The 248736-nt window shown below is 45.4% G+C and overlaps 5 protein-coding genes across 10 annotated transcripts; 2 read left to right on the forward strand and 3 right to left on the reverse strand.

The window, feature by feature from the left end:
- Positions 1-1009: 1009 nt before the first annotated feature.
- On the reverse strand, positions 1010-23585 carry PAAF1 (proteasomal ATPase associated factor 1). The gene is made up of 12 exons (XM_063127272.1): positions 23513-23585; positions 21080-21120; positions 19959-20062; positions 18351-18440; positions 16755-16853; positions 15073-15223; positions 11487-11681; positions 9146-9237; positions 7993-8108; positions 6321-6403; positions 5359-5441; positions 1010-1646 (listed from the first exon to the last, which is right to left on the reverse strand). Exons 1-12 carry the CDS (start codon positions 23557-23559, stop codon positions 1569-1571), a joined length of 1179 nt encoding a protein of 392 aa, XP_062983342.1. The 5' UTR covers positions 23560-23585; the 3' UTR covers positions 1010-1568.
- On the forward strand, positions 23279-26284 carry LOC134399306 (cytochrome c oxidase assembly factor 4 homolog, mitochondrial). 3 transcript variants are annotated; one of them, XM_063127303.1, is made up of 3 exons: positions 23656-23703; positions 25581-25724; positions 25998-26284. In XM_063127303.1, exon 3 carries the CDS (start codon positions 26008-26010, stop codon positions 26269-26271), a length of 264 nt encoding a protein of 87 aa, XP_062983373.1. In that variant the 5' UTR covers positions 23656-23703; positions 25581-25724; positions 25998-26007; the 3' UTR covers positions 26272-26284. The 3 variants fall into 3 exon arrangements, with proteins under 3 accessions (XP_062983375.1, XP_062983374.1, XP_062983373.1); XM_063127305.1 differs by lacking the exons at positions 23656-23703; positions 25581-25724 and adding an exon at positions 23279-23293; XM_063127304.1 differs by lacking the exon at positions 25581-25724 and having other exon boundaries at positions 23610-23703.
- A 1919-nt stretch (positions 26285-28203) lies between these two features.
- MRPL48 (mitochondrial ribosomal protein L48) lies at positions 28204-58307 on the reverse strand. Its single transcript, XM_063127877.1, has 8 exons — positions 58171-58307; positions 54472-54524; positions 53456-53499; positions 51222-51307; positions 44945-45117; positions 34534-34636; positions 30874-30963; positions 28204-28434 (listed from the first exon to the last, which is right to left on the reverse strand). The coding sequence occupies exons 1-8, from the start codon at positions 58189-58191 to the stop codon at positions 28360-28362; spliced, it is 645 nt and encodes a 214-aa protein (XP_062983947.1). The 5' UTR covers positions 58192-58307; the 3' UTR covers positions 28204-28359.
- Positions 58308-68857: 10550 nt separating this feature from the next.
- Positions 68858-153659, forward strand: RAB6A (RAB6A, member RAS oncogene family). Of its 2 annotated transcripts, none has more exons than XM_063127297.1 (8): positions 68858-69213; positions 124257-124315; positions 135803-135856; positions 138364-138469; positions 142054-142165; positions 143674-143767; positions 148586-148652; positions 151629-153659. In XM_063127297.1, exons 1-8 carry the CDS (start codon positions 69144-69146, stop codon positions 151691-151693), a joined length of 627 nt encoding a protein of 208 aa, XP_062983367.1. In that variant the 5' UTR covers positions 68858-69143; the 3' UTR covers positions 151694-153659. The 2 variants fall into 2 exon arrangements, with proteins under 2 accessions (XP_062983367.1, XP_062983366.1); XM_063127296.1 differs by lacking the exon at positions 138364-138469 and adding an exon at positions 138542-138647 and having other exon boundaries at positions 68864-69213.
- A 20454-nt stretch (positions 153660-174113) lies between these two features.
- Positions 174114-224898, reverse strand: PLEKHB1 (pleckstrin homology domain containing B1). Of its 3 annotated transcripts, XM_063127879.1 has the most exons (7): positions 224825-224898; positions 221655-221732; positions 214852-215004; positions 205713-205815; positions 193090-193129; positions 180749-180851; positions 174114-174658 (listed from the first exon to the last, which is right to left on the reverse strand). In XM_063127879.1, exons 2-7 carry the CDS (start codon positions 221689-221691, stop codon positions 174522-174524), a joined length of 573 nt encoding a protein of 190 aa, XP_062983949.1. In that variant the 5' UTR covers positions 221692-221732; positions 224825-224898; the 3' UTR covers positions 174114-174521. The 3 variants fall into 3 exon arrangements, with proteins under 3 accessions (XP_062983949.1, XP_062983948.1, XP_062983950.1); XM_063127878.1 differs by lacking the exon at positions 224825-224898 and having other exon boundaries at positions 221655-221773; XM_063127880.1 differs by lacking the exons at positions 214852-215004; positions 224825-224898 and having other exon boundaries at positions 221655-221773.
- Between the last annotated feature and the right edge of the window lie 23838 nt (positions 224899-248736).

The following is a 248736-nucleotide window of genomic DNA, read 5'->3' on the forward strand; positions in this document are numbered from 1 at the left end:
AACAGCTGGATTTTATATTTTAAAAAATGTGAGAAACCAGCCATGATTCGTTGCTTCATCCTCTCACATTCCATCTTACGACTGTAATTTAATGCAGACTCCATGACTTCAACACCAACCAACTCCCCTCCCAAGTGCAGGACACGGAATAACGGGCTCAAGTTAAAGGAAGCCAGATTCCAGCTGGACATCAGGAAAAACTTCCTGACTGTTAGAGCAGTACAACAATGGAACCAGTGACCTAGGGAGGTTGTGGGCTCTCCCACACTAGAGGCCTTCAAGAGGCAGCTGGACAACCATTTGTCAGGGATGCTTTAGGGTGGATTCCTGCATTGAGCAGGGGGTTGGACTCGATGGCCTTGTAGGCCCCTTCCAACTCTGCTATTCTATGATTCTATGATTCTATGACGTGATAGCACTCTTCAAATACTTAAAAGGTTGTCACACAGAGGAGGGCCAGGATCTCTTCTCGATCCTCCCAGAGTGCAGGACACGAAATAACGGGCTCAAGTTAAAGGAAGCCAGATTCCAGCTGGACATCAGGAAAAACTTCCTGACTGTTAGAGCAGTACAACAATGGAACCAGTGACCTAGGGAGGTGGTGGGCTCTCCCACACTAGAGGCCTTCAAGAGGCAGCTGGACAACCATCTGTCAGGGATGCTTTAGGGTAGATTCCTGCATTGAGCAGGGGGTTGGACTCCATGGCCTTGTAGGCCCCTTCCAACTCTGCTATTCTATGATTCTATAATATTTAGCCTGATGAGAAAGTTCTGTAGAACTCAAAAGCTTGCACACTATTTTGTAACCTTTAGTTTGACCTAAGAAAGGTATATGGATAAGAGTTGAACACCAATTTCTCATTGTCAAAGATTAAAGGACACCCAGTGTGAACAACCCACAAATCCTCTGTAACTGTTGTTGGAAATCAAATGAAAAAGTGAAAGAGTGGGGGATTAAACATAAATCAATAAATGCTGTTCCTGGGATAATCAAGTTAAAAACAACAACTTGAGATCAAAGCAATTTTATTTTAGATGGAAACTTACAACTGGTGGGCAGCGTGAAGCCTCCCACAGAGCGTTCATTCTGTGAGGAAGGCATGAGATGAAAACAGAAGGTCACTGTAGTTTTTAGCACCACTTAAGACACAGAAAGGCCTGTGCAGAAGGTTACCAAAACACATCCCTTTATTGAAGTCTGCTGGCGTGGATTTTCCCTGTACCCATCAGGCCCTTTTCCCTCTTAGAAACAACCACCAGCCACAGAAGGGATATCAAAAACACATTTGCAAATACAAAATGGGCCTTAATCCAAACAAACTTGCTGTGCTGCTCAGTGTGGGGAAATAGCGTAAAGCTGTTCTGATTACATCCCTCAGCAGAAAGATTCATCTTCAATGATGTCTTCATGTGGTCCTTGCAACGCCCACGTGTACACTCCGTTCCTGTTATTGTACAAAGTCCTGGAAACACGGCACTGCTCTGTCTTGTTTCAAAGTGGTGTTTCTTAAAATAATCCCTGAAATATGTCCAGCATTCATAGCGCAGTGTCCATAGCTTCAGTCAAGTCAGAGGTCTGAAAGCTGGTATCTCCTCACTATCCCATCTCTGCAACATGTATATATCTGCCTTTCCCACGTAGCCACCTAGAAAGACCATAACAAAAGAGGTATCTGAAGCAGTCATAATAAAGTGCCATTTTTTGGTAGAAAGGTGTGGTATGAATTAATTAAATAAAGCAGAAATCTGGAGACTGAAAGAACTGGGCATGTTTAGCCTGGAGAAGAGAAGATTGAGGGGAGACATGATAGCACTCTTCAAATGCTTAAAAGGTTGTCACACAGAAGAGGGCCAGGATCTCTTGTCGATCCTCCCAGAGTGCAGGACACGGAATAACAGGCTCAAGTTAAAGGAAGCCAGATTCCAGCTGGACATCAGGAAAAGCTTCCTGACTGTTAGAGCAGTACGACAATGGAACCAGTTACCTAGGGAGGTTGTGGGCTCTCCCACAATAGAGGCCTTCAAGAGGCAGCTGGACAACCATCTGTCAGGGATGCTTTAGGGTGGATTCCTGCATTGAGCAAGGGGTTCAACCGCAGCTTTTAAAGCTCAGCTAAAAACTTTTCTTTTTCCTAAAGCTTTTAAAACTTGATTTTGTTCTGACTTTATACTGTTAGTTTTACCCTACCCAGTGCCTGTTTACCCTACCCTGTGTCTGTTTGCTTTCTCTTCCTCTCCTTATTGTTTTATTATGATTTTATTAGAATGTAAGCCTATGCGGTAGGGTCTTGCTATTTACTGTTTTACTCTGTACAGCACCATGTACATTGATGGTGCTATATATATATAAATAAATAAATAAATAAATATAATAATAATAATAATAATAATAATAATAATAATAATGGCCTTGTAGGCCCCTTCCAACTCTACTATTCTAGGATTCTATTATCTCTTCTCGATCCTCCCAGAGTGCAGGACACGGAATAATGGGCTAAAGTGACAGGAAGCCAGATTCCAGCTGGACATCAGACAAAACTTCCTGACTGTTAGAGCAATACGACAATGGAATCAGTTACCTAAGGAGATTGTGGGCTCTCCCACACTAGAACCATTTAAGAGGCAGCTGGACAACCATCTGTCAGGATGCTTTAGGGTGGATTCCTGCATTGAGCAGGGAGTTGGACTCCATGGCCTTGTAGGCCCCTTCCAACTTTGATATTCTATGATTCACCAGATGGCAAGTAAAAAAGAAAGGGTTGCTAACAGGGTTTTTGAACATCCAGATGAAATGAGCCCAAGAGCACTCCAGAGGAATGGGGAATATTGCATTTCACACTGACTAGAAAGCAACCATCTGAGCTCTTCCAGTGGTAAGAAGCCCCTCTCTGCATACTCAGAGACACATATTGCAGATATATAGATGTAGATATATAGTCACAACGAAAGACAACTTAAAAACACTCATGATGTAAATAGCAATTCTTCTCAACTGATCATACATTGCTGTTAGTAGTTTACCACCTATAAGAATGGAAAAACACACACCACCTAGTGGCACTGAGTGCCTGTTATTTGGTCTGGTGCTTCCTCAGGGAGAGAATCCGTAACCAAGGGCTCCACTAATTCAGTGGTGTCATGTAACAGCAGAGCGGCCTTTGATTAGATGGTTGGGCCTATGTATTACAGTGAAACAGGTGACAGATGGTCTGTGTGAAACTTTTGATGCTGACTGGTTGCGTGCCTTTTTATTGGTCTTTTAACAATGTACTGTTGGTTGTGGCTGGCCCTGGGATCATTCTGTGATGGAGGGAAGGGTGTAAATTTTATAAGGCTTTATAGATCAAAACCAGCACCTTGAATTGGGCTCGGAAACATACAGGCAGCCAGTGCAAGCGGGCCAGAGCAGGTGTTAGAAGGTTTGACCATATAACACCTGCTCTGGTCCGCTTGCACTGGCTGCCTGTATGTTTCCGAGCCCAATTCAAGGTGCTGGTTTTGACCTATAAAGCCTTCCATGGCTTGGGATCACAATACCTGACGGAACGCCTCTCCTGACGTGAATATACCCGGTCACTACGTTCAACATCTAAGGTCCTCCTCTGGGTGCCTACTCCGAGAGAGGCTCGGAGTGTGGCAACGAGGGACAGGGCCTTTTCGGTGGTGGCCCCCAGACTGTGGAATGATCTCCCTGACGAGGCTCACCTGGCGCCAAAGCTGCTCTCTTTCCGGCGCCAGGTTAAGACTTTCCTCTTTGCCCAGGCATATGGCGGCACATTAATCACCCACATGTTTAGGTTTTTTTTAACGGTTTTTAATGCTTTATGTGTGTATGTTCTGTGTTTTAGAATTTTAAATTTTGTATACTCGTTTTTATCTTAATTTTAGAATTTCTGTAAACCGCCCAGAGAACCCTGGCTATGGGAGCGGTATATAAGTGCAATAAATAAATAAATAAATAAATAAATAAAGCCAACCAGCCAGCCTGCTGTGGAGTGGGAGATTATCAGTTCAAGCCTCTTCGGGAATTTACTTATGGCATTAGGCAACCTCATTCCCTCAGCCCTGTCTACAATATGGGAATAGTAATACTGGCCTAATATGTATTCTAAAAGCTACTGAGGTAGTGTATATGAACTGGTGCAGAATACTGCCGCTCATCTTGTGACAGTTGATGAGAAACCTGAACATGTGCAACCGGTATTACGACCACCATCTCACCCATCACACCCTTTTAATCCAGTCTTTTCTCCTAAATCCCAGGAGCTCAGAGTGGTGAATGTGATTCTCCCCTCCCAATTTTATCCTCACAATCACCCTGCAAAGTCGATCAGACTGAGAGAGAGAGAGCAACTGTCCGAGGTCACCCAGTGAGCTTGATAGCTGAGCAGTGATTTGAACCCAGGTCTCTCAGTCCTATCTGACTCTCCACTGCATCATGAACAGCTGTGCAACTCCAACTCCTCGGACAAAGAGCTATTCTTATTCCTTTGATTTGCCCAGGATTTTTTGCTTTCTTTCATTTCTATACCACCCAATAGCTGAAGCTCTTTGGGCAATGTCGCTCTCCTTCTTGGGAAGGCAAAAAAGGTCAAGGGCTGAGCCGCTGCTTGGAGTCATCGAAGCCTTTCCTTTCTGTGGCTAGGGACAGAAATGGAGATACTAAACGGTCAGCTTCCAAAGAAATGTAACGCCCAGCTTTTAAGTTTAGCCTCTGATCAGCTGACATAGGCTGTTTAATTTTGGGTAAAGCATCAGTTTCTGCAGCTGAAACTCATCCCATGGCCTGAGTTCGATCCCAGAGGAAGCTGGTTTCAGGCAGCTGGCTCGGGTCGACTCAGCCTTCCATCCTCCCGAGGTCGGTAAAATGAGTACCCAGCGAGCTGGGGGAAAGGTAATAATGGCCGGGGAAGGCAACGGCAAACCACCCCGCTATAAGGCCTGCCAAGAAAACTCAGTGAAAGCTGGCGTCCCTCCAAGAGTCAGTAATGACTCAGTGCTTGCACGAGAGGTTCCTTTCCTTTCCTTCAGAACTAAAATGTCACTGCTGCATCCCTAGAGCTGCTTTTCCATTCCTTCCATAGGACTGGAGTCAGCAGCCCGGTTCTCTCAGAGTCCACAGCTAAAACTGGAAAAGCTGTTTCTCATACTGTATAAAAAGGATGAAAGAGTTTGGGTATAAAACGTTATAATGACTCAACGTATGATAAATATTTCACCATAATAAGATTTCATATCCTAACTTCTTATTTTCTACTTTGGACTTTGGAGTTAAGCACTGGTGATTTTCTTTTCCTTTTTGTGCGAAATTACTTGGCTCAGCGGCCCAAGATAAAGCAGGGGCTTTTGAAACAATACCTTATATACAGGGTCACAGTCGGGTCCAGTAAGCTCGACGACATGGTCAAGGTCTTGCTGCATAATGAAACAGGTTCCATCACCTGGAAACAGGCACAGAATGTGTTTAAAAAAATAAACAGGAAACTGTGATTTACTTTAGAAGGCTTCATTCTGCATGATGAATGCAGAATTAGCCCATCCAACATTGCAAGACATTCAGAAGCAACCAGGATGATCAGGGGTTTGGAAACAAAGCCCTATGAAGAGAGACTGAAACAGCTGGGCATGTTTAGCCTGGAGAAGAGAAGATGGAGGGAAGACATGATTACCTAGGGAGGTCGTGGGCTCTCCCACACTAGAGGCCTTCAAGAGGCAGCTGGACAACCATCTGTCAGAGATGCTTTAGGGTGGATTCCTGCATTGAGCAGGGCGTTGGACTCAATGGCCATGTAGGCCCCTTCCAACTCTGCTATTCTATGATTCTATGATTGCACTCTTCAAATACTTAAAAGGTTGTCACACAGAGGAGGGCCAGGATCTCTTCTCGATCCTCCCAGAGTGCAGGACACAGAATAAGGGGCTCAAGTTACAGAAAGCCAAGTTCCAGCTGGAATCAGGAAAAACTTCTTGACTGTTAGAGCAGTACGACAATGGAACCAGTTACCTAGGGAGGTGGTGGGCTCTCCCACACTAGAGGCCTTCAAGAGGCAGCTGGACAACCATCTGTCAGGGATGCTTTAGGGTGGATTCCTGCATTGAGCAGGAGGTTGGACTCGATGGCCTCTAGGCCCCTTCTATTCTATGATTCTAAGTTGAACAAAAAACCTGCTGGACCCTAAAGAAATCTACCTTGTGGAGCTGCAAGGCTTTTCTGACTGTGGGGAGCAAATAGGTTCCCCCACTCCTTGTTAGCAACCGAAAACCCACGGTGGAGGTAACTTAAAAGGCTCAACTGTGGGAGAGTAAACAGGAGAGCTAACCTTGGCTGGCAATAAATCCATCTTTGTACGGTAACAGGGAAAGCACTGGCGCTCCTGATCGATGAACAATTCTAACTGGAGCCCTAGAAAGAGCAACAAGAAAAGAATCCCGTCTTTCTCACAAAGATACACATGTCGGCCAGAATTCTGCTTTAAAATTCACACGACTTGGGCCACAGGACATTTTTATTTAATTATTGTTACATGAATATCCCACCTTTCTTCCTCTTGCAAGGAACCCAGCATGGTCTTACATGGTCCTTCTCCTCTCCACGCCCCTCCCACATATTTGCTCCCCATTACATACATTACTGGAGCAACATGGGAAGAGGCCATGTAACAGTCATCCTTTAAGAGCTCCATCACACCAGCGATTTATCGCACACTCGCCATGCCTGGTAGGTGGATTTGCAGCACGGTACTCGCATGGTGTCATCCCTGTCCTGCACTCATCTCGCCCCTTCCCCCCTGGTTGCGCTTTATTTTGGTGCAGGGAAAGTCTGGATTATTTCCCCCTCTTGTTTTTTTCTTTTGTTGGGGGGTCATGTGCTAATTGAGTTTTGATGACGAAAGGGGAGGGCAGGGCAGTTCTCCTCCTCCAGCACGGTCGTCGTAGGGACTTTTTAGTGCTCAACCTGCACCGCCCCCCTCATTGCCCACAGAAACGCAGCCCAGATGAAACCTTTACTTGCTAGATAACAAAGGTTATCTCTCGGTTGGACTACTGCAACCTTCTTCTCTCTGGCCTTCCCTCGTCTCACATCAGTCCGCTGGTCTCTGTCCACCACTCTGCCGCTAAGATCATCTTCCTGGCCCGCCGCTCTGACCATGTCACTCCACTTTTGAAATCTCTTCATTGGCTTCCAATTCACTCCAGAATCCAATATAAACTTCTCCTGTTGACCTTCAAAGCTTTTCACGGTCTAGCTCCTGCCTATCTCTCCTCTCTCATCTCACACTATTGCCCCGCTTGTGCTCTCTGCTCCTCTGATGCCATGCTTCTCGCCTGCCCAAGAACCTCCACTTCCCTTACTCGGCTTCGTCCTTTTTTTTCTGCTGCCCCTTACGCCTGGAACGCTCTTCCAGAACACTTGAGAACTACAAACTCAATCACAGCTTTTAAAACTCAGCTAAAAACTTTTCTTTTCCCTATAGCTTTTAAATATTGAGTTTGTTCTGACTCTATACTGTTAGCTTCACCCTACCCAGTGCCTGTTTACACTTCCCTGTGCTTGTTTGCATTCTCTTTCCCTCCTTATTGTTTACTACAACTTTATTAGATTGTAAGCCTATGCGGCAGGGTCTTGCTATTTACTGTGTAATCTGTACAGCACCATGTACATTGATGATGCTATATAAATAATAATAATAATAATAATAATAATAATAATAATAATAATAACAACAACAACAACAACAACAACAACAACAACAAAGCCAGAGCAAGTGGGGGGGGGGGGAAGAGCCCACGCCCATCAGAGTATCACAACCAATGAACTAGAGGAGGAAGGAGAAGGGGTGGGGTGGAACGGAAGAGCAAACAAGCAAAAACCCACGTGAAAGAGACCATGTGTGAGGGACCCCTCGCAGCGCTTATGAAACGGAGGTAAAAAACTCGGAGACAAACCAGAGGGAAAAAAATAGGTGTGATGGAGCCCTAAATCCTATTTACTTGGTATTTCTCACATCCAGCTGGTAGATATTTCCATCTTGCGCCCCTCCCAGGACGTAGATGCTGGAGAGGAACGTACAGCAGTTAAATGCATCAGAGCCAACAAAGAGAAAGACCTGAGAGAGGGAGAAAGAAAGTGAATTTTACGTTAATAATAATAATAATAATAATAATAATAATAATAATAAATTTATTTCTTATCCGCCTCTCCATTTTGATCGAGGCAGGGAACAACAATAAACGATAAAATACATAATACTCAATTAAAACATAATATACATTGTTAAAAACATCCTAAAAACATTTTAAAAACATCTTAAAATTCCGCTGAATAGGCCTGCCGGAAGAGATCAGTCTCATGGATGAGGAAAACAAATTCCAGCTAAAAAAGAAGAAGAAAAGTAAGGAACTTTGCAATGAAAACACATCCACAAAGTTCCCAGTCTCTCGTCAAACCTAAACCTCAACAGCAACGCTGCTGCGTCATATAAAGACAGACCACGCCAAAAGCTCAGTTGAGTTTCTTTGTAGAAAAATTGTGTTATTGTTCTTACTCTCAATCAGGGTGGGTAGATTTAAATCTAGGCGATTAAAACCAATGCTTTAAAATCAGTGAGAAAAATCATCAATTTAAATCGCCAATTTAACTCATTTCCCACTGAAACTTTTCCTCGTATTTCCTGAACATTGGAGCAAATCTGAACACTAAGCCATGTTAATTTACAGCTAAAAAGAGCATTATTTACACTCATTCTCATTTTTAAGAGATGAAAAACTGAGAATAATGCACATGTTTGACTGGAAAGTAACTTCATCATGAAATTGTCAGTGTAGGTTTAACCTGTTTATGAAGAGATTAAATTGTAACCACATTATTTTTTTAAGTCACAGGGAAATTTAGGCTTTTATTTACGAAGTTTCTTAAAAAATCAAAAAATCGACTTAAATGTTTAAAAATCTGATATTTATTCTGTACAGTGCCATTTACATTGATGGTGCTTTATAAATACATATTAATAATAATAATATTTTAGATTTTTTTTTAAAAAAAAAATCCCTTTTTTTATTCATCCTGCTTTCTATTCACATACATTTGCTGACTGAGAGTCAAAACACCAAGGTAGCATTAAACATGGTCAAAGGAAAACCTTACCGGCTGCCTGCTTTGCAGCCCCACAGCTTGTAACTTTTTGTCTTCTCGAGCCAACAACAAGAGTTTCCCTTCTGTTCCGATTTCACGCTCACCTGGGTTGGAAAGAACAGCAGATATTATTCACCTTGCAAATGTTTAAGGCCAGAAATAGGGCAAACTAGAATCATTTGTGTTGTACCCCGCCTCGATCCAGAGGGAGAGGCGGGTAACAAATATATTATTATTATTATTATTATTATTATTATTATTATTATTGAGTTGGAAGGGGCCTACAAGGCCATGGAGTCCAACCCCCTGCTCGATGCAGGAATCCACCCTAAAGCATCCCTGACAGATGGTTGTCCAGCTGCCTCTTGAAGGCCTCTAGTGTGGGAGAGCCCACAACCTCCCTAGGTAACTGGTTCCATTGTCGTACCGCTCTAACAGTCAGGAAGTTTTTCCTGATGTCCAGCTGGAATCTAGCTCTTCCTATAATGTCAGACCCTTATTCTGTGTCCTGCACTCTGGGATGATGGAGAAGAGATCCTGGCCCTCCTCTGTGTGGCAACCTTTCAAGTCCTTGAAAAGTGCTCTCATGTCTCCCCTCAATCTTCTTTTCTCCAGGTTCAACAGGCCCAGTTCTTTCAGCCTCTCCTCACAGGGCTTTGTTTCCCAGACCCATGATCATCCTCATCGCCCTCCTCTGAACCCGCTCCAGCTTGTCTGCATCCTTCTTGAACTAGAGGTGATGGGGACAGCCGTTTTTGCACTTCACACAGTTATTTACATGAAACAGGTGCATGGATAAGGGCAGCAGGGTCTTCTCCCACCTTGGCCCTCCCCATGTCCCATCACCCCAGATATTTTGATCCTTGCCCAGTTCCAAGACTCCGTAGGCAGTGAGCCAAGCTGGGAGAAAAGCTCCTGAAGCAATGTGGCATGGAGAGGCAAGACAGCCGACAGTGCAAGCCCTCGGCATCCACACACCCCTTTTTACATAAATGGAGGGGGACAGACACATGAATAACCAAGCACGGATGCGCAATTATTCCTAGTCTGGCCTTCAATGTCTGTGTGCGCTGGAACAAGAGATGAGCAAAGTAGTTTTTTTAAAAAATGGAGTGTCTGTATGTGAATGTATATACATTTAATTTTTATTTTTAAAGGGGTTTTTTTTTGCTCTCAGCATGCCTTTTCAAACGTGCTTGACTGAATTTTTTAACCCAGGTTAAAAAGTTGGGTTGTAAATCTCACTGTTGCTGCATACGTTAAAAGGCACAGCAAGTATCAATGCTACCTACTTCCTTAATTTCAAGATCTTTAAACTATTACATTTGTCATACAAACACATGAAGTAGCCTTGTAATGAGCTGGACCATCAGCCTGTCTAGTTCTGGCCCATCATCAACTATTCTGCGAAGTTAAGAACCTATGAAGAGCCCTGATGCTGGATCAGACCAAGGGTCCATCTAGTCCAGCACTCTGTTCACACAGGGCCCAACCAGCTGTCAGCCAGGGACCAACAAAGCAGGACATGGTGCAACAGCCCCCTCCCAGCCATGTTCCCCAGCAACTGGTGCGCACAACTGGAGATAGCACACAACCATCAGGGCTAGTAGCCATGGATGGCCTTCACCTCCAGGAATCTATCCAACCCCCTTTTAAAGCCATCCAGGTTGGTGGCCATCACTACGTCTTGTGGTAGTGCGTTCCATAATTTAACTATGCACTGTGTGAAGAAGTCCTTCCATTTATTTGTCCTGAATCTCCCACCAATCAGCTTCCCCATTTTTAGGTGTGGTGACCAGAACTGTACACAGTATTCTAAGTGTGGTCGCACCATCGATTTGCATAAAGGCAGTACGATACTGGCCGTTTTATCCTCAATTCCTTTTCTAATAACATCTAGCCTGGAGTTTGCCTCCTTGACAGTGGCCGCACACTGGGTGGACATTTCCATCGAGCTGTCCACCACAATCCCAAGATCTCTTTCTTGTTTGGTCACCGCCAGCTCCGAACCCATTAGGTTATACTTGAAGTTGGGTTTTTTTGGCCCCCAACGTGCATCACCTTACACTTGCTTACATTGAACTGCATCCGCCATTTGGATGCCCACCCTCCCAGCTTGCCGCACAAAGGTGAGTGGAAAAGCACATGCTATGGATCCTCCCCTGCTTTTGCGGCTCTTGTCCAATCAATGAATACAAAACATTTCACCCTCTCCCTGCAACAAATTACATATAAAGTAAAACCAAGACAGTGCGTATTTTTAGCATGACTTCATAGACAGCACAACCAAACAGTCAAAGGTAGTTTGTTTGTTTTTAAAGAGAGAGAACACTTGCCCAACGCCGTTACGTACTAGGTATTTTTTCCGGTGAACCCAAATTTAAGGAGTTGTCAGCTTCACCCACAGCGACACCATTGACAGCAGAGCCACAATCCGCCACAACCCCCAGGCAAGCAGATTTCCCGCAATCCCAGAGGCGCGCAGTCCCATCCCGAGAGCTGGAGACCACGTTGCGTCCGCGATCCACTATGGCTGCGTCCAGGATACCTGCAGTGTAGCAGAGGAACCACCCTTAGGAAGAGCAAATACTGTTTGGTCGCAAAGGGGGAAACTGGGACTTCATCAAGCCCAACATGCTTGCTCAAAGGTGTGATTCGTACATGGAGTCCCACCCAACTCCCCTCTCCACCCACAAATCCACCGTAATCCTGAGCAAGGTGTGCCACAAAGAGTAGGAATGTTCAACGAGGCAGCAGGTAAAACCACACCGGAGAACCAAAGCAACCTGCTACAGGGGGAAAGAAGCCTACAGAGGCATTTGTGATCCAGTTTGGGTGAAAAACAGCTTTCAACCCCAGAAAGGTTGGCAGAAGAACATTAGAGTTGTGTTGGATCAGACCACAGGCCTATCTAGTCCAGCACAGAATCATAGAATAGCAGAGTTGGAAGGGTCCTACAAGGCCATCGAGTCCAACCCCCTGCTCAATGCAGGAATCCACCCTAAAGTATCCCTGACAGATGGTTGTCCAGCTGCCTCTTGAAGGCCTCTAGTGTGGGAGAGGCCACAACCTCACCAGGCAACTGATTCCATTGTCATACTACTCTAACAGTCAGTTTTCCTGATGTCCAGCCGGAATCTGGCTTCCTGTAACTTGAGCCCTTTATTCAGTGTCCTGTACTCTGGGACACATCCTGTTCTCACAGTGGCCACCACCAGACATCCCAGTGGAAGTCCACAAGAAGGCCATGAGTGCAACAGCGTTTGTGTTCCCCCAGCAACTGGTATGAACAGGTATACTGCCTGAAACTAGAGGTGATCTATAGCCATCATGAGTAGCAGCCATTGATAGCCTTCTCCATTAATGGTAGGGAATACCATCACGTAACTACGCTTTGTGAAGAAGGACTTCCCTTCATCTGTCCTGAATCTCCCATCGTTCACCTGCAATGGCTTGGGACCGCAATACCTGATGGAACGCCTCTCCCGACATGAACCTACCCGTACACTGCGCTCAACATCTAAGGTCCTCCTCCGAGTGCCTACTCTGAGGGAAGCATGGAGGATGGCAACAAGGGAGAGGGCCTTTTCGGTGGTGGCCCCCCCAACTGTGGAATGATCTCTCCGATGAGGCTCGCCTGGCGCCAACATTGTTATCTTTCAGGTGCCAGGTCAAGACTTTCCTCTTCTCCCAGGCATTTAAAGGCATTGAACGTGAAGTTTGTTTTTTAATGGACCCCAGGATTGTTGTTTTAAATGGATGCTGCTGTTTTTATACTGTTGTTTTCATGTCTCTGATGGTTTTAAAATTTTGTATATTTTTAATGTTCAATGTTTTTAGCTTTTGTGGACCGCCCAGAGAGCTTCGGCTGTGGGGCGGTATATAAATGTAATAAAATAAATAAAATAGATGACTCCACTGGATTCTAGCATTATGAAAGGGATAAAAAACATCTCCCTCTCTATTTTCTCATCCTCTTCCAGGTCTTCGAGTGCCCATTTTTGGCTAGGAAAAGCCATTCTATATTTGCAGTAGCTCCAACACAGCAAGAGAAAATTATGCGTTTACCAAACAATTCAAGAAAGCCAATTCTTATTGCAGTTGCCTACAGCTGCTGAAACAGTTCCATATAAAACAAATGTTTCTCCCTGTTCTGGTAGAAAAGAACTGGGTGCGCCCAATTCTGCTGTAGTAAATCTCTCTAGCAAGAGAGAGAGAGAGAGCTGGCTCTCCTAATCCGGTTGTGAGAACCACGTGCAGCTTGGGCATTTCAGGACAAAATGCTTAAGTGGAATAACAAATAGTCAGGGAGTCTCCACAATTTTAGGGTGGCTTCTAGGAGCAAAGGCAAAATTCCTGGTCGGGACGACCCTGCCCGTCTCTTCGTCCCTGACTTCATGTCGTACATTTGCATGAGGGTCAAAGAGCTCATCTGCTCCAAGTTTGGAAGCAGAGGGGTGCGGGGACCATCCTTACGGTTGCACTGGGCTTTGGAACCTCTCAGTAGCCTAGCCCCACAAGGGCAATTCTCCACTTTATTTTGATGCTGTGCTGCAGAGGCGCTCAGCACCCCTTGGCTGTTCAGCCTCTTTCTCCAGCTTGAGCGGAGACCTTCCTCACAGTTATGCTGCTTCTGAGCTGGTGAAGAAGGCTGGGGTCTCACCCCACCAGGCTCACCAGAGGGTGATGGAGCACTCCCCAAAGCGAGCAAAGGTGAGGATCCCTACCAAGCCAGCCCTCATTTCTAGGCGCTAGAAGACACTTGGTTAACATTCCATGCAAGAACATGGAGGGATATTTAGCCCTCTCATAAAACATGGTGTTATTCTTACATCACGAATTAGCTTGTCCTCCGGATAGGTGGATAGGAGTAAGCAGCAGCCAGGCACCTCTCCATCGTGCCTGGGTCCAGCTCCAGCTGAGAGCCCCCCTTCCCTCCTGCTACCAACTGTCTCTGCAGAGGCCATCAGTGGGTGAGGAAGCAGCAGCCAGGCACCTCTCCATCGTGCCTGGGTCCAGCTCCACCTAAGAGCCCCCCTTCCCTCCTGCTACCAACTGTCTCTGCAGAGGCCACGAATGAGGGAGGAAGGAGCAGCCAGGCACCTCTCCATTGTGCCTGGGTCTAGCTCCAGCTGAGAGCGCCCTCCCCCTCCTGCTACCAACTGTCTCTGCAGAGGCCATCAGTGGGTGAGGAAGCAGCAGCCGGGCACCTCTCCATCGTGCCTGGGTCCAGCTCCAGCTGAGAGCCCCCCTCCCTTCTGCTACCAACTGTCACTGCTGAACTTTGTAACTAAGAATCTAGTGCCTGAATTTGCTTTTCTTTCCTCCCCCCGCCCCCCAATCCCCTTTCCTTTTGTGTCACATTTTTTTAGATTGTATGCCTGTGGGACTATCTTAAGAAATATTGTTGTAAGCCACCTCGAGAGCCTTTTTGGCTAAAGGATGGGATAAAAACGCTAAAATAAATAAATAGGTGCCTGGATAGAGACACTCAGCAACTGAATATGTGCTCACCCATCCATAGCTGATTAGGGCAGAGCTGAAACCGTGGCATCACAAGCAACAGTGCAAACAGAGATGCCAACCAGTGACAAGGCAAGTATGGAAGGGAAGATGCTGTAGCTCTGGTGTGGGTCAAAGAAGAGGGGATTACCTGACCTGGGAGTGTGGGGCAGGGTGGGCCCCCACTCTAGGGTAGAGTTGGTGGGGAATTAAAAGGGGAAAGGAAATTGCTACTTTCTAATCAGCACAGCATTGCGTTTGACTAGTTCTATTTTCCCTATTAAGTTTGTGCCCCAGATAGACGCAGGGTTGGTGAGCGAGCTGTTGCAGGCCCAACAGCTGTAGGGTGCATTCAGACTGGCTTAAATGATTTAGACATATCCTCAATCCACTCTTATTACCATTGCATTTATTTCACAGTTGTCAATTCTCTGTACCTGCTTTGTGGCCTTGAAATGTCACCACACAGCTGGCATCTTCTGCAGACCAGATCTTTAGCTGGGCATCCATTCCCCCGCTCAGGACCACAAGGCCGGAGGGGAAAAATCTGCAACAATTCACATCATACACGTGGCCTTCCAAACGTCTCTGGGAAGACGAAGAATGAGGTGCTAGTGACACTGTTACAAACCTCATCTCACCTTCTGCTGTGTTACTTAGCAACAAACATTTATTTATCAGCCGAGAACACTGACTAGCTGGGCCACCTATGAAGAACCAAGGAGCTGGGTATCTTAGAACAGGGGTGGACAGAGTTCAGGCTGGTGAGATCTACCTTTTTATTTGATTTTTTTTTAACAGGGATCACAAAATTCACCAACTAGAGCCTGGTGTAAAAGACATACAAGCCCTGGAATTTGTTATGAGCACTAGAACGGAAGAGAACTCAGTCTTTCCACATTAAAATCCATTTCTGCGGGCCCCAGCTCTTTCGTGTCAACTGTATAATTTAAGTTGGGGAAGAAATCAATTTGTTGGTATGACTGATAGATCCCATTCTACCTTCTACTCACATCTATCATAGATGATGATGTTGATGATTTAAATAGCACCATCAGTGTACATGGTGCTGTACAGAGTAAAACAATAAAATAGCAAAACCCTGCCGCATAGGCTTACATTCTAATAAAAGCATAATAAAACAATAAGAAGGGGAAGAGAATGCACCAAACAGGCACAGGGGAGAGTAAAACTAACAGTATAAAAGTCAGATCAATATCAAGTTTTAAAAGCTTTAGAAAAAAGAAAAGATTTTAGCTGAGCTTTAAAAACTGTGATTGAACTTGCAGTTAAATGTTCTGGAAGAGCGTTCCAGGCGTAAGGGGCAGCAGAAGAGAATGGACGAAGCTGAGCAAGGGAAGTAGAGACCCTTGGGCAGGTGAGAAACATGGCATCAGAGGAGCCAGACATCATTGCTTTTGTTTCTTATAAGAAACCTGAGGTCCTAGTGGTACCCTAAAAGCCATGAGCAAGGCTAATAAAATCTAGGCAGAAATAAGAAACACTTATGCCTCATATCTCCAGGTATAGGTGGAGTACTCACTGAGTGTTAAACCTATGTCCACTTCAGATTGCACGTAAGATCTCGTGTTCATAGAATCATAGAGTCATAGAATAGCAGAGTTGGAAGGGGGCCTACAAGGCCATCGAGTCCAACCCCCTGCTCAATGCAGGAATCCACCCTAAAGCATCCCTGACAGAGGGTTGTCCAGCTGCCTCTTGAAGGCCTCTGTGTTGTGTAATACACAGAAAATTAGCATGCTAGAGAAAGGTATTCTAGCGTAGTTTTCTCTCTGACATATTTCTCTATGTGAGCCCACCACAGGAAAACTAGGCCACTGTTGCTAAGACTGTTATACCAAAAACAGTAGGGAGGCAGAGCGAAACAGTTAACTTATCGGATTCCTATTTAACCAGACAGACAGTCTGGGCTTGCTTGTGACATGGAAGTCAGTTGACCCTAAACACAGTGACCAGATCCTGGATTCTTTTAGGGAAAGAAGCAGAAGAAGACCAACTGACTAACCTCTCCATTGAGAGGTCAGGTCAGGTCAAACAGCAAATAGTTAAGTGAAATACCAGAAACTTCCTGGCCCAACTAAATAAATCTGGTTCTTACTCTTATTTCTCCGTTGGCAGCCTGCCAAATTTTCATTGTCCCATCAGCACTGGTAGATACGCCAAGCCCGCCACCACTAGAAATGTCAAGGCATGTGATCTGCAACAAAGACAGAGGAAGACATGAAAGAGCTTGGGGGGGGGAGGGGGGAAAGGAGGCTGGGAGGAGACCTGAAAGAGGTGTGCAAAATGATACACGGTGTGGACAATGTAGATGGGGAGACATTTTTCTCTCTCTCCCGTAATAGTAGAACCCAATGGGGTCATCCCATCAAGCTTCTTCACACAGCACATAGTTAAACTCTGGAATCCACTACCACAAGATGTAGTGCCGGCCACCAATTTGAATGGCTTTAAAAGGGGGTTGGATAGATTCTTGGAGGTGGAGGCCGTCCATGGCTACTAGCCCTGATGGTTTTATGCTATCTCCAGTATTCAAGGCAGTAATTCAACGTATTATTGAACAAACTATGGCCTAAGGCCACAATCCTATGAGATCCATCCTAGAAGCTTGTAAGCCTCCTAACTAAATCATTGCCTCCACCACGCCTCCTGCTCTGCATTTCAGCTAATCAGCCTTTTTCGCATACGCCGGCAGTCCCCTTTCCGCCCAGAAGAATGACCCATTTGCCCCTTTGAGGTCGCAAAAAGTGACCTCGGACAGGAGGAAAGCATCCAAGTCAAATCAAAAGAAGAGAGAAACAAGTCTTCAGGATGCAAAAAAGATTTATTTGTATGAAGCCCAACGTGTTTCGGCCTGTGTCCTATTAAATGTCTTCTTCAGAGGGTTGTTAGAAGATGTCTGCAGTTTATTGCTAGAGGAAAATCTACATCCCATCTTTTGGCCTGTGTCCTAATAGGGGATGGTATTGACGAAGAGAGATAGGGACATTGCACAAAGAATCCTTATCTAGAACCATGCAAGTTACCCGTCAGAATATGACAAATGCTGGTTCTGCAGGGAATTCAGGCACTACAATACGAAGAATGATTATAGCTCTCTGTGTTTCTATGTTTCTTCTAAACAGAATTAGAATCATAGAATCACAGAATCGCAGAGTTGGAAGCGGCCTACAAGGCCATCCAGTCCAACCCCCTGCTCAGTGCAGGAATCCACCCTAAAGCATCCCGGACAGATGGTTGTCCAGCTGCCTCTTGAAGGCCTCTAGTGTGGGAGAGCCCACAATCTCCCTAGGTAACTGATTCCATTGTCGTACTGCTCTAATATTCAGGAAGTTTTTCCTAATGTCCAGCTGGAATCTGGCTTCCTTGAACTTGAGCCCGTTATTCCGTGTCCTGCACTCTGGGAGGATCAAGAAGAGATCCTGGCCCTCCTCTGTGTGACAACCTTTTAAGTATTTGAAGAGTCCCATTAAGGTGGATGCATTACAACCTATAGGCCAAAGTGCACCAAAACACACACACAGTCGAGAAGATGATGCAATAAAGGTAGAAGTAGTCTTCCAGACCTAAATTTCAACTTAGTTAGCACAAGTCTATGGACAAGTTATCCAAAAACATTGCAACTCATTGAATTAGCCCATTGCATCTTCATTTTAAGACAGCCCGTTTCAAAATGGTCTGTAAAAACACTTACACTTTTTTGATGGATTCTACAGAATGTAGTGTAGGGTGCCAGGAATTTGGTGGAGGCATTTTCACGAGGGCAAGAAACAAGCAGACTTTTCTGCAGTGGGAAAGAAAGGAAGATATTCACATTTATGAAAAGCTGATTTGTACATTCACTCATCATGAAATCGAACAACCTGGGACCGTGACCATCTCATCTCCATATATTTGTGCTATTGTTATAATACCACCCTATAACCGAAGCTCTCTGGCCAGTGTTCTGCTTCAGATATTATCTGACATAAAACCGCCCAGATAGCTTTGGCTATAGAGCGATATAGAAATAATAATAATAATAATAATAATAATAATAATAATAATAATAATTTGATGAAACACAGAATTTACTGTATTCAGTTGATTGTAGGACATCCTTAATCCATTATCCAAACTTGCCATTCACATCAGAAAACTCATCCACTGAAAAATTGTATTTCATTAGTCTTTTTAAAATGAAAAAGCTAATTGCTTTAGTAACCTCTAGACTAGTGTAGTCATTAAATATTTCCACCAAGTTCTATACTCATATGATTTGGAGAAGAATAACAGTGATATAATCTCTCATTTACTCCAAGTGAAATACCAGTTATCAATTGTAGCATTGTTTTTAATAGCACATGCTATTGCTTTAGAGCAGAGCTTTCCAAATTTTTCATGTTGGTGACGCGCTTTTTAGACGTGCATCATTTCGCAACACAGTAATTCAGTTTTACTAGTAAACCGGAGGTTAAACTAACCCCTTATAAGAGATGTATGGGGACACAACATATCTCATGAAAACCTTTCATTTATGTTTTTTAAAATATATGATTTTCAAGGTAATCACATACATTTCCAAGACTTTTCACATTGAACCAATTTTGTCGAGCTGCGATTGAACGGCTGTTGAGACGGTGTTCTATCAAAAAACTGGACCCGTGGAATTTCTCAAATGCGTCACCTCAGGTGCAGCCGCGTCACCGGAAGTGACGCGGAATCAGCTGTTTCGACCCGATTAGGCATACTGCGCATGCGCAGTACCTGTATGATCCCTCGACCGTGGTGTGCGTACATGGATACGACGGAAGGGGAACATACTAGTGCACCATAGTAATCGGCACCTTTGCTGCGTAAGAATGCATGCACGTTGGTATTGCTTATTTCACACAGACTCAGCGGTTTCTGGTTACGTTCGCGTGACACACCTACACACTGCAGCTGACACACTAACGTGTCGCGACACACAATTTGGAAAGCTCTGCTTTAGAGTTTTGCATTTTAAATTTTAATGTTAAACGTTGATATTGTTCGTTGGTGTAATTGCATTTTAAAATTCCGTCATTCATGTTGGTGGCCTATTAAGAGGCAGGATATAAATCCAATAAATAAATAAACAAAGAGTTGACAGGCTTAAGAAAGGTCTTGATTATAGTGCAAGCATCGAGTTAAAGGATGGCAAAAGCAAAACAAATAAAGAGGGTAAAGTTCAGTTTATAAATAATATATGGAAACTTATACACACTACATGGCTGGCTTGGTTCTTCTCTTTACTAGCCACTAGCCTGCCCTTCAACCATAGAGACAGAAGTGACAATACCTTTGTTATTTCACTGACGACAAATCCTTCAGAGGCTGTGATTTCAGGAATTCCATCTAAGCTCACCCCCTGACAAGTCAGGTTCCCATACAGAGTAGATTTTCCTAGAGAACAACAACAACATAAAAGGACAGAAGACACCTGCTTGAGTTCTGTGAATGAGGCTACTGTTAAAAGTACCGAAATAGTGTTAGTAAAAAGATGCCATCCTAGGATGCTTCCTGACAAGGCTTTTATTGTGCGTTCATTCTGACCCACTCACAAACGTTTACAGGCATCATACGTTAATTCTGCCTTCTTTTTTCTTAGGGAACAATCCTGTGCATGTTTAGACAGAAAGAAGTACTACAATACCCAGCACTTTAGGGCTTTTTTTCTGTCTAAACCTCTAATAGATTTTCTGTGGTAAGGACTTACTTCTGAGCAGACATTGTGCTGTAAGACTCTCAGGTAGGGTCCAATGAGATCAACTTTTTTTAATGCTTCCAAAATAATTTGCTACTGGGTTTGTTCCCAACTCCTCCAATGTTGAAACTAATATTAAACAAATATTATATTGTTATAATTGTGCACATTAATGTTTTATATTATGATTGAATTTTAATTGTTTATATTGTTTTTAATTATATATGATGCCCACAGAACTTTAGTTATAGGCAACATAGAAAGATAGTAAATAAATAAATAAAAGCAAACACACACAGACAAACTTATTAAAATCCAAGTAACTTTTTTATTTTAAAATTAGATACCAGTGAACAGGGCTGAAGGTTTTTTTTCTGAGCAGCCTGCAGGACTGAGCAGACTCCTTTAAAAAAGTGTGAATTTGTTCTTCCAGCTTTGCAAATTATATAATTTGGATTGATTCCTTCCTTGATTTTGGGAGGCCATAAAAGAAAAGTTTGAGAACCTCTAGTTTAGAATTTGAAAGTCTTACAGGGGGTGACTCTTCATCAAAGCTTGTAGCTTCAGGTAAGGAGGAGGGAATTGTTTATGAATTTATTTCATTTCTATACCTCCCAATAGCTTAAGCTCTCTGGGTGGTTCACAGAAGTTTGGCACACAGCTTATGGAACTGAACACTATCCCTGCACAAGAGACTAGGGATTCTTCTTGCTCACCTGGGCTCCTGCAGCTCAGCCATGCCTCCTGCTCATTCTTCCTATAAAGATGACAAAACCTCAGTTAGAATAAAGGGCCACATGTGAAGGGAGCATCCTTGGGGACACAGAGATGACCACTGTGAAATAGTATCCCAGAATGCATTTTATTTTTTAATGCAGTTATACAATATAACCCACATTATCCCATGTGCTAGGGATACGTAACAGTCCTTTTAACTTATACAATCATTCACAGCTCTCCCAGACAAGGCCTGTCAAACCTCTTGATGGGGACCTTGTAGCCCTCTAAATGTTCCTAAACTATAAGGTTATGGAAATTGTAGCCCAACATCTGGAGGACTACTGGGTCTCCATCCCTGTGCTAGAAGGTTTGGTGCATAAGGGTAGGGTAGGGTGCTGGAAAAACAGGGGCTGCCAGAGGAAGTGGATGCAAGAGAAGCAGAAGGGGAAAGAATCACTCTGGGAAATGAAGGGAAGTGGAACAACTACAAAGGGAGTTATGGAAGAAGAACTTGGGAACTCTTTCAGGTGGGCTCATTCTGTGGGGTTTCTGATGAAGCAAAATGAAATCAAAGCAGGAGAAGAGAAGAACAGGTAGCAGAACGGGCAGGAACTATTCACTGGATTCTGGGTTGAAGCCAGAAATGGGGAGGGGGCCCTCACTGGGAATGGCCATGCATGCAGGCAAAAGTATCTGAGGAGGCCCTTTCTGAGGGAGAAAGAGTAGACCTATGCACAGACTGTGTTAACAGACTGTGGGTAACAGCTACCAAGGGCATGGGGCACATTTAAGGTTCAGAAGAATAGGAAATGGTGGCGGGGCATGGAAACCAGGGTTGTCAGGTCTGCTAAGGTGCAGCACTACAAAAGAGGACCTTTTCTTCTGTTGCCCCTGGATTATGGAACAGCCTGCCGGAAGAGATTTGTAATATTAACTCTCTCTCTGTGATTTTAAGGCAGCTTTGAAGACTAGCCTTTTCCGGCAGGCCTACCCAGATTAATGTAAAATCAAGAATTTTTATGATGTGTTGACTCCTGTACTAATGTTGTTCCCTGCCTCGATCCAAAGGGGAGGCAGGTAAGAAATTGTTGTTGTTGTTGTTATTATTATTAAATCAGCTGGCAAAGCCTGGGAGGAAGTGAAGCCAAGCACATTACAGGTTAATGTAAAATCAAGAATTTTTATGATGTGTTGACTCCTGTACTAATGTTGTTCCCCGCCTCGATCCAAAGGGGGAGGCAGATAAGAAATTATTATTATTATTATTATTATTATTATTATTATTAAATCGGCTGGCGAAGCCTGGGATGAAGTGAAGCCGGGCACATTACAGGTTAATGTAAAATCAAGAATTTTTATGATGTGTTGACTCCTGTACTAATGTTATTCCCTGCCTCGATCCAAAGGGGGAGGCAGGTAAGAAATTGTTGTTGTTGTTGTTATTATTAAATCAGCTGGCGAAGCCTGGGAGGAAGTGAAGCCGGGCACATTACAGGTTAATGTAAAATCAAGAATTTTTATGATGTGTTGACTCCTGTACTAATGTTGTTCCCCGCTTCGATCCAAAGGGGGAGGCAGGTAAGAAATTATTATTATTATTATTATTATTATTATTATTATTATTATTATTAAATCGGCTGGCGAAGCCTGGGAGGAAGTGAAGCCGGGCACATTACAGGTTAATGTAAAATCAAGAATTTTTATGATGTGTTGACTCCTGTACTAATGTTATTCCCTGCCTCGATCCAAAGGGGGAGGCAGGTAAGAAATTGTTGTTGTTGTTGTTGTTGTTGTTATTATTAAATCAGCTGGCGAAGCCTGGGAGGAAGTGAAGCCGGGCACATTACAGGTTAATGTAAAATCAAGAATTTTTATGATGTGTTGACTCCTGTACTAATGTTGTTCCCCGCTTCGATCCAAAGGGGGAGGCAGGTAAGAAATTATTATTATTATTATTATTATTATTATTATTATTATTATTATTATTATTATTAAATCGGCTGGCGAAGCCTGGGAGGAAGTGAAGCCGGGCCCATTACAGGTGGGGTGCCAGGTGTCACTTGGAGGGCCAGAGGAGAGCCCGGCGCCTCTGCAGGTGAGGCGAACGGGGTGGTGGGGTTGGGAGCAGAGCAACGGGCAACGCTTCCCACGGTCAGTAGAAAGGAGGCTGTCCTCCCCACCTCCGCCCCATTTTCCTCCTGAAGCTTCAGGTAAAACACCTGAGCGGGGGGGGGAAGGAAGGTGAGAGAAGCTGGAGCAGCCCAGAGGTAGCAGAGACCTACAGGGGAGGGGAGGGGAGGGGAGGGGGCACCGCAATGGTGGGGGAGGCAGAAGCTGACACGACTGAGGGGCGGAGGGCTTCAGGTGGCCCGAGTGGGCGTGTCCTGGCCCTCCGGGGGAGGGGCGGAGGGGCGTGTCCTGTGCCCCACCTCAGCACCTGGTCCCAGTCGCTCTGGAGCCGCACCACCGCCGCCATCTTAGCCTTCGCCTCGGCGCCGCCCCGGAAAGCGCATCCCGCTCTCCTCCCCCCGGAAGGCCCGGGAGCCGCCCACCAAGGAAGCAGTTTGGGGCCCTTTTGGTTTCCCACAGAGGGCAGCTGGAGGCGGCGGCGGAGGCCCAGGTGAGCGGGAAGCCGGGGGGGGGGGGCGCCAGGTGTGCCGGGGGACGTTGGCTTGCCCGCGTAGCTCGGTGGGTGGGGCGTCCGGCGCGCGAGCGAAGCTAAGCAGGCGCCGCTGCGGACAACCTTTGGAAAGGAGACCACGCGGAAGCCGAAGGGAGGCTTTATTCATAGAAGCATAGACTAGCAGAGTTGGAAGGGGTCTGCAAGGCCATCGAGTCCAACCCCCTGCTCAATGCAGGAATCCACCCTAAAGCATCCCTGACAGGTGGTTGTCCAGCTGCCTCTCGAAGGCCTCTAGTGTGGGAGACCCCACAACCTCCCTAGGTCACTGATTCCGTTGTCGTACTGCTCTAACAGTCAGGAAGTTTTTCCTGATGTCCAGCTGGAATCTGGCTTCCTTTAACTTGAGCCCGTTATTCCGTGTCCTGCACTCTGGGAGGATCGAGAAGAGATCCTGGCCCTTCTCTGTGTGACAACCTTTCAAGGATTTGAAGAGTGCTATCATGTCTCCCCTCCATCTTCTCTTCTCCAGGCTAAACATGCCCAGTTCTTTCAGTCTCTCTTCATAGGGCTTGGTTTCCAGACCCCTGATCATCCTGGTTGCCCTCCTCTGTACCCCCTCCAGCTTGTCTCTGTCCTTCTTGAATTGTGGAGTCCAGAACTGGACGCATTACCCTAGGTGAGGCCTGACCAGGGCTGAAAAGAGAGGAACCAGTACCTCACGTGATTTGGAAGCTATACTTCTATTAATGCAGCCCAAAATAGCATTTGCCTTTCTTGCAGCCATATCGCACTGTTGGCTCCTATTCAGCTTGCGATCTACAACAATTCCAAGATCCTTTTTGTTTGTAGTATTGCGAGTATAGAAGTATTTGACTCTGGGGACCCTGTGGAGCCACACCAGCTTACAGGTGGGCGTGATGCCTGATTGAGCCTGCTGTGGGCTTTCCAGCTTGCCCTCGGGGAGCAGGCAAATGGAGCTTCTTTCCTTTAGCCGCTTGAGAAAGCCCCTGTACAGAACTGTCCCAGACCCAGGAGCAATATCCTTGGAGCAGCACCATAAGAAGGGTGGATTCCTGCATTGAGCAGGGGGTTGGACTCGATGGCCTTGTAGGCCCCCTCCAACTCTGCTATTCTATGATTCTATGAAGGGCCCTGATGCTGGATCAGACCAAGGGTCCATCTAGGCCAGCACTCTGTTCACCCAGTGGCCAACCAGCCATCGGCCAGGGATGAACAAGCAGGACATGGTGCAACAACACCCTCCCACCCATGTTCCACAGCAACTGGTGCACACAGGCTTACTGCCTCAAATACTGGAGATACCACACAACCATCAGGGCTAGTAGCCATGGATAGCCTTCGCCAGGAATTTATCCAACCAACTTTTAAAGCCATCTGACGTCCTTCCATGCAGAAGGCAAAACTGGAAGTAGGGCTGCTATTCCATTCATGACACCTTAACGTTAACAAATGGCCCTTATTGATTATAGTTGCATACATCTGCACTCCCCGTTGTTTGTGTGTTCAGAGGAGCCAGTGTGATGTAAGTGGCTGAAGTGTTGGACTGGGAGTCGGGAGATCTGGGTTCTAGTCCCCCCTCTCAGCCCTGGAAACCTACTGGGTGACTTTGGGTCAGTAACAGACTCTCAGCCCAACCTACCTCACAGGGTTGTTGTGAGGATAAAATAATAATAATATTTATTTCTTACCCGCCTCCCCCTTTGGATCGAGGCAGGGAACAACATTAGTACAGGAATCAACACATCATAAAAATTCTTAATTTTACATTAATCTGGGTAGGCCTGCCGGAAAAGGCTAGTCTTCAAAGCTGCCTTAAAATCACAGAGAGAGTTAATATTACGAATCTCCTCCAGCAGGCTGTTCCATAATCCAGGGGTGACAGAAGAAAAGGTCCTCTGGGAAACTGATGTCAGCCTAGACTTGGCTGACTGAAGTAAGTTCTCCCCAGAGGACCTGAGTGTGCAGGGCGGACTGTATGGGAGAAGGCGAGCCCGCAGGTAACCTGGACCCAAACCATTTAAATGTAGAGAGGGGGATAATTATGTATGCCGCCTTGGGTTCCTTGTCGGAAAAAAGGCGGGTACAAATGCAATAAATAAATGTTTGTCACAGCAGGTGCCATGAAATGCAGACGTTGTATTCCAACATCCCTAATAATGTGATAAGTGTTGTCTGACCAATTTACCTGACAGTAAGATCCCCCTTAGCTCCTCCTTTTTAGATGCTCATTTCCTCATCTCTTCCCCCCCCCCCCCCGCCCCCCGGACCAGATCCACCAAGATGTCCAGTGCCAACCCTTCTGGTCACAACTGGGGCCGGAAATCGAAAGCGGCGGAGGAGGAAGAAGATCCCTTTGACCAAATGATTGCACGCACCGGCTGTGCCAATCTGCATTATGCGGTGCAGGAGTGTATGGGCGAGCACCAAGACTGGCGCAGGTGCCAGCAGCAAGTGCAGAGCTTTAAGGACTGCATGAGGGAGTATCAGAAGCAGCAGGCGGAAGAGGTGCAGAGACGGCAGAAGCTGCACCGCTCCACGAGCTGACTGAAGGCGAACTGGCACGCTTATAATGCTTATAAGGGCAGCCAGAGCAGGGGAGAGATGATTCTTGCGAAGGCTGCTGCTGGTTCAAAGCAAGCGGAGAAGAGCCCAATCCTCCCAGAGAGACATGTGCACACTGGAAGGCGTATTGCAGTGATCGTGTCACTAGGCTCTTCTTGCTTTTAACAGAGGAAATGTGACTTATTTTCCTGCCAAAAATAAACATGGAAATAGTTTCTTTTGGGGGGTATTCTGGAAATGGAGCCCAGGGTATTCTAAAGAGGCAAACGGTGAAGTTAACTCCCTGCAGCTGCTCTTCTTCTGGCCCATGGCTTGGGAAACGGTGGGTGCAGCCTCCCGAGGTCAGCCCTTGGCTGATTGCAAAAACCAGAGTATGCTTCCCTTCTGCTCTCCAGCCCCACAATATTTTCCACGTACAAAAGAAGTATTGTTCGAAAGGTTAAGGGGTCCCCTGAGCCCAAATGACCATTCCCCAGAGGCAGCAGCCCACCAACTGACTGAACGGAAGGAAAGAGCAGTGAATCATAGAATAGCAGAGTTGGAAGGGGCCTACAAGGCCATCGAGTCCAACCCCCTGCTCAATGCAGGAATCCACCCTAAAGCATCCCTGACAGATGCTTGTCCAGCTGCCTCTAGGGTGGGAGAGCCCACAACCTCCCTAGGTAACTGATTCCATTGTCGTACTGCTCTAACAGTCAGGAAGTTTATCCTGATGTCCAGCCGGAATCTGGCTTCCTTTAACTTGAGCCCGTTATTCCGTGTCCTGCACTCTGGGAGGATCGAGAAGAGATCTTGGCCCTCTGTGTGACAACCTTTCAAGTATTTGAAGAGTGCTCTCATGTCTCCAATCAATCTTCTCTTCTCCAGGCTAAATCAGTCAATATCTGCTGGGGTAATTCTGCGTGGAGGCTGCGATTGGATCATTTCACACACACACACACACCCCAATTCAGAGATGCAGGTTTCCATCCTTAAAGATACCCTAAAAATAAGTTGACATTAATTAAAGAAAATTAGCTGCCCTCTGAGGAGTCATGCAGTGACTCACACCAAATCCCAGAGGTGGGTTCTTCTGTGGGTAATCCTTACACTTCTACTCTAAAAAGTAAAGCCCTTTTAAGTGTAAAGGGAAAGCATGCCTCCAGTTTTACTTCTGAAAAAGCAGACCTTAACCTGTCGGGGCATTGGAAAGCGATGGGTTAAGGTGCAAGGTGACTTCATAAGGATGTGTGAAGTTCTACAGCAGGGACTCCAGGCCTAATTGAGCAGGCCCTCTTGGAGGGCACCTCCAGGGACTGCCTGGACTTTCCCCATAATGCAAACCATGTAGGGATGTGGAAAGAGATACTACTTATTTGTGATCGTTGCTACACGAGCAATAAAATGTCATGGAAATTGGTATCCTTAGCCTTTCCTTCTTCAGCAGGTCTACCTTCACTATCCCCTAGAACAGCCTTCCTCAACCTGGGGCGCTCCAGATGTGTTGGACTACAACTCCCAGAATGCCCCAGCCCGCTGGCTGGGGCATTCTGGGAGATGCAGTCCAACACATCTGGAGTGCCCCAGGTTAAGGAAGGCTGCCCTAGAAGCATTTTGGAGCGTGTGCATACTCCAATCCAGCCTTCACCAACCCAACACCCTCCAGGTGGGTTGGACTACAACCCCCAATATCCCCAGCCAGCATGTGATGGCTGGAGATAATGGGAGTTGCAGTCCAAAGCATCTGGAGGGCACCAGCTCAGGGAAGCCTACTCTTAACCCTTAACCATGTCAGTTCTACCCAGAGGAAATCCGAATGGGTGCCGATGATGTAATGAACATGGGTTTAATTCCAGCTGCAAAAAAACGATCACTAATGTTCCCTGGGCGGATGTTCCCAGCGACGCAGATCACTACACATTGCAGCACACCACAAAGATTTTCACTATTTATTATGGGGAAAAGGCTGAGTGAGCTTTCCTAGCACATGTGGAAGTTCGTTTCCATAGAATCAGAACTGGAATGGAAGACAGCTAGATCAACCTGAACCCTGATGTAAAATGGGTACTTCTAAGGAGTCGGTAGCTTGGCTCAGTTCAGTTGGGCAAGGAGCTCTTCGAGTTCTGGACGACCCTTCAGTCGGACTTTGAAATCGTCCTCCGTATGCTGTGGAGGGGTACAGAGAAACAGCAGGAGATTATGAAAAGGATTCAAGGAGAGACTAGTAGGGGCAGTGCCCCCCCCCGCCTGCCAGACGTGGTTGTGCTTGAATTCCCCACACTGTACCACCTGCACAAATCCTGACAGGTGGGAGAAGGGCCAGGGAACAGCAGTTATGGCAAGAGGTTACACCAGGGCAGAGAAGTTCTTCCCACAGCACACATAGAATCGCAGAATATAGTAGAGTTGGAAGGGGCCTACAAGGCCATCGAGTCCAACCCCCTGCTCAATGCAGGAATCCACCCTAAAGCATCCCTGACAGGTGGTTGTCCAGCTGCCTCTTGAAGGCCTCTAGTGTGGGAGAGCCCACCACCTCCCTAGGTAACTGGTTCCATTGTTGTACATCTGTCAGAGATTCCATCAAGCACTGCTATAGGTCTCCACATTTTATAGGGGATCAGATACCTAAACCGCATCCCATGAGGATTAAATAGATGGCTGGTTGGGGGGGGGGGGAGATTCTTATTTTTACACACTCAAAGTAAACATGTGGGATTGCAAAGCACACCTCTGTCATCAGGAGCGATTTTTAAAAAGTGTGATGAAGTTTGGGAAATGCAAGGACAGAAATACATTTCTGGAAAGAGGATTTTCTCCCAATGTCAAGTTTCACGGAGATCTCCCTTTTTTTTTTTTTTATGCCTGTGCACCAAAGGCAAAGAGATGCAGAATGCATTGAACGGACGATTTCCCAACATACTGAAGCCAGCCTACTCCCCCCTCAGCTGTGGTTCTGCTTCACAGGACCACCTGGGATTTATTAGGTAATGGGTGCCTGATGGTGCATAAATTAAGGGCAGGCAGAAAAGGAGGACAAGCCATTAAGCATCTGGTTTGCTTGGGCAGGAAAAAAAGGCTTTCTAGGCAAAAAATTATGCGAGCAAAATTCCAAAGACTGCAATTTCTTGGATAGTAAATTAAAAGATTTGGAACAGCCCCTCCCCAACCTGGTGCCCTCTATGTTGGACTGAAACTCCTATTAAACCAGCCTGCATGGCCAAGCACCAATCAGAACGCTCCATCCTGCTTATCACAGGGAAACTTGGCTATTTAAATCAGTGGTTCCCAAACTTTTTCAGGCAACTGCCCCCTTGGTTCCACAAACTCATGCCCAGCGCCCCCTACCCTATAAAAATAATTATTCAGAACAGCGGTTTTTAACAACCCAATAAAAAAGATAATAACAATAAAATTCAAAACAGTAACAATTAATTGAATGTTCAAAACCCAATTACATTTTTTTAGTTTATTCAATTAAACATAATTGAAGGGGCCACGCTCCTCTGGATCCTGCAGGTCTGGGCGCCCGGGCTGAGCGGTGGCAGCCGGGCGGAGAAGCTGAGAATGAAAAAGGGGCCGTGCTGCCTGCAGCCCCTTTAAATGGAAAGCACCCACCTCAGGCTTGCTGAGGGAGGGAGGGAAAAGAGAGCGAATGCCTCTGTTTTGCACCCAGCATGGCGGGGCACACCAAGCAGGGTATGTCTCTTCATTAATATTTTGGTGCTTTTGAAACATTTCAATTCACTGTTAAAAGGACTCTTCTTAAACTTTATTAATACATGTGTGGATGCTTCCCCTATATATTTTATTATTATTATTATTGTATTTATATCCCGCCTTTTTTCCTGCAAGGAACCCAAGGCGGTGTACATAATCCTCCTCTTCCTCTCCACTTTATCCTCACAACAACAACCCTGTGAGGTGGGTTCGGCTGAGAGTCTGTGACTGGCCCAAAGTCACCCAGTGGGTTTCCATGGCCGTGTGGGGACTAGAACCCAGAACTCCCAGTCCGACACGCTAGCTACTACACCACACTGGCTCTGGTTTGGGACCAAACTACCTTCTCCCATAAAAATGTCCCTGGGTTTTAAGACTTTCTGGAGAGGCGCTTCTTGGAAGAGACCACCTCAAGCGCCCCCCTGCCGCCCCCTTGCCTCTTAATGCCCCCCTATGCAATCCCACACACACCCCAGGGGGCAGTACCGCCCACTTTGGGAACCACTGATTAAATGCACATGCACCATTCACAACTGCTGGAGCACATGTGCATTTCTCTGAACGGGTACTTTTTGAACCACATTTTAACGGCAAAGTGTGATGTAGTCCTTGAGCCTATCTGAGAGATGGGAGCAGAGGAAAATACGCTGAGCCCAAAATAGATTCCTCTGCCCTACAAGTGCAAACACACCACACCACTACTGTGCCAGTGGAGGATGTGACCATGAAGAGGAGTCCGATACTGTATACTGACAATTTACGCCCAAAATCTGCTGCCTGAGGCGACTGTATCACTCTGCCTCATGGTAGGGCCAGCCCTGACAGTTAAAAAGTCAAAGCCGAGAGCCACAACACTGAATGAAAGTGCTTCAGTAAGAATCTACATACCTCTTTCACTATCAGATGGACTCCTTCAGGCTGATTCTTCTGAATGATTTCTAAGAGGATCGGAGCAAATGTAGCAGTCAAACCGCTGATCTGGGGAGGGAGGACAAAAGGGAAGAGGAATTAAATGAGAAGGCAACACAGATGCAAAACCGGACCCAGCACATTATAAGATAAACAATCATTTTTTCCCCAGCAGGAACACAAAGCTAGTACTCTCAGCAGTTCTGTCACTGATTTGGAAAGAGGCAATTATTACATTTGTATCCCACCTTTCTCCGGAAAGCACATACAGGGCTTTACCCCATTTAATACTGGTCTTTTTTTAATCCGACATTCAATCCACTATTACCACACTGTCTTCACTGATGACTGGCAACAGAATTTAGGAAACGAACAACATTCAATTTGTTTTTTAAAGAGCCAACATTGATATTTAATTCCAATTCTGAATGCTTCGTTTTGACAATACAAATGGCAGAAAAGGACAACTAATCATAGAATAGCAGAGTTGGAAGGGGCCTACAAGGCCATCGAGTCCAACCCCCTGCTCAATGCAAGAATCCACCCTAAAGCATCCCTGACAGATGCTTGTCCAGCTGCCTCTTGAAGGCCTCTAGTGTGGGAGAGCCAACCACCTCCCTAGGTAACTGGTTCCATTGTTGTACATCTGTCAGAGATTCCATCAAGCACTGCTATAGGTCTCCACATTTTATAGGGGATCAGATACCTATTATCATACTGCTCTAACAGTCAGGAAGTTTTTCCTGATGTCCAGCTGGAATCTGGCTTCCTTTAACTTGGGCCCGTTATTCTGTGGCCTGCACTCTGGGAGGATTGAGAAGAGATCCTGGCCCTCCTCTGTGTGACGACCTTTTAAGTATTTGAAGAGTGCTCTCATGTCTCCAATCAATCTTCTCTTCTCCAGGCTCAACATACCCAGTTGTTTCAGTCTCTCTTCATAGGGCTTTGTTTCCAGGCCCCTGATCATCCTGGTCGCCCTCCTCGGAACCCCCTACAGCTTGTCTGCGTCCTTTCTGTCTAAACATGCATAGGATTGTGCCCCTAGATAAAAGTAATCTAAGCATTTAGCCAACTTGGTGTGAGTATTTATCTTCTCAGCTTGTGGCAACTTTATGCCCCTCGATTGTCCTCGTGTGTGTTTTGTCTGAGACTAATTGCCAAAGCACCTCTCGGCACACATTATTTAAATCCCCTGGCATCGTCATTCCTTTAGAATCATAGAATAGTAGAGTTGGAAGGGGCCTCTAAGGCCATCAAGTCCAACCCCCTGCTCAACGCAGGAATCCACCCTAAAGCCTCCCTGACAGATGCTTGTCCAGCTGCCTCTTGAATGACTCTAGTGTGGGAGAGTCCACAACCTCCCTAGGTATCTGGTTCCATTGCCGTACTGCTCTAACAGTCAGGAAGTTTTTCCTGATGTCCAGCTGGAATCTGGCTTCCTTTAACTTGAGCCTATTATTCTGTGTCCTGCACTCTGAGAGGATCGAGAAGAGATTAAGGGGCTGGAGCATCTCCCCTATGAGGGAAGGTTACAAAAGCTGGGATTGTTTAGCTTGGAAAAAAGGAGGCTAAGGGGAGACATGATAGATGTGTACAAAATTATGCATGGTATGAAGAATGTGGAGAGGGAGACATTTTTCTCCCTCTCTCAAAATACGAGCACCAGAGGTCATCCCATGAAGCTGATTGGTGGAAGATTCAGGACAGATAAAAGGAAGTCATTCTTAACACACAGCACATAGCTAAGCTATGGAACTCACTACCACAAGATGTGGTGATGGCCACCCATTTGGATGGCTTTAGAAGGGGGTTGGATAAATTCCTGGAGGTAAAGGCTATCCATGGCTACTAACCCTGATGGTTGTGTGCTATCTCCAGTATTTGAGGCAGTAAGCCTGTGTGCACTAGTTGCTGGGGAACATGGGTGGGAGGGTGCTGTTGCACCATGTCCTGCTTGTTCATCCCTGGCCGACGGCTGGATGGACAACGTGTGAACAGAGTGCTGGACTAGATGGACCCTTGGTCTGATCCAGCATCAGGGCTCTTCTTATGTGGCCGGGTGTTGCTGTTTTATTCTTTTATTATTATTATTATTATTATTATTTATTTATTTATTTATTTATTTATATAGCACCATCAGTGTACATTTTATGATACATTTTATGATGTACAGCACCATGTACATTGATGGTGCTATATAAATAAGTAAAATAATAATTTTTGTGAACCGCCCAGAGAGCTCCGGCTATTGGGTGGTATAGAGATGTAATTAATAAATAAATATTAATAATAGGGGTGGGGTGAGTCAAAATGCAGAGCTAGGATGAGACTGTTCAGTGGAATATATTCCTCCCTCCTGCAAGACGACCATCTGATATTTTGGATCGCAGCAGTAAGAAAGGATCTGAGAAATCAATACGGTTACACACACATGCAAAAGAACAAAAGCTACATGGTGGGAGCCTCCAAATACCCCAAGCCCAGGCTGCATCGAATGTTGGCTGCACAGCTTTGGTGATGACGGTGAAATGAAACTTGATCTTGGGTATGAACAGAGCACGCGGATAGAAATGGGCCAATTGTCATTTCTCCTTAGTGTCATTGACGTTCTTGCTGTGTTAGTGTTTCTTTACATTTTGTCCATCTGAGGGCAACTATTCCTGTTGGCTTTTTCTTTGTGGCCCGTGACATGTTTTTTTAACATTCTAGGTAGTCAACCATCAGCCATTTGGGGGGAGAGCAGGGGCAGGGAAGGGGAGGTGATCCAAAGCAACTATATTCACGCATGGGGCAGAGACACATCCATTACAAGGGTATGCTTCAATGTCTCCACTGTGACTGCTTGAAGAGGTACACGTTTAAAATCACCACATCTACGGTGTTGGCCTGCCTGTGTTTACTTGGAAACAAGCCCTACTCCGTTCAATGGGACTTACTCCTTAGTAAACGTGCACAGGATTGCAGCTTCAAATGGAGAAGGGGGTTGCCTTTTGAGCACACCATGGGACCTAGAATCATAGAGTTGGAAGGGGCCTGTAAGGCCATTGAGTCCAACCCCCTGCTCAATGCAGGAATCCACCCTAAAGCATACTTGAAAGATGGCTGTCCAGCTGCCTCTTGAAGGCCTCTAGTGTGGGAGAGCCCACAACCTCCCTAAGTAACTGATTCCATTGTCGTACTGCTCTAACAGTCAGTAAGTTTTTCCTGATGTCCAGCTGGAATCTGGCTTCCTGTAACTTGAGCCCATTATTCCATGTCCTGCACTCTGGGAGGATCGAGAAGAGATCCTGGCCCTCCTCTGTGTGACAACCTTTCAAGTCTTTGAAGAGTGCTATCGTGTCTCCCCTCAGCCTTCCCTTCTCCAGGCTCAACATGCCCAGTTCTTCCCGTCTCTCCTCATAGGGCTTTGTTTCCAGACCCCTGATCCTCCTCGTTGACTTCCTTTGAACCCCCTCCAGCTTGTCTGCATCCTGGACATCTTTATAAATAAACCACTGCCTCCGTGGTTTTTAGTGTGCTCCAAACAAGCCACCTGGAATGGTGTCAGGGACTATGTTGAAGGGCTGCTGGAGTACATGATATCAAAGGATTAGTTAAAAAAAAGAAGGAAAGAGACGGACAGCAAAACCGCCTACCTACCTGAACAATACGCTGATGGGTTGTAAGAACAGCATCCAGGAGCATCTTGGACCCTTTCTCCTGAGTTAGTATCACCTCCATGGTCTTGGTGGGCATGGCATAGCTGTGGAAACAGTAGCCCAGGCATCAGCATTCCAGAGACAGACTGAAAAGTGGGGAGGGGAGGGGCAATGGGGGCATTTTGCAGGACTCCGCAGAAAGGAATGAACTTTAAGCCCGGGAGAGCAAAGGCTCGGGAGGGAGCCTTTGCGACAAATTAGCGATGCAAACAAGATTGGCCTCCTTCGTTAAATGGAGCAAAGCTGCCTATATTAATGAGGTCTGTCTGCACTAAACACCCCCACTTCTGTGTCAACAAAACTGGGGGGTTGAGGTAGGGGAAGGAAGGTGGATTTTGCAAAAACCAGATCTCTTCTCAGAATGCAAGACACGGAATAACGGGCTCAAGTTAAAGGAAGCCAGATTCCGGCTGGACATCAGGAAAAACTTCCTGACTGTTAGAGCAGTGCGACAGTGGAATCAGCTACCTAGGGAGGTTGTGGGCTCTCCCACACTAGAGGCCTTCAAGAGGCAGCTGGACAACCATCTGTCAGGGATGCTTTAGGGTGGATTCCTGCATTGAGCAGGGGGTTGGACTCGATGGCCTTGTAGGCCCCTTCCAACTCTGCTATTCTATGATTCTATGATTCCCAAGCCTCGTCCCAAAGGCTTGCAGTGGGTAGACAGAAAACAAACACGTGCATCAGAGATCACTCTTTCAGCTAACCAGTCAACTGCAGTGGACACAGAGAGCTGGCTGGGCTGGGCTGGGCTGGGCTGGGCGTGGACTTCAGGAGATCTGTCTGAAATCCCGGCTGAACCACAAAGTTCCCTGGGTGAGCTTCCATCAGGGGAAGGCAAAGGAATTGATACCCATGTGCATATATTTTGTATGATCTCCCCTGTTTCTAGTGCTCGTGTAGGGTGGCCAGATGCAAAAGGGGACAGGGCTCCTCCAGCACTTTTAGCAAATGGACAGAAGACGGAAGTTCGCCAGGTGTAACTTGGCATTCAAGCTACACCTGTTGAAATTCCCTCCTACATAACTATTCAAGGTGCAGGAGCCCATCCTCTTTTCCATCTGGCCACCCTATCATCATGGGTTTATGGCTCACACATTTTGTATTTGTGTTTTTAACCTGTTGTTTGTTTTATTATGGTTTTAATTTTTGTGAACCGCCCAGAGAGCTTTGGCTATGGGGCGGTATAAAAATGTAATAAATGAATAAATAAATAAACGTGCCCCCACCCCACCATCCTCTTGTGCAGCCCCCACCAGGTGCCAAATTCAGTGGTGCAGTGGTTAAAAAGTCAGTGCTACAGAGTCCTAAAAAGGGCACATTTTGCATGTTTATACTTTTTTGCTGAGAGTGGCAGACCAGAGGTGGTTGTGAACAGGGCGACCGGCCTCTGAATCACCCAAAGTTGCCCACCCCTGCACTAAACATTGATCCACAGCTCAGTCTCCTCTCTGGTTTTAAAAAATAAGATTTGACCAGAGCTATCCCCACAGCCTTCAGAGCTAGAAATGTGATTGAGAGTGAATGCTCCAATTCTCAGAATGTGAATTTCTTATCATAGAATCATAGAATAGCAGAGTTGGAATGGGCCTACAAGGCCATCGAGTCCAACCCCCTGCTCAATGCAGGAATCCACCCTAAAGCATCCCTGACAGATGGTTGTCCAGCTGCCTCTTGAAGGCCTCTAGTGTGGGAGAGCCCACAACCTCCCTAGGTCACTGATTCCGTTGTCATACTGCTCTAACAGTCAGGACATTTTTCCTGATGTCCAGCCAGAATCTGGCTTCCTATAACTTGAGCCCGTTATTCTGTGTCCTGTACTCTGGGAGGATTGAGAAGAGATCCTGGCCCTCCTCTGTGTGACAACCTTTTAAGTATTTGAAGAGTGCTCTCATGTCTCCCCTCAATCTTCTCTTCTCCAGGCTAAACATGCCCAGTTCTTTCAGTCTCTCTTCATAGGGCTTGGTTTCCAGACCCCTGATCATCCTGGTTGCCCTCCTCTGAACACGCTCCAGCTTGTCTGCGTCCTTCTTGAAGTGTGGAGCCCAGAACTGGACACAATACTCTAGATGAGGCCTAACCAGGGCCGAATAGAGAGGAACCAGTACCTCATGTGCTTTGGAAGCAATACTTCTATTAATGCAGCCCAAAATAGCATTTGCTTTTCTTGCAATTCTAGACATCACTTTCTTAAAAAGTGATGTCTAGAATTTGAAACAAACCTGCAATTCTTGCTCATGTGGAAAGGCTCAAGGGAGCAAGCATGGCTGCATAGTTAGCTCAATGCTCACAGTGCAATTAGTTCCAGCTAGCCTCTGCTAAGAATGTGGATTCTTGAAAATCTCACAGCTCTCTCCCTTTTGGAGCAAGCGTTGTTATTGAGATAAATGTGAAAATATACAGATTTTCAAGGTGGGGGGGGCACAGAGTTTCTAAGCCCTGTCCATCTTGCATCACATCCTGTCGCTTTCTCCTACTGATATGCCTTTAATGTCTCCCAGTGCACATCTAGCAAAAATTGCTATTTACAGGAGCAGGCAAATCATTGAGTATTGCCTCATCTAGATTATTGCGTCCAGTTCTGGGCTCCACAATTCAAGAAGGACGCAGACAAGCTGGAGCGTGTTCAGAGGAGGGCAACCAGGATGATCAGGGGTCTGGAAACAAAGCCCTATGAAGAGAGACTGAAAGAACTGGGCATGTTTAGCCTGGAGAAGAGGAGATTGAGGGGAGACATGAGAGCACTCTTCAAATACTTAAAAGGTTGTCACACAGGGGAGGGCCAGGATCTCTTCTCGATCCTCCCAGAGTGCAGGACACGGAATAACAGGCTCAAGTTAAAGGAAGCCAGATTCCAGCTGGACATCAGGAAAAACTTCCTGACTGTTAGAGCAGGACGACAATGGAATCAGTTACCCAGGGAGGTTGTGGGCTCTCCCACACTAGAGGCCTTCAAGAGGCAGCTGGATGTTCATCTGTCAGGGATGCTTTAGGGTGGATTCCTGCATTGAGCTGGGGGTTGGACTCGATGGCTGTATAGGCCCCTTCAACTCTACTATTCTACATGATTTGCAAATTGAATACCCTTGGGCAAAATAAACATTTTGATTTGAGAAACCCGTGTTCTGTTCTCACATTCCGTTACAGAACTGGCCATTTTTCTTGATGGAGAGAGCGAACAGCCCATTCCACAATCCAGCTCTTTTCTGACTTGCCTTCACCCAGCTCATGCAACACATTTCTTCAAAGCCGCCTTGCCCTACTTTTAGGAGGCTTCTTGCTAAGGTAGAACAAAGCCAAATTGCTTTTCTGCCTGCTCTGATCTCAATGTTGCTCCTGGAATTGAAAAAGAGCCAAGATGAGGAAAAAGATCAAGCCAGACAAGGTGAACAGAAACCTCGTCTCTGAACACAGGGCAGGAGAGGGGAGATCTATCCGCATAACTGGCAGAGTTCTGAATTGATAAAAGTATGTGCTGGCTGAACATACACTCTTGTCCTTTATAATTTGTCAAGAATAGCACTGGAGGTCAGAGAATGAGAAAGAATGCACACAGAGAGGTTTCAAGACACTGGAACGAAGAAAAAACCCCATTCCCTTCTTCCCCAAAGATTATACGAAGTTTTATAGAACTACAGTGTATTTGTGGATTCTGGATCCATAATAAAGGCATAGCCTTTTCTTTGACACCATTATTCTGGCCTGTCCACATGAGCTGGAGCCTTTGGTGGGGTGGAGCTAGAGGACGTGCCTGATTGGCCCAGCAGAATTCGGAAGATAAAGCACTGGGCGGTGAAGAACAGCAGCACAAAGAAGCAGCACACAAGGAACCATGCATGTGAGGCATCCGAGGAGGATGAGTCTAGCACTGACAGGAGGAAAGATGGGTGTCTACGCGGCACGGATGCTAGCCAATGAGGACTTTTAAACTGCACGAGCACCCTCTTGTCAGAGTGAGCATAGCAGGTTAAGCAGCCAAAGAATCATAGAGGTGAGACGTATCCGTCAAGGCAATCATCTCCTAGACCACCCCTTTTCCCCCTAAAAATGCAGGACATCCTATCCCAATTCTCTGTATTTGTGAAGTTCAGAGGCAAGCGCTGATCCTTAAGTAGCCAAAATGGCACTATCTACGCGCAAGAGGGAGGTGCCAGCAGACTTATCTGCTGTATTTATCAATGGAACCTTCTCAAACTGGGGAGACGCAACGAGTGGGGAACTGCAGGTCTCAGTCCTGGGCCCAGTGCTCTACAACATTTTTATTAATGATTTGGACGAGGAGGTGCAGGGAACGCTTATCAAATTTGCAGATGACACAAAATTGGGTGGGATAGCTAATACCCTGGAAGACAGAAACAAACTTCAAAATGATCTTGATAGGCTGGAGTGCTGGGCTGAAAACAACAGGATGAAATTTAATGGGGATAAATGCCAAGTTCTACATCTAGGAAATGGAAACCAAAGGCACAGTTACAAGATGGGGGATACTTGGCTCAGCAATACTACAAACGAGAAGGATCTTGGAATTGTTGTAGATCGCAAGCTGAATAGGAGCCAACAGCGTGATATGGCTGCAAGAAAGGCCAATGCTATTTTGGGCTGCATTAATGGAAGTGTAGCTTCCAAATCATGTGAGGTACTGGTTCCTCTCTATTCGGCCCTGGTTAGGCCTCATCCAGAGTATTGCGTCCAGTTCTGGGCTCCACAATTCAAGGAGGACGCAGACAAGCTGGAGCGTGTTCAGAGGAGGGCAACCAGGATGATCAGGGGTCTGGAAACCAAGCCCTATGAAGAGAGACTGAAAGAACTGGGTATGTTTTGCCTGGAGAAGAGAAGATTGAGGGGAGACATGAGAGCACTCTTCAAATACTTAAAAGGTTGTCACACAGAGGGGGGCCAGGATCTCTTCTCGATCCTCCCAGAATGCAGGACACGGAATAACGGGCTCAAGTTAAAGGAAGCCAGATTCCAGCTGGACATCAGGAAAAACTTACTGACTGTTAGAGCAGTATGACAATGGAATCAGTTACCTAGGGAGGTTGTGGGCTCTCCCACACTAGAGGCCTTCAAGAGGCAGCTGGACAACCATCTGTCAGGGATGCTTTAGGGTGGATTCCTGCATTGAGCAGGGGGTTGGACTTGATGGCCTTGTAGGCCCCTTCCACCTTTGCTTTTCTATGATTCTTTGACCTGGGGGAGCCCTGGGGTTTGCAGAACTTTAAAAAAGAAGAAAGATGTGTGGTGGTGGGGAATCCTAAGAAGGGGAAGGAAACCAGTCTAAAGATAAGTGAGCATGCTCAGTAGCCATGGGACACTGAGTCAGTTGGGAAGCAAATGCTATTGGCGATGTGCTAGAGGTCACTTATGCTAGAATTTACGTTTATTTATTTATTCTTTATTATTCTTTATTATTACATTTATATACCGCCCATAGCCGAAGCTCTCTAGGCGGTTTACAAATTATGTCCTTGTGAAGGCAATCGGTAGGTACATAGATCTATGAACTAAAAAATTACGTTAGTATGAGAACGTAAGGAGAGCCACGCTGGATCAAAACAAGACCTATCTGGTCCACAATTAAGTTCACCCAATGGCAAACCAGCTGCCCACGAGAAACCCACAAGCAGGACATGAGTGCAAGGGCAATCTCCCGCCCATGTTCCCCAGCAACTGGTGTATGTAGGCATACTGCCTCTGATACTGGAGGTAGAATACAGCCATCAGGAGTAGTATCCATAACCCTATAAATGCCAGCAATAATACTAACCAGCATTCATCCCCAAACCCAGAAATAATTATAGCTAAAAGCCATCAACCTGAAACACAATTCAGGAGAAAACCAATGGGGTCCTCGGAGCGTTTTTGAAGGCCTGCAGAGACGGGGCCTGACAGATCCCAAATGCCAACTCATTCCAGAGGTTTGGCACCATGACCAAAGGGGTAGTTTTCCTTGTACTCAACATTCTAACTGCCCTTGGCAACATGCAAGCGACAGCCATGCAGTGTAGTTTACACGGAATATGGCAGTGTGGACTCTGATTAGTTTACAACAACCCTGAAGTGTTGATCAGAGGTATTAGACCCCTAACACAGGATGGGCTGAAGCTGAAGGAGTAGGCTACAACAACCCTGCAGTATTGACCATTGCTTCTATTCCCACATTACAGGATGGGCTGAGAGAACAGTACACAACAGCCCTTCAGATAATAATAATAATAATAATAATAATAAGAAGAAGAAGAAGAAGAAGAAGAAGAAGAAGAAGAAGAAGAAGAAGAAGAAGAAGAAGAAGAATCCCGCCTTTTGCCCAATACTGGGCCTTAAGGTGGCCTTACAAAACATTACACATATACATTTTAAAACCTATGAAAAGAAATATTCAAAAGTTAAAAGTATATTAAATATAGTACAATATTAAAACATTAAACAATTAAAATACATGACGATTTTTAAAGTCCTTAGCATAGACGGACACCCAGATTATTCACCAAAGGCCTGCCGGAACAAAGACATTTTTGCCTACTTCCAAAAGCACATCTAGCAGGGAGCTACAATCTGCCTGCAGCTCTTTGAACCAGCTGAAGTTTTTGAACAGTCTTCAAAGGCAGCCCCACATAGAGTGTGTTACAGTAATCTAATTGGGATGTAACTAAGGCATGTGTCATCGTGGCCAGGTCCGACACCACTAGGAACGGGTGCAGCTGGTGCACTAGCTTTAACTGTGCGGTGTAGCTCACAGTTATACCTCTACTGCAGATTGGAGGGGAATAAGAGAGAGACAGACAGACAGACAGACAGAGAGAGAAGTTTATGGCAGACCAGAAATGTAGCCCACTGTGAACACTGCAGGCCTGAGGTGGGACTGAGACTGGTTTGCATCCCCAGTCAAAGATCTTCCATGTCTCTCAGGTTGCAGCAAAGGCAAACCTACTTAGGGTTGTCCCCTCAGTTCACCTGCTAGGCCAAATCCAGGGCTCAATTGCATGCAGAAACTTCCTGCTCCACTGTCCAGTATGCAGACTGGCTGTACTTTCCAACATTCAAAAACTAAATACATTTTGCACGTGAAGTCAGACTCAAGTTGAACCAGGAACCCCCATCTTTGATGCTAACATTTGATTTTTCTGACCCCTGACCTACAGGTTCAAGTCTCTCTCTCTCTCTCTCTCTCTCTCTCTCTCACACACACACACACACACACACACACACACACAGATAGAGAGACATGGGGTTCACCAGGGATACAGTGCAATGTTTTCTTTTCAGGGTCCCAATTATGATCCCTAGCAGCCATTGACAGACCCATGAATTTGTCCTTTTAGAGCCAATTATCATAGAATAGTAGAGTTGGAAGGGGCCTATAAGGCCATCGAGTCCAACCCCCTGCTCAATGCAGGGATCCACCTTCAAGCATCCCTGACAGATGGCTGTCCAGCTGCCTCTTGAAGGCCTCTAGTGTGGGACAGCCCACAACCTCCCTAGGTAACTGATTCCACTGTTGTACTGCTCTAACAGTCAGGAAGTTTTTCCTGATGTTCAGCTGGAATCTGGCTTCCTGTAACTTGAGCCCATTATTCCATGTCGTGCACTCTGGGATGATGAAGAAGAGATCCTGGCCCTCCTCTGTGTGACAACCTTTTATGTCCTTGAAGAGTGTGATCATGTCTCCCCTCAGTCTTCTCTTCTCCAGGATAAACATGCCCAGATCATCCAAACAACTTACAGTAATGAATTCTTCAAGTTAACGATGAGCTAAATCTGTGGTCACTCCATGTCACTGGATGACCCCAACTTCTCTCGTGCTATAAGAGCACAAAAATGTCTCTGTCTGCACACCATGTGTAATTTTCTAAGTTTCTATCATATTTCCTTCACGCACACCTAGCTGATTAATTGTCCTTTTTTTCTAAACAAAAAAGCCCCAAACACTTTAACCTTTCCTTGGGCAAATTATTCAAGACAAGGGTAGTGGTGGTTGTTGATGATGATGATAATAATTCCTATAGTCGTTTTCAAAGCACAAAGTCTTTCCAATTCTTATTAGCTTCAGCTGAAATGCCAGCTGCGCCCCTTCCTAGAGTTGGAAGACCTGAAGATGGTAGTGCACGCACTGGTAACTTCGAGGCTTGACTTCTGCAATGTACTCTACAAAGGGCTATATGGCAGCCAGGTTGGACACTGGTACACCTATGGGTGACCACATTACACCAGTTTTAAAATCTCTTCACTGGCTGCCAATTAGTTTCCAGGCGAAGTATAGTGTTGGTAATAATAATAATAATAATAATAATAATAATAATAATAATAATAATAAATTTATTTCTTACCCGCCTCTCCCTTTGGATCAAGGCAGGGAACAACATTAGAACAGGAATCAATACATCTTAAAAATTCTTGATTTTAAATTTATCTGGATAGGCCTGCCAGAAAAGGCTAGTCTTTAAAGCTGCCTTAAAATCACACACAGAGTTAATTTTATGAATCTCCTCCACAATCTGGGGGCGACAGAAGAAAAGGTCCTCTGGGAAACTGATGTCAGCCTAGTTTTAGCTGACTGAAGTAAGTTCACCCCAGGTACCTGAATGTGCGGGGCGGACTGTATGGGAGAAGGCGATCCCGCAGGTAACCTGGACCCAATCCATTTAGGGCTTTAAAGGTAATGACCAACACTTTGTACTTCGTCCGGAAACTAATTGGCAGCCAGTGGAGTGATTTAAATGTTGGGGTAATATGCTCACCCCTAGATGTACCGGTGACCAACCTGGCTGCCATATTTTGAACTAGTTGAAGGTTCTAAACTAGGTACAATGGTAGCCCTGTGTAGAGCGCATTGCAAAAGTCGAGCCTTGAGGTTACCAGCTTGTGCACTACTGTCTTTAGGTCTTCTGACTCTAAGAAGGGGCGCAACTGGCGTATCAGCCGAAGCTGAAAGTAGGCACTCCTGGCCGTCGCGTTTATCTGGGCTGTCATTTGGAGCGACGGATCCAGGAGCACCCCCAAACTGCGAACACAGTCTTTCAGGGGGAGTGTAGCCCCATCCAGAACTGGCTGACACACCTCCAAACCTAGGCCAGAGCCCTTGACAGCAAGCACCTCTGTTTTGTCTGGATTCAGCTTCAGTTTGTTTTTCCTCATCCAGCCCATTACCGCCTCCAAGCATTCATTTGGAGGAGACACACTGTTCTTAGCTGACGCTGTTATTGAAGGCATGGAGAAATATATTTGAGTGTCATCAGCATACTGATAGCACCCCGCCCATGCCTCCGGATGATCTCTCCCAGCGGTTTCATGTAGATGTTAAACAGCATCGGGGAAAGGATGGCACCTTGTGGTCCACCATACAAAAGCTCCTTTTTTGAGGAGCAGCTATCCCCAAGCATCACCATCTGGAATCTACCTGAGAGGTAGGACCGGAACCACCGGAGCACAGTGCCCCCGATTCCCAAACCCCTTAGGCATTCCAGAAGGATACCATGGTCAATGGTATCGAAAGCCGCTGAAAGGTCCAAAAGTACCCGCAGGGACACGCTCCCCCTGTCAATACTCATGCGGAGATCGTCCACTAAGGTGACCATAGCTGTCTCAACTCCGTATCCTGCCCTAAAGCCGGTTTGAAATGGGTCTAGAAAAAATGGGTCTTTATCACCTTTAAAGCCCTACATGGTTTGGGTCCAGGCTACCTGCAGGATCGCCTTCTTCCGTACAATCCGCCCCGCACACTCAGGTCCTTTGGGAAGAATTTCCTTCAGCCAGCCAAAATTAGGCTGACGAGTATTACCCAGAGGACCTTTTCCTCTGCTGCTCCCAGACTGTGGAACGGCCTGCCGGAGGAGATTCGTGAACTTGACAGTCTTTTCGCATTCAAGAAAGCTATAAAGACTGATCTCTTCCGGCAGGCCTATCCAGTGGAATTTTAGGATGTTTTAATAATGTGTACCATTTTTTTAATTCAGGTTTATGTATTTTATACTTATTGTTGTTCCCTGCCTCGATCCAAACGGAGAGGCGGATAAGAAATAAATTTATTATTACTATTATTATTAATTAATATTATTATTACGTGGGAGGGAGCCAGTGCTTGAGTAGAACTTCTGTGACACAGGACTTCCTGGACTGCACCACTTCAGACTGTGCAGTGGGAGCAGGAATGACTCCGCCCCACCACATGCTGGTTTTCTAAGTACAGGGATTTCTTTCTTTTGGTGTGTCAGAGCATTGTAAATACGTCTGAAATGGTACAGTGCAGGAGAACCTGCAGCACGCTAGGTCAGCTCTTAGAAATCCAGCACTTGGTTCCCTAACATCGTGAGACTCTAAACGCAGATCCCACATGCTGGCACCCAGTATTATACCTTTCCTCCACTTTGATGGAGAGGTTGTTGCAGAATTTGTGGATGTATTGAGCGTAGTGCTCCACCAGCGTCATGTCCAAGCCAGTCATCACGATGTTCAAGTCTCCATACTTGTGCTCCGTCCCAGGATCAATCTCCTTCATTTGTATCCGGTCCTTCCTTTTCTTGGAAGACTGTAGGGAAAGAAGCAGAACATAGAATCATAGAATAGCAGAGTTGGAAGGGGCCTACAAGGCCATAGAGTCCAACCCCCTGCTCAATGCAGGAATCCACCCTAAAGCATCCCTGACAGATGGTTGTCCAGCTGCCTCCTGAAGGCCTCTAGTGTGGGAGAGCCCACAACCTCCCTAGGTAACTGGTTCCATTGTCGTACTGCTCTAACAGTCAGGATGTTTTTCCTGATGTCCAGCTGGAATCTGGCTTCCTTTAACTTGAGCCCGTTATTCCGTGTCCTGCACTTTGGGAGGATCGAGACGAGATCCTGGCCCTCCTCTGTGTGACAACCTTTTAAGGATTTGAAGAATGCTATCATGTCTCCCCTCTGTCTTTTCTTCTCCAGGCTAAACAGGCCCAGTTCTTTCAATCTCTCTCCATAGGGCTTTGTTTCCAAACCTCTGATCATCCTGGTTGCCCTCCTCCCCAGCTTGTCTGCATCCTTCTTGAATCTGTACATCTTTAACCCCAAACGGCTCTTTCCTAACCCAGGACGCAACGTGTGTGTGCATGAGCAGGGAGGCGGATGGCATGAGCAGGACACGAAGCTGTGGACACACCTCTCAACCCTGAGCTCTGCAGCTAAGGTTCTCTGAAATCAGATGCAAAGAACCACAGGACACCCTTAACAGTTGGGGGAGAGGAGAGAATTTCCATGGGTAATGCTTTTCCCACTTACTGGAGAAAAGTTGCCCCTGCCAAGATGCTCTCTGCTATACAACTGACAAAAGGTACAGGGACTCAGCCCTTAACTATGATGGGGATTTCATTTCTACCCCTGCCTTTCAGTCCAAGAGGAGCCCCCTGTCCTGAGCAAGGTAGCTTACTGAGAGCTGTTATCCCAGCGAAGGACTGGGTGAAGACAGAGGGCCCATGTACTTGCTGACTTTGATTTACCCGTTGCAGCTGGAGCCATTTCTTTGTTGGCTAGGGCTGGGTCCAACATACGGCACTGCTCTGGAGTAGCATCCCCTCACCGCTTGATCTAGTTCCTGTCCAGTCATTGAGACTAATCCTATTGCCTTCCAATCCATCTCTCTCCTCCGACTGCTGGCAACTGGGTGGCCAGTCGTTGACTGGAGGCGCCTTACTCCCTGACTACTGGCCAGGGAGAGAGAGGAACTGCTCAGATTGAGGAACTTTGTAGCTGTTGCAGACGTGCTGGATTGCAGCTTCTATCACATACAGTCTAACACATCTGGAGGGCACCAGGTTGAGGAAGACTGCTCTAATTGAGGCACAGTACATGACGTACAACTGTGCCTTCAGGCAAGATGAAAATCATCTCTGGGCACAATTTTGTATTTATATATGAATATTAGAGAAAATGGTTTTGAAATTCTTGTAATAATAAGCAAAACTGATAAGAATTATAATCCTTGGAAATGTTCTAAAAGTCAAGGGGACTTTTTCATATGTGGTTGTTGTGCCCAGTTTGATTTTATACATTATGAATAAACTGTTCTATGATAACAGCTGCCAGTTTATGCAAAATACTGGAAGCCATCAAAAAGGCATTCAAGAGGCAGCTGGATAGCCACCTGACAGGGATGCTTTAAGGTGGATTCCGGCATTGAGCAGGGGGTTGGACTCAATGACCTTAGAAGGACCCTTCCAACTCTACTATTTATTCTATTTTATTTATTTACAATATTTATATAACGCTCCCCATTGAAAATTTCAGAGCAGTGTACAAGATAAAATGAAAATAAAATCAGAATAAAACACTTAAAACAGATCTTAAAAGAAGCAAATACAGTGACTCGTGGCTGGACATTAAGGAAAGGCTTCCTGGAATAATGATGTTTTCATGAGGCGCCGAAAGTTTTACAAAGTTGGTGCCTGCCTGACCTCCAGAGGCAGGGAATTCCACAGGAGGGGAGCCACCACGCTGAAGGCTCTTAGAATCACAGAATAGTAGAATAGTAGAGTTGGAAGGGGCCTAAAAAGCCATCGAGTCCAACCCCCTGCTCAGTGCAGGAATCCACCCTAAAGCATCCCTGACAGATGGTTGTCCAGCTGGCCTCTTGAAGGCCTCTAGTGTGGGAGAGCCCACAACCTCCCTAGGCAACTGGTTCCATTGTCGTACTGCTCTAACAGTCAGGAGGTTTTTCCTGATGTCCAGCCGGAACCTGGCTTCCTTTATCTTGAGCCCGTTATTCCGTGTCCTGCACTCTGGGATGATTGTGAGGAGATCCTGGCCCTCCTCTGTGTGACAACCTTTTAAGTATTTGAAGAGTGCTATCATGTCTCCCCTCAATCTTCTCTTCTCCAAGCTAAACCTGCCCAGTTCTTTCAGTCTCTCTTCATAGGGCTTTGTTTCCAGACCCCTGGTCATCCTGGTTGCCCTCCTCTGAACACGCTCCAGCTCATCTGCATCCTTCTTGAATTGTGGAGCCCAGAACTGGACGCAATACTCTAGATGAGGCCTAACCAGGGCCGAATAGAGAGGAACCAGTACCTCACGTGATTTGGAAGCTATACTTCTATTAATGCAGCCCAAAATAGCATTTGCCTTTCTTGCAGCCATATCGCACTGTTGGCTCATATTCAGCTTGCGATCTACAACAGTTCCAAGATCCTTCTTTTGTCACATAAAGATATTTGGTCACATAAAGATACTGTGACATATCTTTATGTGATATATCTTTTGTTACATAAAGATTTTTGGTCCCCACAGATGGAAAGAGGAATGAAATTAGTCATGGCAATTCCCCAATATATGGAAAGTTGAAATTTGGTAAACTCATTATCTAGCACATTCTGAATACTCTACAATGCCCCACAATGGGGCACTTTGCCTCTCTCTCTTGAAACATCTCATACTCAAGATGCGGCCCAACCAGGGCCGAATAGAGAGGAACCAGTACCTCACGCGATTTGGAAGCTATACTTCTATTAATGCAGCCCAAAATAGCATTTGCCTTTCTTGCAGCCGTATCGCACTGTTGGCTCATATTCAGCTTGTGATCTTCCCCTGGTGGACTCCAATCGGAGGATGGATCTATGTGGAACCACGAGGAGCATGCCCTCAGATGACCGGGCAGGAGGCTACGACTCTATGAAACTGACCCCACTTATTGTTAAACTAGAACCACTGCTCTGGATGACGCCACAAGCCAGCTTTAAGGAAACTGACAGTAGAAGCTGCAAAAGTCCTCATCCTCCTGGCCAAGTAGGAGGATAGGAGGTGGAAAGCAGAAGCCCGACACCTGCTGCAGCTCCTACCTGTTCACGGCCCACCATACTGGCCAGGGACTACGTAGTCCCATACATCTGGAGGGCGCCAGGTTGGGGAAGGCTGTGCTACAACATGGTGTGGCGTAAGGTGTGGACATGGCTCCGCCTCTTCAATGACCCGGCCATTGCTCTGCTCCCCAACTGCAGTTCTGCACTGCTGCCGCCAGACTGTGACTCAAATCGGACTTCCAGCCACACTTCCTCTACCCATCCAGAGGGCCCAATTCCCCAGATTCCCCGTATGGGGGTTGGATGTTCTTCGCACAATTCAAATCCTTCCTGCGCAGAAGACTCTTGACATGCTAGGATAAACGGCTCCTATTTCAACCTCTGCCTTCAAGGCGCCCTGCCCGAATGAATGATTGGTTCATTATCTTCCCAAATTGCAAGGGCTTCCTTTCAGAACGCTAGATCTCTCAAAAGGTTTCAGACGGCCTTTTCCCTCACTACCGCCAGCAACTACGAGCCAGTGTGGGGTAGCGGCTGAGGTGTGTTGGATCCTGGAACGGATCTGGTTTTACTTTATTCCATTGTTTTAGAAGTGCCTAGTGCAGCCTTCCTCAACCTGGAGCGTTCCAGATGTGTTGGACTGCATCTCCCAGAATGCCCCAGCCAGCTGGCTGGGGCATTCTGGGAGTTGTAATCCAACACATCTGGAGCGCCCCAGGTTGAGGAAGACTGGCCTAGTGGCATGAAGAAATATGAAGAAGTGTGTTTTCTAAATGTCAAGGCCACAGCTGGACAATTGTTGAATTATTAGCTTGAGATGATTTTTCAATTAGTTAATTAGTAGCTGAGATGACTGTACAGTTTTTGCCCTATATATGTGACTGTGTTTTGTGCATGTTTGATTACCCCCTCCATCTTTACCTCATCTTTAATGCTGCTGCTGTGTAACTAATATTATTTATTTATTATTTATTCATTTAGAATATTTATATACGGCTCCCCATTCAAAAAATTTGGAGCGGTGTACAAGATAAAATGAAAATAAAAACAGAATAAAACAGTTAAATCAAAAATTTTAAAGAAGCAAAAACAGATATTCAAGGCTGCATATTAAGGAAAGGCTTCTTGGAGTAAAGATGTTTTTAGGAGGCGCCGAAAGGAGTACAAGGTTGGAGCCTGCTTGACCTCCGGAGGCAGGGAATTCCACAGGAAGGGAGCCACCACGCTGAAGGCTCTTCCCTTGGTGGATTCCAATCGGAGGATGGATCTAGGTGGAACCACCAGGAGCAGGCCCTCGGATGACCTCAGTGACCGGGCAGGTTGGGAAGGGAGAAGGCATTCTCTCTCGAATATGATCGTTGTGAGTATACTTGTAATGCTGTAACTAAGTTATTCAACTGAACTTTCTATGCCAGTAAAGGCTTTGTTTTAACTTAAACAAAGAATCCTGAGCCTTATTTGTCTTTGCTGTATTCCTGCTGAAAAACGCTTCTAACGCTGCTTATCTCAGAAGAGAGTTTAACTTCCAACAAGGTGTTGGACTGGGAGTCAGGAGATCTGGGTTCTAGTCCCCACTCGGCTATGGAAACCCACTGGGTGACTTTAGGCCAGTCACAAACTCTCAGCCCAACCTCCCTCACAGGGTTGTTGTTGTTGTTGTGAGGATAACATGGAGAGGAGGGGGATTATGTTATGAAAGGCAAATGCTATTTTGGGCTGCATTAATAGAAGTATAGCTTCCAAATCACGTGAGGTACTGGTTCCTCTCTATTCGGCCCTGGTTAGGCCTCATCTAGAGTATTGCGTCCAGTTCTGGGCTCCACAACTCAAGAAGGACGCAGACAAGCTGGAGCGTGTTCAGAAGAGGGCAACCAGGATGATCAGGGGTCTGGAAACAAAGCCCTATGAAGAGAAATTGAAAGAACTGGGCGTGTTTAGCCTGGAGAAGATAAGATTGAGGGGAGACATGATAGCACTCTTCAAGTACTTGAAAGGTTGTCACACAGAGGAGGGCCAGGATCTCTTCTCGATCCTCCCAGAGTGCAGGACACGGAATAACGGGCTCAAGTTAAAGGAAGCCAGATTCCAGCTGGACATCAGGAAAAACTTCCTGACTGTTAGAGTAGTGCGACAATGGAATCAGTTACCTAGGGAGGTTGTGGGCTCTCCCACACTAGAGGCCTTCAAGAGGCAGCTGGACAACCATCTGTCAGGGATGCTTTAGGGTGGATTCCTGCATTGAGCAGGGGATTGGACTCGATGGCCTTGTGGGCCCCTTCCAGCTCTGCTATTCTATGATCTATGTACACCGCCTTGGGTTCCTTGCAGGACAAAATGGCAGGATATAAATGCAATAATAATAATAACAACAACAACAACAACAACAACAATTCAGGCAGCTTAACTGTTTTCGCCCATCTGCAGAGCAAAACAGGTTTAAAAACGGAAACATGTGTTGAAACAGAGAGGAGGGAAACGGCAGCTGTCAAAAATGGGACCTGAAATAATACTTGACTCATTGTGCCTCACACTGAAGTCTGGTCATGATCATGGTAAGTTGTGCAAGTTATTGCATGGATAAGATTAAAAAAAAAGAATCAATTCAGCGCAGGGCAAAATGGTGAAATGGAAAACATTCGTTACAACTGTTTGACATGATGAACTATTTGGAGACAAGGACTTGTCAGGTGTTACTTATTCGGTGTGTACCCTGCCCTGATAGTGCTGCGTAAAGAAATACAATAAGCACCTTCCAACGCAGAGGATGTTTCGCACTGGACAGCCCGCACCAAATAAGGTGCTTTCCCAACAGTCTCGGAATATCCATTTTGAAGAAGCTGCAGAATCAGTAGAGACTAAGATCTGAAATACTTACCTCTGGGGGGAGCAAATGTTTGTACCGGCCAATGCCATGGGTGGGCTGGGACCTGTAGTGCCTGCAGCAGTTCAGCAGCGGGCTGCCTTTAGGAAAGAAAGCAGGACTGTTAGAAAGCCCAAAGATTAGCAGAGGTCTGGGCGTAAAGACACAGCCAAGATCAAGCCACTTTAGGAATCTTTATTTATTTATTTATTACATTTTTATACCGCCCAATAGCCGAAGCTCTCTGGGCGGTTCACAAAAATTAAAATCATAATAAAACAACCAACAGTCTAAAAACACAAATACAAAATACAGTATCAAAAGCACAACCAGGATAAAAACCATGCAGCAGAAATTGATATAAGATTAAAATACAGAATTAGAACAATAAAATTTAAATTTAAGTTAAAATTAAGTGTTAAAATACTGAGAGAATAAAAAGGTCTTCAGCTGGCGACGAAAGCAGTACAGTGTAGGCGCCAGGCAGACCTCTCTGGGGAGCTCATTCCACAACCGGGGTGCCACAGCGAAGAAAGCCCTCCTCCTAGTAGCTACCTGCCTCACTTCCTTTGGCAGGGGCTCGCGGAGAAGGACCCCTGAGGATGACCTTAGGGTCCGGGCAGGTACATATGGGAGGAGGCGTTCTTTCAGATAGCCTGGCCCCAAACCGTTTAGGGCTTTAAATGTTAATACCAGCACTTTGAATCGGGCCCAGACCTGGACTGGCAGCCAATGAAGCTGGAAAAGGACTGGCGTAATGTGGTCTCGTCGGCCAGTCCCTGTTAGTAAACATGCTGCCCTGTTTTGTACCAGTTGAAATTTCCGGACCGTTTTCAAAGGCAACCCCACATATAACGCATTGCAGTAATCCAAATGAGAGGTTATCAGAGCATGGATAACTGTAGCTAGGCTATCTCTTTCCAGATAAGGGCGCAGTTGGTAAATCAACTATTCTGCTCATCCAGTGCTTTTCAAAGTGTACTCTAAGGCCAGGGTGGGCAGGAGGTAGGTTTCCCAACGTTTGAGATTTCAGCTCCCAGAGGCCCCAGCCAGAACGGCCAATGGTCAGGAATACGGGAAGTTGAAGGTGCAAAACATCTGGAGATCTACTTTCTGTCCAGCCCTGCAAGCCCTGGGGTGTCGTTGGAAGCTTATCAGGGGTTCCTTAATGAGAACATCAGTTATGGCAAATCTTTGTAAGCCGCCCAGAGACCTTTGGCTATTGGGCGGTTTAGAAATGTAATAAATAAAATCAATAAATAATAAATATATAAGCGGAATAAACGAAATGAAAAATTAAATGGCAAAGCAGTTTTCCTGGAACACAGCTTAACCATCACCAGCTACATCTCTCTTGCAATGTTTTTAAATTTTGTATACTTTTAATGTTGACGGTTTCTAACTTTTGTAAACCGCCCAGAGAGCTTCGGCTATGGGGCGGTATATAAATGTAACAAATAAATAAATATAAATAAATAAAACAGCATAAAAACATGATATAAAATACAATATAAAAGCACAACCAGGATAAAATCAGCAGATGTAAAGCCCACAGAATTCAATAGTTTGCAAGTAAACAAAACCAGGATCAGACACTTAGTACGTATCAATCCTAGTCCAAGTCTTGCTGAAAGATGAGGTAAAGCAAGTAAGGAGGGGAGAGTCTGTTGGCCTCATGCCCTGGCCAGTGGAAGCTGGTGGCTCCAAAATCAGTGGGGCAGTCAATCCACTCCAGGTTTTCAGTCGGAACTCTAAAAGAATGCAATCACCTTGGATAGCTCCTTTAGAGTTCTGATTAAAAGCCAGAGCGGACTCATCACTCCAATGACGTCGGAGCACCAGCCTCCAATGGTCCTGCCTGTACGCTTTGCAAGGGCAACGGCTTGGCCACTCTGAGGACAGAATGCTGAAATAGCTTTCGGTCCAGACCTGCAGGGCTCTTCTTATGACGAGGACAAACTGCTGTTAAAAAGAGGAGGACGTACCCCTACACCTGAACTGCTATTTTACGTGGACTTTTTGTTAGGTTTTGAACCTGAGGGCAGGGATGTGACGTTTTCTAATTTTGTACAGCACCTAATAGCTCTTACAAATAATGATGAAATGGACATTATCAGGGGTAAGGCCCACTCTATACCTTCCCAGGGAGAGAAAGATTATAATTTTCTTTATACACAGTGGAGCACCTCAGGGTACCAGCTCGAAAGATGGTTCTCCTTCCTACAGGAAGGGGATGGTAGTTATCTTACCTAAAGAACAGATGGAATTCCTTCTTGACGCCTTTAAGGTAAGACTAAAGGAAAAAGAAAGCTGATTGTTACAATTTGTTGATGCTACAATATTTTTCAACAGCTTCTTAAAGTTTTCCAATAACAGTGTAACTATAATGACAAGGCCCCAGGCTGCTTCGTCCAACCGCCTGTGGCAGAGTGGGAAAAGTGTTGGACTGGGAGTTGGGAGATCTGGGTTCTAGTCCCCATGACCATGGAAACGCACTGGGCGACTTTGGGCCAGTCACAGACTCTCAGCCCAGCCGACCTCACAGGGTTGTTGTTGTGAGGATAAAACAGAGAGGAGGAGGAGGGTTATGTATGCCGCCTAGGATTCCTTGGCTGAAAAAAGGCGGGATATAAATGCAATAATAAGAGCCGTCAGCGTGGTGGCCCCTCTCCTATGGAACTCCCTGCCTCTGGAGGTCAGGCAGTCGCCAACTTTGTATTCCTTTCGGTGCCTCCTGAAAAAGTCATTATTCCAGGAAGACTTTCCTTAATGACCAGCCACGGTTCACTGTACATTTTGCCTCTTTTAAAATCAATTTAAAATGTTTTATTCTGTTCTTATTTTATTTTATCTTGTACACCGCTCCAAAATTTTGAATCTGGAGTGGTATATAAATATTAAAAATAAATAAATAACAGCAACTTTGGAGTCAGTACAAATGGCAATAGCCATAAAGCAAAACAATCCACAAGAGAAAGCCTTTGGATGCAATCTCTTGTACATTCACTTAGAAGTAAGTCCCACTAGTCAACGTGGGTTGAACTCCAGGTAAATAGGCAGAGGGTCGTACTGTTTTTCTCCCTTTTCCCTGGTTCGGTGTCCCACACTGGCTGCGAGGTAAAGAACTGAATGAGGACTGCAATGTGAACACACCTGAATATCACCCCACAGTCCTCAACTTTAGTGCAACCATTCTGTAAATGAAAAATTTAATCGGGACAGGAAACAAAAGATGCCAGATCTGCCTAAATATTAGTCTTCTTACCTGATCAATGCAGAGGTCTCTTTTAAAAAAAGTTCCTTTCCCAGGCACAGCACCTAGAAGAATAATGCGGGGGGGGGGGGGAGGAAGAGTTAGATCCTCTGAAATAAAGCAAGAAATACTGCAGAGAGCTTTCATTTTAGCTCCTACCTCCCACTTCAACACTCCAAATTTGCAAGCCATCAGCAAACTCCTCGAAGTGTTATTAAAAGCCCTGAAGGCTGGTGTTCGGAAGAGAACAACAGGAAGACAGATGACTGCAATTTCTCTTCTCGCATGCTCCATCACTTGTATGTGTGCATTTCAACCGCATAATAATATTCATAGGGATGGGGAACACGTCAAGCTGAATTCATTCTCGATGCCATACTCTCGTCTTCAGCTCAGGACGATACACGATTCCTTAAATCAATGTACTTGAAATCCCATCCACTGGATTTTAATCTAAAAAGGAGACAGTGGCCTAGTTCAGACAACACGCTAAACCATGCTGCTTAACCACAAAATGGTTAAGGATTAACCATTTTGTGGTTAAGCAGCATGGTTTTGTGTGTTGTCTGAACCAGGCCAGTAGATCTGGAGAAAGTGTATAGAGAGGGACAACTGAAGTTAGCTCTTAATGGAAAGAAAGACTTTAAGGCTTAACTAGGGTGACCCTATGAAAAGGAGGACAGGGCTCCTGTATCTTTAACAGTTGCATAGAAAAGGGAATTTCAGCAGGTGTCATTTATGTATATGGAGAACCTGGTGAAATTCCCTCTTCAGTACAACTGTTAAAGACACAGGAGTCCTGTCCTCCTTTTCATATGATCATTCTACCTTTGCCCATATTCTGGGGTAGTGAATTCCATGGGATCATGTGTAGGGTTGTTGGAAAAGTGCCCTCTCTGAGGCAGAGTTGCTAAGGTAGTTGCTAACGAAATGTTGCAAAATGTCCATGAAAAACCATTCCAAGGATAAGCAAAATCAAGTATTGTTTTCTTAAAGAACATTCAGTACCTATCTCTTTGTATTGAAGCTTGCCAATAGAAAATGCAATGCATTCTCTTTTCCAGCTAGAAATTTCCTGCTAGATGGTGTCTACGTATGTAACACCGGAGAAGATAGTGTATAAAACCTAGCTGCCTCCCTTGCGAGGTACGCACGTGCTTTGGAGCAATTCGCAATTCCATATGAAAAGGAGGACAGGGCTCCTGTATCTTTAACAGTTGCATAGAAAAGGGAATTTCTGCGGGTGTCGTTTGTATATATGGAGAATCTGGTGAAATTCCCTCTTCATCACATCAGTTAAAGCTGCAGGAGCTATACTAGAGTGACCAGATTTAAAAGAGGGCAGGGCACCTGCAGCTTTAACTGGTGTGATGAAGAGGGAATTTCACCAGTTTCTCAATATATACAAATGACGCCTGCAGAAATTCCGTTTTCAATACAACTGTTAAAGATACAGGAGCCCTGTCCTCCTTTTCATAGGGTCACCCTAGCTTAACCAGCTAACACACTTGTTAGCTTAGGAAGAATTTTACTACACAGGCACATGGCCGTGGTTTATAAAATCTCAATTAAATGAAATGAAACAGACAGCACAAAGGTATAGAGATGTTTATCTCAGTATACTAGACCTAGGATCATCCAGTGAAATGCTTTGGCAACAGGCTCAGGACAAACAAAAGGAAACATTCACACATGATCCCATGGAATTCACTACCCTAGAATTTGGCAAAGGCCACTAATACAAGTCGATTTTTAATGGTTTAGATCAGTTCTTGACCTGAAAAAAACGTAAGTAGAGCCAAATTATCACTCCTTAGCAAACTCTTAAGTGGTGCATGCTCACAAGGTTGGAGCCAAAATGAATAAAGGAGAAAGAGGTATTTATTTATTTTATTTATTTAAGGATTTTTATGCCGCCATTCAGCCAAAAAAGGCTCTCACGGCGGCTTACAAAAGTATTTCTTGACAGTCCCTGCCCACAGGTATCATCACCCTGTCACTAATGCTACCTGAACTGTTTCCATCTCAGCTGGTTATTATTTATTTAAAACAACCGAATAATTGAAGTTGTCTATGTGGAATACAAATTAAAAACGTAAAATACAAGGTAAATATGATAAAACAATGAAATAAATCAGATAAAAGCAGAATAAAAGCACCACCAGCATATAATAAAACAAAACAAAAAAGTAAAAGTAAAACAGCAGCCACGTTAGAACAGTGCAAAGATCTAAAACAGCCAAGCTGGTACTTTCCAAATGTTTTGGACAACTTCAAACGTTCCTGACCATTGGCCATGCTAGCTGGGGCTGATGGGAGATGAAGTACAAAATATCTAGAGGGCAACAGATTAGTGGAGGTTGATCTAAAAACTGTCCCTAAAAGCCTGGGAAAATAGAAAGGTCTTCACTTGGTGCTAAAAAACACCATGACAGAGATCTCAGGTGGGCCTCTCTGGGGAAGACATTCTACAGACAGGGATTCATCACCTCTTGTAGCCAACCACCTAGTCAGGGGCACCTGGAAAAGGGCCTCAGATGACCTTAGGGTTTGGGTAAGAAAAACTGGGAGGAGACACTCCTTCAGGTAACCTGGCCCAAAGCTCTTTAAGTAGGGTGACCATATGAAAAGGAGGACAGGGCTCCTGTACCTTTAACATTTGCACAGAAAAGGGAATTTCAGCAGGTGTCATTTGTATATATGGAGAACCTGGTGAAATTCCCTCTTCATCACAACAGTGAAAGCTGCAGGAGCTATACTAGAGTGACCAGATTTAAAAGAGGGCAGGGCACCTGCAGCTTTAACTGTGGTGGTGAAGAGGGAATTTCACCAGGTTCTCCATATATACAAATGGCACCTGCTGAAATTCCCTTTTCTATGCAACTGTTAAAGATACAGGAGCCCTGTCCTCCTTTTCCTATGGAATTGCTAAATGCTCCAAAGCACGTGCGTACCTCGCAAGGGAGGCAGCTAGGTTTTATACACTGTCTTCTCCAGTGTTACATACGTAGACACCATCTAACAGGAAATTTCTAGATGGAGAAGAGAATGCATTGCATTTTTCTTTTGGCAAGCCTCAATGCAAAGAGATAGGTACTGAATGTTCTTTAAGAAAACAATACTTGATTTTGCTTATCCTTGGAATGGCTTTTCATGGACATTTTGCAACGTTTCGTTAGCAGCTACCTTAGCAACTCTGCCTCAGAGAGGGCACTTTTCCAACAACCCTCCACATGATTTTTGTGAACCACCCAAAGAGCTCCAGCTATTGGGCGGTATAGAAATGTAATAAATATATAAATAAATAAATGATCCCATGGAATTCACTACTCCAGGATATGGGCAAAGGTAGAATGACCACATGAAAAGGAGGACAGGACTCCTGTGTCTTTAACAGTTGTACTGAAGAGGGAATTTTACCAGGTTCTCCATATATACAAATGACACCTGCTGAAATTCCCTTTTCTATGCAACTGTTAAAGATACAGGAGCCCTGTCCTCCTTTTCATAGGGTCACCCTACGTAAATTAGCATTAGCACGGACCGCAAAGGGTTCTGGGAACGGCCATGCTCTGGATATGGCCACAGGGCGAAAGGTAAGACACAGAAGCAAAGAATCGTGGGGAAAGACAACGAATATAATAAAGGAAGGTCAAACTATCGGGGGTAGGAGGCGTCCCGTCTCTCCCCTTCTACTTAAAGGGTACATACTTTGCCCAGAGCCGCGGTCATGCTCCACAACAGCTATTTCCAATCCTCCAGGCGGTAACCACGGCGACGCAGCAGAAGAAGCACGAGCCTGAATAGGTCCACTGCACATACTGGTCCCCCCAGTCTCTTAGGTCCGGCGACAAAATGTGTCCCCCCTCGCTCCCTGGCTCATTCAACACAGTTCCGCGGCACGTTTTGTTCCGCCTTTCACTTCGGTAGTCCTCCAGTTGAAGAGCAGGAGGGCTGGGAGAGATTGTAGCCGCCGCCAATCAGTGACATCCTCCTCCCAGCGGCTGCTCTAATTGGTTAAGAACGGAGGGTAGAAATAAAAACAGAAGGAGGAGCCTTCCCTCTGTTGGAGTCGATTTTAACCATTCATTTCTTTGAAGCAAAGTCGGTGAGTGGGGTTTCCCCCCCTCTTCAACAAGCAGAATTATGAAAGAGGATTTCAACAAGATATTGCTGCTGTGTGCTGAACTTGTGCCTGAAATTCAAAATGTACCTACTTGGGTAGTAAAAAATAAAAAGGCAGACTGTTTTCTGAGTTGCTCTCAGGCTGTCAGTAACTTTTCTGCTACTAGCAGCAATTTCTCTTTATTTTTTGGCAATATTTATTTACGTTATTTCAATATTTTCTACAATATTTACAGAGCAATCCTATATTCCAAATCTCCGTGGGGAGGGATATGAAGCTGCTGCTTTATTGGCGCAGCAGTGGCCATATCTGATATATGCTCAGCCCAGGGGACGAGGGACTGAGATAATCTGAAAATAGGGCAAAAGTTAGGGTGACCCTATTAAAAGGAGGACAAGGCTCCTGTATCTTTAACTTTTTCATTGAAAAGGGAATTTCAGCAGGAATCATTTGTATATATGAAGAACCTGGTGAAATCCCCTCTTCATCACAACAGTTAAAGCTGCAGGAGCCCTGCCCTCTTTTAAATCTGGTCACTCTAGTATAGCTCCTGCAGTTTTCACTGTTGTGATGAAGAGGGAATTCCACCAGGTTCTCCATATATACAAATGACACCTGCTGAAATTCCCTTTTCAATACAACTGTTAAAGATACAGGAGCCCTGTCCTCCTTTTCATAGGGTCACCCTACAAAAGTGGCAGCTACACACCATTCTCCATGGATACATTTCCAGGCTAGGCTGCTCCCCTCTCTTTTGACCTTCCATTGGTAGGGCAAGACGTTTTTATTCAGGCAGGCTCTTAACATGTAAGGGAACAGTGGCGATACACTTTTCAAAATATTTCAAAGGTTGTCACACAGAGGAGGGCCAGGATCTCTTCTCGATCCTCCCAGAGTGCAGGACATGGAATAATGGGCTCAAGTTAAAGGAAGCCAGATTCCAGCTGGACATCAGGAAAAACTTCCTGACTGTTAGAGCAGTACGACAATGGAATCAGTTACCTAAGGAGTTCATGGCCTCTCCCACACTAGAGGCCTTCAAGAGGCAGCTGGACAGCCATCTGTCAGGGATGCTGTAGGGTGGATTCCTGCATTGAGCAGGGGGTTGGACTCGATGGCCTTATAGGCCCCTTCCAACTCTACGATTCTATGATTCCCGTAGGAATTAGAATGCCTGGCCCAAATCTTTGCCAGATCTGACATCCCGGATATGCCTGCACTGTTTTTCTTTTCTTTCATATGGGAATCGTGGTCTCTCCCACACTAGAGACCTTCAAGATGCAGCTGGACAGCCATCTGTCAGGGACACTTTAAGGCATTTTCCTGCATTGAGCAGGGGGTTGGACGCGATGGCCTTATAGGCCCTTTCTAACTCTGCTATTCAATTGATGGCCCCAGGGAGAGGTTTCATCTCTCTGATTAATGTAATATGCCAAGAGTTAAAAGATGGCTTCTCTGCCAAAGGGTGGCTACAGATGGCTAGGTGCCAGATTTGCATTCCTTAATGATGGACATCATGTCCTAACAGACAAAGGGGAAAACTTTCGACCAATAGAGCATTGAATGTAACCTATGACTCATTGAGATTGTGCACCTTAACTTGAAAATTTAATGTAACTTAACTTCCTAATCCAGAACTGACCAATAGAAGGGTTAGAAAGAGACTAACACCATCTTGTTGTCAGGGCCTATATATACTGTGAGATCCCTTTGTTCTGGGTACCTCCATCTTGTGGAACCGGACAGCACCCCCATACTGCAGTATCAGAAGTAAATGGATTAAGTGTATTCTCTAGCCTCGTGTGTTTGATTGGCTATTAACACGCCGGGGAAGCGGGCCTTTAAATCCCTGGTTAAGGGACAACACTATGATCTGGGGGGCCATAGGATACTTTAGATCTCTGGATCTGCAGTTGGAGACAGCACTCTGACCTGGGATCCAAGAATCCACACTCCAGTCCCTCACAGCCAGTGCAGTCTGCCTCTCTGAGGTTAGAAAAGCAACCTCAGACAGAGGGTAGAGGGGGTGTTCCAGGGGGAAGAGGCTGGAAAGGACAGGATACAAGCTATCCCAAGGACTCTCCAGCCTCTCCCACCCCCCTCTGAGGAGCCCCAGTTAGACAGGTAAAAAATACAGAACAACAGGAACAGTGGAGGCAATTATCACCTCTGCCGCTTCTCCCGCTCTGCACTGGATGCTCAAAAGCCTCAAGGTTCAGAGGCTTACGTGTATTGTGAACTCATAGGATTGCCCCCATATCTGATCTTTTGCTAAAGGGGTTCTTTATTGGTTGGGTACTGGGTTTTTGTGTTTTAAATTGTGTTTTTAACCTGTATTTTATTGTTGTTAGACATCTTGAGAGCCTTTTTTGGCAGAAACGTAGAATATAAACCAAAAGAATGAATCACAGCAAACACCTACCAATTAGGGGTTGTGCCAGCAATGGGGGCCATGTTAGGGTGACCATATGAAAAGGAGGACCGGGCTCCTGTACCTTTAACAGTTGCATAGAAAAGGGAATTTCAGACGGTGTCATTTGTATATATGGAGAACCTGGTGAAATTCCCTCTTCATCACCACAGTTAAAGCTGCAGGAGTTATACTAGAGTGACCAGATACAAAAGAGGGCAGGGCACCTGCACCTTTAACAGTTGTGATGACGAGGAAATTTCACCAGGTTCTCCATATATACAAATGTTAAAGGTACAGGAGCCCGGTCCTCCTTTTCATATGGTCACCCTACACTATCTTTGGCAGCTGGCTTAGCCTGTTCAGAGATGCTGGGTTTGTAGGACTGCCCCTGATGAAACTCCTCTTTCCAAAAGGTGTTGGGTTCGTTATTAGTATGTTTTTCACTGTCATATTTGAGAACAAATTCTTCTTCTTCTTTTTTTGCATTCCATCCTGGGGGGGATCTACACTACTGCTTTAAAGCGCTTTAAAGCGCTTTATAACAGTTTTGAGAACTGTTTGAGCCCAGGACACACTGCATATACAGTTTTTAAAACATTTTCAAAGTGCTTTAAAGCGCTTTAAAAGCAGTAGTGTAGATCCCCCCTGCTTTGGTGCGTTCCTTCTGATTTTTTTGTGAGGACATTCACAGGCCAGCTGAAGCCAGATCATATTAGTCAAGAGGCAAAGGGATCCCTCCCTAGCAACAGAGTAATGGCAGTATATTGCTTAGACTGACTTTTGTAACCAACTCGAGTTTGAGTAACTTTCCTGCAGTGCACCCACGCCCTGCAGCACACTGGGTGGGTGGGTGGAGGGTTAGGTTAAGGTCTTTCTCTTTGCAGGAATTGGACCAGATCCCTTCCTGCTCTTCTGTTGTTCCCCGCCTCGATCCTATCGGAGAGGCGGGTAAGAAATAAATTATTATTATTATTATTATTATTATTATTATTATTATTATTATTAAATAGTCTGTGGATAAAAAGCACACTTCTCCGAGCTGAGGATCAGAGACTGCTTCAAATAAAAGGCAAGCCCACGGAAGCAGCCCAAAGGACTCATAGCTTTCTTTAACTGACATCTGAGTTGGTTGGGCAGAAAAGACTGACATACAAATGCACGGAATTAATCACCCTGAAGGAAGGCAGCGTCAGGTTTCGATACAGTGACTCAGCTGCTGCAGAGCCTGGCTGACAGCATCAGTCGGGATGTGATTGGGCTAGTCCACCTGTGGGCAGGCTAGCCGCAGTCCTATGCACACACAAAGGGGGGGGGAGTTAACCCCCTGAAGACACATTGCTTTCGTGGGAGCCTGAGGGCGTGACCCTCCCTCAGGACCAGTATACCTGAGGGGTGGCAGCAGCGAATCTCAAACGTGGCAAGAGCTTGCACCGTGCAATCAAACTCCAGAATGTCAGTCCTCCTTGCTGCTTTTGTCATTGGGTTGCAGAAGCATCAATCGAAGCAAGGGGGGGCTCAGGAATCATAGAATCATAGAATCATAGAATAGCAGAGTTGGAATGGGCCTACAAGGCCATCGAGTCCAACCCCCTGCTCAATGCAGGAATCCACCCTAAAGCATCCCTGACAGATGCTTGTCCAGCTGCCTCTTGAAGGCCTCTAGTGTGGGAGAGCCCACATCCTCCCTAGGTAACTGGTTCCATTGTCGCACTGCTCTAACAGTCAGGAAGATTTTCCTGATGTCCAGCTGGAATCTGGCTTCCTTTAACTTGAGCCCGTTATTCCGTGTCCTGCACTCTGGGAGGATCGAGAAGAGATCCTGGCCCTCCTCCGTGGGACAACCTTTTAAGTATTTGAAGAGTGCTATCATATCTCCCCCTCAATCTGCTCTTCTCCAGGCTACACATGCCCAGTTCTTTCAGTCTCTCTTCATAGGGCTTTGTTTCCAGACCCCTGATCATCCTGGTTGCCCTCCTCTGAATACTCAACTCCCACCAGCTACCTCCTGGCCCAGGGAAACAGCCATACTGAGTGTGGCAGGGAGGCTTTGTGGGGCGGGGGGGGGGGGATGCCTGGTTTTAGAAACAGGTTTATAACAGATGAATAACATGACCAACTTGTGATATTTTGTACTTACACTTTGTACTTGTCACTGCCTCCAGAATGTGTTCCCCACATTTACCTGTTTATAGCATAGAAGCTTTCTTGATTTGGTGCCAGATGGTTTCTGAAATTCTGACAGCTATAAGCTCTGGCGCCAGGTTTTTTACGACAATATACTGCAGAATACAGAAAAACAGGGTCTCAAAAATGAAAGATACGGTAAGGAAATATGTGGAAGTTGCCGAAACTGTGGGTCATGCTACTAGATCTCATGGAAGCATTGGATCTCATAGAAAGATCAGAGGCTTTTCTATTCTAGGGATATAGAGTAATGCAAGCAATATAGTAACCTTGCTGTCTTTGGAAGTTGAAATTCCCAGTTTCCATAGTCACCATAGAGATGGTAAAGGTGTATAGCTGATAACCTCCAAGTTAGATTACTGCAATGCACTCTACGTAGGGCTGCCTTTGAAGACGGTTCGGAAGCTGCAGCTCGTGCAAAATGCAGCAGCCAGATTGATTTCGGGAACCAGAAGGTTCGACCATATAACACCTGCTCTGGTCCGCTTGCACTGGCTGCCTGTATGTTTCCGAGCCCAATTCAAGGTGCTGGTTTTGACCTATAAAGCCTTACACGGCTTGGGACCACAATACCTGACGGAACACCTCTCCCAACGTGAATATACCCGGTCACTACGTTCAACAGCTAAGGTCCTCCTCCGGGTGCCTACTCCGAGAGAGGCTCGGAGTGTGGCAACGAGGGACAGGGCCTTTTCAGTGGTGGCCCCCAGACTGTGGAATGATCTCCCTGATGAAACTCGCCTGGCGCCAACACTGCTATCTTTCTGGCGTCAGGTTAAGACTTTCCTCTTTGCCCAGGCATATGGTGGCACATCTTAATCACCCACTTGTTTAGTTTTTTTAATGGTTTTTAATGCTTTATGTGTGTATGTTCTGTGTCTTAGAATTTTAAATTTTGTATACTCGTTTTAATCTTAATTTTAGAATTTCTGTAAACCGCCCAGAGAGCCCTGGCTATGGGGGCGGTATATAAGTGCAATAAATAAATAAATAAACAAATACTCATATACATGGGGTGTGTGTGTGTCTCTCAGTAGATTGCCAATATTTAAATCTTGACAGTGTGGAAAACAAAACAAAAAACTGTATATGGAGGTTATGAACTTTTTTTTTTTTACTGATTCTTTTATCTGTTCTGAATTCCCCACCCATTCAGCTTGATGGAATAACTCCATTGGGTTCTGATGTTTTGTAGTTCAGGCTATTAGAGTTATTGCGTATGTACCCAAATCAGCATCAGCCATGCACAACAGGGAGGTTTCAGCAGACCATTCCTTTTAGAATTAAAAAAATCCCTAACCGGGGGCGGGGAACAAGGACCCCCCCCCAATGAAGACAGAGCGTGCACGCTAGCAGTAAGTACCTTGGGAGGGGGAAGTAGAATGGCTGGATTACTGAACAGAAACACTCCACGCTGCAACATTTTGTGGCAACACCTACTTGTTTTTCCCTATTTAAATTGCAGGTCAAGTGCAAATCATAACCATGTGATAAAAATAACAGCATGCAGGAATACTGTAGCATTACAGGCAGAATGCACGAAGCACTAGCTTTTTATAATTGGGGTGGGGTGTGGGAGAGAATCAAGCCGACATATGCTGCTGTAGGATAGATAGATTTGCTTTTATGCTTTCTGAGACAGGTGCTTGGCAACCCGCAATGACTCCACTAATGGGCACAATCCACCAGGGAGTTTTTCCTGTATAGCAAACCTCCTGGAAATAGTGAGCGGCAGCCACGCAAGACCACTGCCGTGTCCTTTGTGTAGGGAGCCAAGCGGCTCCCGTTCATTTCAGGATAAATTGCCAGCGGATTGTGACCGAGATCAGAAATCCCCAAGCCGGAGCTGGTGTTATAAATGAGCCACTGCCAGCTATTCACATCCTCTGCCTTTCATACACAAGAAAGTGTTGCCGTTGCCTCCCTCTCCTTGAAGCCCATGGAAGCTCATTCATGCTCCCAACCCCCGTTGATGATGAAAGCAGTTCCAAGAACCCACTTGAAAACCACAGTCACAAATGATTTGAATATTTCCTGTTGCCAACCTGGGCCACCTGGGGAAATGCTTGCAAAGGGAACTGTAATATAGCTGAAAGCCTTTGCCTTTCAAAGAAAGGCTCCTGTTGCAGCCAGATAGTGTCACATGTGTGTATATTTATGGGCAAGTCATCCTCTCTTCTTTAAATTATCCATTTATTATTCATTTGCAGCCGGTATCAGGAATGGTCATTACTTTGAATGCCTTCCACATTCTGATAAATCAATATGTTCTTGGGGTTACTAGCTTTTGAGGTTGCCACTGTAGCACTGCCTTTAACAGCAGAATGATGTGCAGAGTTAATCATGCTCATCTCCGCACTGTGACAATGTCATCATCTGCAGGTCCAGTTGCGGATGAAGGCAGAAGAGTAGACATGGTCTGCTTTTTTTCCTGGTCAGTTGGCCACCTTATGCACTCCGGTTTCTCAATGCTGTGAATCAAAACCAATTGCACCCATTGATTAACTCTAAAAGAGTGGTGTCCAGGTGCAAGCCTCAAAGGCACTTCCTGACCTGGCAGATTCCTGTTCCCAGATTTTTGGGGATGCAGGGTAATTAGAATTTTTGTCCATCGGGGCTGCTGTTCCTTCGTTGGTCACAGATATTTAATAGGAGAGCTTTCTCCAGCATGAGAACATATGAAGCACCGTGGTGGATGAGACCATGGGTCCATCTAGTCCAGTATTGTGTTCTTACAGGGCCTAACTGGATACCCAAAGAGAAACAAAGTCCTATGAAGAGAGACTGAAAGAAGCAGACAAGCTGGAGCATGTTCAGAGGAGGGCAACCAGGATGATCAGGGGTCTGGAAACAAAGCCCTATGAAGAGAGACTGAAAGAACTGGGCCTGTTTAGCCTGGAGAAGAGAAGATTGAGGGGAGACATGATAGCACTCTTCAAATACTTAAAAGGTTGTCACACAGAGGAGGGCCAGGATCTCTTCTCGATCCCCCCAGAGTGCAGGACACGGAATAATAGGCTCAAGTTAAAGGAAGCCAGATTCCGGCTGGACATCAGGAAAATCTTCCTGACTGTTAGAGCAGTACGACAATGGAATCAGTTACCTGGGAGGTGGTGGGCTCTCCCACACTAGAGGCCTTCAAGAGGCAGCTGGACAACCATCTGTCAGGGATGCTTTAGGGTGGATTCCTGCATTGAGCAGGGGGTTGGACTTGATGGCCTTGTAGGCCCCTTCCAACTCTGCTATTCTATGATTCTATGATTCTATAAGCCCACAAGCAGGACATGCACGCAACAGCCTTCTGCCATCTGAGTTCCCCAGCAATTGCTACTGAGAGACATACTGCCTCTGATACTGGAGATAATATATAGCCGTTAATGCTGTGATGGGCAAAACATTCCTTATTAATTTTCCACCTGCCCTCCAAACTCAGGGGCTGCAGCTTAGTAGCAGAGCCCCTGCTTTCATGTGGAAGGGCCTAGGTTTGATCCTTGGCATCCCTAGGTAGAGCTGAAAGAATTCTTGCCTGAAACCCTGGAGAGACGTTGCTGCCAGTCAGTGTTGACAATACTGGGCTAGATGGACCAAAGACAGCTTTCTTAGAAAGCCCAGAACAGGGCATGAGTGTGGTGTAGTGGCTAAGGTGTTGGGAGAACCGGGTTCTAGTCCCCACTCGGCCATGGAAACCCACTGAGTGACTTTGGGCCAGTCACAGACTCTCAGCCCAACCTACCTCACAGGGTTGTTGTGGTGAGGATAACGTGGCGCGGAGGAGGATTATGTATGCCACCTTGGGTTCTTTGGAGGAAAAAAGGTGGGATATAAATGTAAAAAATAAATGAAAGCACCAGACCCCCCTTGCAGTTGCTTAGAGTAACTGGTATACTGTCTCTAAACATGGAGGTTCCATTTTGCCATCACAATTTATAGCCGTTGATCTATTCTCTATGAATTTGTCTAAACCTTTTATAAGGTAATCTAAGTTACTGGTTTCTTTAAAAAGATATGTGTGGATAGGATTGCAGCCCTAATGGATCTTTGGTCTGATCTAGCAAGCAAGCCTCATCTTATGTTCATAACAGATGAGGCGCGCAAGTCTAAGTACACTTATTACTGAACCCGTAAACAATGCATAGAACAAGGGCATAAAACGCCCAATTAAAAATCACGTTTAAAAAGCAAAACAAAACTATTTTGAATGAATGAATACATTTTATTGAGCAGCTACCTGGGCTACTGCAATTTACAACCAAAAGCCTAAAACCATCAAAGGGTAGTATCCAATATTAGTCCTACATAGAGTTGTTGTTTATTCGTTCAGTCGCTTCTGACTCTTCGTGACTTCATGGACCAGCCCACGCCAGAGCTTTCTGTCGGCTGTCGCCCCCCCCAAGGTCAAGTCTGTCACCTCCAGAATATCATCCCTCCATCTTGCCCTTGGTCGGCCCCTCTTCCTTTTGCCTTCCACTTCCCCTAGCATCAGCCTCTTCTCCAGGGTATCCTGTCTTCTCATTATGTGGCCAAAGTACTTCAGTTTTGCCTTTAGTATCATTCCCTCAAGTGAGTAGATCCATTGTAATGAATGAAACTTATGATGGTTATGACTAATTTAAATCCCATTCATTTCAATGGGTCTACTCTACACAGGACTAACATTGGATACCACCCAAACATATTCCACAATGTTTAAATAGTTCCAATTATCCTACCTCCCAACTGTTTTTTTTTGGTTATGTTTTGCCTGATGAAGATATCTGGAGGTCTTGAAAGCTTGCACATTTTTTGTGTTCTTTGAGTTGGCCCTAATAAAGATATTACACCATATGGACTTGGGAACTTTTCTCGTGGCCAACACGACTGCCTTTCTTTTATTTTTTTAATTTCATTTCATTTTTATTTTTATTTATTTATTTAAAAGACAAAAGTAAATGACTGACAGCTACTACATTGTCTTGTAGTAAAAATGTATAAAAATACAATAAATTATTATTATTAATAATAATAATTGCTAACACCATTAGGTTTCAGAGTGAACGCCACGCAACGCAAGAGGAGGAGTCAGCCGGGAGTTGGGTGGGGCATAATGAAGAAAACGAAAAGTCCCGCCTCCCGAGGACACCTCAGCCAATCTGCACTGGCTGACGGCGAACGCGTAGACACGCACACGTAAGGCAGAATTTACCGCTGCATTAAAGCCCCTTGAAAAGCTCTAAACTCTGCTCCCCTCCTCCCCTCCCCACGTCGTCTCTCCTTTGAATACGCCCTCTTGGTCTTTCGCGCTTGCGCAGTGGTTCGGCTCGAGCGCCCCCTCCGCGTATGCCGCTGAATTGGCTCGCGACGGTTTGAGTGAGTGACAGGCAGGCGAAGGCAGGCGCGCGCTCGGCTACGCCCCAGTCGCCGTGATTGGGCGCCGTTGCGCTGGGCGGGCCTTTGCAGCGCGCGCGCAGCGACTACCTGAGGGAGGGAGGGGACGAGGGGGCGGAGCCGCGCCTGAGGGAGAGGCAGGCCGCGGGCGGGGCCGGGATTGCCTCAGCGGCGCAGGCGGCGTTGCGTCGTGGCTGCCTCCGGTCCCCATCGTTGGCTTTCTGGTTCGCCCCGCCGCCCTTCGCCAGCCCCGCCGGTGGCAGCAGCAGCCGCCGCCGCCGCAGCCGCCGCTCCCTTCCTCTCCCCACCCCGCCCCTTTCGGTTCCTCTCTGCCCCCCTCCCCACCTCCCTGTCTCCGTGAGGGGGACGAAATCCGGGGCCAGAGCTGAGGACGAGGAGTAAGAAGAAGGAAAAACACCGGCTGCTCTCCTTTCCTCCTTCCCCCTCCCTCACAGCCCTCGTTCCTTCTCGGCGGGAGCGGGGCGAGGTGAGCGGCAGGGCGGGTGGTCCCTCTGAGGCGGCGGCGGCGGCGGCGGCGGCTCCTTCTTCTCCTCCAGCTTTTCCACCCTCCTCCTCCTCCTTTTCCTCCTCCTCATCATGTCGGCGGGCGGAGACTTCGGCAACCCGCTGCGGAAATTCAAGCTGGTCTTCCTCGGGGAGCAAAGTGGTGAGTGATGGATAGACGGGGGTGGGGTGGGGGGTTGTGGATAGACGGGGCTGAGGGGGTCACGGACAGGCTCACTCTTCCAGGCTGGGCCCCAATCCGTGGGGTGTGGGGAGGAGAGAGATCTGCCTGTTTCCCTCCCCCCCCCAATGCCGCCGCATTTCCCTTCCTTCCTTCCAAGCCGGTTCTGGCCCCAATCCAGGCACAGGCGAAGACCTCAGTCTCCTCCTGGAGTCTTAATCTGATTTTTTTAAATTATTATTCTTATTATTTCTGTTTTCTTTCCTCCTCCAATTGACCATCGATGGATATAACGGGGTGGGGGGAACCTGGTCGTGGGTGGGACCAAAGGGCATATTTCGTCGCTTAAATAAAATGTAATAAAAAATAAATGGCTTTTCAAATGTGTCATGCTCTCCTGTCGAATGAGCCATTGTGGCCCTCAAGGAGGGAGAACGTTGAGGCCCAGCATTGGGCAAAAGGCGGGATACAAATAAATATAATAATAATAATAATAATAATAATAATAATAATAATAATAATAATTTCTCTCTTCCCCTACCCTGGCCAAGAATCCTCCCAAATCCATCCAGTGATGGAGGGAACCAGTCTCCTCCTCTTCAGCCCCGCCACTGGACCTTCTCTGCTTTATCCTACACCCCTCCAATAAAAGCTGTTAGCGAGGCCCTTTGGACTACAACTCCGGCCTCCTTTGTGCTCTTCCTATAGTGGCGGGTGGGGGAGACCCGGTTTTGATTCGGATTGGGGAAGGTGCGGTTGTCAAGCCACTCCCAATCCACGTATGAATCTGTTTTCAATCTTGAGACTTTGGAGAGCCTCTCTGGCATTCTCTGTACCATGGCCAGAGACCAGCTGCAAACATCTGGGCCTTCTTCAGTTGGACACACCCCCCCCCCCCCCGCTAACTGTCATTTTGTCCCTGCGGGGTAGAAGGAGCTGTTGGTTTGCCCTCCACTGGGAGATGGGGAGGGGGGGCAGGGCCTTCCTATCAGTCCTGCTAAACAATCTCCTTAATTTATTTTTCTCTTCTTCCCTCCCCATTCCCTTTTCCTCGTGTGTCATGTCTTTTTTTTTAGAATGTAAGCTTTAAGGCAGGGACTGTCTTCTTTACTGATGTATTGTAAGCCACTCTGGGAGCCTTTTTGGCTTAGGTGTGGGATAAAAATACTCTAAATAAATAAATAATAAAGCCATCACAGAATGATGGGAAAACCACTTGTCCCATTCTGCTCCCCACCCTCCTATCCAGGGTTATTGAACGTTCTCCTGGAGTTTAGTTGCTGGTTCCCCAAAATCCAATTTTTCCTCTCTACATTCTTCAAAGGGAAGGGTCACAGACCCTGGCACAAAGGGGGAATCTTATTATTTTCCACCTCCAAGAAAGAACAGGGCCAGATTCTTGCCACTAGGGTAAAAATCTAGATCCAATTGAAATATAACCTTTCCTCAGCTTCCTAGTTTCCTTGTAGAGCCGACAATGATTAATTTCAGAATTAATAACCTTTGTGTCCCCAATGTTTTTCTCACTTTCTTTGTATACCTCTCAGTTTCTTGCCCTGCAGGGAGTAGATAAATCTTTACTTTAAAAAAAAAATCTTGGTACCACATGGGTGTGCAAATAAATCATGGTACCTCTTGGTTATAGAAAAAAACACATGTTACCTCTTGGTGAACTCAATCTCTCCAATTCTGCAGTTGTGTTTAGGCTCCATTTTGGATACCCACCATGACCCTTGCTATACCTGTTTCACAGGAAAATATGTGTATTTCTCATCTGCGTTGAAGTCAATGTAAGGGCCAGAATCTGATAAAAACCAACAACCACACACACGAGGGTAGACACATTCATTAAGAGTATGGTGTATTTTTTTTTGTACCTTGTAAAAGCAATTAATGGTTTTGTGAACTGGCTTTCAGATACAGGATTGTGCAAGGGTTTGGTCATGGTGCATTTTCCATAGTGGAAGGAAAGATTGGCTATCTTGGGAAAGGCAACATGCGTTTCTTCAGTTGTGCCATGTATTGCCCCCATGATCTAGCACCATAAAAAGGTCCGCTAGGATCGGAATCTCTCCACTCCTGGGGATGTGAGGATTTCTGAGACTTCTCTGTATTGTTTCATACCTGCAGGAGGTTTTGAAGAATACTATATATACATGTTATACGTTTACTATTAATAATATCCATGCTGATTCATACACCCTCAATTTCTGTGACTTTACTTGGGGGTAGAATTAGGTGAAAAGGCTGACAATTCTGCTTAAATACTTGTTTTCAGACTTAAACATGGTTTGTTACAGAAAAACAACCCACCAAGTAATTTTAGTAATCTAAACATTTACCATAGCAAATCATTCCCTTTCCCTCCCTTTATGCCTACTTACTCTTTAGGAGACCAGGCCTTGGTCTTTCCCAAATGAGGTCCAAAATTGAAGTTTCTCACTCTTTTTTTTATGGGTAATCATAACATTCCAGAGAGATAGAACCATCGTTCAGTCATGGTGCACCTGCTGTGTATGTCGAAGGGCCTAGACTCTGTTCATAGAATCATAGAATAGCAGAGTTGGAAGGGGCCTACAAGGCCATCGAGTCCAACCCCCTGCTCAATACAGGAATCCACCCTAAAGCATCCCTGACAGATGGTTGTCCAGCTGCTTCTTGAATGCCTCTAGTGTGGGAGAGCCCACAACCTCCCTAGGGAACTGGTTCCATTGTCATACTGCTTTAACAGTCAGGAAGTTTTTCCTGATGTCCTGCTGGAATCTGGCTTCCTTTAACTTGAGCCCGTTATTCCGTGTCCTGCACTCTGGGAGGTATCCCCAGCTAAAAAGGTTTTTGGATGGCTAGGGTGAGAGGGAGTGACCATAGCCCAATGTGGCTTATTAACCATGGTGGGTTGCAATGCCAGGTTGGCAATTGAAGCCCCTACCACGGTGGCTTTTCATCATGTGCAAACCTGGCGAGTGTGGGTTGTTAGGGTGGTTGGCAAGACACCTGTAAACCATGGTTGGGTTTAGGGGTGCAGGTGGCTTGTCAACCATCGCAGCAACTCTCCCTTTCCAGGTTCGTGCATAATGAGAAGCTACATGGCACCCCTGTTGTGCCTCAAATATTCATAATGCTGGCCACAGCTGTGACAAGAAGCCGCACAGGGAAATTCACCCACAGTAACCTGGCCATAGTCTGAGAATGTCAGTAAACTATACTAGGTAAAATGGAAAGGAAATCAATGGTCTGACTCCAGTAATAAGGTAGCATATGTTCAAACATTGCCATTGGTCATCATCTGATTGAACGCCCTTCGCATGATGGGTATTGTTATTGCTGTTCTTATTATTGCTGCTGTTGTTGTTCCTGCTAGTTTTGTTGTTGGTTTTATTGTTTTAATTGCGGTTTTAATATTTTTAATATTTTATTGTTTTTAATACTTTATGTATTTTATTGTTGTAAGTCACCTTGTGAGGGCTCCTGTCCTGAAAGGCAACCAAGAAATGTTAATAATAATAATAATAATAATAATAATAATAATAATAATACAATTCTGGCTTCCCATCAATTAGGATTGTAAAGGTTTGTTTCCAGATGCAATAATAAGTATTTGTAACCACCATTATAGTGGGGTGGGGTTATATTAATACATAGATATATGCTGATATCCAAAACATAGTTTTAAAGCAAGTTTTATGCTGATATCCAAAACATAGTTTTAAAGCATAGTTTTAAATCTTCTGCCATCTTTGTAATCCACTTTGCATCAGTCTTTCACTTTAGAGATGTTTGAAAGGAAATCAATTCATATTTAAGCCTTGTTTAGTGTTTTTGTGGAGAAAGATTCTTCCTTTGTGTGTTTAGGGTGAATAGCGTAGCCATATGAAGGGATATGTGGATTTCAGTATGCAACAAGCTCTTTTGCAAGCCATTTATGTGGATTTCAGGACAGATGTTAGTACTGACTAAGTATTGATAAAATGAAGGCAAAATGCTGGCTTGGCATCTTTGAGATTTAACTGCCTGTTCTTATCTGATGCAGAGCTCTAGTTTGTGAAGCTTTTGATATCGCCAACCAAAGGAAGACTTTGTAGATTTTACTCCTGCTTATTAGATCTTGGGATTTTTCTCAATCCAAGTACTTGTATATTTCAATTTGGAATATATCCTAAGTAATGTAGAGAAGGCCTTGCATACTTGTAATAATGCACAATGCAATGTGTATTAGATATGTCAGTGTATATGGTGCAAAGGCCAAGGTGGTGATAAACAGACTGCTGACCTAGCTCAGAATTGACCCATCTTTACCTAGTCTGAAATAACTATTTGTGAAACTTCCAAAGGAATCTATACAGTCTTGAAGCAATTTATAACATAAATTTTGCATCATTTCGCAACCTGTTGGTTGTTTTATTATGATTTTAATTTTTGTGAACCGCCCAGAGAGCTTCGGCTATTGGGCGGTATAAAAATGTAATAAATAAATATCATTTTAAAATACCAATTTTCTACTCAGACAATATAAGCAGATAAATGAGTACATGGTTCTGTAAAATTTTGATCAGAGTACAGAGTGTAATTGTTTTTGCTATTATAATTGTGTTACAGCTTTATTTTATTTATACCTGCACACAACCCACCTTTCTTCCAAGGAGCTCGTGTTGGGATGCATTTTTTACTCTCATCAACTCTGTGTTTAGATTGAGGGAGTGACTGGTTCAAATTCACCCAGTAAGGTTCTCTGAGGGGAGATTAGAACCCAAATCTTCTGAGTCCTAGTCTAATATGGTAACCTCTAAGACACACAGATTATATAGTATTAATACTCATGTTTGTTTGCCACTTTGATTATGTTTTATTTAGATAAGTGGAATACAAATGAAATAGTGAAGGCTGTAAATTTGTTATTTAGTCTTTCTTTGGTTTCATTTTTGTAAAAGGTTACATGTAGAGATGCAATCATTTCCATATGGCTTGAATATTGTATGAAGTTAGTTATCACTTTGTATATACATTGTATGAAATTGAAGTACTTTTTTGCAGACTTATAAGTTACAAAAACCATCATTCCTTCTAGTTAAAAATGTACAAGCCCTACTAGCTCTAACTGAAGAGCCATTTAGTCCAGAATCTGTTTCTTAAGTGGTCATCTAGATGTATCTGGGAAGCTCAGAAGCAGCATGGGCAATAGCTCTCCTTTACTATTTGCCCTCTGCTGCTAATATTCCAAATTATACTAGTCGGAAGTTCTAGTTTGACCTATAAACCACTATTAGTTATGATAACTGTCCTCTTGAATTTTTTCTGTAAAAAAGTCTAGTGTGCAAATACTATAAATTGCACTTTTTCTCTTGAGACAATTGTCATTGTACCTCTCAGTAGTTTGAACAGATTTTTACATGATGGAAATAAAGCAGTGTATGAACACACAAATCCTGAGGCATACGTTTGGAATATTCTTTTCAATCCATGTTTTTATCTCATTCTGCTTTTCCAGGCAGTCAAATTGTCTCCTTTAGCTATTCTTTAAGAGCGTGGAGTTCTGTACTTGTGATAACCAATTTGCAGTTTTCTGAAGTGACTGATATGCTATGACAGGAGAAGGCAACATTTTTGGGCCCATGGACACATTTGGTAATTTGAGAAACTGCCTTGTGCACCACCACAAAATGAGCACGCTGCAGTTCAAAGCATCAGCCTGTAGCCACCTTCCATCTTCATTTCTTAAGAATGTCTCTGAGCCCTACATGTGACCCAGAGTCATTCATGGGAAAAGAAATGGGAGCAGTTAGAGGCCCTCACTTTGCTTTGAAGTGATCCCAGCTACCAGTAAGAAATTTTGTTACATTAAAAAAAAAAGTAGGAAGGGTTGGGTACTTCACTGGACACTGATGGGCTACAGGTGTTATTCCAAGGTTACATATCAGGGCTCTGATCTGGCCTCATGTGCTAACTGCCTAAACCTTCCCATTAATCATAAGTGTTTGTTAGGTCTTAATTAAAATTCATTAAAGCCCCAAATGCTTTCACAGTAGATACTGACTCAGTTCAAACAACACATTAGTCAACGCTGTGTGAAAACTCCATTCAGTGATTGAGTTTCTAAGGGATACTCCCCACCAAACATGTTCTAACTCCACCGTTGTGTGACTGTGGGCTACCATGGAGTTCAGTAAAATCCATCATTGACAGTTCCTCCGCCCTCTTTCCTCCCCCCCCCCCCCGGTCCTCTCAATGGTATCCCACCAGCCATTGCTGTGAAAAAACAATCCCAGCAGTTCTCCTAGAGTGTCGCTCGTTCCTTTCGCCGCTCTTGCCAGGGAACTCTGTAGCTGGAGGGAAAAGTCAACTCAAGCCAATGGAAAACTCCACGGAGCCTGCCACAGAACCATTGTGCAGGAACTCTTTTCTGCACAGCATAGATATTCTGCATGGAGTGTTTTCCAAAAAAACTTCCATCATTGCAGGAAGTTTTCCTGCCAGACAACGCATTTCTCAACGGTGTTGTAAAATCCACCATAGAGTTATAAAACCACTTTTGAGAAATGTGTTGTCTGAACTGAGCCACTATGTGATCAAGCATGCTACATGAGATTGGATGTCCTGGAGCAATTCTATTTTTTTATATGCTTCAAAAATAGATGTGTATTCTAGCTGGAGATGCAAGTTACATTTGCTCTATATTGTGGCTCCAGTTGCATCTTCCAAGCTATATCTGCCAGGTCTGCGGCAATCCTTACAAGGGGTGTCTTCTAAGATGTAACTTGAAGCAAGTAATTCATTGCAGCCTTCTCACTTCCTTCCATTCCTTGTCTTTCAAGTTTTTGTTACATCAACACCTGTAATTTTTTTTATATGTTGAAGTTTTAAAAAATGACCATGCTGCTGCACTGTTGTAACCGTTCTTCAGTATGTCAGTGCAGCTGCTCCTCGTGTGAGTTTATCTGAATGGGACAAGCCACTTGGAACCTTCTCTTCATCTGCTATTTTATATATGCGCTACAGACTTTTGGTGGTGCGTTCTAAATTTGAGTTGGGATGGGTGAGGCATGGTATGTTGCTAAAAATGGGAAGAGTTCTAGTTCAGACTACAGTTTAGTGGGTTTAAGGGAAAATATTGATACTTAAAAGTAATTGCAAGCTTTTTGAGTTTCTGCGGTTAGAAACTTTGGAGTTCTGTGAATTCCAAACTCGGCTCCTGTGCTTGTCCATTGGTATAATTCATCTAGTACGTACAGAGGCCCTGGCACAAGGCCATCCCTCAGTTACAAATTCTTGCTGTACCTCTTCTTCTTTGTCTGCCCCAGTGGGGAAATAGTAGAGCCACAGCCAGTCTGGCAGGAGGAACTTTGTGTGGTTGGCAGAAACCGAAGCCTTTCATTCATCCACTGACTTCTGTATGAGGGCAAACTGTAGCAGCAGATAGGAGAATGCAGCAGTGCTGGGCATTCTAGCCTAGTACTGTTTCTGTCTTCTGTTGTAGCAGTTCTATCTCTTCTCCCCTGTGATGCCTAATATATTTATTGGAAATAACTACACTCCTCAGAACTGTGATATATTTGTCCTATAACCAGAGAATCTTAGAGTTGGAAAGGACCTTTGAGGTCATCTAGTCTAATCCCCTGCTTAGTGCAGTACCTACAATGCAGGATGCAACTAAAGCTTCCTTGACAGATGGCTGTCTAGCTTCTGCTTTCCTCCAGGGAAAGCGAGCTGCCACCTCCAAAGGCAGCCTGTTTTACTGTAACAGCTCTCACCAGTGGGAAGTTTCACCTAATGTTTAGCTGAAATCTGTAACAGCCCTTCAGGTAGTATCTAAGTTAGCTATCATGATCTTTTGTGCAGAATAGATTGCTCAGAACTGGATTAAGGGAGCTCTGCTCTGTTGGCTTGTTAATTCCCTTTTTGAAACTTTAAATTACTCTATGATTGATTTTCTTAGGGGTTGCTGATTACATCATTTTTAGCAGCTTCCTGGAAAGACCACATTTTGTGCCAATGGATTATAACATGTATAATATTTGTGTGTATGGTTCCTTGGGATAAAAATACAACAACAATAATAATTTTATATAATATATATATATAAAATTTAAAACAAATCTTTGGCTGTTGGGTGGTATAGAAATGTAATTAATAAATATATAGATCCATCTTGATTCTGTCTTTATCTCGACTGCCAGATCTAAAAATCTTAATATGCTTCAAAGTTTCAGGCTCAGGATTTTTAGCTAATGTAGCACAAATCGCCCTTGCTTTCAGTAGCTTGTGGAGAGCATCTTTATACAATTGTCAATATTCAACAGCCCTTCTATTTATTTATTTTTTGCATGTGTACCACTCTTTGTTGCTATGTGTCATCAGCTCCTCTTTGGAGTAAACAAAGAGAAATGGATGCCACCGACAGGATTGTAAGTGTCTCATGCTTGCTGAATTTCTTGCCCATATTTGACTAGGAGTCTTTTAGAGAAGAAACATTCATAGGTGGTATCATAACATAAAGCAGTAGTCTGACTTAAGCTCTGTGCCATTCCCTAGACTGACAAGTGCATCACAGAACAAGCTGGGCTAACTTCAGGCTTGTGGATCTACTTTGTTTTCTACCAGAACACCAAGATCACCCAAATGGAGCCTGGTGCCAAAAACATATACTTAGAATTAAAGGATTCTTGACCCAGGAATCTGCTTTCAGTACTGGAACTGAAAGGAACTCACAGTCATTCCATACTCAAATCCATTCCTGATTACCCCAAGCTGTCTTCATTTCAGCTGTATATTTCAGGTGTGTGTGTTACCTTATTGCTGCTATTGTTAAATACTTGTAAATCAGAAATCCTTGCTGATTTACTGTAAATCACTGAGAGATCGACAAGTAGATCCAGATCTATCTTCAGCCCAATGCTGCCATAAAACTATCCCATCTCCCTTGGACATACCTTTTGTAGGATAGAGCTCTGTAGGTGTAGGGTGGAATTATGGTCAGGTGGACAGATGCTAAAATGGCATGGGCAGGTGGGTGTAGGATGTAAAAAGTCTGAGCTGTATATAGAATGGGTCTAATTTCTCCTATCCCAAATTCAGGGTATTTTGTCATTGTCCCACTAAACACTCCCACTGTGCTTATACATCTGACTTCATCCAGTTAACCAGCCTTTGTGTGTAATTCTTTTGTGATATTTTTCTAGGGAGATAAAAATGTGGGCTCACACTGTGTCACGACACAGGCTTTTTACAACAGACCTGTCCGCGGATATTTCCTGCTCAAGCTAAGCGCCACCACTTTATGAGCCTGAGGTGAGGGACAAACAACACCTTTCTACAAACTATGTGGAGAAAGGGGTTAAACAGGAATAATTTCAGGAATAAAATAATGCGCTGTGAATTATATATGCTGATGGTGAATTAATGTCAGAACGGGTGTTATATGTATATAACTGCAGATGAAAAATGCCAAGGAGACATGTGGGATTTTTGTGGTAGTTTAACAAACTGAATAAAAATGTATTTCAATGTTCATAAACTTAGTTTCATAATAAAACTTTTCAGACCTTTGTTAAAACCTCTCATCCAATCCTTTCCCTCTTCTCATACACACTTTCCTTTCTCTCACACCTTCACTCTTGAACTTTCTTTATTATCAGGATTGTTTAATTTATACCAACTGACTATCTGCACACGACACCCAAAAGACAACCCTCTTTACCCTGATCCTCTAATTCTTCCTCGAACCAAAGTACTTTAAAAAACACCTCCTATCCCCTCAGTCATTCCCTTATATGTCCTCCTCCCCCCTCCTAAGATGTTCAATCTCCACTCAGGTCAGCATTCTAAACACAATAGATTTACAATCCCAGACATACATTAGGGAACTGACTTGTGGGGTGTAACGCCACACACACCTCTGGTGGATCTTACTTGATTTTTGCCAGTGCAGTTACGTGCCAAGGAGCTACATGCTTAGCATATCTGCAGCTGTCTTGGACAGACATGGCAACAAGAGGAACTCTCATTAGAGTGGCTGGCTGGAAGCGTTGTTTGGTTTCAAGTGAACTTGTCATGAGCCTGCAGGACTTACAGAGGGTTCATCTTTTTCATGCTTGTCTCTTTGTGGCTGCCTTGAACTGAGCCTTCAGTGTGCACAACAGTATTGGCTATTTTCTTTGTTTAGTTCCACCTGCTATCTTCTGTTCTTGCTAATCTTGACTTTCAAAACAATGCCACTTTATTAATGGGCTGTTTTTTTCTGCAGTTTGTGTGCTTGCCCCATAGACACACAACAGTTAAATTTTCACTTTCCTAAGCCAGCCCTTTGAAAAGGTTGGAGACTTACAGATTTGGCAGAAGCAACTGACCCTCTAAGGTAGCATTCCACAACTTGTAGAGCATCTGGTCATTTAATTTTTAAATGTAAGTTAGTTAAGCAAGAATAGGTCATAGGAAGCATTGATAGGAACCACCTAGCCCAGTATTGCTAACACTAACTGGCAGTGGCTCTCCGAGATTTCAGGCAGAGGTCTCTCTCAGCCTTACCTTGAGATGCTGCCTAGGGACCGTCTGTATACAAAGCATGGCTTCATATTACATGCGGCTTAATTGTGAAACAAAAGGCAGTTTCTAGCTTGAGTTCATGTGACTACAGATATGCTCCAAGGGTTTTTAAATTTTAAAAGTACTGTATAAATGCGTAAAACATAAATGAATAAGGTCAAATGGATTATGAACTGTCAAGTTAATGTATCTGGCCTTCTAAAAAAAGATGGGTTACTTGCATCCCTTTCTAATGAGTAAAGAATTATTTGGGCCCATAGGCAATCTTTGCTGGTCAGGTAACTCTCACACATAAATGCTTTATCTTCTGCAGGAAGACCATTATAATCTTTCTCTTTCACCTCTACACAGAAAAAAAAAACCTACCGTATTTCTTCGATTCTAAGATGCCATCGATTGTAAGACACACACTAATTTCAGTACCACCAACAGAAAAAAAGCTTTGATTCTAAGAAATAATAAACGCACCCGCGATTCTAAGATGCACCCCGTTTTTAGAGATGTTTATATGGGAAAAAAGTACGTCTTAGAATTGAAGAAATACAGTATTTGGATTATCTGTGTTGTCACCTGCTCATTGTGAAAATCAAATATTCAGTGGAGAAGTGTATAATTTGGAAGAATAGGTTGAATATTTCAATGTATGGATGGAAAGAAAGAACAATCAGCCACATGGAGATATTGTATATGGGAAGAAAGGACTGGGGATTAGAAAACAGGAAGTTGTCTGCTGTGCCCTGGAAAATGCGCCTGACTCAAGAATTATTGAGTATTTCAATGTTGTATTGCTCAATGAAGTGAGATCAGTGGGGTGGCAGTTCCACAGAGGGGATTTCGAAAACAGTGCCTCTTGCTGGTAATGGTATGCTGGCCGTTTATTGTTCATTTTAAACTGTAAAATCATAAGTCTTCCCTGATGAGCTAATCAGTGAATGTTTAGTTAGTGAGAATTTTGCCCTGATGGGCATTGTTGGAGTATATGACCCATGGACTACAAAGGAAGAACATCCATGAGGTAGGCGCAATGGTCTTGTGTAGCAAATACAATGAGAAAGTGGTCTTGGAAGACTCAAACCAAATTCCGTTCTCTTCCCTTTATACCCAGACCTCTGTTGCCAAAGTTCTCTTGCAGCATGAGGGCACTGCAGATGTGCAGCCTGCAACCCCTGCTGGATTTGGTGGGAGCCAGAGGCCCTGACTGTCAGTATATTGCTGGGAGCCAATATGTAGGAAGCCACCTCCCCTCTCTCTATGCCCATGGGCTTACAGGTGACCATAAAGTAGGGTCCCCTACTCTCATACAGTAGGGACCATTTTATGGACTGCTCTCCATAAAAACAAATGGCTTGTAATGACAAGTCTAGAGTCATGCTATAGGAAAGAGAAATCTGGTTCCTAAGCAGTTGCCTTGTCAACCCCATCTGTGGCATTCAAGTGGACAGAATTAGTCTTTCACTTTACAAAAGGTTCCCTATCTGGTTGCCAGGAGAACTGTCTTCTGCCACAACCATTTTTCTAGTTATTTTTTTACAACCTTAAAGTAAGCAGTACAAGTTGGGTAGCCTGATGACAGGTGGCAGTAGAAATGTTAATCATTTGTAGTTAGTCATATAAAACTATGCTAAAGTTGATGTCACTGTGACCTATGGAGGAAAAGAAATGACTAGATTTGCCAAACTGAAACCATTGGCAGTAGCAGCCCATGCCTAATAAAATACAAGCTTTTAAAATGCTGACGGTATGAAATTGGAAATTTGCTAGCAAGCTGTTTCCTATTTATTTATTACATTTCTATACCGCCCAATAGCTGAAGCTCTCTGGGTGGTTCACAAAAATTAAAACCAGAAATACAGCATAAAACAATATAAAAGCTTAAAGATACAATAAGAGCTTCGGCTATTGGGCGGTATAGAAATGCAATAAATAAATGAATAAATAAATAGAATCATAGAATAGTAGAGTTGGAAGGGGCCTATAAGGCCATCGAGTCCAGCCCCCAAACGTACAGCCAGAATAAAACCTAGTGGCAGTGCACAGATTTAAAATTCCATTAAATATGCAAACCTGTGAATGAAAAGGCCAGGAGACTGCAAGTAATCTGAGTACAAATCATTTATCCAAGTCTGAACTTTCCACAATGTGTATGTGTTACCACTTGGAAAGGTGATAGTCTGTTAAGGAGCATCTTGTTGTTCTACTGAATCCCTCAGTATCAGATTGAGTGCAGAGCATAGCAAAACTGCCCTCGCCACTTGGCTGTATTGCCCTCCCAAGTGGTTACGTGAATGCTGTGGGTCAAAAATTATCATCATCATTTAACCCATCTTTCTGATGGACTGATCCATTTTGTACTTTAGTGTCTTGGCTCTTAGGTCTCTGCTCCAAGAGGCTGCTGGCTGACATGGCTCTCCGTTCAGTGGTGAGGTTCTGAGGCAGGCTGCACGGTGAGGGGTGGGGGGGAAACGAAGGGGCAGGGTGGCGGTGGCGGCGGTGACCGCTGCAGCTTTGTCCGGGAACGAGAAAGAAGAAGAGGAGGGAGGAGGAACAGAAGACCCACTGCACGGCTCGCCTTTGGCTTCCTGGAGGACTCTGACTGGCTCGCCCCGCCCGCGGCTCCTGCTGCTGCCAGCGTCGACGCTCTAGCCAATGCTGTGGGAAGTTACCACTTGGCTCTGTGTTCACTCTTAGGCTAATTAGCTGTCTGTTCTATTTCTCAAATATTATTACCAGATGGAGTGAGAATTCCCCATTTCTAATATGCCGGAGGCAGAATAAAGCATGATTTGGTGTAAGATGGCAATAGGGCAACACATTTAGATAGATTAATCAGACCAGCTGTATTGCGCTACAGTAAGGACAGAGCAAAACTCCCCCTCCTCGTCTAGGATCACTCGTATAAAGCCATCTTTACTCATCTTTAGTGTCGCTATCTGATGAACATTAGTATACAAAGAACTGTTCTTGGTGGCTACTCCAGAATTACAATTTCCCCCACCCCTGTTACGAACTTGAGTGCTTGTGGAAGTCTTGCGAAATGTCAGTGATTAGATACTTTGAAATTTGGGTTGTAAGTGATGTAACAAGAGCACTGACGTTTGCAGGGTTGATGTTTAATAGTACATATGAAATGCATGGTTGCCCAATTTTGCTTGCGATGATGAGTATGCCACTGCCCTGTGGTGAGCATGTTGCATCTCAGCCTTCCTGTCAGCATTAGAACTGAAGAAGGGGATGAGGGTCATCTTTGCAGTTGCATTCCTGAGAAAATCGGACGTCCAGAGCAGCTGCAGGAATGATTATTGCCCCACTGGCCAGCTCCAAGGTTAAGAGGAAGGCTGTGGTTGGTCTGTTATTCCTGAAATGTCCAGAGCCTGAAATGCTCAGAGGTGCAGCCAAACCAGCAACTCCTAACCTTCCTCTCTGGAGGTTGAGGGGATTGTCCAGGTTTGTTTTGCTGCTGTGCTTCAAATCTGGATCTTCTCTTTCCTAACATGTGTCCTCTCCAAACATGGGCATGTTCCAGGATACCTGTGTCTAAGGAATATTTTCACTTAGCATGTCTCATCAGATTTGTACCAATGATGTGTGTGCATGCACACACAAATTCATTCTGCAAGGGGTTGGTTTATTTGATACGTATGAGTCAAGACATGTATACAACCATCATGTTGGGAATTAGCTTGCTGATAATAAGCACTGTATGTACTCCAAGGAAGCATTAATAAGTTCACAGACAATGAACAATCTGAAGCGTTCAGGAAACATACAGGCAGCCAATGCAAGCGGGCCAGAATTGGTCCTATACGTTCAGACCTTCTGATGCCAGATTACCCTATTTCTTCGATTCTAAGACGCACTTTCCCCCCCATATAAACATCTCTAAAAATGAGGTGTGTCTTAGAATTGCGGGTGTGTCTTAGGGTTTTTTTTTTCTGTTGGTGGTACTGAAATTAGTGTGTGTCTTACAATCGATGGCGTCTTACAATTGAAGGAATATGGTACTATATAAGACCAATTATGGTCCGCTTGCATTGGCTGTCTGTATGTTTCCGAGCCTGGTTTTAATCTATAAAGCCGTATGCGATTCAGGACCACAGTAATGCCTCTCCAGACATGGATGTACCTGGACACTATAGATATGTGTTCAAAGTAACTTGTATGTAATGAAATAAGACACATAAACATTAATTTGTAGAAATGGAATAGACAGGTACACATTTCTTTACCAGTCAGTCTCTGCTTACAGCAAAAACATTCACATATCTCCCTTGCATTTAGTCCTTAGGGTTGTGGGCTACTAACTGGAACCTGCCTTCTAAAATCTCTGACTTCATGGTTCTTATTTCTGGAATGCCTAGGATGGCATTAGGCACAAGTACAGTTATGGGTGCAGAACTGGGCATCCTGAGAATTTTGCTTTTGGAGCTTGAAAAACATCTCTGGAACTAGAGGGAGGCTGAGCAGGACTAGTGCAGAGGGAGAGTGCTTCATTTCTCCTTGTCCTCTTGGCCAGGAGAAGCAGTGTGAATTTTGCCAAAGCCAGCAAATGCAGGCCAATTTGCATAACTAAAGATGGGTCACCTTTGTGTGGAATCTGGATCTTTTTCAGCTGATTCTATATAGCCTTGATGTCCTTTAAGTCCAGTCATTGCCCACCAGTTTTAGGTCTTCTCTTTAGTCCCAAACTTTGATTGGAAAAGAGCAATGAGAGCAAAGCCCCTGGAAATAAGACCCCGTATGATGGGACTGCCAGCATTTGAAATCAAATATTGGGCGTAATTTCATGAATTGTGGATCATCATCTTGGATTAAACGCTTTATTAGTATTAATGCAATGAAAGATGTTACATCTGTTTCTAACACTGAGAAATCATTGGTAATGAAACTGATTGCAGCGATAACAGTATGAGCAGGGAAACTGGAAAAACACTTTCCAGCTGTCAGGGAATGGATGCTTGAAATATCTAGTTCTTGCCAGAACAAATATATTGGACATTTTGATCATGTCAGGCTGGATAGGAGCCTGGTTTTATAATTGCTTTTAAAGTAAATTTAATAAAGAAGGAAAAAGAGTGACCCTTCTTCTAGCCATCACTTTTGCACATTTATTTTGAGGTTTAGGTTAAAGCAATTCAACTGCACCTTGCAGTAGTCCAGCAGCAGTTGTATAATCTGCAATTGTATTCTGTGTTAAGCTAATATTCCTATAGGTATCAGAAAAGGCTTATTTAATATTTGTGGGGTGTTGTATTTCACAGCTGCATTTAAGATATAATCCTCCCTTTTGAATAAGCATGCTTACATGGACACTTATGGTGGGGCAGGGAGAAGAGAAGATACACATGAATGACCATGGATGAGAGGGCTGGTTCTTATCCCTTTACGGCTGGCACAGATGTGTTCAAGGAAGAGATTGGCTTGTCTTTCTCTAGACACAACCATTCAATTCCCTATGCATTACTTTTAAACAAGACTAATAAGGAGGCCTGCACCCAAAGAAACTGAGGTACTTCCTGGTACTTTGACTTCCTTCATAAGAAGCACCATGCTGGATCAGGCCAAGGGTCCATCTAGTCCAGCACTCTGTTCACACAGTGGCCAACCAGCCATCGGCCAGGGATGAACAAGCAGGACATGGTGCAACAGCACCCTCCCACCCATGTTCCCCGGCAACTGGTGCACACAGGCTTACTGCCTTGAATACTGGAGATAGCACACAACTCTTTCTCTCTTAATATCCTGCTGATCTAACCTCCATCATAACTGCTTCACAGGTCCAGCCTCCATTAGCCCTTCATAGTTCCCAGATGTGATTCATTGTTCCTTCTGACTTGTTGCAGTTCATGGATCTCTAATTTTCCATTGTTGGTGAGGGGCAAAGGTTGACTCCAATGCATCTCCAGTTGGTCACACGACTACAATAGTTCCCATGCTCAGCAGTAATTGGTTTTTATAATAATAAAAATAAGCTTTCAAAGCCACCAAAGAATGGCTAGGACCTTTCCAACTACTGCTTCTTTATTCAAATTGGTGATCATCACTTGGCAATTTACCGCCTTCTACATCCAGACTCAGCCCCTTTGCTTGGCTAAACAGGTCCACTGCAAGTTTATAGTCTCTCCTTCCAACTGTCCTCACCATGAGTGGATTTTCCAAGGATGCAGTGCAGATTGGTTGAAATATCGCTGCATGGACCTGCATAGGGAGGCAAAGGAACTGATTTGTCAATTGGGTATACTTACTAGTGAATTTTTATAAAGGAGGTGGCTGTAGAACTGGGAAAATACCTTACCTAAGAAGCAGCTTCTATTTTTATGTATATTTGTGCCCAGGATTATTGTGGCACAATTATTGTTCTCAAAGCCTGCTTTCTCATTTTCCTGTTGAGCTATGAGTTGATAGCTCGTAAAGTTGGTTGATGAGTGGAGTTTAAACTCTGGCCTCTCGGGTCAAAGTGCCCTAGTATTCTGGGCAGGCTGACAGACTTGGAAGACTGCCTCGTTTCTAGTTCCACCTGTCTTGGTCTTTGCTCTATGAATCATTCTAATCATTCTAATGTGAACTCTAATTAAAGAGATCTATAAAAATTATCTGCTTCGTTGGATGACTAATGAGGGTTTTGGTATAAGTGTCACTCTTCAGTATATGTCCACTGACAAATCTTGAATGGTTAAGTTGGAGTTGGCGGAGAGGATGTGGGGAGAGATTTCTGGCAGCCAAAGCTGGATTATAGTAGTCTCGCCTATATTATATGCACAGTATGGGGAGGGCTTTCTAACGGACAGTTTAAAGTTTGTATTGTTTATGCAGCTGGGTCCCCATAGCACTCATTGTAATATTGCTTAGAAAAACACTGTTTAAACACACAAAGCCTTATAACAAATCTGTAATGTATAAATACTTTTAGAAAACCTATAATGTGGTGGCCCAGTTCAGTTAAAATGCTGCTGCTCGAAGAAACCATGGTTTGTTGGTATGGGGATAAATGGTTAGTTGGAGCACTCCCTTTTTTCTCCTCCTCCCCCTCCTCCTCGGGAGGTCGTGGGCTCTCAAGAGGCAGCTGGACAACCATCTGTCAGGTGTGCTTTAAGATGGATTCCTGCATTGAGCAGGGGGATGGATTTGATGGTCTTATAGGCCCCTTCTAAGTCTACTATTCTATGATTGGTTTGTTAAATCCCAGTTTCTTGTGCTGACCAAACTGTGAAACAGAGTTTTAAGTGGTGCTTACAATCCTAGTTTGCGTCTTGGGACCAAACTGTAGTTTGTAATCCTGATTTGTAGGCAGCACTTAAACCATCCCAGCTTGGATATCACAGGAAAGTTTTTTTTTTAAAAGGGAGCTGCTCAAGCTGGGCATTGAAAGGAGCAGGGAAGGAAAGAGCGCTGGAACTAGTCACACGTTCTTACTTCAAAGGAATGCAATTTGTGCGAAGTGTTTGTTGAACATGTTAGCTGAAATAGAATCATAGAATGGCAGAGTTGGAAGGGGCCTACAAGGCCATCGAGTCCAACCCCCTGCTCAAAATAGCCTAGCTTAGTTTTGACCATAGGCTTTGCCCACTGCTGACATTGGATGATGTATGCAATCTTGTACTTGCAGAACCATCCCTGCAGTTGGAGCTGGGATAGTTCTGCATATAGAAGTGTATTTAGTAGAACGTTGGTTATAGCCTGCTTGTTGCATTAGCTAGCAAGTAAATCATGACTATGGGTCATAATCAATTGCCAGTAGGAATGACCTGCCTTGTTTAATGAGTCCATTAGCTTGATATTGCAGTGAATCTTGTTATGTTGCTGAAGCCTTGACTCTTCAGAGATACATAAAAGCTGTGAGACTTTTAAAGGCAGGAATTGCGTAGCCTCGTTGGAGATCAGATAGAGGCTTTTCCATTAAGTTTTTTTTTATTGGGGCTTTTATGAGACTATAGACTGTCATTAATTTTTCTCACATTATACTAAAGGTAATTCACTTTATGGAAAGCGATTAAAACTTTGAATTGTCACTGTATGTCAGCCTCCCTTGGAGGAAGGAGGAAAAGTAGTCAAAGCACAAGGAGATTTGGGTCTCCGTCGTGATGATAACTGTAGGGATTTGATGCCTTACAGACCAGTGGAACAAGTCAAATCATCTGTAATTGTGTGTCTTTTTTTAGATCGTTAGCCATCTTCCTTCCATAGGGACCGTGTCTTGTGCCTCTATTTACACAGTCCTAACTCCCAGGCAATCTCTCCTCCTGGTTTCCACTGTGTATAAATTCTGCATTGCAGTAACTACTTCAAAGCAGTGAGGGAGAAGAGCTGCTTCCACTCCACAAAAACCTATAATATATTATGATGGGATCTTTCACGAAGTAGTTCCATAAAGTGCTTGGTTACTTTTAACTCCCTGCACTGCCTTTCCCCCAGGCTTCTGTTCTAACTATGCCTCCGGAAACACAATTCCATGAGGATTGTGAGTGCTGGAGTTTCCTGAGAAACTGGGTTGCCAGAGTCCTAACTCTATTTTTATTTATTAAACTTATATACCGTTCCCATAGCCAGGGCTCTCTGGGCGGTTTACAGAAATTCTAAAATTGAGGTAAAAACAAGTATACAAAATTTAAAACTCTAAAACACAGAACATACACACATAAAGCATTAAAAACCGATTAAAAACTAAACGTGGGTAATTAGGATGTGCCGCCATATGCCTGGGCAAAGAGGAAAGTCTTAACCTGGCGCCGAAAGGATAGCAGCGTTGGCGCCAGGCGAGCCTCATCAGGGAGATCATTCCACAGTCTGGGGGCCACCACTGAAAAGGCCCTGTCCCTTGTTGCCACACTCCGAGCCTCTCTCGAAGTAGGCACCCGGAGGAGGACCTTAGATGTTGAACGTAGTGACCGGGTATATTCACATCGGGAGAGGCATTCCGTCAGGTATTGTGGTCCCAAGCCGTGTAAGGCTTTATAGGTCAAAACCAGCACCTTGAATTGGGCTCGGAAACATACAGGCAGCCACTGCAAGCGGACCAGAGCAGGTGTTATATGGTCGAACCTTCTGGTTCCCGAAATCAATCTGGCTGCTGCATTTTGCATGAGCTGCAGCTTTTGAACCGTCTTCAAAGGCAGCCCTACGTCGAGCGCATTGCAGTAATCTAACTTGGAGGTTACCAGAGCATGGACAACTGAAGCCAAGTTATCCCTGTCTAGATAGGGGCGTAGCTGGGCCACCAACCAGAGTTTGTAAAAGGCACTCTGTGCCACTGAGGTCACCTGAGCCTCAAGTGACAATGATGGGTCTAAAAGAACCCCCAAGCTACGAACCTGCTCCCTCAGGGTGAGTGCAATCCCATCCAGAACCGGTAGAACACCCCCCATCCTGTCAGCGGAGTCACCTACTAACAGCATCTCAGTCTTGTCTGGATTGAGTCTCAGTTTATTAGCCCTCATCCAGTCCATTGTCGCAGCCAGGCACCGATTCAACACATCCACAGCCTCTCCTGCTGAAGAGAAAAGGAGAAATAGACCTGCGTGTCGTCAGCATACTGATGACCGCACACTCCAAAGCTCCGGATGACCGCACCCAGCGGCTTCATGTAAATGTTAAACAACATGGGGGACAAAACCGACCCCTGCGGGACCCCATACTTGAGAGTCCACGGGGCCGAGTAATGTTCCCCAAGCACCACCTTCTGTAACCGACCCGCCAAATAAGAGAGGAACCACTGCAGAGCAGTACCTCCCACTCCCAGCTCAGCGAGTCGTCCCAGAAGGATACCATGGTCAATGGTATCGAAAGCCGCTGAGAGGTCGAGGAGAATCAACAGAGTCACACTCCCTCTCCTGTCTTTCTCCCGACATAGGTCATCATACAGGGAGACCAAGGCTGTTTCAGTGCCAAAACCAGGCCTGAAGCCCGACTGAAATAGATCCAGATAATCAGTCTCATCCAAGAGTGTCTGGAGCAGGCCCGCAACTACCCGCTCAAGGACCTAACTCTATGGCAAGCATGCTTGTGTGTCCATGTTGTTTTTCTGCTTCATGGCCATCAGCCACTTGCATATTTGGTATACAACCACCTTGATATATAACCTTGAGCTCTTGGGAAATTTGTGTTATATCATCACAAATTTCTGAAGTTAACTTTTTTCCTGTTGGAAGAGAAGGGAAGATGTCCCATTTTAATGTGCCACGCTATGAATGACTAAACCTGATGCACTGTGCAGTGCTTTAAGCAGTCATTTCACATGTTTTAAACTTGCTGAAACTTTCCATAAACATGGTCACTTAAAGATTTACTGTTAGCTTGCTAATGGTCCTGATGTGCTTGAAATATGAAAATAAGTTTTAATAAAGTGTGATAATCAAATAGAAGACCAAGGTTTTATCCTGTATATTACCTCGGTGAGGTAATAGACTGACTTGGAAGAGAGGGTTGTATTCAGTATCATGGTAGAAACACCCAAAAGTTTATACTATGGTATTTGGTTCCTGGGATTGGATAACTTGATATACAATCTAAAAGATAGCTGTAAGATTAGCAACAAAATAATCGTAGCCCTTAAAAAGGGATAAAATAATCGTAGCCCTTAAAAAGCCCTTTTCTTATCCAGCAAAATGTAGATTTATTCAATTTAGTTATACAAATAACAAGTTAAATGCCCTGCCTTGAAGGCCTGCTTTTTTGGGGGAAACTTTGAACAAACTGGTAAGATTCCCATTTTCTTCAGTGTTTGAAATCATTGTCCTCAGCAGTCCCATGGAGAATACGAAATCCACTTGAGTTAAATATTTGTGTGATGGGATTGCCTAGTTGATTTCATTTCTGCTTCCCCTGAAATGTCAATCTTTTTGAGTGACTGTATTAAAGTTAACAAATTGAGTTTTGTAAGTCCTGATGTCTAGGTTGGAAATAATCAAGGAAGGCCAGATTTCTTTAATTCCTTCAGGAGGCAGTTAAATGAAGCAAAAAGAATGAGAATCCTCTGCTTCCTCCCTCTCCCCTGAAGTACTATCACAACCAGTCTGATAGACAATATCCTGGTTTGCACATAACATTAACCATGGTTTACTCGTGGTTTATTGCCCTACCCTGGATTTGTCTGGAGACAATAGAACAAACCATGGTTTGTTTTCTTAGTCCCTGGGTTCTTTGTTGTTCTCCTTTGCTTGCTCCCTCCTTGTTTCCCAAATGTCTTTAGAGTGCTGTCGTGCTGGCATGTTGAACAGATGGGTTGTCATTTTTAACACTTTTGTCCCCTGCTTTTGTAGGCTGGCAAAATAATCCATGAACAACTACAGGTTTTCTTAGCCCCATAAAGAAAAGGGAAGAGCTTAGGGTATACCCACAACTCTGAAGGCTTAGGAACAAGATTTAAATAATCCTTTAAAGCCCAATTTTTTTTTAAATTTCAAAAGACAATATTGATAAAGAACATAAAATTGGCCTGGTTTATACATAATGCTAACTCATAGTATGGGCTGTTGAATTCTGGCTTGTTTTGATGTTTGAACATGGCCATACTAACAAACCATGGTTTGTTAATGAAGGACAAGCTGAGAAGGAGAACTCATGTTTGTTATTCAGTTGAAAACCATGGGTTTTCGCCTTGGTGACTTTAACTTTTCTTACATTAATCAGAAAAGCATTGTACGTTTTCAACAGAAAAGGAAAATTGATACAAGACAAATAGATGCTGATGAAAATCCAGAACTAGTATGAAAGCACAATCCTGTGCATGTTTAGGCAAAAAAGTCCTTTACCCAGCCAGCCAGGCATAGGATCACGCCCTAAACACAGTAGTTTAGACACTACACACACATTTAGACAGTGAAAGTTAAAACACAGATTGTTAAAATTTAGCTTGTATTATTGCATGCCTCCTTGGATTTGAAGTGAGACATCCATAATAAAAATCTAAATCATCATTATATTTTCCAGACTTCTTGTGTAGCAAGGCCAGGTAAACTTGGCATCCCACAAACCAGTAATTCTATTGTCACCTGCCTGGAAGAGATTTCTGCAAGTTTTTTTTATTTTGAGTAGGATACCTGTGCAAGTGAGCCATTATGGGAAAGCTCGCACATAGTTAAAAAAAAAACATTCTTGAATGGGAAGAAAGGGCGGGGAGGAGAAATCATCTTATAAATTATGAACTGATCTATTAAATAATTGAACTAGTTCATGCCATAAATTAAAGAAACCTATTCTATGAATTCTCGTGTCTGAATATGGACAACTTCTAATGTATGTTTATGTCTTCAAAAATTGATCTGACAAATAGGGTATAAAGCTGAGACCTTGATTGATTGTCTAAAACATGCTTTAAAATACCCTCCTTTTTAGACTTGCACTGAAAATGGCATAAGTAGCATTGTGGAAGAAATGCGAAATGCCTCTTGGTCCATAAGGATTCTGTTCATGCAATGTTAATTATGTAACTAAAGTATTCAAGGTTAGTGGCAGCCTTATTTGACTCTTAATGTATTTCCACCACAGCTCTCCCTGCTTGAAAATGTAGCTGGCTAGCGTTAGCTGTTCCTATACTAGACTGGAACGACCACTGACTAGAAAATTTGGGACATGTGATATCTGGACATATTCAGAGGAATTAGTTTGTTAACCTAAAAGCTTAACATGGGTTAATTCATCTCGGTGCAAGAAGAGTTAAACTGTTAAAGGAAGGGAGCAGTGCTTTGAATATCCCCCTTACTCCTAAACATTGTCTTCTCTGGCAATGCCAGCAATTCTCTGGCATTTTCCCCCCAAGACCCAATAGATATAACATGACGGTAAACTGTTCCAATCCCATCCTGTGTGGGATAATAATAAAGTGGCATATAAAGTGGCAATTTGGAAGAAGTTTCTTCAGCTTCAAGCAGGTTATTTAAAAGATCTGAACTTTCATATGAAGCAAACTCCATTCCATTGTATCAAATTATCCTCTTGAGAGTGCAAATACTCCTATGTTTATGGTTGCATCATCACCTGAATTCAAGACTAAAACTTTTTAAAAGTCAAAATGACCTGAAAAGTATGTTAATTAATTAGCTGTGTGTTGGTTGCTGAAAAGCATTTGGTTCATCGTTCTCTTATTTATTTATTTATTTATTTATTTATTACATTTATATACCGCCCCATAGCCGAAGCTTTCTGGGCGGTTTACAAAAGTTAAAAACAGTGAACATTAAAAACAAATATACAAAAATTTAAAAGAATAAAAACAGCTCGGAAATGTATAGGCAGCCAATGCAAGCAGGCCAGAATTGGTCTTACTTGTTCGAACCTTCTGGTTCCGGTTATCAATCTGGCCACTGCATTTTGCACAAGCTGCAGCTTCCGAACTATCTTCAAAGGCAGCCTCACGTAGAGCGCATTGCAGCAATCTAATTTGGAGGTTACCGGAGCATGGACAACTGAAGCTAGGTTATCCTTGTCCAGATAGGGGCATAGCTGGGCCACCAACCTAAGTTGGTAGAAGGCACTCTGTGCCACTGAGGCCACCTGAGCCTCAATGGACAGAGATGGTTCTAGGAGAACCCCCAAACTACGAACCTGCTCCTTCAGAGGGAGTGCAGCCCCATCCAGAACAGATTGAATACCCACTATCCGGTCAGAAGAACCACCCACTAGCAGCATCTCAGTCTTGTCTGGATTGAGTTTCAGTTGAATAGCCCTCATCCAGTCCATTGTCGCAGCCAGGCACCGGTTCAGCACATCCACAGCCTCACCTGATGAAGATGAAAAGGAGAAATAGAGCTGTGTGTCATCAGCGTACTGATGACAATGCACTCCAAAACTCCGGATGACCACACTCAATGGTTTCATGTAAATGTTAAACAGCATGAGGGACAATCATGCGGATACTGGTCCATTTCATATATCACACTGAACCATGGTGTGCGCATACCATAGTTTTAAAAACTCAAATCGTTGTTAGATCTTCCAGGCATATAACAAGCAAACCATAGTTTAGAAATGCCATTAGTTAGAAATGTCTGTTTTATGAATTCTGGAGTCTGAATATGGTCACCTTTTCATATATGTATATTTCTTCAAAAATTGATCTGACAAACGGTATAAAACTGAGATGTTGTTTGAGTGGTGCATGTTGGTGGCAATTTTGAATATTCAAGCCACAGTAGGGGCATTGTGACTGATTGTGTCATGCATACTTGGCAAGAGTTAAACAACCTTGAAATGTGATTTGAAAACCACCACAGAGCAGAACTTGAAGTAATTTTCAAGATTTTTATTCCTTCTCTAAAAATGCCTCTTTTTACTTGCTCTTAGGGCATTTGAATCTGATGTTTTCAGGAAGGGAGTCTGAGGAACTGCAGCAAATAGTGGTGACAAAAGATGAAGTTCTCAACGTTATTGACAAATTGAAAGCAAATAAATCACCAGGCCCAGATGGCATCCATCCTAGAGTTCTCAAAGAACTCAAATATGAAATTGCAGACCTCCTCACAAAAATATGCAACATTGCAACATGTCCCTAAGCTCAGCTTCTGTAGCAGAGGACTGGAAGATGGCAAATGTAACACCAATTTTCAAAAAGGGATCCAGGGGGGATCCAGGAAATTGCAGGCCTGTTAGTTTGACATCTGTTCCAGGTAAATTGGTTGAAAGCATTATTAAAGACAAAATTAGTAAGCAAATAGAAGGGCAGGTCCTGCTGAAGAAGAATCAACACGGCTTCCGCAAAGGCAAGTCCCGTCTCACCAATCTACTAGAATTCTTTGAGAGTGTCAACAAACATGTAGACAAGGGTGATCCGGTGGACATTGTTTACTTGGATTTCCAAAAGGCTTTTGATAAAGTTCCCCACCAAAGACTCCTGAATAAACTTAGTAGACATGGAATAAGAGGTGAGGTCCTCTTATGGATCAGTAACTGGTTAAAGAACAGAAAACAGAGAGTAGGAATAAATGGTCAATTCTCCCAATGGAAGGAAGTAAATAGTGGGGTCCCACAGGGATCGGTATTGGGACCAATTCTTTTCAACTATAAATAAATAAAAACTTGTTCATAAATGATCGGGAATTAGGAGCAGTGAAGTGGCCAAGTTTGCTGACCACACCAAATTATTTAAGGTTGTTAGAACACAAAGGGATTAGAGCTCCAAAGGGATCTCTCCAAGCTGGGAGAGTGGGCGTCCAAATGGCAGATGTGGTTCAATGTAAGCAAGTGTAAAGTGATGCATGTTGGGGCAAAAAACCCCAACTTCAAGTATAACCTAATGTGATCTGAGCTGGCGGTGACTGAACAAGAAAGAGATCTTGGGATTGTGGTGGACAGCTCGATGAAAATGTCCACCCAGTGTGCGGCTGCTGTAAAGAAGGCAAACTCCATGTCAGGTATTATAAGAAAAGGAATTGAGAATAAAACAGCCAGTATCATATTGCCCTGATACAAATCTATGGTGCAATCACGCTTAGAATATTGTGTACAATTCAGGTCACCACACCTAAAAAAGGACATTATAGAGCTGGGAAAAGTGCAGAAAAGAGCAACTGAAATGGTTAAGGGGCTGGAGCACCTCCCCCTACGAGGAAAGGTTACGTCAACTGGGATTGTTTAGCTTGGAAAAAAGGAGGCTAAGGGGAGACATGATAGAGGTGTACAAAATGATGCATGGTATGGAGAATGTGGCTAGGGAGACATTTTTCACCCTCTCTCAAAATACTAGAACTTTGGGTCATCCCATGAAGCTGATTGGTGGGAGATCCAGGACAAATAAGAGGAAGGACTTCTTCACACAGCGCATAGTTTAATTATAGAACTCACTTCCACAAGATGTAGGGATGGCCACCAGTTTGGATGGCTTCAAAAGGGGGTTGGATAAATTCCTGGAGGCGAACGCTATCAATGGCTACTAGTCCTGATGGTTGTGTGCTATCTCCAGTATTCGAGGCAATAAGCTTGTGTGCACCAGTTGCTGTGGAACATGGGTGCTGTTGCACCATGTCCTGCTTGTTCATCCCTGCCTGATGGCTGGTTAGCCACTGTGTGAACAGAGTGCTGGACTAGATGGACGCTTGGTCTGATCCAGCATGGAACTTCTTATGTTCTTACAAAGTGAAACTCCTGAGATCAATACTGCTTGATGTGGCAATTTCTGTTCAGTGTCTTCTATGATTTCTTCTTCTTTTTTTTTTTAAAAAAAGTGTTCACTCTTGGTCACTTATATTTGCAGAGCATTTTGAAATGGATGTGTCTTCTATGTAATTTTTTCCTTAGATAGTCCTATGAGCAACAGAATCCTCCCTAAATGTCTTAAGAGTGCTGCTGTTGCTAAAATACTTATCTGCAGCTCAGGTGTGAATTGCTACGCAAGTTATGTTTAAAATTGCAGTGGCAGGTGCAGCTCAGAGGTGCTCTGGAGCCTTTATGTCTGGGATTTGTTGCTTGTAATTGCAGAGGAACTCTTTTTCTTATATTTGGGGAACACCTAATGGCTGCAGACTTCAGGCTCTGGAAAAAGGTATGCTCCCTGTAAGATTTTCCACTTTACTCATAATATCAAAGGGTTTTCTAATGTTTCTGGCTCCATGTTACTAAAATCTCAACGGGTATTTTGAATACCTGTATAATGAACTATGTTTGAAGTTTGTGCTTGGAGTGGAGAGGAGATCATTTGGACTATGGAATGTTAAGATAAGTGTTGGAGGGAGCATGGAATTACACTTGGGGGTGGTGATGGGGATTTGGTTGGTTAACAGTTGAGAGATGGAAGGAAGAGGGGATTAGCTGGGCTCAGGTATGTTCAGGTCTGGACAGGCATTCCATCAGGTGTTTTCATGTAAGACTTTATAAGTTAAAACCAGCACCTTAAATTGGTCTTGGATTCAAGCAGCCAATGTAAGTGAGCCAGAATTGGTCTTATGTGTGCAGACCTTCTGGTCCCAGTTATCAATCTGACTGCCTCATTTTGCACAAGCTGCAGCTTCTGAACTGTCTTCAAGGGCAGCCCCACGAACAGTGCATTGCAGTAATCTAACTTGGAGATTACCCCACAGCATAGATTACTGAAACCAGTTTATCCCTCTCCAGTTAGGGTCATAGCTGGGCCAACAGCAAAAGCTGACAGAAGGCACTCCGAGCCATTGAGACCACCTGAGTCTCAAGTAATAGAGATGAATCCAGGAGATCTCCTAAGCTACGAATCTGCTCCTTCAAGGGGAGTGCAACCTCATCCAGAACAAGTTGATCACCCTCCGTCCACCCACTTAACAGCATCTCAGTCTTGTCTCTATTGAGCATCAGTTTATTAGCCCTCAACCGGTGCGTTGTCACAGCCAAGCACTTTCAGCACACCTACAGCCTCACCTGATGAAAATGAAAATGAGAAATAGAGCTGTGTGTCATCAGCATACTGCTCTCAGACAGTATCTGAAGCCTGCAGTCTCAGCTGAATGGCATAGGCCTATATCACTTGCCTGTAGGCAGGAAATGAATATTAGAGTCTTATGAACTTGAATGTGATCTGAGGCGACTTGGGATGAAAGCATGTGCAGATTTGCCTTGAAATCCGGGATCCTTTATGTGAAAGGTCATTTTTTGGCATGTCTTAAGGGGAGAAAAAGGAATGCGGCTTCATCTAGCAAAACCCGCTATTTTGGGCGAGGCAATGAAGTTGGCTAGTGAATTGGAGTGAGGGATGGAGATTTCTAGTAAAGCTATCACCACCTGGATACATGCTCTCAGACTAATTCCTTTTGTAAACCATCCAAGTTGGGGGCCAACATGACCAGTCATGTAGGTTTTCCAGAAAAGTTTGAATTTCTAGAAAATTTTCCAATGCAAATTAGGTTACCTTGCGCAGGAAATTTTTAGTTTTGCATCACAAAATATTCTGATACCTTAGAACAGGGGCCTAAAACTCCCATCATTTCTCACTATTGGCTATGCTGGTTGGAGTTGATGGGAGCTTTAGGCCAAAGCATTTGGAGGGCCACAAGTTGCCCAACCTTGCCCTAATTTAGCAAGTTTATTTTACTTGTATTTAATAAACAAAATTGAAAAAGGACCCCATGTTATTTTTGTCCCAATACACCACGAGTATTTGACCTGAGATATTTGAGGGGGGGGGGAGTTAAAAAGCACTTAACGTGATTTTGCGTCCAGTTCTGGGCTCCACAATTCAAGAAGGATGCAGACAAGCTGGAGCGTGTTCAGAGGAGGGCAACCAGGATGATCAGGGGTCTGGAAACAAAGCCCTATGAAGAGAGACTGAAAGAACTGGGCATGTTGAGCCTGGAGAAGAGAAGGCTGATGGGAGACATGATAGCACTCTTCAAATACTTGAAAGGTTGTCACATAGAGGAGGGCCGGGATCTCTTCTCGATCTTCCCAGAGTGCAGGACACGGAATAACGGGCTCAAGTTAAAGAAGCCAGATTCCAGCTGGACATCAGGAAAAACTTCCTGACTGTTAGAGCAGTACGACAATGGAACCAGTGACCTAGGGAGGTTGTGGGCTCTCCCACACTAGAGGCCTTCAAGAGGCAGCTGGACAACCATCTGTCAGGGATGTTTAGGGTGGATTCCTGCATTGAGCAGGGGGTTGGACTCGATGGCCTTGTAGGCCCCTTCCAACTCTGCTATTCTATTATTCTATGTTTTAAATGTTATGTTGACATTTTTATGGGAGTACTTGTAAAAAAATTAAGACAATAGCATCTACTTCCCTTACATTGTCTAAATTTTAGAAAAGACACAAAGCTGTTGACACACTAATGAAGTTAAGCAAGCCAAAGAAAAGTGCATGATATGCTGACAACCACTCACCTATTTCAACAGTGTTCAGCTCTCTTCCACTAAGGCTGTGGGGCACCCTTAGCTTTGTTGTCACTATTTATTAGTTCTATTTCGCTTACTTTAATGAAATATAAGTATTTTTCACATGCTTCCTAAGGATCATCACCTGAAAAAACTTAGAAACTGCCAAGCTTGCCCAATAGCGTAATTGCAATTGGCATATATTTATTTTTGCTAATGGATGTATGGAACAGAAAATTTTCCATGGGATAACTAAAGCACTGCAAAAAAATTCCACCCCACCCCACTGATCATGACACCTTGTGAAATGAATTCCATTGTTTAACTAAGCACTTTGTGAATACGTATTTAAGAACATAAAAACATCCATGCTGGATCAGACCAAAGGCCTATCTGGTCTCCAGCGTCCTGTTTGCACAGTACCCAACCAGATGCACATGGGAAGCTCACAAGTAGAACGTGAGTGCAACAGCACCCGGATCATATTCCCAGCAACTGGCACACCGAAACATACTGTCCCTCATATTTGAGGTAATATCTGTTATTGGTACATAAAGTCCTTAAACAACTTGGGACCAGGATATTTGGAAGAGCTTCTTCTACTTTTACAGCCTGCCCAGTCACTGAGGTCATCAGATGGGATGCTCCAGGTGTTTCAGCATGGCCTGTTTGGAGTCCATCTGGAGAAGAGCCTTCAGTGTGGTGGCTCCCCCTTTGTGGAACTCCCTGGCTCTGGAGGTCAGGTAGACACCAACATACTTTTGTTTTCAGCGCCTGCTGAAGGCAATAAATAATTGATTGCTGACTCACCTTTCTATGGTTTTGTTGTTATAATCTGATTTTAAACATTTCAATTCTGTGATTTGATTCCAATTTTTAAAGAAGTTCAGCACTTGGGAATCTTGTTGAATGTAGAGCATTACCGTATTTCTTTGATTGTAAGACACCATCGATTGTAAGACACACACTAATTTCAGTACCACCAACAGAAAAAAAAACCCTTAAGATACACCCGCGATTCTAAGACGCACCCCATTTTTAGAGATGTTTATAGGGGGGAAAGAGTGCATCTTAGAATCGAAGAAATAAGGTATATAAATCTTGTAAATAAACAAGCTGTAACAGGTTAGTAAGATGAGACAAAAAAGCCACGTTGATTCTTTCTACATGCTTGATAATTTTTATCTGTAATAAAACTTCCTACCAATTTACCTGAACAGACATTATACTAACTGCTCTATAACTTCCTGGACCCCTTTTGAAAAACTGGTGTTTAAACCCTTCCTTGCTGTCTGTACTTCATGTCGTTACCCAAAGAATCTATGATCATCAAATGTAAACTGGATGTTCAATAAAATTAAGCAGATTACTATTTTAGGTTTTTAATATTACCCTTCAGTTGTACTCCCAAAACAAGAAAATTTGAAATTGATATTAAAACACGATAAACTAAAATTAAAACCTGGTTCGCCTAATTTTGAATACTGATTTTCATATTTATTTGAACCCTGCACCTCTATTTAATGAGGCCTGAGCTTTTTGGCATTCTAGGTTCCCAGAATACATACATCCCTGACTAGGTCAGTAGGTGAAGATGCCAAGGGACCATAACGCAATAAAAGCATCTCTCCAGCTCACGTTGCATCTTCTCCCAGTCATCTGTTCTATAAGGTGTGATCTGACTACTAATTGCTCTACTTCTGGCCAGGGCTCAGCCGATAAACTTGCTGCTCTTAAGCTAGAGGAACACTCCTAGGAATGCACCAACAGGCATGAAAGAGCTTGTTTGCATTAGCTGTTGCCTGACAGACTGACTGGAACTAAGCCCTTCAACCTGCCTCAGTGGCAGGCAGATTATGTTGGGAGAATAGGTTCGGTTGCCTCTTCGAGCTTATCTGCATCTGGAGCCTGCTTTGTAGTAAAGCCCTCAGTTGCACAGGAGATTGCATAGGTAGCTGATGTGTGTTAAGTCAGTGACCAACAATTTCAGTATTGTTTTCAAATGTATCTGTGTACCTTTGCAGTGGAAATGTGCACAATTATTCCCAGGTAAGAACAGGAAGGAAATTGCATTGGACAACAGGTTTTAAAACTTTGGTTTCTTCCATCCGCAATGTGGGCAAATTGGGTTATGCCAATCCCATTAACGGCATGAGCCACAATTGTATATGTATTAAAACTAGTGTCTGGTTTCCATTACACTCTGGGTCTCAAAACCTAGGGTGGGAATATGCCTGTAGATACAGGCTCTGTTCTTGGTGCCCCACATTGAATTCAGCAGGACCAAGTAAGTCTGCTGTAATCTGGGATACAGTTGAAAGAAAATAAAGCCTGCTCCTTGTCCCAGAGTCGAGGAGTGTCATTTTTGGCCTGGCATCATCCCTCACCCCCGCAATATAAATGAATTGCACCACTTGTTCCTATAGAGAAAAGTCATATTTTGGGGTGGGTAGGACCTGAAGGCAAAACCTGCTTGGCCCAGCCTCTGGCAATAGGGATCATAGAATCATAGAATCATAGAATAGCAGAGCTGGAAGGGGCCTACAAGGCCATCGAGTCCAACCCCCTGCTCAATGCAGGAATCCACCCTAAAGCATCCCTGACAGAGGGTTGTCCAGCTGCCTCTTGAAGGCCTCTAGTGTGGGAGAGCCCACATGACTGAGTGAGTCCCTGCTTTCATTTTTCAGAATTTTCTTTCCTTTATGATGGTGGTGGCAAGTGTGGGCTGCAACAAAAACGTACGTTAAGTTATTTTGAAGATTTATTTCCCACATTTCAGTGGAATGATTCTCAAGGTTGCTTACAACAGGTTGTAATGCAATCCCCCACCCCACCTACCCCAAAACATCTTAACTTGTATGTGCACATACACTAGACCTAGCAGCCCTTTGTCCTCTGTCTGATGAGTGGGGCCAGAATGCGCTTGCCTTTGATTCTGCAATTTCAGTTTTGCTACTTTATTGTTTTACTCTGTACAGCACCATGTACGCTGATGGTACTATATAAATAAATAAATAATAATAAATAATAACTTGCAATTGGAGAGGACTTTTTTTGTGGCAGGGAAGGGTGATACAAACTCCTTAAAGCTGCTCCTTCGCTGATTGATAGATGGTGGCCAGGGTTGTCTTCCCCTTTCCTTAACGATCTTTTGTAACTTCCCAGGATTCTTTAGTCCTCTGGCCGGGGCCAAAGCAGATTTCCCTGCAGTTCTGCAGTCATAGAATACTAGAGTTGGAAGGGGCCTAAAAGGCCATCGAGTCCAACCCTCTGCTCAATGCAGGAATCCACCCTAAAGCATCCCTGACAGAGGGTTGTCCAGCTGCCTCTTGAAGGCTTCTAGTGTGGGAGAGCCCACAACCTCCCTAGGTAACTGGTTCCATTGTCGTACTGCTCTAACAGTCAGGAAGTTTTTTCCTGATGTCCAGCTGGAATCTGGCTTCCTTTAACTTGAGCCTGTTATTCCATGTCCTGCACTCTGAGAGGATCGAGAAGAGATCCTGGCCCTCCTCTGTGTGACAACCTTTTAAGTATTTGAAGAGTGCTATCATGATGCAATCCAGTCCCAGGGCAATGTTGTTGCAGTGTATCCTTACTACCTAACAGGAGTGCTTCTCAGAGTTCTAGCCAGCAATGCCCTCCTTTAAGGTTTTCCTTTTAATACCCCCCCAGCAGTTTCCATTTTTCTTTTCTGACATTCCACAGCTACTGAGCATGCTCAGTCCTCATTGAACAGTTTTTGGGGGACGGGAGTTTGTTCTATTGGGTTTTTTGTAAAAATAATAATATTGTATTGCTGGTACCTCCCTCTTGCTTCTCAGTAGCCCTGTTTTGGCAAGAAGCTTGTCAACACTCACCATATAAGTTCACTATTGGAGGAAATGATGCTCTGGGAGGAAGATGGTTCCCATGCCTGGCCTGTATGTCGGATTGCTTTGCAGTCTGTCTTGTATGAATGGGGAATCCTTCGAACTGCAGTGCTCTTCATCAAGAATTTTTAAAAAAGGGAACCCAATTTATGTGAAACACGAACTTGTTGATATGGAATGAAACGTTAGTTGATTAAAAGTTTATGAATGTGTGTGAATATATATTTTGTGTAAGAGCACAGCATTTTGGACTATTATGGTGTGGTAAAAAAAAATCTAAACATTGACTTAATTTTAAAAATTTGGCCTGCTTTACATTCCTAAAAGTGAACTCCCAGGTCAGTTCACAATTCCTGTTTAAAATCCATTTTGATCAAGATGAGTAAAACCATCAAAACACAAAATACCCTCTAAACTAGCCAGCACAAATAAAGCCAAAAGCTTTATATAAGTCACTATAATACCACAGCGTGCTCGAGTGCTGTCTGAACAAAAGTGGTGATAACAGCTTTCTAAAATAATAATAATAATAATAATAATTATTATTATTATTTATTTATTTATTTATTTATATAGCACCATCAATGTACATGGTGCTGTACAGATAACACAGTAAATAGCAAGACCCTGCCGCATAGGCTTACAATCTAATAAGTTGTAGTAAACAATAAAGAGGGAAGGAGAATGCAAACAGGCACAGGGAAGTGTAAACAGGCACCGTGTAGGGTGAAGCTAACAGTATATAAAAGCCTGCAGAATGAAGGTTTCTCCTGTGTCTACGTCTGAAATGGTGATTGTTCTGTTTTGGTGTTGGTGTACTACTTTGGACTAAGCTGGGGCTGATTTTTTTTTTTTTTGTTCCTCCAGTTGTGACTGTGTGTGCAGCATTTTCTCCATTTTGAGGATGCCCGTCTGCTAGGAGAATGTCATTTCTCATTATTTCCTGCCATCTCACTCCACTCTATAGCTTCCTTTCTTAGCTCTTCTGCAGCAGACAGTCATAAATATTCAAGCAGGCTTCCTTCAACCTTTTACTCTTGTATACTTAGCTGATGGGCTGCTCTGTTTGTGTGTGTGTGTGTGTGTGTGTTTTTAAAAAGGTCTTTGTCTTAGCATGCCAATACAGAGGGCTGCTTAGTGAGCTTATGTTTGAGACTCTAGCTTTGCAGTTGGAAACACCGCTGCCCTTTAGAGGGCCAAGTCTTGCTTTGTATTTGAAGTATATTATAAAAGGTAATCATCATTTCCTGCATCTGGATGATTATCTCAAGATATTTTAAATACTTACTTTTCTTTGCATGTAACTGGATTTTATTATGAGTTTCCAAATTCCTGTACCCCCTTTCTTAACATGCAAGTCACAGCATACTCTGAACTCTTGAATATTCATGTCTTCTCTTTCCTGGACTCTGGCCTGTTACGTCCCAACTTTTTAAAGCTGTTTAACTTAAGAAACAGGAGCAAATTATCTCATGTCTGCTTTTAGTTTCAAGCAAGAGAGGGACACTTTTATAACTTGTTTCAAGTAACTTAATTGGCTGGAGTTGCAGGAATACAAAGATTTAGGCGAAACACAAACATATAAAGGCTCTGGGGCTGGGGTGATGGTGAGAAAAACAAAACTTTCCCCTACCATAGTCTGACAAAGAAAACCTTCAAAATGTTGAGGCACTGGGGTGAGGGGTTAACTTTCAGGATTCTCAGTTTACATACTGCTAAGCCTTAATGTACATTGGGATTGGACTCTGGTCAGTTGACTTTCCAAGTATTCATAGAATCATAGAGTAGCAGAGTTGGAAGGGGCCTTCAAGGCCATCAAGTCCAGCCCCCTGCTCAATGCAGGAATCCACCCTAAAGCATCCCTGACAGGTGGTTGTCCAGCTGCCTCTTGAAGGCCCCTAGTGTGGAAGAGGCCACAACCTCACCAGGCAACTGATTCCATTGTCATACTGCTCTAACAATCAGGAAGTTTTTCCTGATGTCCAGCTGGAATCTGGCTTCCTTTAACTTGAGCCCGTTATTCCGTGTCCTGCACTCTGGGAGGATCGAAAAGAGATCCTGGCCCTCCTCTGTGTGACAACCTTTTAAGGATTTGAAGAATGCTATCATGTCTCCCCTCAATCTCCTCTTCTCCAGGCTAAACATGCCCAGTTCTTTCAGTTTCTCTTCATAGGGCTTTGTTTCCAGACCCCTGATCATCCTGGTTGCCCTCCTCTGAACACACTCCAGCTTGTCTGCGTCCTTCTTGAATTGTGGAGCCTAGAACTGGACGCAATACTCTAGATGAGGCCTAACCAGGGCCGAATAGAGAGGAAGTGTGACACAGCATGAAGTGTGCTCCTGTGTCTGTATTAGAAGAGACTACATATAGACCCCCGGGGCAGTGGGTTCAAAGAACTGCATGGCCTGAGAGCCTTTTGTTGCTGATGTGCTGGGCAGTGCAGAGGGTAAACCCTATCATTGGCCTTGGGAATAAGGCCTTGGTGACAGTGGTGTGAAAGACTGTCTTCTTGTATCATGTTGTGATATCAGTTGCAGGAGTCTCTTGCAACCCAGTACTATGCATGATTGCAGCGGGCACACTTAGAAATACATTTTCAAATGAGAAACGCACTTAAATGAGCCTCATTGAACACAATAGAGCTTACTTCTGAGTAAAATGCACTGTGTCTCTTGTCCTGCCCCTTGTTGTTAAATGAAAAATGCATACATATGATAGATCCTGGCTTCAGCTGAGGGAGAGGGGATTTACAAAAGGTGACTCACACAAACTGGAGCTGCCACCCTCATTTCGCCCTCCAGGCCAGACAAGCTTCCTCATCAGTCCCCCACCTCATGTATGAGAAACTCAAAACATTTTCCCCTTCAGTGACTTCTTCAGAGTCCATGGCTTTGAAAACTGTCCATTCTGCTGAATAAGTCTCTTCTTTCTCATGGCTGCTTCCCCTTTTTTCTTCCTCTGCCTTCTTCTTGAACCGTGTGCTTCACTCACATTCCTAATAGCAGGAGGGCCCCCAGTGGTGGCTATTGCCGATAGTAATTGGTAGGGTGGAACGGTGGGTGGCGAACCAGAAGTGGAGCCAGGAACGATGGTCAGTGTGTTACATAAATTATGCTGATTCCGAGTGCACCAAAGTCCAATATCAAAACACTTGCGAAAGATCACAGGCAAGGCGTTGGGCTCCAAACGTTTATTCTCGAGAATAGGGTGATGACCTGGCGCTCACGCAGCAAAGACAGGGTCACATCATGTTGCATTCAAACCACAGCATATATAGTTCAGACATTGCACGTCATTTGCCCACATCCCATTGGTCCACCTCATCTGTCACATCACTCAGGCATGTGCAGTTGCGTTCAAGCGGTGGTCAAGAAAGGAACTGCAGCGGAGAAAACATCTGGCTGCCGCCATCACAATGTGCGAAATACTTGCTCCCAAGTGTGCTTTGCGCCACATACCTGCACGTAACCCTTCCCTTATATGGTGATGTCTGGGCAGCTAGTCGGTGGAGTGGATTCAGCAGGGTTAATTTAATCAGTGTCCTCTGAATAGGCTAGGGGGCTGGGTGAGTGCCTACATGCCACTTGCATGGGGGTAAATGGAGTTCTTACTGGGGGGCATCTGGCCCCTCCCCTCCCTGCCATGTGCTCCCATTCACCCTTTCCAGGTGCCCCATGCGTGTTCCTGCGCAGGCTTTCAATGGCATTCTCGCTTGGGAATCATAGAATCATAGAATAGCAGAGTTGGAAGGGGCCTAAAAGGCCATCTAGTCCAACCCCCTGCTCAATGCAGGAATCCACTCTAAAGCATCCCTGACAGATGGCTGTCCAGCTGCCTCTTGAATGCCTCTAGTGTGGGAGAGCCCACAACCTCCCTAGGCAACTGATTCCATTGTCGTACTGCTCTAACAGTCAGGATGTTTTTCCTGATGTCCAGCTGGAATCTGGCTTCCTTCAACTTGAGCCCGTTATTCCATGTCCTGCACTCCTGTCATCTCTGTGACAGGTCTTTAAGGCAGGACAGTATCACTCCCACTCCTCAGATCGGCTATGAGAGGTAAGGAAATCCTGGAGAGCCACTGCCTGTCAGCACCGATGGAGTGGACAACCGTGTCCCTGCCTAGGGCCACATTTTCTTGGGGGCTGAAGCCAGCAGTGGGCAGAGATGGAGCCAAACGTCGGCAACTGCTGCTGCCAGAGGTCTGAATGTATTGCTTGTAGAGGGTTTTTGAAATTGGGCCAAGGGCTGCATGCAGGCCTAGAGCGGAAGGTTGCTGTCCCTGATGCGGACAATATTGAGAAAGATGGAAACAGTGGTGTGGCACAATATAAGGCAATTTCCCATGTTAGCATGTGAAGATGTTTGGCTTCAGAACTTCACCTGAGAGATCTCATTTCCTCTCCTCCTTCCAGTTGCAGGATAGGCTGGCTTGCTGAAAGTTGTGCTCTGGGCTACAAGGGGAAACCTAAGATTTGGACAAGTCCTTGTAGGCTAGGCTGTCTAGTCCCAACCTCCTGCTTGGTACAGGGAGGGGCATAGCTAGAACACCCAAGGATGCCTGGAAGACCCAAAGAGGCCTTGCCTCACTCAGGGTCCTCCCTGGAGCTGAGCTAGCCAGGCGGTTTGCAGCTACGCGTGTCTTTGTTTACATTCCACGGTTAATTGACTGTTGCGCTGTTCTTAAACAGCAGATAAGATGTGCGTGGGGGAAGTTACAGTGTAGGGGCAGTGTTATTGTTGGTGGGTTACCAAAACTGCAAATGGGAAGTTGGAAGGAACGGGGTGTTCTTAAAGGGGAAGTGGGGCTTGTGAAAGGGAAAATATCAAGAGGGATGAACATAGCTCTTAGTGGAGTGTCCTGGGGTGTGTGTGCGGGTGTGTATGTGCGCGCGAATGAGTGCTGACGTGTACACGTGTGTGGGCGTGCATGAACATGCGTGTCAGGATGCGTGTCAGGGGAAATGGACTTACACCAAGTGGAGCCAGCTAATTCTGGTTTTGTCTCCATCCTCCTCCCTTGCAATGACACTATTTGCTTAAGTGATGTGATTATATGTTTGTGTTCTAAATAGGAGTGTGCAATCTGCAACATGTATTTATGATGGAAAGGGTTTTGCATAAGATGATAATTATTTGAGGGATATAGTGAACATCATGAATGTTTTTCTAGATTTTGCATTCTGGGAATATTTATTTATTTATTTATTTATTTATTACATTTCTATACCGCCCAATAGCCAGAGCTCTCTAGATGTTTGTGACCCTCTAGATGTTTGTGGACTGCAACACCCATCAGCCTTAGTCAGCATAGCCAACAGTGTGAAATGATGGGAGTTGCAGTCCAACAACTTCTAGAGGCCGTATGTTCCCCATCCGTCTTCCAAAAGTTTAATATTCTGCTATTTGGTTTAGAGACATTTTCATTTTTGAAAGATGGTTTATTTTTATAATATATATTAATGTAATTTGTAATATTAGCACTTATAAAATAAAGTCCCCCCCTCCTACAGGTTGCCATTTAAATACCACTTAAAATAATTATGCCTGCCCTTTAGTCTTTTAAGAAGGCTTTCTAATAACAGTGTTTAACATAAAGCTGATTTTTTTAAAATAAAATCACAGTATAGGGCAATTAACAGAGCTTGTATGCTGTAGACATTGCACTAAGTCCACAGTGTGTTGGCCTCCAGAGAGTGCTGCTGTAATCACTGGAAGGGAATTCAGGACATAAGAATGGTCTTGGATCATAGATGCTCTGTCTAAATCAGCTCCTTATTTCCATCAGAGGTTGCAAGATGTCTCTACGAAGCGCACAGGCAGAGTCTGAAAGCAATGGCTCTCCCCAACTTCTGTTGTTGGGGCATATACTGGCTTTGAATTTGGAAGTTTTGTTTAAGGGTTCCACCCTTAAAGATGACCGAGAAATAATTTTAGATAGCTAGCTAAAATGGCTAATAGCTGTTAGACCTATCTTCCGTGAACCGAGATGGATTTATTTTTTTAAAGACTGCCTAAGTGACAATGAGCATTGTGTGGCAGTGAACTGCATAAGTTAACTGCATTGTATGAAGCACTTTGTTGTGCCTGGGCCAGAGTCCTTGTTTTCTAAATTACGTTTTAAAGTTTTGATAAATATCCAAACGTACTAATCCTCAGTACTCTGATTTAATTACTGATGGGGCACCATTTTTTAGCCATTTTTAAAGAAATGAGTTTATTTGCTATCTACATTATGATGACTTATTATTAAGGTATACTTATTATTATTATTATTATTATATTTATTTGTATCCTGCCTTTTGCCCAATGCTGGGCCTCAAGGCAGCCTTACAAAGTTTAAAATATACATGGAAGGGTAGGGGAAACAAAACCATAAACATTTAAAATACACAACAAAATTATAAGACATTAACATAGATGGAGGGCCAGATTATTCTCCAAAGGCCTGCTGGAACAAACAAGTTTTAGCCTGCTTCCGAAAGCCCATCAGGGAGGGAGCCAGCCTAGCTTCCCCGGGAAGAGAGTTCCAGAGCACCGGAGCAGTCACCAAGAAGGCCCTCTCCCATGTTCCCACCTTGCCTGTGAAGAAGGTGGGACTGAAAGAAGGGCCTCTCCAGAAGATCTCAAAGCACGGGCAGGCTCATAAGGGAGAATACGTTCTTTCAAATAACCTGGACCCGAACCATATAGGGCTTTATAGGTCATAACCAGCACTTTGAATTGTGCCTGGAAACAGACTGGAAGCCAGTGGAGCTGTTTTAACAGGGGAGTTGTGTGCTCCCTGTAACCAGCCCTGGTCAACAATCTGGCTGCAGCTCTTTGAACCAGCTGGAGTTTCCGAACACTCTTCAAAGGCAGCCCCATGTAGAGCGCGTTTTAGTAATCCAATCGGGATGTACATATTACACTCCTAAAGAAATATATTTAGTGAATGCCTGCCCAATCACACACGTGCATACCCACCCACCAGCCAATGCTTTCATCATTGGAAACTCAAGAGTCTGTATATTTGTGTGTTTGAAAACATTTAAAGAAGCCTAAATACTGCCCCACGTAGTACAGCAATTCCCAAACCCTGGCCAGAAATATTTGATACTCCCACTTGCCAGTATATGGGCAATGACATTACCCCCAAGTCATGGGAATAATAATGCATTTGGATTCACTGATTCATCCTGCACTACAACTGAGAGAGGCTTGGGGAAGCTCAGAAAATCAGTCATCACTGCCTAGAAAGCATGGACTGATGGAGTAGAGGACGAGGAAGATGCCGTAAGACAATACGACCTGAGTCTGGAAATTAATCAAGAGGGGAAATTACCTTTGAGTGGAGCGTGAAGTGTGACTCCAGTTTTAATCCAGGAAATTGCTGTCAGTAGCAAGTATTTTATGGAAACACTGAGGTGATGGCCCCATTCAGAAGACGCCTTAAACCATGGCTTTAACCATACTTCTTCACGATGGTTAAAGCCGTGATTTAAGGTGTCTCCTGAACATGGCCTGGCTTTCTGGCTTAACCACCATGGTTAAAGCCATGGTTTAAGTTGTCTTCTGAATGGGCCCGATAAGTTCTGCAAGCAGCCACAGAATGCGGAGAGATCTGCCTTTGTGTTCATAAGAAGTAGTGCAAAACTCTGAAGACTAAGAGCACTTTGTTTTTCCATATATCTTTTAAAAGTGCTGTCTGTTTTCTAACTGTAGCCCATGGGCTGCATAGCAGTTTCCTTGATTGTATATAGCTTTCTCTGAAGTGGGGAGAAGTTGGGAATCCAGAATAAGAGAAGCTAACTAAATGTGAAGATGTTAGAATCATGAAAAGCATTTATAGGGACCCAACTTGGAGGAGCTGCTACTTCTGGCTATTATGCAACTAAATAGCTGCTTTTATTTGCAGTCAGTAAACTGTGTTTCAGTGAGTCTAACTTTCCAAAGGAAGCGATTAAGAAGTCTGTTTTCAAAAGCTTAATACAGAATTGGCCAAAGTACAAGTTAATGAGCAGGAAGAGCAAAGCTATTTGTGCAGAAAAATTTCAGCTGTCCTTACCTCATTTCAGTCTCTCTTGCTCTTATTCCGTTCTGCCCCCTCAAATTACTAATGCTGCTGCCCACAGCAGTTACAGCAATGACTTGCAATTACAGCTGTGATTCTCAGGCTCCAATGCTGAGGCAGCGTATTGTTGGACAGCTACAGGAGCAGCAAAGGAAAGAGCATGTGAATGGGATGGTAGGGAGAAACAATATGACAAATGCAGAATTTTAGCTTGTGAGGGAGGAGGTGAGCATTTGTGTGTTCTAAAGACAAGAGGAGAGAATGAATAGCTATGAAAGTGGCCAAGTCAATAATGAAAGAAGCAGAAAGTGCATTTCAGGCTGGTGAATTTTGCTGCCTATAAGCTGTTCCATTCCTTTCAAATCTTATTTCCACTGAGATGTGGAAGAATAGAGCACCATATGAGATGCTACTGTGCCTTGTGCTAGCCTCATTACCTGCCTACACCTGTCTGCAGCACCATGAAAGGTGCACTACTCCAGCCCCTTTCCAACACTCCTTTAATGTGACGTAGCTGTGGACAAAGCTGTCACCAAGGCGTCTTGTCTCCCTTTTGGATAGCAGGCTGATCAAATGAACATGCTGGTAAATATGTGTGTGTGTCCCCGATTATAAATGCAGTAGCAAATCTGAAGACAAACTATACTCAGAAATCAATTAGCTTGTTTCTAAAATGGGAGATGTTCTGATTTAAGCCCACATGTCTCACACTTTCTGTGCTGGAAGCCCCTTGCTTTACAGATATGTGTAGATGGGAAAGTGGTTATTTGGTGGTGAGGAAAATCTCTATACATGCAGAAATGTACTATTTTACTTGCATATTAGAACCAAGTCCTGGCATTAAAAACAAGTCTCCTTTGTGAATTCTCACTCAAATTAAGCCCGCTGTGGTGGTGAGTAGAATTCTCTTGCCTGTGAACTTTCATCAGCAGGCCTGCTGCCTACAAACCTGATGCTAAATTGTGTGTGTGTGCTTATTTTTCACTCTGAACATTTCCAACTAACTTGCTGTGCTTTAAAAATGCAAGATTTAGAAATATGCCTATGTAAACTTGTTCTTTTGGTGCTGGATGATGACAAAATATATAGAATATAACCTTCCAACAGAGGAATGGCTTCCAGCATTTCCCATTCCCATGGGTGTTGTCTGTGTGCCTTTCCCCACTGATGCGTCAGCCCCATGCACAAAATGTTCAGTTCGTACCCCTGGATCAAACAGTAGTTGAGATGCTGGAGAGCAGAGATTGTCAGGATAACTCTGAAAGAGTTACAGGATTTGCATTAAATCTTTTATAATAACAGAATCAACATTTGACTAAAGGACCCTTTCATATAGCCAAACTAAAGTTGTCGCAGATAGGTACAAATCCTACCAGCCTGCCTAACTGTTCTGTCCTAGAGTTGCTTGAAGGGCCATACAGCTGAACCCCTCGTCCAGAAGGGAACTTTTATTTGCCACAGGCCACTGGCTAACTGCCAGATCCATTTTAATTTCAATCCAGATGGTGTGAGAATTTCTCAGCCATCACCATTTTGGTGAACATTTTCAGAAAAGCTCACCATTGAACACATGAGACATTGAATAAATGACTGGAGTAGCAGTAGTCTGTCTTCCTGCTCTGCTAGCGGTACATGATGTTCCCGGCTGCTTGAATCCATGTGGGCAGCACACTGTACTAGAAATAGCTTTTTTGATTTCTATGATAGCTTTCAGAAATGTACTCCTAAATTCCTGATATTTAGACACTTAATGTAAGTTACACTTACTCCAGTCAAGGAAGCTCGTAGTCTTGGCTTTATATTTGACTCCTCGCTCTCCTTTATTCCTCATATTGAGGCAGTAGCTAAATCCTGTCGTTTTTTCCTGTATAATATTGCCAGGATTCGATCATTTTTGTCTGTCTCTCCTGCCAAGACTCTTGTTCATGCATTGGTTATGTCTCGGTTGGACTACTGCAACCTTCTTCTCACTGGCCTTCCTTCTTCTCACATCAGTTCGCTGGTTTCTGTTCACCACTCTGCTGCTAAGATCATCTTCTTGGCTCGCCGCTCTGACCATGTTACTCCACTTCTGAAATCTCTTCATTGGCTTCCAGTTCACCTAAGAATCCAATATAAACTTCTCCTGTTGACCTACAAAGCTTTTCACAGTCTAGCTCCTTCCTATCTTTCCTCTCTCATCTCACCCTATTGCCCCGCTCATGCTCTTCGCTCCTCTGATGACATGTTTCTCACCTGCCCAAGGGTCTCTCCTTCCCTTGCTCGGCTTCGTCCATTTTCTTCCGCTGCCCCTTATGCCTGGAACAATCTTCCAGAACATCTGCGAACTACAAGTTCAATCGCAGTTTTTAAAGCTCAGCTAAAATCTTTTCTTTTTTCTAAAGCTTTTAAAACTTGATTTTGATCTTACTTTTATACTGTTAGTTTTACTCTACTCTGTGCCTGTTTGGTGCATTCTCTTCCCCTTCTTATTGCTTTATTATGATTCTATTAGAATGTAAGCCTATGCGGCAATGTTTTGCTATTTTATTGTTTTTACTCTGTACAGCACCATTTATTTATTACATTTCTATACCGCCCAATAGCCAGAGCTCTCTCGGCGGTTCATAAAAATTAAAAACATTCAAAGTATAAAACAACAGTATAAAACCATAATATAAAATACAATATAAAAGCTCAACCAGATAAAAACAGCAGCAATACAAAATTACAAATTTAAAACACCAAGTTAAAATTTATGTACACTGATGGTGGTATATAAATAAATAAATAATAAATAATAATAAGAAGTTCCATGCTGGATCAGACCAAGGGTCCATCTAGTCCAGCACTCTGTTCACACAGGGGCCAACCAGCCATCGGCCAGGGACGAACAAGGCAGGACATGGTGCAACAGCACCCTCACACCCATGTTCCCCAGCAACTGGTGCCCACAGGCTTACTGCCTTGAATACTGGAGTTAGCACACAACCATCAGGGCTAGTAGTCCTTGATAGCCTTTGCCTCCAGGAATTTATCCAACCCCCTTTTAAAGCCATCCGAATTGGTGGCCATCACTACATCTTGTGGTAGTGAGTTCCATAATTTAACTATGCACTGTATGAAGAAGTACTTTTTTTTTTGTCCTGGATCTCCCACCAATCAGCTTCATGTGATGACCCCAGGTTCTAGTATTTTGAGAGAGGGAGAAAAATGTCTCCCTGTCCACATTTTCCACACCATGCATCATTTTGTACACCTCTATCATGTCTCCCCTTAGGATGCTTCCTCACCAAGAGAATCTGACTGTCAAGTGTGCCAAGTCCCAACAGCAAAAGCATGAATGTAAAATGGCAACCTGGGGAAATTTGGCCAAATCACGATCTGAGCATCCTTTGATCAGGACACTTCTATTTAGGCTTGCTTTGGGGATGTGCTTTGTGAAGAAGTCCTTCCTTTTATTTGTCCTGGATCCCCCACCAATCAGCTTCATGGGATGACCCCATTGGGTTCTAATATTATGGGAGACGGAGAAAAATGTCTCCTTACACACATTCTCCGTACCATGCATAATTTTGTACACTACTATCAAGTCTCCCCTTAGCCTCCTTTTCCCCAAGCTAAATACAGGGCTTTCCACTCTGGTTATATTGTACACAATGTGCTTGTTTTATTAGACAGACTGTGGCCTGAATACAGAATGCTTGTGTACAAGTGCGTATCCGGCAATAATAAATCTCATCCGCTTCTCTTATAAATACATTTGTCTTTAGCTTGAAGCTGAAGTTGTAAGGTGTCACTGGCAGTCTTGAGCAAACGAAGAGACCAAACCTAAGTGCTTTACTCTATGCGCCAGAAGAGGGAGCTATTTGCCTCCTTTCCACTCTATTTCGGTGCCGCAGGTACAACAGAAGGCAGCGTCAGGTGCAGCTGACTGTCTGGTGATGCAAGGGGCCAAAGGGACTCCACCTGTTCCCTTCCTTAGACTTTGGACTAGTTAGTTTTGTCCCTTTGAATAAAGACCAAACTGTTATCCAGACTGCATGTACCTGCTTTTCAGTTCATCTAACTACCCATCTTTGTCTTCCTGAACTCTCCTTGAACCTGTCTCTGGGCTGCCTCATACATATGAACCTCCAGAAAACTCTGATGTCCCCTTTCCCCGACATTCCACCTTCTGACACCATTGCTCCGGAATGTCTAGGCAAGAAATTAGGCAGAAATCACCACATCTTCTCGATCCTCCCAGAGCGCAGGACACGGAATAACGGGCTCGAGTTAAAGGAAGCCAGATTCCAGCTGGACATCAGGAAAAACTTCCTGTCTGTTAGAGCAGTACGACAATGGAATCAGTTACCTAGGGAGGTTGTGGGCTCTCCCACACTAGAGGCCTTCAAGAGGCAGCTGGACAACCACCTGTCAGGGATGCTTTAGGGTGGATTTCTGCCTTGAGCAGGGGTTTGGACTCGATGGCATTATAGGCCCCTTCCAACTCTGCTATTCTATGATTCTATGATTCTACTCTTGTCAAAATCCTTCCTCCTGACATACACATTTTGGGGGGAGAGGCATGCTTCTGTTTGCATCCCTTCTCTCTCACCTCATCCCGGTTCCTGATGAAACCAACATCCGTATAAGGCTTTACTTGCCTTACTTGTTTGAACTCCAGAATTTCAGTTTTCTGGATTTAACCCTAGATCCCCTTCTTGTAAAGAGGGTCACTACTGTCTACAATCTATTTCCACCTGAACTCTGAAAAATGTGTTATATCTCTTCACCTTGCATAAACTCTGGCCTAATCTACACCAAGCAGGATATTGCACTATGAAAGCGGTATTAAAGTGGTATATAAACATGTGGGTCTTAATCACCCACATGTTTAGTTTTTTAACGGTTTTTAATGTTTTATGTGTGTATGTTCTGTGTTTTAAAATTTTAAATTTTGAATACTTGTTTTTATCTCAATTTTAGAATTTCCGTAAACTGCCCAGAGAGCTCTGGCTATGGGGGCGGTATATAAGTGTAATAAATAAAAAATAAAATAAAATATAAAAGGCAGGAGCCACATCAAGCAGGATATAGCACTATGAAAGTGGTAAATAGTATGTGTCAATGGGCCCCAACAGTTGTCAGTGCACTTCAATACCGCTGCAAAGCAGTAGTGCGGCTCCTGCTTTTTATATACCGCTTTCATAGTGCAATATCCTGCTTGGTGTAGATTAGGCCTTTAAAATAGCAAAACACTCCCTACCAATTGGGAAGCGAGCTCTAGTAATTCCTAGTGTCTTCCTCAGTGCTCAAAGAACTAGTGGGCTTTCATTAGAGAGAGCCCACTAGTTTCTCCGCTGTGGCACCCCGGCTGTGGAACGAGCTCTCCAGAGAGGTCCTCCTGGCGCCTACACTGTACTCTTTACGTCGCCAGCTGAAGACCTTTTTATTCTCTCAGTATTTTAACACTTAATTTTAACTTGAATTTGAATTTTGCTGTTTTAACTTTGTATTTTAATTTTATATCAATTTTGCTGCGTGGTTTTTATCCTGGTTGTGCTTTTTATACTGTATTTTGTATTTGTGCTTTTAACCTGTTGGTTGTTTTACTATGGTTTTAATTTTTGTGAACCACCCAGAGAGCTTCGGCTATTGGGCGGTATAAAAATGTAATAAATAAATAAATAAATAAATAAATTAGGACTGAAATGCCCACTGTTTGTCAAAAGTGAACCCAGTTTTATCCCCGGGAGGCATAGTGGCTACTAGCTCCATAATAAAGTTCACACCACCTAGCAGTAAAGACGTAATGCGTATGGACCACATATGCTACAGGCATAGTACTACATAGACAATACTTACATATTGGATACAGAATGCAAGTTAACATGTGGAGTCTCTATTACAACCTAAACATTTTTTTTTAATTGTCATTGGCAGCCAGAAAAAACTGATTTGGGGCTAGTTGGCCACTTCCATATTAAGTTATTGCTTGGCAGTCTGCAGGTTGCTCAGCATAACAGATCCCTTTAAACACTTTAGAGCTTTCCTGAAAAGTCCATAGAATTTTCAATCTAACTGTCTCTGGGAGGAAAGCACCTTTATTCTTTGGGTGTGAAGAAATGCTATTTCAGGTTTTCATATGAGTAAACTGGCATGATCCTCACCTGCTCTCATCACATTAAATAGAACTGCCTGCCGACGAATGACTTCTGCTCTTTCCTAGACAACAAGGTGGAATGTGTGTGTGTGTGTGTGTGTGTGTGTGTGTGCGTGCGTGTGTGTGTGCGTGTGTGTGTGCGTGCATGTGCGGACAACCTAATAGGCCTCTTCAATCTGAACTTAGCCTTTTTTCCCTTGTGTCTCATTACAGCAAAAGTACTTTTTGCAGTGATGGCAAAGGCAGCTGGCAAAGAGAAATTGGAAATACCTCTTGCTAACCACTTCCATTAGCACAAGGCTGTACAATGGAACCTTTTCTGAGCCTGCAGTTAAAGCAAGTTACTTCCCCCAGAACATGTAACAGCTGGAGGTCTGGTTTAATAAGAGTGGAGTTCAATAAAGTAGATCGAGATTTCTGCACTGAACAAACTTAGAAGCTATATTCTTTGAGCAGGATGAATTGTGGACATCTACATACAGAGAGCCAATGTGATGCAATGCAGAGAGCTTTGGAAGTGGGCCAGCGAGAAGATCTAGCTTCAAATCTTTGTGCAAATATGGCGTTCTGTAGATAGCCATGGGCAAATCACTCTCCTTACCTATATCAGAAGGTTCCTAAGACTCTGAGATCAGGGATGTCTTTTCATTTTTTTACATCAAAATCTTAAGCAATCTTTACATGATTTGAAAATGTTATAGAAAAGCATAGGCCACATCCAAATATATAAAGTTGTTGTTACAGGCAAAACACATTTCAAACACTTCTTAGGAATCGATTTAGGAGCATGTCTTTCTCAAAAAAAGAAAATAACAGACTAATGTCTTATGCACAGAATAGGGTGACCATATAAAAAGGAGGACAGGGCTCCTGTATCTTTAACAGTTGTATTGAAAAGGGAATTTCAGCAGGTGTTTGTATATATGAAGAACCTGGTGACATTTCCTCTTCATCACAACAGTTAAAGCTGCAGGTGCCCTGCCCTCTTTTAAATCTGGTCACTCTAGTATAGCTCCTGCAGCTTTAACTGTTGTGGTGAAGAGGGAATTTCACCAGGTTCCCCATATATACAAATGACACCTGCTGAAATTCCATTTTCTATGCAACTGTTAAAGATACAGGAGCCCTGTCCTCCTTTTCATATGGTCACCCTAGCATAGACCATTTCTGGACTGTAGCATATGAAGTCAAAATGAAGACAGGTGTCTTTGCCTTGCCTCACATATCTATATGATTTCTTATGTGCTTCTTACATGATGTTTCACAAAGAATGGAACTCAACAGCAGCACCCTTTAACAATTAGTTACTATCTTTCTCCCCCCCCCCCCGCAATTTTCCCACCTATGATTTGGAATTAATATATTTACTTCATATCCTTGTCAGCACTGCTGAACAACACATTTCCTTAAGATCTATTGTTTTGGACTGTCTTAGCCCTGAAGTGTTTTTCCGTTCTAGTCACTTCCCAAAATATTTCATATTCTCTTTCCTCATCTACATGCACCTTAAGCAGAACATATGAAAAATACGACACACAAGCAGTCATCCTTCCTTCAAACTTACCTGAAGCATATTTTGCTTTCCTCTGCATTTAGGGGAGAAAAAGGTCCACTCTTGTTTTTCACACGCCACTTAAGTTAACAATAGGCAGATTCATAAGTCAGTGAAAAGTTGCAGCATATCAGCATGAATGCTTCTGCTAGAATCAAATGGATTCTTCCTTTGTATGAGAATATATCAATATTTCATATGCTCCCTTATGAAAGTTGTTACTTATGAGGGAGGTGTAGGTACCAGTATCTTCGTTGAGGATGAATATTGGCAAAGCAGTATTAGGTAGATTAGTGCATGCATCTTGCAAGATGCTTAAAATACAGTGCAAAGACTTCTAGGGTAAATATTTGTTGTACCGTATTTCTTCGATTGTAAGAAGCCATCGATTGTAAGACGCACACTAATTTCAGTACCACCAACAGAAAAAAAACCCTAAGACACGCCTGCAATTGTAAGATGCACCCCGTTTTTAAAGATGTTTATATGGGGGGGGGGAGTGCATCTTAGAATTGAAGAAATACGGTAGTATTATCTACACTGACTGGCAACACCTTTCCAGATTTCAGATAGGGGTCTCCCTGGAAATGCCAGCGATTGCACCTTCTGCATACAAACTCTTCCTATAGTGTAGCCTTCTCCAACCTGTGGAGCCCCCCAGAAGTTTTGGACTTCAACTCCCATCAGCTCCTAGTCAGCATGATCAATAGTCAGGAATGCTGTGAGTTGTAATCCAAAACATCTGGGAAGAGGCAGGTTGGGGAAAGCTGCCATAGTGGATCAGTCTGCACAGAATGTTAACAGGAACATTGAATACACAGACAGTGATAATATAATGATAGTACTATACTCAGTGCTATAAGGTCTCTTTTGGAGCAATGTGTTCAATGTCATAAGTTAAATAATGTTGGCTTATGTTCCAGTCAGGCCTCTTGGGAGAGGGGTGGGTGGGAGGGATCTGTTGCATCCGGTAAGAAAGGCAGGAGTGAGATACCAACTACTAAGAACCTAAGAAGAGCCCTGATGCTGGATCAGACCAAGGGTCCATCTAGTCCAGCACTCTGTTCACACAGTGGCCAACTAGCTATTGGCCAGGGATGAACAAGCAGGACATGGTGCAACAGCACCCTCCCACCCATGTTCCCCAGCAACTGGTGCACCCAAGCTTACTGCCTCGAACACAACCATCAGGGCTAGTAGCCATGGATAGCCTTTGCCTCCAGGAATTTATCCAACCCCTTTTAAAGCCATCCAGATTGGTGGCCGTCACTACATCTTGTGGTAGTTTAACTCTGTGCTGTGTGAAGTAGTCCTTCCTTTTATTTGTCCTGGATCTCCCACCAATCAGCTTCATGGGATGACCCCGGATTCTAGTATTTTGAGAGAGGGAGAACAATGTTTCCCTATCCACATTGTCTGTACCATGCATAATTTTGTACACTTCTATCATGTCTCCCCTTAGCCTCCTTTTTCCAAGCTAAACAATCCCAGTTGATGTAACCTTCCCTCATAACAGAGATGCTTCAGCCCCTTAATCATTTTAGTTGCTCTTTTCTGCACTTTTTCCAGCTCTATAATATCCCTTTTTAGGTGTGGCGACCAGAACTGTACACAGTATTCTAAGTGTGGTCGCACCATAGATTTGTGTAAGGGCAGTATGATACTGGCCATGTGATTCACAATTTCTTTTATTATCATGCCTAACATGGAGTTTGCCTTCTTTACAGCGGATGCACACTGGGTGGACATTTTCGTCCAGCTGTCCACCACAATCCCAAGATCTCTTTCTTGTTCAATCACCGCCAGCTCAGATCCCATTAGGTTATACTTGAAGTTGGGTTTTTTCTGCCCCAATGTGAATCACCTTACACTTGCTTACATTGAACCACATCTGCCATTTGGACACCCACTCTCCCAGCTTAGAGAGATCTCTTTGGAGCTCTTCACAATCCCTTTGTGTTTTAACAACCTTAAATAATTTGGTGTCGTCGGCAAACTTGGCCACTTCACTGCTCACTCCTAATTCCCGATCATTTATGAACAATATATATATATATATATATAATTTATTTATAGTTGTAAAGAATTGGTCCCAATACTGATCACTTTATTTTAATAAGTACCAAACTAACAATAGCAGGACTTAGCAGTTCTCTTTCTTTAGCTGGCCGTATTCCCAGCTGTTTAAAAAGTGTTGTACTGCCTAATAAGATATTGCAGGATTGAATGCAATATGGGCTATATCCCCCTTCTGATATGCAGAGGGCAGTACATGCAATAGGAACAGTCATAGGGATCACAGATTCGGTTGCTTGTTTGCCTGCTGGCCTGTATCCTGTTAGAAAAGGGGGGGGGCGTTATGAAGATAGGAATGTATTAAGTATCACTGAGTTCTCAAATCTCATTCCTGGGAATACTTGAACTTCTGAGTGGGTGTTCTTGCATAATATAAATCTGTGCATGTGAAGAGCGGACCCTGCTGTTTCTCTTTAATTACAGGCACAGTGGGAAGTGGCTATTGCTGATACTAATAATTTCTGGGAAGGGACTTCAATGTGCTTTCACTTTAGCCATCCAACACATTGATACTCACCACTGGATTCATGTGGCGAGATCCCAGTACTGAGACCATCTTGATGAGATTATTATGAAAGGGATTCTTTTGTGGCTCAAGTCTCTTCATAGGAAAAAGCATCCAATGAGAAGCACGTTTGTAACTATTATTTAGGCTGAAACAGGATTCGTGTGACTTGCGATCCCAATTACTGTTTTTGTGAGTGTGGGAAAGGGAGAGAATTGGGTGGCAGAGAAAAAAAGGGATGCTCCCTCCCTTCTTGTGATGTCGCTCCCTCTGCTAGTGTGAATTAATTCCCACTATCATTTTCTCCAAAGGAATATAGCCCTCAACTTAAAATGCAGCCGTCTATTTACAAAAAGCCTAGCACATTGCTCATAATAAGCACATGAACTAGCCCAGCCTTGTCATTAAGCTCACGAAACTAACTTGCCAGATTTTTGTTTTTTTTAGTTTTACTAGTCTGCTTTTCACTCAGAAAAAGGGAGGGAGGGAGGGAGGGACTCCTAAGAAGAAGAAAAAAGAGGCTACTTTAAACAAAAACCTAAAATGATTTGCAGGCTTGGTTTCCGTGTTGGGCATGGAGGAAGGTGCTTCCCTTCCTCAACACTTAAAAAACAGGATACCTGAGGGAATGGCAGCCCCTTGCATTTCCATGCTGGGTGCAGAGTTAGGGCTCTTTGCTTCCTTCCAGCCCAGCGTAGAAATGGAAGTGACTCCCAGAGGTTGGGAGGCAGGCAAAGTGCCTTCCTTCATGCCCAGCAGAGAAATGTGAGGGGGGACAGAAAACTTTGTCCACCCTCCAGCAACCCACTTACCTGCATATAATTCCTTGTTGCCTAGGGTGACCAAGCAAGTGATTAAATGAACTAGCCTAAGCTGAGCACCTTAAAGCATGTTTGTGTTTTAATGAGTATCTTAAATGAGTGTGCGCGCACACATGTATATAATAGGACGTAAAATATATTTAACTCCAGAGTTGATTTTAAATCGTGATTTAAACCACTTCTCTAAAGAAATAAATTTTAATTATTTTAATCCCAATTTAAATAACTAGTGAGGAAGATTCTATTTAATCATCATTTTTTAGTAGAAGTACATTACTTGGGCAGTTTCAGCAACAGCAGGTACAGAAACAAAATATTCCCAGATGGGGTCTCTCTTATGGCTTGCTGCTGCCATGTTAGGTATTTCCCTTCTACAGTGGAGGATCCGTGCAGCAGAAGTTCCTCAGGAGTCAAGATTGCATGAATATGTTATGTTCACTTCTGGTTTCGTTTTTTATTCCCTTCCCCATGCCTTGCATTTATATGTAGACGCTCCTCCTTTTTTCATATCTACTCCATTTCCTAGAATTCTTTATTCAATCCAATTTAATTTTTTAAAAAATCCAATTTTTTTTTTAATTCCAGATGTGCTGAGTTGTGTAATAGGTGCCAAACCATCTCTCTACCCATACTACGAAAAGGAGGATATTCAAACCACAGTCAAATGATTTTGAAATCTGTTGACATCTAGAGTATTGCGTCCAGTTCTGGGCTCCACAATTCAAGAAGGACGCAGACAAGCTGGAGCATGTTCAGAGGAGGGCAACCAGGTTGATCAGGGGTCTGGAAACAAAGCCCTATGAAGAGAGACTGAAAGAACGGGGCCTGTTTAGCCTGGAGAAGAGAAGATTGAGGGGAGACATGATAGCATTCTTCAAATACTTAAAAGGTTGTCACACAGAGGAGGGCCAGGATCTCTTCTCGATCCTCCCAGAGTGCAGGACATGGAATAACGGGCTCAAGTTAAAGGAAGCCAGATTCCAGCTGGACATCAGGAAAAGCTTAATGACTGTTAGAGCAGTACGACAATGAAACCAGTTCCCTAGGGAGGTTGTGGGCTCTCCCACACTAGAGGCCTTCGAGAGGCAGCTGGACAACCACCTGTCAGGGATGCTTTAGGGTGGATTCCTGCATTGAGCAGGGGGTTGGAATCGATGGCCTTGTAGGACCCTTCCAACTCTGCTATTCTATGATTCTATGACTCCATTCATTGAGGGGAAGAACTGTTGAGTAGGCGGAGGGAGAAAGGAAACAGAGAGTCTTTGAGCATACCCCAAATAACTTGTATTCTTGGGCAGCCAACTTGCAAGCTGCTGCATTATGGTGGTTGAGATGTCTACTGGTTGAGTGGAAATTTCAGCATCTGGTGCATCTGGATCCTTGTTGCCTGCAGAACAACACTGGTTATGATTTCTGATTACAAAAGGGGTTATGGTTTTGATAGGTAGGTCTTCTGTGGCAGAGATAGAACTACAAAATACAGAGCTGCTGTTGAGTTGTGACTCGTACTGTATGTTTGTTTCAATGTTGAAATGTAAGAACTTAGCCAGATGTTTAAAATACAGCATGAAATAGTCTTGAGACTTTTGAATGTTATAGGTTCGTGGTCAGCCAGATAAAGTTTGGTGTAGGAGCTTCCCTGTGCCAAAGCAGTGACCTTAAGATCACTGTGACCCAGACCTTAGGATCATCTACAGGGGCCCTTCTTCGTGAACCCCTGCCAAAGGAAGTGAGGCAGGTGGCTACTAGGAGGAGGGCTTTCTCCGCTGTGGCACCCCGGCTGTGGAATGAGCTCCCCAGAGAGGTCCGCCTGGCACCTACACTGTACTCCTTTCGTCGCCAGCTGAAGACCTTTTTATTCTCTCAGTATTTTAACACTTAATTTTAACTTAAATTTAAATTTTATTGTTCTAACTCTGTATTTTATTCTTATATCAATTTTGCTGCGTTGTTTTATCCTGGTTGTGCTTTTTATACTGTATTTTGTGTTTGTGTTTTTAACTTGTTGGTTGTTTTATGATGGTTTTATTTTTTGTGAACTGCCCAGAGAGCTTTGGCTATGGGGCGGTATAAAAATGTAATAAATAAATAAATAAAAATAAATAAATGTAGTCAACACACACATACGCATCAGATTGCACAGTAATTGAACCCAGCCAAAGCAATTCCTTCAAATGTGAACAGATGGTGGAATATTTTGCTCAGTTACCTGTAAAGCATCTTCACTGTCAAAATGCCATTTGTCAGATGACCTATTGGTTTAATTGTAGCAGCTTCCCTGTGCCAAAGCAGTGAAATGTAGTCAATGTGCACACACACATCATAGAATCAGAATCATAGAATAGCAGAGTTGGAAGGGGCCTACAAGGCCATCAAGTCCAACCCCCTGCTCAATGCAGGAATCCACCCTAAAGCATCCCTGACAGATGGTTGTCCAGATTGCACAGTTGTTGTTTTGAACAGATATTGTCTGTGTTTGTTTGTATTTTATGCTATTTATGGTTTTAAATTTTGTATATTTGTTTTTTATGTTCACTGTTTTAAACTTTTGTAAACCACCCAGAGAGCTTCGGCTATGGGGCGGTATATAAATGTAAATAATAATAATAATAATAATAATAATAATAATAATAATAATAATAGGTAACTTACTGCATTAATTCCAATGTAACACCTTTTGGATCTGCCTAACATTCTTTCATTTTTTCTGGCTTTTTCTTCCAGTGGGGAAGACGTCTTTGATCACCAGATTCATGTATGACAGCTTTGACAACACCTACCAGGTAAGTCACTATTTGTTTCATGACTTCCAAATGAGTGCCTCATACAATGCAGACACTCTGCCAAATGGCCTCCCAGACCACTGACCACCATCTGATTTTTAATACGGCATAGCAGGGAGATTATAGCCCATGGTCTCCATCCTGGTTGTAAAAGCAAAAATAAAAAACCAACACCTGTTATTAGCACCTCAAAATTGGAAATGTTTCTAGCTTTGCTTTCACTATGATTCCCCCCCCCCCTACAACTAAATGATACGTTAACAGGTGTACAGGTTATATTGGGAAAAGAGGGAAGATATTTTTCCTTGCATAGTTCATACCACAAGGCTCTGTTTATGTTCAACTTCTACATGAAACTGCTGGGAGAGTTTATCCGGAGATGTAGGCTGAGGTGTCATCAATATGTGGATGACACCTAGCTCTAGCTCTCCTTTTCATCAAACCCAGGTGAGGCAGTGGCTCTTCTGAATTAGTGCCTGGGCACAGTAATGGACTGGATGAGGGCCAACAAACAGAATCAGGCCAGACAAGATGGATGTACTGTTAGCGGCTGGTTTGTCTGTCTGTCTAGGTGGTGTTTAACCTGCTCTGAAGGGGTTTGCACTCCCTTAAAGGATCAGGTTTGTAGTTTGAGGGTCCTCTTGGATCCAGAACTGTCATTTGAGGTACAGGAGGACTCGTTGGCAAGGAGCACCTTTTATCAGCTCAGGCTGATATACCAACTACACTCTTATCTGGACAGAGATAGCCTAGCTACAGTTAATCATGCTCTGATAATCTCTTGTCTGGATTACTACAATGCGTTATACATGGGGCTGCCTTTAAAAATGGTCCGGAAACTTCATCTGATACAAAACAAGGCAGCAGGATTGTTAACAGGGACTGGCCAACAAGACCACACTACACCAGTCCTTTTCCAGCTTCACTGGCTGCCAGTCCAGGTCTGGGACCAATTCAAAGTGCTGGTATTAACATTCAAAGCCCTAAATGGCTTGGGTCCAGGTTATCTGAAGGAACGCCTCCTCCCAAATGTACTTGCCCAGACCCTAAGATCATCCTCAGGGGTCCTTTTCTGTGAGCCCCTGCCAAAGGAAGTGAGGCAGGTGGCTACCAGGAGGAGGGCCTTCTCTGCTGTGGCACCCCGGGTGTGGAATGAGCTCCCTAGAGGTTAGCCTAGTACCTACGTTATATTCTTTTCGACGCCAGGTAAAGACCTTATTTCCCCAGTATTTTAGCAGTTCATCATCTTAGTCGTTTAACTTTGCTGTTTTAAATCTGTATTTTAAATTTCTGCATAGCTGCTCGGTTTTATTCTGGTTGTACTTTTATATTGTGCTCTTATATTGTGGTATGAGTTTTATACTTTAGTACTTTATACTTTTAATTTTTTTGAACCGCCCACAGAGCTTGGGCTATTGGGTGGTATAGAAATGCTATCAGGTGCTTTTATATCCTTGGCTAATTCCTTGGTTCTACCTAAATCCTTGGCTTTATAAATAAAGAAATGGATTTAAGTATGCTAAAAGGCACAAACCCCTTTGCTCAAAAAAGTAGTCCTGTGGTAACACTGTCATCATTACTATACGGTATACAAAGTCTGGCAACAGATGCCATTAAAATACACTGTCCCTGTAATGCAGCCCCGACTGTATCCATAGTGAAGATTTGGGCCGAATTGGATTCCCAACTCCACTCTTATTCTTAGTGAAATCACAGCACTTGTGTATTAGGAGAAACTGTGTTGACCAGGCCAGGAAGTTGCTTCTCAGTTTAATAGGCGAAGAGACTGGTCATGGTGTAGGTTTGGCTTGACCCATTTTCCTCTGGACCATCTAGGTTGTAAAGAAACATAAGGCTGGATTGAGCAGGGGGTTGGACTGAATGGCCTTATAGGCCCCTTACAACTCTACAATTCTATGATAAACAGTCTTGATCGCATAGAGTAGAACTCTCCCATCTCTAATTGCTGATTACACAGAACTGTTATCTGAATTCCTTGTCATTGGGCCTGAATTCAATAACTCTCCTAAACATTTTGGATGCCCTGCCTTGCCAGTCCTTGAAAGGAATGGGGATGTGCTGTTTTGTTAAATAGAAAGAACCATAGGTTGTTCTGGAATGCAAAAGAATGTCCCCTGTTAATTGTAAACTAAACTTGGAAACAATACGGAAACATCAGCATATCACTTTATTACTAAGGTGCAGGTGATGAATACTGTAGTCATGGGATGAGACCAGATAATACCAGTAGCATTCACTGGGTGGGGTGTCTTTCATTTTGTGGTTTCTTCAGCCTAAGAATGCCCTGATCTACCACTGCATGCTGTCGAAAACTTCAGCTTCTTGGCTAAACCAGCTCCTTTTATGAAAGAGAGCTTTGGCTATTGGGTGGTATAAAAACACAATAAATAAATAAAATCACTATATGTGTAGATTTGAAGCTTTCCCTATCACAAAGACTTGAGGGGGATAAATTAAAAGAATTGCAAGTTAACTGGCTAGCTATTACCTTTTAGTTTACTGAATTCTACCCCCTCTCCCCCCCCCCCACACACCTTGATGGCAACTTAATTCCAGCTCCCCAAAGCAAGCCTAAATAGAAATGTCCTGATCGAAGGGTGCTTAGACCGTGATTTGGCTGAATTTCCCCAGGTTGCCATTTTACATTCATGCTTTTGCTGCTGAGATTAGCAGCAGTTTCTGCAGCTGAAACTCTCCCCACAGCCTGAGTTCAATCCCAGCGGAAACTGGTTCTCAGGCAGCCGGATCGGGTCGACTCAGCCTTCCATCCTCCCGAGGTTGGTAAAATGAGTACCCAGTTAGCTGGGGGAAAGGTAATAACGGCTGGGGAAGGCAACAGCAAACCACCCTGCTATAAGGCCTGCCAAGAAAACATCAGCGAAAGCTGGCGTCCCTCCAAGAGTCAGTAATGACTCAGTGCTTGCACGAGAGGTTCCTTTCCTTTCCTTTCCTTTCCTTTCCTTTCTATCTTACATTCATGGTTTTGCTGTTGGGATTTGGCACACTTGTCATTCAGATTCTCTTGGTGAGGAAGTATCCTAAGGGGAGGCATAATAGAGGTGTACAAAATTATGCATGGTATGTAAAATGTGGATAGGGAGACATTTTTCTCCCTCTCTCAAAATAATAGAACCTGGGGTCATCCTATGAAGCTGATTGGTGGGAGATCCAAGCCAAATAAAAGGAAGGACTTTTTCACACAGCACATAGCTAAATTATGGAATTCACTACCACAAGACGTAGTGATGGTCATAAATTTGGATGGCTTTAAAAGGGGGTTGGATAAATTCCTGGAGGCGAAGGCTATCAAGGGCTACTAGCCCTGATGGTTGTGTGCTATCTCCAGTATTTGAGGCAGTAAGCCTGTGTGCACCAGTTGCTGGGGAACATGGGTGGGAGGGTGCTGTTGCACCATGTCCTGCTTGTTCATTCCTGGCTGATGGCTGGTTGGCCCCTGTGTGAGTACTGGACTAGACGGACCCTCGGCCTGATCCAGCATCAGGGCACCTCTTATGATCTTATCCTCTGAGAGGTATAAGACCCATTTAGGTAAATCTAGCACCTAAAAATTTGAGCCCGGAAGACACTAGGTTAGCAACCATACCATGAAGCAATGTGCTCCACTTCCCCCCAAATGCTTCCAGGCAGTCAAGCACAGCCCACATGGCGAGCTTAAAGCCTCAAATGGAATCATAGAATAGCAGAGTTGGAAGGGGCCTACAAGGCCATCGAGTCCAACCCCCTGCTCAATGCAGGAATCCACCCTAAAGCATCCCTGACAGATGGTTGTCCAGCTGCCTCTCGAAGGCCTCTAGTGTGGGAGAGGCCACAACCTCACCAGGCAACTGATTCCATTGTCGTACTGCTCTAACAGTCAGGAAGTTTTTCCTGATGTCCAGCTGGAATCTGGCTTCCTTTAACATGAGCCCATTATTCCGTGTCCTGCACTCTTGGAGGATCGAGAAGAGATCCTGGCCCTCCTCTGTGTGACAACCTTTTAAGTATTTGAAGAGTGCTCTCATGACTCCCCTCAATCTTCTCTTCTCCAGGCTAAACATGCCCAGTTCATTCAGTCTCTCTTCATAGGTCTTTGTTTCCAGACCCCTGATCATCTTGGTTGCCCTCCTCTGAACACGCTCCAGCTTGTCTGTGTCCTTCTTGAATTGTGGAGCCCAGAACCGGACGCAGTACTCTAGATGAGGCCTAACCAGGGCCGAATAGAGAGGAACCAGTACCTCACGTGATTTGGAAGCTATACTTCTATTAATGCAGCCCAAAATAGCATTGGCCTTACTTGCAGCCCTATCACATTGTTGGCTCATATTCAGCTTGCGATCTACAACAATTCCAAGATCCTTCTCGTTTGTAGTATTGCTGAGCCAAGTATCCCCCATCTTGTAACTGTGCCTTTGGTTTCTATTTCCTAAATGTAGAACTTGGCATTTATCCCTATTAAATTTCATTCTGCTTCCTCTACATTTGCACCCTTTATTAAAGGGCTGTTGGGATATTTTCCCCCCTACTTCAAAATCATCTGTACGGATTCTCTGCCTATTACCGTCCAGTTATGAATGAGTCCTCCCACATCCTGAACAACACTTGGCCTAATGGCCTGATAGAAATTCCCATTGTGTCAGCAGAATCAGCCAAATGTCTGAAGAGTGGTGGGATAGCTGAAATAAGCCTTAAGCCTCCCAGTGGAGCAAACATCCTTTCTGTTTCCGCCTACTGTAATTACAGAGTCGTTAAGTAGTTCTTTTATGTAATCATCTGTCTTTCTCATGGTCCTCTTTCTCTGTGGAATGTGTGCCCTAGTTTTTTCTTGGACGTTTGGTCCTCTGTGCTTAATAATAATATGTTTGTCACTATGGAAAGAAAGTCTAATGTAATAAACGAAGCAATTGCAAAGCAAATGGCTAAACACCATACTCCGCCATACTCCATTTATTTATTTATTTATTTATTACATTTTTATACCGCCCAATAGCCGAAGCTCCCTGGGCGGTTCACAAAAGTTAAAACCATTAAAAAACCAACAGGTTAAAAACACAAATCCAAAATGCGGTATCAAAAGCACAACCAGGATAAAACCACGCAGCAAAAAATGATATAAGATTAAAATACAGAGTTAGAACAGTAAAATTGAAATTTAAGTTAAAATTAAGTGTTAAAATACTGAGAGAATAAAAAGGTCTTCAGCTGGCGATGAAAGTAGTACAGCGTAGGCACCAGGCGGACCTCTCTGGGGAGCTTGTTCCACAACCAGGGTGCCACAGCTGAGAAGGCCCTCCTCCTGGTAGCCACCTGCCTCAGTTCCTTTGGCAGGGGCTCACGGAGACGGGCCCCTGTGGATGATCTTAAGGTCCGGGCAGGTACATATGGGAGGAGGCGTTCCTTCAAATAACCTGGCCCCAAACCGTTTAGGGCTTTGAATGTCAATACCAGCACTTTGAATGGGGCCTGGACCTGGACTGGCAGCCAATGAAGTTGTAAAATGACTGGTGTAATGTGGTCTCGCCGGCCTGTCCCTGTTAGTATCCGTGCTGCTCTGTTTTGTACCAGCTGAAGTTTCCGGACCGTTTTCAAAGGCAGCCCCACGTCATTGTAGTAATCCAAGCGAGAGGTTATCAGAGCATGGATAACTGTAGCTAGGCTATTTCTGTCCAGATAAGGGCGTAGTTGGTATATCCATCCTTTGCAGGCTTTTAAAAGGCCTTGAAAAAATGTTATTTTACCATGGCCTTCTTGGCCACCTTTCAGAGCAGAAGCCATTTCAAAGGGCTTCTGCTCTGAAAGGTAGCCAAGAAATGTTTTAAATACATAAATAAAACATAGTAGATATTCTACTGCACTATAGTTTCTGCCTTCACCTCATGCTTGGTCTTCTCAGACACATGGGCTAAACCTTGAAAGGAAAGCTGGGGTTCTCATGATGCTGGGAATGCGATCCCAATATTGGGAAGACCGTCTGGTCTGTATTGAGGATCTAGAAAGTAAATACCCGGTAGCAGAATTGATTATTATGGGGGATATGAATGCTAGGACGGGGCACTCTGGGCAGGTTTTCTTAAAAGCACTGGTGGTCGAAGAAGAGGAGCTTCTTCCCCCGATTTGTTGGTTCAAAAGACGATCTAAAGACCCTGTACTTAATGGGGCTGGAATTAGTTTGGCTAAATTTAGTGTTGCCCTCAATAAGCTTTGGTTAAACGGCCTAGAAGATTTTACAAATTCAGGACAGTTTACGTATGTTTCTGGCCGAGGTGCGAGTGTTGTTGATTTTATGTTGATCTCTAACAAGCTGAAACCATATGTATTAGAATTCTGTGTTGGGGACAACACTGGAAGTGATCACCTCCCACTAATTCTGGTCCTGGACTGCCTTAGTCCTAATACAGATCCAGCCCCAAGAGGGGGATCTGGCTCGGAGTATGGTTATAAAATCCGCTGGGACAGCAGCTTTTCTGGAAAATTCCATCAATTAATTAAGCAACCCTGTTGTAAGGAACTGATTGATGGCATTCTCAGTGGAGAAAAGAATATAGATATAATAAGCGAGTATGAACTTTTGATTAATCAACTCCTTAAAGAACTAGGGCAGGAAATGAGACCATCAAGTAGTGGGGATATAGGATATAGGAAATCCTGGTTCGACCAAGAGTGCAAGGATGCCAAGAAACAAATTAGGGAGATGTATAAGGACTTTAGAACTTCTAATGACCATAGCCTTCTACTGAAATACTCGGAATCAAAAAAAGATCTAGGCAAGCTAATGATAGCCAAGCAACAAAGGTTCTATCAAGATCGATGGGAGAAATTATTACAAGCAGTATTAACAAAAAACAGCAGGTTATTTTGGAAAATAGTTACAGGATCATTAAGGTTACCGGGAGAAGATTCGGCAAAAATTGCCCCCAATGTTTGGGTAGAGTATTTTGAGAGGACTTTTTTGGATAGTAGTCTCGCCCAGGTTACTGACTTAGATCTGCCTACCTCCGGGATCCCTAAATGTCCCCCGTTGGACCCAGGGGAGATTTGCCAGTTAATTGGTTTATTAAAACCTGGGAAGGCTCCTGGGCCTGATGGAATACCTGCTGAGCTTCTTAAGTGTAATCAGGACTGGTGGGCTCAGCTTCTGGCACCTCTCTTCACAAAGGTTAATAACTCTGGATATCTCTCTAAAGATTGGATTTTTGCAATAATTGTGCCTATATTTAAAAAGGGCGATCCTGATCTTCCGGTTAACTATCGCCCGATTAGTTTACTGTCAGTTATTGGCAAAATCTATGCAAGATATCTAAATGATAAGTTGGAGACTTGGACAAATTCTCAATCCATTCTTGGTCCTGAACAGATGGGTTTCCGGAAAGGGAAATCTACAATTGAAACCTGCCTGATCCTCTCCCATCTCATTCATAAACAGGTGAAGATAGCCAAGGTTAGACTGTATGTTGCCTTCGTTGATTTAAAAGGGGCTTTTGATTCAGTTAATAGAGAACTGTTGTGGGATAAACTTACCCAACAAGGAATTGACAGGAGACTTCTCCTACTGATAAAATCCCTTTATCAGGGGTATTATCTAAAAAATGCTCTATTAACTGAGGGGTTAAGCAGGGCTGTGTTTTGGCTCCTTTACTTTTTAAACTCTTTCTGAATGACCTACCACTGACTTTGGAGAACGTTAATAGCCACTGACCAAAGCTTGGGAATAGCTGGGTGCCTCTTCTCTTATATGCGGACGATATGGTCCTTATTTCACGTACCCGAGTTGGCCTCCAGAGGCTGCTAAACAGAACTATTGAATATTTAATAACCAATAAGCTGGAGATAAACTACGACAAGACCAAAATTATGGTCTTTGCTAATAGGTGGTCCCCTCACAAGTGGACCTGTAAGGGTAACGAGATCGAGCAAGTGCGGTGGTTTAAATATCTGGGAATTATGTTTCATTATAATCAGGCATGGTCCTGCCACCGCCGTGCAGTGGAGAGTGTGGCTAAACTCTCAACATTGGCAATTTCAAGGTTTTATTACTCCCAAGGTAACCGCTATGTACCAGCAGCCATTATGGTCTATAAAGCTAAGGTGGTTACTCAAGCCCTGTATGGTATTCCAGTATGGGCCAAGGCATTGGGCCCAGCCTTGGAACGTGTTCAATCGGTCTTTCTACGGAAGATCCTAGGCATGCCATGCTGTGTTCCGTATGTACATTGATGGTGCTATATAAATAAATAATAAAATAATAATAATAATAATAATAATAATAATAATAATAATGCTCTGTGCCTTGAAACTGGACCTGTAAGGCTAAACACACAGGCCTGGTTGAGGATTGTGAAATATTGGATTGGCATCCTCTATAAAGCGGATAGTGGTAGCCTGATTTTTCAACTCCTCTCTGATTCAGTTATGTGTTCAGGGATGTTAGACTTCTATGCCAAATTAAACTTGCTTGGTCTAGACCTTTTAAATCTGGGTATGTTAAACCAAACTGAAGCTTTCAGGGTCATTAGAGAAAGAACTTTAGATGTCGAGTATCAGGAACTCAACAGTGTAGCAAATACCTCATGCTCCCCACTACATTTCCACCTGCCTGTTAAGCCTGGTAAAATGGCACCTTACTTACAGCTGCTGTACAATCCGCAATTGAGAAGAGTGTTTATGTTAGCTAGGTGCAATGCCCTTCTCTCTGCATTACTAACGGGGCGGTTCAGAGGTATACCATATTCAGCCAGGTTATGTTTATGTAGTGGGGGTTGTATTGAGACCCATGAACATATATTTTTACACTGCCCTCTCCACGTATCCCAACGGCAGAGATATCTGGAAAAGATCTTATTAAATTGTCAAGGATCCGCGGGGTCTGACACTCTACGGACCCTATTATCTGCGGAGGGGGGGGGGGAATGCTTGAAAATGTTGCATTATTTGCCCATTATGTAATGACCTATCAAAGACTGGGAGCTACACCCAGAGGCATGGTGGAATAGTCAGCAGGGAGATTAGTACTGTCTACTATACTAGCAGGCTGAATTGCACAATGTAAGAGTACTAGTTTGTCTGGAGGATGTCAAGATGTTTTTGTATGGTTTGTGGTTGTTTTATGCCAATAAAGGTACATTGATTGATTGATTGATTGATGCTGGGAGTTTTGAGTTTTCCTCAACTCATGTAAAAGCTCAGTAGGCAGGTAGAGGAGGTGAACCTTGTTTCCATTCAGTACTCCTCAGAGGCTGTTGATCCTCAGTGGATGCCGTAAAGGTCTATCCAGCTGGACATCAGGAAAAACTTCCTGACTGTTAGAGCAGTACGACGATGGAACCAGTTACCTAGGGAGGTGGTGGGCTCTCCCACCCTAGAGGCCTTCAAGAGGCAGCTGGACAGCCATCTGTCAGGTATGCTTTAGGGTGGATTCCTGCATTGAGCAGGGGTTGGACTCGATGGCCTTGTAGGCCCCTTCCAACTCTACTATTCTATGATTCTATGATCCCCCGTATCAGGAGTCAGGATGGAGGGCTCCTCCTGCTAATACCAACCAGGTGGGAGTTGTGAGCTTCTGCTTTCTGTTCCCCTTCATTCCCTCTTGGATTATTAGAATGTTCTTCCTACTCCAGCGACCCCTTCCTTATAGAAAGTTGCAAGAAACCTGTTTAGGCCAGAGTTGGTGGTGCAGATGGAGAAGACACAGCTGGAGAATCGATGACATTCAGCACCCAGTCCGAAAGGCTTGAGTGGGGGAGAACACTTCATGCCTTTTGCCAATACCATAGTGTTGTTGATCACTAGAAAAATTAGAGAGCTTATATTTGATATTTGCTGTATGTGGCGAGGGTGTGTGTGTGCATATGTGGATTTGCTCACTGCAGGACTATAGCTGTTGCCTGCCAGTTATTAACAAACTTGCTTCAGCAGTGGCGCAGACTTGCAAATCAGTGCAGCATTTCCCACTGGGTCTCGGAAAAACTGAAGGAGATGAAATGGCACGCTTGGTAAAATGGGTTTGTTATAGCAGAGTGGAAAAGGCTCCGTTTCTAAGAGCTTTCAGTGCATACAATTTGTTTTTACTAATTTAATGTTCCCATTTTTATGCATGAATCTCTGCATGTACACACTGTTACAAAGTCCAAATTCTTCTGCTTTAGTGTCTATTCGGCAGGCGAGATAAACGATGCAGAGTCATCTTTAGGCTACCTTGCATGCTTTGGGTAAAGTTTCCTCTTTGCTTGCTTAATTTTAAATATGCAGAACATTTGACAGAATGGGATGTTGTGGTGTCCGGTGGCACAACAGTACCCAACTCAAATCCCTGGGAGAGAGTTTGACTTATTAAGCCAGTTTAAACTTGTGGTGTAGATACAACCATGTTGTCCAATGGAATAACTGCTCAGTTCGCTGAGAAGTTGAATTTTGAATGTGACGAGAAAGCTTTTCAGCATAAAATATCACAGCATTGGCTGGAACTGACCTGAACGTCACGTGTCAGATTCACATACAGAGGCAGAATCCATCCTGAAAACCTTGACTGGATCAGCACGAATCATCATCACCCAATGATGCTGTTGGTGGGAGGCACTAAATAGCTTTCTACAAATCAGCGATGCCATCTGCTATAAAAGAAGATGAATCAGTTTGCAATGCTCTTTCTCCTCCCCGCGTCACACCGCCACAGCAAATTTTATGTGGGGAGGATGCCTTCCCACATTCAAATATGGGGCTGAGTTGGGCCCTCAGTATATGGCTCTTCCAAAAGAAATGTTCAGCCTACTCTTGCTTTGCCTGCTGCTCCTTGGAATACACACGCACACATGCACTTTCCCCTCCTTCAGGTCCAAGACCAACACTTTCAATATGGTTTTCTCCAGGGTACACTAACTACACCACCACCCGACGTCTTCTCCCCTTGCTACTTCTGCATCCCCAAATTCTCCATCCCTGTCGTAGTCCCCGCCAGAGGCCAGTATTGGAACTGTGTCATGTACAGCACATAAACTTGCTGATGGTGCATCTGTAGAGATGAAAAGTAGTCACAGCAATATGTTCACAAAGAACAAAAGGTGATTTTGTGGAGGTGGACTTCCACCTTTTTGAACCTTTTTAGCTGGTTCTCTTCCCCCGCACACACATGAGGGATGGAAACTTGCTATTTTTATTTTCTAAAGGGGAACAAGTTTTTGTATGTGATTCTGATAGCTCCTACTCGAGGTCACATTTCACTGTCCCTGTTAACAGTTGCGTCCGTATAGATTTATTGTTCATTGTTTACCGGAAATCAAAAACGAGTTTTGTTCATCACTTAATGTTGTATTTAAGTAGATCCAGCATTATGGCTAATATCCGAGACATTTTGAGCTTTCCTTATTCTTGACCAATAGTAAAGTAGATCTACTGTCTCGTGGGAACACTGCTGTTCAAAGAAAGTGACTGCACTTTTTTTTTAATTAACTCACCATTGAAAACTTTGTTTTGCAGGCAACAATTGGCATTGACTTCTTATCAAAAACCATGTACTTGGAGGATCGCACAGTGAGTAAGAGTTTTGTAGTAATTAGACTGTACTCTACTACAGGGAGTACAATGCATTGTCTAAATGGGGATTAAATCCAAGTGCAAGAGCAGCCTGGAGTACCAGGTGAGGCCAACTGAATGTGCTACAGTTGTATCTGCATTGCGTCATTGTAGATAATTACTGTCTCTGACCCTACCGGTGCAAACTCTGCACAATGCCATATTGCATGTCTGCGTTGGCTTGAAAAATGTTTAGTTCAAAGCTTACTTGAGGGGCTTACTTGAAAAATACATCATTGTAAGACCCACTTTATGTGAAGTCAGAAACCTAGAATTCAACGGAAAACTTTTAGAGAACGTTTCCCCGTGAACTGGCTTTTTATATTTGCACTGCAGAGACTCTAATTTAAATCAGCAATTGACAGAGTGAGTGAAAGCTGTCTCAATATTATAATACAAAATAGAGATGCAGAATAAGTGCTATCGTTTTATTGTACAGCGTGTTCTTTGGCTAGGAGAATTCAGACTGAGATTATCCAGAACTTTTATTGGACAGAAAGGGGGGGGAAATGATCCTCTGCTCTGCACCTGTTTATTTACCATACATATTGACTTCTCTTCAGCCAAAACTCTCAGTGCAGCTTACAAAGAATAAGGCAATAAAATTACAATAACGTGTAATGCCTAATTCAAACGCCCGTCTAGCTCAAACTGGCCTTTTGCCAAAAGAAGCATGTCCAATTAAAAACATTTTTAAAACCCAAGCTCGCCTGTTTCTAGCTTACAAATTTATTGTACGTTGTTTCTCACTTGTCCTTGGAACACATTAAGGTAGCAAAGGATATGTTTTACTAGTTATTTATTGCATTATATTCCACTTTCTTCCATGACAGAGCTCAGGGCTCCGGGCACTGACCAGATCCAGAACTGCTGAGCTTCAGCACAGTGGCTGCACTGTGTGCCTTCAGATCATCCCCTTTTCAAATGGGGAATTAAGGCACACGTGACTCAAGGCCAGTGAGTGAAAAGGAATTAACCTGGGATTCCCCGGTTAAAATCCAACAGGGTATCCACTCACTCCATGATGTCTCCATCCTTTAACATTGCAACTGCCTTTACCAAGATTATGTATTAAAGCATGTATCGAGTGTAAGTAAGGACCTATAGGGCAGCCTTCCTCAACCTGGGGCGCTCCAGATGCGTTGGACTACAACTCCCAGAATGCCCCAGCCAGCTGCTGGGGCATTCTGGGAGATGCAGTCCAACACATCTGGAGCGCCCTAGGTTGAAGAAGGCTGCCCTATAGGGTATAGTTCAAATTCCTAAAATACTTAGAACGCAAATTATCTTGGGAGATATTTTTGTTAACTCAAGTGACTGACAAACTAAAACACAGACAGTGACATACAACTGAGGAAGACTATTGGAAACGGAATGTATAATCTGGAATTACTGTCTTGATTTGGTATTGTAATTGGAACCTCGATTTTGCACTGTTGGTATTATATTTGGATTATTGACTTGATTTGATGACATAATGGCTGTTGTAAAAATATACATCTGTTAAATATACATCATTGAGTTAACGAAAATATCTCGCAAGATAATTTGTGTTCTAAGTGTCTTAGGAATTTGAACTATACCCTATAGCAGCCTTCCTCAACCTGGGGCGCTCCAGATGTGTTGGACTGCATCTCCCAGAATGCCCCAGCCAGCAGCATTCTGGGAGCTGTAGTCCAACACATCTGGAGCGCCCCAGGTTGAGGAAGGCTGCCCTATAGGTCCTTACTTACACTCGATTATTTCGAAGGCCGCTCCCTTCCTTTTCTCTTGTTAAAAGCATGTATCAACAGAAACCACATTCATGGATTCTAAATGAAACCTTTACTTGCAGCAAATCAATGTCCCAGCAGAATGGGTGACCCTAATGGAAGTAACCGTTCCAAGCCCTGGTGTGGCCTTTATGGGGTATTTCTGAATTCACATAAGGAACGGATGTCACCGTCGTCATGAATGCTGATTTTGTTTTGGATTTTTTGTTTTTTGTTTTTAAATCGAAGTCATATTCTATCCATGGCTATCAGCTGGCAGTTGGCTTTGCTGATAAAGCGCACTGATCCCTCGCCTACTAATTTTCACAGCCTCTGGTTTCTCTGGGAAGATCAGATCTGCCCTGATCTCTTTCAGCCACTGTGTTCTTGAGCCAACAGGGTCCCTTTAGAGAGGGGTGCCTCTAAATTCCCCAAACAAGCTGCAGCAAGACATGCCAAATACCGCCTGTGAAGGAAACCTGTGGGGTGGCCCTCTGAGTGGCAGATCTGTGTTCTGTTTCCTGCCCTCCATGGACTCCCCTTCAGCCAAAGAAAACTCCTAGCTGTCTGCTTGCAACCTCAAAGCAATTCCATCCATGCATGAGTTTTATAATTTTTACTTGGCTTTTTTTATTTTTTTTAAAAAAAGCAGTCGGTTTTACTCATTTTTAGTGGCAGTTCGGCTTTTTTTTTTAATTTTCTCCCATCCCACAGATCAGGTTGCAGCTGTGGGATACTGCGGGTCAGGAACGTTTCCGTAGCCTCATTCCCAGTTACATCCGTGACTCCGCTGCTGCTGTAGTAGTTTACGATATCACAAGTAGGTATATTTTGCTCCGGCTTTGACCCTTTGTGTTTTTTTTTCTTGCTTGTTTTGACTGATTTCCGTTAGGTACGGTTGCAATTATGGGACACAGCAGGTCAAGAGCGGTTCAGGAGCTTGATCCCTAGCTACATTCGTGACTCCACTGTTGCAGTTGTTGTTTATGATATCACAAGTGAGTGGGGGGAAATTTCTGCATTACTGGTACTCTCTGCTCTCTCTCCCTCGCTCTCTCTCGCTCTCCCTCCCTCTTCAAGCCTAGCTGTGCATGCCATACCACAGTCATCTGCTTGTTCCTCATCCTGGCATGAAAAACTGTTCCTCGTCGGGCTCTTCAAGTGGGAGACTTTCTACTTTGTTTCGACTGTCTTGTGTGTAGGAACATGTTTTGAGCTGGGTTCACCAGGGCTGAACCGTATAACCGGCCAGGTTTTGCACCTGCAATCCTTAAAGCATTGCTTAAGAGTGCCTTGGATCATGCGCAGGAAGCACTTCCTCTCCACTGAGTAGACAAAATTAACTTGCACATTTGGACTTGAAAGAGGGCCTCTAGGTGGGACGCTGAGGTTTTGCAGGTTTGATCCTTGGCATCTCTGATTTCCTAAATTACAGCACCACCTGTGCCTGCCTGAACAAACCACAGAGGTTTTGCCCAAAGGTGCGTTTGGATTTTCACACTTGAAGCAAAATCTCGACCGTTTTTCTCTTCCATTTTTCACTTCTTTTCCCACCCCACCACTCCCACATATGTGTGTGTGTGTGTTCAGAACTCCTGAAAAGCAGCTGACCTCATCACTATCTTAGTTCATCTGCTGTTCTGTGGGTGTCACTGTCACGTGTTTGGCTTTTTCTGCAAATGGTGGTTCCCAAATGGAGCTTCTCTACTGAGGTCATTGCTGTTTGCTTCTTCCTTGTTCCTAATAGCTGGGTCTGAGCACCAAGAGTTGTATCTTCCTCCTCCTCTCATATACCACAAGAATGTCTTTTTTCCTAATTAGTTTTGCTCTTTCATTTCCTAGTAAAGTACGCTCATTTTTAAGAACTCAATCTCCACTTTAAAGACAAATGAAAAATACTAGTAAGCATTTTTGGGGGGAAACCAGTTGCCAGGAAGTTAAACTTCTTTTCTTCGTTTCAAATCACCTGTGTGGCGTAATTGAATGGAATACGAATTGCATGCAACTTCAAGACAGCTGGCATTTAAGCATAAAGGTCAGAAGAATTAGGGTCTTCCCATAAAATGAAATTTCTAATCAGCTAGGCTTAGCCTGAATAGACATGATCTATAAGCTCTTTAGTTTCTGATGAATCCAGTGTCCCCAAGCATGAACGAAAAGAAACATTTTGTGCTAATGAGAGGTGGGCAGGCAAACTGTTGGTGTATTTTTCAAACTGAGGATGTATGTTATTCCATGCTGAATAGTTGCCACCGAAGTCCAGCAAAGTTTTGGGTTTGGGTCCCATCACTGCGCTGATGATACACAGGTCTGTGTGTCTTTTTCATCTGATGCTGAGGAAGCTGTGGACATTATGGAAAGGATGTGCTCCAACAAATTGAGGCTTAATCCAGGCAAGACAGAGGCACTGTTGGTCAGTACACAAACCAATCGGGGATTGGGGGTGCAGCCTGTTCTGGATGGGGTTGCATTTCCTCTGAAGGATCCAGTTCTCAGCGTGGAGGTGCTTCTGGACCTGGTGTTGCTCTCGGAGAGTGGACCTCCTTCCTGGAGAAGGCAGATCTGGCCGCAGAGATCCATGCCTTCATTGCCTCTTCTTTGGATTACTGTAACACACTTTATGTGGGATGGCCCCTGAAAAGTGTTCGGAAATTACAGCTAGTGCAAATGGGGTGGCCAGATTGATCAACTAGACTGGTTTCCAGTTTGTTTCTGGGTGTAATTCAAAGTGATGGCTCTTACCTATAAAGCTGTAAATGGTTTGGGGCCAGGATATTTGAAAGACCACCTCTTCTTATATGAACCTGCCCATGGTTTAAGATCTGCTTTGAAGACCCCGCTGTATATCCCACCACCAAGAGAAACTAGGTTGGTGGGAACACAGGACAGGGCCTCTTCTGTGGCTGCACCACAGTTGTGGAATGTCTTCCCCAGGGACGTTAGACTGAATTCCATGCTTATTACGTGGGCCAATAAAACTTTTGTTTTTGTTCTATATGGCCTTTGGATTATTTTCAATGTAATTTAATCCTTCTCTCTGTTTTTTCTTGTTTTTAATCTATTTGTGATATTCTTTTTTTAAGAAATTAAATTTTAAGCTGCCTTGGGGGGAGCTTTTTTTGGGTGAAGGGCAACTCATAAATAATTTCATAAATACATACCTTCCAAGTGAACGTTCTCTATTTAAGTCTAGGGAAACAGCCAGCCTTGGATAACCTGATGTGGAAATAGGCCAACGTTGACCTCTTGCAGCAGAAACAGTTTCTAGGCCATGGTGCCTGTCTTGCTCACAACTAGGCCTGAGCTAAGTTCTTGTAATAGTTCAGGCTCTGACAGTGACTTGCCCTGAAACCTTGCCAAAAACCCATCGTGCCGAGACGCTGCTCTTGCTGAGAACCTCCTCTCTCCAGGATTGTTCTGTCTCGTAATTTAATTGTTGCTTGCATTTGGCTTTAATTGCCTTGAACTGCCATGGTAGCTCTCTCATTGGTAGAAAATGGGCATAAAAATACAAACCAATGAACTGTCCCAAAAGAGATTTGATGGGAATGAGCCCATGCCCAGCACCCCAGGTGTGGTTATCATCTTTTACTGCTTCTCAGGTCATTCTGGGCAGGTGTGATGGACATGGCTCCACACCTGCCCACTTCTTTTGTATCCATCACTGACCGCCTCCCCCCAAAAAGAGAAAATTCCTGAAGGTTTTTCTGGGTGGAGACAGTTTGGTTTATAAGGAAGATGAAGAAGAAGAAGAAGAAGAAGAAGAGAACAAATCTAGAAATATTCTTGTGTTGTCCAATGCAAAGCTTCTGTTTCTATCAATGTATTCAGTTACTCCATAGAGGTTTTTTTAAAGAAGACAAATTAACAAATGATTAAGAAGCACGAAGTATAAGTTACTTTTATACTGTTAACATTCCACGAGGAGCCTTCTATTTGGTGACCCATAGTTTGTGCTTAAGCAGATATTAATGGGAATGTTGGTAGCAGTGCTTTATAACGTTTTGGTATTTAGTGTGGTGGGTCTCCCTAAGGCAGCCTTCCTCAACCTGGGGCGCTCCAGATGTGTTGGACTACAACTCCCAGAATGCCCCAGCCTGCTGGCTGGGGCATTCTGGGAGATGCAGTCCAACACATCTGGAGCGCCCCAGGTTGAGGAAGGCTGCCCTAAGGGGAGACATGTTGCTTCCGTAGCAATGCCAGACTAGTTTATTATTGGGTATTGAGTGCTGGGAGCCCCACCCCCTTGTTGAGAAGCCTATCACCAGACACACCAAAATCTTGATCAGCCTCTGACACAGATGACTCGGAGCAACAGACACGAAAGCTTTGCCTGTGATAAGAATGCTGCAAGCCTTATAGTATAAGGTGACTTTCACCTTCTTGTTTACTTTTCCTTCCTAGATGTAAACTCATTCCAGCAAACCACAAAATGGATTGATGATGTCAGAACGGAAAGAGGTAGTGATGTCATCATAATGCTAGTTGGAAACAAAACAGATCTAGCAGATAAGAGGTAAGGAGATTCATTCCTTGCCTTTGTGGCCAGCCTGAACACCTTTTATTGAAAAAGACTATTGTGTTGTTAGAGCTTCAAAACTGAGTTTTTAGCCGAAACTACAATGATGCAAGATATGCTTCGTGGGCTGTATGCGCCTCCAGACAAGGGAAGATGTATAATTGGAGTCCTGAGAAGCAGAACTTTCATCTCGTTAACAAGCAAAGGCTTCTGCTCCTTGTGTCTCTGGGGTTAATGTGGAGACCCTGACAGCTATGGATCTTAAACGTATTTGCTCTTTAGCACATGAGACGTGTACCTTTCAGTATCAGAGTGTTCCGTCTGTCAGTTTGCAAGTGGAGAAATGGAATATTCCTAACACACCAAGAATACTTTTTTAGATATGAATTTCCTCTGAGTGTACAGCTAGGATGGACCTAGACCTCTGTAGTGACAGCAGGAGTCTCCCCCTGCCTTCCTTCTGTTCCTAGGAATATTCCATGCTATTGTCGAATAAGTTGATTATCTGCTTGTGCCTGAGATATTTCCCTAGTTTTAGCAGATGCTTTGCTTTTAATATCGCCTTGTTCTTTTTGCCAACTGAATGTGAAATGCATTTGTTGCCTCTGTGTAACCTACAAGTATAGATCAGCTTTCCAACCTGACACCCTCCAGATGTTTGGGGCTGCAACTCCCATCATCCCCAGCCACACATGCCCACTGGACTGTTGATAGATGAGAGTTGTAGTCCCAATACATCTGGAAGGCTGGTGTAGATGATCTCAAGAGACACTTCCAGGGTATTATGAGAGAAATAACTACCCTGATGGCTAAAAGAAATCAAAGCTGTGGATAAGAATAAGCTAATACAGGCTATGCACTTGAAGACACCAAACCTCCATGCGAGATTTAGGAAGCTTTCCGAAAGACATATTTCTCGTTTCAGTATCCACCACGAGCTCTTGCCTTATCCTTTTAAAACTCTTTATACCTTTGCCTCCAGCCTATCTCTTCCCTTATTCCCATGATGTTCCTACCTGTTGTATTTTTGCTCATTCTGCGCAACCTCCCCAACCCCCTTCCTGCTCTCTGAAAATCTCTTTGCCTTTTCCCACTTGCTGCCCTGTATACCAGGAGCCGCCTTCCAGAAAAAGCCTCATGGGACCGCCATATTCTTACTCCAAACACTGGCACAACAGTGAAGCCTTTGGCTTAATCCCCGGGTCCTTATCCCCTCCTGAAATATGCATTCCTTGCTACTTATACCTCCTCCTCTTCAAAAAAAATAACGTGGATTACAGGTTGCCTGTCTCTCCTGTTACATCATTTTGTACATTGACAGTGCTATAAGCATAGGCTTTACTAGTTCATGCTAATGGACAGGGCCTGTCTTGAATCAACTAGTAGCAGTTATGAGACTGGTTTTTTGGTGTGTGTGTGTGTGTGTGTGCGCGCGGAGGGGGCCCAGCCAAAATCACTGGTGCCTGTAATGCTATCCTAGTCAATGTCTTCCTTTTCCCCCCCAGGCAAGTGTCTATCGAGGAAGGGGAGAGGAAAGCCAAAGAGCTGAATGTAATGTTTATTGAAACTAGCGCAAAGGCAGGATACAATGTAAAACAGGTAAGGCATCCTCCCAAGATGTGGTGTTTCCAACTTTGAACATCTGCAGCCACATCAGAACATGTGGGACTGGTTTTTTACAACATTTTTGGTTTTTACTAGAATGTTGGTGCTTGCTTGCTTGCTTGCTTTATGTGTCCTGCAGTTAGGCGCATGGACAATTGGTTGTCAAACGGCTAGTCATTCCATGGTAACGCAGTCAAATTTAGGATTAGATCAACTTATATCCAGAAAAAAGGCTGAACAGATCTTACAAAGTGGCCCTTAAAACAGCAGACTAGCATGCAGTGTTGGAGAAAACCACCTTGCATTTTTAATGCTTCTATCCCTCATGGTAACTCAAAGGAAACTTTGCAGACAATGATACATAACCAAAGGGGTTTGGTGACAGTGGTGTGAAATGCCTGTAGTTCATCAGGTTTCTTGTCTTGTTTGTTCTCTTTGAGTTTGTTCTCTTTTTTCTCGGTTCCTACGATACAACTAGTGGCCCATAGAACTTTTGCTTACTATGAGGTGTTTTGTAAGCAGTAGAAAAGGGTGGAGTGTAGCATTTTGGACTATGTCACCAGTGGGGTATATGTGAGCTGCAGGTGTGCAAGATGGGTTACAACATCTTGAGATAGGTTGGCCTACATTATAATGCTTTTTCTCAGGAACAACTTGTAAGTTCTTTGCCACTCAGAATTGTAGTAAGAGTCTGTGGTGGATTCATCAGTTGGTGACTGCGACTTAGCAGTAAAAACACAAAAATTGCTTGCTGTGTATTGGCCCTGGTTAGGCCTCATCTAGAGTATTGCGTGCAGTTCTGGGCTGCACAATTCAAGAAGGACGCAGACAAGCTGGAGCGTGTTCAGAGGAGGGCAACCAGGATGATCAGGGGTCTGGAAACAAAGCCCTATGAAGAGAGACTGAAAGAACTGGGAAAGTTTAGCCTGGAGAAGAGAAGATTGAGGGGAGACATGATTATTTATTTATTTGTTTATTACATTTATATACCGCCCCACAGCCGAAGCTCTCTGGGCGGTTTGCAACAGTTAAAAATAGTAAACATTAAAAACATGATTCCGTGTCCTGCACTCTGGGAGGATCGAGAAGAGATCCTGGCGCTCCTCTGTGTGACAACCTTTCAAGACTTTGAAGAGTGCTCTCATGTCTCCCCTCAATCTTCTCTTCTCCAGGCTAAACAGGCCCAGTTCTTTCAGTCTCTCTTCATAGGGCTTTGTTTCCAGACCCCTGATCATCCTGGTTGCCCTCCTCTGAACACCCTCCAGCTTGTCTGCGTCCTTCTTGAACTGTGGAGCCCAGAAGTGGACAAGATACTCAAGGGTATTGAGGGCCAGGATCTCTTCTCGATCATCCCAGTGTCGAATAGACTGGGTACCTCATATGATTTGGAAGCTACACATCCCAAAATAGCATTTGCCTTTCTTGCAGTCATATCGCACTGTTGGCTCATATTCAGCTTGTGATCTACAACAATTTCAAGATCCTTCTCTCTTGTGGTATTGCTGAGCCAAGTATCCCCCATCTTGTAACTGTAAGGTCAAGAGGAGCATAATTTAAAAGCTCCTTCCTAAATTAAGGTTGCATGTAACATGGAGGGTTTTCTTTTCTTATTTCTTTTTGTTGGCTTTAAATTGGAAATGTTTACCAAAAAGGATTATTTCTATTTTTAAAAAACAATGGTTTTTAACGTTTTACACCATGACACCCCCTTTATTATTCTCTTTCCTGGCTTCCATTATTAGATATTTATTTATATTGTATAAAGTTTTAAGAATGTACTTCTCATCTGTAAATCTCTAGATGAACTTGTGCTACCATATCTCCGTGCTAGAACTGAAATTCAGAATTCCTTTCTTTACTTTTTTTTTGCCTAGCTTTGACATCACATCTTTCTATTCTCTTTATTTCTCTATCCCTTTTGTCTTCATCTTACTAGATTAATACTAGGAACAGTTGGGTATTTTAAGTATTATAAACCACTTAATACATTATAGAAATACAAATTTTAAAAAATCTAGAAATGTGCATTTTACATCCGCATTAACATCAACCAACCGAAGAGCACCAATAGTGTCTGTATGAAAATGTCAGTGGGAATTATGTTTACATCACATTGCCTCTTTTTTGATATACAAATTTGTATCTGCTACATATATCTCACATGGAAGCTTACTTTTCAATGCTGTGAGTAAAAAATCTTCCAAGATGCTACTGCCTAGCTGAACATGAGGACAGATGGTACCTCCTACCTTGGAGCAAAATTGGTGGTACAAGTCTCACTGTTTTCATTCAGTTATGTAAAAAGGTGCATTCAGCCTGATAGCCTCGTGTTTCCCTCTGGGGGAATCAGAGGGCTGAATCAGGTCATCATCTATGGAGCTGGACAGAAGAATTTGAAAAAAGTAATAATCACCACTTCCCAAAGTTAAGGTTGCTATTATCAAGCCTTTGCAGTAGGGTGGACCGCATCCTTAAGGAGCTTCTATTTCCGTACACAGACATTTAGGGGTTGTTCTATGCTTTTAATGCAACTTATCGAGAAACCCAAATCTGTATAAAGCTCTGGAAAGGAGGCTTGTTCGGTTTGGTGGTTTTGCAGCCTCACTTTGTAAACGTTGGCTTGGAAGTAACACCCCCCTGAATGGAGAAACATTTCTCCTCCTGGAAAAGTGTGCAGAGGACTCCGGTGCGCAGGGGGAAATTGCCTGGCATCGGACAGGCAGGGTCAGGAGGCAACGAGACAAGGTGTGGTGACCGCCTTGCGTGGCTGGCTGCAGGCTGCACCTTCGGACGCGTGCGTGGGGGAGGATCGCATGGGGCGGCAGAGGGGCTGGGCTCTGTTTCCAGAGGCCCTGAATTGGAAATGGGCCTTCCGCTTCCAACCCTGCCGGCCCGCTGACTGACTTTCCTTAGTGAGTGGCGGGGACACGCCTGCCCGCATTGCCAGTGCGCTGTCTCTTTAAGACCTTGACTCCAGGTCTTAAAGAGAGGCAGCGCACTGATGATGCAGCGCACGCGTGTCCCCGCCACCTAACCTGCCTCACAGGGTTGTTGTTGTGAGAATAACATGGAGAAGAGGAGGGTTATGTACGCCGCCCTGGGTTCCTTGGAGGAAAAAAGGTGGGATGTCCGTACTCCAGGAAATAAAGCCAGACTGCTCATTTGAGGGAATGGTATTAAGGGCAAAACTGAAGTACTTTGGCCACATAATGAGAAGACAGGATACCCTGGAGAAGAGGCTGATGCTAGGGAAAGTGGAAGGCAAAAGGAAGAGGGGCCGGCCGAGGGCAAGATGGATGGATGATATTCTGGGGGTGACAGACTTGACCTTGGGGGAGCTAGGGGTGGCAACGGCCGACAGAAAGCTCTGGCGTGGGCTGGTCCATGAAGTCACGAAGAGTCGGAAGCGACTGAACGAATAAACAACGACAAAAAATAAATGTAATTCATAAATAATTACCTTCCTCTCTCTCGGCTTGGCCAGCATCAGTGGCTACGTCCTCCTTTGGGAACATTGGTCATGATAGCAGAGCTGGGTGAGTCCCGCTTGCCCTGCCGCCGAGTCTGGCTTTCCAGGAATCTCTCCTTTTAAACTTGTCATGCTTGCCAAAAAAGGGGGCTTGAAAGCCCGCATGCTACGCCTGCTGCAAGCGCAGGAAGCAAAGGAGTCCTGGGGGAAGTTGGCTGGGAGACGCAATAAAGACACAACTTAATGAAAAGCTGCAGTGGGGTCAGGCATAGCCAAGTCTTTTTCGGTTTTGCACTGTGGCAGATGGCATATAAACAGCGATACGGCAACAAATAATGCTGAGCTGCACACTTGTAGGATGAAGCCGCGCTATTCTCTTGCCACGTTAGTGTGCCCTCTTGCTGTGTGAAAATCCAGAGCCCAGGGAGATAAAATAAAACGGGCACTGAAGGTGAAGGGAAGAACCCTGGAGGGTGAAGGCCTTAAATTCCCCATACAGCTTTCTGGCTCTCTGTAATGTTTCCCTAATTGGATTTATTCCTGCATGCTCTGACTGGTAAATCTACTTTGACTTGACTTGCTTCCCAAATTCCCCCTCTGTAGCATAGAAATTTTGGAGCGGAACCTAGCCTAAGGCATAATTTTGTTCCCAGCTTAAATATAACGAAGCGATTACTGCATTTTTAAATGCCAGTTGTCGGCAGCTGGATTTAAATGCAGCAATCCAATTGGTTCCTGTCAAGTGACTTCCACTTCTGGGGAAAATCCGTCACTTTTTAACGATAACTTTCTAAGTACTGGCAAAGGCAGCAGGACGGAGGAGTCGCTGGTGATGCGGTCCCCTGGAGACACTGTGCAGGTTTTTGGAGTGAGACTCACAATGGAAGCTATGAGTTGGGATAATAGCTCAAGGAGGATGCAGGCCAAGGTGTGTTCAGATATTTTTACTATTAGTCAAGGAGATGCTCCAATCTCCCTGACGAACAGTGATCGTTTCCTGGATCTGCTTGTACCCCTAAGTGCTACGCTTGACCATCAAACCTCTTCATCTCTCCCATGAAAAAGGCGGTGAGTGTAAGTTTCATTAAGATGGTATGTGTTAGGGGCCCTCTTTTGGTCTGGATGCCAAAGCGTCCAGGCGCTTGGGAAGAATGCACCTTTTTTCTCCATTGTCGGCTTGGAATGTGGCCAGGAGTTCTTAAAGCACAGGGGCGCCCTGTCCCCAGGCAAGAGCATCTATTCCTCCTCATACGATGTTGTCCTGCCTGCCGATATTGGTCACTGCACCTCTGATTTGCTTTTTCTGGTTTCTTTCCCGCTCCAACCCCGCATCCCCCTCCCAGCTTTTCCGACGTGTGGCTGCTGCCTTACCTGGAATGGAAAGCACGCAGGACAAAAGCAGAGAAGACAGTATCCTTTTTGCCAGTTGCTGGATTGAGTAGGACCGTGAGTATGGAGGACCAGGGGATTCAGAAGGCATTGCTTTTTGAATGATGGGAGTGACGGGAAGCGAAGACCGGTTACTTGCACGACGGGTAGAAAGTGGATTACTCAAAGAGAGTGGTTACCATCGCACGGGTAGATCTTTGAAGGGGACTCCGGGTGGTGGTGTTGGAGCACTTGGGTTGTGCATTTGAGCCGGAGTGCCAGGGCAGTGATGTTCCAAAGTGCATGAGCACATTCAAGGAAGAACCTGCAGAGCAATTAAAACTTCCGGACGGTTCAAGCAAGTAAGGCAAGCCGCAGCTTTGCTGCAAGAAGCCACCAAGCCTTCAGAGTTCACTAGCCAGTTTACTCTGGAGGGAAATTGTTGCTCCATCCCAAACGTAATGAGTGGCATGAAGCAAAACCCATGTTTATTTTATTTATTTATTTATTTATTGCATTTTTATGCCGCCCAATAGCCGAAGCGCTGTAGGCGGTTCACAAAAATTAAAACCATAATAAAACAACCAACAGGTTAAAAGCACAAATACAAAAGACAGTATAAAAAGCACAACCAGGATAAAACCACGCAGCAAAATTGATGTAAGATTAAAATACAGAGTTAGAACAGTAAAATTGAAATTTCAGTTAAAATTAAGTGTTAAAATACTGAGAATAAAAAGGTCTTCAGCTGGTGACGAAAGGAGTACAGTGTAGGCGCCAGGCAGACCTCTCTGGGGAGCTCATTCCACAGCCGGGGTGCCACAGCGGAGAAAGCCCTCCTCCTGGTAGCCACCTGCCTCACTTCCTTTGGCAGGGGCTCACGGAGAAGGACCCCTGTGGATGATCTTAAGGTCCGGGCAGGTACTTACGGGAGGAGGCGTTCTTTCAGATAGCCTGGCCCCAAACCGTTTAGGGCTTTAAATGTCAATATCAGCACTTTAAATCTGCCCGGACCTGGACCGGCAGCCAATGAAGCTGGATAAGGACTGGCGTAATGTGACCTTGCCGGCCAGTCCCTGTTAGTAACCGTGCTGCCCTGTTTAGTACCAGCTGAAGTTTCCAGACTGTTTTGAAAGGCAGCCCCACATATAACACATTGCAGTAATCCAAACGAGAGGTTATCAGAGCATGGATAACTCATATGATGAGTTGTTTGTTGAAATAGTGTAGGGTATCACTCCCAATGGGTCTGGGGGGGGGGGGGGGAATATGTAAGACCATACAATAAGAAATGCCTCTTGGTTTCACTTAGCCCCAGCTAAGATGCCAGAAGATAAAGGACATGATCATCCTTTATGCATTTATTTATTTTTACAGGGGAAAAATCAGGGACGCAGTTTTTTTGGGCATGGAGTTACAGTGCTAAGGGGAAATGGTGTAGCTATGAACCTGTGCACTAAAAAACAGATATTCTTTATTCCCTAGCACTGACTGATGTTTAGAATGCTGTGAAAGGTCAACTTTATGGGACTAAGTTTTGTCTTCAAATGTAAGTTCAGAGGCCACTTGTAACTGGGCCTCTAGTAGAGTGTAAAAAAGGAAAGGAAAGGAACCTCTCGTGCAAGCACTGAGTCATTACTGACTCCTAGAGGGACGCCTGCTCTCGCTGACGTTTTCTTGGCAGACTTCGTAGCGGGGTGGTTTGCCATTGCCTTCCCCAGTTGTGGCTAACTTTCCCCCAGCTAGCTGGGTACTCATTTTACCAGCCTCAGAAGGATGGAAGGCTGAGTCGCCCTGAGCTGGCTGCCTGAGAACCAGCTTCCGCTGGGATCGAGCTCAGGCCGTGGGGCGAGCGTAGATAGCCAAAAAAATTCTGAATCTTGAGCTGTCCTCTTAAAGTATGCATGGACTAAGAAGAACTTCTGGTCAATTCCCTTGTCACTGCTCTGCCCAGGCTACTTATTTTAGTTTGAGAACTTAATTGTAAATATTAACCACAATTACATCACAGAACCACAATTGTGGTTCTGTGATGTATTTGCTCTCATCAGATTGATAAAGGTGGCATTTATAACAAGCCAGGCTGGAAGGTGTGTGTGTCCAAAGTTCTAGGCTAGTTTTGCCATGTGTGTCGTCATATGCACAGAATTTCAATTTTTTAAACCTGTTAAGGGCACACGAAAACATCAAGTAGGAAAGAGGGCAGTGTGGAACAGGTAGTTCAACTTTGAAACAATGGAAAGTGTCATGTATGACAGAAACAGTGCTAAAAATGTTGCACACAGCAGATCACAGTCTGAATTTTATTCCTGCAGTGATGCTGGGGCTAGGATGATCATATGAAGAGGAGGACGGGGCTCCTGTATCTTTAACAGTTGTATTGAAAAGGGAATTTCAGCAGGTGTCATTTGTATATACGGAGAACCTGGTGACATTCCCTCTTCATCACAACAGTTAAAGCTGCAGGTGCCCTGCCCTCTTTTAAATCTGCTCACTCTAGTATAGCTCCTGCAGCTTTAACTGTAATGATGAAGAGGGAATTTCACCAGGTTCTCCATATATACAAATGACACCTGCTGAAATTCTCTATGCAACTGTTAAAGGTACATGAGCCCTGTCCTCCTTTTCAAATGGTCACCCTAGCTGGGGCGATGAAGAGAAACTCTGCCCTTGTGCTGAATCATTCTTCTTTTAATTAAAAGGGCTGACTTTTCCCCTCTCTAATGCATCAAGGATATGGTAGATGAGAAGCCAGGAATGGGGGTCGAGGGGGTCGCTTGCCCTTTGAACTGATTGAAGGGACGCACCTTGCATTCTAAAGGTGCGGGGTGTGAGACCCTCAGATCCAAAGTCCAAAATGGCCTTACTCCACCCCTGGCCTGTGATGCTCGTCCTGAACGTTGGTCTTCTAATGAAATCTCCCGGGGGGGGGGGGGACACATTTAGGCGGATGAGGTGCTGGGTCTTCTTCCTGTTCCTGATTTTATTTCCCTTAACTTCTCTCCCCTCTCCCACCAGTGATCGACATCAAACTTGAAAAGCCTCAAGAGCCACCAGTCAGTGAAGGGGGCTGTTCGTGCTAATAGTCTGTTGCTTTTCTCTCCCCCCTTCACCAGACCATCACTGCTCCTCCCTCCCTTCCTCCCTCCCTCCCTCCCTCCCTCGACTCATTGACAGCAGTGTAAACTATTGGCTTGTCCTCTCCCCACCCCTGTCCGTCACGTAGCACGGTTCATCATTGCTGCCTGTCTCGTGAAGATGATCTGTTAGCTTCACAAGCACAAAGGAAAGTCAGTGTCTTCGTTATTTAGAAGGAGATTTTCGAAAGAGCCAAAACTGTCCTAAGCATGTTCCGACCATTCTTAAAGAAACAACCAGAAATATAGGTACATATTTGGTAAACCTTTGTTCCTATATATATATATATATCAATATTGCACTTTTTTGAAATAATGGAGATGGGGGTAAACATGTTTGGATTTGATGAAAAGGGATGTGCAGGGTAGAAAAAGCAGCGCCCAGGGCAAATGGTGGGGCGCGGTCGTGAGATGTAAGCCTGTGCGTTTGCAAAACCAAAAAGAAAAAGCCTGCTTTGCCTTTTGAACCAAGATCCTCTGGCCCTTTTTTTTAAAAAAAACCACAAAACAATAGCTTTTGGGAAATGGAAAGTTAGCTATTGCATTTTATTTTATTTTATTATTTGCAGCCTTCTATGGTGTGGACAAACAGCTTCCTGGCAGCTGCTAATAAGATGCTGTTGGTAGGGGGCAAGGTTTCAGATACCCATTGCGGAATTTAGAAACCTTCCTTTCTACCATATAGTACCCCCACAGAACAAATCCACGAATTCACAATGCACCTTTTGGCTATTGCATTGGGGGTGGAATGTCTTCAAAATGAGGTGAGGGAGAAGGTACAGAAGTTTTAAGCAGGGCTCTGGCATTAAAGACTTATTTGGTTAAGCTGAATCAATCTCCAGAAAGAGGCGCACAAGTTACTGCATTTTGAAAACCCGATATATAGTTAATGAGGAGGAAGAAGGGGCAGAGCAAGAAAAGGATATTCCTGCTAAATGAGGGAAGGGGGGGGGAATTTACTTGTCAAAGCAGATTTTAAAAGTCCCTTAGATGATGAAGGGAACGTAAGATGGAAACAAAACTTACAATTATGCAGATTTTTGCCTTTGTTTTCAGCAATTTTTTTTTTTACGTTGGGTCTTCAGAGTCTAGTATATTCGTTAGTTCTGCGTACTTTGGTTAAATAACTGGTTGTTTAGTATTACGTTTAACTGAACTACAATTAACAATGGTTTCTTTCAATATTTATTTCTTTGCTTGATTATTATTATTATTATTATTATTTTTTAACTGTGTTCCAGGGTTTTTATTTTTTGAGGGATTTGTTAAACCGTTTAGCGCTTTGGCGACGTCACAAGGTGTAGCTAGCTGAGAAACACGTGGACACCCATTCACACACTCACTCTAGAAGTGCACTCTCTTAATCTGTACTAGTCATTGTGAAGTTGCTGTGTAAGTTAACACAAATGTAAATACGTTGTTTGCAGGAAGAGTCATTTTGTAACTGGGGAGGGGGGTACAATACAAGAAAGGCTTCATGAGTCTCCCTTTTCTAAGTGATAGCCTCGCCCTGCCCCCCCGCCTGAATCCCCTCCATTTTAGGGGAATTGCCCCTCCCCAGGAGTCCCGGCTTTGGACGCGGAGGCCTCTCTTTTCCTGCATTGTGCAACTGGAATAGCAAATTCATTACTTTGACCTGAGTTTTCAACAACTTTGCATATACCAGTAACGTCATGTTAAAGGACAGAATAAGACATACAAATGCTTTTAATGCAATATTGAAAAGGTGGTTTTTTTTGGTTTTTTCTTTTCTTTCTTTTCTCTTTTATCGAATTAGCATGTCTATAAATAAGTGTTTAAATATGGCAACGGATGATCTTATCCTAAAAAGAAACTAAAGGAGACCAGGCTACTTTTCCTGTATTGTTGTATTCTATGTGTGCAAAGATTAAAAACGACGACGACGATCCATCTTGCTGCTTTTTAATATTGAGTTTTCCGTGGCTTTGGGTTATTAAAGCAATGAAATGTGTACACGGGTTGGATTTTTTAAACATGCACAGAATTTTTTGCTTCCAATAAAGTATCTAATCAAAACACTAAGAACAAAAAGACTTTCATCTCTGTTCATTTTACTTGGGCCCCATGTGCTTGCTTTTATTCTTCACCGCTTTGCTTCCAGGCTGCTGAGCGTCTTTGCGCTTTTCTTGGAGTGAGGTTTGTTGGTTGTTAGACATGCAAATAAATCTGAGATGATGGTGAAATGTCTGCCGGTGTCAGAAAGACACCGGTGTTCCTCTGAAAGAAGAGGAAAGTCCCATGCAATTCCGAAAGGGAAGAGGCCTTCAAGGGCTGGTGAGAGAGGTTGGTGAAAGGTTGCACTTGTCCCAAATTGGCCAATTCTCTCCCTTCCCTCTCTGCTTTCCAAAGCAGCACCTTTCTGCTCATGGCATCAAAACTGTTCAATAGAGTACAAACCTTTTCAGATCTCCATGACGCTTAAGGTTACTACTACTACTACTACTACTACTACTACTACTATTATTATTATTATTATTATTATTATTATTATTATTATTATTATTTGTATCCCGCCTTTTGCCCAATGCTGGGCCTCAAGGTGGCCTTACAGATTTTAAAATATACATGGGGGCGGGGGGGAACAAAACCATAAACGTTTAAAATACACAACAAAATTATAAGACATTAACATAGATGGAGGGCCAGACTATTCTCCAAAGGCCTGCTGGAACAAAAAAGTTTTAGCCTGCTTCCAAAAGCCCATCAAGGAGGGAGCCAGCCTAGCTTCCCCGGGAAGAGAGTTCCAGAGCACCAGAGCAGCCACCAAGAAGGCCCTCTCCCATGTTCCCACCAAGTGTGCCTGTGAAGAAGGTGGGACTGAAAGAAGGGCCTCTCCAGAAGATCTCAAAGCACGGGTAGGCTCATAAGGGAGAATACGTTCTTTCAAAAAACCTGGACCAGAGCCATATAGGGCTTTATAGGTCATAACCAGCACTTTGTATTGTGCCCGGAAACAGACTGGAAGCCAGTGGAGCTGTTTTAACAGGGGAGTTCTCTGCTCCCTGTAACCAGCCCCGGTCAACAATCTGGCTGCAGCTCTTTGAACCAGCTGGAGTTTCCGAACACTCTTCAAAGGCAGCCCCATGTAGGGTGACCATATGAAAAGGAGGACAGGGCTCTTGTATCTTTAACAGTTGCATAGAAAAGGGAATTTCAGCAGGTGTCGTTTGTATATATGGGAAACCTGGTGAAATGTCCTCTTCATCACAACAGTTAAAGCTGCAGGAGCTAAACTAGAGTGACCAGATTTAAAAGAGGGCAGGGAACCTGCAGCTTTAACTATTGTGATGAAGAGGAAATTTCACCAGGTTTCCCATATATACAAACGACACCTGCTGAAATTTCCTTTTCTATGCAACTATTAAAGATACAGGGGCCCTGTCCTCCTTTTCATAGGGTCACCCTAGCCCCACGTAGAGCACGTTACAGTAATCTAATCGGGATGTAATTAAGGCATGTGTCACCGTGGCCAGTTTCTATCGTTTATGGATTTATATTTGTAGTAGACCATTCGGGGCCTTCAGACACTTGAGTAATATTGTGCCTCTACTAATGCCAAGGACTGACAATAACTGTATAACTGTTCTGCCCTAATTGATCCCAGAGTCCACAGTATTACAGAAGGAGGCATGTGCCGTCTCTATAGCACCATCTGCTGACTGCTGCTAGAATTCTAAGATTGTAAGGTCAGGACTATGAAATAGTTCTTAAAACTCTTACTTAATCCACCACTGCTTTGTAGCTGACTACAGCCATGACAGCATTTTTTCTACCAAAGGTGTTCACCTACAATCAATAGTAAGGAAGTAAACGCATGTATTCAGGCAGTTACATGTTTTATACAACCTCTGATTAACTCGCGTAAAGTAGCATAATTTCAGCCTCTGATTATCCTGGCTTGTATATAACCAGCACTAATGTTGCTATACGTGGCAGGTAATGTTAACAGGGCCTGATAGCTCCGTATTAGCTGAAATGCCTTGTTTGTTTAAAAATTCTTGAATGAGTGCATGTGTATGGAACTGATAATGCAAATTATAACGGCCCCGTTCAGAAGACACCTTAAACCACAGCTTTAACCACGGTGGTTGAGCCAGAAAGCCGGCTTGTGTTCAGAAGACACCTTAAACCACAGCTTTATCCAGAGTGACTAAGGCAAAAAGCCTTAGTCACTGTGGTTAAAGCCATGGTTTAAGGTGTGTCTTCTGAACACAGCTCAGCTTTCTGGCTTAACAACCATGGTTAAAGCTGTGGTTTAAGGTGTCTTCTGAACGGGGCCAACAACGTGTTCATTTGAAGCTCTAAGAGAATGGTGGCAAAAGGAGCAGCAAGAAGAAAGATGTGGGGGAATCCCATTGGAACTGGCAAAAGATCTGGCAGGGGCAAAGGAACAATGCAAATACTCCCTTTTCCATCCATGTTTTAGGGAAATCAAGAAATAGAGAGAGAGAAAACGTGGCACGGCCTTCTATGGAGACAGACAGCTGGTGCGTCTTGTCCATTGTTGCCTGGCTGTCACTAGCTCTCCACGGTCTTCGGTAAGGAGCTTTCGAAGCTCTGCTATTTGAGAGCCTTTGACTGCAGATGTTGGGCCTCTGTTCTGCCAGCACAGCATGGGGACTGGGACTGGGCTATGAAGCCTCGTTTTGTGGCCCAGTATTAGGACTGAAAACATTCCCTACACTCCTCTGAAGTACTTAAGGCAAGGGTGAACAACCAGTAGCCCTCCAAATGTTTTTTGGCTTACATAATCCATCACCATTGGCCATGCTGGCTAGGACTGATAGGAGTTGTAGGCCAAAACATCTGGAGGACCACAGGCTTCCCAATGAAGGGCTCACTTCATGAAACGTGAAATGGCTGGTTTGGAAAAGAAGTCCATTATATATTACAAGTGGTTCACAGGCACTGATATCAAAAAAAGGAACCCAACCTGATCTAGACTAACACAAAACTAACACACACACAAACCAAGGGGATGAAAATGTTTTCGATTGCCCAAATGTAGGAGAGGAAGTAGACCATGAGTATAGAGTAGAACACGATAGCCAGCCAAAGAGGCTTAAGTGCCATAGCAAAAGTTGCACACGCCAAAGACAACTGGGGACAGACACTGTGTATATCATAGAATCAGAATAGCAGAGTTGGAAGGGGCCTACAAGGCCATCGAGTCCAACGTCCTGCTCAGTGCAGGAATCCACCCTAAAGCATCCCTGACAGATGGCTGTCCAGCTGCCTCTTGAAGGCCTCTAGTGTGGGAGAGCCCACCACCTCCCTAGGTAACTGATTCCATTGTCGTACTGCTCTAACAGTCAGGAAGTTTTTCCTGATATTCAGCTGGAATCTGGCTTCCTTTAACTTGCGCCCGTTATTCTGTGTCCTGCACTCTGGGAGGATGGGTTTCTATGCAAATGTTAGAAGCCTCCGAGCCAAAATGGGAGAGCTTGGAGTGCTTGGTTTTAAAGGATATAGTGGCCATTACAGAAACCTGGTGGAAAGGAGAGAACCAGTGGGATATGGTTATCCCTGGATATAAACTCTATAGGAAGGATGGGGAAGGGTTTACGGGGGTGGGTGAGTGGGTTGCTCTTTATGTCAAAGAGGGCATAGTGTTGAGCAGACTCTTCCACAGGAGTGCTGAGGGTGACAATACTGGGCTCTAAAACTAATAAGAACATAAGTGCCCTGATGCTGGATCAGACCAAGAGTCCATCTAGTCCAGCACTCTTGTTCACACAGTGGCCAACCAGCCATCAGCCATGGATGAACAAGTAGGACATGGTGCAACAGCACCCTCCCACCCATGTTCCCCAGCAACTGGTGCACACAGGCTTATTGCCTCGAATACTGGAGATAGCACACAACCATCAGGGCTAGTAGCCATTGATAGCCTTTGCCTCCAGGAACTTATCCAACCACTTTTTAAAGCTATCCAGATTGGTGGCCATCACCACATCTGTGGTAGTGAGTTCCATAACTTAACTATGCGCTGTGTGAAGAAGTCCTTCCTTTTATTTGTCCTGGATCTCCCACCAATCAGCTTCATGGGATGACCCCATTGGGTTCTAGTATTTTGAGAGAGGGAGAAAAATATCTCCCTGTCCACATTCTCCACACCATGCATCATTTTGTCCACCTCTATCATGTCTCCCCTTAGCCTCCTTTTTACCAGGCTAAACAATCCCAGTTGACGTAACTTTCCCTCATAGGGGAGATGCTCCAGCCCTTTAATCATTTTAGTTGCCCTTTTCTGCACTACACTAACATAGTGCTAGGAAGGTGCTGTCGTCATCCAGACCAGAATGCTCAGGGTGACCTTGAGATGGAAAACTAAATCAGGGGCACCTCCAAAAGAGGATGTATTGTAAAAATGGGTGAGTTCAATTGCCCCCACATTGACTGGATAAATGCATTTTCCAGTCCTGACAAAGCGGTTAAATTTCTTGATGCCTTAAATTACTGTGCCCTAGAACAGTTGTTCATGGAACCAGCCAGAGGGGATGTGACTCGTTTTAATTGTAAATGGTGTCACTCAGGACCTAATATGAGATGTAAATGATGTTGAATCAGTTGGTAAACGTGATCACAGTGCTATCAGATTTAATGTTGGTCACCAGTACATCTAGGGGTGAGCATATTACCCCAACATTAAAATCACTCCACTGGCTGCCAATTAGTTTCCGGGCAAAGTACAAAGTGTTGGTCATTACCTTTAAAGCCCTAAATGGTTTGGGTCCAGGTTACCTGTGGGATCACCTTCTCCCATACAGACCGCCCCGCACACTCAGGTCCTCTAGGGTGAACTTACTTCAGTCAGCTAAAACTAGGCTGACATTTTCTTCTGTCGCCCCCAGATTGTGGAATGGCCTGCCGGAGGAGATTCATAAAATTAACACTCTGTGATTTTAAGGCAACTTTAAAGACTAGGCCTTTTCCGGCAGGCTTATCCATATCAATGTAAAATCAAGAATTTTTAAGATGTATTGATTTCTGTTCTAATGTTGTTCCCCGCCTCGATCCAAAGGGAGAGGCGGATAATAAATTATTATTATTATTATTAATAATAATAAAAGTGGAAAATTGCCCAGGAAGTCCAACACAGTCACATTTGATTTCAAAAGAGGAAACTTTTCTAATAGGAGGGAACTGGTGAAAAGGAAGTTGAAAGGGGGAGTCAAGAGAGTTAAATCCCTTCAAAATACTCAAAACCACAATAATAGTAGCTCAGCTATAAAATGTATGCCACAGGTTAGGAAAGGTAGCACCAAGTCCAAGAGGTCATCAGCATAGTTAACAAGCAGTGTCAAGGAAGCTATTAGAGAAAAGGGAACTTCCTTCAGGAAATGGAGGTCTTGCTTAAATGAATGAAACAAAAGGGTGCACAAGCTTGTACAAAGGCGATGCAAGCAGACAGTAAGCCATGCAAAAAGCATTTTGAAAACCATGTTGCTAACAATAAAGAATTCTTTAAATATACCAGAAGCAGAAAACCAGCTAGGGAGGCAGTTGGACCACTGAATGACAATGGAGTTCAAGGAGTACTGAAGGAGGATAAGGAGATTGCGGAGAAGTGGAATGAATTCTCAACTGCCTTCACTGCAGAAGATATAGGACAGGTACTGTTGCTTTTAAGAAGGGAGTCTGAGAGAACTGAGGCAAATAGTGGTGACAAAAGATAAAATTCTCAACCTTATTGATAAATTGAAAGCAAAGAAATCACTGGGCCCTAGAGTAGTAAAAAAAAAACCTCAAATGTGAAAATGCTGATCTTTTAACCATGATTTGCAACATGTGAGAGGCCTGAAAGATGGCCAATATAACACCAATTTTTAAAAAGTGATCTGGGGGGAATCTGAGGAATTACAGGCCAGTTAGCTTAATATCTGTTTTGGGTACTTTCTTTGAAAGCAGTATTAAAGATAAAATTAGTAAGCATAAGCATATAGAAAGACAATCCCTGCTGAAAAAGAACACGTCGCCCATAAAGGTAAGTCCAGAGTCACTAACCTTTTAGAGTTCTTTGAAACTGTTAATAAACATGCAGGCGGGTGATCCAGTCACCACTGTTCACTTGGACTTCCAAAAGGCTTTTGATAAAATCCCTTATCAAAGACTCCAGAACAAACTTCGCAATCATGGAATAAGAGGAGAGGGCCTCTGATGGATCAGCAACTGATTAAAGCACAGAGAGTAGAAATAAATGGTAAATTCCCCCAACGGAGGGATGTAAATAGGGGGGTCCCCCAGGGATTTGTATTGGGACCAATTCTTTTCAACTTGTTCATCGATGATCTGGAATTAGGAGGTAAAAAGAAAAAGGGTTTGTGAGAAGCTCAAAAAGGATCTCTCCAAACTGGGAGAATGGGAATCCAAACAGGAATTGTGGTTCAAAGTAAGCAAGTGTAAAGTCATGCACGTTGGGGCAGCAATTCCACCAGTGAGCCCCTAATGGATGATAGATAAAAGGAAGGACTTCTTCACACATCGCAGAGTTAAACTATGGAACTCACTGCCACAAGGTGTAGTGATGGCCACCAATTCGGATGGCTTTAAAAGGGGGTTGGATAAATTCCTGGAGGAGGAGGCTGTCAGTGGCTGCTAGTCCTGATGGCTATGCACCTTTGTTCTGCCAGCACCAGTTGCTGGGGAACATGGGGGGGAGGGTGTTGTGGCACCTGTGTCCTGCTTGTGGGTCCCTGGTCAACAGCTGGTTGGCCGCTGTGTGAACAGAGTGCTGGACTAGATGGACTCTTCTTATGTTCTTGTTCTCTTACTCTGCTCTTTGTATGAAGCAGCCTTCCTCAACCTGGGGCGCTCCAGATGTGTTGGACTACAACTCCCAGAATGCCCCAGCCAGCTGGGGCATTCTGAGAGTTGTAGTCCAACACATCTGGAGCGCCCCAGGTTGAGGAAGGCTGGACTATAAAGACATTAGGGATTGTTTTCTGGGAGATCTTCTGAGAACAGGATCAGGTTGGCCTACTGCTGATATTATCTGTGATCTGTTAGCAGATTATAGTAAAGCTATTACAATCAAGGTTGCAACTTTTGCTGCAACGGCTCAAAAAATCCGCTGAAAATTTCTAAAGGAGTCAGGTGTAGATTGCCTGCTATAATTTCCTGTTATCATTGCTACTGCGGTCTGTATCATATATTTTTTCACTAGTATAATTCTCAGCCTTTTCTATCACTTTTGGTTCTTTTATATGAATTCTCTCCTTCTGAGTTTTGTAAGAGTGTATGTAGGTTGTCGTGTTGACACCCTGTTTTATTGTTGTGTTTGTAACGGCCTTTGTGCCATAGACAAAATGAATTCATTCATAGAGACATTCTACAGGATGGAAGACCTCTTCAGAGGATGCTTCTCATCCACAATTTTCATAAGTACTTCTATTAAAAATAATCTGTTGCCTGATTTAACTTCTCTGGTCTGGCAATCTTCTTTTCATTAAATATTGCAGCCTTGCTTTTAATTTAACAATGAGTGTCTGGGCGCTTTCCTGAGGAATGGAAAAGGGAAAGGAACCTCTCGTGGAAGCACTGATTCATTACTGACTCTTGGAGGGACGCCAGCTTTCGCTGAGTTTTCTTGGCAGGCCTTATAGCGGGGTGGTTTGCCGTTGCCTTCCCCGGCCGTGATTACCTTTCCCCCAGCTAACTGGGTACTCATTTTACCGACCTCGGGAGGATGGAAGGCTGAGTCGACCCGAGCCGGCTGCCTGAAACCAGCTTCCGCTGGGATCGAACTCAGGCCGTGGGGAGAGTTTCAGCTGCAGAAACTGCTGCTTTACCGCTATAAGGCCCTGCTATAAACCACCCCTCTTGGAGTAGATGTCTGCAGTATGTATTGTTTATTAGTGGCTCAATGCATAGGAAATGTTTGGTGTATTTGGCTCTGGCTTACACATTACTGATCAATAATAATTGACATTGTGTTGTAATGTTTCATTTAGCCTATAGTGTTATTTGAAATGCTGTATTAGTGAAATGGATTGTTTGGGTTGTTTATTATTGTAAAGATGTACCATTGTAATTGATGTATTGGTATGGTGCCTTGGTTTTGTATTGCTGTTGCGTTGTTCGCTGCTTTGAGCACTTTTTGTGGCAAAGTGGCATATAAAGTAGTATAAATTAGACAATCCCGATGATGCTACAGAAACAACGGGGTAGGATATCTGCGGCAAAAAAAAAGTCTTAAGTGAACACAAGCGCATAGCTAAATGTGAATCTGTGCTTGGAAGGAGGGATGCCAAATGGCTCATTCTTCAGTCTAGTCCCTCAACAGCTTGTCTGCCTGGGGGGTGCGGGGGGTTTTTCCCCCAATCAGACTGTGTTAATGTGATGGATGTGCGAAGGGCAGTGGTAGCTTTCACAGTTGAGTGACTTGTATGAAAAGGCAAGAACTGACTGGAAAGAAGCACAATTGGAGCAGTTGTGTCTGTTGCAAGAGAAGGAATGCAAGGGTTCATAGCTGTATCTGCAGAATGGCTTCCACTTTGCAAAGCCAAGGTCTTTGTTAGGGTTCGCACACATCCCCCTTTGTTCTACAGAGCAGTGGGTTCAGTTGGGTTACTTGGTAGGGTAGGTAGAGCAGGGTGAAAGCATCATGTGGGCATCGAAGATCAGGCAACCATCACATTTTTTTCTTCCTTTCAGAACAGAATAATCTCCTGCTGGTAGAGGAAAATGTGGCTAATGGCTTTTATAGGGTGACCATATGAGAAGGAGGACAGGGCTCCTGCAACTTTAACAGTAGTATAGAAAAGGGGATTTCAGCAGGTGTCCTTTGTATATATGGAGAACCTGGTGAAATTCCCTCTTCATCACAACAGTTAAAGCTGCAGGAGCTATACTAGAGTGACCAGATTTAAAAGAGCCCAGGGCTCCTGCAGCTTTAACTATTGTGATGAAGAGGGAATTTCACCAGGTTCCCCATATATACAAATGACACCTGCTGAAATTCCCTTTTCAATACAGCTGTTAAAGATACAGGAGCCCGGTCCTCCTTTTCATATGGTCACCCTACACTATCTTTGGTAGAGCCAAATTCCCAGCACCCTGACATTCCACCCCTTGACTAGGCCCTATGTCAGATCCACCTATCTCTGAATCAGATTCTTCCTCTGAGACTGTGGCATCAGGAAAAGCCATGACATTATCTCACGTCCTACAAGGGCTAGGGACTTGCTTTTTTTATTTGAAAGCTGGCGATTTGGGCTTGCTAATGGGCTCCTGAGATGTTGAGCTGGGGGCTACAGCCCCCTTAGCCCTGTGGTTAATCCGACTATGCATACTCCAGGAACAAAGTCAACATAGCACAGGGGCATCTCAAAGCGTACACCACATCTTGGTGTGAGAGTGCTTGTTTTTAAGAGAAACTGGCCTCCTCTGAATGCCTGAACCAGTTCATTGCTTTCATGCTGCATCTAAGCGGCTCTAGTTTGTTCCCTTGCCAAGAAGGCAAGTCCATTGGCTTCAAGAAGAACTGTACGAGGAGACAGATATTGCTACAGTAGCAGTTGTTCCTAACACTCAACAAAAATGCCTGACTTGATTTCCCTGTTGATATCCTCCTGAACTAAGCTGAGTTGGCAGCAAGGTTCACAAGACAGTGAAAAATGGTTTCAGATTGTATAAATGTAAAAACAACACATTTAAGCTTTGAAAAAGCAATCTATAGAATGGTGAACAGGAATAACGGGCTCAAGTTAAAGGAAGCCAGATTCCAGCTGGACATCAGGAAAAACTTCCTGACTGTTAGAGCAGTACGACAATGGAACCAGTGACCTAGGGAGGTTGTGGGCTCTCCCACATTAGAGGCATTCAAGAGGCAGCTGGACAGCCATCTGTCAGGGATGCTTTAGGGTAGATTCCTGCATGGAGCAGGGGGTTGGACTCGATGGCCTTATAGGCCCCTTCCAACTCTGCTATTCTATGATTCTATGAAAATAAGATCATTATAAAAATGAAAGAATGACAAATAAAACACATGCAATTGGCTGGGTTGCATCACCATGGCTAAAACAGAAGTCGCAAAACATTCAAGAGGCAGCTGGACAACCATCTGTCAGGGATGCTTTAAGGCAGATTCTTGCATTGAGCAGGGGGTTGGACTCGATGGCCTTAGAGGCCCCTTCCAACTCTACTATGATTCTATGTGCTTTGATTATTGTGGTGCAACAGATCTGAGAATAAACAACAGCACCTTGTTCTTTTCTGATAATGATGAGTGCAGAATCACTGCAGCATCTTTTAACACAGAATCTCATGTTCCTTAAGGCACGCTGGGAAACTTTGAAGGCAGGCAGAAGCAATCAGATGGATGTAAGTTGTGCTCTAGTATCAGTGCTGCTGCAGCCTTCCCCAGCCTGGCACCCTCTAGATGTGTTGTACACTGCAACTTCCCCAGCCAGCATAGCAGTCCAAATGCGTTGGACTGCTATGCTGGCTGGGGGATTATGGGAGTTGCAGTCCAGCACATCTGGAGCGTACCAGGTTGGGGAAGCCTGTGCTACTGTGTTCATTTGCTCCTCTGGCAGGGGGCTCTATTCCCTATTAACCGATGTGTGTGAAAGGCAGAAATTCAACAGATGCTGCTTCTCTTAGCACTCACATCTTGCTGTTGGTGGGGGGTGGGGAGAAGCGCCACCTCTTAACTCCTGCCTGTCCTACCGTCGTTGAAAGCATAAGAGGCTGCCTAGAGCAAAACGCTGGTTAGACAGTGGTTAGTGGAGCTGGGTTTCGCAGAGAAGCAATGCTGGCACGTTGTATTAGCAGGAACGCTGCTGTGATCTGCCGCCATCACTACCTGCTTCAGGCTTCCTTCTTGTCTCTGAGCTTTGCTGCAATCCTCACAGTAGCTGCGGGGGAAATGGATTTTCCCAACGGTACCATGTTCCATGTTGTCATGAAAAGTGTTTCAGTCTGCAATGAGCGATTACGTCCTCTAGCTTTACCAAAGTCCTGCTCCCGGTGGAGGTGAAAACAGCTAGGAGCGCTTAGTAGTTATGGATCAAGACCGCTGCCCGCATTTTTGGATTCTCCTGAAGGACGTGGCTATGGGGACTGTGGTGACGATCTCCCCTGCGCAACAAAATGGGCCATTGCAGTCAGCCCTGGACTAACCTTTAAACAAGACAAGCACATGCTCAGGGCACCAAGGGAAGGGCGGCACCACAGAGGACCAGTACCATAGCTGTAGCCATCTAAAATCATAGAATAGTAGAGTTGGAAGGGCCCTTTAAGGCCATCGAGTCCAACCCCCTCTCAATGCACCCTAAAACATACCTGTCAGGTGGCTGTCCAGCTGCCTCAGTATGGAAGAGCCCACAACCTTCCTAGGTAACTGATTCCATTGTCGTACTGCTCTAACAGTCAGGAAGTTTTTCCTGATGTCCAGCTGGAATCTGGCTTCCTGTAACTTGGGCCCGTTATTCCGTGTCCTGCACTCTGGGAGGATCGAGAAGAGATCCTGGCTCTCCTCTGTGTGACAACCTTTTAAGTATTTGACGAGTGCTATCATGTCTCCCCTCAATCTTCTCTTCTCCAGGCTAAACATGCCCAGTTCTTTCAGACTCACTTCATAGGGCTTTGTTTCCAACCCCTGATCATCCTGGTGCCCTGAACTGGACGCAATACTCAAGATGAGGCCTAACTAGGGCTGAACAGAGAGAAACCAGTACCTCACACAATTTGGAAGCTATAATTTTAAGAAATTCCAGATTCATAGAAAGGGCCTAGCGGCATATTCTAAGAGCGGCATTTTTTTTTGTTATTTTTATTTGTGTTTTATTTTATTACACCCATATTACTCTATGTGTCCCACGACGTCATCTGACATCTGAGATAACTTTCTGACAATCTTTGTCTCAACATATACCTAGTTCAGTACGTTTGAGTGTCTTACCAACGTTTTCTGCATGAATTTCAGTGTTTTTTTATAAGCATTATAAATATATATGATCCATATTCTTTTGTGTATTCTTTTAATAACGGTTTTATTTTTAAAAAAATGCATAAAACTGTGATGGAACTCTGTATTTTTTTCCTGTTGCCCTAGTTATAAGTAATTGGCTTATATTGCTTGCTGCTATTTATTTATTTTATTTTATTTAGAATATTTATATACCGCTCCCCATTGAAAAATTTCTGAGTGGTGTACAAGATAAAATGAAAATAAAACCAGAATAAAAGTGTTAAAACAAATTTTAAAAGGAGCAAACACAGAGACTCAAGGCTGCATATTAAGGAAAGGCTTCTTGGAATAAAGATGTTTTCAGGAGGTGCCGAAAGGAGTACAAGGTTGGCACCTGCCTGACCTCCAGAGGCAGGGAGTTCCACAGGAGGGGGGCCACCACACTGAAGGCTCTTCCCCTGGTGGACTCCAATCAGAGGATAGGTCTATGTGGAACCACCAGGAGCATGACCTCCAGAGGCAGGGAGTTCCATAGGAGGGGGCCACCACGCTGAAGGCTCTTCCCCTGGTGGACTCCAATCAGAGGATAGGTCTATGTGGAACCACCAGGAGCATGACCTCCAGAGGCAGGGAGTTCCATAGGAGGGGGGCCACCACGCTGAAGGCTCTTCCCCTGGTGGACTCCAATCAGAGGATAGGTCTATGTGGAACCACCAGGAGCATGACCTCCAGAGGCAGGGAGTTCCACAGGAGGGGGGCCACCACGCTGAAGGCTCTTTCCCTGGTGGACTCCAATCGGAGGATGGATCTAGGTGGAACCACCAGGAGCATGCCCTCGGATGACCTCAGTGACCGGGCAGGTTGGTAAGGGAGAAGGCGCTCTCTCAGGTATCCTGGTCCCAAGTTGTTTAGGGCTTTGTACACAAGTACAAGAACCTTAAACCTGGCCCGCTATTGAACCACTATTTAATTTAGTGTTAAATATAGTAAAAACAGTTTATATTTAAGATAGTTGTGTGTTTTGGCGTGGGGGATGGCCTTGAAGAAATTCCAAGGGGGCACCATTATTGGGCATCAGCTGGCCTTTGGGCATCAGCTGGCCTTAATCCAGTCCTGGCTGCAGCTGGCAGCCTGCTACCCTTACATTATTATTCCCTTACATTACATTAATAATGACATTACATTAATACCCTTACATTATTATTCTTACATTATTAGAATGTAAGCCTATGCGGCAGGGTTTTGCTATTTTATTGTTTTACTCTGTACAGCACCATGTACACTGATGGTGCTATATAAATAAATAACAATAAATAATAATAATAATAATAATAATAATAATAATAATAATAATAATAATACCCCTGCTCATAGATCATTCAGTAGGGCAGTACAGAAGGACAGCGTCCACCCAGTGCAGCGAAGAGCAACTTTATTTTATTATTCTTAAATAGCATTTCCCCCCCTTCCAAAATATACATTGTTATTAGTGCTTTGGACAGAATCAAACCCTGCAAACCGACGCACACACAATCCAGACACTGAAATGGGGCAAGCAGACAGCAAGGCCTTGTTTGTGGGTGTGGATACAGTCCTGATGTCCCGTTTCCACCTGAAAGGATGTAAGACGCCACATGACTGTCAGAAGGCTGCCCTCTCCCACTCTGGGGCCCCCTCCTTGTCAACCAATCTCCCAGAGGGAACCTACACGTCGTACTGAAGGCGTTTGCATGCGCCTCCAGTACGCCCCCAAAACGATGGTGTAGATTCCCTAGCCTACCTGCCCAGAAGAGACGGAGGAGGCGGCGGCTGGGGAATCCGGCCGCGTCCTTGCCACCGCCGCCGGCTCCCCGCCGGCCTCCTGCTGCCGGGGTAAGAGCGACCCGGGTCGGAGAGCTCGGCGGAAGCTGAGCTCTCCGACCCGGGTCGCTCTTACCCCGGCAGCAGGAGGCCGGCGGGGAGGCGGCGGCAAGGATGCGGCCGGATTCCCCAGCCGCCTCCTCCTCCGTCTCTTCTGGGCAGGTAGGCTAGGGAATCTACACCATCGTTTTGGGGGCGTACTGGAGGCGCATGCAAACGCCTTCAGTACGACGTGTAGGTTCCCCCCTAGTGTGGGAAGGCACCATCCCAATGGCAGAGATAACTTTCCCATTCCCAATGGCAGAGATAACATCCCAATGGCAGAGATAACTTTAGGAACGGTATGTTCCTATGTACATACCGTACCTGAGTAGTTTCCCTTTTAAATTTTTATTTGCAATCTCTCTGTATTCAGCTGTTGTATTTATTGCACGCTTGCGATTAGTCACTTTCCAAATTTGTGGGTCCTTTACATGATGTCGGAGCCTCGTGTGGCGCAGAGCGGTAAAGCAGCAGTTTCTGCAGCTGAAACTCTCCCCACGGCCTGAGTTCGATCCCAGTGGAAGCTGGTTTCAGGCAGCCGGCTCAGGTCGACTCAGCCTTCCATCCTCCCGAGGTCGGTAAAATGAGTCCCCAGTTAGCTGGGGGAAAGGTAATCACGGCCGGGGAAGGCAACGGCAAACCACCCCGCTATAAGGCCTGCCAAGAAAACATCAGCGAAAGCTGGCGTTCCTCCAAGAGTCAGTAATGACTCAGTGCTTGCACGAGAGGTTCCTTTCCTTTCCTTACATGATGTCATCAACCTCCAGAGCGTCTCCTGTGCTTTTTTAACTTTATCCCGCTTTTTAAAAGGTCAGAAGTAAGCTGATACAAATAGTAATACGGGATATGGGTAGTGTGCATTGATGGCGGCGTGCTATAATACAGCCATTAGATGGTGACTTATAACGAAAAATATAGAATATTGCTGAGAAAGGAAGTTTTCAATTGAAACCACGTGTCTGCCGTGTAAAGAAGCCCATCGTAGTCCCACAAAGAAACTAGAAGTAGAAAGCCCCAGTAAGAATGTGGGATTTCAGCCCGGTGTGGTGAAGCTTTCAAGACAAGGCCCAAGCTAACAGCGAAAGACCTCTCATTTAGAGCAGAACTATACAGCTGGTTCTAATTCTGTGACCTTACAAATGCTCATAGGCAGGGGCTGTAGCCCAGTGGTAGAGTCCCTGCTTTGCATGCACAAGGTCTCAGGTTCAATCCCTAGCGTCTCCCGCAAGAACAGAAAAATACCTGCCTGAACTTTGGTGAGCTACGGCTGCCAGTCCCTGCTGATAGATGGACCAAGAGTCTAACTCAGTACAATGCAGCTTCTGATATGCTTAGATTTGATGCCTGGGGTCAAAACATTCTAGAACTAAATATAAGCTGTGCTTCTGCCCTAGAGCACAAGAATGCCCCCAAGATATCTTGTAATGACAACAGCTCTCGCCTCCTTCCTCAGCCCGGCGTCCTCCAGAGGTGTTGGGACTTCAGCTCCCGTCATTCCCATGCTGGCTGGGGATGATGTGAGTTGGAGTCCTGACTCTGCAGGACACCAGGTTGAGGAAGGCAGAGCGATTGCGTCAGATGTCTGTGCGGTTGGGAGTGATGGGGCAGGCCAGGGCAACACACACGCGCACGCGAGCGCTCGTGTCCCGAGCAGGTAAAGCGGAACCGACTCGATGCTCCCAAGCGCCCCGCTTCCGTTTGTGCTTATGTCAAATGTAGATCAAAGGAATCCTTGCTCCGGAGTCCTATCCAGATGCTCCCCCTCCTGCTGGGCCTGTTTGAACCCCAGTCATGGTTCCATAGAGGAGGGGGGTCCTTTTTAAAAACTATTATTTTGTTCTCTGCTTTGGGCTTATTTGTGGGGAAAGCGGTCAGGGCATTCGAAGATAAATCTTAAAACAGCCCCCTGCAAAAGCGGAGAGGGCACGGGCTAGTATGGCTCGAAACGAAATGCTAGTATGGTTCGAAATGAAACGCATGGAATCATAGAATCATAGAATAGCAGAGTTGGAAGGGGCCTGCAAGGTCATCGAGTCCAACCCCCTGCTCCATGCAGGAATCCACCCAAAAGCATCCCTGACAGATGGTTGTCCAGCTGCCTCTTGAAGGCCTCTAGTGTAGGGGAGCCCACCACCTCACCAGGCAACTGATTCCATTGTCGTACTGCTCTAACAGTCAGGAAGTTTTTCCTGATGTCCAGCTGGAATCTGGCTTCCTTTAACTTGAGCCCGTTATTCTGTGTCCTGCACTCTGGGAGGATTGAGATGAGATCCTGGCCCTTCTCTGTGTGACAACCTTTTAAGGAGGCTTGGTCTCGTCTCGCCACCTACCGTCCTCGCCATAGTCCTCGATTCGCCAAGGTTGGCATTTGCTCAAGGCCCAGCCCTGCTGCTAGCAAAAGCACGGATCTCCCCAAGGGATTTCACTTGCTAAAAGATAAAAGCCATTCTGGTCATCCTGCCTCACGGCAAACAGTCAACGGCAGCTCCAACCTCAGGTACTACCTGTGCAAAGGCTGCCTCTGCATGGTCTTAACTATGTCTGGCGAAGCAGGCTGTTATTTGGGCAGAGTTTAGGGCCCAACTGGCCAGGCTGCGTGCCCCTCGCCCATCAAAAGGTGAGTGTGTGAGACACGGCTACTCGAAGGCACGTTCTTGTATTTCTGTAGCCTATTCCCCTCTATCGGCTTTGGGTGGCTTTGCTCTACCCAGGGGTGGGCAACTTGAGGTCTCCAGATGACGTTGGGCTGCAATTCCCATCAGCCCTAACTGGCATAGTCAATGGTCAGGGATTATGGGAGCTGCAGTCTGACAATATCATAGAATCGTAGAATAGGAAGTAGCCTCTAAGGCCATCGAGTCCACCCCCCTGCTCAATGCAGGAATCCACCTTAACACATCCTTGACAGATGGCAGTCCAGGTGCCTCTTGAAGGCCTCTAGGGTGGGAGAGCCCACCACCTCCCTAGGTCATGGGTTCCATTGTCGGACTGCTGTAAGAGTCAGGAGGTTTTTCCTGATTCCCGGCCGGAATCTGGCTTCCTGTAACTTGAGCCCATGACTCCGTGTTCTGCACTCTGGGAGGATCAAGAAGATATCCTGGCCCTCCTCTGTGTGACAACCTTTCAAGGACTTGAAGAGTACTATCATGTCTCCCCTCAGCCTTCTCTTCAGGAGGACCCCAAGTTGCTCACCTCTGCTGCAGTTGTTTGAGCCAGAGGGCATCTCAACTCTGGAAAGACCATCAGGTCCCTCTTGCTCAAACAACTGCAGCAGAGGTGAGCAACTTGGGGACCTCCTGAAGAGAAGGCTGAGGGGAGACATGATAGACATGCCACAGAGCCTTGCAGCCTCTTTGCCCAGGTTTTGGTTACCTCTGAAGCTCGTCCTAATGGTGCCATAGAGCTTTCTGACTCCTACTTCTCTCAGCCAGTCATGCTTCTTTGCAAGGTACAGGAAGCCAGATTCTGGCTGGACATCAGGAAAAACCTCCTGACTCTTACAGCAGTCTGACAATGGAACCAATGACCTAGGGAGGTTGTGGGCTCTCCCACACTGGAGGCCTTCAAGAGGCAGCTGGACAACCATCTGTCAGGGATGCTTTAAGGTGGACTCCTGCATGGATCAGGGGTTGGACTCCATGGCCTTGTAGGCCCCTTCCAACGCTACTATTCTGCGATCTTTCTACAGCATCCTTGCACCCAGTTCCATTACAAGCCTCTAAGCTCTTCCCTACTTCTTTTAAGGCAGCAGTTCTTCTTTATTGGCTTCTCAGGCGGACCTTTGGCTGTCGCCTCCAGCAAACTGGACTCTCAACTACCTGTGTGGAATGTGGGGGCAGATAAACGCACCTGGCACTCGGCCAATAACGCCCCTCCTTTCTGCAACGCCCCTCCCCTAATGAAGGTATTAAATGCGAAGGAAGGACCACGGGAAGGACCACGGAAAGGACCACGGCGGGAAGGACCACGGCGATCCTTCAGCACTCTGCACTTCCCGGTGCGCTCTGGTACTTCTATCCTCTTCTGCAGACGTTTTGGCAGACCTGGGAAACTGAGCTGTACCTTAATGGCTGCCTTACAATATGGTCTGTTTGTGAGATGGTGGGAAAGAAGTCGTCAGTGCTGAGGTTTCTGCCTTGGAGGGTGGAGTGGGTGGGAGGGGGGCTGTCCTTGCAGCCCTGCTGTTCCCTTCCAGCCATTCTCTTCAAACTGAAGAGGGGGGGGGCAGGCAGCTTCAGGCTGAGTGAGCATGCCAGATGGGGACACAGATTTGGCACCAGGCCCCAGCCCTCTAGCCTCCAAATTCTGTGCCGTGCAGAACAGGTGCGCCCGTGCAATCAGCGCAGACACCAGATGGGTAACTATTTGCATCACTGCACGCTGCCATCGTAACAGCCGTCTTACAAGAACTCATAGAATCATAGAATAGCAGAGTTGGAAGGGGCCTACAAGGCCATCGAGTCCAACCCCCTGCTCAATGCAGGAATCCACCGCAAAGCATCCCTGACAGATGGTTGTCCAGCTGCCTCTTGAAGGCCTCTAGAGTGGGAGAGCCCACAACCTCCCTAGGTCACTGGTTCCATTGTTGTAATGCTCTAGCAACTGATTCCATTGTCGTACTGCTCTAATCCCTCCGCGGATCTGCACCAATGGACGAGGTAGGCTAATGCCACGGCCCCAAGATGTTTTATTTAGACAGCCAAGCAGTGCCTCTTGCTTTTTGGGGCTCTGAGTATAATGCCCTCTGCCCTGCTCAAGGGTTGTCTTTTAAAATCAACCACTCGCTTCTGATGCGCTGAACCCGTCTCCCATGAGAAGCAGTTGTCGTCAGCTCCGCAAGAGAGGAAACGGTTTTGTGAACGGGCCCCCCGATGGTGAGATTCACAAGTTCTCCAGCCCTTGAGTTCAGCCTTTACTATGGACTGTGATTACTCGGGAGGAGTCTGCTTGCCTGGCAAAAAATTGCCTCCAAAATATGCCTCCGTGTCCGGGACCACTGCCTGGTTAACACATGACGTTGTCATGTGTTGTCATGTGTTGGCTATCCTTTTCTTTCTTTTTTAATCTGCAGCAACCGTTCTAGAAAATCTTGCATGGAATTCGAGTAGCATGACTTGGAACCAATGAAAAGATAAAAGTCTGGCCCTGTTGGTCAAAATGTGCAAGCTGCTAGGTTACACAAGGCTCTTGCTCATCCACGGGAGGAGCTCTGAACAGTTTTAAAAAATAACGAGAGAGACTTGCACAATCTTACCCAGTGAAAGGAACGGCTTTCTCTCCCTTGTGCTTTGCGATGGACTATTTCTACCAGGGCTAGAAACTTACGGCCCTCCAGATGTTTTGGCCTACAGTTCTCATTAGCACCAGCCAGCATAGCCAACAGTGAGGGATGATGATGGGAATCGTAAGTCCAAAATCTGTTGGCGGCGCAATGAATTTGCCCACTCTGGATTTATAGTCTTCGTCACACCTGTGGATGGACTGTGATAGAGAAAAAGGAGACTTGGCTTGAAGTGTACATGTAGAACTTCCAAGTCTTCCATTTTTGAGAAGTTCGTGGTGGCAGGGTCCAAATATTTTAAAAAATGTCAGCATATAGTAGCTTAAGGGTGCAACGCTGTGCAGGTTTAGACAGGAAAAGGACCTACAGTTCCCTACTGTAGGGACCCTACTGTAGGACGTTTTCCTGTCTAAACCTGCACAGCGTCGCACCCTTAAGCTCTTACTGCCAGTAACGGAGTTTTAAGAGAGGCAGTTAAGCCTTTTAGACTTGGAGAAAACGGCGCAAAATCAGGGAAATCACTAAAACGTCAGCTGAAGGAGTGTGGCGATTTGGGGAACCCATGTGGGCCGGATTTGAGCCCTGGGCCGGATTCTGCACCCCAATGCAGGAAGTCAACGTTATGTTTACAGCAGTCGAACGAACAGAATGTAGGTGGGTTACTTCCCTCAAAACTGCAAGTGTAGAACAGGGAATTCTGTGGCGATTCAGGTGGATGCAGACAGGCCAGGCCACAGCACAGGGGCCAGCAAGCCGGTGGCACAGATCAACTGCATTCTGCCAAGTCCCGCAATTCCTCAGGGTTGTTTCCAGAGAGTGGAAAAGGGGGCAGGGAAGAGGCAGGAGAGACTTTGTCCTGTGGTTACCCTCAAACTAGGATCATAGAATCATAGAATAGCCGAGTTGGAAGAGGCCTACAAGACCATTGAGTCCAACTCCCTGCTCCGTGCAGAAATCCACCTTAAAGCATCCCTGACAGATGGTTGTCCAGCTGCCTCTTGAAGGCCTCTAGTGTGGGAGAGCCCACCACCTCCCTAGGATGAACAGAAGGGTCCCCAGGCTGTGTTCCGACTGCTACCCTCAAGAACCCGCGTAGACCAAATTGTACCACATACTTCACTTAGCCAGGGGATGCCACAGAATTCGTAAGAGTGGCCACAGAAGGGTTATATGTGGGCGCAGAAGAGAACACTACAATATTTTACAGGAGGTATGGGCAGATTTCAGGTTTGTGGGATCTACTTTGCTTTTTACCCAAGATCCACCCATTGGAGCCAGGCAGGGCAAAATGGCGGCTTGGGAGTGGGCGGGGCCAGATACAAAATGGTGGCTCAGTGGGCAGAGATCATGAGCTACTACTGCATCCTATGAACCGCGCCCTGGAATGGCCTGCATCCGTGTTACTACTGATCAGGGATGCTAACGGCCGGATTCAGTGGGGTGGAGAGAAGCGTTTTTTCGGTGTTACTATTGTTAAACAATTAGGAGGCGGAAACAGTTGCTGTCTCGGAGATATCCAAGTAGATACCCACCAACCTTCCGCCCACCCTGGTCTACGATACAGAGCAGGTCCCCTTTGCACCCCCACCAGAGAAAAGATGGAGGCTTCTGAGATGAGCAGCTGGGTTTCGGTGGATGTCACAGAAGAACAAATCTTAGAACCAACAAGGCATCCACATGATGGAACCCAGAGCTGCGCCGCTGGCCGCTCCTGCCAGCAGGCCCAGTGCCATCTGGTCTCCGGACACGCGGTACGGGTCCTCGCGGATGATGACGTGGGTCGTTCCAGGTGCTGTGGGCGGGAAACGACAAACGCGGTGAGTGACGTACGCCGTAAACATGGCGGCTAATAGAACTGTTTCCTTGGGCTGTGCAAATCCGAGCTTCGGATTCAGAAATTCGAATCGTGACGGCCGTTTCGTGACGGATCCGCCATTTCAATGCACAACCCTAGGTCCCCATACAGCCTCCAACTCCCAGCATCCAGTGCTTGGGAGGAGGGCTGTATGTACCGGCGCCGAGGGACACTGGGCATACGTCTTGTCGCTGCCATTTTCACCCGCTCCGCCAGCGAGATCGTCCTCCTCGGGCTGGCCCCACCTCTCCCCGGCCAGCCTCCGTGCTCTCTGGCCGACCTCGGATCCCCTGGCCAGGCACTGGCCTCCATGAGGTGAATAAGTTTATTATGGTATAACAACCAGCACTCCAATCAAACACCATACAATTTAACACCTTACATTACATTACAGATGTAGAACGTGCCCATATTATTATTGTCTCGCCTCTTTACGGCATGAGACGGCTGCAGCACAAAATCTGGCCACTTTCACAGTAACTTGGGCATTCATGCCTGACAAAAGGTAATCTAAACAAAATTTGTCTGTTCTGCCTGGGAATTTTTTTATGCGTGGAGTTATTAAGGAAACTCTGAGGTCTTTATACAGGTGGCAGTAAAGTAAAACATGGACTATTGTCTCAACATCCCCTGACCCACATGGACATTGCCGTTCGCTGTAAGGGATTTTTTAAAATCTGCCCTCCAGCAATGCTGAAGGTAGAACATTAAACCTGGCTACCGTAAAAGCTCTTCTGAGCCTCGGAACGGTCAAGTTTATCAGGTCCATGGCAAGTGCTATTTCCCCTGAACCCCGGGTTCAGGCTAGCTCGACTCAGTTGATCTTGTAGGTCGATGTCTTGAATCCTTTGGGCAATATCCATTTTTGCTTTCTCATATCCTAGGTTCAGGACTGCAGTCATGCAGTAGCCTAGGGATTGCAACCTCCTATTCAAAGTATCTTTCCACCTTGAATTGAAAGTGTCCGTTAGAGTAAGCGGAGCTAAACCCACAGGGACAAACAGTAATTTTAACCAGAGGTGAAACTTACGTATCCATATACAGGCCTCTAATGAGATCTGGCCTGCCTCCAGCCTTACAATTGTATTTTGAAGGCAGGACGGGACCGCAAGTATTGCCCTCAGAAATTTAGTTTGTACAGCTTCCAGAGGGGAAGTTCCATTCCAGAGGTGATCTCGCAATGCCAAGCCTGATCTTGTGGTGCCTGGCCAGAGAGCGCGGAGGCCGGCTGAAGAGAGCGGGCGCTGCCCTGATGAGGCTGATCTCACCGATGGACTGGCAGTGTGGGCCATTGTAGCAACGACAAAACGTATGCCCACCGTCCCTCGGCCCCGGTAAATGCAGCCCTGAGATCCTTGTGATATAGAGCGGGATATAAATGTTTTAATAACATTCGCCTTCTCCCGTACAATCCGCCCTGCATACTCAGGTCCTCTGGGAAGAATCCACTTCAGCTAGCAAAACCTAGATTAAAAACTGTTACCCAGAGGACCTTTTGCTCTGCTGCTCCCAGATTGTGGAATGGCCTGCCGGAGGAGATTCGTCAACTTGACAGTCTTTCAGAATTTAAAAAAGCAATAAAGACTGATCTATTCCGGCAGGCCTATCCAGTGAAATTTTAGAATGTTTTCAGGATGTTTTCAGGATGTTTTAGTCATGTATGGTGTGTTTTAATTCGTTTTAATGTGTATTTTATATCATGTTTTTATACTGTTTGTTTTACACTTTGAATTGTTTTACTTTTTGTGAACCGCCCAGGGAGCTTCAGCTATTGGGCGGTATAAAAAAGCAAATAATAATAATAATAAAAATAAATAAATGTAATAATAATAATAATAATAATAATAATAATAATAATAATAATAATATTTCTTACCCGCCTCTTCATTTTGATCGAGGCAGGGAACAACAATAAATAATGTTTTAATAAATGTTTTAATAAATAAATGTTTTAATAAATAGATGTTGTGATTGTTATTTTAATATTGTATTGAGCATAAGAACCTAAGAAGGGCCCTGATGCTGGATCAGACCAAGGGTCCATCCAGTCCAGCACTCTGTTCACACAGGGGCCAACTAGCTATTGGCCAGGGACTAACAAGCAGGGCATGGTGCAATGGTCCATGTATTGGTTATATATGCTCTTTTAACTAGTTTTATGTATTATATTGTATTTAATGTTGCTCCCTGCCTTGATCCAGAGGGAGAGGTGAGTAAAAAATAAAAATAAATAATTAAAATAATTAAAATAAATAAGACCAGTAGCTCCTGATCCACGTAGAAGGTTATGTTATAGGATAATAAGCCCTATATGTGTTATATGTGGGGCTGCCTTTGAAAACGGGCCGGAAACTTCAGCTGGTACAAAACAGGGCAGCCCGTTTACTAACAGGGACCGGCCGGCGAGATCACATTACACCAGTCCTTTTACAACTTCATTGGCTGCCAGTCCAGGTCCGGGCCTGATTCAAAGTACTGGTACTAACATTCAAAGCCCTAAACGGTTTGGGGCCAGGTTATTTGAAGGAACGCCTCCTCCCATATGTACCTGCCCGGAGCTTAAGATCATTTACAGGGGTCCTTCTCCGTCATCCCCTGCCAAAGGAAGTCAGGCAGGTGGCTACTAGGAGGAGGGCCTTCTCTGCTGTGGCACCCTGGTTGTGGAATGAGCTCCCCAGAGAAGTCTGCCTGGCGCCTACACTGTACTCCTTTCGTCACCAGCTCAAGACCTTTTTTCTCTCTCAGTATTTTAACACATAATTTTAACTTAAATTTAAATTTTACTGTTCTAACTCTGTATTTTAATCTTATATCAATTTTTGCTGCGTGGTTTTATTCTGGTTGTGCTTTTGATACTGTATTTTGTATTTGTGCTTTTAACTTGTTGGTTGTTTTATTATGGTTTTAATTTTTGTGAACCGCCCAGAGAGCTTCGGCTATTGGGCGGTATAGAAATGTAATAAATAAACAAACAAAGAAACAAACAACTTGGGACCAGGATACCTCACAGACTGTCTTCCCCTTTCCTATACCCAGGCAACATTTAAGATCTTCAGCGTTTTTCTTCTTAACCAACACGGCTTACTTTGCTTTTTGTGTTTCTGGGGATATTCACTCTCCGTACCACCAGATGTCACCCTAGACTTCAGGATGCAACCGAGGCGGGGAGTGAGATGCCGGGATCCTGCCTAATCAGCAATTTCAGCCGCTCAAGCTTACGGAAGGAAGGCCACCCTGTCGGATGCCGCTGGCATGCCGTGTCTGCTCAAGGCTATGAGGGCTGACCCCCCACAATTCAAGAAGGACGCAGACAAGCTGGAGCGTGTTCAGAGGAGGGCAACCAGGATGATCAGGGGTCTGGAAACAAAGCTCTATGAAGAGAGACTGAAAGAACTGGGCAGGTTTAGCCTGGAGAAGAGAAGATTGAGGGGAGACATGAGAGCACTCTTCAAATACTTGAAAGGTTGTCACACAGAGGAGGGCCAGGATCTCTTCTCGATCCTCCCAGAGTGCAGGACACGGAATAACAGGCTCAAGTTACAGGAAGCCAGATTCCGGCTGGACATCAGGAAAAAACTTCCTCACTGTTAGAGCAGTACAACAATGGAACCAGTGACCTAGGGAGGTTGTGGGCTCTCCCACACTAGAGGCCTTCAAGAGGCAGCTGGACAAGCATCTGTCAGAGATGCTTTAGGGTGGATTCCTGCCTTGAGCAGGGGGTTGGACTCGATGGCCTTGTAGGCCCCTTCCAACTCTGCTACTCTATGATTCTATGTTCAAATGCAAGGGACGGAGAGGGATCCTTTTCAGGGGCAATAACACCACCTCTGTGGGGCAGCCTTTCCTCTGGAGGTTGCGGGGCAGCGGGTGGGATGTGGAGACGCCTGGGCTTTGGCCTGAAGGACTCAACATAGGCGTATTGGTTACCCTTTGCTGAAGTCATTACATCGCAGGGGCCCCATTCTGTAGCAGACAGGGGTCTCCTGCACGGAGCATCCCTATAGGAAAGAACGCCATCTCCATTTCACACTTGGACCAGATCTACACCAAGCAGAATACAACACTTTGAAAGCGGTTTGAAAATGGTATATGGAACGTGTCCTGGGACCGACAGTTGTCAATACCGTTATACACTGTTATACGTGGGGCTGCCTTTGAAAATGGTCCGGAAACTTCAGCTGGTACAAAACAGGGCAGCCCGTTTACTAACAGGGACTAGCTGGTGAGATCACATCACTCCAGTCCTTTTCCAGCTTCATTGGCTGCCAGTCCAGGTCTGGGCCTGATTCAAAGTGCTGGTACTAATATTCAAAGCCCTAAACAGCTTGAGGCCAGGTTATCTGAAGGAACGCCTCCTCCCATATGTACCTGCCTGGACCTTAAGGTCATCCACAGGGGTCCTTCTCCGTGAGCCCCTGCCGAAGGAAGTGAGGCACGTGGCTACCAGGAGCAGGGCCTTCTCTGCTGTGGCACCCCGGCTGTGGAATGAGCTCCCTAAGGAGGTTCGCTTGGCACCTACGTTATATGCTTTTAGACGCCTTTTTATTCTCCCAGCATTTTAACACCTAATTTAACTTAAATTTAAACCTTACTATTTTAATTCCATATTTTAACCTATATCAATTTCTGCTATGTGGTTTTATCCTGGTTGTGTTTTTTATATTGTAGTTTGTCATTGTGTTTTTAGACTGTTGGTTGTTTCATTATGCTTTTCATGGTTTTAATTTTTGTGAACCTCCCACGGAGCTTCGGCTATTGGGCGGTATAAAAATGAAATAAATAAAGCCGCAGTGTAGATCCTGACTTGGAAAAATAGTCGACTACTTCTCCTGAAAGAACGTTGCAGTGGTTCTTTGCTGAATGTAGAAAGAACTTGTTTGGGCAACGTCCGCTAGTATATATGGCTTTAAAGGGGGGATTTAGGGTGCAGTCCTATGCATGTTTGGACAGGAGAAACTCCTGCAACTCCCAGCATTCTCTAGCCAGGAACTGGTGTACATAGGAAGGCCTTTCCCACTGGAGGTAGCACTTAGCCATTAGGACCACTAGCCATTGGTAGCTTTGTCCTCCATGGAGCTGCCCAATCCCTTTTCAAAGCCATCCAAGTCGTTGGCCATCCCTCTGTCTTGCAGAAGCGAATTCTGGCATTTAACTCTGCACTGTGTGACGAATTCCTTCCTTTTACCTGTCCGGAATCTCCCATCAGTTAGCATCATGGAATGACTCCATTGGTTTCTAGGATTACGAGGGAGAAAAAGGTCTCCCTGTCCACTTCCTCCACACCATGCGTACTTTCGTACCCTACTATGATGTCTCCGCTTACTCACCCCTTTTTCTAAGCTAAACAGCCTCAGACATTGTAACCTTTTCTCATGGGGGAGTTCCTGCAGCCCCTTGATCATAGAATCATAGAACAGTAGAGTTGCAAGGGGCCTACAAGGCCATTGAGTCCAACCCCCTGCTCAATGCAGGAATCCACCCTAAAGCATTCCTGACAGATGGTTGTCCAGCTGCCTCTTGAAGGCCTCTACTGTGGGAGAGCCCACCACCTCCCTAGGTAACTGATTCCACTGTCGTACTGCTCTAACAGTCAGGAAGTTTTTCCTGATGTCCAGCTGGAATCTGGCTTCCTGTAACTTGAGCCCGTTATTCTGTGTCCTGCACTCTGGGAGGATCGAGAAGAGATCCTGGCCCTCCTCTGTGTGACAACCTTTTAAGTCTTTGAAGAGTTCCTGCAACCCCTTGATCATTTGGGTTGTCGTTTTCTGGACCTTTCCCACCTTTAGAATTTTCTTTGTTCTGTGCATCTGCTTAACAGTTCTTGGAAACATAATACTGGATGAGTGGAACTTTAGCTGGATCAAGCATGGTAGCAGCAACCTTCTTCAAAGGACATGAAGTATCTGAGGGGCTGCACAGGACAGAGTAAGCAGATACCTGCTGGGAGGCTCACAGTCAAGGTGACCGGCCCGCATCACCCCTGTCGTGCGAACACACATGTCTGTTTCACAGTCAAAGAGCACCTACCTCCGTACTGGTTGCCGTAGTAATCAGAGCTGACGTACATCGCCTGGTGGGAGTCGAGGGGCACCGTCTGGTAATAGTCGTCATAAGGGTCATACAAGTGAACCTGGAAAAGACAAGAACGGGCACGGCTAAATATTAGCAGCAAGACCTTAAACCCTAGGCAATCCTCCCAGAGTGCAGGACATGGAATGCAAGACAGGAAGCCAGGTCCCAGCTGGACATCAGGAAAAACTCCCTCACTGTTAGAGCAGTACGACAATGGAACCAGTTACCTAGGGAGGTTGTGGGCTCTCCCACACTGGAGGCCTTCAGGAGGCAGCCGGACGACCATCTGTCAGGGAGACTTTGAGGTGGATCCCTGCATTGAACAGGGGGTTGGACTTGATGGCCTTAGAGGCCCCCTCCAACTCTACTATTCAATGATTCTACTTTGTTGGCGGAATGCTCACTACTCAGCGCCACTATATGTGATTTACCCTTGCTATGAATCCGAAATTCCTTAAAATTATAGCTTCCAAATCGCGTGAGGTACTGGTTCCTCTCTGATCGGCCCTGGTTAGGCCTCATCTTTAGTATTGTGTCCAGTTCAGGGCACCAGGATGATCAGGAGTCTGGAAACAAAGTCCTATGAAGAGAGACAGAAACAGCTGGCCATGTTTAGCATGGAGAAGAGAAGATGGAGGGGAGACATTATAGCACTCTTCAAATACTTAAAAGGTTGTCACCCAGAGGAGGGCCAGGATCTCTTCTCGATCCTCCCAGAGTGCAGGACACAGAATAACGGGCTCAAGTTACAGGAAGCTAGAATACGGCTGGACATCAGGAAAAACTTCCTGACTGTTAGAGCAGTACGACAATGGAACCAGTTATCTAGGGAGGTGGTGGCCTCTCCCACCCTAGAGGCCTTCAAGAGGCGCCTGGACAGCCATCTGTCAGGGATGCTTTAAGATGGATTCCTGCATTGAGCAGGGGGTTGGACTCGATGGACTTGTAGGCCCCTTCCAGCTCTACTATTGTATGTTTCTATGAACCTTGGACCTGGGAGTAATTCCCACATCCACCTGCCAATGTATTGAGGAAGCTCTCCTCTGGATGCCCTTTCCTCCTGACACGAGGCAGGTGGCAGCCAGCAACAGAGCCTTCTCAGTGGTGGTGTCCTGTGGCCAGAATCCCCTCGCAATGCAGAGGCTTGCCTGGCAGTGTCTACATGCCCTATTTCCCTTGTCGTGGCTGCGCAGTGGCGCTGCGTTGTTTATATGACGCAGCCGTCAACTCAGGCCAGATCCACACCAAGCAGGATACGACACTTTTAAAACGGTTTGAAAACTGTCTATGGCGTGTGTTCTTGGCCCCAACAGTTGTCACTACTGTTATAAACTGTTTTAACGCAGTAGTGTAGATCCTGCCTCAGCAGGGGTGGGGGGTTGACAAGCCGAATGACCGCTGGGGCTGCGGTTTCTCTGGCTGGGAAATCTGCAGAGAACTTCTCACAAGGAAGCCCCTTGAAGAAGGCCTATGAAAGGACACAGGCTGAAACGTGTATAAATAAATCCTTTTACATCCTGAGGACCTGTTTCTCCCTTCTTTAGTTTGACATGGTCGCTTTCCTCCTTTTGTTTTGCTTGTATAGACACCCACAAGGTGATCTTTTTTCAGTTAAAGGAGAAGGCTTTTTTATCGTCCTGTATTGAGCTGTTGCTGGGTTTAATGCTACGATTCATTATTTTGTATTTTACGATATGGTGTTTCCACGTGGAGGGCAGCTAGAGCTACCCATCCGAAGACACAGTGCAGCTATGCTGACCTCTTCCCCATGAGTTTTCCGTGTTAAGAAAAGAGATGGAAGAAGCTGAATATGAGCCAACAGTGTGATATGGCTGCAAGAAAGGCAAATGCTATTTTGGGCTGCATTAATAGAAGTATAGCTTCCAAATCACGTGAGGTACTGGTTCCTCTCTATTTGGCCCTGGTTAGGCCTCATCTAGAGTATTGCGTCCAGTTCTGGGCTCCACACTTCAAGAAGGACGCAGACAAGCTGGAGCGTATTCAGAAGAGGGCAACCAGGATGATCAGGGGTCTGGAAACAAAGCCCTATGAAGAAAGACTGAAAGAACTGGGCATGTTTAGCCTGGAGAAGAGAAGATTGAGGGGAGACATGAGAGCACTCTTCAAATACTTAAAAGGTTGTCACACAGAGGAGGGCCAGGATCTCTTCTCGATCCTCCCAGAGTGCAGGACACGGAATAACGGGCTCACGTTAAAGGAAGCCAGATTCCAGCTGGACATCAGGAAAAACTTCCTGAGTGTTAGAGCAGTATGACAATGGGATCAGTGACCTAGGGAGGTTGTGGGCTCTCCCACACTAGAGGCCTTCAAGAGGCAGCTGGACAACCATCTGTCAGGGAGGCTTTAGGGTGGATTCCTGCATTGAGCAGGGGGTTGGACTTGATGTCCTTGTAGGCCCCTTCCAACTCTGCTATTCTATGATTCTAAGTGGTAGGAAACACAGGAGAGTTAGAAATGGATGACGATGACGTCCGGACCTCCCGATAAAATTCTGTGAATGAAGCAGAGCCGTCGCACCAAACGGGCCTCTTCCAGAACCACCCACGGACATTTCTTGGCTTCGCGTTCTGTGATGGTCAACTACCCTGGAAATGTGGTCGGAGGACAATACGGACCTCATCTACACCAAGCAGGATATTGCACGATGAAAGCAGTATATAAAAAGCAGCAGCCACACCAAGCAGGATGTAGTGGTATGAAAGAGGTGTATGGTCTGTGTCAACGGGCCCCAACAGTTGTCAGTGCACTTCAATACTGCTATAAAGCAGTGGTGTGGCTCCTGTCTCTCATATACCTCCTTCATGGTGCTATATCCTGCTTGGTGCAGATGAGGCCACAGAAAATAGTAAACACAAAAGTAAACAAATGGACCCTCCTTGGTTTTCCTCCTGCTGGAAACCCTCGAATTGCCTTCAAGGGGCATTCAAGAGGTCTTCAAGTGGCAGCTGGACAACCCTCTGTCAGGGATGCTTTAGGGTGGATTCCTGCATTGAGCAGGGGGTTGGACTCGATGGCCTTGTAGGTCCCTTCCAGCTCTGCTATTCTATGATTCTATGATTCTATGCATGCTCCATTATGCTCTCTGCAGGCAGCCCTCATCACGCCCGGCCACATCCAGGGCCAGCCACCAGAGCTCCCCATGGCCACTGCTCGTGCCACACATCCTTGGGACACGAGGAGTCCGGGGTGGGGGCACCTGAAGCCAAGGCGAGTGGCATATGCGTAGGGAAGGGATGGCTCACAAAGCCCAGCGTCCCCGGCCCTCTGACAAAGATGCTCGCCATACAAGGCAGCCTGGCTGATGGCTGCCAGAGACAGAAGCCCCACGCACGTGCGTCGTGTAACGGCAGGATCACAGATTCATGCACCCAGTTCTGGCTGTAGTAGAGAAGCCTGGGCCTGTCCAATGTTCTAACCGCTACACCATGCTGTCTTCCACATCACACGCCAGCATGCATGGGAATAAGGCAGAGCAGTCGCATTGCTACCCTGGCCGTGAGCTTTGACAGAATGACGAAAGGACGTTGTAGGGGAACCATCCACGTAAAGTAGGGGTGGGCACACGCAGCCCACGGACCACGTTCCCCTCCCTGAGTTCTCTGCAATCCTGTTGCTGGAACCACCGTGTGAAGAGGAAGGAGCAAATATCATGATGGTTTTGCAGGGGAAGAAGATGGTTTTGGTGGTATGATTTAGGCGGCAAATTCGGTGAAAGGTGTGGAATCTGGTGGGTTCGGGGGGGGGGCAAAGTGCCACCCCGACCTCCAGAAATTGCCCACCCCGATGTAAAGTGGTCTTGAGGGCAGGGTTGGAGCCTTTGGCTCACCGCTTAGGGTGACCATATGAAAAGGAGGACGGCTATCTGGTCAAGAGGGCAGGGTTCCTGCACCTTGAACGGTTGCGATAAAGAGGAGATTTCACCAGGTGCTGCATGCATGAAAATGACACCTGCTGAAATTCCCTTTTCTATACAACTCTTAAAGATACAGGAGCCCTGTCCTCCTTTCCATAGGGTCACCCTGTCACCGCAGCCTCCGTTTGCCAAAATCCAAGACGGGCTGGGTCAACGAGAGCGGCTATGTCTCTTCTGTGCTCAAGGGTGGCCAGCTCCCCCCCACCCTCCACCCCCACCTCATCCGGTGATGCAATTTAGCTCTTAATTGGCAAAATGTGACAACCGAAGGCTGAATAGGAGCAGACGGTTCTGCTGAACCCTCTTTCTCTCACCATCACACACACAAGAAGAGCGGCAGCCAAGGTCACTGCAGTCTCCAGGCTTTTTAGGGCCCGTGGGCAAGGCAAGGCGCCCTCCATGCCCCCTCCCTCAGTGGACCTTCCTTTGCACCGCCATGGCCCCCAGCTGCCCTTGTCTTGCTCCTCCGCCTCCTCCTCCGCCTTGCTCCTCCTTGCTTGGTTGACAGGCAGGCAGCCAGCAGCCTGGACCAGAGCGAGAGGCAGGGGGACCAGCTGGCTGCCATGATGAAGAGGTGGATCCACTCCAGGGGGCGCTCTTGTCAATGGGCCCCTGCTGGGATGTGGCCCCTCGGCTCGTGCCCAGCCGTGCCTAACCTTGGCGCCAGCCCTGGCCTGAGTGGTACTGACATTCTGAGATCCCCACCACATGGTCCACGGTCACAGCAGGGATCTGGCCACAACACTTGGCAGGCATGAGGTTTTGGAGGGCCCGTGGACAAGACCCCCTCCATGGGGCCCCTCCCCCGGTGAGGCTGCCTTCTCACTGCCATTGTCCCCAGCAGCTCTTCACAGAATCATAGAATGGAAGGGGCCTACAAGGCCATTGAGTCCAACCCCCTGCTCAAGGCAGGAATCCCCCTAAAGCATCCCTGTCAAATGGTTGTCCAGCTGCCTCTTGAAGGCCTCTAGTGTGGGAGAGCCCACCACTTCCCTAGGTAACTGGTTCCATTGTCGTACTGCTCTAACAGTCAGGAAGTTTTTCCTGATGTGCAGCTGGAATCTGGCTTCCTTTAACTTGAGCCTGTTATTCCGTGTCCTGCACTCTGGGAGGATCGAGAAGAGATCCTGGCCCTCCTCTGTGTGACAATCCTTTAAGTATTTGAAGAGTGCTCTCATGTCTCCCCTCCATCTTCTCTTCTCCAGGCTAAACCTGCCCAGTTCTTTCAGTCTCTCTTCACAGGGCTTTGTTTCCAGACCCCTGATCATCCTGGTTGCTCTCCTCCTCTGAACACGCTCCAGCTTGTCTGCGTCCTTCTTGAATTGTGGAGCCCAGAACTGGACGCAATACTCTAGGTGAGGCCTAACCAGGGCCGAATAGAGAGGAACCAGTACCTCACGTGATTTGGAAGCTATACTTCTATTAATGCAGCCCAAAATAGCATTTGCCTTTCTTGCAGCCGTATCGCACTGTTGGCTCATATTCAGCTTGCGATTTACAACAATTCCAAGATCCTTCTCGTTTGTAGTACTGCTGAGCCCAGTATCCCCCATCTTGTAACTGTGCCTTTGGTTTCTATTTCCTAGATGTAGAACTTGGCATTTATCCCTATTAAATTTCATCCTGTTGTTTTCAGCCCAGCACTCCAGCCTATCAAGGTCCCTTTGAAGTTTGCTTCTGTCTTCCAGGGTGTTAGCTATCCCACCCAATTTTGTGGGATATTCATTTGCGTCTCTTTAACGCCCCCCCCAATCTGCCCCCTCTTTCACCTTGCCACAGATTACGACTGCCTGTGAAGACAATTGTGCAGGCGAGCACACGCCCTTGGGAGCAGCAGGAGGAGATGGTGCTTTCTCCGGCGGAAGCAGGATGTGCCACGGTAAACAAGCATGATGCGACCTTCCAGAAATCCAATAACCACCAAGAGAGGGACAATACACTCCATTTGCCAGTAACCGCAGGAAGCAAGAGGCGTGCGCACCGATCAATGCTTCCCCACCCGCCGCATGGGGTGATGATTGGCGCAGCCGTCAGGGGAAGCAAGGAAATTGTCAGCGGTGAAACACAGAGTAGGAGGCCTACTCCGGCCTCCAGCCCCAGCCCCAATCCGGGCAGAGGGATTATTTGGAAGTGAATCTCGGTGGCAGAATCCAACCAAGGGAATTTTTAATTGAAGCCTTTTTCTTGGCAGACTGGAGGCAAAATCGAGTTCTGTACCAGCCTCCTGAAACTGGGCGCCCCCCCCCCCAAGATGTGTTTGGATTTCAACTCCCCATAATCCCCAGCCATCAGGGCAATTATGGGAGCTGTAGTACAACACATCTGGAGGGGAACCATTTGGCTGTTCTATACCGTAAACGCTCCTCTTCGGTCCCCACCTCTGCAATCTTGTTGTTAATCTTGAAGGGGAAGGACCCGAGGGGGACAGGAGGATGTTGAGGCCTGTGGAGGGAACAGTGCGGAGCTAAACAGAACCTCCATGTCCGGAGGTAGCAGGAATGCCTCCAAAGGCCAGGTGTGGAGAGACCGGGGGGGGATCTACACTATTGCTTTTAAAGCACTTTAAAGCACTTTGAAAACGTTTTGAAAACTGTATATGCGGTGTGTCCTGGGCTCCAACAGTTGTCAAAACTGTTATAAAGCGCTTTAAAGCTGTAGTGTAGATCCGCCCCAGGACCGGGGACACTGCCTGGATCTTGCCAGCCACTCTTGCAAAGAGGCCGTTGGGTGTGGACGGTTTGCTTGCTCTGTTCACCTTGACCTGATACGCCAGCTGCGCCCCTTCCTAGAGTCGGAAGACCTAAAGACGGTCATGCACGCGCTGGTAACTTCGAAGCTCGACTTCTGCAATGCGCTCTACACAGGGCTACCTTTGTGCATAGTCCGGAAACTTCAACTAGTTCAAAATATGGCAGCCAGGCTGGTCACCGGTACACCTAGGGGTGACCACATCACACCAGTCTTAAAATCTCTTCACTGGCTGCCAATTAGTTTCCGGGCGAAGTATAAAGTGTTGGTTATCACCTTGAAAGCCCTACATGGTTTGGGTCCAGGCTACCTGCGGGATCGCCTTTTCCCGTACAATCCGCTCCGCACACTCAGGTCCTCTGGGGAGAACTTACTCCAGCCAACAAAAACAAGGCTGACAGCTATTACCCAGAGGACCTTTTCTTCTGCTGCTCCCATTTTGTGGAATGGCTTGCCGGGAGAGATTCGTCAACTTAACAGTCTTCCGGAATTTAAGAAAGCCATAAAGACTGATCTCTTCCGGCAGGCCTACCCGGCTGAATTTTAAGATGCCTTTTTAATAATGTGGTGCTTTTTAATAATGTATTAGTTTTAAATGTTTTAATTAATTGTATGATGCTGCATTTGTGTTGTGCCCTGCCTTGATCTGGAGGGAGAGGCGGGTAACAAATAAATAATAATAATAATAATAATAATAATAATAATAATAATAATAATCTTCATCCACCTGTACAAACCAGCCTTCCTGTTCTGATCAACATGGAAGCACTGTTCTGCCGGCATGTCTACACTGACATTTATCCCAGGGTGGTCACAAGGCCGTCCCTGCGCGTCCAGATGACACACAGCTGATCCTGGGTGAACTGGGGACAAGCAATCAGTTCTCCCGGAATAGCTGGGACGGTTTTTGTCCTGTTTTTTTCTGCCGTCTTGGGACCATCCCAGGCTCCGCGGACGGTGTGGCCCTCCCTCCCGGGGTTTTCCCTGTTTCCCACAAGTAGTGGGGCTCAGGAAACGTGCACGGAGCTATGTGTGGGGAGTCTGTGGGCAACAGGGGTGAAGGAGAGAGCATTTTCACCATCTTTGGGACGGCGCTCGGCATCTTCCAGTACCGAGTCTTTTCTTTTTTCTTTTAACAAAATCATTCCTTCGCTCAGGATCGTGCCTGCGCAATTGCGCAAATGTCTCTTTTTTAAAAAAATCTCACCCCAGAACGTCCCATGCGTAGTAGCCACAGAAAGTTGAGTGTTACTTGGAAAAGAAAAACAAACAAACCAGAAAACAGGGAGAGGGTGCAGAAGGAAATGGCCCGCTGGTGAACAGCAGCATTCCTATCAGGAGGTGAGAATATTATACTGCAGCGTTGTATTGCAGGTGCAAGTAGATATAGTGGAGGCTGGTGGCTCCCATGGGGTGGTGAATCTGTTCCGGGTTTCAGTCTGAACCAGTCAGAACTCTAAAGGAGCTCTCCAAGGTGTGGAAGCACCTTGGAGAGCTCCTTTAAGAGTTCTGGCTGGTTCAGACTGAAACCCGGAGCGGATCCACCGCCACACTGACATGGGAGCCACCAGCTCCTTTAAGAGTTCTGGCTGGTTCGGACTGAAACCCGGAGCGGATCCACCGCCCCACTGACATGGGAGCCACCAGCTCCTTTAAGAATTCTGGCTGGTTCGGACTGAAACCCGGAGCGGATTCACCGCCCCACTGACATGGGAGCCACCAGCTCCTTTAAGAGTTCTGGCTGGTTCGGACTGAAACCCGGAGTGGATCCACTGCCCCACTGACATGGGAGCCACCAGCTCCTTTAAGAGTTCTGGCTGGTTCGGACTGAAACCCGGAGCGGATTCACCGCCCCACTGACATGGGAGCCACCAGCTCCTTTAAGAGTTCTGGCTGGTTCGGACTGAAACCAGGAGCGGATTCACCGCCCCACTGACATGGGAGCCACCAGCTCCTTTAAGAGTTCTGGCTGGTTCGGACTGAAACCCGGAATGGATTCACCGCCCCACTGACATGGGAGCCACCAGCTCCTTTAAGAGTTCTGGCTGGTTCGGACTGAAACCCAGAATGGATTCACCGCCCCACTGACATGGGAGCCACCAGCTCCTTTAAGAGTTCTGGCTGGTTCGGACTGAAACCCGGAACGGATTCACCGCCCCACTGACATGGGAGCCACCAGCTCCTTTAAGAGTTCTGGCTGGTTCGGACTGAAACCCAGAATGGATTCACCGCCCCACTGACATGGGAGCCACCAGCTCCTTTAAGAGTTCTGGCTGGTTCGGACTGAAACCCGGAGCGGATCCACCGCCCCACTGACATGGGAGCCACCAGCTCCTTTAAGAGTACTGGCTGGTTCGGACTGAAACCCGGAGCGGATTCACCGCCCCACTGACATGGGAGCCACCAGCTCCTTTAAGAGTTCTGGCTGGTTCGGACTGAAACCCGGAGCGGATTCATCGCCCCACTGACATGGGAGCCACCAGCTCCTTTAAGAGTTCTGGCTGGTTCGGACTGAAACCCGGAACGGATTCATCACCTCACTGACATGGGAGCCACCATCTCCTTTAAGAATTCTGACTGGTTCGGACTGAAACCCGGAACGGATTCATCACCCCACTGACATGGGAGCCACCAGCTCCTTTAAGAGTTCTGGCTGGTTCGGACTGAAACCCGGAGTTCAATCCTGGAATGTTGACAAATCAGTGCAGCTGCTGTTAGCAAAGAAGTGCAATCCCTGCATTGAACAGGGGGTTGGACTGGATGGCCTTATAGGCCCCTTCCAACTCTCCTATTCTATGAATCTATGATTCTAAGAACCTGAGTTTGTCATGGGGGCTGGGGGAGAAACCCTCATAGCAAATGCAAGCACAGCTGTCCAACGCGGGGGAGATAAGCCAGAGAGAAGGGATGAACCTGATGGAGCCTGAAGGTAAGAGAAGCCGCACTCTCTTGACGGGAAAAAGAGCTGAAAATAGGGGCCGGCTGAATTCCCCATCCTGAGCCAAGGTAGGCCGTCTTTGACTTCAGAACTCTCGGGTCTTTTGTCTCTATTGAGAGGGCCTGAAGCGCTCCAGCGACACGAGAGCGAAAGATCGATGGGCAGCCTGATTGCACTTATTGATCTGTAACTCGCCAGGCCCGGAAATTGAAAAGCGGCTCAGTTAAAAATAGAGCTGCTGGTAGCAGCAGCAGTGTGGGAAATGAGTCTGCAGGGCTTTGGTCAAGACAGTGTCTCGGAGGGCCTGGCCCTTGATGCACAAATACCAGCCCCTCCACTCCTGCCCTCCAGGCTTCATGAATGGCACGGTCAGCATCTCACTCAAATGCCCTCTTCGCAGCTCAGGTCATGCAATGTTTGGTTCACATTGAGGAGTTGTCAGTCTCAATTACATAGAATCATAGAACAGTAGAGTTGGAAGGGGCCTCTAAGGCCATCGAGTCCAACCCCCTGCTCAGTGCAAGCATCCCTGACAGATGGTTGTCCAGCTGCCTCTTGAAGGCCTCTAGTGTGGGAGAGCCCACCACCTCCCTAAGTAACTGATTCCATTGTCGTACTGCTCTAACAGTCAGGAAGTTTTTCCTGATGTCCAGCCGGAATCCGGCTTCCTTTAACTTGAGCCCATTATTCCGTGTCCTGCACTCTGGGAGGATCGAGAAGAGATCCCGGCCTTCCTCTGTGTGACAACCTTTTAAGTATTTGAAGAGTGCTATCATGTCTTCCCTCAGCCTTCTCTTCCCCAGGCTAAACAGGCCCAGTTCTTTCAGTCTCTCCTCATTTCGCCACCCTGTGAATGGGGTCTGTCTGACGTGTCTAGACCACCGAAGTTTATACCATCGTAACTGTGTTATTCTTTAAGGTTGCCTTTCCCAAGCCCTTCAGATGTGTGGGATTGCAACTCCCATGTTCCCCAACCAGCAGGGCCACTGGCAACTGTGAGGATCCCAGCTAAGGTCAGAGGGAACAGGATCATGTGGGAAATGACATCATTGTTCCTGCTGATGAAAAAGTGCCAGTGCTGCATCCCAGCCAGGCCTGGCTCCACAACCGTTGGGCCTGGGGCCCTCAGCATGGAAAGCCAGTGTTCTGACGCTGGGCTACGGCCCGGCTTCTTTGCCCCCTGAGCCACTGTTGCTTCTTTAATGGTTCCTCCCAAAATGCACATTTCGGAAAACAAAATGAAAATGGCAGTATTCAATCATATGCATTTGCTAATTGGTGGGACTTTTTCCTTTGTATCGGATGGTTTGTATTGGGTGACCCTATGGAAAGGAGGACAGGGCTGCTGTATCTTTAACAGTTGCATAGAAAAGGGAATTTCAGCAGGTGTCATTTCTATGCACGCTACACCATGTGGAATCCCCTCTTCATCACAACAGTTGAAGCTGCAGGAGCCCTGCCCTCTTTTGTACCTGGTCAAGAGGGCAGGGCTCCTGCATAGGATGACCATATGGAAAGGAGGACAGGGCTTCTGTATCTTTAACAGTTGCATAGAGAAGGGAATTTCAGCAGGTGTCATTTATATGTATGCAGCACATGGTGGAATCCCCTCTTCATCACAACAGTTGAAGCTGCAGGAGCCCTGCCCTCTTTTGTACCTGGTCAAGAGGGCAGGGCTCCTGCATAGGATGACCATATGGAAAGGAGGGCAGGGCTCCTGTATCTTTAACAGTTGCATAGGAAAGGGAATTTCAGCAGGTGTCATTTGTATGTACGCAGCACCTGGTGAAGTTCCCTCTTCATCACAACCGTTAAAGCTGCAGGAGCTATATAAAACGATCAGATACAAAAGAGGGCAGGGCTCCTGCAGCTTTAAGAGGGAATTTCACCACGTGCTGCACGCATACAAGTGACGTTCTGCACGCATACAAATGACACCTGCTGAAATTCCCTTTTCTATGCAACTGTTGAAGATACAGGAACCCTGTCCTCCTTCTCATAGGGTCACCCTATGCACACAGACACACACTCCTACAATATAGATTGGGGTGGGCAGAAAGTAGATCTCCAGATGTTTGGGAATTCAGCTCCCAGCATTCCTGTCCATTGGCTGTGCTGGCAGAGGCTTCTGGGAATAGAAGTCCAAAACGCCCGGAGACTGACCTTCTGTCTGCCCTGGTGCAGGTTGGTTATCCACCTACCTTCCTTCCAAATCGAGCAGGAAGGAGCTACTGGCAAAGGCTCCTCTCCTTCCATCTTACCTTTCCTTCGGTGCAGCCAAACAGAAGACTTTGTGTTATTCCTACAAGCATAATTGGACCAGGGCTGCTATTTTCCTCTCAAGTCACTGAGTAGTGAATAGTAAACCCCGGGGTCTAGTCAGAAAAGTCCTTCCTTCCCACCCCCAATGCTCAAACATTTAAACTTGCTCCAGAAAAGCCTGGTTTTGCATCTCCTGAATACAAATCCCGCGATGTTGTTCAACCGAACTCTCCTTGAAACTTGAGAAATTGTGCATTGCCCTCTGACTCTTCTTGACCACAGAGAGGACTGGAAGCCTGGAGAATCGCAGGAGAGCAGCATTGCAGCCCGTAAGGAGCATTTCCAGGGTCAGCGGGGGTGGGGGGTGGGGGGGGTGACAGTGAGATCTGCACTACGCAAGCAAGCAAGGCTCACCTGAGTCATTTTTGCCTCCAGAATCGCCATCTTCCAAGCTCTGTGAACAAAACCAGGGTAGCAGCAGGTAAGCAAATGGTGCCAACAGAGACAGGTGTTTGCTAAAGTCCCTCTTGCTCCCAGAGGCCCTCTCTCACTAATTCGTGCGGAAAGACGTGGGTCCCACCAGCAGTTCTACTCTTGGGTTTGACCCTGGATTTTCTTACTCTTCTTAAACAGTGTGTGTGTTCCAGACAGTGTCATCTTCCTCTTCTCACCCTCCTGTACTTTCCCACCACGTCTTCTGCCCTTTCTTCTTTCCACAAAAAACCCACAAAGGAGAAAAAGATGGAATGGCTGCACGATGGTCAGGGATTACCCAAGGATTGATAACCGTGCCCAACCTCACGCCCTCTCAACACATCGGGCTTCAACTCCCATCAGCTGCAGCCAGCATGACTAATGGTCAAGGATACTGGGACTTGTAATCCAAACCATCTGGAGGGCTCCAGGTTTGGGAAGGCGAACTCTAGACTGAACTATTGTAACATGCTGCAAATTCAAAGACTTCTCGGAAACTACAAATGCAGCCTCTGGGTTCCTAATGGGGATCCGAGAAGAACTCTGGCCTGTGCTCCAGCGGCAGAACAGGTTGCTGGTCTAGTTCCAGGCACAATTTATAGGAACACAGGAGGGATCTGCCTTATATGGAGTTAGACCATCGGTCCATCTAGCCCAATACTGTCAACACTGACTGGCAGCAGTTCTCTGTTCAGGGCTTCAAGCAGACGCCTTTCCAGCCCTACCTGGAGATGCCGCTGGGGACCTTCTGCATGCAAGGTGGGGAGTTCTGCCACTCAGCCACAGCCCTTCCTTCTTAACGCATACCAGACGCACTCTCTTGGCATACAAATATAATCCCAAAGGCCATAGTTCGTATCTAACAGAGTCCAGAACATCACACATCTGGAATAAAATGCACTCCGTTTGGGGTGCAAGGTGGACGGAATATACTGAAATCATAGAACAGTAGAGTTGGAAGGGGCCTACAAGGCCACAGAGTCCAATCCTCTGCTCATTGCAGGAATCTACCTTAAAGCATACCTGACAGATGGTTGTCCAGCTGCCTCTTGAAGGCCTCCAGTGTGGGAGAGCCCACAACCTCCCTAGGTAACTGATTCCATTGTCGTACTGCTCTAACAGTCAGGAAGTTTTTCCTGATGTCCAGCCAGAATCTGGCTTCCTGTCACTTGAGCCCGTTATTCTGTGTCCTGCACTCTGGGAGGATCAAGAAGAGATCCTGGCCCTCCTCTGTGTGACAACCTTTGAAGGATTTGAAGAGTGCTATCATGTCTCCCCTCAATCTTCTCTTCTCCAGGCTAAACATGCCCAGTTCTTTCAGTCTCTCTTCATAGGGCTTTGTTTCCAGACCCCTGATCATCCTTGCTGCCCTCCTCTGAACACGCTCCAGCTTATTTGCATCCTTCTTGAAGCGTGGAGCCCAGAATCTCAGGATCCTCTGTAGCCTCCTAAATCTTTCACTATCTTTTTCTGAATCTTTGAAGCAGGCACGAGAAAGGACACCGGCCAACGCGTCTGACAAGTAAAGGGTTGGGTTCCTTTAATGAATGGACCGCCCAGAGAGCTCTGGCTATTGGGTGGTATAGAAATGTAATTAATTAATAAATAAATAATGGAGTTGTCACTGCAGAGATCTTATCTGAAACTGTTGGCAGCAGTGTGGTTCCAGCGTCAGAAGAAAAGGAAAGGAAAGGAACCTCTCGTGCAAGCACTTGAGTCGTTGCTGACTCCTAGACGGACGCCTGCTTTCGCTGACGTTTTCTTGGCAGACTTTATAGCGGGGTGGTTTGCCATTGCCTTCCCCAGTCATGGTTACCTTTCCCCCAGCTAGCTGGGTACTCATTTTACCAACCTCGGGAGGATGGAAGGCTGAGTCGACCCGAGCCGGGATCGAACTCAGGCCGTGGGGAGAGTTTCGGCTGCAGTAACTGCCGCTTACCACTCTGCGCCACATGTGTCAGAAAGCCGGGAGAAAAAGTAACTGAGAGGGGCTAGAGTTGCCCTCATCACCAATGCAAAGGCATCACCCTGCTCCTGTTCCCGAAGCTCCTATCTGCCCTGCCCTATAGCGAGTGGAGGTGGCTCCCCAGGGGTCTGCCGTGTGCACTGATCCCCTCTCGGCTGCTTTAAACGAACGGCCCTTACATATTTTGGGGGCTGCTTCTCTGCATGTCCCACCGTGGTCTCTTAGCGTTGACTCAGACACGCGTAGCTGACTGGCCCTTCGTTCTCCATCCTTGAGGAGCAGCACAAGACTGTGTCAACTGCATTTGCGGAAAAGCATTGATTTGGAGTTGACAGCAGGCAGGGCCAACTCCAGGTTTCATAGAGCTCTTGGCCAAGGCCCCCTCCATGGGGGCCCTCCCTGAGTGAGTCTACCTGCCCAGCAGCATGGTCACCAGTTGCTTCTCCTTCTCTCCTGGGCCCGTTGTCTGGGTCAGAGCAAGAGGCGGGTGAACAAGCAGGCTGCAGTGAGGACAAGGAGGAGCAGGTCCAGGACACTTTTGTCAGTGGGCCCCGGCTAGAGAGTGTGGCCCCTCGGCCCATGCCCAACCAGGCCTACCCTTGACGACGCCCCTGACAACAGGTAAAGTGAAGGTTCCGTCTGCAATGTTAGATCTGTGGTGATCCATTCACATGCATATGTGTCAATGCGTCTATGTGAGCGAGCAATTTGTCAATAAGCCCTGGGACCAGCGGGGCATGCTCACTTTCAAGTAAGAATAGCAGTAGTAGAAATAATTATAATAATATAATAGGGTGACCATTTGAAAAGGAGGACTGGGCTCCTGTATCTTTAACAGTTGCATAGAAAAGGGAATTTCAGCAGGTGTCGTTTGTATATATGGAGAACCTGGTGAAATTCCCTCTTCATCACAAAAGTTAAATCTGCAGGTGCTCTGCCCTCTTTTAAATCTGGTCACTCTAGTATAGCTCCTGCAGCTTTAACTGGTGTGATGAAGAGGGAATTTCACCAGGTTCTCCATATATACAAATGACACCTGCTGAAATTCCCTTTTCAACACAACTGTTAAAGACACTGGAGCCCTGTCCTCCTTTTCATATGATCACCCTAAATAACAATACCACATCAAGAAAAGAGAAAAAGTATACACCACTGGCCATGGGAATCAAAGAACTATGGCAACAGGAAAAGGTCACAATTATTCTGACAGTCACATCAGTCACCGGCATCACATCAAAAAACTATATAGAAAACCTTCAGAGATTGGGCCTACCAAAATACATCCACACCAACATCCAGAAAGCAGTAATACTTAAAACATGCTCAATTGTCAAGAAATTCCTGAATGTGTTAAAGACAGCATGACTTGGCAAAGCCCATCATGTCCATCTAGAAAAACCACCATGAGCAAGAAAAGAGAGATAATCCTCCTCTTCCATATGGACAACACAATACCTTGCAACTGACCAGACATAACAGTCATAGACAAAAAAGAAAAACACACGTACCTCATCGACATAGCAATACCTAACGACAAAAATATTATAGAAAAGGAAGAGGAAAAGAGAGAAAAATATACACCACTGCCATGGAAGTCAGAGAACTATGGTAACAGGAAAAGGTCACAATTATTCTGACAGTCACTGGCATCACCTCAAAAAACTATACAGAAAACCTTCAGAAACTGGGCCTATCGAAATACATCCACACCAACATCCAGAATGCAGTCATAATTAAAAAATGCTAAATTGTCAAGAAATTCCCAGATCTGTAAAAGACAGCATGACTTTGCGGAGCCTGTCATGTCTATCTAAAAAAACCTGCCACGAGTGAGAAATAGATATTATTATTATTATTATTATTATTATTATTATTATTATTATTGCTTACTACACAGAAAGATGTCATTGTTTTTTGATGGTGTCAATGAGCAATACGCATGGGGGCCTTTAGAAAATGAAAGACAGGGCAGGAGGGGGGAGTCGGAGAATTGGCAGACCCATCATTCCATTTGACGGAATCACAGCATGTTGTAGCTGGATGGGATCCAGGAGGTCACCTAGACCAGCCTTTACCAACCTGGCGCTGTGCTGTAACTCCCATCACAGCCGCAGGCTATGCTGTGGCTGAGAATGAAGGGATTTGTAGTCCAACACAGCTGGATGGTGTTGGGTGGGGAGAATAAGGATGAAGGGAATTGTAGTCCAAGCCAGCTGGGTTGGGGAAGGCTGATGTGGTTTACTGGATGGAACAGCTCATTTTTTGCTGCCTGCCTGGCTCGTTCGTCTGTGGGAGAAAACAAGCCACCTTTTGTAGCTCCCAGCAATGCCGGGCCCACAGAGTTATGCAGGAGTGGGATACGGCTTTGCCCTCGGTCCCTCTCCCACCCGCAGGGAAAACGGCAAAGCCTCAGCCCCTGAACCCGGAAGGCCGGCTGCGTTGGCCCCTGGGAGGCTGCTGAGTACACAGATTCCGGACAGGGAGCGAGAGGCGCCTGGGTGAGTGGGAATGATCCCGTGCCCTTCAAAGTGAGCTCGCTTCCATCTGCAGCCTGTGGCAGTTATGACAGGACAAGCGACACAGGGAATGGTGATCAAATTTGCAGATGACACAAAATTGGGTGGGATAGCTAATACCCGGGAAGACAGAAACAAACTTCAAAGTGATCTTGATATTTATTTATTTAGAATATTTATATACGGCTCCCCATTGAAAAATTTCGGAGCGGTGTACAAGGTAAAATGAAAAGGAAAAAAAAAAAACCAAAATAAAACAGTTAAAACAAAAATTTAAAAAGAAGCAAAAACAGAAATCCAAGGCTGCATGTTAAGGAAAGGCTTCTTGGAATAAAGATGTTTTCAGGAGGCACCAAAAGGAGTACAAGGTTGGCGCCTGCCTGACCTCCAGAGGCAGGGAGTTCCATAGGAGGGGGGCCACCACGCTGAAGGCTCTTCCCTTGGTGGATTCCAATCGGAGGATGGATCTAGGTGGAACCACCAGGAGCAGGCCCTCGGATGATCTCAGTGACCGGGAAGGTTGGTAAGGGAGAAGGCGCTCTCTCAGGTATCCTGGTCCCAAGTTGTTTAGGGCTTTGTACACAAGTACCAGAACCTTAAACCTGGCCCGGTAGCAAATAGGCAGCCAGTGCAGTTCCCTCAGCAGAGGAGTTACATGCTGGAAAGCTCCAGTCAACAGCCGAGCTGCAGCATTCTGCACTAGCTCCAGCTTCCGGAGCAGCTTCAAGGGCAGCCCCACATAGAGCGCGTTGCAGTAATCCAATCTTGAGGTTACCAATGCCTGTACCACCGTGGCCAAGCTATCCCTGTCCAGGAGAGGCCGTAGTTGGCGAACCAACTGAAGATGGTAAAAGGCACTCCGAGCCGTGGCGGCTACTTGAGCCTCCAACGACAGAAATGGGTCTAAGAGTACCCCCAAACTACGAACCTGTTCTTTCAGAGGCAGTGCAACCCCATCCAGAACAGGCAATGAGCCTGTTTCCCGGACTCGGGAACCACTCACCCACAGGGCTTCCGTCTTGCCAGGATTCAGTCTCAGTTTATTGGCCTTCATCCAGCCCATTACTGAGTCTAGGCACTGGTCCAGGACTTGCACAGCCTCACCTGATTCAGTTGTCACAGAGAGACAGAGCTGTGTGTCATCAGCGTATTGGTGGCATTTAGCTCCAAATCCCCTAATGACTGCTCCCAATGGCTTCATATAGATGTTAAATAACATTGGGGACAGGATGGTGCCCTCCGGCACTCCATAGCTCAATTGCCAAGAGGCCGAGGACTGGTCACCCAATGCTACTCTCTGAAAACGACCCCGTCGGTAGGACCGGAACCACTGTAAAACAGTGCCTCCGATGCCCATCCAACGGAGTCGATCCAGGAGGATACCATGGTCAATGGTATCAAAAGCCGCCGAGAGATCGAGCAGGATTAACAGGGTTGCATTCTCCCTGTCCCTCTCTTGATAAAGGTCATCCATCAGGGCGACCAAGGCGGATTCAGTCCCGTAACCAGATCGGAACCCAGACTGGAATGGGTCTAGATAATCAGTAGGCTGAAGTGCTGGGCTGAAAACAACAGGATGAAATTTAATAGGGATAAATGCCAAGTTCTACATTTAGGAAATAGAAACCAAAGGCACAGTTACAAGATGAGGGATACTTGGCTCAGCAATACTACAAACAAGAAGGATCTTGGAATTGTTGTAGATCACAAGCTGAACATGAGCCAACAGTGCGATATGGCTGCAAGAAAGGCAAAGGCTATTTTGGACTGCATTAACAGAAGTAGAGCTTCCAAATCACGTGAGGAATAGAGTTCCTCTCTATTCGGCCCTGGTTAGGCCTCATCTAGAGTATTGCATCCAGTTCTGGGCTCCACAATACAAGATGGACGCAGACAAGCTGGAGCGTGTTCATAGGAGGGCAACCAGGATGACCTGGGGTCTGGAAACAAAGCCCTACGAAGAGAGACTGAAAGAACTGGGCAGGTTTAGCCTGGAGAAGAGAAGATTGAGGGGAGACATGAGAGCACTCTTAAAATACTTAAAAGGTTGTCACACAGAGGAGGGCCAGGATCTCTTCTCGATCCTCCCAGAGTGCAGGACATGGAATAACGGGCTCAAGTTAAAGGAAGCCAGATTCCAGCTGGACATCAGGAAAAGCTTCCTGACTGTTAGAGCAGTATGACAATGGAATCAGTTGCCTGGTGAGGTTGTGGGCTCTCCCACACTAGAGGCCTTCAAGAGGCAGCTGGACAACCACCTTGGTTGTCCAGCTGTTTTATCCTGTTTTAAGCGCTTTATCCTGGTTGCGCTTTTTATACTGTATTTCGTAATTGTGTTTTTAACCTGTTGGATGGTTTTTGTGGTTTTAATTTTTGTGAACTGCCCAGAGAGCTTCGGCTATTGGGCGGTATAAAAATGTAATAAATAAATAAATAAATAAATAAAATAAATATAAAATCTGTCAGGGAGGCTTTAGGGTGGATTCCTGCATTGAGCAGTGGGTTGGACTTGATGTCCTTGTAGGCCCCTTCCAACTCTGCTATTCTATGATTCTATGACTTATAACTAGAACCTGAGCCTATTCGTTATTGCAACAGGCAAGCTCTGAATTCTGAATTGGAGACCAGGTTCTGGCCTCCTGGGAGTATGTGCTTGCATTTGTTTTTGCAAGCGGGTTCCTATTCCTTAAGGAAGGGAGGAAGCAAGCACCAAAGGCGTTGATGGGCAACGCCTGGCAAAACCTCCGAATCCCGGAGGGGGGAGCTGAGCTCACATAGGCCATGCTGGCTGGGAATGATGGGAGTTGAAGTCTAATACAGGTCGGGGAAGGCTGGTGCACGCTGTGTCTTTCCACTCAAACGGGAGCGATGTGGCTGATGGATTCCTTGCAAACTGATGTCTTCTGAGGGGCTCACGGTGGTCCCAGGAGCCACCCTTGGGTGCAGCGTAAAGCATAGGGATGGGGTGGGGGGCGTTCAGGGAAAGATCACAAGGAGAGGGACGAGATGCCAGATTGGTATTGAAGCCTGTTTGTGTCCTGCAAACGCCCTCATTTTCTTTGCCAGCTCCTGGTTTCGGGGGCCCTTGGGCAGGACACCTTCCATGGGGCCCTTCCCTCTGCCTTCTCATCGCCATGGCCACCCACTGCTCGTGCTCCTCCTCCTCCTCTGCTTCCACTTGCTGGCTGGACAGGCAGAGAACCAGGGTACAAGGAGACAGTGGCGTCTCTGGCTCCTCCTTGTCACCAGCACCGTTGCCTGGGCCAGAGCGAGAGGCAGGAGGAGAAGCCGGCCACAATGCTGGAAGAGCAGAAAGTCCAGGGGATTCTTATCAGTAGGTCCCTGCAGCTGCCCAACCCTAGCCTACCCTAGATGCCGGCCCTGTCCGCCTTCAAAGAGCAGGGCCTTCTCTGCTGTGGCACCCCAAGTGTGGAATAAGCTCCCTAGAGAAGTCTGCCTGGCACCTACGTTATACTCTTTCCGGTGCCAGGTGAAGACTTTGTTATTTTCCCAGTATTTTACCATTTTACCATTCCAGTCTTTTAACTTTGCTGTTTTAAATCCTCATTTTAAATCCGTATTTTAAATCTCTGCATTGCTGCTCGGTTTTATTCTGGTTGTGCTTTTGCATTGCGGTATTATATTGTGGTTTTAAGCTTTCATATTATATTTTACGCTGGGCTTCTGCTTTTAACTTTTATGAACCGCCCAGAGAGCTTTGGGTATTGGGCGGCATAGAAATGAAATGAAATGAAATGGAATGAATGAATGAATAGACAACCATTAAACAGCCCTCAGCTTCCTTGTACTCACTTGTGCGCTTGCAGAGTTTCACAAATGACAGGGAACTGAGTACGTCATTTCACAAAAGCCAGGAAAAAACATTTGGGGGACTAGAGAGAATGTGTCAAAACTAGAATGCAACATCTCACATTCTTCTGCAATCGGGCTGCAAGAAAGGCAAATGTTATTTTGGGCTGCATTAATAGAAGTATAGCTTCCAAATCGCATGAGGTACTGGTTCCTCTCTATTCGGCCCTGTTGGGTCTCATCTAGAGTATTGCGTCCAGTTCTGGAATCCACAATTCAAGAAGGATGCAGACAAGCTGGAGCGTGTTCAGAGGAGAGCAACCAGGATGATCAGGGGTCTGGAAACAAAGCCCTATGAAGAGAGACTGAAAGAACTGGGCCTGTTTAGCCTGGAGAAGAGAAGATTGAGGGGAGACATGATAGCACTCTTCAAATACTTAAGAGGTTGTCACCCAGGGGAGGGCCAGGATCTCTTCTCGATCCTCCCAGAGTGCAGGACACAGAATAACGGGCTCAAGTTAAAGGAAGCCAGATCCCAGCTAGACATCAGGAAAAACTTCCTGACTGTTAGAGCAGTGTGACAATGGAATCAGTAACCTAGGGAGGTGGTGGGCTCTCCCACACTAGAGGCCTTCAAGAGGCAGCTGGACAACCACCTGTCAGGGAGGCTTTAGGGTGGATTCCTGCATTGAGCAGGGGGTTGGACTCGATGGCCTTGTAGGCCCCTTCCAACTCTGCTATTCTATGATTCTTTCCCAGAGCAGACACCAAGCAGGACTGGGCGGGGGGTGGGGGGAGTGGAGGAGGAGATTTTCACCACCCTGCGCACAACAAGCACGTAAGCACCTTTCGCTGTGACGTTTCCACATCCTGAGGATGTAGCACCTAACAAGGGATTTCCCTAATAGGATTGCAACGGGGGAGCATCACCTGGCCACTCACAGGCACCACGGCAACCGGCTTGCTTTAACTGAGGGCGTTAGCCCCACTGTGACCTCAGCGCGGCTTGACGCATTCAAGTCATCTTTAATTATCTGTCCAAGTTGCTCTTCCTGGCCAGCAGAGAAAGGATCTGTCACCTTTGGCCACAGCCCAGAGGGAGATCACACAAATCCAGTTGCACACAACCCATTGACGCCACTGAGCACGCTGGGCGTAATGTTTGGTCCTGGGTAGGGTGACCATATGACCGGGTTTGCCCAGATTTGTCCAGGTTTTTGATGACAAATCCGGGAGGGGAGGGGAAATCCGGATTTTTCCAAAGAGCAGCCCTAATGGGAATTAACAAAAATACTTCTAACTCTGTCATTTTTTAAGATAAAGACATGAAACTTGGCACGATGGTAGCTCTTAGGAAGGGCTTTAGTCACACCAAATTTGAAACAGATCCATTCATCCATTGATTTTTTAGGAATTTTTTTTAAATTGAGGTTTTAAAATTATTATTTTTAAAATCGTCATTTTTAAAGCTAGAGATGAAAGTTGGCACCTTGATAGCTTTTAGGTAGAGCTTTAGCCGTACCAAATATGAAACAGATCTGTTCATTCATTGATTTTTAGGAATTTTTTAAAATTTGAGGATTTAATTTTTTTTTTAATAAAATGTTATTTTTAAAGATAAAGAGATGAATCTTGGCACCATAATTGCTCTTAACAAGAACTTTAGCTATGCCAAGTTTGAAACAGATCTGTCCATCCATTGAGTTTTAGGATTTTTAAAAAAAGTTTGAGGTTTTAAAACTATTTTTTAAAAATTATTTTAACATGGCGACCATGTTGTCCTCCTTTTTGGTTTCCAAAATATGGTCACCCTAGTCCTGGGTATACAGCCGCCTTCCTCAACCTGGGCCCGCCTATTGGCTTTACCAAAGATTTGTTGGGAATATTGCAACCTCGCCTACATGTTACAGGAAGGGGTCAGTGTGGCAGTTAGTTAATTCATGGAAATTTAGAAATTTAGGATCTCTATAGCCTACAGTGTGGTTTCCTGTGATGTCTCCCCTTTTGCTCCTCTCCTTCCTTCGCCCTCTCTCTCTCCCTCTCTCTCTCTCTGATCTTCCACCCTAGCTGGGAGCACATATGTTTGCTTTCCTGATCCTGCCAATGTAATAGGACACAAAGAGGACTGAACAAATCCTTTTGAAACTTTATGCTGTACCTGCATTTTATATGCAAGAATACTTGTGAGTAAAACTGTTTTCTTTCCTTCACTGATTGTAGTCTTAGTTTGTTATGCTAAGATAGCCTGCGTACACGTGGGACTGGTAAACGCTCATCCTGTTTTGCCTTTTGTTTGTTTTTTCTATCTCTGCTAATTGCCTTTCTAACAAGAGGCATCATTACAAAATAATCCCGTCCAGATCTGCTCCTGGTGGACATGAAAACGGCTAGGTCTGGTTTGTTGATACGGATGAGCACAGCAGCCTGCTTTCTTGGGGCCCCTCCTTGGGGGCGCGGCAAGCGAGGACTGTCACAACGAGACCCTGCACTTCAACTTTGACCGCTCCACTCTTTGCCCAATATCTCGCTGGGATGCTGCACATGCGAATGCCTCATCGCAGTGATCCAGCCCTGGAATATTTCAGGCTAGGGAAAACATCCTCAAACACCGTGTTGTAAACATACAAACCTGACACAGGGTGCTGGAAATTTTTCAAGAGTTACCACATCCCTGCAGGAAATGGGTTTGGTTCCAAAAGGACCTCCCTGAGGGGTAAAGTTGGAGCAGCAGAAAATGTAAACAACATAACAAGAACCAGAGTGGAACCTTTGGCCAGCTAGATTCGAGACAGATACAAATATATGTGGGGAGGCACTGCAAGGGCACAGTCCTGGGCACGTTCAGACAGAAAGAAGTCCGACAATTCCCTACAAGTTCTACAGCATGGAAAAGTCCTAGAACTCCCAGCATGCTGGGAGTTGTAGTACTTTTTTTCTGTCTAAACATGCATAGGATTGCGCCCTAAGAGTGACCCGTAACCCAGCAGATGAGCTGGACTACAATTCCAATCATCCCCTGTCAGCACAACCACCACAACTGGAAGGTGCCATTCCGGAGAAGGCTGATATTATATCCTCTTTTCCAGTTCACCTCCATTTCTTCTGCCTTCTTTCCAGACAGCTGGGTTCTTAGTTTAATCATAAAAATGTCTTTTACAGCAGTTAAAAAATAAATAAAACTTTGCGTGGGTGTATGTGTCAGGGCCTAACAGCGATTTCTTGGTGGTCGGTTATTTTTATTCTCATTTTACAGACGGTGGAGCTGGGAATGGGAGCAGGATGCCGTGCTGCTGTGGGTTGTAGTCCGACACATCTGGAGAATGCTGGGTCAGCAGGGAGGCTGGCCCAGGAGGTCTCAGCAGGAGCCAAGGCAAGCCACCCTGAGCTGGCATGGCCCAGGAGAAGCCATCAAGGGAAGGGCAAAGGGACTGGAACCATTTAAGAGCCAGTGTGGTGTAGTGGCTAAGGTGTCGGACTGGGAGTCGGGAGATCCGGGTTCCAGTCCCCACTCAGCCATGGAAGCTAACTGGGTGACTTTGGGCCAGTCACAGACTCTCAGCCCAACCTACCTCACAGGGTTGTTGTTGTGAGGATAACATGGAGAGGAGGAGGATTATCTACGCCGCCTTGGGTTCCTTGGAGGAAAAAAGGCGGGATATAAATGTAATAAATAAATAAATGCTCCTGCTCTTCTAGTGGTTTTGGGCAGTTTGTCACCTCAACTGTCCATCTGTAAAATGGGATCCTTGTTATTCTTAATAATGCTCTGTACTGATCGCTGTAATACATCAGCCAGGGCTTTGGGTTGTGGTCATCGCTTCGCCTGAAGGAAGCATAACCCTGCAACGACTGGAAACAAAGCCCTATGAAGAGAGGCTGAAAGAACTGGGCATGTTGAGCCTGGAGAAGAGGAGATGGAGGGGAGACATGAGAGCACTCTTCAAATCTTAAAAGGTTGTCACACAGAGGAGGGCCAGGATCTCTTCTCGATCCTCCCAGAGTGCAGGACACGGAATAACGGGCTCAAGTTACAGGAAGCCAGATTCCAGCTGGACATCAGGAAAAACTTCCTGACTGTTAGAGCAGTACGACAATGGAACCAGTTACGTAGGGAGGTTGTGGGCTCTCCCACACTAGAGGCCTTCAAGAGGCAGCTGGACAACCATCTGTCAGGGATGCTTTAGGGTGGATTCCTGCATTCAGCAGGGGGTTGGACTTGATGGCCTTGTAGGCCCCTTCCAACTCTGCTATTCTATGATTCTATGACTTACACGGCATCATCCTCGCTCTCGGCGCAGAGCATGGTTTTGGATCCGTCCCTTTGCACAATGCACATCAGGCACTCGCGGGTTTTCCCTTCCGGAGGCGGAATGTCTAGAAGGCAAAAGGAGGAGACAGGTAAGAAAGAGGAGGCAGCAGGACACGGCTCCATAGACAAGTGGCCGCCTAGCAGCTTCTCATGTAGAAGATCCTTCAGGCAACCTTTGGCGCCTCTGCTTCACTCATCCTCAGCAGCAAGGCTGGGCCCAGGACTTCGTGAGCTGCTCCCCATCAGAGGAGTTAGACAGGCAGCTAGCCTGACCATCTCTAAGCCAGCTACCTGTATTCCTACACTACAAGCGGGACTGTATAATTCCACAGGAGTGCAGCACTGCTCCGATGTTTAAAATAAGCAAGTTTCTGGACCTTATTGTTGCTAAGCTAAGCTTGGAAGGGTACCGGCAATGCCTGGTGATGTCTCCGTGTTCAGACAGGTTGTTGAAATCAATATTTATTTATTTATTCATTACATTTTTATACTGCCCAATAGCCAAAGCTCTCCGGGCGGTTCACAAAAATTAAAACCATAATAAAACAACCAAGAAGTTAAAAACACAAATACAAAATGTAGTATCAAAAGCACAACCAGGATCATAGAATCATAGAATCATAGAATAGCAGAGTTGGAAGGGGCCTACAAGGCCATCGAGTCCAACCCCCTGCTCAATGCAGGAATCCACCCTAAAGCATCCCTGACAGATGGTTGTCCAGCTGCCTCTTGAATGCCTCTAGTGTGGGAGAGCCCACAAACTCCCTAGGTAGCTGATTCCATTGTCGCACTGCTCTAACAGTCAGGAAGTTTTTCCTGATGTCCAGCCGGAATCTGGCTTCCTTTAACTTGAGCCCGTTATTCCGTGTCCTGCACTCTGGGAGGATCAAGAAGAGATCCTGGCCCTCCTCTGTGTGACAACCTTTTAAGTATTTGAAGAGTGCTATCATGTCTCCCCTCAATCTTCTCTTCTCCAGGCTAAACATGCCCAGTTCTTTCAGTCTCTCTTCATAGGGCTTTGTTTCTAGACCTCTGATCATCCTGGTTGCCCTCTTCTGAACACGCTCCAGCTTGTCTGCATCCTTCTTGAATTGTGGAGCCCAGAACTGGACGCAATACTCTAGATGAGGCCTAACCAGGGCCGAATAGAGAGGAACCAGTACCTCACGTGGATAAAACCATGCAGCAAAATTGATATAAGATTAAAATACAGAGTTAGAACAGTAAAATTTAAATTTAAGTTAAAATTAAGTGTTAAAATACTGAAAGAATAAAAAGGTCTTCAGCTGGCGACGAAAGGAGTACAGTGTAGGCGCCAGGTGGACCTCTCTGGGGAGCTCGTTCCACAACCAGGGTGCCACAGCGGAGAAGGCCCTCCTCCTGGTAGCCACCTGCCTCACTTCCTTTGGCACAGGCTTACGGAGAAGGGCCCCTGTGGATGATCTTGAGGTCCTGGCGGGTACATATGGGAGCAGGCATTCCTTCAAATAACCTGGCCCCAAACCGTTTAGGGCTTTGAATGTCAATACCAGCACTTTGAATCGGGCCCAGACCTGGACTGGCAGCCAATGAAGTTATAGAAGGACAGGCATGATGTGATCTCACCAGCCAGAGGTTCAGGGCAAGCGGTTCAGGGCCTTTTGTAGCCCCCTTGCCCTCCCACTTGATTAGCAAAACAAGAACTATTTCCCTGCAGAATCGGGCTCATGACAGGGTGCTTCGGGATGACTTCCTTTGCGCACCTGGTGTGGTGGGGGCAGCAGCAGTGGCAGGGAGTGGGAGGGGGAGCGATGGCCTTGCAGCAGGCCACACAGGCCACCTGTGAGATTCGAGTGGTCCAACCTTGTCCAAACCGATAAGCATCGCAGGATTGTGCACGAAAAGAACAGGAAAAAGCAGAAGGAGCGTTTGCGATGTTGCATCGTTTAACAACGCAGGTTGCAAAAGCCAGCTTTTCTCACTGCACAGCTTGGGTGGCCTGGGCCGAGATGATGAGTGGGGAGGACACACAGGCCTTTTATCTCGAAGAAGGGATTTAAATGTGTGGCCCACTTCAGCCTCTTTGAGCTGTTAGAAGTTAGGGTGACCATATGGAAAGGAGGACAGGGCTCCTGTATCTTTAACTGTTGTATTGAAAGGGGAATTTCAGCAGGTGTCATTTGTATATATGGAGAACCTGGTGAAATTCCCTCTACATCACAAAGCTGCAGGAGTTATATTAGAGTGACCAGATTTAAAAGAGCAGGGCACCTCTGGAAACAAAGCCCTATGAAGAGAGACTGAAAGAACTGGGCATGTTTAGCCTGGAGAAGAGAAGATTGAGGGGAGACATGATAGCACTCTTCAAATACTTGAAAGGTTGTCACACAGAGGAGGGCCAGGATCTCTTCTCGATCCTCCCAGAGTGCAGGACACGGAATAACGGGCTCAAGTTACAGGAAGCCAGATTCCAGCTGGACATCAGGAAAAACTTCCTGACTGTTAGAGCAGTACGACAATGGAATCAGTTGCCTGGTGAGGTTGTGGGCTCTCCCACACTAGAGGCCTTCAAGAGGCAGCTGGACAACCACCTGTCAGGGATGCTTTAGGGTGGATTCCTGCATCGAGCAGGGGGTTGGACTCGATGGCCTTGTAAGCCCCTTCCAACTCTGCTATTCTATGATTCTATAATTCTATGAAATTCCCTCTTCATCACACCAGTTAAAGCTGCAGGAGCTATACTAGAGTGACCATTTTAAAAGAGGGCAGGACACCTGCAGCTTTAACTGTGGTGACGAAGAGGGAATTTCACCAGGTTCACCATATATACAAATGACACCTGCTGAAATTCCCTTTTCAATACAACTGTTAAAGATACAGGAGCCCTGTCCTCCTTTTCATAGGTCACCCTATTAGAAGTTGAATGTCCTGGGAAATGCCATTCAAAAGGGGGCAACTGAAGAGCAGAGAAGAAGTTGTCGAAAAACCACTTGGAGACCTGTTATGGTCGGAAGACGGGATCCCCGAGTATTGCAAATAGCAAGCTACAGTCGGGGCCTTCCTTCCGTCCTTCCCGAAAAGGGCCCAGATCCTGCACCTGCTGCCCCCTGGACTTCCTGTCGCTTGGAAAGAGAAGCAAGGAACCAGCAGCCCACCAAATGTGATCTCATTCAATAAAACAATAAACGGTGCTTTGGCTTAATCAACTCTACTTTTCATTAGACTGCGTCGAAAAAGTTGATGAAGACGTCTAGTCGTCATGTCTTTATTAACGGAGCTTTTTCATTACTTGCCTGGGATCATTGTCAGAGTCAAACGATCTTGTAATTAATCAAGGGGATGTTCTCCTGCTTGTTACTTTTAATTGCTGCGTGGAAGGCAGCTCGGTGTTCCAAGGCTTGCAATATGTGAACCTTCAGAAGAAGGTCGACCCAGAGAGATGGGGGAAAGCAGAAGGTGTGCTGTTGCCACCATTGCACTGATCCTGAAAGAGCAATAGTTCCGAAACAGATTGGTTGCCACTGTGTTTCCGGGATGAATTCAAGCTGCTGGGGTTGTCCTACCAAGCCTGAAACAACCTGGGAACCAGGTATCTCCTTGTACCAACCTGCCCGTGCTCTTAGATTTGTGGGGGACGTCTGACGCATTGTCCCACCACTGGGGAAAGTACATCAGGTGGTGATACAAGATAGGACCCTCTCTGTGGTGGCACCCTGACTTTGGAATGCAAGAGGTATGCCTGCAGCCAACATTACTAAGATCCATTTGTTTGCCCAAGCATTTATGAGCAGCTTGTTGCCACTATAATGAATGGGACTGGGTGTACTGATGAGTATTTATTTTCTCTGTTGATTTATTACTTCAATATACTGGGCAAGACGGACCAAGCAACGGACTCAGTCTGAGGCAGCTTCCTGTGTTCTATGACTCTAAGTTCTATGTCTTCTGACTCCACATCTGACGAAATGTGCATAGTTAAATTATGGAACTCACTCCCACAAGATGTAGTGATGGCCACCAATCTGGATGGCTTCAAAAGGGGGTTGGATAAATTCATGGATGCAAAGGCTATCCATGGCTACTAGCCCTGATGGCTGTGTGCTATCTCCAATATTGGAGGCAATAAGCCTGTGTGCACCAGTTGCTGGGGAACATGGGTGGGAGGGTGTTGTTGCACCATGTCCTGCTTGTTCATCGCTGGCCGATGGCTGGTTGGCCCGTGTGAACAGAGTGCTGAACTAGATGGACCCTTGGGCTGCAGTTCATAAAAGCTTGCACCAGAATATGCCAGAATATATATATTTTTACTGTTTAAGGTGTCAAAAAGTATTGAGGGATGTAGGTTCAGTTGTGTTATGTTGCATTTATTTATTTGAAGTGTTTTTATGTTTGCTCCTCAGCTAAAACAGCTCCCAGAGTGGCTTACAGACTAAAAAGGCCACCTCACACAAGGAAAAAGGCAGGGGGAGGGAAGAGGGGCAGGGACAGGCAGATGCTCCGTCTTAGGGTCTGCAGTGCAAAGCAAGACATGGGTAGAATCGGGCACAACGGTCCTGCCACCAGTGAAGATGCCACCAGTGGTAGTGCTGCAACAACGTGGCAGCATCAAGGACGCTGTTGCATGAGACAGGCAGACGGGGGCACTGAGCAGGGTTGAAGCCAATTGGCCCACATTTGATGACTCAAATTAAATCTAGGAGCCCCAGAACATGACTATTAATTTGGAAACTTAAATGCCACAGAGAGACCAGCCCCAAAGAGGCCACGCGTGTCACAACCCCACCACTAGCGCTGGGCGAGGTTCCAGGAGCCCTTTTGAGCCTCACGCCCAAATGTTTGAAAACATTTCCCTGACGTTTTCAAAATGCTGAGGTCTAGAAACTTCGTTTTCATAAATGAAAGCAGGAATGCCCAAAGCCTTGGCCGTTGGGGGCACAAGAATACTTCTGCAGATCATCTCCCACGGGGCAGCCCGAGACGTTTTGATGCTCGAGACGCAAAAGCCAAAAGGCCTGTCCGCCCGCCCCACATGCATTAACAGTGAAACGTGCGGGGCAAAGCAAAGAATCCAGAGCTGGAAAGGTGGCCGAATGCCTCTGCATTTCAGGTCAGTGGCCGCTGCTGCAACCTGAGCAACCGATGGGATAATTGGGCCCCTGGGAAAAAGCTGCTGACTCAGCAGCTCCTCCTGCAGCCGCAAGAAAACAAACAGCTCAAGACCTGGCAACGATCCCAGAGGCGCCCGGGAGACCAGGCAACCTTCAAAGACGACCAGCTGGACGGAGAAGGGACTGACACGCAGCCACCACAGCTACAACTGCTTCTGGCTAACGCCGCACCCAAAACAGAGATGCGTCCGGATTTGATGGCCTCGCCGTGAAACCCTCTAGAAGACTGAGGGGAGACACGAGAGCACTCTTCAAATACTTAGAAGGTTGTCACACAGAGGAGGGCCAGGATCTTTTCTCGATCCTCCCAGAGTGCAGGACACGGAATAATGGGCTCAAGTTACAGGAAGCCAGATTCCAGCTGTACATCAGGAAAAACTTCCTGACTGTTAGAGCAGTACGACAATGGAACCAGTGACCTAGGGAGGTGGTGGGCTCTCCCACGGCACAGGCATTCAAGAGGCAGCTGGACAACCATCTGTCAGGGATGCTTTAGAGTGGATTCCTGCATTGAGCAGGGGGTTGGACTCAATGGCCTTGTAGGCCCCTTCCAACTCTGCTATTCTATGATTCTATGATCATCATCAACACAGCTTAACCACAGCGAGAGAAATTGTTAGGGTGCTGCCCTTAAAGATGTAAGGAGGATGGGGGGGGGGAAGGACAGAGTCTCCCCACAAATGCTGAAGAGGGAAGCTTGGAAAAACCGATGTCAATAATCTACCACTGTAGCCCAAAAGCCCTCAAAAGCCTGGCGATGACACCGTTAGGAGAGCAAAGATTCAATCCACACTACATAGGTTCTTAATCTACTGTGACTGAAAGCTAGGGAAACAAATGAGGTAGCTGGGATTATTTTGGGGGAGCTACCCAGTACCCCTCGGAATCTTGTTTGATTGGGAGGAGACATTCCTCCCCCACATCCGGCTTCTGAATGAAAAGGCAGGTTTCATAGAATCATAGAATCACAGAATAGCAGAGTTGGAAGGGGCCTACAAGGCCATCGAGTCCAACCCCCTGTTCAATGAAGGAATCCACCCTAAAGCATCCCTGACAGAGAGTTGTCCAGCTGCCTCTTGTTGGCCCCCAGTGTGGGAGAGCCCACCACCTCCCTAGGTCACTGATTCCATTGTCGTATTGCTCTAACAGTCAGGAAGTTTTTCCTAATGTCCACCTGGAATCTGGCTTCCTTTAACTTGAGCCCGTTTCTTAGTTAGGGCTTCTGTGAGCAACGTTTCTGGACTCATATTAGGCGTGGCCTGGAATTAGGGTGACCCTATGAAAAGGAGGACAGGGCTCCTGTATCTTTAACAGTTGCATAGAAAAGGGAATTTCAGCAGGTGTCATTTGTATATACGGAGAACCTGGTGAAATTTCCTCTTCACCACAACAGTTAAAGCTGCAGGAGCTATACTAGAGTGACTAGATTTAAGAGGGCAGGGCACCTGCAGCTTTAACTGTTGTGATGAAGACGAAATTTCACCAGGTTCCCCCTTATATACAAATGACACCTGCAGAAATTCCCTTTTCCATGCAGATACAGGAGCGTATGTCCTCCTTTTCATATGGTCACCCTACTGGAATCCCAACCTTTGAAAGCTTATCTTGCATTACCATAAACTTAATTTGCCTAGAGAGTTTCCAACTTGTGGACAAAAGCATCATCAAAGAGCATCCTATCAAGAGCCAAAGCAACATTCCTGCAAACACAAGGAAATGCTAGGATCCCCAACAGGACTTTTGGAAGTTCAAACACTTCCCATTTCTGCAATTCAGATTCAAAGGACATTCTCTCTCTCTCTCTCTCTCTCTCTCTCTCCCCCTTTAAATTAAACTTTCACTCTTGTTCAAACATTTTAAAGCGAAAACACTGGAAAACGTAAACTATCCCTTGGCAAACAAAATTCAGGCTCGGATTATTATTTCCCACAAATTCTTCAGAGCCCTAGTTGCAGCCAGGGAGCAAAAAAACCCAAGATGAACAAATTGCTTGCAAGTTTATCGCATGACATGCATCAATAGCCTGGAATCTCGACCGTACGGGGACTTAGCTGGAGGCTGACAGGCAGCTGTACAACTGCAGAGGGTTGCATTATCGCCGCCGGAAGGCTCAGAAATGAGATTTGTGCTTTGTGAACCACTCCCCTGTTTGGACTCTTTCTTTCTATCAATTGTCTGCAAGAGAATGCCTCTTGGTGACTCAGCACTGTGGTGCCAGGCGGTACGAGAGCAACAAAAATACAAACACAGAGGGAAAGGGGGGGGGGGGTGAGTTGGAGATGTTGCTACTGCCAAAATAAAATTTAAAAAAACCGAGCGAGGAGAGAACCAGACCTTGCTCCTCAGCCCTAAAAGAGCTCTAAACAAATTGTAAGGCCAGGCTGCATAACATTGAGAGCTGGAGATCTAGGATTTAGATAGGGTGACCCTATGAAAAGGAGGACCGGGCTCCTGTATCTTTAACAGTTGTATTGAAAAGGGAATTTCAGCAGGTGTCATTTGTATATATGGGGAACCTGGTGAAATTCCCTCTTCATCACCACAGTTAAAGCTGCAGGAGCTATACTAGAGTGACCAGATTTAAAAGAGGGCAGGGCTCCTGCAGCTTTAACTGTGGTGATGAAGAGGGAATTTCACCGGGTTCTCCATAAACACAAATGACACCTGCTGAAATTCCCTTTTCAATACAAGTTGTGACCTGGGTGTGCCACGGCTGGTTGTCTCATAAGAAACCTGGCCAGGATGGGTTGTTGGCACGGTTAACAAACCACCCACAATCCTTGGCTTGTTTTAGGGTTGTGAATGGTTTGTTAACCGTGCCAACAACCCACCCTGGCTGCGTTTACGCAACACGACAAGCTGCGGAACACCCCTGCTGCAGTTTGCATATGCAAAGTCATGGTTGGGGCACATCAAGGAGACCTGTGGGTGAATTAACCTAGGGTGACTTATTGTGTCATGGGAACAGGCCCATGGGCTGAATTTCTGAACTCTCCTTGTGAACATGGCTATGGGGACTGTCATGGCGATCGCACAAGCATATCCACATTTACTACCACGCAATACTGTCAGGAGTCGCTGTGCCACCCACAAAGCCTTTATTCAGGAGACATGATAGCACTCTTCAAATACTTGAACGGTTGTCACAGAGAGGAGGGCCAGGATCTCTTCTCAATCATCCCAGAGTGCAGGACATGGAATAGCGGGCTCAAGTTAAAGGAAGCCAGATTCCGGCTGGACATCAGGAAAAACTTCCTGACTGTTAGAGCAGTACGACAATGGAACCAGTTTCCTAGGGAGGTGGTGGGCTCTCCCACACTAAGAGGCAGCTGGACAACTATCTGTCAGCTATGCTTTAGGGTGGATTCCTGCATTGAGCAGGGGGTTGGACTTGATGGGCTTGTAGGCCCCCTCCAACTCTACTATTCTATGATTCTAAAAAACAGGAAAAAACTCTCCGCACTTGTAGCTGATGTGAAGGCTAGGAGCTATCCTCTAAGCCTAACTAGCCAAATAAAGCAAGGCAGTTGCCTATCAACTAAATGGACAGTTTTCCACCATGCCCAACAGGCTCTTACTGGACTCCTTCAGGGAGGATCCTCTTGACCCAGTCTGGTGGATCGTCTCCCACCTCCTCCAGCTTAATCCGGAGGTGGACTCTGAGATCTGTCAATTCCAGTGCTCCCTGCCCCTCCGACAAAGACTGAGTTCCCAAGGGGAGGGAGGCGGGAGCCGCTCTCTCAACCTGGGCCTCCTGTTTGATAAGTTCCTGGGAAGATTCCTCCCTGACTCCTGGAGAGTCTTGGGGAATTTCCTCCCCTGCTTCCTGTCTTGGCTGGGCTTCTTCTAATTCTGCCTCTGAGTCTGACTGAAGAATCTGAAGCCAAACCAGGGAGCCCCGGGGCCCCATCGTAGCAGCCACACCGTACCCCCACTCATGGGGCGCACACTCACCACGGCACTCACGCCCCGTCCTGACGTCCCTGCAGTTGAACTTGATGTTGATCCGGCCGTCCATGTCGCGGCCCGTGTCATCGTGGTAGTAGACGAGGCTGCCGTCCACCCACAGGACAAACCAGCTTCTCTTCCAGCGTCGCAGAATGGAGCCTGGACAAGCCAGGAAGGGGGAAAGGGTGGGGTGGGGGTGAAGAAGAAGGAATGAAATGAGAGCAGAGAGCAGTACGCGAACGCTAGACTTCTTCTGCCAGCCCTTCTGCAGAACCAAGAGGTCACTGCGTCTGTTTATTTACATATATGCCTAGCCCAGCTCAATCATCCTGACCCAACTCTGCCGCAGTGAGTTTCTTGCATCCTAAGCCAGGGCACGATCCACTGAGAACGTCGCCTGCGCAAGCCCCGTTGAAATGAATGGATGAGGGCTCCGGCTATTGGGCGGTATAGAAATGAAATAAATAAATAAATAAATAAATAAATGAAGGTGAACCAGCTGAAACTCAGTCCAGATAAGTTGGAGGTACTGTGGGTTGGGAAATCAACTATTCTGGATGGAGGTTTACAGCTGGTCTTAGATGGGGCCGGTACTCCAGCTGGGGACCTATCTGGAGAGGATGGACTTTGCCTCAGTTATCCGCACACTAGCCACGGCCAGGCTGGACTACTGTAATGCACTGTACGCGGGGCTGCCTTTGAAGACGGTTCAGAAACTTCGGCTGGTGCAGAATGCGGCCTCCTGAGGAATGATCACATGATGCCTATACTGTGACGTCCGCACTGGTTAGGGTGACCATATGAAAAGGAGGACAGGGCTCCTGGTATCTTTAACAGCTGTATTGAAAAGGGAATTTCAGCAGGTGTCAGCACCATGTACACTGATGGTGCTATATAAATAAATAATAATAATAATAATAATAATAATAATAATAATAATAATAATTTGTGTATATATGGAGAACCTGGTGAAATTCCCTCTTCATCACCACAGTTAAAGCTGCAGGAGCCCTGCCCTCTTTTAAATCTGGTCACTCTAGTATAGCTCCTGCAGCTTTAACTGTGGTGATGAAGAGGGAATTTCACCAGGTTCTCCATATATATAGGGTGACCCTATGAAAAGGAGGACAGGGCTCCTGTATCTTTAACAGTTGCATAGAAAAGGGAATTTCAGCAGGTCCCATTGGTATATATGGAGAACCTGGTGAAATCTCTTTATCACCACAGTTAAAGCTGCAGGAGCTATACTAGAGTGACCAGATTTAAAAGAGTGCAGGGCTCCTGCAGCTTTAACTGTTGTGACGAAGAGGGAATTTCACCAGGTTTTCTATATATACACAAATGACACCTGCTGAAATTCCCTTTTCTACGCAACTGTTAAAGATACAGGAGCCCTGTCCTCCTTTTCATAGGGTCAGCCTAGGTTACCCGTGTGTTTGTGAGCCTAATTCAAAGTGCTGGTTTTGACCTTTAAAGTCTTAAAAGGTTTGTCACCAAGTTACTTGAAGGACAGCCTTCACCCGTATCAGCCAACCTGCACTTTTAAGATCAGAAAGAGAAGCCCTTCTCATTTGCCCACTGGTGAGAGCAATTAGGTGGGTCATCGTACAGGGCAGAGCCTTTTCTGCAGTGGCCCCACACCTTTAGCACAAGTTGCAATCAGAGGTCGGCCTAGGGTGACCAACTGTCAGGATTTCCCCGGATTTGTCCTGGTTTTTGTTCTTTCCATAGTGTCAGGGGGGATTTTCTATAATTTTCAATAATGTCCTGGAATGACACACCTTCCCCTTTAAGGCTGCCATTAGCATGGCAGGAGGGAATGACATGCTTTCTTGAGGCACATCATTCCCCCACCCTGAGCTCCAATTGAGGTCTTAAAGGGGAAAGTGGGTCATTCGTGGACATTATAGAAAAGGCCCCAATTGGAGTGGATGGTGGTGGTGCAGAATGAAATCCTTTCCCCTCCTCCACTCCAATCGGGTTCTTTAAGGTGGCGGGGGAATAACGTACTTTCTGCAGGACTCAGAAAGCTGCTTCCCCACACACACACACTAGGTGTCCTCTTTTTTGGTTCCCCAAATATGGTCACCCTAAGTAGGGTGACCATATGAAAAGGAGGACAGGGCTCCTGTATCTTTAACAGTTGTATTGAAAAGGGAAGTTCAGCAGGTGTCATTTCTATATATGGGGAATCTGGGGAAATTTCCTCTTCATCACACTAGTTAAAGCTGCAGGTGCCCTGCCCTCTTTTAAATCTGGTCACTCTAGTATAGCTCCTGCACCTTTAAATGCTGTGATGAAGAAGGAATTTCACCAGGTTCCCCATATATACAAATGACACCTGCTGAAATTCCCTTTTCTATGCAATTGTTAAAGATACAGGAGCCCTGTCCTCCTTTTCATATGGTCACCTTAACCCTAGGTCGGCCATACTCCATCCTTGCGGGGTTTTAGGAAGCCCTTGAGAACATTCTATTTTGCTCAGAATGTGAGTGCTGTTATTGCTGCTACCACCACTGTTGCTGTGGCTTGTTTTATTGTCAGCTTTTATTTGCTATTTTATTGTGTTTTATGTTTTTAGTGCTTTTAATATTTTCACCGTTTTTATGTATTTTATTGTTGTAAGCCACCTTGGAAGGACTTCTGCCCTAAAAGGTGGCCAATAAATATTTTAAATAAATAAATAAGTACATAAATGGGCTCGTTGTGCCCTTGCTGTATCCCCACTCTTCCCCGGGGGGCAGAATCCTCTGTCAATCATTCCACACACACCCGAAGTCATTTGCTCTGCTAGATTTTGTTTGTCTGTTAAAGAGACAGACTCCAGTAACAAGTATCCCCAGCCAAAACCTCCTTTGACATGAACAAAGAGGCCTGATGCCAGATCAATGAGCTGAAGAGCAAGAAAGAAGGGCGGAAGAGAAAGAGAAAGAGAAACATGCACATTTTGCCAATAATAATAATAATAATAATAATAATAATAATGGTATTTATTTATTTATTACATCCCACCTTTTTTCCTTTAAGTAACCCAAGGTGGCACACATAATCCTCCTCTCCATTTTATCCTCACAACAACAACCCTGTGAGGTAGGTTGGGCTGAGAGTCTGTGGCCTTAGCTAGGCCTAAGGATTATCCCAGGCAAATGGAGGGGTCGTCCCTGTCTGCTCCCGGGATCCCCTGTGCGTCATTTGGATGCAGAGGGATGATCCCAGGACAATCCTGGGATATAGGCCTGGTCTAGCCAAGGCCTGTGACTGGCCCAAAGTCACCCAGTGAGCTTCCATGGCCGAGAGTGGACTAGAACCCAGATCTCCCAACTCCCAGTCCGACACTAGCCACTACACCAATCCAATACATGTTTACTCAGAAGTAAATCCCACTGTGTACAATAGGACTAACATCAAGGTAAGTGTGTATTGGATTACAGTTTGATAGTCTGTTAACATAACAACGTCCCTTAAACTGATAAACACTGAATTATTTTTATTTTTATTACTATTATTATGTCATCATTTGTATTGGATTTAGTTTTGGAAGAATGGCAAGGATTCAGGAAAGGAGGGGAATACATTTAGAGAGCAATCCTGTGACCTTTGGACAGTGTCTGGAGGACCATAGGATAGTTCAGATTCCTGGATCTGATGCTGGAGGGAAAGGGGGCAATTCTGGAGGCAAGGAGGGGAGGGGACTATGGAGGCAAGGATACAAGCTATCCCCAGCCTTCTCCAGCCTCCTCCGCATAGCCTTAGCTAGACGGGCAAAAACACCCATCTAGCAAAAATGCAAAGCAGGATAAGGATGCATTTCAGCCTCCGAGTTCAGAGGCTGATGGGCCATCCAGATAGGATTGCACTCTTAGAGTGCAATCCAATGGATGTTTAGATGGGGGGGGATGTTTAGATTGGGGGGGAGGAATTCCCAGCGTGCCCCAGCCAGCCATGCTGATTGGGCCATGTAGGGAGTTATAGAACTTTTTTCTGCCTAAGCATGCATAGGATTGCGTCTTGAATAACTAATAAGAAAGAAAGAAAGAAAGAAAGAAAGAAAGAAAGAAAGAAAGAAAGAAAGAACTAATAAACATGAACTGCTGCAAAGAAAGGAATCGGCCTGCTGTTCTCCCTCGTACAGCTCTCTGGAGAAAGTGACTAGGAACAGATGGTCAAGCTTCAAGGGGAGCGGAGAGGTTTCTGCCTCAGTAGGTCCAGCAGTTATTCAGGTGGAGAATCCCCCAAGCAGAGCGGTTTGGTACAAAACGCTGCCTGGGCTGCAGCACTCAGCACACCTTCTTGAGCTCTACAGCAGCGGTCCCCAACCTTTCTGGCACCAGGGACCGGTTTCCTGGAAGACAATTTTTCCACGGACCGGAGGGGGGGTTGAAGGGATGGTTTTGGGAAGCCCCCCCCCACTCCAGCGTCCTGGCTTCGCTTCGGCTGGGTGGGCGCCCAGCCGAAGCGAAGCCAGGATGCTGGGCCGGGCGGCTTCATAGGATCATAGAATCATAGAATAGCAGAGTTGGAAGGGGCCTACAAGGCCATCGAGTCCAACCCCCTGCTCAATGCAGGAATCCACCCTAAAGCATCCCTGACAGAGGGTTGTCCAGCTGCCTCTTGAAGGCCTCTAGTGTGGGAGAGCCCACCACCTCCCTAGGTAACTGATTCCATTGTCGAACTGCTCTAACAGTCAGAAAGTTTTTCCTGATGTCCAGCTGGAATCTGGCTTCCTTTAACTTGAGCCCGTTATTCCGTGTCCTGCACACTGGGAGGATCGAGAAGAGATCCTGGCCCTCCTCTGTGTGACAACCTTACAAGTCTTTGAAGAGTGCTCTCATGTCTCCCCTCAATCTTCTCTTCTCCAGGCTAAACCTGCCCAGTCCTTTCAGTCTCTCCTCATAGGGCTTTGTTTCCAGACCCCTGATCATCCTGGTTGCCCTCCTCTGAACATGCTCCAGCTCTCCCGGAGCAGCTTCCGGCCGGGTGCACTGTTCCAAAGCTGCCCCACCCCACGTCAGCGTCCTGGATTCGCTTTGGCTGGGCAGGCGAGATGGCGCCCCGCGACCAGGTACGCTGGTGTGGGTGTGGGTGTGAAAGCAGCTCACCTGCACGGCCCGGTTCCTAAGAGGCCACGAACCAGTTCCGGTCCGTGGCCCAGGGGTTGGGGACTCCTGCTCCACTGGACTCAATGGGTTCTACTTCCACATGTGAATACCAGAAGAGGAGCAACCCAGGCCCAGGAGTGAAAGCCTGAAAGCCGTCACTTCCTGCAGCAAGCACCAATGGCCTGAGAAAAGACGGCAGCTTTTATGATTTTGCCTCCTGTAATTTGTTCTAGTTTCCCCCTCTTCTTGTTCTTGTATTTTAGTTGGGTAATCACCTTGCCAGCCCTGGCAAAAAGGTCGTGAAGCCAATGCAGTAAATAATGCAACGCTGTCTGCCTTGGGCCGCTTTTATAGATGGCTTAGAAAATTGCAACTGATGCAGAATGCAACCGCTAGACTGCCAGTTGTTGCTCAGCAATCTGAGCGCATTACATTGATTTTACATCCGCTTGATGCTGGTCCATTTCCAAGCCCAATTAAAAATGCTGCTATTGACCTTTAAAGCCATTAACGGCTTAAAAAGTTTGCCTTTGCCCAAACGGCCCCGCCCAGACCTTATGATCCGTTTTGGAAGCTCTGCTCTGCGTCCCGCCTCTATTGGAAGTACATTTGGTGGGTACCAGGAACGGGGCCTTCTCACTGGTGGCACTGCAGAAGCAGAATGCCCTCCCAGGTGAGAATTGACAGGCAATTCAGAGGGGCAATTAGAAGAGTTTGTTTATTTCATAAAAACGTATTTCATAATAGCCTAAAACCCTAACCCTCAAAATGGGGGAGGGGAGAGAATCAAGTTAACCCTTGACATAGTGAGGAAGGTAGAAATTGCGGAAGTTTGGAGAAAGATTGCGAACTTGGTCAGGGGCTGGTGACAGGGGTAGGCATCACTGGGTGCGTGCCGAGGCTCACACTCCTGCACAATTCAAGAAGGACGCAGACAAGCTGGAGCGTGTTCAGAGGAGGGCAACCAGGATGATCAGGGGTCTGGAAACAAAGCCCTATGAAGAGAGACTGAAAGAACTGGGCCTGTTTAGCCTGGAGAAGAGAAGATTGAGGGGAGACATGAGAGCACTCTTCAAATACTTAAAAGGTTGTCACACAGGGGAGGGCCAGGATGCCTCTAGTGTGGGAGGCATCCCTAGGTAACTGGTTCCATTGTCGTACTGCTCTAACAGTCAGGAAGTTTTTCCTGATGTCCAGCTGGAATCTGGCTTCGTGTCACTTGAGCCCGTTATTCCGTGTCCTGCACTCTGGGAGGATCGAGAAGCGATCTTGGCCCTCCTCTGTGTGACAACCTTTTAAGTATTTGAAGAGTGTTCTCATGTCTTCCCTCAATCTTCTCTTCTCCAGGCTAAACAGGCCCAGTTCTTTCAGTCTTAGGATATGGCTACAAAAAGAGACCCCTGAGCAAACATCTTTTTAGGTTGCAATCCTGTGTGTATTGACCTGTGAGCAAGCTGCACTGAACTCAGTCTGATTTATGCCGGAGTGGATGGAAACAGGATTGAGCTGCTAAGCTCCAAAAACAGACTGTGGCAAGAATCATGTCCTCGGTCACCCCAAAGACAGAGAGGCAGAAGACTGAACTTGGCTCACAAATACCTCGTCGGAACAGAACAAACACAGGAAAATGAAAAACTGCCCACTTCTCCATCTCTCAAAGAAAGAGAGTCTCTCATTCCGCCCACCCCAGACATTCCCAAGTCAACTTACTCTGCCTCCACAGCCAGCCGCACTTCAACAGGGCCATTTCTGCCGAGATTTTTCCACCAGTCTATCTGGGCAGAAGAACTTCAGAAAGAAAAAGGCAGACTATTAAACCATCGTCAGGGCACATCCCATCTCTGTTCACTCATCAGAGCTCTCGCCCCCCCCCCCCCCCAAGTTGTTTTAGCTACTGGGAATTTTCCAGCCACGCGCGTCAGAAAAATAAGAGTGGCAATTTGGGTCACTGGACTTCTAAATATAGGCACAAGTCTGCACTAACCAGATTTTTTTTTAAAGTGCTCCTCTCGAATTATCTCTGTTATGTAAATTACATGTGCGGGGGGGGAGGGGGGAGAGGGAGAGAGATGGTTTCCCTCCGTGGGATTTAGAGATTAGCACTCTGTTTCTATGTTTAACTGAAGCCATCCAGTCATACCTGAAGCAAAGAATATCTTATCGTGTTCCCGAAAGTTCCCACTCATTGCCTGTACTGAATGGCTTTAAACACCCGTTTGCCGCGCTTCAAAAGGCTGCACAGGGATCCTCGCTGTAAATGCAGTCAGACTCAGAAGGAGAACCCGGTGTTGGCAAGGCAAGGGGGAATAAACACCCACCAAGGGGGAATAAACACCCACCAAGGGGGAATAAACACCCACCAACTCCTTCCCATTCAAAGGCAGTTTTGCCATGTAAATAAACACAACCCAACTTAGCTATGACCCTTTCGATGAAATATGGGCCACAGCTAGACCTAAGGTTTATCCTGGGATCATCCACGGTTCGCCCCTGCCTGAGCACTGGATCCCCTGTGTGTCACCTAGAGGAACAGGTTTGACCCCTGGACAATCCAGGGATAAACCTTAGGTCTAGCTATGGCCACAGTCTCCTTTTTCTCGATTACATCAATGGTACAGATGCGACATCCAACTCTGGGTTAACTAACCTTCCTTTGACCACAGCAAATTGAAGGAAACAAGCTCAGTTCGGCATCTACAGAAATCTCTGTTTATGTCTTTATTAAGAAAGCTGTCTGGCTTGTATGTTTTTATTAACCGCTTTGTTAAATAGAGTTTAATAATAAATAAATAAATAAACACAACTGTTTGAAAACATAGGATTGTGCTCACTGGCATACACACACACGCGCGCACGCGCGCAGCATGAGTCTTCAGATGAGTGCAAATGTGGTCACAAGCAGATAACACAAGAAGAGGAGATACATGAAGCTCAGGTAGCTCAAAGAGAGTGAGGATTGAGGGGGTGGCCAGATCAGAAAGGCCAAGGAACACACAGGTAGATCCTGTGAATCCACAGTCCCCCATGCCCCCAAAACACACCTAGAATGTGGTGTGTGGGGGGGGGGAGTGAAATATGCCGGCCCCAGAGCTGGTATAACTCATTTACATCCTGCTGGCACCAACAGGAGGGAATAGGTTAAAGAAAAGGGCAAATAAGCCTTAAAAGGGGGAAAATGCTGTTCTTCCCCCAAAAATAAATAAATAAAATTCTTCAGAGGCTCTGACATTTTTATTATTATTATTATTTATTTATTTATTACATTTCCATACCGTCCAATAGCCGGAGCTCTCTGGGCGGTTCACAAAAATTAAAAACATTCAAAGTATAAAACAACAGTATAAAACCATAATATAAAATACAATATAAAAGCTCAACCTGATAAAAACAGCAGCAATGCAAAATTACAAATTTTGAGAACAATCCACCCCAACCAGTAGGATAGCTCTGTTAAGTTTAACATTTCAAAAATTCTGCTCAAAATGCCTGGGCAAACAGAACGATTTCAACTCGAAATGAAAAGAATACAGAATTGGTTCCAAACTTACCTCCTTTGGGGGGGGGGGGAACATTCCCAACTCAGTCATTTTAAAGCTATCTGAGCTACGACCCATCACTACATCTATCAGCAAACTAATGCCACAGTAATTTTGTAGCTGTGTTTTTTAGATCGTTGGCTGTTTTTATGCTCTTCGTGATTTTAATTTTTGCGAACCGCCCAGAGAGCTTCGGCTCTTGGGCGGTATAAAAATGCAATAAATAAATAATAAATAAATAAATGGATGGAATCAGAGCATTTACCACCGCACATGTAATCCTGAATCAACGGTGATGGGTTTTTCCGAACTGAAAGCAGGTAGATTGAAAAGGGGGGGGGAAACATTCCAAAAACAAAGTACAAGAGTATTATTATTATTATTATTATTATTATTATTATTATTTATTTATTTATTTATTTATTTATTTATATAGCACCATCAGTGTACATGGTGCTGTACAGAGTAAAACAATAAAATAGCAAAACCCTGCCGCAGAGGCTTACATTCTAATAAGATCTGGACAAAAGTAAAATATAGGGTTGCCATCTGACATAAACAGTTAAGCGGCGTTTGACTTGGTGGGACTTATTTCCAAGTAAGCATGCACAGAGCCACCTTGGATGGGAGTGGGGGGAAATGGGAGAAGGAGGAAAACGAAACCCTGAGCGGAATGGAAACAGAAACATTTGAAAATGCTCAATCAAAGTTTCTATCTGGGTTTATGTATGTAGGTAAGGACACCGTTATGTGGGAGCTGGACACACAATCTCTCTCTCTCTCTCTCTCTCTCTCTCTCTCTCTCTCTTAAAGCTCAGCTGCACGGGCAACCATCAAACGGCCATGCTAAACGCGAGCACAACTCTGAAATGGTCTAGTCTATTTCCACTTTGAAGTTATCTGGCCCGAGGAGACACTGACATTCTCCCGGGTCCAGCGTCGCGGCCGGGTTCTTTTCCTCGCCGAGAGCGAAAGAAGAGGCTGGATTCGTCCAGAAGAAGAGTTCGAGGGGGAATCAGGTCGATCACCTGCCCTTAAGCCGTCGGACGCCAGGCAACACCAAGCCCGGCACAGAGGCGACGGCGCAACTCCCAGGGCTGCTTTGAGGTTTTGCCTTTGCGGGGGATCTGGGAGAGGGCGCAAAGGATGCCCAGATTGGGTACCAGAAAGGATGCCCAGATTGGGTACCAGAAAGTGCTCCTCACCTGTGTCGGTTCCGCTCCTTCGCGACCTCCTTCCTCAGCAGGCAAAAGCTGCTGCTTATGTTTCCCCCCCCCCCCCGCCGTCCCGCCCCGCAAAGCCCACCAGATCAAAGGGACCCGATCCACCACCACCACCCCTTACCTGGGCAGCCCCAGCCGCGCGCTCTGCCGCCTCCGCCTCTCCCCGGACTCAAGCGCCGGGCAGCTGGAATCCCAAGCAGGCGCCCTCCCCAACACGCCGGCTCTTTTTCTCGCACAGCACTCTGGGAGTTGTAGTTTGCCAGCTGTCTGTCACTCTGGGCAGGGCAACCTGGCACGGACTCCAGCTCCCAGAATGCAGGAGGGGAAGATGCTGGCCTCCGTCCCCCGCCAGATCTACACCAAGAATATATATAACCCTTTTAAAAGGTTTTGAAAACTGTATCTGGAGTTTGCCCTGGGCCCCAACAGTTGTCACTACTGTTATAAACTGTTTTAAAGCAGTCGTGTAGATCCTGCCCAGGGCTTCCGCTGGACACTCTTCTTCCTTGCCCTGCTGTGGTCTTGTGCGTGGGTGGGTCCCCATTGCATCCACCGCCGGTGGGGGAAAATGTCCCTGGGGCAGGTGAAACCTCCTGACGAAGAGACCCAAAGACTCAGGCCGTAGCTCGACCTAAGGTTTATCCCAGGATTGTCCTGGGGTCAAACCTGTTCATCTAAGTGCCACACAGGGCATCCAGCGCTCAGGCAGGGACGAACCCGGGATGATCCTGGGATAAACCTTAGGTCTAGCTACGGCCTCAGCTAAGCCTTGCCCCCCCCTCCCCGGTTTCTCTGCTTTGCAAACGCGGACGGTTCCTCTGGCATCTGTATCTGACGCTTCTATGAATCTCAGGTTGTTTCTTATTCAGCAAAAAAGTTTTGTTTCGGGTCTATTGGACTCCACAATGCCTCTTCGATAAGGGTCTGCCTAACTTAAGGGCGACCCTATGAAAAGGAGGACAGGGCTCCTGTATCTTTAACAGTTGGATTGAAAGGGGGCTTCAGCAGGTGACATTCCCTCTTCATCACCACAGTTAAAGCTGCAGGAGCCCTGCCCTCTTGTATTTGGTCACTGTAGTATACCTCCTGCAGCTTTAACTGTGGTGATGAAGAGGGAATGTCACCAAGTGCTGCATGCATACAAATGACCCCTGCTGAAATTCCCTTTCCTATACAGCTGTTAAAGATACAGGAGCCCTGTCTTCCTTTCTGTATGGTCACCCTATCTAACTTGCACAATTGCTGGAGATGTAATGCATCTAATGCTTCCTTAACTCATCTGTTTTGGCAATGTCCCATAGTCGCCCATTTTGGGGAGGAGGTTATAATAAGGATGAACTTTGTACTGAAACAATCTATAACATGGAACAATGTCCAAGTCTTCCTAAATTACCTACCGGCTTCTTGGAAGTTATCACATGGTCAGTACAGATGGATCTTCAGAGCCCTTATGACAGCCAAAAGACTTATACTATCACATTGGAAGGACAAATCCATACCTCTCATAATGCAATGGGTCGAGGACCTAATAACATTATCAACTTTTGAACGGGAGTTACATAGACGCAACTTGCAAATGGATAAATACATGGATATCTGGTCTGCTTTTCCTGAAACCTCCGTATAATTCTCCCTTCCCCCCCCTTCTTTTTTAATGAACGGTACACATGATGGAAATTGACGATAATCCTATATACGTAATGTATGGGTTATTTTTTCCCCTCGTTTTCACGATTGTATTTTCTGTTCTGTTGATATTCACAATATAAAAAACAACAACTTTGCCTCTTTGGATGGCGTGGCCGTGGCAGGGAAAAAGCCCCCATGAATCCTCTCCAGGATTCAGTCAGAACCTTCGGTCCTTACTCACCTCTAGAATGCAGCTCCTGAGCAAGTCTCTGAAACTGAATTTAGCCCTTGAGATGTAAGAGGTTCCCCAGCCCAGGAATACGTGTTTCCCTATGGACCCAAGTACTAGGTGCGATAGACGTTGAAGCAATCCCTAACATATATAATGATAGTATCAAACTTTTGTTAAGAGCAGCAAAAGTCCAGGTAGAGTGTTCCTGGAAAGGCACCCACGTAAAACGGTGATTTGACAAATAGCTTCATCACACCAGGGTTATACTGTGCAATCACTGCGAATTGCATGCAAAGGACTCTGAAGTTTCCCAGCTTATAATCTGCTTTGGCTGTGAAGTACTCCCATGCATCCTGCTTTAATTGTGCTTCTTAGCCAAAAGACCCGACCTATTTTGCTACTAGTTTTAGAGCAAATCTTTTGTTGTTTTCTGAGCGGCCACTGGGGGCGCAGGAGGATGATTTGATATGTTTAAAGTACAAATTAAACAAATGCTTACATCTGCGTAAGTTTTAAAGATAAAGACATTAAAATTGGCACAGTAATAGATATTAAGGAGGGCTTTAAGCATACCAAATTTGAATTGGATTGGGTCATCCATTGATTTTTTAATGATTTTTTTTCATTTCTCCCCCTTAAACCCTTTCCTGGTATGCAAAGGATCTTAGGAGCGCTGCCGCCCGGGGTGTGATTTAGCTAACAATGACGACGACGACAGCTTTACGCTATGGGGAAAATTCGAGGGAAACAGGTGCGTGGGATGAATCCGAAAGTGAGGGAACTAATGCGTACAGGTGAAATATCCATCCAGATTAAAGCAGCTGTACATCCAAATTTCAAAGGTGATGTTCTTAGAACATTATTTTCCCTTTTTGACACATGTCGATAAAAAGAAGAAAACAGATGCAGTAGTAAATATGGAGATGGAGTTCCACATTTATTTGATGAGTTCCCCCCTAAGTTATACAGATCTAGAAAGAAAGAGATGGGTCAGGTGATGAAAAGTGATGTGATCATATTAGACATCTTGAGATTTTATTTATTTATTTATTTATTGCACTTATATACTGCTCCCATAGCCAGGGCTCTCTGTGCGGTTTACAGAAATTCTAAAATTGAGATAAAAACGAGTATACAAAATTTAAAATTCTAAAACACAGAACATACACCCATAACGCCTTAAAAAAACCTAAACATGTGGGTGATTAAGATGTGCCACCATATGCCTGGGCAAAGAGGAAAGTCTTAACCTGATGCCAGAAAGATAGCAGCGTTGGTGCCAGGTGAGCCTCATCAGGGAGATCGTTCCACAGTCTGGGGGCCACCACCGAAAAGGCCCTGTCCCTCGTTGCCACACTCCGAGCCTCTCTCGGAGTAGGCACCCGGAGGAGGACCTTAGATGTTGAACGTAGTGACCGGGTATATTCACGTCGGGAGAGGCATTCCGTCAGGTATTGTGGTCCCAAGCAATGTAAGGCTTTATAGGTCAAAACCAGCACCTTGAATTGGGCTCGGAAACATACAGGCAGCCAGTGCAAGTGGACCAGAGCTGGTGTTATATGGTCGAACCTTCTGGTTCCCGAAATCAAGAGATGTGTGGGCGGCCATCCCAGTTTCTTCCCAGCTCCTCGCAAGTAGATGCAAGGAACTGGGAACCGGTTGGGAACCATTGGGCGCGGAAACGTTGGGCGTGGGACGGAGGGGTGGGATCTTTTTATTAAAAAAATGTACGTTTTCGATGGACGCTCGTGTGCTCATTTTCAATAAAAAAAAAACCAACCCAAAATGGCAGGCATGACGCCCTCTTCCTCCTGGGACGTCGCACGCCGTGTTTGGACTGAGGGGAAGGATCTCACGATCACCCTATCATAGAATCATCGAATCATAGAATAGCAGAGCTGGAAGGGGCCTACAAGGCCATCGACTCCAACCCCCTGCTCAAGGCAGGAATCCACCCTAAAGCATCCCTGACAGAGGGTTGTCCAGCTGCCTCTTGAAGGCTTCTAGTGTGGGAGAGCCCACAACCTCCCTAGGTAACTGATTCCATTGATGTACTACTCTAGCAGTCAGGAAGTTTTCCTGATGTCCAGCTGGCATCTGGCTTCCTGTAACTTGAGCCCGTTATTCCATGTCCTGCACTCTGGGAGGATCGAGAAGAGGTCCTGGCCCTCCTCTGTGTGACAACCTTTTATGTATTTGAAGAGTGCTCTCATGTCTTCCCTCAATCTTCTCTTCTCCAGGCTAAACCTGCCCAGTTCTTTCAGTCTCTCTTCATAGGACTTTGTTTCCAGACCCCTGATCATCCTGGTTGAGATCCTTCCCCCTTCCCTCCCATGCCCTTACAGCAGTGGTTCTCAACCTGGGGCACTCCAGATGTGTTGGACTGCATCTCCCAGAATGCCCCAGCCAGCAGAGCTGGCTGGGGCATTCTGGGAGTTGTAGTCCAACACATCTGGAGCGCCCCAGGTTGAGAAAGGCTGCCTTACAGTGTCTTTGTAAAAATCTGGACAGGGTTGCAGTAGCAAGCATACAGGCAGGCCCTAGCTCCTCATAGATGACGGCTCAGCCAATCAGAAGAAGCCAGCATACGGAAACCAGGGGTCCATTCAATAAAATGCTGTAGGATGCCAACATATGAGCAATTTCCCCGTCAGTTTACTGGCGGAACTTTGACTGAGGCCATAGCTAGACCTAAGGTTTATCCCTGGATCGTCCAGGGGTCAAACCTGTTCCTCTAGGTGACACACAGGGGATCCAGCGCTCAGGCAGGGGCGAACCCTGGATGATCCCAGGATAAACCTTAGGTCTAGCTGTGGCCTTAGACGCCCTTGTAAATGCATCACAGACCAGGAGTCAAGGTCCCCCTGAGCACAATTTACAGCTCCTGCTTGAAAAATGCATGAGGGTTGCTGACCATTTTTTATCCAGCCTTGTGACTGGGCTATTTCTCTCTCTCCTCTGGAATGTATGGAGCGAACGTACTTGTACCACTCTCTTTCACTGAAGAGCAACGGTGTTAAAGGGAGAATTTACTGCAGTGCTAATCACGCCCTTCTCAGACATCAGAAGGGCAGCTATCAGCTTATCTGCTTATTTACAGTGTGGGAGAAATGAGGCTCCAGAAAAATCTGCATTTTCATCCTCTGGAGCCTCAAGCCCTTTCAACACCAGCTATTTTGCCAGGGATCATCTCGTAATCATCCCTGTTGTGTGTCCAAATGATGCACAGGGGATCCCAGGATCAGGGAGAGATGATCCCTCCTTTTCTCCGGGATAACTGAGACCTCAGTTATCCCGGTTTTACATGTGGTCCCAGGACGATCCTGAGGACCGCGGGCAGTGTGGGCGCCCATCCCAGCTTCTTCCTTCTTTCTCATGAGTAGTGGGTGCCATCAGAGGGAATGAGCCGGGACGGGGGGAGCCCAGGGTCCTCGGGGGTGGGGTGGGGTATTTTTGTATGTTTTTTCTGATCTTTTAATTTTCACTGGAGCGCAAGTGCGCTCTAGCTCTGACCTTTTTTTAAAAAAATAAATAACGGCCTATTTAGACAGAGGCCGGCGATCCCAGAAGCAGGTAAGTCCGGGATCGCCCCCACTCCCTCCCTCTACACCCATAGGAGTGGAAAGGGCCTCAGTCTACATGAGCGATGGAGGGATTTTGTAAAATCCGTTCTGTGCTGCACGGATTGTCAGGCGTCTTTCGTTCCATCATCTGCTCATTGATGGAATCAATTTTTTTCTTTTAACCAGAATTTCGTTCTGCATGCTCTAATGCACACCGGCAAATGTGCATTAGTTAATGCAAATTAGCACCTTCAGAATGATGCGAATGAGTGCAACAGAGTGAAATTTAATAGGGATAAATGCCAAGTTCTACATCTAGGAAATAGAAACCGAACGCACAGTTACAGGATGGGGATACTTGGCTCAGCAATACTACAAACGAGAAGGATCTTGGAATTGTTGTAGATCACAAGCTGAATATGAGCCAACAGTGCAATGTGGCTGCAAGAAAGGCAAATGCTATTTTGGGCTGCATTAATAGAAGTATAGCTTCCAAATCACGTGAGGTCCTGGTTCCTCTCTATTTGGCCCTGGTTAGGCCTCATCTAGAGTATTGCATCCAGTTCTGGGCTCCACAATTCAAGAAGGACTCAGACAAGCTGGAGCGTGTTCAGAGGAGGGCAACCAGGATGATCAGGGGTCTGGAAACAAAGCCCTCAGACATCTCTAGACTACAGACAAACTCTTCTCGTTTCCTGGGGGGGATCTACACTACTGCTTTAAAGCGCTTTATAACAGTTTTGACCACTGTTGGGCCCAGGACACACTGCATATACAGGTTTCAAAATGTTTTCAAAGCGCTTTAAAGCGCTTTAATGCGCTTTAAAAGCAGTAGTGTAGATCCCCCCCAGGTGAAAATCGAATGTGCTGATTTTCAGGCTGGAAGAGATTTCAATGAGAAAGGGAAGGAGCAGGGTGTGTGTGTGTATTTGCGCAAGTGCAATTGCACCATGCTTGGCAGGAGCTGAGGGTGCAATGGATTCTCCTTCCTACTGAGAAGCCACAGACAAACCACACATATCAGGGGTTTGGGAGAAAATCCAGGGTTGCCAACTGACCAGGAGGGTGGAGAACTCCTACCCCCGTACCTTTTACAGAAGCTTCATCAGTAGGTGGTGATGTTTTGTGTGACATGGAGATAAACATGCACGACCACTTGCTAATATCTGATGGACAAGTTGGTCTTAAAGGCATGGGAGCTGGGGAGGGTTAAAAAGGTGGCAATCTTTGGAAATGGCTTCCATATGAAAGGATGTTGGATTAAGGCAAGGCTCAGTTCTAGCACTTTTCTTTTCGGAAATCAACCACTTCTTTTAGCTGTTATAAGTCCGTTGACAATTTAGCTATTAGCTATTCATCTACGTTGCTTGTGCAGTTAGAGTGACCATATGGAAAGGAGGACAGGGCTCCAGCATCGTTAACAGTTGAATAGAAAAGGGAATTTCAGCAGGTGTCATTTGTAGGCATGCAGCACCTGGTGAAGTTCCCTCTTCATCACAACCATTAAAGCTGCAGGAGCTATACTAGAGTGACCAGATACAAAAGAGGGCAGGGCTCTTGCAGCTTTTACGGTTGTGATGAAGAGGGAACTTCACCAGGTGCTGCATGCCTACAAATGACACCTGCTGAAATTCGCTTTTCTCTACAACTGCTAAAGATGCAGGAGCCCTGTCCTCCTTTCCGTATGGTCACTCTACTCGTGCTTGTATTGCCAGTCTTCCAACGCATGAAGACCCTCTCTAGCGGTTCAGTTAACAGCAGACAGGTGTTGTCGCTGGTAGCACACCCATCATGGCCATCGACCTCCATGCCCCTGTTGTTCTAAAAATGAGGCCCCCTCACTGGAGTCATAAGAACCTAAGAACCTAAGAAGAGCCGTGCTGGATCCAACCCAGGGTCCATCTAGTCCAGCACTCTGTTCACACAGTGGCCAACCAGCCATCGGCCAGGGACCAACAAGGAGGACATGGTGCAACAGCACCCTCCCGCCCATGTTCCCCAGCAACTGGTGTACACAGGCTTACTGCCTCAAATACTGAAGATAGCACACAACCATCAGGGCTAGTAGCCATGGATAGCCTTCGCCTCCAGGAATTGATCCAACCCCCTTTTAAAGCTATCCAGATTGGTGGCCATCACTACATCTTGTGGTAGTGAGTTCCATAATTTAACTATGCTAGGGTGACCCTATGAAAAGGACAGGGCTCCTGTATCTTTAACAGTTGTATTGAAAAGGAAATTCCAGCAGGTGTCCTTTGTATATATGGAGAACCTGGTGAAATTCCCTCTTCATCACCACAGTGAAAGCTGCAGGTGCCCTGCCCTCTTTTAAAGCTGGTCACTCTAGTATAGCTCCTGCAGCTTTCACTGTTGTGATGAAGAGGGAATTTCACCAGGTTTTCCATATATACCAAGGACACCTGCTGAAATTCCCTTTTCTGTGCAACTGTTAAAGATACAGGAGCCCTGTCCTCCTTTTCATATGGTCACCCTAACTATGTGCTGTGTGAAGAAGCCCTTCCTTTTATTTGCCCTGGATCTCCCACCCATCAGCTTCATGGGATGACCCCGGGTCCTAGTGTTTTGAGAGAGGGAATCAAAGAACAGTACGTTTCGCCCTCAGACTACTAGCACCCATGGCGATGTGGGCTTTATGCTAGTGAAACCAGAATTAAAATATTTAAAATCGCAGCATTGCAGAAGGTGCTGAGATGCAGCAGGAACTTCTACACCTGTATCCTCTGTGACACTGCATGGGGTCCTGGGGTATCCCTCTTGTATAGCTGGGTTTGTCCTGATAGGCAAGGTGGTTCGAAGGATGTGTGTCTTTGAGAGTTTATTGGTGGACCACAATTCTGATCTGTAGGGCCATGGGGTGAATAACCACCGGACGGTCTGGCAAGCATGACAGTGAGGTATACGGGAGATAAACCAACTTGACAAGGTGGGAACTAAAAATACCAGCAATATGTAAGTGGGCCAGGCATATTAAGAGAAATATGTAATCATAAGCTGGAACATCAAAGCACAAATGTTAAAACATTAACTGCAACATCAAATAGGAGATAATTGCTTTTTTGAAAGACCTACGCATAATCCTCATTTAAGCTTTAAGTCATCATGTCAGCTTTGCAAATCAACTTCAGCTCTGTAGACCTCTTCGTCCTAAACAAGTGGGTGTGCTTTTTTAAAGAAAAAAAAATTGTTTCGGTATAGCCTGCCAGTGACTCTGAAGCAAGGCACAGAAGCCCTGAGAGTAACAAGGTCCTAAGGATTACCAAAAATCATGTATGTGAAGGAGTTGTGAGCACATAAATGCTACATCAGCCTTCCTCAACATGGCACCTTCTAGATGTATTGGGCTACAATGGGCATGCTTGTCAGGGATTATGGGAGTTGCAGTCCAACACATCCGAAAGGCGCCTGGTTTGGGAAGGCTGTTCGAGACGGATCTTATACTGTACTCTTATTTTCACGAAAACCCGCCTGAACAAGAGGAGGCCCATGCCACACCAGTTAGACAGCCAAAAGATAAGGGCGGCAATCGCGCCAGCCTCTATTTAACGCAACTGGTAAATAGATTTGATTTGGTAATTTTAAATGGGAGCATTGAAGGTGACAGAATTGGTGAATTTACACAGAAATAGTAAAATGTAAAATCATAGAATCATAGAATCATAGAATAGCAGAGTTGGAAGGGGCCTACAAGGCCATCAAGTCCAGCCCACTGTTCAATGCAGGAATCTACCCTAAAGCATCCCTGACAGATGGTTGTCCAGCTGCCTCTTGAAGGCCTCTAGTTTGGGAGAGCTCACAACCTCCTTAGGTAACTGATTCCATTGTCATACTGCTCTAACAGTCAGGAAGTTTTTCCTGATGTCCAGCCGGAATCTGGCTTCCTTTAACTTGAGCCCGTTATTACGTGTCCTGCACTCTGAGAGGATCGAGAAAAGATCCTGGGCCTCCTCTGTGTGACAACCTTTCAAATATTTGAAGAGTGCTATCATGTCTCCCCTCAATCTTCTCTTCTCCAGGCTAAACAGGCCCAGTTCTTTCAGTCTCTCTTCATAGGGCTTTGTTTCCAGACCCCTGATCATCGTGGTTGCCCTCCTCTGAACACGCTCCAGCTTGTCTGCGTCCTTCTTGAATTGTGGAGCCCAGAACTGGACGCAATGCTCTAGAAGAGGCCTAACAAGGGCCGAATAGAGAGGAACCAGTACCTCACGCGATTTGGAAGCTATACTTCTATTAATGCAGCCCAAAATAGCCTTTGCCTTTCTTGCAGCCATATCGCACTGTTGGCTCATATTCAGCTTGCGATCTACAACAATTCCAAGATCCTTCTTTTGTCACATAAAGATATTTGGTCACATAAAGATATTGTGACATATCTTTATGTGATATATCTTTTGTTACATAAAGATTTTTGGTCCCCGCAGATGGAAAGAGGAATGAAATTAGTCATGGCAATTCCCCAATATATGGAAAGTTGAAATTTGGTAAACTCATTATCTAGCACATTCTGAATACTCTACAATGCCCCACAATGGGGCACTTTGCCTCTCTCTCTTGAAACATCTCATAACGGAAGCCGGTGCTCCAGTATAGAGCACATTAAGGCAGAGACGAGGCAGACTCTTGGGCTGTGAGTGGGCCAGCCTGAACTTGGACTGGAGAGATGGGCAGCCAGGAGTGTTAGCTCTGAACATGGGATGAACCATTCACAAGCGGGACGGTCGCCTTCACAGGCATTGACAATCGCTGGTTCTGCAAAATGTAGATACTAGCAGTGACATAGTGGTAAATTCATCATGATAGCACCTAGAGCCATGTCCAAAAGGAAGATTTAAAAATGCAGGCAGTTGTGTTGAATGATGATGATGATGATGATGATGATGATGATGATGATGATGTCATGCTATACCCAGAGCTCTCAGGGCAACCATCATCATCATCATCATAGAATAGTAGAATTGGAAGGGGCCTATAAGGCCATCTAGTCCAACCTCCTGCTCAATGCAGGAATCTACCTTAAAGCATTCCTGACAGAGGGCTGTCCAGCTGCCTCTTGAAGGCCTGTACAAGAGGGGAACAGTCTACCTATGGACGTTGTGGGTTCTCCATCTCTGGAAGTTTTAAAGAGTCTGGGCAGCCACTTCTCATGGATAGTTTAATTGGTTTTCCTACACATTGCAGAGGGTTGGACTAGATTATCCTTGTGGTCCTTTCCAACTCCACAATTCTATGATTCTATGAACACCCATTATTGCTATATGACAATGTTTGTACATGAGAGACAATTTACTCAAGACGAATTTGGAAACATGGCTCCCCGCGGTGCTTATGAGACTTTTAAAATGAATCCTCTGTTTGGCTTATTTATAGTCAATCAAAGCCTAGCTTGATAATAAAGTTGTTTAATAACCACTTGGCAACCTATAAATACTTAAGCCCTTTATTCCAGGCAGGAGTTTTGCTATCTAAAGCTCCCCCCCCTCCCCTTTTGCGCAGCGTTGCACCGGCGTTGCCAAGCCAAATCGTCAGAAGGAATTAGATTAACCCAGCGACAGACCAGTTGATTACTAAGGGGGTGAAATTGTAATTGCATTGAGGAGGGGGCTGTTATCCTCTGCTAAGAGGGGGTGGGGAGGCCTCTAAACTACCTAGTGCTATATATTCAATGCATGGGTTGGAATTAGGCTGGAAAACTGGGCTCCACTCCCCGTCCTTAAACTGAAATAATAATAATAATAATAATAATAATAATAATAATAATAATAATAATAATGATGGTTGCCCCCTTAGGCAAGAAGTGCTGAAGTTTTGGCAGGCATTTTTATCCACTCCCGAGGACCTGCTAAGTATTTGCTTGAAACTCAGCAGGGTGTTGTGTTCTGCAGTTGGGTCTAATTATTCTTCACCTTTTCCTTCTCCTTCAGTTTCGCAACATTTGCCAAGAGTACGGAATTGTCTGCTGCCTTAGCAGCAAAAAGAGCTGGCTTTGTCTGCCATAAAAAGGTGGTACCAGACTTTCTCGGGTGTCAAAGTCCGTAGCGAACAATAGTGGGTTCTGGTTCACTGTTTGGCAATTCTCCATGAAAAGAAGGCCACCCAGAAATTAGTTTGCCTTGTTGTGATTACAGTCATGGTGGTTCTGCTTAATGAGATATCACAGAACAGCCTAACAGTGCAATCCTTCAGGGTTCCACCCTTAAACACAGCCTGTAAATAATGTTAAATATATATATATTAAAAATCCTATGCATATCTAAGAACTAAGCCCCATTGAGTTCAATAGGATTAACTCCCAGGTGTGTTGGTCTGTATCTTTAGCCTCACTTACCTGAGAATAAGCTGCATTGAACTTATCGGGACTTATTTCTGAGTACACATGCATAGGATTGCACTGTTGAAGAGCACTTGCAGGACCGAAATGCATTAAATAAAATAAACTGGAATAACGGCACAATCCTATGCATGTAGTCCGACACATCTGCAGGGTGGCAGGTTAGTTTATGGGGCACTCTAAGGACGCAATCCTATGATTGTTTAGACAGAAAAAAAGTCCTACAACAGAATTGTAGAACCTTTTCTGTCTAAAAGATTGCACCCTAAATATAATAACCATAGTTGCTGGGCCATCCTGGGAATTGTAGGATTCCCCCCCCCCCCCCCGTCTAAACATGCATAGGATTGTGCCTTAAATGTAATAGTCATGAAAGGTCCCTGAATGGACAATACATTGAACTACATTTCCCATAAACTCTGACCATTGTCCATGCTGGCCGAGGTTTGGGGCAGTTGTCCAAAGCATACAGAGCACACCTGGTTGCCTGCACCTGATTTATAGTATCAAAAGCCATTGAGAAATCCAGGAAAACAAACACTCCCCTCCTCTATTTCCCAAACACACGTCATCTACCAGGGCTACGAAGCTAGTTTCAGCCCTAAAGCCAGTCTGAAAACCAGATTGGAAAAGATCTAAACGGTCAGTTTCATCCATGAAAACTGGAACTGATCAGCTGTTGTGAATTTAAGGATCTTGCCCCAAATAAGGGCGGCAATTGTTTAAATCAGAGGGGGTCACACATGGAATATCTCTTAGCCATATTCCTAATGAAATAATAAAGAATTCTAGGATTTATCAGATCTGTTTCTGAGTAAATGGCATTCCCAACACTGTTATTTTCATGTTGGAACCAGTAACGGTTCGCAACACAGGTATGATCATTTCCGGTATCCGCAAATGCTCAGTTGAGGTTAGCTTTTAAATACATTTGCATGTATGTTTAGGGTTATTTGAGCAGGCAATCCTTTCCAAGCCCATTATTAGCAGCTTTTGCAGCTTATTAAAGTGTACAGATAGCAACAGCACAGTTGGAGGAGCTCAAAATATATTCTAGAGGCAATTAACACAGGAAAAAAGGTAGGAAGATGAAAAGACTTCATCTGCCTTTGCAGCCTACCACTTAATAAAACTTGATTGGGAGATGCACGTGCAGGAACCAAAAAGCAAAAGAACAAAAAATAAAACGGAGAGAACAGAGAGCGCTAAAGGGTATGTACATATAATAGCACTGCACATGCTTTGCATGGAGAAGGGGTCCCAGGAGTAAGTAATCCATGACATCTTCAGCTAGGGCTTGGAAAAATACCTGCCTGAAATGCTGGAGAGCTACTCCTGGTCCTCACAGACAACACTGAGATAGCTGGACCAATGGTTGGACTCTGTGAACTGGTTCGCACGATCATGGCAGGGGGAAATGAGCCACGGTAGCTTATTTCCCCCACCACATGCGTCGGACGGATTTGAAGAATTACCCTCGGCAGACCAGCTTGCTGTGTCATGCAGACTGGTGAGACTGGCTTGTTGACATGGTTAAGAAGCCACCCCAGAACTGTACAACACCCCATGACTACTGGGTGACTTGTTAACTGGGTTTGCATGACACAACAAGCCACACAGGCAAAGATAATTATGCAAAAGACAAAACAAAACCCCAGCATGCAACTGGCATACGTCGTGGGGAAAATAGGCCGCTGTGGTTTATTCCTCCTGCTGTGATTGTGCAAACTGGACCAGTATAAGGGCAGCTTCTAACGTTCTCTGTGCTTAAGGTGTCCATTAGTGCATCACCGAGAAAAGGGAAATGCAAAAAGGACAAAAGAGAGTGCAGATTTGTATGAAATACACACATGCTAGTTTACAGCATGCGTGTATTTGGAAGACAGATTCCAACTGGACATCAGGAAAAACTTCCTGACTGCTAGAGCAGTACGACAATGGAATCTGTTACCTAGGGAGGTGGTGGGCTCTCCCACACTAGAGGCCTTCAAGAGGCAGCTGGACAACCATTTGTCAGGGATGCTTTAGGGTGGATTCCTGCATTGAGCAGGGGGTTGGACTCGATGGCCTTGTAGGCCCCTTCCAACTCTGCTATTCTATGATTCTATGTATATATGCAAATTAGGAAATAATTACTATAATTTAAATAGGTAGATGACACATCTCATTATGGTGGGGGGAAGACTTTGCACAGGTGATTTGTCTGGCTACACAGTCTGCTGTCCAGGTGCTGCTAACTGTACAGCACCAAGTACATTGTTGGTGCTATATAAATAAATAAATAAATAAATAAATACAATAATAATAATAATAATAATAATAATAATAATAATAATAATAATCTGTTGAGGGGCAACTTCAAGGCCCCTGACTGATCAACTTGTGATCAACTTCATCAGCTTCAAGGCCCCTGCCTTTTTTATTATTTTATTATAATAAAAAAAAAATTCTTACCCACCTCTCCCTCTGGATCGAGGTGGGGAACAACATTTTAAGGTGTGGTGACCAGAACTGAACACAGTATTCTAACTGTGGTCGCACCATCGATTTGTATAAAGGCAGTATAATGCTGGCAGTTTTATTCTCAATACCTTTTCTAATAATGCCTAACATGGAGTTTGCCTTCTTTACAGCAGCTGCACACCGACATTTTCATCGAGCTGTCCGCCACAACCCCAAGGTCTCTTTCTTGGTCGGTCACCACCAGCATCCATAAGTGGGGCTATTGATCACACTTTCCTGGAAGGCCACACCCCTTCCCTTGTCCCCGCCCCCTGACCACCAATCATTTTGTGCGTTTCTGGCTTTGGTGCCATTTACCCCCCATTCTAACAGTTTGAAGTGGTCTCTCTCCTGTGGCTTAGATACTGGCCCTAAGAGCTTTAAAATGTGTTTGTAATTTTGGTATTTGGGCCTCAGCCCTTTGTCTTCATTCCCACTCACCACTGGAATGCGGCCCCTGAAAGCTTCTCCAAAAAGATATTCAGCCCATGGGCTGAAAGAGGCTCAGCATACCTAGTATAAAGCATCACATATTGTGAAAGTGCTGTGTTATTGTTAACAACAACTATAGAGACTGAGTCCGTAGTTAGACCTAAGGTTTATCCCAGGATTGTTCTGGGGTCAAACCTGTTCATCTAAGTGCCACACAGGGCATCCAGCGCTCAGGCAAGGACGAACCCGGGATGATCCTGGGATAAACCTTAGGTCTAGCTATGGCCTGAAAGAACTGGGCATGTTTAGCCTGGATAAGAGAAGACTGAGGGGAGACATCAGAGCACTCTTCAAATCCTTGAAAGATTGTCACACAGAGGAGGGCCAGGATCTCTTCTTGATCATCCCAGAGTGCAGGACACGGAATCATGGGCTCAAGTTACAGAAAGCCAGATTCCAGCTGGACATCAGGAAAAACTTCCTGACTGTTAGAGCAGTACGACAATGGAACCAGTTACCTCGGGAGGTGGTGGGCTCTCCCACACTAGAGGCCCTCAAGAGGCAGCTGGGCAACCATCTGCCAGGGATGTTTTAGGGTGGATTCCTGCATTGAGCAAGGGGTTGGACCTTATAGGCCCCTTCCAACTCTACTATTCCATACCATACTTCTTTATTGCGATCCATAGATCCATGAAAAAACAAGAATCAAACATGAAACTACTTACAGTTAGAGCTATTATCAACTTTCTTCTAATACACAGAGAGCTCTAATCCTGGCTGCCACTGTAAGAAATTTAGCAACAACCAAAGTTACTCTTGAATAATAATAATAATAATAATAATAATAATAATAATAATAATAACAACAACAACAACAACAACAACAACATAAAATTTGTCTGAACTTCTGGACAGTTTACTCAACAATGGGGTGATCATAAGATGGCGGGCCTGATTATAAAAGCTATGATTCTATGATTCTATAGCATTGGCCGTTTTTTATAGAAATCATGGGTTGTTTTTACAAAGCCCATTTTGTCTGTTTGGGGAATGGCAGATATGTTATTGGTAAACCCGTTAACACGAATGTGCCATGGAACACAGAAGGCCAGTTTGGTGTAGTGGTTAGAGAGTTGGACTAGGACTTGGGAGATCTGGGTTCTAGTCCCCACTGGGCTGTGAAGTTCACTGGGTGACTTTGGGCCAGTCACTGACATTCAGCCTAACCTACCTCACAGGGCTGTTGTGAGGATAGCATGGAGAGGACGAGGACCATGTTAAGCTGCCTTGGGTTGTGTTTGCAAGGCGGAAAGAAGGTGGGATATAAATTTAATAAGAAACAAAATAAACACGTAGCGAACAGCGACGTCTCGTTGCTCAAACTCTTCTCTGAATTTTCAGTTCCTCTCCCTCCCTCCCTCCCTCCTTTCTGCCTTCCCACTGGCAAACTTCCTTGCTTCTCTCGATCGGAGGAGTCGATGCAAGTAACAGATGTTTGTACCCATATTGAACTCAGTTTGTTCTTGTTTTGTTCAGCGAGGAATGACTCCTGAAGGGCTTTATTTAAATATTTCATGCCTGTTGCTTTATAAAAAATTCACCAGAAAGGGAGCGTGCCACTTTCTCAGAGTCTACAAGCCACAGCGTGGTGCGTTTAAATGATTGCGGTTCTTTACTCGGTGCTTTTGCCAAAGAAAACATCCCTGGGGGATTGATTTTTATCTGGTAGCGGCTTTATTAGTAGTAAATATTTGGGTTAGGCTGAAGTCCTTCAGTCTAAATTGCCCCGCTCCATCCACCCACACTCCATTGCCCAGGATGCAACACAGAAATACAAATGTGAGGAGGAAGAGGAGGAGGATAATAATGAATCATCCATTCAGTGATGAAATGGAATCAGAGGGTCGAAGCCTCAGGACTTTCTGCTTTGTAGGGATGAGGGCATCCCCTGCCACCCCGTTCAGACTTCCCTGTTCCCTCGGAGATGAAGGAAATGGATTTCCCCAGCAACAATATGTCGTCCTGAGCTATCCCTGTTCTAATGGTTGCAAGAAAGGCAAATGCTATTTTGGGCTGCATTAATAGAAGTATAGCTTCCAAATCGCGTGAGGCACTGGTTCCTCTCTATTCGGCCCTGGTTAGGCCTCATCTAGAGTATTGTGTCCAGTTCTGGGCTCCACAATTCAAGAAGGATGCAGACAAGCTGGAGCGTGTTCAGAGGAGGGCAACCAGGATGATCAGGGGTCTGGAAACAAAGCCCTATGAGGAGAGACTGAGGCTGTAGCTAGACCTAAGGTTTATCTGAGGATCATCCCGGGTTATAATAATAATAATAATAAACCTCTTCCAGGTGGTAGGTCCATGCTGGGAGAGGCAGTCCAGCAGGCATTGCAGTCCTGAGCCATCTAAGGCTTTATAAATCAAAATCAGACTTTGAATCAGCCTTGGAAACTTAGGCCTTAGCTAGACCGAAGGTTTATCCTGGGATCATCCCGGGGTCATAGAATCATAGAATAGCAAAGTTGGAAGGCCATCGAGTCCAACCCCCTGCTCCATGCAGGAATCCACCCTAAAGCATCCCTGACAGATGGTGGTCCAGCTGCCTCTTGAAGGCCTCGAGTGTGGGAGAGCCCACAACCTCCCTAGGTAACTGATTCCATTGTCGTACTGCTCTAACAGTCAGGAAGTTTTTCCTGATGTCCAGCTGGAATCTGGCTTCCTTTAACTTGAGCCCGTTATTCCGTGTCCTGCACTCTGGGAGGATCGAGACGAGATCCTGGCCCTCTTCTGTGTGACAATCTTTTAAGTATTTGAAGAGTGCTATCATGTCTCCCTTCAATCTTCTCTTCTCCAGGCTAAACAGGCCCAGTTCTTTCAGTCTCCCTTCATAGGGCTGAAATCCCTGTTCATGTAAATGACACACAGGATATCCCGGGAGCAGGCAGGGACAACCACGGGACGATCCCGGGATAAACCTTAGGTCTAGCTAAGGCCATACTAAGGCTAAGAGCAAGCAGGCCAGAATTGGTGTTATGTGTCCCTGTTATCAATCTGGTTGCCGCATTTTGCACAAGCTGCAGCTTCTGAACCATCATTCAATGCCAGAATAATTTATGCCAGAATACATTTGTTAGCCTTTAATGTGCCGTAACACTCCTTGTCATTTTTGCTGCAACAGAATAACCCAGCTACCCCTCTGGAAATTAAGACGCATTCGTTTTACAAAGGGCCTTCTCCTGATGGAGATAAAAGCTGATAAAACAGGCTTTTTTTTTTGACTTTGAGGTTCAATGTTTCTCCCTGGTACTGAGAGAGTAAACACTACCGGCCCTACCATTACACAGAGTGCGGCAGTTGCCTCAGGCGGCAAATATTGGGAGGTGGCAGGAAAATGTTGGAAGAGAGTGTTCAGGAAGAAAAGATAGAATAACTACCCAATGCCTTCTGATTTTAGGACTAGCATCCCCTTGTCCAGAATGGAGCACAGGGATATTCATCCTATGCTGAAAACTAGACCAGATGTTTGAGATTACAAGTCCCAGCATAGATTCAATTTCTGTTGTTGTTGTTAACATTTCTATACCACCCCATAGCTGAAGCTTTCTGGTCAGTTTACAAAATAAAATAAAATATGCCATATTTAAAATCACAAGAGTATTGCGTCCAGTTCTGGGCTCCACAATTCAAGAAGGATGCAGACAAGCTGGAGCGTGTTCAGAGGAGGGCAACCAGGATGATCAGGGGCCTGGAAACAAAGTCCTATGAAGAGAGACTGAAAGAACTGGGCATGTTTAGCCTGGAGAAGAGAAGATTGAGGGGAGACATGATAGCACTCTTCAAATACTTAAAAAGTTGTCACACAGAGGAGGGCCAGGATCTCTTCTTGATCCTCCCAGAGTGCAGGACACGGAATAACGGGCTCAAGTTAAAGGAAGCCAGATTCCAGCTCGACATCAGGAAAAACTTCCTGACTGTTAGAGCAGTACGACAATGGAATCAGTTACCTAGGGAGGTGGTGGCCTCTCCCACACTAGAGGCCTTCAAGAGGCAGCTGGACAAGCATCTGTCAGGGATGCTTTAGGGTGGATTCCTGCATTGAGCAGGGGGTTGGACTCGATGGCCTTGTAGGCCCCTTCCAACTCTGCTATTCTACGATTCTATGAAACACTCACAAACAAATAGTACGTACAGAGAAAACATATACCTAAAAACAACTTTGAGCAATCAATCCAACCGTAAAACAAATCCAGGATCGACTGAAACTCACCATATGGTGCCCGATGCCTGGGAAAAGAGAAAAATCTTGACCTGGTGCCGAAGAGAAACGTCTCTGTGTGAGAGAGAATAACGGTCTGGAACAATGTGGTGCCCCTGTGATGCCCCAGGTGGCTGCAACCCGCTGTAGACTCACATCTATGGTCTCCCAGCTGTGCATCAGTGATGTTTAACAGCAGCAGCATAATACAAAAAGTCGCATCATAAGCAAGCGTTTTGATCTCACAGGAAGAACGTGAACATAAGAAGAGTCCTGCTGAATCAGACCTATGGCCTAGCTAACAGTAGCTTACTACACACAACACCAGCACTTTTTAAAATTATTTATTATTTATTTATTTAGAATATTTATATACCGCTCCCCATTGAAAAATTTCGGAGCGGTGTACAAGCTAAAATGAAAAATAAAAACAAAATAAAACAGTTAAAACAAAATTTAAAAGAAGCAAAAACAGAAATCCAAGGCTGCATGTTAAAGAAAGGCTTCTTGGAATAAAGATGTTTTCAGGAGGCACCAAGAGGAGTACAAGGTTGGCACCTGCCTGACCTCCAGAGGCAGGGAATTCCATAGGAGTGGGGCCACCACGCTGAAGGCTCTTCCCCTGGTGGGCTCCAATCGGAGGATGGCTCTATGTGAAACCACCAGGAGGAGGCCCTCGGATGACCTCAGTGACCGGGCAGGTTGGTAGGGGAGAAGGCAGGGACTTTGATGTCATCTGCCACCCCACCACACCCCGACTTTCTTGTTCTCTCTGAATTTAGTTGCAACCCTCACAGCAGCTAGGAAAACAATGAATTTCCCCAATGCTATCTCCAGTATCCGAGGCAGTAAGTCTGTGTGCACCAGTTGCTGGGGAACATGGGCAGGGGGGTGCTGTTGCACCATGTCCTGCTTGTTGGTCCCTGGCCGATGGCTGGTTGGCCATTGGGTGAACAGAATGCTGGACTAGATGGACCCTTGGTCTGATCCAGCATCAGGGCTCTTCTTATGTTCTTATGCTCTTAATAGATATTGTTGCCTGCTGTAATGCAAAGTATTTTGGGATGGCCTCATCTTGAACGGGCAATTAAGACTCAATAGCTTTCCAAAAGACCTGGTACTGGTAGAGATGAAAACTGCTAGAACTGGTTCCTTGATATGGATCAACACAGTTGCCTGCCTTTTTGGATTCTTCATGGGGCTGTGGCTAGGAAGACTGCTATGATGAGGACTATACCTCAAAATTATACCACTGTTATCTCATCCAGCATCCTGTTCACACAGTGTCCAAGCAGCTGCCTTTTCCTCAGTGCTCTTCCTCAGTCCCAATGTCAAACAAAAAGGGAGAGGGTGGATGAAAAGAGATTGCTGGTAAAGGGCATCGTAGAAGAGCCAGTGTGGTGTAATGGTAAGAGAGTTGGACCGGGACACTGGTGATCCGGGTTCTAGTCCCCACTTGTTTGTGAACCTTACTGGGTGATTTTAGACCAGTCACTGACTCTCAGTCTGAGCTTCCTCAAAGGGTTGTAGTGAGGATAAAATGGACAGGACGAGGCCCATGTAAGCTGTTTGAGGTCCTTGCAAGAGGAAAAATGGGGATATAAATGCAATAGATAATAATAAGAACTCCTAGACACTCCCCCATCTGCAATATGTGAAAATTATAAGATCATAGAATCATAGAATAGCAGAGTTGGAAGGGGCCTACAAGGCCATCGAGTCCAACCCCCTGCTCAATGCAGGAATCCACCCTAAAGCATCCCTGACAGATGGTTGTCCAGCTGCCTCTTGAAGGCCTCCAGTGTGGGAGAGCCCACCACCTCCCTAGGTAACTGATTCCATTGTCGTACTGCTCTAACACAGTCAGGAAGTTTTTCCTGATGTCCAGCTGGAATCTGGCTTCCTTTATCTTGAGCCCGTTATTCTGTGTCCTGCACTCTGGGAGGATCGAGAAGAGATCCTGGCCCTCCTCTGACAACCTTTTAAGTATTTGAAGAGTGGAGGGGGCTCTCAGCTGGAGGTGGACCCAGGCACGATAGAGAGGTGCCTGGCTGCTGCTTCCTCCTTCATTGGAGGCCTCTGCAGAGACAGTTGGTAGCAGGAAGGAGGGCTCTCAGCTGGAACTGGACCCAGGCACGATGGAGAGGTGCCTGGCTGCTGCTTCCTCCCTCACTGGTGGCCTCTGCAGAGACAGTTGGTAGCAGGAGGGAGGGGGCTCTCAGCTGGAGCTGGACCCAGGCACGATGCAGAGGTGCCTGGCTGCTGCTTCCTTCCTCACTGGTGGCCTCTGCAGTGACCTGAGTTTCATTGTCCTGAGTTAGCAGATTTATTGGGAAGGAATATATGCAGGGCTGGTGCCAAACTATTTTGCACCCTAGGCAAGGTGAGCTACTTGCACACACACACCCCAAAAATTGCCAACTTCGATTCGGCTGTTCAAGAAGAGTTTCTGAAGTATTTTCCTTTTATTATGTTTTTTCTTAAAACAGCTAATTTGTTTTAAACTGTGACCCTTAAAGGGCAGGACTGCGCCCCTCTGAGGTCTGTGCCCTAGGCGGCTGCCTAGTTGACCTAATGGTAGCGCTGGCCCTGAATATATGCAGGACAATCTCCTGCCTGGCCATTAAAATCCTCATCCGAGGCCCTGCTGCCATCTGAAATGAGGTGGGGAGGGACTCTGTTGTGGCACCCTCTCTTTGGAATGGTCCCCCCAAGGATGCTTGCCCGGGCTGATGCCGCCTCTTCTGCCTTTCTGGTACGATGTAAAGCCAGTGGAGGCTGGTGGCTGCAATGTCAGTGGGGCAGGTTTCACTCAGAACTCTAAAGGAACTGTCTAAGGCAGCCTTCCTCAACCTGGGGCGCTCCAGATGTGTTGGACTACAACTCCCAGAATGCCCCAGCCAGGGGTGGGGCATTCTGGGAGATGCAGTCCAACACATCTGGACTGCCCCAGGTTGATGAAGGCTGATAAGGTATGGAGCTATCCAAGGTACCACCCCACTGGCATCACACCACCATTCCCCATTGGGTAAAGACCTTTCAATTTCTCTAGGCTTTTTAAAATTGTGTTTTAGTTTTGATAGATGCTTTTATCTGGGTTCTATTCTTCCTTTACCCTCACTGCGCTTCTGTTTTCCATTATTTTGTTGTAGTTTTATTTATTTAGTGGTGGTGGTGGTTTTAATTGGCTTTTATAGAAACTGTTTTGTGTTTAAAAGTTGGCATAGAAAGATTCAGAATCAAATAGGTGGTTCGCAACCCATGCATGGATACGCTTAGCTTTGTTTGTCTTGAAGGTGCTAGAAAATTATTTGTCTTTCGTTGCAGAATCCACTGCCTACAGTTCCTGCTCTCTACCAACTGAGGATAGTGCTTAATGCAACCCTCCCCAGCCTGGTGGTATTATTATTATTATTATTATTATTATTATTATTATTTAATTTATTTATTTATATAGCACCATCAGTGTACATGGTGCTGTACAGAGTAAAACAATAAAATAGCAAGACCCTGCTGTTGCGGCTTACATTTGAATAGAATCATAATAAAGCAATAAGAAGGGGAAGAGAATGCACCAAACAGGCACAGGGTAGAGTAAAACTAACAGTATAAAGGTCAGATCAAAATCAAGTTTTAAAAGCTTTAGAAAAAATAAAAGTTTTTAGCTGAGCTTTAAAAACTGCGATTGAACTTGTAGTTCGCAAATGTTCTGGAAATGCGTTCCAGGCATAAGGGGCAGCGGAAGAAAATGGACGAAGCCGAGCAAGGGAAGGAGAGACCCTTGGGCAGGTGAGAAACATGGCATCAGAAGAGCGAAGAGCACGAGCGGGGCAATAGTGTGAGATGAGAGAGGAAAGATAGGAAGGAGCTAGACAGTGAAAAGCTTTGTAGGTCAACAGGAGAAGTTTATATTGGACTCTGAGGTGAATTGGAAGCCAGTGAAGAGATTTCAGAAGTGGAGTAACATGGTCAGAGCGGCGAGCCAAGAAGATGATCTTAGCAGCAGAGTGGTGAACAGAAACCAGCAAACTGATGTGAGAAGAAGGAAGGCCAGTGAGAAGAAGGTTGCAGTAGTCCAACCGAGACATAACCAATGCATGGACAAGAGTCTTGGCAGAAGAGACAGACAAAAATGATTGAATCCTGGCAATATTATACAGGAAAAAATGACAGGATTTAGCTACTGCCTCAATATGAGGAATAAAGGAGAGCGAGGAGTCAAATATAAAAGCCAAGACTACGAGCTTCCTTGACTGGAGTAAGTGTAACATCATTGACAGTAAGAGAGAATGAGAGATAAGGAGAAGGTTTAGGAGGAAAAACAAGCAATTCAGTCAACAAGCAAGCCATATTAAGTTTCAAACGACGATGAAGCAACTAAGCTGAGATATCTGAAAGACATGCCGAGATACAATCATGAACATCAGGAGAAAGTTCCGGAGATGAAAGATATAATTGTGTATCATCGGCATACAGATGGTATTGGAGACCATGAGATTGAATAAGATTACCCAAGGACAACATGTATAAAGAAAACAACAACGGGCCAAGCACCGAGCCTTGCGGAACCCCTACTGAAAGGGGAAAAGAAGAAGACGAGCTGCCATTAGCCAACACGTTGAAAGAGCGACCCGCTAGATAGGAGGCAAACCAGTTATAGACGGAGCCACAAAATCCGAGGTCATGAAGGGAATCCAAAAGATGTGTGGGACTACAACTCAAATCACCTCCTGGCTGGTGATGCTAGGAGATGGTGCCCTCCAGATGTGCTAGCCTACAAGTTGGGGGAGTCTGGCTTGATGTGTTGTTGTTTATTCATTCAGTCGCTTCCGACTCTTCGTGACTTCATGGACCAGCCCACGCCAGAGCTTTCTGTCAGCCGTTGCCACCCTTAGCTCCCTCAAGGTCGAGTCCGTCACCTCCAGAATATCATCCATCCATCTTGCCCTTGGTCGGCCCCTCTTCCTTTTGCCTTCCACTTTCCCTAGCATCAGCCTCTTCTCCAGGGTATCCTGTCTTCTCATTATGTGGCCAAAGTACTTCAGTTTTGCCTTTAATACCATTCCCTCGAGTG

This window comes from Elgaria multicarinata, chromosome 5 (assembly GCF_023053635.1).
Source record: "Elgaria multicarinata webbii isolate HBS135686 ecotype San Diego chromosome 5, rElgMul1.1.pri, whole genome shotgun sequence".
Taxonomy (NCBI): Eukaryota; Metazoa; Chordata; class Lepidosauria; order Squamata; family Anguidae; genus Elgaria; species Elgaria multicarinata.

Excerpts from the sequence above, each read along its gene's own strand:
- MRPL48 (XM_063127877.1), bottom strand. The coding sequence starts at position 58,191 with ATGACCGCGGCTCTGGGCAAA. Across the intron at positions 53,500-54,471 it reads GAGACCTCTGCATTGATCAG|TCTTACCTTAAAGGCGTCAA; the intron begins GTAAGAAGACTA and ends TTTTTCCTTTAG. Across the intron at positions 51,308-53,455 it reads GAATTCCATCTGTTCTTTAG|GCAGCCCGCTGCTGAACTGC; the intron begins GTAAGATAACTA and ends TCTTTCCTAAAG.
- PAAF1 (XM_063127272.1), bottom strand. The coding sequence starts at position 23,559 with ATGGCGGCGGTGGTGCGGCTCCAGAGCGACTGGGACCAGGTGCTGAG. Across the intron at positions 21,121-23,512 it reads GACTGGGACCAGGTGCTGAG|GAAGAATGAGCAGGAGGCAT; the intron begins GTGGGGCACAGG and ends TCATCTTTATAG. Across the intron at positions 5,442-6,320 it reads TGGATTTATTGCCAGCCAAG|GTGATGGAACCTGTTTCATT; the intron begins GTTAGCTCTCCT and ends GCCTGTTTCCAG.
- RAB6A (XM_063127297.1), top strand. The coding sequence starts at position 69,144 with ATGTCGGCGGGCGGAGACTTCGGCAACCCGCTGCGGAAATTCAAGCTG. Across the intron at positions 124,316-135,802 it reads GCTTTGACAACACCTACCAG|GCAACAATTGGCATTGACTT; the intron begins GTAAGTCACTAT and ends TTTGTTTTGCAG. Across the intron at positions 148,653-151,628 it reads GGACAAAAGCAGAGAAGACA|TGATCGACATCAAACTTGAA; the intron begins GTATCCTTTTTG and ends CTCTCCCACCAG.
- LOC134399306 (XM_063127305.1), top strand. The coding sequence starts at position 26,008 with ATGTCCAGTGCCAACCCTTCTGGTCACAACTGGGGCCGGAAATCGAAA.
- PLEKHB1 (XM_063127879.1), bottom strand. The coding sequence starts at position 221,691 with ATGGCCCTGTTGAAGTGCGGCTGGCTGTGGAGGCAGA. Across the intron at positions 215,005-221,654 it reads CGGCTGGCTGTGGAGGCAGA|GCTCCATTCTGCGACGCTGG; the intron begins GTAAGTTGACTT and ends TGGCTTGTCCAG. Across the intron at positions 205,816-214,851 it reads GACGGGGCGTGAGTGCCGTG|ACATTCCGCCTCCGGAAGGG; the intron begins GTGAGTGTGCGC and ends TTTGCCTTCTAG.